Source organism: Hyaena hyaena, unplaced genomic scaffold (assembly GCF_003009895.1).
Source record: "Hyaena hyaena isolate Hyena2069 unplaced genomic scaffold, ASM300989v1 scaffold_268, whole genome shotgun sequence".
NCBI lineage: Eukaryota > Metazoa > Chordata > Mammalia > Carnivora > Hyaenidae > Hyaena > Hyaena hyaena.
The window spans coordinates 2,007,457-2,287,558 of NW_024080898.1; the positions used below are offsets into that span (position 1 = coordinate 2,007,457).

General features: G+C 46.9%; 2 protein-coding genes and 1 non-coding gene across 9 annotated transcripts; all 3 read right to left on the minus strand.

The window, feature by feature from the left end:
• Positions 1-13,729: 13,729 nt before the first annotated feature.
• CYRIB (CYFIP related Rac1 interactor B) lies at positions 13,730-159,923 on the minus strand. 7 transcript variants are annotated; one of them, XM_039245726.1, is made up of 14 exons: positions 159,751-159,922; positions 117,155-117,207; positions 64,689-64,727; positions 64,456-64,474; positions 44,452-44,534; positions 37,607-37,728; positions 33,193-33,298; positions 27,432-27,568; positions 26,379-26,456; positions 24,084-24,200; positions 22,624-22,703; positions 21,118-21,244; positions 19,643-19,713; positions 13,730-14,471 (listed from the first exon to the last, which is right to left on the minus strand). In XM_039245726.1, exons 5-14 carry the CDS (start codon positions 44,522-44,524, stop codon positions 14,408-14,410), a joined length of 975 nt encoding a protein of 324 aa, XP_039101657.1. In that variant the 5' UTR covers positions 44,525-44,534; positions 64,456-64,474; positions 64,689-64,727; positions 117,155-117,207; positions 159,751-159,922; the 3' UTR covers positions 13,730-14,407. The 7 variants fall into 7 exon arrangements, with proteins under 7 accessions (XP_039101657.1, XP_039101659.1, XP_039101654.1 ...); XM_039245728.1 differs by lacking the exons at positions 44,452-44,534; positions 64,456-64,474 and adding an exon at positions 45,449-45,531 and having other exon boundaries at positions 159,751-159,923; XM_039245723.1 differs by lacking the exon at positions 64,456-64,474.
• On the minus strand, positions 83,182-83,388 carry LOC120240883. The gene has a single exon (XR_005530765.1). It is a non-coding gene; the product is annotated as a small nucleolar RNA SNORA73 family (small nucleolar RNA).
• Positions 159,924-185,424: 25,501 nt separating the features above from the next.
• ASAP1 (ArfGAP with SH3 domain, ankyrin repeat and PH domain 1) lies at positions 185,425-276,301 on the minus strand. Its single transcript, XM_039245732.1, has 23 exons — positions 276,166-276,301; positions 274,828-274,913; positions 264,432-264,507; positions 263,107-263,193; positions 257,964-258,064; positions 251,920-251,989; positions 239,744-239,831; positions 237,179-237,227; positions 230,652-230,815; positions 229,026-229,159; positions 227,135-227,226; positions 224,928-225,114; positions 224,607-224,692; positions 222,965-223,080; positions 222,745-222,812; positions 221,669-221,776; positions 219,418-219,646; positions 207,807-207,977; positions 199,932-200,001; positions 197,655-197,713; positions 192,115-192,614; positions 190,142-190,264; positions 185,425-188,046 (listed from the first exon to the last, which is right to left on the minus strand). The coding sequence occupies exons 1-23, from the start codon at positions 276,247-276,249 to the stop codon at positions 187,972-187,974; spliced, it is 2,823 nt and encodes a 940-aa protein (XP_039101663.1). The 5' UTR covers positions 276,250-276,301; the 3' UTR covers positions 185,425-187,971.
• Between the last annotated feature and the right edge of the window lie 3,801 nt (positions 276,302-280,102).

The window sequence follows — 280,102 nt, forward strand, 5'->3', positions numbered from 1 at the left end:
GGAGGGAGGGAAGGAGGAAGGAAGGAGGAAGGAAAGAGGGAGGGAGGGAAGGAGGGGGAGGGAGGGCGGGACGGAGGGGGGAAGGAAGGAGAAGGTGGCAGATGAGAGTGCACTGCAAGACGTGGAAACTTCCTCAGGCCAGGCTGTGATACCAGGACCTCCTGGTCAGGCGGAAGGATCTAGTCCAGCGGGCCCTGGGCAGGGGGCCCTGGGCAGGGAGCCTGGGCACAGGAGCCAGTGGGGGCTATCGTCTCTCTCCACAGGCACACCTTCCGCTGGGCCCTGGGTGAGGGGTCCAATTTCCAGGGCCTGCGAAGGCAGGTGGGTGCCCGGCGGCAGGACCGGGCCACGCTGCCCGCAGAGCTGCGGCACCTGCCGCGAGGAGCCCTCCGAGAGCCGCTGACAGCCCCCCTCCCCCCTCCCCGGGCCCTGCAGGAGCCCGAGGACACGGTAAGGGGCCCCGCAGGCCAGACCCGGGCCTGGGGACTGCAATCCAGGAAAGAGGGGAGGCGCAGGGGAACGAGAGGCAGGAACGGGACGTGCTCCGGGTCTCGGCAGCGCCCAAGCGTGGACGGCATGGCGAGGCTGGCCCTGTGGTGACCAGGCACGGCCCTGTGCTCTCTGTTGTGTGCGACAGTCCCTGCACGTTTGCTCACTAAAGCCCAAAAGAGGGACCTGGCTCGGCACTGCTGGCACCAGAACCCAGGCTCATTCCAACCTCGCTGGCGTCGGAGGGGACGCAGGGCCAGCAGATGGGGAACAGGAGCCTGGGCGGTGGGGTGCGGGGTCGGGGCGCAGAGGGGGAGACCCGCAGCCAGTGTCTCCGGGCGCCCCCGTGCCCCTGCCCTGCAGCTGGGCCAGGCCCTGGACACTGCGGTGCTGGGACAGCTGGGGGCCCTGGGGCTGCATCCCGAGCACTCTCCGGAACCCCTCAGGCGGACCGTCGACCTCGACAGGCAGGGCCAGCCTCTGCGTTCCTGGAGCTCTCCTGGGAAAGGGGGGCGCACAGGGGCTGGGGTGGGACGAGAGCCCGGAGGGGGGGCCTCTCCCAGCAGCCCTGGTGTCCCTGCCCACACTCTCCAAGCGAGCCTTCTCCTGTCCGTCCCTGCCGCTGCCACTCGCATCTGCTTCTGTGTCCAGGCCCTGCCCAAAGGCAGCACGGAAAAGCACAGCCCCCATTTCCTCGTTTTGCCTGTGCCCCAAGTGAGGGCGAGTGGCACTCACGTCGCAGGACACTCCAGCCCTTCCTCAGCGATGATTTACGGAGCATCCACTGTGTGTCAACAAGCACTAGGAAAAACGCTCTCCTCTTTCAGTCTGCAACGCCGATACGGACAGGGAATTACCAACGGCGTGAGGGTGTCTAACAGAGGCCCTGCGCCAACCCAGAATGGAGGCAGGGCTCGCGGGATCCCCACGCTGGTGGCCGGTGGTGTGGACAGGAGCTCTGGGGCAGACAGGACAGAGGGCCTGAAGACAGGGCCGGGCCATTCAACTGTCACCTTGGGAAACTGGGATCTTCCCTCCCCAGAACCCCCTTCCCTGTATAGTTCTGGGTGAGAATCCTCCAAAAGAGGAGGCAGCATGAGATGTGGGGGCACAAGTGCAGCAGCCGATCATGTCTGAAGGCTCCATGATGGGCAGGTGCCAAAGTGCCCAGGAGATTCCCAGTGCTTCCTCCCAACTGCCAGTGCTGCTGACCAGCACGGCCTTGGCCCTGTCACCACACACAGAGAGGCCATAGTCCTTCACAGGCCTCCACCAGCTCCCCCTTGATAGTCCCCTTAGCACTGGCCTTCATGACTTTCCGCCTTGCTTCCTCCACTCCAGCCACAGAACTCTCTGTACTGTTGTTGCTTGAACACTTCAGACCTGCTTCTGCCTCAGGACCTTTGCACTGCATATTCCCTCTGCCTGGTATACTCTTCTCCCCAGATGGTCACAAGGCTAATTGTGTTTATTGTTTATCACCGGTCTCCCGCTGCCAGAAATATAAGTGCCACAAAAGCCAAGAGTTATTGCCTATATTACCCACAGGCTTGAGTCTACTGAACACATGTCTGCACATCATAGGTGCCCAACATCCATTAGTTCCCTCCCCTTGCACGGATGCCCCACGGGGCTAGAGGGATGCTGTTTCCCAGGACTGGAGCTGCATGTTTGGAGTAAGCCAGCCTGGGTTCTCCTCCCAGTTCCGCCCCGGACGGGATGAGGAACCACCATTATCCTGGCTAGTAACCACCTCACAAAGCCCTGTGTAAGGTGAAGCCCACCAGGCACCCTTCATGGATCATGTTTTAGGGAAACTGAGGGGGTGAAAGGGGTGGCAACTTACTCAAGACCACTCAGCACTTCCAGGGAAGGCTCAGTTCCCACCTTCTTGAACCTTCTAGGGAGGGATGGCCCCAGAGGTACCTAGTGGGACTTCTCTCCACTCTAGGGCTCCAGAAACCCGGCCCCTGGGCCTCCAGGGCCCACGAGGAGAGACACAGGGTGCCTCTGATGCTCAATGGCCCTCAACCCGTCTCTCAGCAGTGCTGAGTGACGCCCAACACTGCCTGCTGACCCAGTCCCCGGGCAGAGGGATCGGGCCCCAGCAACCAATGCTGGCAAGAGCCTCCAGGATGAGGTGTGGAGGGAGGACCTCTGGGAAAACATCCCAAGTGGCTCGTTGGGGGTCCAGTCCCCAGTCCCTTGAGAGCCCTTTATCAGCCCTCACTCACAGAGGGAGCACTCGCTGGCTCTGACTTCTGAGCACCCAGGCCCGTGCAGCCTTATGCACGGGTTGATTCGCCGATTATGCAGAGCCCACACCTGTGGCTCTGCCCGGGCTGAGACTACAAAGGTGAAACAGGTTCAGCCCCTCACAGTCAGGTTAAGGGACCGCACAAACCAGGGACAAGAGGCAGTGCCTACTTTAGCTCAAATAGGCAGCTGTGGCGACACCAGCAACAGGGCTCAGCAACAGGAATTCACGGACAAAAAGCCTGGGGGCAGCACAGCACGTGCAAAGGCTGGGAGCCACTAGGCAGTGTTGGAAACCAACGCCTCCAGCCGGGGCAGGAAAGGCAGTATCAGGGGTACACTACCTGGGGCTCCAATTTTGCCAAACCTCAGCTATGGTGGCAGATGCGGGAGCACCGGCCCCAGGCTCCCACCCTCAGGGTGGGTTCCATGGATGCAGGACCTGGGAGACCTGTCTCTCCGTTCCAAATGGTTCCCTGCAGGTGGCAGCATCTTAGCGCCCAGCTTTAATCAGATGGGAGGAAACAACCTTCTCTCTCCCACCGGAAGTCCTCTCAATCCCTGCAGGGTGAGGATGCAGCCCTCTCCCTGGGCCTGCTGGAGCGCTGCGGACTGGCGCTGCAGGGGCCCGGTCACCGACTAACTCATCTGGGAGCTTGAGCCGGTGCCACAGTGGTCTCTATAGGCCCCTCGCAGGGCTGCAGATGCTCGCCACCCCGGCCCTATAGCCCTCTAGGCCAAAGCCTGGGAAGGGTGCCACGGCCTCCCCCAGGTACCGGTCGTTCTGGCTCCAGGGAGCTGCTGGGAGCCCGGGGGGCTATGAGCCTCCACCAGGACTGGCTCACACGCTCCCTTCCATCCCCCTCTGGACTGGTCTCCAGACAGCGGTCACCCAGACCCGGGGGAGCGGGGGCACCTTTTAGTTTAGGGTCTCACCTTGGGCTGGGCCTGGGCCCTATCCACGGCCCCACCACGAGAGGCAGTAGAAGCTGGATGCAGGACCGCCCGTCTCCATCCAGGGCCCCACCACTGACCGCTGTGTAGCTCTGGGCAAGGTACTCCCCTCTCTGTGCCTCCTCCTCCAACATCACCCCCCTCCGAAATAGGGAGAAGAATCCCCAGCTCCGGACTGGAGCGAAGACTTAAAAGTTATACATAAAAGTACGTGGAACGGGGCTTGGCTGTCGGCTCTTACTGTGCGAGGCGCCTACTGCTAATCGTCTCGCCGGTCAGGAGGAAGCCGCAGGACCTTTCCCAGGTGAACGACGGACCCGGCAATCTTTCCCGAACGTGCGCTGCCCGCCGCCGTCCCCCCAGCCTGCTTGGCCCTCCTGCAAGAGGGAGACGGGGTGGGGGGCGGGGAGCGCGTCCCACTCCGGGCCTGGGCCTGCGCGCTCCGGCTGAGTGTCCGTGGAACCGGACGCTGGGCCCCTTCCCGTAACCTTGTGTCTGACTGTGAAGGCTGTGAGGCCACTGCCAGCATCGCCGCAGAGAAGCAGCCGAAGTATCTCTATTAAGCTCTCATTAGCCACCATGGCGGAGGCTTGTGGGCGCTGTCAAGGAGTGCGCATGCGTGTGCGTGCACGTGTGTGCGTCCGTGCGTGTGCGTGCAGTGCGCGCGCAGGGTGGGGGAAAGGCGCAGGGCGAGAAGCTGGAGACGTGACCCGCTCTGTTCTCTTTACCCGGCCGAGCTCCCCAAGCCAGAAGCAAACGCCGTGATGCGCCGGTTCTGCTCAGTCCGGGCAGTCACTGTATATGCACATTTCCACTGAGAAAACTTACCTAACAATCAAAACAATGGCCCTTATTTAAAAAAAAAAAAAAAATCTCAGAAACGTACGAACCTTTGGATCTCCAGAACTCCACTCCCCAGAGATAAGCAGTATTGACCTTTCGGTATTTATCCCTTTAGTATGTTTCCCATACATTCATACAAATCACCTTGCAGGTCAACTTGATAAATTATTTTTGTAAAGTAGCTGTTTAAAAAATGCATTACAGGGGCGCCTGGGTCGGTTAAACATTGGACTTTGGCTCAGGTCATGATCTTGCTTGGTGGGTTCAAGTCCCGAGTGGGGCTCTCTAGTGTCCGCGCAGAGCCCACGTCTGATCCTCGGTCTCCCTCTCCGCCTCTCCAACCCTCCCTCAAACATATATAAAGTTTTAAAAAAAATGCATTACATTGTGTGCATGTCATTACACATTCTCCGTACAATAGGAAGGGAGTTTTTTAAGCAAAGGGATCTTTGCAGGCCTTACACCAACCCCTGGAGTTCCAGAAATAACCTTTTGCCAGTTTGTGCATCTTCTGTTGTGCCCAAATCGCGAGTCCCCAGAGACCTCCAAGGAGCCGGCACCGATGCAAATACAATAGGGTCTTTATTACAGGCTCGAGCAGGGGCTCAGCCGCCTACCGGTGTCGTGGCAGCAAGGTAAGCCAAGAACAATAGCGAAGAGGGTTTTTAAGGAGTAAGGGATGGGGGTGTTACAGTACGTATAGCATCATCACATAAGCACCAGTTACAACTGTACAGCAGCACCCATGGTAACAGCTTTGACCATTCAGTACCTGTGAGGTGTTCGTTACTTTTGGTGGGACCCAATCATGACTTTTGAGAATCCTTTGAAAATGACCAATTATGAGATGAGTTCAAAGGGCCCACGTGGGGTTCAGGCAAGCGGTGAGAAACTGGCTAGTTTGTATAAGATAACTGTCTGCAGCTCCCAGCCTTGACTCAGACCATAGGAATGTTTTTTTGATTAGCTGACCTGAGGGCGGTCCGAGGATGGCTTTAGCCTTGAACAATCTGAGGCTTTTCCTGGAACTGGGACTGGGGCTACGTGCTGCCCGAGGGTGCTCTTAACGGAGGCCTTAATTTCAGGCTCTTCACTTCCATCTTCTGAGACCCGAGAGCTGGTGCAGCTCCTCCTGTGGGGACAGCAAGGAGGCCAGTACTGCCCCATTCTCTGCTGCCTGAGTCCACTGGTCCATCAAACCAGCCAAGCCTCTCTTTCTGCATGTTGCTCTTAGGGGCAGAGCCCCCCAGTTTTAATCAAGGAGTTGAACAGTGACAAGTACTTTTTTTTTTAAATTTTTTTAAAAATACTTTTATTTATTTCTAGGAGAGAGAGAGACAGCATGAGCAGGGGAGGGTCAGAGAGAGAGGGAGTCACAGACTGAAACAGGCTCCAGGCTCTGAGCTGGCAGTCAGCACAGAGCCCGACGCGGGGCTCAAACCCACGAACCTCGAGATCATGACCTAAGTGAAAGTCGGACGCTTAACCGACTAAGCCACCCAGGCGCCCCAGTGACAAGTACTTTCAAAGGGATTCACTGTCTACTCACATGTCTTAAGGGACATTAAATGAATCCATACGCATGGTCTGTGTGACAGTCTGCTTTCCTCTCCCGGGTCCTCACCTCCTGCAGCTGCCCAGCACCTCTTCGCACCCTGCACTGACTTCTCCTAACTCCTGCTATCTGCCTTCCATCTCCCTCTTCCTCCTCATGCATCCTCCCCACTCTGAGCCTCATGATACAGATTGGCCTGTCTTCTGTCTTTGCAAGAACCCCTCCTCTGCAAAAGCAGGACATCCAGAGGCAATTAACGGATTCTCTCTTGTGGGCTGGCCGACATAATACAAACGTTGTTCCGTAATGCATGTATTTTTAAACGCAATTTTCCTGAAAAGTAACTTTCGCCTGAATTTAGAAGTGATCATGATTTGAACCAACAATGTACTAATTAAATCAAACTAGTTCTAGAAAGTGAAGGTTCTATCATCATCATCTAAGATGGAAAAAATAATGGAACGTACACCAAGGGGTCCGAAACCAATAGATTTGTAATCAACATTGGTTCTATCAGGAGCGTGAACTTAGGCGACTTTCTTACCCTCTCGGAATTTGTTTCCCCTCCTGGAAAACAAGGGTAAAAACATCTCCATGTTGGAGAACATCATCAAGAAGATGTGACCACCAGTTGATCTGTGAGCTGCACCCAGGCACTCCGAGTCTCCTCAGCTCACCCCCTGTCCTTGGAATGTGGCTGCTGCTTGCCTTTCCTGCTTCCAGAGACCGCTCCAAGGGCACAGCCTTCAGATGGTGATGTGGTGTTGAAAACACCTGCCTGTTGTATATGTGACTGAGCACAGTTGGGGCCTCTTTATAAACTTTTAAGATTTGGAGGCAGGTACAGGAATCCATTTGTCTTGCTGCTGCCAAAGACACTCCTCGTATGTAAGTTCCCTTTGCTGTTATTAAAACTGCCACCTGCTTGGGGCGCCCGGGTGGCTCCGTTGGTTAAGGATCCTATCATGATTTCGGCTCAGGTCATGATCTCACGGTTCGTGGGATCCAGCCCTGCATCAGGCTCTGCACTGACAATATGGAGCCTCCTCGAGATTCCCTCTCTCCTCTCCCTCTGCCCCTCCCTCACTTGTGCGCGTGTGTGCTCGTGCTGTCTCTCCCTCTCAAATTAAGTAAACATTAAAAAATAAGTAAATAAATAAACCTGCCACCTAGCAGCCTGGAGTGGGCTGCCACTTTCTCAGCCCTCTCCCTGCTCTCCAATTACAGGGGCCAGTTTCAGATCACACCGAGGCAGCTCGGGCTCCTGGGAGGGTTGTGAACCATCGCTCCACGAGTCTGTACCCCTTTAGCAGAGTGCTCACATACAGTGGCTCCAGATCATTTTCCTCCCTTCGTAGGACTCTCGAGAGCCCATCCTAACAGCGCCCACAGGATGGCCTTGTCTGAAGTCCTCTTTCAGGCAGCTAAGTCAGAGTCTCTGGAGCTGTTAGCTTGTGGCCAGCAGAGGAGGCGGGAGGGGTGAGCTGCCTTGTAGCCATGGGGACTGAAAGAAGTGACTCTCTGGCAGGGTGCCTCATCTGCATTTGACCGTCCCTGTGCAGCTCACAAGGGAGCACACAGGGCACAGCCCAGAGGCCAGTGTTGCCTTAGTAGCTTCTCCAGGTATGAGGTGGGACCTTAGAAATAGGAAAAATGGGTCATAAAGCCACTGACAGGCAGAAGGGGGACCAGAACCCATACATGGGCATCTTTCCCCTACCCAAACCCTTCTGTCCACCCTCCCTGCCCCTCCCACCTCCCAACCTCTCACTACCAAATGCTTCTGGAGAAATACTCCCCCAACTGGGCCAACGGGGGCTGGAATCTCAGGGCAGAAGCCCTCAACCAATGAAAGATACTAGTGTGTACGGAGTTAATTTCTCCACTCCTGCAAAATATGCTCCATTCACTTCTTTCCCACTTCCTTTCCAGGTGTTCAGGCATGAAACTAGGATCATTCTTGACTCCATTCTGCTGGCGCCGCCTGGAGCTCTCCTCAAACCACCAAATCTGTTTCCTTCTCACCATATCCGCTCCAACGACCTGCCATTATTTCTTGCCTCAACTAATTAATTGTCTCTTGCGATTGCTTAACTCCTCTCCCTGCTTCCTCTGTCTTGCCTCATCTCAATCTGTCCTTGGCATGGCAGTAAGAGTTAAACCTTATCAAATATATCAGTTTACGTCACTCCTCACTCCAAGCCCTTTGATGACTCAGAGAAAAAGCCAAAGTCTTCTGGTGGCCTCTCTGGCTTTATGTGATGTGACCTCATGGCCCCTCTGACCACGTCTCCCTCCCTGGCTCCTTCTGCTCCTCACTCTTCTGCTTTGAGGCATCTGCGCTTGCTTTCAGCTCCGTCTGTCTGGAACACCTTTCCCCAGATACCCTCACTGCTGACTGCCTCCCCCCCTTCAGTTGTGGCTCACATGTTATCTCCTTAATGAGACCTCCCCTTGCCCACCTATGAAATTGCAAACTACTCTGTACCACAGCACTCCTAATCTACCTTAATTTTCCCATAGCTTAGAATCTTCAACTGTATTGTATAGTGATTGAAATCAATCTAGAAATTGATTACATCTAGACACTGGGAATACAGCAGTGCAAGGAACAGACTTGACCATCTGGTGTGTGACATGGGCCCTAAACAAAAATTTCACAGTCACTTTATTAACTCCCGCCGTGATGAGTGTTATGCAGGAGACTGCCCACACTGGTTGGGGGAACCCAGGGCCTCCTCGGAGCTGAACATGCCCTCGGACCCCACTTTGGTCAAGCACATTGCTCAATAGCATGACTTTCCCCGTGTCACCGACAACTCGTGTGCTACTCTGGGAGAGATGTCTGAGGGCAGGGGACGAAGGATAAAGATGTGGCTAGGCCTCCTGTTGTTGTGGCCCTTCAACAATGGAAGATGGGTGCTGGTGGATAAATACTCCCCTTGTCTGCCTCCAGAAGGACAGAGCTGAGGGGCTTTCTACAAAATCCCCAGAGGGTCAGGGGCACGGAATCCCAGCTTTGAGAACCCAGCCTTGTATTGGCTTTCCCCCCAGGCCTGTTTCACTTTGCCCAGCCCACTAGTTGGGCTCGCTGGGACCACCTGCCGAAATTAACTACCGGCAGCACACAGCCCCTGCTCACGCTCTGCTTCCCGTGGAAACCCCAGGCTAGAACATGTTCAGTGGTAAGAGCAATGGAGACAAAAATAGAGGAAGGGAAGTGAGGAGGGTCTGGGACTCGGTCGTTCTGAATAGCAAGGGTCAAGGCAGGCCTCACTGGAGGGTTACGTGTACACAGAGAACATGGCCCATCCATAATCTGACACAGGGACCTGCCATCTCAAAGGACTTGAGACAACGGGTGATGTGTGTACAAGGCTTATCCTCACACCGTTGTTTACAAGTTTGAAAACCGAGTCCATCAAACAAGGGCATGGTTAATTATGGCACATCCATACAATGGAATACTGCCCAGCATTCAAAAATAATGAAGACGCTTTTCACATAATAATATGCAAATAAAGCATGGAATAGTTCATGTAAGAAGTTCCATTTGGGGGGACCTGGGCGGCTCAGTCAGTTAAGCATCCAACTTCGGCTCAGGTCATGATCTCACCATTCATGAGTTCAAGCCCTGTGTCAGGCTCTGTGCTGACAGCTCAGAGCCTGGAGCCTGCTTCGAACTCTGTGTCTCCCTCCCTCTCTCTCAAAATAAACATTAAAAATTAAAAAAAAAAAAAAGTTGCGTTTGGGTGAAGAGATGGCAGACTAAAAGTGGATGACAAAATCTGAACCCAGTCTATCTCACTTACAAAAGCCATACTATTGCTCCTACAACCACATTATTTAGGAATTTCCTCCAAAAGAGTTCTTGAAAAATCCTGGGTTTTTGTGTCAACACACTATTCAGACCACAAAGTGGAGAATATACACCAATATGTGCTTTTGCTGTGACTTCTTCTGGCCCAACGCCCTCTCTAAACATCCAGAACACGGTGCCTTCCTCCATCAAGGCCCATAGGCATCCATCGTTACAGGGCTAGGACACAGTCCAAGTGGGCTCCGTGGGGGTACTTAGTATTTCCAGACATAAAGATGTGATTGTGAACATGCTGACTGGAACAATCTATCAGTATACTGGAGCTTGATGTTTAAAATAATTGTGTTGCTAGTTATCATCTCAAATAGGCAGTTCATCAGCTGTCCATTTAGAAAACCAGCACTACCACGTAGTTTATCTTTAAGGGGTTCATTAAAATTGTACAGGTTTGGGGCACGTGGGTGGCTCAGCTGGTTAAGCGTCCGGCTTCGGCTCAGGTCATGATCTCACAGTTCGTGGGTTCAAGCCCCGCATCGGGCTCTGTGCTGACAGCTCAGAACCTGGAGCCTGTTTCAGATTCTGTATCTCCCTCTCTCTCTGCCCCTCCCCTGCTCACTCTCTCTCAGAAATAAATAAAACATTAAAAAAATTTATTTTTAATTATACAGCTTTGCCCAGCACCCTCACTGACTGAGGCAGAGCTGGTACCACCGACTACTCTAGAATCAACAGGAAACCCTACACGTTAATGGACAGCACACCGGGAATAGGCTGCATTGCTCTTTTTAATACAGTTGAATATCATGATAGTCCTAATAAAATGGACGGTGAGCACTTCAGGTACATATAGGACACGGCAGGCATTATCTAGTATAATCCTCAGGGTCACTGGAGAGGGTAGGTATCTCGCCTATTACCCACTTTGTAAATGAGGACAGACTCACCCAAAGCCACACCGAGTTAAACTCAAGTCCAGCAACTCTGAAGTCTGTGCTGTGACTGTTCACATTCCCACAGCCTTTTGCAGATGGTATATACAGACATGTACATATGACGGGGAACCAAACGTTACAGAGATTTTGCCTCAAATCTCTCATTTTACTGAGGAGGCAGAGTTCCAAAATGATGTGGCTTGGGTTTCCTCTTAATGCCCAGATCTTTCTAGTCCATCTTCTGTGATCACATTGTACTCTACACAACTTAAAATATGCTCCGTAAGGGACTATTTACTAAGAATTTATGGAATTGAAGTTACCGGACCCTCAAATGGAACCAGAATGGCATTTTTACGCAAAAAACCTAGATTTGAGCACAAGTGCTAATTATCTTTATGACAAGTCTAAAATACTTGGAGCAATCATAAAATAGTCCAGAGTGCTGTTTAATCCATATCTGTAAGGGGGAAAACAGCCGACTCAGATGTTCTGCTCATCCAACTGAGGGCTGCAGAAATGCGGCAGTGGGTGCACTGGATACTTAATATCGTGAATGAAAGAGGCTCAGGCATTGACCCACGAGTAGAGATACTGAGCAGAGCTGTGTTTTAGAGGAACGGGGTAGGGGGTAGGAGGTGGGTCAAAGGACGCTGGCTTCAATTCACCTACCCAGAGCAGGGTCACTCCTCCCTCCAGTGTGCAGGGCAGACCCTGCTGATTCATCCTCGCCGTCTTTCTCGAGGTGCCCATGGCCAGTCCCACAATCCTCCATTGTAGGACAGGCCCTACGAGTAAGAGATCAGACTTGGTGGGTGGGAAGTTGCCTATCTGTTCCCTCTGACCATCTGAATGGCAACGAGCAGACTTGGAATTAAATCCACGGCAGCAGGGATGGCTCCTTTCCTCACACTGTAGCCCTGCACTTCCCGGACACCAGGTTCTCCAACAAACCTGCTCTTCTAACTGGTGGAGGGGGGTTGGCAAACTCCTGCAAAGGGCCAGGTAGTAAATATTTCCGCCTCCGAGGGCCATTTGGTTTCTGTCACAAGAATTCCATTCTGCTGTTGGGGAGCAAAAGGAGCCAAGAATAAGACGTAAACAAATGAGTGAGTAAACGAGTGACGCTGCATTCCAATACAATTTTATTTATGGACAGTGGAGTTTGAAGTTCACATACTTCACCCATGCCACGGTTTTTCCCAACCTTTTAAAAACGTAAAAACTACTTTCAGTTCACAGGCTGTACAAAAATTGGCGGTGGGCGGATGGGCCCACAGACCAGTTTGCTGGCTCTGTGTCTAGAGTCAGGGGTTGTTCTACTTATTCTCCAGGACGCAGAGCGTGCAGCGTGCTGGCTGCAAGGGCCAGAGCAGTGTCACTTTGTCTAGTCCGGGGGCGTCATGACTTATTTGTACGCATTCACTCCATTCGGGCATTCACTGGGCTTCCACTCAAATCTGGGGACTGCGCACGATCTTGGGGACACGGAGGGAGAAATCAGATGTGGCTCTGCTCTTGGGTTCTCAGAGTCAGAAAAGGTACCCACAGGGTGCAGTCGAGTACCAGAGGTGCTTGACGAGACGCCCGCGTTAGATTCCCAGGGCTGCCACGGCAAAGGAAGACAGAGCAGGTGCTTTGAAACACAGGATTATGTTCTCTCACAGTCCTGGGGACCAGGAGTCTGAAAAGTGGGCTGGGTCTTTCTGGCGAAGGGGGGCTTCTCGAGGGGGAATCTGTCCCAGGACTCCCGGCTCCTGGCAAACGGCAACAATGCTTGGCTCGGTTCCCTAGCTTGTGGATACGCGGCTCCAATTCACCTCCATCTTCACAGGGCCTTTCGTTGTGTCTGTTTCCCCTTCTTTTCTTTTCTAAGGATTTGTCATTCGATTTAGGGCCTACGTGAATTCAGGATAGTCTCCTCTCCAGGTCCTTAAATTAATTCTATCTGCAGATACCCTTTTACCAAATAAGGTTGTATTTTCAGGTTGTGGGTCGACATATCTTTTCAGTGGAGCCACTATTTAACCCATTTCAATACTCTTAGAAGACTGGGGTTAAGGTTACCCAGAAGGCTTCATGAAGAAGGTCCCACAAGCTGCTGCTCATCAAGTGGACGTGAGGGAGGAAGGGAGGGAGGGCACAGCAGACTCAGGGACCCGCCGGAGTTAGGGAGGTATGACGGGGCAAACAACTTATCTAAACTGCAGGCAGCTGAGGCCAGGAGAGCATGAGATGAAGGCCAGGAAGGTGGGCAGGGATGCCACCATGGTGCCATGGGCATCAGGATCTGACACTGTTAATAAGCCAGAAGGACCTGAAGGAAGCCTCTGGGACTCTCTTCCACACTTGACCCCTTCAGTCGCACCAGAGCTCACATACTCCGCAAACCACCAGCCCAGCTAGACAACGCCACCTTCAAGCTGCTTCTCCCAATCAGCACATTTCGATTCCATGATTAAGGTTTTATGATATTAAAACAACAAACACCCTCGTTTTCTACCGCCAGGGAGTCAAGGTCTTTGGCTTCAAGTTCCTCTTAACTCCCTCTGCTCCCAGCGTGGAGGCCTGTTCCTCCCTCTACCCTCTTTGCCTCCTGGGGCTTCCCTCTCACCCCTGGGAACCGTGAAATCGAGCAAACGTAGTTTTCCTTCTATTACTATCACCCATACAAGGGTAAATCAGGAATAAAAGGCAAGCTAACGACCAGATCCCTGATCTTAACTTTGTTTAGCAAAATTTTAAAAGCAGTTAACAACGTAGACAAAAATGAAGAAAAAGACTATTAAAAACACCCAGCCCAGCTCTCCCCTAAAAGAAAGGGACATTATGTGTGTACGCGTTTCAGAAGCCTAAAAACAAAATACCAGTAAACCAAGCCACATTAGAAAAATGAAAGCTGATTTTTATTTTATCATCAACAGCCATTCTTTAAACATGAACATGCATACGTAATATTCTACGCACACATCACAGTTTTTAACGTTAGTTAATAAAGGTTAAACACACAACATACATCCTTACAAAAAAAGTCAAAATGCAAACTTAAAACTTTAAACAAAAGTCTTACTAATTTAAAAAAAGTTTGTGTTGGGTACCATTTGTACAACACAGTTAATTTAAACATTTTCATTTTGGCTGCACAGGAAAAAAGCGGCAGTAGAAAATAAAGTCGTTGAGGGTTTTTAAATAGCAGAATAGGCAGTTTTGCCATGCAGGAGAAGCAATATTAAATATTAGTTTTCAAAAAAAATCCACATTTAAAAATATTTAGTTCAAGTCACAGAATTTTCTTCTCAGTAGAGACCCCAATGCGATGCGGAATTAGCTGCCTTAGATGGCCCGTTCGAAAGGACAGCGTCCCTTCGGAGTAGAACTTTACTGGTTTTGGCACAGAAAAGAAGTCTTGGGAACAAGAACGTGATTAAAAAAGAGGCGGAGGAACAGAGGAAAGAAAGGAAACGCAGGAGTACATGATCGTAACTGCAATCACTACAAACTGTGCACTCTCGGCCAGCGCAGAATACTGCCTTCCGTCCGCAGCAGGCGCCGCGGCTGCTACTGCAGCATGGACCGGATTTGCTTGGAGGTAGTCTCATCATTCAAATGTTTTGTCGTGTACCTGACAGGGGAGAACAGCATTTTAGGGAACTCGGAAACCACGACCTACCGCGGGTTCTAGAATTACCACAAGCTGGGCAAAGAGGCAAAAATCTCTCACAGAATCTTGTGCCTTCTCGTTCCAGCTTCTGCGTGTCCAGGCTCCGCCCTACTTCGCCTCCCTGACCTCCTTTTATACAGCTTGTCCGCTAGCTCTGTAACTAAGGTAGAACCGCCCTGTTGGAACGATCCAAATTCTAAAAGAAACAATTAGATGTACCTTCTCACTCGAGGAAAACAGCTGTGGCAAATGCAGCCTGCGGCCCAATCTAGCCCGCTACCTATTCTGCATGGCCTGTGAGCTAAGTGTATTTTTACACTTCTACTTATTTTATTTTAAATGTTTATTTTTGAGATAGAAAGAGACAGAGCACGAGGGACGAATGGGCAGAGAGAGAGAGGGAGACACAGAGTCTGAAGCAGGCTCCAGGCTCTGAGCTGTCAGCACAGAGCCCGACGTGGGGCTCAAATACACAAACTGTGAGATCATGACCTGAGCCAAAGCTGGAAATTTACCCGACTGAGACACCCAGGAGCCCCCATTTTTATACTTTTAAATGAATGGGGAAAGAAATCAAAAGAATAATATTTCAAGTTAATGTGGAAATTACATGAAATTTAAATTTCAGTGTTTTTATAAAAAGTTTTAATGGAACACAGCCATATGCGTACTTCTCACTGAAGTATTCTCTCTGGTCACCTTCTTGCCCCGATGGCAGACTTGAGTAGCTGTGACAAGAAACCATGTAACCCCAAATCCTAAAATGTCTGTTTGCTCTCCAGCCCTTCAGAGAGAAAGGCCGGCCCCCATTCTAGTCTGTAGCTAAGCTCAACTACCACAGCTCCAACGGTCACATCCCAAAATGTCTCCATTCCTGAAGTGCCTTATTTCCAGGCAGACATGTTTTGCTATATAAGCATCTAAACACAAGGAAAGAATCATGAAGAGTGATTATTATTTTATGAGAAGAGTTCCTATAGGAGCCCTTTAATAGCCAAAATTCAGTAAATGAGCTACTATGTTTCTGGCACTGTTCCAGGAGCTTACAACGTGGCTTAGACAATGGACAGTAACACACTCACACGAGGGGCAAAGGAAGAAAGTACTAGATGGGGCCTTAGATGCCGGGCAAGCCCAGCTCACAAGGACGCTGAAGGCCGCGGTGAGGAGTTGTGAGTCATTAGAAGTGCAGTGAAAGCCAGGGGAGGACATTAAAGAGGGCAGCGACGTGCGACTTTATGTTGTAGAAGGACAGCTCTGGCCGTTGAGGAAGAACCAGAGGGAGCAGAGGCACAGCACAGACCAACCACGCGGCTGTGCCAGGGGCCTCAGTGAGAGAGGCCGTGGCCTGGGCCAGATGGGCAGCAACGGAACAGGGGCCCAAGGCCTGAATGGGGGACATATTTTGGAGACAATTCACACAGAGCTTAATTCTTGATCAGCTAATCTGGCTTGTGAGAATTTCACATATTATCTTTAAGGATTATATAATTAAGCAAAGTATACACAGACGGCCTTTGTGTGTTCAAGAAATTTAAACCCAATTCTTGTTAGTTTGGTTTCAAATCAATTGAAAACCCGAAGAAAGTATCTGAACTCAAATCCTTGGAGAGGTAAAGACACACACACGAACTGATTAAGCACCTGATCCATCCTCTACAATGTTGCCTAGAAGGCACTTCCCAACTGCTCGCACACTCCTGAAGAGACACCCGAGCACCCGGCACGGGATAGGCGCTCCATGAAGATTTGCGGAAGGAAGACGAGAGAGCAAGCAACCACGGGAAAAAAATCCATGAAGGATTATTTACATTAAGTGGGAAGTGATGTGGCCAAGACTAAAGCTTTCTGTTTTATTTTCCAAGTACAGATAAAGTATCTACAGCTACACATAAGCCTCCTGACGTCAGGAAGTAAAAATGTTCAACATCCCTGTCTTCATTTCCATCTTCCCCTTTCCTTCCCAGGGGAGAGGACTCCCGACGGGCACACCAGCATCTGTGCTCCGAGCAGCTGTGCGCGTCGCTGCTCAGCAACGTTGTGACAGCGGACGCCTTCTGCGGGATGGGAGCGTGCACTCGCAGCGCTCCCCCCAGCCTCCCCCGAACGGGGCCAACTGCAGGGAGGTGTCCCGTCACCACACTGCTACCAAGAAAAGGCCTGTAACACCGATCATGCGTGAAAATGTATGGACACACATGGGATTATCTCACTTTGTGCATAACAACCGGTTCCTTTCCAGGTGCGTATAGCTTTTCTACTGAAGAAAAGCAACTATTATTGATCTTTACTCTGAACTTGAATAAAGACAGCAGTTATGTAACATTGAACCTTAGGAGCCCTAGCTCTCTCTCACGATCAAGGGACTTGGTTCCATGGCTCCACCTACTGAATGTAGACATGACTTGCTGCTTCCCTGTAATCACATGCTGTAAGCTGGAGGCACCAGGTAATTCCTACAGAAAAACACTCCAAATAAATAGCATATTATGTGTTGTGCAATTAAAACTTAAAATTTTTGGGTTAACCACAGTTGGCTGAGGAACATGGTGGGGTGAGCCTCTCTAGTAAAGCAGCTACTCAGAAAGTAATTCCACAGAAGTGTCTTCCATTTTGTAAAGGTTTAATTACCAATGAACATTTGCATTGCATTTCGGGGATTACAAAAACACTTTTGACACAGTAACTCCTTTGCTCTAAATGAAGCACATTAAGGGCGAGGGTGATGTAGTCTGAGCAATGTTTCTCAAAGTACCAGCATTACATCAGCCAGGGTGTTTACTTATAAAAAGAGGTGCCTGGGCCCCACACCAGACCTTAGAGAGAGTCCCTATGGGTGTGGTGACCTGGGAATCTGCATTTTCATTTCCTTGCCAGTTACTCCAAAAACACTCCAGGGTTCAATCACACAGGAACCCTATGGCTCAATGGTACAGCATCAAGCATATGGGATGTTAAGAATGAAATCCTGAACGTGAAGACAGATTCCAACATTGATTAATCACCTATATAATCAGTAAGTCTCTCAAGAGCTCAAGGTAACGGTACAATGGAGACATCGCCCTCACCTCACATCCATCACCTACCTCACAGGGCTGTGGTTAAGGTTAGATAGAGTCATACAGATGAAACCACGCTGTAAACTTACAGGGCTGTAAAACTGCCCCTCACTGTGACCACAACTACAAAACATCAAGTACACCAATGAACCTGAGGAAACCTCCAGGTGGGAAAATGAGAACCAGCCACAAAACACATCCACCAGGAATAAAAACGGTTCAAGAGTTATCTCTGCAACAAAACCTTCCTCTTCTACTTTCCATTAGGATCCGCAAAGAAAACTGAAAACCCTCAATGGTGCAAACCAGACTGGTGTGTGCAAGACATCAACCCCACCTCTCACTTAGCCCCACAGCCCAACGCTGCCCAAATTCTAGAGTGGAAGAGAATGAACTACCTTCAAATATTGAAAAACAAAAGCAAACTCTGAGTCTTAAAATTAATGTGTGGACCACTGTCCCTTCAAAGTAAAGAAACAACACCAAACCCTGCTAGCCTTCAAGTCCCTCTCCCTTTTCAAAACTGGTCTCCCGTCCCTGGTGGCTTTGGAGTCTGACCATAAGAGTCTTGGGAGAAAAACCAAGCTGAGACTGGGACCCAGAGGGTTTTCAGAAAGGGATCAAGTAGAAACGGTTCACAACACCACGATTTTGGGTGACACCAATGAGGTTCACATTGTAAAAACCTCCAGAGTAAAAAACGCCCAACAGTTGTGGCTTCTGATAGACTTACGGTTGAAAGAGCTTGACATTATGAGGGTTTTTATTGTTATATGATGTACATCCCTTAATCTTTCTGATGTTTGTTTAGAACAGACTCCCTGTGTTCAGGCACTAACTGCTTACAGAATATTTCTTATCATCTTAATGAAACCCTTTGACGGTTCGTTCCATGCAGCTGAAATGACACAGCGCAGATTCTGCTTTACGATGTACCAAGTGGGACTAAATACTCAACAGGAATGACCTGCTGTCTCATAAAACATGTGAGAAATTTAATACTGAATTGGACATCATTTTTGTGTATCGTGTGGACTGTACTGAAAAGCAAAGATGGCTTGTGACCTCAAAAAGTTTCTATACGGGCGCCTGGGTGGCTCAGCCGGTTAAGCGTCCGACTTCGGCTCAGGTCATGATCTCACGGTTTGTGGGTTTGAGCTTCGCGTCGGGCTCTGTGCTGACAGCTAGCTCAGAGCTTAGAGCCTGTTTTCAGATTCTGTGTCCCCGTCTCTCTCTGACCCTCCCCTGCTCACGCTGTCTCTCTCTCTCCGAAATAAATAAAAACATTTAAAAAAAAAAAAGTTTCCAACTCCTGATCTTGGGGTCCTGAGTTCAAGCCCTACATTGGGCCTAGAGCTTACTTAAGAAAAAAGAATCCTGCCTTAAAAAAAAAAAATTCCAGCATTCTTAGGAGCTACAATAGCTAAATCATGTAGTGTAAGCAAGACATCAAATAATAACAGCTTTGTTTTCATTATAAGAAATTCTATAAGAAATAGACAAAAGTAACAAAAATATTTGTGAAAACAGAAATATTATTACACTATATTAAGGGGAAAGAGGTAAGAGGTAGTTATAGAAGGGTTTGTAGAGCATTACATTTGTAAAAAGAGAAATATCACCGAACTTCGACTACCTACAAATGCAAAGAAAAAACTGTGGAAGACTATATACCAAAATATTAACAGCAGTTTATTTCAAAATGGTGAGATTATGTGATTTCCTTCTTTTGCTTTAAATTTTCCTATTTTGCTGAGTTTTATTTACAATTAGCATGGTTTACTTTCATTAAAAAATAAACATCCCAAGTGGAGCAAAAAATGAAAGCCAAAATCTTTAGCAAAGAAATGAAGCTGCTATTTTTATCTGTGCTTGCACACCACACACACACACACACACACACAAACACACACACACACTCTTTATTGTAAAATATTGCAACCAAAAACTTAAACACAAGGTTACCAATAAGTAAAATGATATCTGCACATTTCTAACACATACATATTTATATCCTTTGTACTATGCATATTTTGAAGCACTTACATATATTTGTTCTGTACATATACACACCTGAGAGCATTTAGAAGACCTTCTACACTATTGGGAGGTTGGTCCTTAAGAACTTTGATACAACCTTTCATCTAAGGAGAAGAGGAAATGGAAAAGGTAAAAAAATGAGTTTTCTCAAAGAACACTCATTATCAAAACAATAGTACTTAAATCAGCACCACAACTATGGAACTCAGGAGAAATTACATCCTAGAAATGTCAACATCATCACTGCTAGAACAGGGGGAAGAAATCTACCCAAAGGTTATTTTCAGTTTCTCAAACAAAACTTTTCAAGAACCGAATAGGAATCAGCGTGCACACTAACTAATGAGGAAACTACAGGCTGACTAAGGGAAGACTCCCGGAGAAGGTGTGCGGCAGCCTCGGAAAGGACGGGACCGACAGGCTGCCAAGCGACAGAGGCGCCTTTCCAGGCAAACACCCCGACAAAAATAATAAAGTTTATCACACGCCGAGGACAGAATCTTGAGGATTCACAGGGGAGTTTACAGAGAGCCCCGCAAGCCAGGAGGACTCATTTCGAACTGAATGGGTAGGGACCTTGTTATGGGCCATTAGAAAGGGAGCAGCTCAGTGTAGACGGTATGTAAAGATAGACGAGCTGAAGATTGTGAAAACGTAGAACACAGTATTCTACAGCTTTGGAAGCCATGGAGATGTGGATTCAAAATCCCACTATCATTCACTGGCAATTATACTACGTAACTTCCCTAAATTTTAGATTATCTATTTGTAGAGGGGGGATGACATCTACATCCTAGGAATATTTTCAGAGGTAAGTGGGAAACAAGCATAAATTTCTTAGGACACAGTTTTCACTCAATAAATGTTAACCCGTTTCTCTTTACAGAGGATGGACATGAATAAAGAAAGGGAGACTGGCTGGCAGTAAGTAATCTAGACACGAAATGCTGAGAGCCTCAACTATGAAAGGGAAACTGGAAGACCACTCTCACCAAACACTGGTTATAATTCTGATGAACCAGATGCGACTAGGGGAGAAATTACAACAGAGGAACCAAGGGAGCTACTTTATTCCTAATATAAACTTGTGTAGAGAGAAGCAAAGCTGACATCCAGATGAGAGCCACAAATTACTATGCCTGGGAGGGAGGAGAAAAATATGTATTCTATTACATAGTCTTTTTCCACTGGAGCACCTCTACTGACTTTCTCTATACATATGGAAATAAATCTTTTGTTTGAAAGGGCCTTTGGTCAAAGAATGAAATTTCTGATGTCTGATTATTTACACTGCCCACCAGGCAAAAGGACCGCGGCGAGTTCGAGGTCCAGCTGTCCTCCGTTCTGCCGCACTCGTGCATGGCTATAAACCAGGCCACACGATACGAGAGCAACAGAATCTGTAAAACTAAGGTCTGTGACAGAGTCATCCTGCAGCTCTTTACAGAAAAGCCTACCATTTCCCCTTATGGAAATGGTTGAAAATCAAGTAAAGCATTATAACTTACATCAATTTTTGAAGTTTTGGCAAATGCTCCCACTGGATGTACGTGGTCATAGAGTATGATGACACCCACCATTACCCTCAAGCAGAACGACACTGTCTCTTCATTTGTAAATCTGCTTCTGTATTCCCTGCAGGGTAGAAAAGATACGGATCAGGGGGGAGGCCCATCGTCACTTAAGGAGTCAATTCAACTTCCAGCTGATGCTGAAGGATGTACCCTGTTGATCTGTAAAAGGAATGCTAACTTACGCCCTCCTCTCTCCACTGTGAGAATCCCAGAAGTGAGGTTGGTAGAATGGTGGTCACTTACGTATTCTGATCTCTATATGCACCCTCCTTGGTCTATCACCCCTTTTGCTTGGCAGAGATGAGGCAAATTTAGAGAAATGAAAGCCCCAAAGTAACAGCTTTAGGACAGGTGCTTTACTGTTACTACCAAAGGCTGTTACTACCAATACGATAGGAAAAAAATCACTCGCTTAATAAAGCAATATGTTGGCTATTTAGAAGCTAACTTATTAACCAAAATATTGCATTATTGTATTACTGCATTCTAATTTTACTAAAAATTCAATCATATTCTCTCATTTGGGAAAAGGAAAATAGAACTCTGGCTCTGCAGAAGACAGCAAGACCTGGCAGAGAGTGTCCAAACCAGGCTAGGGCTACCCAGGAACATGGGTGGGGTTGACCGCTGAGCTAGAATCCCTTCACTTCCCAGGAGCTCACTCCCCTAGATGATGATGATGATGATGATGATGATGATGATGATGGTGGTGATGGATTGTGGCCTTTCCACTTCATAACGCTTCCCAGTAAGATGATGTGTGTAATAGCGCTTTGGAAAATGAAAAGCTCTACAAAAACAAGTTATCTAATAAAACCATATGTCATTCAGGAATCCAGGAGGGATCCTTTGTGCCTGTTGATAAGAAAATCCAGCCAGAAAACACAGTGGAACATATGATAAATGGCTTGAAAGTGAAGGTAAACCCAGAAGAGAATTCGGATTAGTGTTGGATAAAAAAAATACAGACTATGAATTAATACTGAGGGGCACGGATAAGGAGAAGAGTTTGCAGCTTTTCATTTTCCAAAGCACCATTACACACAGCAGCTGGTTGGAAAGCCTTTTCAAGTAAGAGGGCAACAATTCATCTAGCAAAGGGCAAGGTTCCTCACTGAAAAGGAGAGAATGCTTAATGAGGAGCATAAACAAAACACCAAAGCTCTTCCCCCACCTCCTGTAAGAGCACCAGAAAATTCCCCATCCTGAAGAGTCTAAGTTATAAGTTAGCCTGACTGGCCTTAGGCACCTGAAAACCCACTGTACTTTCTACTCAAACCAGAAGTTATGTTATGCTTCCAAATTATCTTAATACTGTTCATATATTAACACTGGATCCTTCAGATATACTTAATCCCCACCTTCCAAAGAAGACACGTTCACATCCAGACAACAATTTCGGTAGGACTGTTAGAGTGAAAAACATCAGCTAATACTCACGGTGTTTCGAGCATGACTCTGCATACACTAGCCATGGTGCTTAGACAATCTGTGGTATTTTCTATTGGTAAATTTTTATTCTGTAAAAGTACATAATGAAAAAAAGTGAAAGTGATATTATTACTAAAGTGTAATTTAAAACCTAGCACAATGGGAAAAACTGACCACTTTAAAATTTGGTTCCTACTCCTAATTTTTAAAAAAATGTGCAAGATTCCAGGTACTGTTCTGAGCTCTAGGGATACACCTAAGAGCTAGAGAACTGAGACCTTGTTCTTCTGAGAGTCGCTTCCATTCTGGCTGAGTGGAAACAACCACTACATGCAGCCAAGGCCCCACAGGCCATGAGGTACGGGGAATTTGTCCTAAGCCTACTGGGAAATCACTGGAAACACTTAAAAAGATTTTTTTTAACATTTATTCATTTTTGAGAGAGAGAGAGAGACAGAGAGAGAGAGAGACAGAGAGGGAGTGGGGAAGGGGCAGAGAGAGAGGGAGACATAGAATCCAAAGCAGGTTCCAGGCTCTGAGCTGTCAGCACAGAGCCCGACACGGGGCTCGAACTTACAGACGGTGACATCAAGACCTGAAGTCAGACACTTAACTGACTGAGCCACCCAGGCGACCTGGAAACACTTTAAACAGAGGAAGAAAGGTATCTGGTTTTTAAAAAGATCACTGGGGTGCCTGGGTGGTTTAATCAGTTGAGCATCCTTTGGCTCAGGTCATGATGTCATGGTTTGTGAATTTGAGCCCATCAGACTCTGTGCTGACAGCTCAGAGTCTGAAGCCTGCTTCAGATTCTGTGTCTCCCTCTCTCTCTAACCCCCTCCCCTGATCACACTCTGTCTGACTCTCTCTCTCCCTCTCAAAAATAAACAAACACTTAAAAAAAAAAAGATGATTACTTGGCTGCTCTTTGAAGAAAGGACCATAGGCGCAGCTCTTCCTGCCCCTGGGTCCAGTTGCTGTGCTTTAATGCAGAAAGGACCATAGCGGGGCCAGAGTGGAAAAAGTAAGACCGGTAGGAACATGAATGCAGGTGAGAGTGATGGGCCGGTCTGGAGAGGGAGAGGAGGAGAGGGGAAAATTTTCAGATTCAGAGTATATTTTGGAGGAAGAGTCAGTAAGACTCTCTTAAGGAAGAGACGTAAGAGGTGAGATAAAGAAAGGAATTCAGGATGATAACCCTTAGTCAGTTGCTTTTACAGTGGTACTATGAAGACAGAAAAGACTAAAGGGCAGGCTGGGAGGAAAAAACCCAAGACTTTGGTTTGGCCACAGTTTCACCGAGGTGTCCACTAGACACCCAGAGGGAAGGTGCCAACAGCAGGTGGAAGCGCACGTGTGGGGCGCGGGGAAGGGAAGGACTTGGTGCATCCGCGCACGGAGACGGCAGCGTCACGGGGCCAGCAGGGCGCGGTGACGACACCGAGAGTAACCGTCCAGGCACCACTTACCTCTGATACGAATTTTGTTGTGGCGTCACTTAAGGTTTTCAGCATTGGGGTTGCCTCAGCATAAAACAAAGACATTCGATTTGCCAGTTCATTATTTACTTCATTTTCTCCTTCTGCCTGTGTGGAAAATAAGAGCACTTGATATCAGTTCATAAATTATTAAATATGATAACATTTATAAAGGAGCCTAGGCAGAGTGACTGCTGCGCTAATATCTGTTACTTTCCTCTTATATGTTAGACCCTCACGTGCACATAACATTTAAAAATAGATTAAATATGGCATTAAGCAATTTTTCAAAAAGATTAACCTCTTTCAAAATATTTTACATGACACCAAGCAACTAAATGAAACCTTGCTGGGCTGCCTCCTGTAACAAGGGGCTGCTCTAAATGCTACGGAGGGGCAGGGAGGTGCCGGGGGCGCTGACCCGGCCTCTGTCTCGAAGCACACAAGTATCCACAACACAGACTGAGAAGCGATGACAGAAAAAGGAGGGGAGAGAAAGACTATGCTAGACTGGAAGAAACTAAAACAGACTCTGAAGAGGCAGCTCCTGCAGGTGAGGACAGGCAGGTACGCACACAGTACGACAACCTGACAGGGGACAAGAGAGTGTTTTCAAATGACGTAGAGTGTAACCTGGTGCGTTCAGGGTAAGAAGGGGCAACAACTGGTGAAGAGTAAGGGTGGAAAGGAGGGCTGGGGCCAGGCTGCGGAGTGCCCGAGCTGCTAGCCTAAGCGCCTATGTTTCTTCTGCATGTAACAGGGGCCACTCAGTGCCTTAGAAGAACAACAATTAAGTCAAGCAAGTTGACGAGTATGGTGGGCATTGTGTACCAAAAAGGAAAAAGGCCAGAGGCCAAAAAAGGAGTTCTCCTGCCAGAGAATGACTGCAGCAGACAGGGGAATGAGGCCCTCAACTGGGACAGAAGAGCTAAGAGATGAAATGGGGAGGGGGGTAAGGAAGAGACTGGAAAGATACTTCAGTCGGTAACAATAGGATTTACCTATAATTATCGAGGGTGCAAGGTAGCACCCTTGTCTTTGGCCTTAAGTGGTAGCAGGATGGCTACAGCAGAGGGCTGGCTGGGTGCTAGCCCTCAAATCAGAGGGCTCATTTGACTGGATCTGATCTGACTTTACACGGTGAATATGAAAAAGACAGATGAGAGAGGGTCAGCTTCACAGCAAGAAGTGGTCTATGCAAGATCAAACTGATGCAAAATAACAGAACAGATGCCTCATGTAAGAGAAATCCTTCTTCCAACCAAGGCATGTCTGACAGCGGCCACTTCACAAAATTTTGATTCAATGGAAAAAGGAAAACAAAAGAATGGTCTTCTTTGGCATTTTCTTTAACCTATTAAGCTACTTACTGCTCTTTACACACTCACATGGTCTTTCCTTATTAAGCTATCTAGTTAAGGCTGAGCCCAGAAATTTTTCACACCGATCAGCACAAGGCAGGTCCTCAAAATACCTAGAGAAAAAAGGTATTTTCTTTTCATTTAAGGTTTTACTTCTGGTACTTGACTCCCTGGAGGTAGAAAAGGGTAAAGACAAGGAGAAATCGAGGGAAATCAAGCCTAAGTAAACCAGAAGAGACACCATACTAGCCAAGCACCAGGCACAGAAGTGCTCACGGCCCACGGCTTTGCGGACAACAGTACCCCTCCTATTCCAAGCCACCTTCTCTCCTGGTTTATTCCATTCTAAGAGCATGGAGACAAAAAAAAAAAAAGAAAAAAAAGAAAAAAAAAAACAAAACCACAAGCCAACCTCACAACCACCATTTACAAAGCTTTTGTGCAATTCAAATGAAAATACACATAGGGTGCCTGGCTGGCTGGCTGGCTGGCTGGGTAGAGCGTGTGACTCTTAATCTTGGGGTTGAGTTCGAGCCCCACATTGGGTGCAGAGATTACTTAAGGATAAAATCTTTAAGTGAGTGAATGAACAAATAAATAAGTAACATAGAATGCACAGAGAAATTTTGTAAGTATTATTGCGATGTGGACAAGGTGCAATTCCACTGAAGCAGCCTCAGGAATGCGAGGCATGAGGTGGAAGAGCAGGGAAGCACCATGTGTGGCTGCGGCATCTTGGTCTTTCCTCACAGCTGTAGTCGCCCGTGGGTGGTTACTGACTTTATCACTGGCTTTCACTTGATCTGTATGAACTTTATCATTGGCTTTAACTTGATGCGAACGAACAAGCAAATAAAATAATACACTGAACAAATTAACGGCTCTCACTACTACCCCCCTGCCCCAATTCAAAGCATTAACTTACTGGAACGTTATTAATCCTCATACGACTCAATGTTCTTCTATAATAGCTGAAATCATTCTGTATGGCAGGATTTGTCATCTAAAGATATTTATGAAAGAAAAATGTAGTTATGTACACTAAATGATAGTGTAAAAATCACTAAATACAGCTTTAACTAGTTATGTAACATTCCCTAATTTGTAAACAATTTAAGAACTAAAACTGGTATCCTCCAAGATAGCTTTTTGCAACACTGTACTTAGTCCTTACAGAACATATAAACCCTGTAGATGGTTTTATAGTCATGATCCAAATACTTCCCTTCTTTTCAAAAATTTCAGGTAATATACTAAAAGCTTATTTTCCAAAAACCAGTATTACCCAATAAACAAAAATAAGAAATACACAGGCACTTGTTTTGAATTATTACAATAAAAGTATGAATACGTGGTCAGTAGGGTGATCCTCAGACTAAAATCTCATACATAAATCCTTTGTGCTCATAGTATTAATAAAACAAGATCGTTTCCTATTATGCAATCATTAAAGACTATAGTTAGGAATCCAGCTGCTGCATTTATCAGACGAGGTCCCTGAAGTCCTGGAAAGTCAAGGGGCCTGCCTCACACCTGGTCACTGTCTCCTGACACAAGAGGTAGTGCTTGTTTCTGCACACTCACTCCTAACAATGGGGGGACCGGATGCACCGGAAAACAGAAAGACAGACAGACAGACAGACAGATGAGGAAGAGAAATGAAGAAAGGTAGGAAGGTAGGAAGAAAGGCTCTTAACATTTTTATATCAAAGGTTGTTGAAGACAAACTAGGAATAAGCAGAAAAAATAGTATTAGAAAAGGTTAATATTATAGGTTTCAGAGATATTTTTTTAAATGAAGCTAAAGGGAGACTAAGTATTGGATAATTTGCTATACATACAATATATCAAAGATCTGCTACAACTTTTAAATCCAGTTTCTCATGTTTTGCTAAGGACCAGGTCCCCAGGAATCTCCTCCTACGCCCACTGCAAGGCTCATGGTTTCCACGCATGCAGGGCCAGCGAAGAGTCCCACCTTGAGTTCGTCGAACCGGAGTGTGAAGTGAAGAATCTCGGCAAACTGTTTGGCGAGAGCCTGCTCCCGCTCTAGATGCTGCGTGGGAGAGTACGGGGTACTGGTCAAGGCTCCCAGGAGACCTCTTAGTGCTGCTTCTAAAGAAAGACAGATTAGCATGTTAATAAGCTGTTTGTATCTCTCAGATTTTTGTTCAGTAAAAAGCAATTTATAAGGGTTATGCTTTTAATTCCCATAAAAATAAGGTCTCTTCAAAAGCCATATTATCTAATTACAATCACTCAAACTGAACAGCGTTTAATAGAATAAAAACCTTAAAGGGACCAATTCAGTTTCAGAATTCTGTAAACCCAAATTCAAAATACCGCAGAATGTGAATCTCAATTAAACATCAGGATCCAACAGCAAATTTTCTATTATCTTCACCATTCGCACAGTATTGATTTTTAGGGACTGGTAATGGTCACCTACAGCCGAGTCACTTCTTCAGTGGTACACTGTCCACCAGTCAAATCTCTACATGGCTGTGAATGAATGCAACTTCTTATACTCTGAACATGCTGCTTACTTATAAACACAAACTGCTTTCTTTCAGATACTGCAGGACAGAAAGCATTTGGGTTAATAGTTAGCTCTCTGTGTCTTAAGAGTTAGGCAACTTAGGAACACAATATAAATATTCTAAATTCTTCACATAAGTAAAACAGTCCCTTCAAAATCAATGTTCCTTCTGGAATGCCAGACTAATAAATAATGCGTTTAAACATGGAAATACTGGGGCACCTGTGTGGCTCAGTCAGTTGAGCACCTGACTTTTGGTTTCGTCTTAGGTCCTGATCTCACAGTTTGTGGGTTTGAGTCCTACAGTGGGCTCCGTGCTGGCAGTGTGGAGCCCGCTTGAGAGTCTCCCTCTCTCTCTCTCTCTCAAAATAAATACACAGACTTCAAAAAAAAAAAAAGAAAAGAAAATACTGACATTTCACTTTCAAAAAAAAGCAAAGAAATCAAACTAATTCATTTACAGAATTCACAATCAGAAAACAATGCCAGATTCTAGGGGCATCTGAGTGGCTCAGGGGGTTAAGCATCTGACTTTGGCTCAGGTCATGATCTCACTGCTCATGCGTTCAATCCCCGCATCCCATGTCGGGCTCTGTGCTGAAAGCTTGGAGCCTGGAGCCTGCTTTGGATTCAGTGTCTGCCTCTCTCTCTCCCCCTCCCCAACTCATGCTCTGTCTCTCCCTCTCTCTCTCAAAAATAAATTAAAAAAGAAAAACACTGAAGAAATTTTTTTTAAAGAAAACAATGCCAGATTCTATTCTGAGAAAACAGGAGCTTATTATAGTAGTAGATGGTGATCTGACATTAACAAATTTCAGATTAATAAACAAATATTTATTAATAATAGTAATAAATGTACATCAGATCATCAATCTTTTAACTTAAAAATATACCGGCTATACTATTTATGAAGACCCTACTAGGTGCTAGCATCCACACTGTGCATGTGACCCAGTCTCTCACTGACCTGTCACCATCAGCTAGGACACTAGCATAAGATAGGTACACTGAGTTTCAAAGCGGTTAGACCCCAAGGGTATAGCTGGATAATGCCAGATGTTTTTGACTCTGCAGCCCTATTCTTTTCACCATAATACATAATAAACTATCTGTCAAATAAAGCAACATTCTATCTAGCCTCTGTAAGCTTATAAAATATGAATGTACGGATTACTACACAGTAGGTACTTCTTACGTACCTATCCCGTGCTGGTACAGAGCGAGGCGTCACACAGACATTAGCTGTCATCTACACAACTCCAAATGACAGCTCTTATCCCTTTTTTATGGCAGGTCAGAAAAATGTATGGACTGTCTAAGGTGTGCCAAGCCCTGGGGATACAGAGACGAGGACAGACATGCTCCCTGTGTCCACATGGAACACGACTATACGGAGAGAAGACAAATTATCACAGCTGTGACATGTGTTAAGAAGTACATGATACAAAGGAAAAATACTGAAACAGGAGCTCGCCTAGTTGAAGGCTCAGGAAAAGACCTCTCTGAGTAAGTGACATCTGGGCTGAGACTGAAGTGTGTACTGAGGAGGAGTGAGACTTTGCCAACAGGGCAGTGAGCCAGATGCTGGGCTGAGAAGAGCAAGACACAGTCGAGGAAGTGTAAGAGGGCCGATACAGGTAGAAGAGAGAGAGGGAGGAGACTGACCCGACCAAAATGATATGCACAGAATTTGTGTGCCAGATCAAGCATTCTGGTCTCATCACCCCAATGTCCCTGGAGAGACTATTTAAGCAGGGCAGTGACATCATCGGATTAACATTCATAAAAACTCCACTTCACCTGGGCTGTGTGCAGAATTGAACTGGAGGAGTAGGGGTGGCTTACAAGTGCATGAGTGGATGTGAAGGTCAATTAAAAGGAAAACACAGTTTAGCTATTTTGAAAAATGGGTTACCCATCTCCCAAGATTCATTCCACCTGTCAGTATTAATATAAGTGGAAAGCAAAGTTTGAAGGATATGAAAACAGTAAAAACTATTAAAAAAAAAACCATACCAACACCAATACTGTTAGAGGCTGTTAAAGAACAAAAGAAAATTGCATTTCCTAGATTTTCTCAAGTCTCAGGGTTAATTTAGCATTCAAAATGCTCTACCACTATGGGGGATGGCAGACCCTTGCCCTAAGGAGTAGGGTCCAGTCACATGGCTGAGTTGGGAAGGCCAGGAGCCATGCTGGAGGACTTCTGTGCTTAAGCAGCTGACGCCCTCAGTGGTAAATCTACAAAATAAAATGTCATGTGAGGATGACACTGCTTATCTACCTCTGAGGCACCCAGACCAGCCAGCCTCTCATCTTGGGGGGCGTCTGTGGACACAAAACAGTCCTACTAGCCTACAATGCCTGGTGTCAACGGAAGAATCAGAGAGAGAAGATCTCAAAGGGTTGCTCAGGTTTCTGGCTGAGTTGTAAAGAAAGGGAAGTCAAGGAAGACAGAATGTAGGGACTGGTCTCCCTGATGGAGCTCCGAAAACAAAACCATGTGATTATGATCCTCAGAAATGGTTGGTGATGAGAGGTAATTAACAGGCTACTAAACCCTAAATTCTGGAAGATTTTAGCTGGTGTATCAGTGCACAAGTCCAAGCTATAGAAGGCGGCTGCAAGGAAGAGATCAATTGGGAGAAATGATGAAGACAGAGTCCACAAGGTAGAACGGTAAGGCGAAACAACTGGATTCCTACGAAGGGGAGCCCCCTGGGGAAAGTTGCCCTTCAGAAACAAGCATTTATTCCCACCACTGCCATCCACACCTACATCAAAGATTTATATCAGAACTTAAATCCTCAGAAGAGAACATAAAAGATGTAGACTATGGGTGACTTAACACAGCCAAGAAACATGGCCACACTCCCTGTGGCCGATCCAGCCCAGTGAAAACGAGCAACAGTTGGAAAGACCTCATCATTATGACCCCGGGAGGTGGTCCCTATAATAAGCCGATGGAACAGGAGGGGGACTGAGGAAAGACAAAGCAGTCTGTTTACTGTCTGATTGTGCAGCCTTCCCCGAGGTGGCTCCCTCAACCGGGAAGGCCTCAGACTGAAAACAAGCAAGTACAGGATATTTCCCAGGCCAGCAAGGGTAACCTTGTCGGCAAAAGTCCGTTACCTTCCAAATTAGGCACGTGATGCCTTCCCTGCCTCTCTATAAATATGCCAGCTGGCAAGGGATCAGAATCCCTCTTCTGGAGCCCACACAATGGTGTATCTGTGGTGTTCAGGCCAAGCAACCTTCTCCTTGGGATTGTACGATTCTGAAGGGTCATGTGTATCATAACAATTATGTGCTGCTTTGTGGGCTATTTGTAACATTTATCCTCAGCTGTGGCTCAAGAAGGAAGAGAAGAGACCAAAGGTTTGATGAACATAAAACAGAGAGCTCATGAGCCTTGAGGTCCAGATTTAAAACAGGCAGCTATGCCTCCAAAGCTTAAAATCCATTATTATTGCTTCTCCTAAATACCCACCAACACATATCTGATGTATCAAATGTGTGCATTCATTAATTCATCACTCACTCACTGAGTTCCTATCATACGAAAGTAAGGATCTGCTCCGGTCGGCAAGGAAACTAGAAACATTAACCACCCTGTATTATACATGTACCTTGCTTGTAACTTTACAGAAGCTGCTGGAGTAAGGAAAGTTCCAGGCTCCCACATGACAGTATGCAAAATGACAGCCTCTTACTACTCCATGTGTTACTACATCCCTTTGCTGAAATGGACACACACTACCGGCCAGATTTAATTCCGACAGCTAAAACTAAGAGAACACATAAGACTCACTGGCTTCTTTTACAATTATTCTTCTCTCAGTGGCAAATGCTGAGAGACCAAGATGCGCCTGAGCGGGCCTGAGCGCCACCTACAGCAGTGAGACCACAAATCCAGCAAGGAACTAGCAGCACAAGAAAAACTAAATAAGGAGTCAAGAGAAGCACAATTAAAAAGACAGTTTCTCAACAAATAAAAAAAAAAAGATTTAGGTTCTCTGGGGTTACAAAACTACAGTCTATATAGATGCCTGATCCAAAGGCTGAGCAGTATGAAAGAACTGTCATGCTTGAGAAAATAAGTTGTAATTCTTGTTTCCAATAAGAAAAGGATAATTTATACCAACACCTCTATCTCAACTATTATTTCTGTGTACATTAAAGTCTGTACTTCATCTAAGGAAAAACAGCAATTCTCTTATTACACTTTTTTAGACACCTAGGCATTTTTTTTTTTTTTTAAAAACTGAGCTTCAACTTTCAAGCAGTTTGTAGAAGTGCCCGAGCCGCTAATATGAAGGTAGAGAGAGCAAGATATAAAAAAACCAGGAAGTGACAGGGACCTATTGGAAACTGGAAAGCACAAGCCCTCAACTAGCCAACGCAGAGAAGGTTTGCCACAGAGATCGCTCCGGCCACCTGAGATGCAGGCTGACCGATCAACTGTTGCCTCAGCAACAGGTTTTCCCCTAGGCAACTGGAGACTTAAAACACAACACCATCACCACCACACAGAGCACAAATATTACCCTTTTTGAACCTGGCAACTTACGTCTTTCAGATCACTCCAGCAGCTAACTCCATCTTACCTGCTCTGCCTCCTCTTTCTCCAAGACAACGGAACTCCAATTTTACTCACTTACTGAATGGAAGCCACAATTCAGACCTCTGAATAATTTTTCCCAAGCAAGGGAGAAAGCAAATGGTTTCCATGCTTTCTGTTTTAACAACTCGCTAGATAAATTTTGGGCATCTCATCAGCTTCCTATTTCTCATCTTGTACGATTTCAGAAACATGAACTGATCATAACCAACAATGACTTTAAGAACACAAAAACCTAAATAATCCAGCTAAGGGCCTGAGGATTAGTTCCCTAGGGAAAAGGATTTGCTACAGAGAAAAATTCGACCAAGCAGTTTTTCTCACACTAGGACCCTTTAGGCTACAAAAAATTCAAGCATTTTCCTTAGGGAAGTTGTCATTTGTTGAGGGAAATGGTCTAAATACATTAAGGAGCTGGGCTGACAGGGATGAGGTTATGCTGTACTCCTACAGTCTTAACAGTACGTACAGTACTTACGTAGCAAATTCAGCGATGTGAACGTAAAATACTACGTTAATTCCTTATTAATAAATGTCTTTTTCACTAGGGAAATCATAATTACAAAACTTTCAACTTACCTAACCTCTGAGAAAATTCGTAAAATTTCTTTAATTTGCCTACTAGTGGTACAACCGCACCCCAAGCCTTCTCCTGCAACTTCTCATCTGCTGGATGCTGGATCGCCTTCAAAATCCAAAGAATAAAAATAGTTATTAGATCTTTAAAAATCACAACAGTCTTAGTTTTACATGAAAATACAGGTTTCGGCAAACAGAGGAAGCCCTGGTATACTTGATAAAATAGGACCAGTCTTTCAAACCATTAGGCAATCTTTCTTGAATATAGAGGGTTACTCCCAAAGAAATGTATTTTCGTGCTTTCAGCTTTCTGGCTTGCTATCCCCAACATCTTCAAACAAGCTAAACACACCATCTGCAAGCTGAAACTCAGAATCGAGATGGGGGTATGGCGGGGAGGCCCTTCTTATAAACACTATCAGGAGGTATGGACATGTTTAGATTTCCCCAAGGCACGAGTACTCTGACTCTACCCACACTAAACTGAAAAACAAGAAAGCAAAATAAAGTAGAAACCAGAGAGATTTAGAGAATGCTCTGAATAAGCTACAAACTTACTAAACATGCTATGTATTATTTACACGGAGTGCTTTATCTGCTTGCCACTGTATTCAAATTTTCCTAATTTTTAAAAATATAAAATGGCTTTAAATGACATTCAAACACAACAGGATTCTGAAGTGGATCCTATTTATGTGACTACCTAGAAATATTTTAAAGAAAACCTGACATTACATGTAACAGTCCTGACTCCACATTAATAGGAATGTCCGAAAGGGACTGTGATACTGTCCTGACGTACATGAGGAAGTTCTTTCCGTATCGAGTAGTAAAACTTTTGTTTATTGTCCAGGAAATAAGCGAACAGAGAAAAGTTGTTTTTCTTCTCTTGAGAAGCCTATCTAACTTTTCTTGCAAGGATCTAAAAATTATTTTCAAACTATTAAACTCATCCTCATAACATCAAAATGCGCGGGCAAACGTCAACCACCTTCACAGCTGAGGGAGTCAGAGACTTCTCCTCACCCTGCCCTGCCCGGATTTAGAAATGGACACTGGCTGCTCTTTTAGGACAACGTGCTATGGTTCCTGTAATTCTGACTCCTTCTCCTTTCACACAGGTTCCCTGCTGGTCAGGCAAGGTTTCTGGTACAGCACCCGGGGGAGCCCAACACAGAGAAGGGCACTTGGTAAATGTCAACCGTGGAGCAGACGTCAGTCTCATTTTCAGAATTGTTAAAACAGGTATGGATATATCAAAACATTAGTGGAGAGCTCTTACTTCCCTCTCTAAAGTGCTTAACCCAGAGAATAAGCTTTGTGTATTTAACAGATTCTATATTAAATCAGATTTTATTCTATTTCAGTCATGTTTAATAAAATACTATTTAAGAAAAGATATCTCTAACTCCCCATCCTCAGCAGAGGTTTTAACATTTTACTTTCCACTTGAATACTCTGGCACCAGATACTTACATTTTAGAAATGATCTGAAAGTCGAAGTATCTGGTGATAGAGTACAAGTAACTTTTATAGGTCTTATTTTACACACTGCCAAACTGACTTCCAAAATGGCACCATTTTAGAAGAGCACTTTCATGAAGACTACCTGTTCCTTCAAAAACCAACCAATATTGAGCTTTTAATAACTTATTATCCTATACAATAAAACTGCTGGACAGAGGGATGCACTTATTGGTAAAACTGAACATTTTTCCTACAGTCTGTGCTCTTTCATAGGTAGAATGGTTGTTCTGACACGTTTGTTTAAGTCTTCATATTGACAGTTACCTAGTTACATCTGTTCTTTGTATATTTGTACACAATCAGCTTTTATTTGTACCTTCTTTAACTGTTTTTGTTATTCAGAAGTATGATCTGCTTATAGAGTTAAACCCAAATATCAATATGCATTCCTCAGTGTAAATTTCTTCAAATGCCTGAATGGTTAAACACTTACCTAAATCTATTTAAACAGATTTAAATGCTGTTTTTTAAAAGAGTTTTCTAGCATACACATTTTATATCTATTTTATTTACTTATTTTCTATCCTTACTTCCTTTACCAAGGAGTGAAATGAAGGGACCTTTGTAGTAAGTCTGAAGGCCTGGTCAGGTGAATCTCTTACCATTACTGGTTATTCTCCTCTTTTCTTTTACTGTTCTTTGAGTGTTATTTTTCTATATAAACTTTTCTTTTTTATTTTTTAGCTTTGCAACATTTATCTCTACTTTCCCACCTGACCAATCATGGGATGCCACAAGTGCACTGAACGTGGCTTCAGCACTGAACTGAGTGACTATAATGTCCCATGGAGAACTCCAAACTTTGTTCACAGCATTTAGAGCTCCTGGTTTCATGGCCCCACAAGTTCTCTTTGAAATGGCTTATAGAGAAGCTCTTCTATCATTTTATTCTCTTCCAGAAAATTACAACTGCATTCAATTAAGTTGGCATATACATTACATTAAGTCAATATAAAGACTATGGGGGGAAAAAAACTTTCATTGTAGCGAGCGTTTCCACACAGAAGCAGAGTAACCCTTCCCTTGGGAAGCTTAAAAAAAAAACCCCTTAGGATTTTTAACCTTAAAAACAGTAATGGTCTATATGAAATAGGTAACGGTCTGTAGCTCTATAGCAAATGAGATGTTTTTTCTTTATTGTTTATAAGAGACAACTGTATCCAGCTGATCACAATTCAATTATAAAACAAAACTTTAAAGAAACTTAATGATAGAATACTGAACAATTAAAAATAATTTCTAGCACTAATAATCAATATGGAGACACTAAAACATTTTTAGAGCAACTTGTGAATTGTTGTGACCTATAGGGAAAGAAAGACCTTCTCAGTTAATTAAGATTCTGTTTAATCATTTAAAACTCCCATTTCCATAAATGTTTGGTTTTTCAAAATATGTTCAAATGTTCAGAACTTGAATTTCCCAGAAATGGTTACATGCCTTCACTTACTGTAATTTTAAGGTTTCACTGAAGCCAGTGATATTGGAGAGATTAGTCTAAGTTCTTGTATTTCCTTCTCCAACAGTTACTAGCTGCTTACTAAGCACTGTGTTAGGTGCCGACGACACAAACATTAATAAGAAACCAGGTTTCTCCTCCTCAAGCTGAAGGTGGTGGTGGAGTCATACACCTTACGTTTCAATAAGTCTTTTCAAAAAGAAAGGATTACCATGAAAGCAACGTGTGCACAGCACAAGGGCAAGAGAATGAGGGGAAGTAACTGCGGAGATGTGAAGGAAGGAAAGTGTACGCATGCAAGACGTTCAGGCAGCAACAGTCCAGTGCGTGAGAGGTGAAAAACGGAATTCACGTTACTAGAATTTCCCTCAGCTAATGATATTACCAACAGCTAACCTAAACCAGAAACCCTGGAATCATTTATAACTCCCCTTTCTCCCTCCTGTTAACCATCCAATCGCCAAAAACCTGTGGCCCCTTAGTCTGAAACACTTCTTGAATGGTCTTCTGGTGCCTGCACTTGATTCTGCCTTCACTAATAATGCAGGTATCATTTGAGGAATGGAGTTGGGTATGGACCGTAAACCCAGCGTCACACTGCCCAGTGACAACCTGTACACTGTGTTACACACAAGAGTAACAGAAGCAGAAGGATGGGGGAAAAGTGAAGAAACAGAGCTATGCCTTCAAGAAATAAAGGTAAGAGTCCAGAGACTAGGGAGTTTCTTTGGGCGGTACAGGACACCTGATTATGTGTGTATTCTGATGGGAAGAAGTCAACCAAGGAGAAAACACAGAAGATCTAACTAAGGGAAAAATAATTAACAGTAAACTTCCAGAGGAGGATGCAGAACAAAGGCAAAGAAATACGTCTTGGTAACAAGTAGAGACACAGCTTCCTCTGAGAAACAGAAGTGGAGGAAGAGATAGATGGACAGAAACCTAGATTAAGTTCAGAGGCTCAAGAGAAGCAAGTCATGAGCACATCAAGTATTTGCTTCATGGTGTAAAATCATCAGACAGAGCTGGGGGAGTCCAGGCTGCAAGGATGACAGCAGCTTTCTCCTAAGAAGCATGAGAGGAATGTAAAACATAGATTGGCAGGACAAAAGGCCACAGAAAGTTAGGATCTCTCCATCTCTCCAAAAAAAAGTATAAGTAGTCCCCATTGGATACTGTAAATTTCATGTGGGAGAGCAACCAAAAAATGAGTAAAATTTTAATATACAGAAATTACGTATTTATAGAACACTGTTTTCCTTTTTACCCTATCAGTACAACCACTTCTGAAATGATGCAAGTGATCTTCCTTTAAATATAACACTTAATAAGCAATACAGAATCTTAAAGTATATACAAAACAACAGAGATTAAGAAGAGGGGCACAGTGAATTTTAGTTTAATGGAAAACGTTTAAACATGCTTTACCTCTCGTATTTCATGGCCAGCTCCTCTATATGATTGCAAATCTTCCAAGATACCTTCTGCATCTTTTAATACTACATTCACCTGATTATAAATTTCCTTCTCAGACTCTGTTGGCTGGGCATCTAAATAGCAGGAAAGCACAAAAAAATTTACAGTCACATGATTTTTTTTTTTTTAGTACATGTGTAACGCTAAGCAATGAACAATCTCAATTTCTAAAGATGTCTAACATTTTATTCAATGTTAACCTTGCAGTTCTTAGAAAAGATTGGTAATTTTTTCATACTTCTACATTTGAATAATTAGCTTCAAGTTTGTAAACATCACAAAGGAGCAAGGGAACATCAAATATTACTAATTATTTTAACTTACAAATCATGGCTCGGTATTAAATGAACTTGAGAATTGTAATTCAAAATTTAAATTGTGATAGTGTGATAGTGATAGTGTTTCACTTTTACTACTCTCATAATCATTACTAATAATGGCTGTAAATGCATGAGTAATGATTTACTTTAATCCAATAGAAATGCAAGGCCTACTAATATATCTTGTTCATCTCTGGCTTAAGACTCCAACTATTTTCCCACAAATTCTAATGACTAAGTTTCAATATGAAAAATTAAAAACTATTTTAAAAGAACAGTGGTTAGATGCTCCCCTTTGCTACGAACCACTTTAAATTCTGTGCCAATGAACTTCTGTACTGATGAGCACAAGGTCAAGAGTCCTAGGCAGAGGAGTTCAAATTATGACATCGCTCCAGCATGAGTGGGCTGCTGTAAACCAGACACTTTCAGCTGCAAAGCTGTCACTGAAATTTTGAAATACTAAAGCAAAAGCCGACTCCCCCTACACTTGGGACTGAGTGAGAGAAAAATGAAGCGAGAATTACAGTCATCAAAGGCATAATCAGGAACACAAACATATGGGCATTTCCACCACCTGTGGTGTCAGCCACAGAACATATGCTAATAGATGACTAAATCTGGATTTCTTTCTGCTAAACTCGAGGTTAACAGAAATCCTGTTTTTAATAATTTGGTCATTTGTTTCTCTAAGGAGGAATAAATCTTTTTTTATTTAATACAACTTTTTGTTTTGTTTTGTTTTTTTGCTTGGAGAAAAATGGGCAATCTGTGAAACTGAGTTTTTCATAAGTCTTTCCAATTAGACCACGTTCAAAGCTACAGTTAAGGCATGAAGCACTGAAAATGATAAACACTGTGATTATCATAATGTCTTAGAGAGGAACTGTGCTGGCTGAATTCCTCCACACAAACATTTTTCTTCCGGGGAAAGGGGAGGCAGACCAAACTGACAGTATGAATGGAGAGCATTTCTGACAAACTCCCTTCATCTACCACTCACATGAAACTAGTACTTAGACTTTCCTGCACCCACTTCACCTCCCCACAAATATACAATGTATTTCTTTCTTTCCTTGGAAAAGTTAAAGAAACTTAGTTCATACATGAAACTAAGAGTCCACATGCCCAAAAACTGTTAACATATTTATTTAGCACATGGGCAAGTCAGAATTCAATTCCACCTCTTAAACCTGCCAACTAGTCAAAAATATACCAGGTTTTTTTTAAATCAGAGTATCAAATTTTAACTTCAACATACTTAAACAGTACAGCAGCAACAGTAACAGAGTATCATTCATGTGCGAAGCTAACTTAAGAATTTGTGTTCTCATATCTTCCCTTATTTTCCAAATCTCCTCTCAAAAATCATCTACTTTTTTAATAAAAATACTTTGACAAAGTAATTACACAAGAGGAGCCAAACTGAAAATACTCTGTCTAAAGCCATATAGGGATTACTAGGAGCAAATACTGATACTGCAGCTAAATAATTTTTTAAAAATCAGGGTTTGTCATTTAGCAGAAGTGATTTTTCATATTTAGCCAGACAATAATCTCCAAAGAGTTAGACACACACTAAAAAAAACACAGCTCATAACTTTCATACTTACACCAGATGCAATAGGGAAAAATACTTTTCTTACATGCAAAACAGCAGTGTTATATTTTTTCATATGGAATTGTGAAACCACAGACATAACATCAATAGTAGACACAGATCATAGTTTTAATTCATGAAGTGGGAATTCATGACAAAGGACAATATTTCGGCTGTTATATATCAAACGAGATTTGTCAGGTTTGAAATACTAAACTGTATTTTTGGTATGGTGACTAGCAGTTGACAGAAAAATGTAACACTGAGACTTACATACAAAAGAAACATTACCAAGTAGATTTAAGTAGACCTTGGAAGTGGTTAATAATTATTAAAAGTTTAGTAAGTACCAAGAAATTTAAAAATAAAGGAGAAGATTCCAGTTCCCCCTAAGGGTGGAAAAAATACCCAGCACCACATTGATTAAACATTGTTTAGACTATCACAGGAAAGTCACATTTATAATTTTGAAAGCTGCTGAAGACTGCTGTAGATATGAAGACAAACAGAAAATAGCAGACAGTAGTAAGCACTACGTTACTGACAGCAAGTCATGCAAAAAGGTAGGAGAAAGACTATAAAAATAAAGCATTTTTTCAAAAAATGGTATCATATAATGCAACCAAGACTTGTCACTTTGATTTTCATAGCAAAGAATGACACACTGTATTACTTAAAGAAAAATCTACCACTTAACCAGCTAACAAAAGGATTAAATAAAGTATCGACTACTGGGATTTAGGAGTAGTGATCACTCATCAAGCCAAAGTTTAGAAAGCTGTTCAAGGGAAACGAAAGCACGTTTTAGTTGCTCTCATTGTTTGACGGTAAAATTAAGGATTGCAACAATTTTGTACCACTTTCCTATTAGAGAGTCATTGAAAATAACTGCTAAAACTCCATCCATTCTGGGACACAGGGGGCAAAGAGCAGCTACAGAAGAAAAATAACAAAAAGCAAATTACATAAAAATTCTAACTGTGACACAGAGTCGTTCTGCTTTGGTCTTGCCCTCACTCATTCAGTAATATTTACGATCTGCCTCCAGAAGTCTCATTGAGGCAGGGACCTGGGTGTACAGTACATACCATTGTACAGCAGGTAGACTCAGTACCTGGCAGATTTTCTGTAACATATATATATTGGTGAATGAATAAGAAGGTACAGAGATATAAATACACCTCTAGCATAAGTTAAAGGAGGCTATGATGCATTTTTCTTTCTGTACAAATATAATCCTACATCATTTTAGAAAAATAAATATAAGAAAATGCCACCAGAATAAAGATATCCCAAAATATAGGGCAAAAGCAACTGAAAATATGCAAGAGGTAAAATGGGAAAATAAAGTTAGACTACAAGAGTGGATATCAATAGTTTTACAAGATTGCGGGGGACAAGTCACACAAAAGACACAAGAATTAGAGGAAATGTATGACTAAATAGAAAGGCACTTTAACAAAGAATCAGAGAAAGTAAGACTCTATGCCTCACTTACAAACAACCACCTCTATTTACTCTCCTATTTTGGTGTACCTGGAGAGGAGATAAGTAAATCAAGTTAACTAACAAATACTAAACTTCTATCATTTATAAAGCCATTATGTGAAGGCTAGAAAGGGACATAAAAATAAATAAAAGTCCCTCTTCTCCCAAGAACCACAATTTAGTGAACTAATATATACAGTGGTTACTCAGGCTAAAGATTTGTTTAGAATAAGCTATTAATGTCATGATAAAATAAGAAATTCCAAAAACTAGAAGAGGCTACATGGCCCCCAATTCAATGCTTTTTTTTTTTATATGCTTCTATTAGCATAACTGCTGCCAAAATTCATGGGGCAGTTCTGGGCTTGTATCTTAATTGAACCATTATTCTTAACCAACTGAGCCACCCAGGTGCCCCTTGAACCATTATTCTTAAAACCTTATCATAATTTCAGAAAAGCCTCTCTTTCTAGTATACCTCAAGAATAGATAACAATGTCTCATTGAACACAGAAATGTCACCTCATGCCTTAAGGCCTTTGAAGATGCTGTTCCTTCTCTGTACAGCGTCCTTCCACAACTTTACCCTGAAACATTCTAACTCACCCTCCACAGCCCAACTCTAAGGTCCCCATCAGAAAGTCTTCCATGATGTCCAATCTACACATGACTAGGTATGGTTAATTCCTTCTGATCTATACCTCGAATGTAATTATGTACAGGAAATTATCGGTTTGCATTTCTAACTTACTAGACTAAGAACTCCCCAAAGGCAGGGGTTGCACCTTAGTTGTCTCTGCATCCCCAACATCTACTGGCTGGCACATGGGAGGCAAGCCTTACATGTTTGTGGAGCTGATATGAAAACCCATACATGTATGTGCATGCATGTAAATTAAGGGAGTAATGATTTAAAGACGTCTTCATTTTGTAAACTACAGGATTCCATTAGATCATGTTTTATATGTATAAGAATATTAATGTGTACATAACTTGATACAAAATGTCAGTATATCTATCTGTATGGAATTATTTCTATAGTTGCCCAACCATGGAGATACAGTGAGCTAGATTTAAGCACTCAGAAGGTTGGAATAGTATAATAATAAAGCCAAATTACTCTGGTAACCTGAACATACTGTTCGACCTGAAACAAACAATACAGTACCAAATATTCTATTTAATAAAAGAATGTGGCTTTATTCTCAGTAACCACAAGGAACTGGCAAATCAACTGTGTTGACAATTCTGAGTCTGGCATACAATCGTTGAAGAGAGGACCCATGTGATGGACTAAAGCCCCTAAAATAGTCTAATGGTAAGATCAATTTTTTACAAGTGCATATTTTCAAAAAGAAGACAATATGCAAACAGATGAAAGATAAAACTAAGAGAACTCTAATGTTGGAGTCAAAGGAAAACATATTTAAAAATCTAGATAAGAAGTAACAACAGGCAAACTCTGGCCTAGTATACAGAATACCAGTAAGTGTCGAATGAAAAGTTTTGCACTGGCTGGTAAAGGCAACAAATATCACCTTTTATTTTATATCTGCCTTTAACAAGTTAACACTATGTACATACAGTTCTTCATTACTGCTTGTTGTCCATGGTGGTGGTAGCAATTTTAACCTTCTCCTGCCACTTAAAATTAGCTATTTAAATTTTAAGGATAATGGTCCAAACCCCCAAAGACTAGAAAACCAAGACCAAATAATATTTAAAATACTGCTAATCTTTGAAATATCTAAAATTCATGCTTCTCACTTGACCAAAACATGATGCTAGGTTTATAAAAAGATCAAGTGCCAAGTCTTGAACAAGATCTTGACCATATCAAAGCCAAGATTCTGCAAATGTAAGGAATTCGAGACAGAATAAAAAGGAGACAGAATAGCAGAAAAATACACAAGACCAGTTTGAAACAGATGCAAATAAACTAAAATACAGCTCCAGTGTGAGTCGCCTCATCTGAAAGAAGAATCTTCAAGTCAGCAATCTGCTTAACATCCCCAAGCTGATTAAAAGTCATGCTGAACATGCACTTAAATTGGCACTGTTAAATTGTTGAGAAGGGTCAAGAAAACTAATCTTCATTTAATAACATCTTCCTCTAAAAACCCAACAATTTAATATGGTCCTGATATTGACGATTATTCTTCGCTAGCCTGTACACAGGACCCAGACTATAACAAAACATCTGTATGAATGTAATAGGAAAAAAAAAAAAAACATATCAGAGGCTACAAATTACTCCATAAAATGGAGATAAGCTACACACTGTGTTCATACCAAATGTCCTGGTTTAAAGAAAAAAACCTGTAAATTATTCATAAAGTAGAATGAACTGTGTAATATCACATAAACTAAAGTTGATGGAAAATGCAATGACTCTCTGGAGATAGATTTGAAGGGTTTTACTTTGTTTTTAAAACCAGAAAAGGTCTTAAATTTTAAGTAGTTAAACTTTGGTTCAAATGTTTTGATCTATGAAAATGTACGGGATCACACGACTTAATAACCTTCTTCTATCTCTTCACCCTTTCCTAACAATTTTCTAATAACGATAAGTTAAAACAGCAACATTCACACTGAAATAACCGATTTAATATTGTTCTCAATTGGACAACAAGATAAGCTAAAGCGATACAGACAGCCCAAAAGCAAAAGCTTTCCAACATGCACAGAGGTCAATGACACTTACCTGCCACTCTTAGACCATATTACAATAGGTCATGCAACATAAAACAAACAGAAGGCAAATTACTTAAAGGTCTGTGAACCCATTATTTTTCTTTTTATTTAGTTAGAAAAAAAATGAATTCCTGAAATAAATACATATAATAAGTTTAACTTTTCAAATTATCCATAAAGATTAAATAATTAAGGTTCACACTTACCTTTTAATATTATGCCCAAATTACTGAGCTTTGAATGGCCTTCATGAACAGATTTGTATTTAAAATACTTCAATAGATACAGAGTGATTAAAACATAGTCAATTTTTCTTAGCTGCAACAAATTTTTCCCCAAATATGGCTTCTAATAACAAATCTCAAAGCAGCATTTGTCCTTCCCACATTTTTTTCATACAAATGTTTTCATCAGAGTATCTCAAATGTTTTCAATAGAGATCTATAATTATAAAATAATGTCCAACCAGGAGATTGGACTCTCTTATAAAAATTCAAGTGAAAACATTTTATTACAATGTAATCTATAAAATAGGATTTCCAGTTCTAGAAGGCACCAGAAATTTTACTCAAACAATTCATAGCTCAGTCATGCAAAGCAGTTAAAAAGATGGCAAAGTGGAAACATTCGTTTAGTGCAGGACAGACGCAGTCTACGGCAGGCAAAGAGAAATAGATAGAAAATCATCTTCTCACTTTCAAAATCAAGGAAAAAATTTGGCCCCTGCTCAAGGTCTGTGCATGTCAAAACTTTAAGAAGATTCCCCATGTTAAGGTACCTGTCAAGACAAGAATGAGAAAAGAGAAAATATCCCTTTATAAAAAAGAACATCTGAAATTTATTAAAAAAAAAAAAAAAAAAAGGTAACGGAAAATGTTCATTAGGCCATGAATTCGTCCTTCAGGGTGCCCAGACTGTGCTCTGGCAGACAGCGAACCGGGTTCTCAAGATGTTGGCATGTAGGACCTAGAGGTGGGAGGTGGTTCTCCTGCACACAATGGCACAAGTGTTGCTCTACTTCTTCTCAAAATTCTCCCAAGACAAGTTTCATTAATGGCCTTATAATGAAAAATTCTTTAAGTATTCCAATAGTGCTAGTATTCTGAAAAAGAAATTTCTTATCAAGAATTATTCACATGTAATCTTAATTAATATTGCACTGAAACAACAATTTATTTCAAAGCCGAATATTAAGAGTTTTGGCCACAGCTCACCTTTGCATTTCATCGTAACATAACAGAACTCAACTTACTGCCTGCATGCCTTTAAATAAAGCATGTATCTCTAACCAAATTTGGATTATTCATAAATTTGTGGAAGTTGTTTAAAGTATTGATTCTGGATATGCAGCACAATTCTGATTTTTTATAAAATTATCACAGGCTTCTGGGCAAACAGACTGCTGAGCGTAGTCACCGAGGCGAATGTTCATCACAAGGCTGCTTGCTTCATGGACTAATGAAAGGACAGCACTGGCTACAGACTCAACATGATTTTAGCAAATGAAAAACTAAAGAATTATACATATGATGGTGATGTTTGCCTACGATTAAGAAAAAAATCATGCAAACTTTGTTCTGATCCCCATATTTTATCAACAGATATTCGGGCCAGCCTTCACTGCGGTGTGAGTATAGTTCATCTTTCACCTTTACCATTATGCACCAGCTGTGAAGGGCTAAAGAGACTTACTTTCAAAGTCCAAGAAAAAATGTGCTGCATTGTGGTCTATGTCCCTGGTTAGCACCTTAATGAGATTACCCATGCCAGCAAACCTAAAAATAAAAATGGCAACATCATTTAGTTCCAGTAAAAAAGTGTTAAGCAGAGGCCTGGGGTTCGGCAAAGGCTGGCTTGCTCATAATTACCAACAGGTGCAGGTTTATACACCTCTGGCATGAAAACTTGGAACAACAAAAGCACATTTGGCTCTGAGTTTATAGCTCTTGTCCTTCTTTTCCCCATATCAAAAAAGTTACATAAAGCAAAATTGGAAAAAAGATTAGATGTTTTACATATTACTTGCAATATTTACATTTGATTAATATCTATGCTAGTGTTACTCCTTTAAAATGTTTGAGGCATATATTCTAAATTTAAATTAACATCAAAAATAGATCTCTCAAATAAGTAAAGACTTAGACCTTTATTTTTAAGTAATAGGGATACTTTCCTTCTTGCAGAGTCAAACCCTACTGGGAATACTAGGAAGATGCTATTCAAACCACATTTAATCATTAAAGACTAAAGGAAGTTATCAATTGATGACCCATTTAAAATTTTTTTACCACACATAAACCAGTATTTCTCACATCTTCTATACTCCTAAGGTTAATCAGACTTTTCATTAATTCATAGACTGCTAATTCAACAGTATAAGCTATATACAACCATACAAAGTATGTAACTTGGAAGTTAACACAGCAAACAAGCAAAAGAGGGCCAGTAATCATAATTTAGTAAGTCTGCAGAGGACGAACAATAAAAATGAAGCACTGGCATAAATTTTGTACCAAAATTTGCCATGACTCAGGATGAAGGTGGAGGGAGGTGTCAAGAACATCCAGGAAACCAAGGTCAAACCTTGAAGGTGCAGTAACTTTAGGGAAGGCAGACTATGAGATCATGGGCACCCCACATCCTCCCCTGTCCCAGTTTCAATATTTTTTCTCCAAAAATTGAACTGATGGCAAATCCAAATGAAAAATAAAAACAGAAATGTGACAAAATTTTAATCAATGAAAGAACACATCTTATTATTCACCCCCATTACAAAATTATCTGAAAAGAGTTAGGACTTTTGGCTGCCTGTGCTGTCCATTCCCTCTTCCTCCACCTACTCCCTGAGCAACGGCATAGGTACCTAACTTTCAACTTCCCAAAGAGGAAGTAACGCATGTGCATAACAGTTATTTGCTTTAAAAGTCAAAGTGTGGCAGATGGACACACACACTTCTTAGAAAATGTTAAAATCTACTCACAAATGTTAGATTTATTCATAAATATGATAAGTACTGAAAAGTCCTCTCTTTTAAAACAATATTCCTCCAATAGGAGAGGTCAGAATCTATCTTATTTTTGATATTAAAATCCATATTACACAGAATTTCACTGGAAAGATTTTATACAATGTCTTCTTACACAGATGGATAAACCTAGATTAAAGCTAAGAGGGAAATATTTCATCTTAATTATGTTATACACTGTAAAAAGTTTCATTCTAAGCTTTTATACATGGAAAATACAAGCATTTTTCCACAATCATCACATCTAAATAAGATCTCATACTGGTTACCAAATTTACTCAAGTTACTTTTTTCCTCTGAAACCGTTTGGAAATAGAAGATCTCACAGCTTTAATTTATGGAATATTTGTTTCCAAACATATATAAATTCCCTCACTAACAGGAACTGAGACCAAATATACAATTTTTTGAATTGCCTAATGGTATCAAAACTTCAACTAGAGATGGAAAATAAGCATAAGAAAAAACTGTAGGGGTCTTACAGAGGAAAAGGCGGCACATCATCTGGTGGTTAGAGTGTACTCTGTAATCAAACCAGAATTCCAACTCCAGCTGACAAGCCGTCTGACCTTGGGGATGCTAGTTAATCTTTCTGGGACTCATTTTCTTCATCAGTAAAATATACATCTCAGAGAAACTATTTTAAAGATTATTTGGAGAGCTCGATGGGATTAAGCACTGACTTAGCAGCACAGTGTCTGGCACACAAAATGCATTCAATACATGTTGGCTGCTGTTGTCACTGTAACTTGAAAATCACAAACTCATTCTTAAAAAATAACAGCTCTACTTCTTTAATACAAACCAGAGTCAAGTTATTAATGAATTTCAAGGTTATAAATCAGAGTAAATAACAAAGCCCATGTTTAGCCCATTTTTGTCAAGAAATGTCCTATGACATCACCATCAGGTACAGGGAGAAAGAAAGGGAGATTAGGGTTCCTTACCTTTTTACTTGTATGCATACAGTGGATCCTCAGTGAAAATAATCAAAATTGGCCAACTTTGTCTGTTCCATTTTCCTACATCCCCCTCTGTAAACTTCTTCCACTATTTGGTCCTTCTTTCAAGGCACCCTAGCATAATGTGACTCTAAACCCCTCAGAGTACATCGTACTTGGTCCGGACCTATACATTCTCCCCAAGTACTCAAATATCCACAATTTCTTGCCTTTTCATCCCAAACACAGACACTTAGTTTGAAAATGGCCCAGTTTATCTGGTACATCTTTCTCAACCTCAGCACTATTAACATTTGAAGCTGAATAATTCTTTTGTGGAATAGAGTCTGTCTCATACTATAGGACCTTTAGCAACATCTTGGGCCTATTTGTACTAGAAGCTACCAGTAACCCAACACACTACTTGTGATGACCAAAAAGGACTCAAAATGTTGCCAAATATCCCTGGGAAGAATCATCCCTGGTTGAGAACCACTGACATAGTACCACTGTGGTCCAATGAAGAAAGCCTCCTTACCATACAACACTCAAGACAGATCTAGTAGCCAAACCACATTACGTGTGTCTCTTTGAACAAAAACTCACAGAATTTGGGGTGCCAGGCTGGCTCAATTGGAAGAACATGCAACTCTTGATCTTGGGGTCATGAGTTCAAGCCCCATGTTGGCTGTACAGAGTACTTAATTTTTAAAAGAAATTTTTTAAATGTTTATTTATTTTAGACAGAGACAGAGCATGAGTGGATGAGGGGCAGAGAGAGAGAGAGAGAGAGGGAGACACAGAATCCAAAGCAGGCTCTAGGCTCTGAGCAGTCAGCACAGAGCCCGATGTGGGGCTCAAATTCACAAACCGTGAGAGCATGACCTGAACTAAAGTCAGACATTCAACCAGCTGAGCCATCCAGGTCCCCAAACATAATTAATTTTCTAAAAACTCGGAATTTTTCAATGATCTGAAAATAGTTCATTATAATACTATCAGTTGTCTTATCTTTTTAATAATGATAAACAAATTAAAACCATATCCCTGTCTTGCACAGTTTAACTCTTTAGGCAAAAACACAACAAACAAAAAGTCTCCACCATCCCCTGACTGCAGCAAATACGAGATGGTAGCTAACTGTCAACCTGTCAGCTCTGGAAGGCACTGGAAGGCCGGAGTTCAAACTCTAGCTCTGCCATTTCCTTCCAAGCTCTGCAACTGTAGTCTAGTTTCCTAATCTCTCCGTGCCTCATCTGTAAACTGTGCATAATATGAATATCCACTGCAGAAGATTCCTAAAATCATTAAATGTTAGCAGAAGAAAACATTTAGTGACCATGCTTGGCAATCTCTCTGCTGCAGAACCCATGGAATGTGTGTGGCTGCCCTATTTCCTGCCATAAAGGAAGCCAGTCTGTCACCAAAGGAGAAAGCCAGCATGCACTAGAGAAAGTGTCCTAAGGTCCTAAAGTCATTAATTTCTATTTCCATTTGTTCCTGAATTCTAGCTGCCATTTCCCTCAGTTTAGTTGCTAGATTTTCCTCTGGTTTTAAGATATCCTAGTCTCTTTGAATTTCCTTTTTTACCTGTTTAGTTGAGGTGGGCTTCTGTCATTTACATCTAAAAAGGTTATAACAAGATTTCTAAGTTTCAGATTAATAAATAAACGTGGCACAAAAGATACTAAAAGATATAAAAGAGTTTTCAGATTATATAGAACTTGGGTCAAAATATTTGATATACTTCAGAAGCACGACTTCAAAATAAATAATATTATAATTTAGAATAATAAACTGTGAGTCTTACAACATCAGAATTTAGAAGGAAAAATCTACGAAGATTCTCTTTCAAATTACTTGTATTGTAAACCCTGGATTAAACTAAATATTACAAGTGTTTACTAAAAAGCTGAAAAGAAATTTAACACACAGAAACCAGATCCAGGTTACATCAAATATTCATAGTATTTCTGGTAAAATTTTGTGACTAGGAGCTCCTATGTTATATGTTTGTTTCAAAGTTTGTGAGTGATCTGGAAAGAACTTGCTCTTCCTGGCCTATAGTCTGTGGAATGTATTTCTGAGTGCATGAAAGGCACTTAATAAATACATTAGACCATTCTCCACATTTGAAAAGAAGCTTCTTTAATTAGAGTAGAAGCTAGAGATACACAACTACATGTTAATATACTATTTCGTCCCTTTCTAGAAAACTCCTAATAGATGTCATTGTTTCATTTACCATTTTGAGCTCAGGGGCTTTATAATGCTGTCTCTTCCTCCTAGAAGGCTAAGATTTTCCCATGGCTGGCTTTTTGTTTTTCATTCTTCAGGCCCCAATGCAAATGTCCCCTCTTCAGACTGGTTTTGTCTGCCAACCTTTTCCATAGAAGTTACCCCTATACCTCATTGCCTTCTATCACATCACCTAACTTCTTCCTTCAACATACCTAACACACTCTGAATTACTCTATTCATTTAGTGTCCATCTCCTTCGTGTCCACTTTATAAACTTCATATTTCTGGGTGAGGGATGAGAAAAAAGAAAACTCATAAACATACTGATGAGCATCCCTACAAATGAGGGTTTCTTAAATTTGGCACTGGTAGCATTTGAACCGCAGAGTTCTTCGTTGTGGGGCTGTCCTGGGCACTGCAGGACGTTTAAGCAGCATTCTAGGCCTCTACCCACTGGATACCTGGTACCGACCGCCCCAGCACCCAGTTGTAATAACCAACACCACCTCCAGATGTGGTCAAATATCTCCTAGGGGGCAAAAATGCCCCAGTCAATAACCTCTACTTTAAAAGTATGGCCACTAACACAAAGCACATCCTCAGTTCCGCCCCATAATCCTACTGTGCATCTCTAATCAACCTACTCTCTCACTTCATCAGGTGACCACTGCACAGGGCTTTATTTACTTTTAAGCGCAAACCTCTAACAATCTATCCTCCACCCTCACATGTAAGAAATGACCTCACTACATCGTTTATAGAAATAAGACAATTATCTACTGTTCTTTCTACCAGCCTTTCTACCTCCTTCTCAAGGCTTCATGTCTCCTCTATACCACCTTGCCCTCTTTTTCTTTTTTTATTCATTTATTTTTAAGTTTACTTATTTATTTTTTTGAGAGAATGAGAGCAAGCAGGCAAGGGGCAGGAAGAGAGGGAGAGATTCCCATGCAGGCTCCGCACGGTCAGGTGCAGAGTCCAATGGTGCTTGAAATCAAGAACTATGAGATCATGACCTAAGCCGAAATCAAGAGTTGGATGCTTTACTGACTGAGCCACCCAACCACCCCCTTGCCTGTCCTCATTATAGCAAGAACTTGCCATATACGCTACCTGTAGTTATTTCTTTCTACTTTTTACCTCCCAGTCTTTCAACTCATTCCATACTGGCTTTTATTCCCATCAATACAAAGAAGCTGGTCCCTGTCAAGGTACCTAAATCCAAAGGGCAATTCTCATACTTCAATTTACTGGATTTCTTAATAGCCTTTGACCCAGTTTGTCACATATCTTCCTGAAATAGTTTCTTCATCTAACATTTAGGACAACCCATTTTCCTGAGTTTCTTTCCTACTTCATACTTTTCTGTTTCTATCCCTTTTGCTTTGGCATCTGTAGTTACTTCTATCTTAAACAAAACAAAAACTTACCTTGATTGTGCTTCGCTCACCAGTTCCTACCCTATTCCATGCTTCTTTTTGCCACAAAATTCCTTAAGAGAGTTACTTACACTCATCATCTTTTCTGTCTCTGTTAAACCCTCTCCAACCTGGCTCTTGCCCAACCATATGCACAAGCAAAACTGTTCTGCAAAGGTCACCAAAGGGGCTGCATGTTACTAATTCCAATGGTCAGTTCTCAAATCCTCACCTTACCTCCTCTGTCAGCTTCACTGACATAAGTGACATTCTCTCCTCGTCCTCAAAACACTTTTCTCATCAGCTTAAAGGACACCCCATCTTACTACCTCTCTCACTACTAGACTAGCCTTGTTCTTGCTACCATCACCTCTTGCCAGGATTACTTCAGAAGCCTCCTAACTGCTTCTACTTTTGCATCCTATTACAATCGCTTTTTATTACAAGAGGCAAAGCAATCTCTTAAAAATATAAATCGACCGGGGCACCTGGGTGGCTCAGATGGTTGAGTGTCCGACTTCGGCTCAGGTCATGATCTCACAGTTTCTGGGTTCGAGCCCCATGCTGGGCTCTGTGCTGACAGCCAGCTCAGAGCCTGGAGCCTGCTTCTGATTCTGTGTCTCCCTCTCTCTCTGCCTCTCCCCCACTTATGCTCTGTTTCTGTCTCAATAATAAATAAACGTAAAAAATTAAAAAAAAAAAAATCAACCACACCCTCTCTCTGCTCAAAAACATGCAATGGCTGACACACTCAGAATAAAATCCAAACTTCTTACCAGGTCCTACAAAATCCTACACGATATGTCCCTGACTCCCACTGGCCTCCCCTCCCCTCGTTCTTCACAACAGCCTGTTGCCGTTTCTCTAACACAGCAAGATTTCTCTCCTTTGGAGGCTCTGTACATGCCTTTTCCCTAGCCTGGAATGTTCTGTCCACAGACCCTCAAGCGACAAGCTACTGTACTTCACTGAGGTCACTGCTTAATTGGACCACCTCAGAGAGGCCTTCCTTGACTAACTCATCTGTAGTGTCGCTTCCTCTTCCCAAACCGGTGCTTATCACCATCCAGCACAGATTTCTCCCTTTATCTACTTGCTGCTGGCCCTGCAAGGAGCGCTTTTAGGAAAGCAGGGGCTCTGCTGTCTACACCACTCTATCCCCAGCACCTGGAACAATGCGTGGGGATGATGCAGCCACTGATAGTTGATGAATAAATGAATGACTGCAAAAAATACAAAAAACAAAAATCTGTAAAGTTTTAGAAGTGTTCCAAAAAAGGGAGAGGAAAAACCAAAATAAATACTGACAATTGAAAACTGAGTTAGGAAGGGAGGGAGGGAGGGAGGAAGGAAGGAAGGAAGGGCCTGATAATTTAGAAAGAGCACATATTTTCCCAGTCAGATCAAAGATGTCTAACTCTCCAAAGTAAAAATGGAGACCACCCTATATCATAATTCTCATCTTTGTAAAACTGAAGAGCATTCTGAACATTAAGAAAAAATTTAGGGGCGCCTGGATGGTTCAATCAAGCATCCGGCTTCAGCTCAGGTCATGATCTCATGGTTCGTGAGTTCGAGGCCCGCATCACACTCGGTGCTGACAGCTCAGAAGCTCAGAGCCTGGAGCCTGCTTCAGATTCTGTTATCTCCCTCTTTCTCTGCCCCTCCCCCACTCATGGTCTGTCTCTCTCTATCTCAAAAATAAACAAACATTAAATAAATTTTTTAAAAAACTTAAAAAGCTTGGAAAATGTGGGTTTGAGTTTTATTTAGTTTCCTTTAAACCCTAGGTCTTCCCCCAAAAAGTCCTATTTGGGAATTCTTCAAATCTGAGAAAGAATTAAAGAGTGTCAATCCTGCTCTGTCAAAATTTCACAAGGAGAACAAGCTCCAAAATCAAGCTAACATCCATTTTCATCTTCAACACAGCTAAGTGAATAAAAAAACAAAAAGAAATATGATAAAGTTGCTAAGAGAAAAAGGAGATACTGAAAAACATACTTTGTTCTCTCTAAAAACATTTAAAACACATTTTATAAGAATGCTTTAAAAGGGAGCACCTGGGTGACTCAGGTGGCCAAGCGTCTGACTTCAGCTCAGGTCATGATCTCGCAGTTCGTGGGTTTGAGCCCCGCGTCAGGCTCTGTGCTGACTGCCAGCTCAGAGCCTGGAGCCTGTTTCAGATTCTGTGTCTCCCTCTCTCTCTGACCCTCCCCTGCTCACGCTGTTTCTGTCTCTGTCTCTCTCTCTCAGAAATACATTAAAAAAAATTTTTTTTAATGCTTTAAAAGAATTCCGTTATCTTCCAATTTGTAGTGACTAAAAATGCGTGAATGTGAAAAAACTTATCAAAAAAGAAACTAAAAACTGCCAACCAGTTTTAGTGTTGAAGACAAAGAACTTCTTGTATTTACCCAAGGCAAGGGTAAATCTGAATCCTAGGCAAAAAGGTCTCCTAGAAAATATAATACTATAACATGTTGCAGACTTATATTCTGTTGTGCATAAAAACATTATTTAATATTAAATATGCTATTTCTCTGTATCATCAGACATGTAGGTCTGTAGAAACAACAGGAAGCCTTTGAAATTGACAAGATGTTGGTTTAATGTGGAATTAAACCACACTTCTGCTTCATTTGCCAAGAAATTTCTGGTTCTCATAAAACGTGCACCACGAATCTGAAGAAATATTAACAGAATGGAAAATAAGTAATGAAAAATATGGTCATATTTTCACTGACAACGGCACACACATGATGAACGAAGGCCAAGAGTAGCTGAGGAATCACAAACTTAAGCTCTGTTCACTGTCTTCAGTTGTGTGTTCAGACACTAATTATAACACCATGTAACAAAATATATTTTGCATAAGCAAAAATATAGTGAATCACTTTCATAATTCCCCTAAAACAAATCGCCAGATATACAGGGGACTGTAGGGTTATTTTTGTCATATACTCATTCAAGCACCTAACTACATGTTAAAAAATCTACTTCAATGTTAGAAAAAAATTAATATTGCGCTCTGAGTAACACTGCCAACAGAAACAAAATTACTAATAAGCAATGGTTCTTTCAGAGAAAGTAATTCACCTGCTGGAACCCGTTTTAAGAAATAAGTAAACTGTCAGGCTCTTAGAGAGTAATTACAAATCACAAAAATATAGGACATATGCTGCAATGATCCTTCTAATCAATCCACACTACACAGAAAATGTTACAATTAGGTGAATGCAAAGTTGAAAGGCAGGTAGAAATTCACGGTTTTGCTAATCTGCAAGTCAGTTATGAAACTCCAATGCCAGATTTCTAGATCTAAGTTTAATGATAAACATTTCTCAAGTGATTGCATAAAGCAGCAAGTATAAGCTAAAATAGCAGAGGCTTCAAAAAATTTCAAATGGCATCAACAATCTCACTTAGCACATCCTCTTCTAAAAATATGCAGGCACCGTCCCCTTCAAACACTGCACCAAGTCTACCAAGTTTGTAGAACTCCTTCCAGGAAACTACATCATCACCATTTGAAACCCAATGTTGATTAACATTGCGAATGAACATTAGAGTGACTCCAGGAGAAAGCTAGCAGTTGACAATAGAATTAAGAACAAAATATTTTCAGTATTTAAAATCTGACTGTTAAAAGTGTAATAATTAACATTTTGATAAATTTCCAGATTAATATATCCCAGATTAATGTTCTATGATGATTTTTGGCTTTGGCTTTAGCTGAATATTGACCTTATTGGGCAAACGTATTTGGTGCAGCTCCAATAAAAGCACACAAAGTAAATCTTCAACATGGCACAGAGTCAATATCCAATAAATACCTACTGAATTAATTTAAGAACTGTAAACAGGTGGGATCCAGTGGCATTTCTTTTACTTGAAGGATCAGTTAGGTACACAGTAATTTAAAGGAGAGATATAATCACAACTCCTTCTTAGCTTCTAACATGGCTGCAGCTCCCATCAGGAACACAGCAGTTGACTGTACTGGTGGGAAACCAACAGTTAGATGAGTGCCATTAAAATGGAGAGAAATAACGACTCAAACAAGCCTACCAATAAAGCACCTATAATAATTACCCTGATATTATACTACCTGCTCTACTGACTGCACTACAAATGCACATAACACCTAACCATCTCGAGTACCTTTGTCTCCAATTCTTTCCTCTCCCCTTTCTTCCCAACAAGGGGAGCTCTAAACACAATCGCTGTTCTAGTACAATGATGATGACTGAGCAAAAAAGATTTGTTCAATAAATGCATAACCAAGACTTCCCTTTATCTCTTGTCCTTGTTGCGGTCTGACCTTTAAATGGTAAACATGTTCAAGCAGAACCTAAGCTCCAAGGACTTGAGCCCTCTTCCCACTCCTGGATCCACCTCACTCGATAAAAGTTAAGTAGACTGAGCATCCCCTCTGGGACTCCGTATTCACAAGGGTTTTCCTGAGTGCCTGCACTCCAAAGACTATCTGAGCATGAGCTATCCAAGAACTCAAGTTCTGAAAGCATGAAAACGGTGGCATTGCACTTAAATCAACAAAGACATATGAATACGGTGTAGTAAAAAAGGTAGACTGTGACAATTTACTTACTCTCACCCCCCAAGCTCATCCTTCTATAATCTGCTTTTAATGTGAGGACTAAGAAGCTGAAGAGTTTATTTCTTAGACTACTTTGTCAGCTGGCTTCTCACTGGGCCCCATCAACTATAAGGAAATTGGAAGGTGGGAAGAAAGAAGATCCCTGTTTGGGGGCACCTGGCTAGCTCAATCAGAAAAGCACACAACTCTTGATCTGAGGATCCTGTGTTTGAGCCCCTCATTGGGTAGAAGAGATTACTTAAATAAATTAAGCCAAAAAAAAAAAAAAAAAGAATGAAGTCTTTCCTTGTTTTTCAAATTCTGTCAGCATTTCCTGTCATCAAAAGCTGGCTATGGCTGTAGGCTCTAGCTTCCTGGGGAATGCCTACCAGTGCCTGGCCCCTCCAGAGGTCTGAGCTTCCAGCCTTATAGAGTTCCTCCTTGGAGCTCCAAAATTCTGCCTAACCTACTTTTTTCTTGCTTTCCCCCCCAGCTCTAGAAGTGGCAGATGCTTCCTGTGGTTACCATTAATATCTTAGTTACCTCATGTGACATAATATGTATTTGGTCTTTACCGCCCCCTCCCTCATGCTTAACCCTGAGCTCCTAAATCCCCTGGAACTTGGGGGGTGACAAAAGCATCTTTTATTTTAATAAGTCTCCCAGACAGCTTCAAGATGAAGGCTGAATGCCAAAAAGGCCAAGATACACTTAGGTTTCAGCCCTATCTCCTGACCTGAGGGGAGAGGGGCTGGAGACTGGACTGATCACGAGTGGCCAATGATTATAATCAGTCATGCCTACATACTGGGACCTCCATTAAAACCCCTAAATGATGGGAGTCTGAGGAAATTCTAGGTTGATAAAAAGCATCCACATGGGGAGGGAACATACCACAACTCCATGGGGACAGAAGCCCCTGTGCTCAGGACACTTTGTGCACATTTGAACCCTTTATAAACTTCTTTATAATAAACTAGTACTAGTAGAAGTAAAGGGTTTTTCTGCATTCTGTGAGCTGAGGAAGGAGTGATGGGAACCCCCACCCCCTTTCACAGCTGGACGGTCAGAAGTACAGGAGGCTTAAGATTTGTGAATGGCATCTGGAGTGGGATGGAGTCTTGAAGGATGAAGCCCTTAACCTAAGAAGTCTGCACAACAACTCTACATAGAGTCAGAATCAAAATGAATCGGAGGACACCCAGTTGGTGTCTGGAGAGTTGGGAGAATTGGCTGGCGTGGGAGGAAAAAGCCCCACACATTTGGTATCAGTAGTGGTTTTGGAAAACAGTTCAGAGTTAATAGTGGTGTTGGAAGTAAAAACACCCACCTCAGCATCCTCTTCTTGCTCAGGCTTCCAACATTTGTGTAAATAAACCCTTATGTTAAGTCCCTTTTTAAAATACCTAGCACAGTTTCTGCTACCCTCATTTAATCTGACTGATACAGAGGAAGTTCTAGAGACTAGCTGAATCCTTATCTTTACCAACACTATCTAATCCATCATCATCAGGTACTAGTGTGTAGCTATTAATAATGTGATCCTTTGATTCTCCTTCCTTTGTAAAATGTAGAGGAGGAGAAGGATTTGGCTATTCTAGGTGCCCAGCCATAACACCAGCACAGAAGTACTAAAATCTCACCACAAATCCCCACCACATGTCAAGAGCAATATATTAGTCTAGTAATTACATGGAGAGAAGTTACTTGCCTTCAAGAAACGTGACATAAACGAACAATACAATAGAAATTGGGAGACTTGATTTCTAGTCCTGACTCTCACAAAATATATGACGACTTTATAGAAGTCAGTACTTGTTAGACTGAATCTCTCACATTGCTTCTGGCTAGGACTCTACAAATGTTACAAGGCATCTTTCCTAATGCTGACATCTAGTGGATACACTTAGATTTAGTAACATTTTAAAATGAAAACTCTTATTTACACTATTTTAAATAAAAGACTCTCTAGTATTCCTGGCCATGTGCAATAAATACAATTAGGAAACCAATGCTGCTCCCTAAATGGAAGTGAACCATATAAATTAATGTTACATGAGACCGTCATGGCATGTTTGTGCCTGATTCAGAGATTACTAGTAACAGTACTCTTCCATGCCTCCAGCCATTAATAATTACACCACCAATGCAAATTAATGCCTGAGGTGTAGATTTAAAAGAAATGCTTCTTGCTACAATGTCTTGCATCAGGTACAGACAGGGCAGAAGACTGATACAAAGTTCCAAGTAGTTTAAGAAATTTACAGAATGGTGATGGGTATATGAAAAAAACAAAAAACACTGAAACTCAAAATTACCTATTTTATAATTAATAATTCATAATTTATAATGTAAATAATTCCAAATTTGCTTCAGAAGCCTCCCTACATTTTTGTGCAGTTAACCTCCCAACTGTCCCCAACCAACTTTCCTCTTCCCCATCTCCTAAGGATAAGCTTAAAGGTATGCTTCCTTTTCAAACATATTGTGAAATTTTTACTGTGAAGGTATATATTCATAAACAGTACAACACTGTTCTGCTTTTCAATTTATGTAAGTGCTATATTGTACATATTCCTTTAAAACCCACCTCTCACATGCAATGGTGTTTTGAGAATGATCCATGTTCACTTACTGAGATGTTACACACTATTCCACAGTTCTACGAAAGTCTATTGAGGAACAAAGACTTTTTCATTTTTCTCCAATAACAAAGAATACTTTACACATATACCTGTATATACTTATGCCCATGTACAAGAGTTTCCACTGGACAGCAGTCTAGAAATTAAAAGGCAACCATAACTTGACTAGATTGTGCCAAACTGCTTTCCGAAGTACTTCTATCCATTCACTGTTCCACTAGTAAAGATTTCTTCTCTCCCATCCTCCAAAACCTCAAGCTTCAAATTTTAGACTGTGAAATATCTCACTGATGTTTTAATTTATATTTTTTGATCACCGGTAAAAATGTGCCTCTATCTCTATGTTTATAGGCCATCTGTAAAATGTATACTCACATCCTCTGTATCTTGTAGCATTTATTTTTCCGGTATCTCTTCCACACCTACCTTTCCATACACTGTCCTCTGTATTGCTGGGCTTAGTATCTAACATGTAAATAACATCCTTGCCAGCTGTTAGGTTACGGCAGTAAGAGGCACTAGAGGGTGAGAAAGCAGGACAGAGAGAGAAGCTTCCCTGTCTCTGGTCAGGACAGACCAGCAGCTGTGCTAAGAGCAGTCAGATGTGGTGAGGCCAGCAGGCACTGCCCCAGTCAGAGAGGCAGAAGCAAGCGCAGCCTGTGGGGCTCCAGTCCAGGGGAGGGGGCGGCTAATCTCTGGTAGCAGTACCATCACCCATCTTTTCTTTGCCACTGTTTCCTCTTGCCCTCTGCTCTTCCAGTCTAATATCTGTGTAACCAATCCTCTATGTTAAATTCCCTGTTTAGGGGCATCTGGGTGGCACAGTCAGTGAAACAAGACTCCTGATGTTGGCCGAGGTCATGATCTCACAGCTGTGAGATGGAGCCCCACTCAGCATGGAGCCTGCTTGGGATTCTCTCTCCCTCCCCACTTGTGTGTTGTCTCTCAAAATAAATAAACAAACTTTAAAATTAATTAATTCCCTGTTTAAAATTCCCAGAGTGGTATGTTTTCTGAACGCCCCTCCCTTCTCCCCCCCACCGCCGCAGGGTTTAGGAATTCTAGATAGGAAATCTGGATACCAATCTTTTGATGCTTAAACACACTGCCAAGTATCTTCTTCTAGTCTGCAATGTCACAGTATCCTAGGCTTAAATTTGTTTATATCATTTTGTCACACATAATCCACTTTTCTTTGTGGTCTATGTTTATCATTTAAGTAATGATTCCTGCAAAACTGCCTTAGCTATTCTTGGCCTTTTATTTAGCCATGTAACTGTCAAGTTCTACAAAAATCTTAATGGGATTTTGACTTGATTTTGCATTAAATACACAAATACCAAGGTAGAACTTCCACCTTTACAATATTAACTATTATTTTCATCTATGAATATGAGATTATAAAAATGTAAGATTACATGAATACATTTTTTTTTTCATGTTTATTTTTGAGAGAGAGAGAGAGAACGAGCAGGGGAGAGGCAGAGTTGAGTTAGGGGTACAGAGGATCCAAAGTGGGCTCCATGCTGATAGCAGTGAACCCAATGCAGGGCTCAAACTCATGAACTGCGAGATCATGACCTGAGCCAAAGTTGGACACTCAACCAACTGAGCCAGCCAGGTGCCCCTACATGAATACATTTTCTATGCTAAACCATCCTTGTTTTCCTGGGATCAACTTTATATAGTCATTAAAATATAAATGTATTACAGGTGGCTCAGTCAGCTAAGCATCCAGCTTCGGCTCAGGTCACGATCTCGTGGTTCATGAGTTTGAGCCCCACGTTGGTCTCTGTGCTAACAGCTTGGAACCTGGAACCTGCTTCAGATTCTGTGTCTCCCTCACTCTCTGCCCCTCCCCCCCAAAAATAAACATTAAAAAATTTTTAATTAAACATTTTTTAAAAATACATGTATTTCTAGATTTGGTTTAATATTTCACTTTGAATTATTTCATAAATAAGACTGACCTACAGTTTTTTTTCTCTTGTCTGATTTTGCTATCAAGCCTATTTTATATATCACCGCTTTCTATTCCACAGAAAAGTATAAAAGAACATGAATATTTGTGTCTCCTTAAAATTTGTGTTTAAATCCCAACACCCAATGTGATTAAACCATCTCAGAGGTGATTAGGTCATCAGTGTGAAACCCCCATGAATGGAATTAATGTCCTCATAAAAGAGAGCCCTGATAGCTCCCTTGCTCTTTCTACCATGTGAGGACACAGAAAGAAGACAGCTACGTATCAACTGGGAAGTGTGCTTCACCAGGACCCAACTATGCTGGAACTATGACCTTGGGACTGTGAGAGATACATTTGTTATTATACGCCACCGAGTTTACTGTATTTTGTCATAGCAGCCCAAACTAAATACAACACATGATAAAATGGAAGACTCAAACTTGACCACATAACCTTAGTATGAATCTATTCTACAACATCCGTGCCAGGCAGCCAACCAGACCCTACTTCAATATTTCACCCTGCATGACCACACCCAAAGAGTCACTCATTCTGTTCTCAAATGACTTAAGTTTTAGATTTCAATTTTTTGAATCTTTTTTAGAAACTTCAGCCGATGACTCAATGATGCACAATCAATCCAACATGAACCAGGCAAAGAATCACACAAAACTTGGATTAAGCTGATATTCGCCCATTTGTTAATCTCTCCTCGTTGGTCCCGGTTCTCACTGGCCTCTGAGAACTAAACTGAACAGTCCGTGTGCCACTTAACAACCCATTAAATATTGGAATATCTTAAAATATATTAAACTGAAATTAAAAGAAATTTACCCATTAGACAATATACATATACTCATACAGACAAAAATTAGAAACAAAAATCTCCTGTCTAGTATTTAGAAGGATTGAGTTTCTGAAAGAGAATAAAGTTTAAATGGAGATATTTAGGAATACTCATCATAAGGACCTTCTTAAACATTACAGCCTGAAGAAACAAAGGGCAACAGAACCATTTTGCCCCAGCACCTTGCCCTCAGAACCAAATGAAAGTAAAAACCAGTGACAGAGCGGTCTGTGTGCCACACACGATGCGAAGTAATACGTGCACAGTATTACCTTATAAAATGCTCAACTGCTTCTGAGGTTGTCTAGCACTACAATCCTCATTTTACTTCTGAGCAACCCGAAGGTCAGAAGGATTAAGTAACTTTCTCAAGGTCAACAAATCAGTAAACAATGAAGCTGGAATTCTTACTCAGGCAAATCTCCCTCCTAACAGTTCTCTTAACCTTTCTGCCATATTGCTTCTTAGTCATAAATGAAAATACACACAATTCATCCAAAAAGAGTGAAGGAAAATTTCAAGTGTTCCTGAAAGAAATTAACTCAATACTAGTACTAAAATTCTCACAGAAAAAGAAAATTTAAGAAAAAAGTATGATGACTAGAAAAAGATGACAAATGCTAAGAAATGTCCTTACATGTTTCCCTACCATTTGTCAGGTCTTTCTGTTTGAGCTTGGCATGCTAAAGGGATTTAGTACAGCACCATTACAGTAGGGCACAAGTGCGTCCCTTGTTACTGAACTTCAATTAAAATGATTCTCTTAAATATAACTCCTCCAGGCTCATCAGAAACAGAATACAAAAACAAAATACACATTTTCTCTTTTGGTAATCATATCATCTTAAAGATATGTACGTGACTAATCTTTCTAGGTTTATAAATCAGTATCTCCTATAATATGAAAAAGAATCCAGCAGACCAAAATGCAGAATGTATATATTATAAAAATGCTTTTGAATAAGTATGTTATCTAATTATTACAGATTTTAAAGTTTTGCACAGTTTTTAACTAAAACATTATTTATATAAGTCAGAATTCAAATCACTTAACAATTCTGAATATTTTTACCATGTTTTGAACATTGCTGGTAGGGAGAAAGAGAAAGGAAGGAAGTGAACGGTATGAGAAAAGGTAAAAAATCACCCCAGAATATAGGGTTCATGACAGGACTTGAAATCACCTAGCTCAGTTCTCTAATTTTGTAGAAAGAAACTGAGGACTAGAGCAACTTGGTGACTTGGTACTGTTTTTAAAAGTGGGACATAATCCAGTAACCTGGACAGTGCAGCCTTTGAGAACATATTTAACATATGGCATCAGCAGATCACACTGACAGAACAAATCTAGTGCCACAACCAAAAACTACCCCACAGTCAGATGCCCCACAATGTCCCCTTCAAGACAAGGAATAGTGCTGTTTTGGCTCTCAGCCAAGCTTCAACAGATCTGCCATTCCCTTTATCTGTAGTCAGCTGCAAGGTGCTGAACAACCATTTGTCAAATTCAGTGGCAGCATTCTAGGCTCTTCTAGCTCAGGCTGGCACATGAACACCGTACAGATCATACTACTGAGTTAACTGTAAAACACTTGGTCACTTTTCATAAGTCTTGACCTTTTTTTATGATTCCTTAACACAAGCATCAGACCTTACTATTTGTATCCTTCCTGTGGAATTTAATTATGACGCTTCTCTCGTTGAACTTTCAGCATCTCAAACTGAGATTTTATTTTCTACCTGTTAATTTCATGTTCCTTGAATCGGAATGTGAATTCTCTGAAGGTGAGCACGCTCCATGGCTTAGCACTTATCTTCAACTATCTTTTCCACAGAACATGCTGTTTCTGTGATTATTTACCAGCAAACAAGCTTCTTCAGAGCTATTTCAAGACCTTCTAGCCTACACTATGAGGATATTTCATAAAAGACTGTGTAACTCCACTTTTTAAAGATTAGTTACACAGAACATAAAAAACCACATGTATTCAAATATGATGGAGAAAGAAAGGTGTAGTTGACTTTTCGTTAACGGGAGATCTTAATCTGGGATCCGGATGAAGAATGCAGTGACCTGTGAATTTGGATGGGTACCTTTTCACTAACCTCTATATGAAGCTCTACAATTCCTTCAATCAAAATTATAGGCAACAAACCATAGCAGTATTAGAAATACCTATGAACTTGTCATCAACAGAAATCACAGGTACTTTCATATTATACTATAATTATTGCAAACTCAGCACTATTTAAAACTAAAGTATTTCACCGAATTATTGCTAAAGCTTATTCTCTAATGTGAGAAGCCTATATATTATTCTATCAAAAATTTGTATGTTTAATATTTGTTAGCTGTATTTCAATATTAACTAATTTCCTTTTTAATCATATGTATTTTACTTTCTAAAAATCATGAATCATTTGTAGAATCACTGGTCTGGGAAGGGATACACAGGCTTCCCCAGATTACCAGAGGTCCAGGGCACAAAAAATAGCTGCGAACTCCTGCACTGTAACACACAGAGTCGGTGAGGTAATTACAATTCCAAAAGATCATCACGATATCAGTCTTATCAGTTCTAATAAAATGCGAGGCAAGTTTTGAAATGTAAGTATCTTTGTTTATGACTAGGAAGAGCACAGATATTTTAAGCTGATCATTTTCACTTGATGAAAACAAAGCATGGCTACAGCAAATGACATTTTCAAATACCTATTAACTTGTAATAATTAAACAATTACAGGATTAAAAATGTTTAAGTACTCAGAACCCTGTATCAGTAACTTTTTTTGTTGCTGATCTGTTCTTTACTTCTAAGACCTTCAAAAGGACCAAGACCAGTAATGGGTAGAATTCCTAAGAATGTACTTAAAAACATCTCCCTTTCTAGTGTGTGTGTGTGTGTGTGTGTGTGTGTGTGTGTAAAACCACCAGAATTATGTGCTAGACCTTTCTTGATTAACAATACTGGTAATAGCTAAAATGGCTTAAAAAGGAATTCAAAGAAAAACACATACCTCTTCTACTGAAAGAAAGCTGTAAGGAAAAAGTTCTAATTAATTTACATTCTTCCTCCTACTTTCTGTTCTAAGAAACTAAACAACACAGGGCATTTCCTAAAGATATTTTTAGCAGTTCAATATTATACAGAACATCTTCCTTAAATTATGTTTCACCAGTGAAGTTTTTTATTTAAATCATAACTTTTCATTTGTATCTGAATTATCATTTCCCCCAAAGACATATTTACCTTCAGCCAGTGCTGGTGATTCTGTTCTTGTCCTTCTATCTGTTTAAAGAAAGAAAAAAGGGAGAAAGTCTAAAACATTATTGTACTTTAAAACATGTTTAATTTTATTAAAAATTTATTAAAAATAACTTTAAGGGGCGCCTGGGTGGCTTAGTCGGTTAAGCGTCCGACTTTCGCTTAGGTCATGATCTCGCGGTTCGTGGGTTCGGGCCCCGCGTCGGGCTCTGTGCTGACTGCCAGCTCAGAGCCTGGAGCCTGTTTCAGTCTGTGACTCCCTCTCTCTCTGACCCTCCCCTGCTCATGCTGTCTCTCTCTCTCTCTCCTAGAAATAAATAAAAAAATATCAAAAAAAAAAATAACTTTAATAAGGTTTATGAATGCCATCATACATTACATGTATATGCTATATATATATATTGTGTGTGTGTGTGTGTGTGTGTGTAGGCATCTCCTTGAATTAAACCAACAACGGTCTACAGGGAACCTACTAAGAGTAAGATATTATGTAAAGCCCTGGGAAATACCAACAGGTCTGGATGCGGCATCCTAATTGCCACTCTCAAGATGCTCTAGGACTAAAATCTGTATCAAGAGAACAACACAGTGCTCATCATAGCTTATGAAGCAGGAGACAGCAAGGGAAGAAAATTAGTAATTTGTCATTATTCTTATAACAAGGGCCTAAAATTATCAGAGATATATTTCTATACTATTATCATAGTTTAAGTTCAATGTATTAAAAAGATTAGTTTTACCAAAGGTACTAAGATCCTTATATTCCATGACAATAACCTATTACTTGCCAGAGGCACATCAGGCAAAACTCAAGGGAACCATGAAGTCCTCTGCAGGACTGACTTTATGATTTCAACTCCTAAAACACTTTTGGCTAAAATTAAATGAATGATCTTACTCTAACTTTACAACTAAGAACAACTATAACAACTACAGTAAACTAGCTTAGTTCATGTAGAGTAGTATAATTACTACATTATATCTGACTAAAGTAACTAGTCATCTTTATGTAAAAATTTATTTCCCAAGTTGTTTATTCTATGACCAGAGTTCTGGACTTAACAAACATACAATCTCTATGTGCACAGTAAAATTTAGAGGAGATTGGGCACTGCCTTCCAAGATGGTAAGTGATCTGACACATTGTCTTCTAAAGACTGAAATGTGGTGGTGTATCCCTGACAGATTAATAAAAAAAAGATCCTGGAACCAATAGATGGAAATACAACTGGCAACCTTCAGCTCCACTGGATTAGAAATTCTGATAGTAGGAGGACTGAAAAAGAAGTTTCTGCCAGAAGACTCAGGAAGAATCCTGAAGCAACTATCACCTGATTCTCTTGGACTCCTTACTGGACCAGCATGCTAAGGAAAGAGTTACCATATTGGGAAGTCCTGTAAAGTGACCCTAACAACATGAGAACTTATGGCTGCTGCCACACAATGGGGACAGGAGGGAATCTATCCAGAACCTAGGGGGTTTAACTAGGGCTGCCATGCTCAGTAATAACTGTATATGAGCAGCTGCAACAATTATAGCCCAACTGGGATAAAGCCACTACAGGCATTGATCCCTTGGAGAAGGTCTGAGTCACTGTACCAGGAAAATGCCTCCACCTGCTGAAGTGCTGGCTGAAGATAAGGCAAATCTAGAATGAGTGGTAGAGGACTGCAAAAATGAACATTATTCACTAACCCTCTTGTTGTAAGTCTAATGTAGAGATGGTGGACAGCCACCATCTTGAAAACTGCGGTAGACTGGACCAAACGGCAAGTGCTTAATGGAGGATATATGATTGTATCGGACCCCTCTTACGCGCTGCCTCACATATTCACTCTAACTGAGGCATGTCCCCTTAACTGCACTCCTGGGCTCACTTTCTGCTCACAGGCTTTGCTAGAAGACATGCTTACAGGAACTCTCAGGCCAAAGACATGCAAACCCCAAACTGGAAGTGGGAAGATGCTGACACCAACACACTATGGGCAACCTGACCACTGCAGAACGGGGTCTGGTAGCCCCCTTCTTCGCACCCAGAGGCATATGCTTCATGTCTTCTCAAAGGACTTCCTCAGAACCAAGCCCCAGTTGCTCACAGATGTGACCAGGTTAATAACATGCTCTTGCATTGATTTTCCTTCCTCCCTGTTTCACTTGTCCCCATTCTCCAACTTGTTTCCTGTTAACAGGTCCCCAAATAGATGATCTGCTTAAAGTGTCTTTGTCTCAGGTTCTGCTTTTAGGATGAAACCAGGACACTTGTCCTTTGGGACACGATACTTCCTTCCTTTTCATTCTACCTCACTGGATGCTCTTTCTTAATCTCTGTTGCTAAACTTCTCTCAAATGCCCCAATGCTGACATGCCCAGGACTCAGTTCTGGGTACTCCACTCCCTTTGTGATTTCATTCTCTCATGGCTTTATGTATCAACTACATGTATCAAATTTATTTATCCAGTATAGACATTTCTCTCCAACTCCATACTCTCATAGCCACTGCCTACTCAAATTTCCACTAGATGTTTTAATAGATACCTCAAACTCAACATGTCAGAACTATTCATCTTCCCTCCCCAAACCTGATCTACCTTGTCTTTCTCAACTCAGTGATGGCTTTTCTATCGTTCCAGTTGCTTAGGCAAAAACCCTGGCTTCCTCTGCAGCTTCTTTCTCATACATCCCACATTCCACTAAACCTCTCCTTAAAATCTTCACGCCTACTATTCTAGCTCCTATTAACTCAAAGTTGAGGGTTCCGCTTTATTAGCAGCCTTAAGTCTATCTGCTATTACTTCTTAATCCAAGAGCCTCCCAGAACAGGGGCTGCAAAGTTTTAAGAGTTTGGAGTTGGGTAGAGGAACATCAGAAGCAAACAAATGTCTCTGCTTAATCTAAGGAGTGGCATGGCTATTAACATGCCACGCTAAAAATGCAGGTGATCTGCTGATGGATATTCATGTAAAACAATTTTTAAATGTCATCAACTAAGTAAGCTTTAGAAATAAACGGGAGGTCCGAAGAAACAGTCTGAGAGTTCCATCTGGTTTGTAACTTGTGCTCTAGGACTTGTCTATAATTTATACATTATTAATCTTAATCTTTTACTCTTCCCTATCAGTTAGGAGATGAATGGGAGCTATTTATGTTCAAAGCCGAACCATTCTGGCTTTCCTCAAAAGCTCTCCTTGGATCAATGTTACTACAAATGGAATGAATAAACACATTTTTACTTTTTCTGCCAAAAACAAACTTACTTCCCTAAGGCAGACCAAAGCCACCCAGAAATAAACAAAGCAAGTGGCTCGGCTGGCCATTTCATAAACCAGAGCAGAAAAACCAGTGCCACTTGTATAAAACCACAAGGAAAAAGTCTATTCATCCTAATTCTTAACAAATCAAGAAATAAGAAAACACCTGTAATTGTTTTTACCCTTAGAAATCAAATGTCAGGTCATAAATAGTATTAGATATTATATAAATTAGATAATCCAGGCACCTAAAATCCACAAACCAGAAGTTCTTCAAGTAAGTGTTAAAATTCCTTTGCCTCCAGCAAAACATAAAAACTATGACTTCAGCGCATTCTGTCAACCATATTTACAGCTTTGCAGCATTTCAAATGAGGATACATAAATCTAACTAGTTATGCAACCTATACTCGTTCCTCCTTCATTTGGGTATATGATAAAATTGAAATCAATTTGTTTAAGCTCCCCTTGACATACACAAAGTGATCTTAAAGCCATCTTAGAAAACTGAAAAACAGAAACTGAATTAAAGGGCCCATCGACCATAATTCCAGATCAGACATTAGAGAACTTATCAAACTCAACACCCGCAAAAAAACAATCCAGTGAAGAAATGGGCAAAAGACATGAATAGACACTTCTCCAAAGAGACACCCAGATGGCCAACCAACACATGAAAAAAATGCTCGACATCACTCATCATCAGGGAAATACAAATCAAAACCACAATGAGATACCACCTCACACCTGTCAGAATGGTCACTACTTCTCTTATTTAACATTAAAATTACAAGAATATGCAGCCATTTTTTGACATTCTATCTCAAGTACAGTGCACTTAAGGAACGAATATCCATGTCTGAGACACACTGGAGCTCAAATACCTGAATACAAATCTCAGGCTTCTACATCTTCTTACACCACGATAACTACTGTATGTTTAAGCACTTAAAACATGCTGTTGTAATTATCATCATTATCATTATACAAACCATACCCATTTCTAAAATACCCACTCTTTACAAATGTAATGAAAAATGAAGATCCTATAAATATAGAATGCTTTACAATCTTACCATTTTCTCCCATCTTTTACGTCATTATTAGTGACCAACTACATAATTTCTTTCAAGTCTACCAGTGACTGTTCACTGAACATCCGTTACTCAGGTCATGCACAGACTGCAAAGCCTGCAGTGGTGTCACTTCCTTGTCTCCTGCTGACAAACCCATGTGGCATTTTACAAAATGGATAACCAAATGAGGGAATATGCCAACAAAGATAAAAAGGCAGCAAAAACACAGATGTGGTAACACCGGAAGTCAAACTCTAAGGAAACATAAATGAAGCTACCAAAGAAAGAGCTGGATGCAAGAATGTGGACACTGGCACCATCTGACATGCTCGTCAGAGGGACTCTGTGAAGGTGACCTTACCAACAGGAATGAAGAAAGTGGTTATGATGAATGAAGGGATGAAGGGATGAAGATGCCCCAGAAAAAAATAACATCAGAAAAAAATATATTAAAGGAATTTGGGGGAAGCACCTGGCTGGCTTAGTCAGTAGAGCATGTAACTCTTGATCTTGGGGCCGGGAGTTCAACCCCCATGTTGGGAATAGAGATTACTTTAAAAACAAAAAACAGAAACAGGAATTCTTGGATATATTTCAAGACATGGAGAATACCATGGAGAAAATGTTGGAAGCAAATCCAAACTTAGAAGTATGAAGTACGACAATGTGGTCAAGGCATAAAAATAATGTTCACTCCCTATTATCAGCTATACAACAAAAAAGAAGAAAGCAGGCAATTGCTCCCTTTTAATTACATGCAACCTACAGACACACACACACACACACACACACACACACACACACACACGGGAGCAAAGAATACAATGTCCATCCACTCCTGTGCTTTTCTACAATCATGGCACTTCACAGAATACCTCCGAATTTCACTTGATAGTAACAGAAAAACAGACAAGTTGAAGGTTGGGAAATCTAAAGTCCCAAAGCGAAGTTCACATCTTAAATGTAAACTTTTTCTATTTTTTCTATTGGGGAAATATATAACATAAGCTAGTGTTTAGTAGCAATAACCTAAAGTGCCCGCAGAGAGAGAACGCACTCACCGCCTGTTGTAAGCACAACACGTCCTGCTTCTGCATCTGAACTGCATACCAAATACAGATACTGTAGTTGTCTTCTGAATCACCTATGCGATATTGGTAAAAAGCCTATTCCAACCAATATATGCACAAGAAAACTAGGAACCACTAATAAAATCAAATACTCCCATCCCACTCTTAAAATTCCCTAATTCTCAATGTGCTGTTAACAATTACACAAGTAATTTGCAAAATCTGGCTGGCTTAAGGATGACTTTTGCAGTGCACAAGTAACAGAAGCCAGGGCACTGTTCAGCTCAGGCTACTGCGGTATGACACCAAGCAGGCCAGCAATACAGACCTGATCCACATTTGACCTGTAAGCTTCAGGGAGAAAAACTCTGCCTGGGTGGAGTACACTGCTCTCCTAATGCCTGAGAGCTCTACAACCAAAACAAGTATTTAATCATCTTCAAAGCTAAAATATGCATCCATATATAATGTACTTCCACAGAAAGAGTCCATCAGTGTTTAAACTCAGAGCAAGAATCTTAAGTCTCTCAAAGCTTGAATTTCTTCATCTGCAGAAAGGAAGAGAATACCCACCCCTAAACTGGCACCTGGCTGGCTCACCTGAAGGAGCACACAACTCTTGATCTTGGGGTCATGGGTTTGAGCCCCACGTTGGGTGTAGAGATTAAATAAAAACTTTTTTTAAAAAATCAAAGAAACTTATCCCTAAGACCAAGAAACTCAGAGAATGAGGAACACCTATTAACACTGTCTCCCTCTTTTCTCAGGTCTTACCTGGTCACATCGGGCCAACTATACTCCCTCTGCATAGATGCTGTTACTACCATCTTTGTAGTTCTTTTTATTATTTTTTTTTTAATATTCTAAAGTAGGCTCCTCATCCAGCAAGGAGCTTGAACTCACGACCCTGAGATCAAGACCTGAGCTGCAATCAAGAGTCAGACACAACCAACTGAGCCACCTAGGTGCCCCACCATCCCTGTAGTTCTAAAGGCCCAGTTTTAAGCGACACCAGAGTATTAGAGTTTCTGTGTTAACTCCACAAGTATTAAAATTTTTATTATATTTCCAGTAGTGCTTATGATACAAAGTAATAAGACAATCTTTATCCTGAAAAAGGTTAATGACTTCCTATGGAAATAATACTTGCATATATAAAAAGTACCAAGACCATAATAGTTCTGTCCACACTGTATTATCATTAAAGTCTACAATTATTATAGAAATTTAGGGAACAAGACAGTGTGAGAGCAGAGTATATCCCAAGTGTGGGTTATGTTCAAACGGGCCCCATAACACATCATTGTAACTAATCAAAATGTTTGGCTCTTTCCCAGGACTGAAAGCAGTTATCATAGCCTACTCATTGCTATTATGATAGCAGTAAGCACAAAGTTTGAAACACTGGAGTCTCCGGTGTGTACATGCTGAATGAATGGGTGAGTGATTTAGCAAACAACATGATAAAAGATGTAAGGAACCTGACATAAATACAACTAGTTTAGAGTTACAGTCCCATATGACTGGCCACCCTGCTAAAAGGATTTGTTTGGGAAAATGAGCGATAAAGGAATGATCTATATACAGGTAGTATACAGCTGACAAAAATTTAGAAAAATGTGCAACTTGTCCTATTAAAATTAAAGTACAAATGAGACTTTTTTTTTTTTTTTTTTATTTCTAGGAGAGAGAGAGAGAGAAAGCGTGAGCAGGGGAGGGTCAGAGAGAGATGGAGTCACAGACTGAAACAGGCTCCAGGCTCTGAGCTGGCAGTCAGCACAGAGCCCGACGCGGGGCTCGAACCCACGAACCGCGAGATCATGACCTGAGCGAAAGTCGGACGCTTAACCGACTAAGCCACCCAGGCGCCCCGAGACTTTAAATAAAATAGACTGATGGGTCCACCAAGGTTTTATAGATAATGGTTTTTCCAGGCTGACAAAGTAACTGCAGCAAACACAGAGAACTGGTCCCTGGAGACCTGGTGTCTTAGGGAGATACTGTACATCTGACAGGTGATACTACTGCACAGCTAACTGTCTTGGTAACAATCAAATAATAGATTTTTAAGAGACTATTAAGAATGCTTTGCCACAATCTTATGGGAATTGCTTCCTAATGGCAATTCAATAAAGATTAGTAGAAGACCACCAAAAGGCCAGATATGTTATGCAATGCAGAGTATAAAATGCCGAATAAAACAAGACCTACCCTCAGGAGCTCATGGTCTTTGAGAAGACTTACAAAAAAGTTACTACAACACAGTGTAACAAAGTAAAATGCTAGCTAGAGAACTGGAGCTCTATGGATAAACTGCAATGGGAAAACAGGGGAGTAATTGAATTATCCCTAGAGGATAGTCTCAAAAGAAAGCAATGATGTTTGCATCTGCCTGGTATGTTAAAAAAAAAAAAAAAAAAAAAAAAATACCGCCACCAACAACTTCAAAGATATTTCTTAAATTCAGTAAGCATTAAAGTAAGTAAAACTTTTTTTAAAGTATAAGCATATCCACTCATCTAGAAAAGGGAATATTCTCTCCTCCTAAAAGACATTTTAAGTGCTATCTACATGATTGTTAACAAGATGTTCATCATAATAGATGAACACTAATGCTCTTAAGTAAAAGGCTTTGCTACACCAAGACTGAGGCAACATCAAGACTTCCACAGAAGAGGTAAGAATTTCCAGTGCTACTAAACACCACACTACAATTTTTTCAACGATTCCATATGCTGTACATGTCTGAACCTTAACCTGTTTGCTCTTCTTTTCTTTACTGAAGTTTAGATAATTCCAGATCTTGACTACTCAAGTCTGAATTTACAAATCAGATGAGAGGAAAACATTTTCAAAAAAGAACATGTACTAACTCTTTAATGATCAAAAACTACATACGTTATGTATACATAAGCTGTATCTTAAAAAGACACAGTCCGGCATGCTACACCCTACACTTCCTAGGATGAATGGTGGGGGGAGCCATCTTCTCTCTTTTTAATGTTTATTTATTTACTTTTAAGAGAGAGTGAGCGAAAGCAGGGGAGGGGCAGAGAGGGACAGAGAGCATCCCAAGTAGGCTCTGCACCGTCAGCGCAAAGCCTGACACAAGGCTTTGAACTTAGGAACCGTGAGATCATAACCTAGGCTGAAATCAAAAATTGGACGCTTAGCTGAATGAGCCACCCAGGCATCCCTATTCTCTTTTTAAAAACATCCTGACAGGGGCGCCTGGGTGGCTTAGTTGGTTAAGCGTCCGACTTTCACTTAGGTCATGATCTCGCGGTTCGTGGGTTCGAGCCCCGTGTCGGGCTCTGTGCTGACTGCCAGCTCAGAGCCTGGAGCCTGTTTCAGTCTGGGACTCCATCTCTCTCTGACCCTCCCCTGCTCACGCTGTCTCTCTCTCTCTCCTAGAAATAAATAAAACGTTAAAAAAAAATAAAAAAAAAATAAATAAAAATAAAAAAAAACACATCCTGACATATCTTACAGGCTTTCCTCCTAAGAATGAAATGTCCACTAATGGCCACAGGTTATCTAATGGGTTCAACAGATAAAATATCAGCACACACAACTACAAAACCATCACACCACACAAGTTAACTTTTTATTTCTCAAAAGAGCTGGCAATCCTTTAATGGAACTGATTTTCCTAACTTTTAGAGGTTTTGCAGAGATAATCAAGTGGAAAACATTCAGTATTTCCGGATTTTGGCATACGTGTGCATGTATATTGCCTCACACTGCCTTCTATGTAGTAAGAAGGGACTGTCATTTCCTGAAATCACTCTTTACACACACACATACTGTTTGGTGCTAAGATGCTTAAAACAGTGTATTTGAGTGTATTAGTCTCAAAACACTATAAACACAAGAAGAGAAAGCAAATCAACAAATTAAAATGTTTCCAAACTAGGAATTCAGTTTGGGCCATGTTAAATTTGCCAGGCAAAGGGCCTCCAAATGAAAATATGATGAGAGGGTCAATGGAGCACAAGTGTGGAGGTCAGGGAAGGTCAGCCCACAAATATTGCCCAACCCCCACAACTTCCTATCTTGAGAGCAGATCCAAAGACCAGGGATACTTGAGAAATCACTCAGAGGGGCTGCAACAAGAGACCAGGGCCACCATGTCCTAACAGTCCTGCAGACTGGGACTGCAACCTAATCGGGGCCGTGTGTTCCTGCTGCTGGCCTCCCAGGGTTACTGCTCACTTTCTGAACCTCGAATCTCATTTCTAATCTCTCCACCACCCCCAGTTCTGTGAACTACCTGCCCTCATGGGATAAACTCCTCTTCCATGCAAATTACCTTGTAAGTTTCTGCAATTTATAACCAAAGATTCTTGAATGAATTCTAAGGAATATTCTGGACTCCTATAGAAAGCTAACCATAATTTCCTTCCTAATTTAAAGCCATTCCTACGAATATGCAAAACTTAACTACGTTACAAATGTAATTTGGGATTCTGAATATAAACAATAAAGACACTCTGAAACTAAAGATTACAGAAATCATTTTTGAGACTTTTAAGAGGTACCTTAAAATTCATTAAAAGTTTCACAGTATAAAATTTGAACATTAAAAAGGTAGAACATTCAGAAAGAAGACAAAATACTGAGATCACTTTAAAATTTATCAGTCTAATAAAGAATTAAAAAAAAACTTCCCAGAAAAAGAACAATAAACACATTATGAAGAAAATAAAGACACTAAAGTGATACTGATTTTTATGAAGTGTTCTTTCTGCAATAAAATATCTTCCTTTTCGTGTTATACACTCTAAAGTGCGCCTAGAACAGTACAGCATATTCTCAACCTGGGCCTACCTTTCCTTTAGACCCCTAATTCATATGTTTCCTTACTGAAAAACAACACGAGTAAAATTACTTTTCATTCTTTATGAAAATATTTCACATTTCAAATCAAAAGTGGAATTTTTAGTTATACTAAAGCCCAACATTTCTTACATCCCAGATAGTATCCTGTAGTCATACTAAATCCCCTAATCCATTTGTTATTTTGAAGGAATACATTTAGAAGAAGCAAAGCACATATTAAGGAGAGTAAGAACATATTTAGAACTTTAGAAAGCATTGTTATAAGGAGAGAAGAGGGTTATCAACATTTGTGAAACCTACTCTGGACCAGGCATTTTGCTAGAGACCGTAATTGTTCCATAAAACAATGAAAAGCAGATGTTACGCTTTCCACAAAAAAATAAATGAGGGGGGCACCTGGGTGGCTCAGTCAGTTAAGCAACCAACTCCTGATTTTGGCTCAGGTCATAATCTCAGAGTTGTGGAATCAAGCCCTGCGTCCAGCTCTGTGTTGATGAGTGGAGCCTGCTTGAGATTCTCTCTCCTTCCCTCCTCCCCTAAATAAATAAACTTTTAAAAAAAGGAAATGAGGAAAATGAACCTCAGAAATGGGTTTACTTACCTCATGTCAGTGCTAATAAGGGGTGATGTGACAAGCACAGATCTGCCTGGTCCCAAAGATAATGACATTTTATCTGCAATAAAATGTCTCAATGGGAACGTTCTTCCTGTAAAAACTTGTTTTCACTGATAGTTTTCTTATTACAAAAAAAAACTGTAACTATTACCCTGAACAAGCAGAACCTGTGGGATGTAACCGTCAAGCAACTTTTTATCTACCGCTGTCCTTTATTCTGTGGTGACAGTTTAATGTCCTTGAACTTTTATTTAGGCAAGCCATGACTCTGGTCATTTTCAAGTTATAAAAACTTTCAGAATTTAGAAATTGATAGACCCAGTTTAGTGTGATCATCAACATTTTTCTTCCAACACCACAGCTCCTGCCCAAGCCCCAGCTGGGGTTATGAGCTCGCCCTTCCGCCCTCCTAACCCCGGGCGTAGCAGGGGAGTGTCACCAGAAGGCATGGGCGCGCTCAGCTCAAAAAGTATTTAAAATTGATCTACCGAGAGAATGCTTTCAGGAGTTACGCGGGGTCCCTCACCCACTCCAGCATGGGGGGGTCCCTCACTGTACTACCCTGATGCGGGATAATGCCTCTCCTTCGGGAATCCAGCCACTTCCTCCTCCCTCTCTGCCTCATTCCCCCCTGATCCTATGAGCCTCCCTCCCTAGTGGCCCTCAGCCGGTCTACAGGAAATACATACCTTCCCCCAAAGAGCTCTAGGAGGACAGGCAGTCCACCCATACAGTAACCTCGCTCTGCCGTGCCGCCGGCGCAGACAGCTTATCTTCCACTAGGGCACAGGGAGACAGACATAGAACCGCTGTGTCCCCAAAACTGCCGAGCTGCATATTAAGCTCTCCAAATTATTACCAGAAAGCCTCTGTATTTGAAGGGGAGCACACCTCAAAGGGAGGGGAGAGGTCAGGAGGAACTGCTAGCACAGGGGCGCCTGGGTGGCTCAGCCAGCTAAGCGTCTGACTCTTGATTTCAGCTCAGGTCATAATCTCACGGTTCATGGGATGCAGCCCCACATCAAGCTCTGCACTGACAGCTCAGAGCCTGCTGGGGATTCTCTCTCTCTCTCCCTCTCCCCTGCACTCTCTCTCTCAAAATATTCAATAAAATATATATTTTTAAAAATCTTAGCACATTAACAACTTGGTTTAAAAACACTTTTCCAATTTCCAACAACTCCGTTCAAAAACTATTCTAATTTCCAACTTCCTGAATCTCTATACCAACAGATGGGGTAGGTACTAGGAGTCCCAAATCCGTTTTCTGGCTCTTTATTTGGCAAGACTTGCATGGTATCCATATAACTCTCTTTAAAAATGTGCACCTACTGACCGAGGGCCAAACTCAGAATAAAAGAGCTCCATTTCAACATCTGACTACCTGACATATTTAGCACTTCACTAAATTTTTCACCAAAAGTAGGAAGAAAAATCCACACAGTTAGCCACAGTTAACACTCAAGTGTGCTGCTTTCCTTGCTGTAAAGAGTCCATTTGTCAACTGAAAATTTCAAGTTATCTTTTTAAAATCCTGTCCTCAAGCCCCCCATTTATATAATTTCATAGAGCAATCCAGTTTCCCACACAATTTCAGCATGCCCTTTTCAAACACTAACTTTCCATTAAGCCAATGTAAAGGCAGCTTTCTGAAACCTGTCACACTGTCACTCCCCAAACTCAAAACCTTTAATGGCTCCCCACTGCCAGAGATTAAACTTCAATCTTTTAAAATTATGCATGAGCAGGGAGCGGCTCAGAAGGTTGAGTGTCTGACTTCAGCTCAGGTCGTGATGTCACATTCCTGGGTTCGAGCCCCGCGTTGGATTCTGTGCTGACAGCTCAGAGCCTGAACCCTGCTTTGGATTCTGTGTCTCCCTCTCTTGCCGCCTTTCCCCTACTTGTGCCCTGTCTCTCTATGTCTCTCAAAAAATAAAACATTAAAAAATATTTTTTATTATGTAAAATCTGTACAGTCTTGTATACATGTTACATCTCTATAAGTGACTTTAGATATATAAATCATACTGCAAGACACATGTGAACGCCAGGGGAGTTTCTGACCATGGGATCCAACCAACACTCGAGATGGGAAAGTGTCTCAGGATTTGGCAACAGTTTCACAACGGCCACTGAAACTATCTCAAGATCCAGACTGATCAAGGACTACAGACTGCATCCACAAAGTGCAAAAGAGTAAAGGGTGTTATTTCCTTATGAACACGGTAAAAACAAACTTGCAGCAGGGAGCAGTCCTCATGACTGAAAATAAAACTCTACAACCACACGTATAATATTTACTGGCTCCACACTCGTAACCGCAACTGCCAAAAAGTTAATCTAATGTTCAAGAGCAGATTTATGGAAACTTTAAATGTTTAAAACTGGATTTGGGGATTAATTTTATTAATGTTTCACACATAATCTGCCATCCATTCGCAGAGCACACATTAAAAACCTTGTTTTAAAGTCATCTTTCAACAAATGAAGTGAGAAATAAATTCCAATTAATATGCTACCAAGAAAAAAAAGCACTCACAGTTCTTAGCCCAAAGAATCTTTGCTCTCTCAGAAGTGTATGTCAGTAAAAACTCACAGAATTACAGAAGTGCCTGAAGAAAGAAAAATAATCAGTTCTCTCTTAAAGCAGACAATAACTTCATTCAGTCAAAAAGTACACAGGAACAATGAGTGTGGGCAAACACTGGTGTGTCTTATGCAGAGCTGCGGAGGAGGTGTGTGCTCCCATACAACATGCACACACGTGCAGGACATCTGGAGACATGTTCACCCCAACAGTGACTGCTTAGGGATTTTTACTTTTTTCTTTTACTTTTCCATTTTGTTTCCATTTTTTTTTAAACAAATGAACATATACTTTTACAAGAAGAGAATGTGGTTTTTGTTATTAAAATAGGGCACGAAAAGCTACAGTCATCAAGGCATGTGGTACTGGCAGAAGGACAGACATGTAGACAAATAAAACACAAAAGTGAGCCCAGAAATAAACCCATATATTTAGGGTCAGTTGATCATCAATGAAGATACCAAAGTAATTCTTTTCAACAAATGGCACAGAGACAAGTGGATATGTATATAAAGATGAATTTAAGAAACTTAACTCATGCTACATACAAAAGTTAATTAAAAATGGATCACAGACCCAAGCACAGGAACTAAAACTATAAGATACAAACATTCAGAAGAAACAATCTCGTAATCTCATGTCCTTGGGTTGGGCAAAGACTTCCGGGGACGGCACCAAAAGCATGATCCTTCAAAGAAAAAGATAAACTAGACTCATCAAAGTCCAAAACCCTTGCACTTCAAAAGATACCTTTAGGAAAACAACAAGACAAGGCACAGACTGGGAGAAACCTATCTGCAAACCACGTGACTTGTAACTGCTCGGGATACACAGCCTGCCAGCACCTTTCGGCCCGACTTTATGACTTGAAGACGGCTTCCTGTAACACTGTAAAGCAGGAATACTTTTTAAAAATGTTCAACTCCTCTCTTACTGTGAGACCCAAATAAGGCCCCAGTGGAAGGACTTCACTACAAATTCTGCTCGTATACCTCAACTAGGAAGAATTCTCAAGGGTTTAAACTCTTTTGTCAACTTATTTAAAAAGCATCCACCTATCCAAACTAGGCAAACCGAAAATGGTTACAAAAATAAATTTGATTTTAATAAAAGTATTAAAAGCTGCTGATAAAGAACATTGAAAATCAGCTATAACAAAGTTCTTAAATGAACTTTTAATACGGTAATAGACACTAAGAAGGGGTCAGTGACACATACCAAAGACAGAACGCTGGCCAGTTGTCACCATGGCACAGACTATACTGGAAATTTTGGCACACCCATTTCAAAGGGTTGCCAACCCCAGGCTACATATTTTGACTATTGCTTCAACATGCTGTTCTATAAATAAAAAGGAAAAGCTTTGGTTTAACTATCTTCACACTTTAATGTAGGAAGTCCCAATTATCGAAGAGTATTTCCAAAATGCTTCAGCCCTTGATTCCCAGACATCACTGTTTTCCTCACTAATAACTCAGATGTGGTGCCACCATAGCTAGAAGATTCCCTCACATATCCAGCTCTGGGCGTTCATGTGCACTCTAACTGGAACGAATAATCTCAGAACATATTAAATATTTAAGTCAAAACCAGTTAAAAGGTAACAATGTTCAACCAATAAAGTCAGCTTTGAAAATAATACTATTTAAGTGTTTGTTTATAGAAAATAACTGGAAAGGAGTTAGAAAATGCTAATCGATAAAATGAAGCCCAACCCCCTTTTAAAAAAAATAACATATTCAAAGTTAAAATTTCCCTCCAACTATGCTAACTTCTCTTAACTCCCCTAAATCTATGTTGTCCCAAGATCTAGAGGAAAAGAAACATTACTAAAAATGGGCTTAATTAACACTTTTGTTAGAATTTTCCAGAACTTTAAGGGAAGAACTGTAGTATGATATAAACAAAAACAAAGCAATCTCATACTTTGCAACCCAAGGTGGTTTTCTCACATTTCACTTTAATTTAATATCCCTGAAATTCTTTTTTTTTTTTTAAATGCCACCTATTTTGTTTTTTTTTTTTTTTAATGTTTTATTTATTTTTAGGAGAGAGAGAGAGACAGCGTGAGCAGGGGAGGGTCAGAGAGAAAGGGAGTCACAGACTGAAACAGGCTCCAGGCTCTGAGCTGGCAGTCAGCACAGAGCCTGACACGGGGCTCGAACCCACGAACTGCAAGATCATGACCTAAGCGAAAGTCAGACGCTTAACCGACTAAGCCACCCAGGCGCCCCAATATCCCTGAAATTCTTAAAGAAACACGTATGGGGCGCCAGCTGGCTCACTTGGTTAAGCATCCAACTCCTGAACACGGCTCTGGTCATGATCTCACGGTTCTTAAGACAGAGCCCCGCACAACATCAAGCTCTGTGCTGACAGTGCAGAGCCTGCTTGGAATGTTCTCTCTGACCCTCCCCTGCTTTGCTCTCTCTCTTTCTCTCTCAAAACAAATAAATAAAACGCTTAAAAAATCTAATTTTTTTCAAATCAAAAGCTATCTGGACACATTAGTCGTTCCTTTTTGAATAAATGTTATTAGTTTTCAACTTACCTTGGAGAACATGCATCTCAAAATTCCACCAAGGTCATCAATATAGGTCTGCCTCAAAATGAAGATCAAGAATACCAACAGTAACATGTATTGTGTTCTTATCACATGCCACATACTTTAAGTCAGATTTATTGAGGTATAATTTACATACGTTGAAAAACAATTCTCCATACAACTTGTTTAATGTTCTGTAAGCAAAGCAACACTGGCCCACTGCCCTTTGCTCTGGGCTCTATTTTCAAACAGCCTTGAAAGATAAAGACAGATGTTAACCTCTGGAGCAAATGTAACCTCTGGAGCACAAGACAGACATGCTTACTGTCCAGCGTAATGAATATAATGTATCCCTCTAGAGCAAAGGGCAGGCATGACTGCTCCTCACTGCAAAACACTTGGGTTCCCTAAACTCGGGGCTTCTCTCCAATTATGCAGCCCGCTACGTGGGCAAGTATTACCTGAGCATCAGGAAACCAACACAAATGCTGCTGATCCTCTGGCTCCACTACTGCTATTCATGAGAGCAACAAACTGCCCTTCATCTCTTGCACAGGAATCTGTTGCCTACCAGCACCCATGAAAATGTGGCAAGAACTTACTAGCTTGCAAGAAGGGTAAGATTTCAGGGGCGCCTGGGTGGCTTAGTCGGTTAAGCGTCCGACTTTCGCTTAGGTCATGATCTCGCAGTTCATGGGTTCGAGCCTTGCGTCGGGCTCTGTGCTGACAGCCAGCTCAGAGCCTGGAGCCTGTTTCAGAGTCTGTGACTCCCTCTCTCTCTGACCCTCTCCTGCTCACGCGGTCTCTCTCTCTCTCTCTCTCCTAGAAATAAATAAAACATTTAAAAAAATTTAAAAAAAAAAGAAGGGTAAGATTTCACGGTTCTGGGCAGTTTTGGGAATAAGGATGGGATGCCGACAGAACCATCCATGACTTTCTAGAAGAGGGAAGATAAAGGCCACCAAGGGCAGAGCTGTAGGAAATGGGAAGACACCCTGGGATCTGAGAGTGGTCCTAGTGGCAGGTGGGGAGGTGAGGATACAGATCCCTACTTCCCTACCTGTTAATGAAGAGGAGTTGAACTAATGTTTAGAAACTGAGCAGTGAAAAGTGGAATTGAAATCACCCACCCAAGTGGTGAAGTGGTTGTTTGTTCTCTTCTAGGCTGGCGGAGGCAGGGATGTGTCAAGAGAATGAGGCAACAAGCCCTGAATCTTGAGGTGAAAGGCAAAGTGGCTGTGACCGCAGAGCTAAGGAATCCCCAAAACTAAAATAGATTATGTAAGTAACGACGGCCTTGCTGCCAGTATGGAGTTTTAGCTGGACCAAAAATATGAGAAGTTCCTTTGGTTGAACTACTGAATGACCAGAAGCGAAGAGAAAGCTTTGACTGCTGGTGCAGCTTCTCCCTCCCTCCATGCTCCCATCTCCATCGCACTCTACTGCTACCCCCAAACTCTTCTGCTTTACAGAAAAAAATGACAAAGGAGGGGGTTGAGTTCTCTCTGATGCCCAAAAAGAACTAAAGGCCATAAATACCCCTCTTGGGCTGCCTAGGGAACTTCAGAGAGGGACTCAAAAGTTTTAAGGCTCTTTTAGATATAGGAACTCATGTCATCACCACCCTACCCTGGTCCCATGAAAGGAAGAAACATCCAGATTCAATTTATAGGGTTTGGGAAGGATTCACATACAGATGGGAAGAAAATTATCATCCTGTAAGGGTAGGCCTCTTGGGCCAGTTCAATGTCCTGCTGTTGCTGCCTCTACGATGCAACACGTAATAAGAATTGGTGTGTTATATGATTGTACTTCCCAGCCTGTAAGTGCCAGAGGGGAGTCTCGCAATCAGGAAGGGCTGCATGTAGAAGAATGCTAGTGCCTTTGGGACTCCACAACCCTAACGGCCACTTCTGGTTACAAGTCTCTATAACTTGCGATTTTACTAACTAGACCCTCTGACAAAGAGAGGCAGGCAATCTCTACAGGTCCCCGTGCGATTCTGAACTCTTGCCTCCCTGACACGACTTTCTGGCATACTCCTTCTCTAAAGCAATCGGTAACATGCTACTGGCCTCTGGTGGAGACTGAAGGCCTGGCTCATTCATGAAGCCATCCTGATCCCCCGCCTGATATCCCTACTTTGGTTTTCTAACCTACTATCCCCCCTTGATTTACTCTAAACAGTAGTTTTAAAAAAGGGTCAAATGTGCCCAAGCTTCCAAACCAACAGACATTATCTCACAAAAACAGCATTGATCATTCACTTTACCAACTCTCTCCACCACATAAAGGACCCCAGGGCATAAAGTATCAACTGCCATCGTTAGGCGAGGCTCCTCTTCTCCCCCCAAATCAAATTATTTGGAATCCTGAGCAATCACTGCAAAACAAGGTACGTAAGTGTTTAATCCAGCAGAACAGCAGCTGATAAAGGCAGATTTTTCTTTTATTTCCAATCGACCTAGATCCAGACAGGGGGTGCTCTTGAGAGCTGTTTCCCTGCATGGTTCATCGCCTCAGTCATCGCCCGCAGAACTCTTGAGAAGCTGTGGGAATGTGCAGGCACAAACTCAAAGCCTGGCTTCATTTCCAACATCGTAGAAAGGGACTATATATCATGGGTCAAAGCCCCGTGCTTGGCAATGCCACCTGGACAGAGCCCAGCGAGAGTGACCTCCTGGGAGTACCCACATGGGTCCGATGTTCCTAACTGGGGACGAGTCAACTCAATGACTAACAATGTGGAGAGAGTCAACAGAGAATGCATCTGGCTTTGTCTTAGCCCCAGCAGCATCTCAATTTTACATGTAAAAGTAGTAACAAGACCTTTGGGGAAAATTTATCCCCTATTCTACCACTAGAAGCAAAGTTACAGCCTCTACAGAGCCTACATCAGTACATCATCAAATCTTATGGATTTAACACCATTCCTCCATTGTGAACACTCAAATACGGATCACTATAAATTCTTTCCTGGACTTTGGCAATAGCCTCTTAATTTGCCTACCTGTATTCAATCTTACTTCACCTGCAATCCATTCTCCAGAAGCTGAGTATTTCATTCTCTCCCCCTTAAAATCCTATAATGGTTTCCCCATAACCTTCAGTCCAAACTGACCTACACTTGCGAACAAGACTCATTCACCCAGCCTTAAGAGTTTACTTATTATGTACCTCTTACCCATGCCTCCTTTACATCATACAAAACCAGTATCCATTTCTAAAACGTACCTGACCTCTCTTATCTCCAAGCTTTTGCTTCTCCCTCATCCTATGCCCATGCATTCTCCCTTTTGCCTGACTACCAGTGCACTCTGCAGGTTTTAATTCAGATCGCATTACAATATAGGCTTTTAAGACTCTTAAGATGAGGTACCTATGGAACAAACAGCAGTGAATTCACATTGTCCATTTTTCTCTATCTTCTACTCTAAGGAGGGACCACTAACATTTATTCACTGTTAATATAAGCCTGCTTATGTGCTCATTAAGTATTTGGGGGATTAGTGGCACCTGGGTGGCTCAGTCAGTTAAGCATCCAACTTCAGCTCACATCATGATCTCGCAGTCCATGGGTTCAAGCCCTGCATCAGGTTCTGTGCTGACAGCTCAGAGCCCAGAGCCTGCTTCAGATTCTGTGTCTCCCTCTCTCTGCCTCTCCCCTGCTTGCACACACATGCACGTGCTCTCTCTCTAAAATAAATAAACATTAATAATAAATAAAAATTAAAAACTATTCAGGTGATAACAATCCTATACCAAGTATTGTGCAAGCGGTCAAAAAATAAGTTATCAAAAACAAGATTTTAATTGATCATTCATTAAATACATTATTAATAATGTATTTAAAATTTGTACTTAAAAATACATTATTTTAGTAAAAGTATATTCTTCCCTCCCTATCACATTGCACTGAAATTAATATAAGAATTTCATAGGGGCGCCTGGGTGGCTCAGCCAGTTAAGTGTCCGACTTCGGCTCCAGTCATGATTTCATGGTTCATGGATTCGAGCCCCGCATCGGGCTCTTTGCAGACAGCTAGCTCAGAGCCTGGAGCCTGTTTCAGATTCTGTGTCTCCCTCTCTCTCTGACCCTCCCCTGTTCACGATGTCTCTCTCTCTCTCTCAGAAATAAATAAAAACATTAAAAGAAAAAAAAAGAATTTCATAAGAGGGACACCTGGGTGGCTCAGACAGTTAAGCATCTGACTCTTGATTTTGGCTCAAGTCAAAGCTCCTGAGTTCAAGCCCCGCGTCAGGCTCTGCATGGACAGTGCAAAACCTGCTTGAGATTCTCTTTCTCTCTCTCTCTGCCTCTCCCAGACTCACACATATCTGTCTCTCAAAATAAATAAGCTTAAAAAAAAAAAAAGACTTTCATAAGAATCAGGAGGCACATATCAGAGAGTGATTATTATTCCCACTCCACAGCTAATCTGAGAATCTTCACAGTATCATACAAGAGAACACCAGGGCTTATGTTTCTGTCCATACATACTAAAATTTTACAATGAGTAGAATCTCTCAGAATACAAATCAACAAACTATAAAAGTCCACTTCAAGGGCCGCCTAGGTGGCTCAGTCAGTTGAGTATCTAACCCTTGGTTTCGGCTCAGGCCATGATCCCAGGGATCCAGCTCCACATTGGGTTCTGAGCTAAGCATGGAGCCTGCTTAAGACCCTCCTCTCTCCTCCTGCCCCTCTACCCCATTCACACTCTCTCTTAAAAAAAAAAAAAAAAAAAAAAAAAAATCACCTCAAGACCTATTAAATCACAGATTTCATCTAAATTAGTGCCTTCAAATTCTCTATTACTCTCACAAATAGAGAAATGGCATAAATAATTCCCAAATAATAATATCTAGGAATATGTCATAACTTTTTTCATAGCAAGTGTTTGCCCTAAAATCGTCTGACCTAAATTAGTATTCAGTGTAATTTGAGCTATCTAAGAACATGCCAGTTTGTGACTGGAAGAAGTATTATTCTAAGCACAGTGAAAAGTATCTTTATCAGAGTCTAGATTTAATACAATACCAGAAAGAATGCACCAACTAGAATAAATCAAGTAGAGATTACTTGCATGGCAGAAAATAACTGTACTGGATTAAAAACTTCACAGTGTTGCATACAATAGTACCATTGAACATCTTTTTCAAAATAAATAGCTTCAAAAACGTATCTCTGCATTAGGTCTTCACTTAAACAAAATCACCCAACATCTTTGAAAAAAACCATTCTCACCCATGATACCACACACAATCAGGACGTGGGATGTGTCACAAGAAATGTGTATATTTAAAGAATCAACATTCTAAGAATCACTTCCTTGTTTAAAAAGTTTTACAAATGTCACTCATTTGCATTCCAATATATTTACATGAGTGGGAAATGGGTGAAGATACAGCTAGTTAGCAGGAAATCATAATCCTGTATATGCTCACAGAACAGCAGAGAAAAATGAACATTTTCCATCCTGTGTGTCAGCCGTAAAAGCCTTTAGATTGGCTGTTTTAAGTATGCCTTCTAAATATATAATATAAAATACAGGACCTCAAATTAGTACTTTGAAATAGAATTTTAGTAAAGACTATAAATCACAGAGGCCTGGGTTTATGCCAGCCTTACTCACCCTACTTGGGAGCATACTTGGACAAAATACCCAAGCTTGCTGAGCCTGACATTCCTAGTGTTAATTAAGAATTAACTAGGAATTAACATATACCATGCAGGGTTGTCATAAAACTACCTTAATGTATATTTAAAAAAACTTGGCACACAGTAAGTGTTCACTATTACAGCATAACAATTAAAGAGCCAAGACCAAGTTCTAGCACTTAAGTAGCTGGGTCACTTTAGTGTAACCTCAGTTTCCTAGTCTGTGACATGGGAATACGAGTATCTACCTAACAGGGTTGTTGTAAAGATTAAATGTCCTAGAACTCAACCTGGCAAGTAGTAAACGATGTGTTAGTTACTACTAACATTATCATTACCACTGAAACATTACACAACCACTGTCACATTCCTGAAGATACCTTCCATTTCTGCCACCTGAAAAAAATAGCTTTTGAAAAACTAATCTAATTTTAGTGAACTGATTATAATATAGGATAAGCTTATGTATCCAAGAACTTTTATGCTGATTTTAAGTGCACAAAACGTTACCTCAATTGATTGCTCATGAATACTGACAAGGTACGCGTGTCAAACATCCATTCTAAGTGAACAAATCCACTAAATGGACTAAAGCGTAACACCAAATATATGTCTATGGTACTTTTTTCCCAAAGATCCCAAAGCAGTTTAAGTAATCAAAGATAGCAATCCTCAAAATATATGAACTTGAGAACACTGCAACTGAAAGCAATCAACATTTCCCCAAACCTTTTGCCACATAATTACAAAATGATGTTATAATCAAAAGCCCTTTGACCTTGCCATTCTTTCAATTATTCAAAACATCTGAGTAACCACTGTGCAGCAGGCTATATTCTGATGCAGTGATAGAAAAGGAGAGGTGAAAAATAAATGTGGGAATGCCACTAACATAATTAAATTATTTCCAAATATTATAATTTTGTTTTCCTTAAACAGTGAAAGAGCAAATTACAGATTCTATAAATTGAGCGCATCAATACTTAATGATTTAAGTAACCTCATGTAAGTGACAGCCCAGTATTTTCACCAAGGAAACTAGGAGTGAGATGATAGAAGCATCCCTCTGTACTCCCCAATCAATTACTTATTATGGTAAATGACCATTCCAAACAGGAGTTAAATAATCCCGAGTGACACTATGTAACACATTTTTAACCCATTTTGGGGGGAAATTTAACCCATTTTGGGGGGAAAGGTCAGAAAAATGGGAAACCATAAATTTGATTTTGTTAAATATCACCTGTAATGTATCAGATCTAAGCTACATTTGCTTTATCTTAGAATCTGCAATTATATTTTTGCCAGGGCAACTAGAATGAAATTTACTTAACTATTAGTTAAGAATTTACTAATCATATCTCCCTTGGATGAACCAGTTTCTTAGGAAAGAAAAATCTAGCCTCTCCTCAATTACCAATGATCTAGAGTTCATACTATAGAGCCAACATCTTATGAAGCTAGAGTTTCCTCTGGAGCAGCTACATAACTGTTAAACGTTTTAAGGAATTGAAAAAAAAAAAGTTATCTAACAAAATTGTTCGTCAAAGAAATGCAATCCTAACTATTAGTTAAGAAATCGTACTGCTAGAGCGGTTATCCAAAACCTAAAAGAAAGCAAACAGCCAAGTGCCTTTCTAATACCTAGCTCCTCAGAAGGGCTGTTAGAAAATGTTGATGTTAACATTGACAGCAACAGTATCATACCCATATGCAGAGAGATATACTTCAGGCCTAAAAACCTTCCTTTGACTTCATTATTATGGACTATGATGGTCACATGAAAAAAAAAGGGGGGAGGGGGACCTCATTTCATTTTATGGATGCTGACCAGGCAGTTTTATTCAACTACAACACTCACAAAGGGGCAATCAAATAAACCCCAATTATCAAGGTGTTCTAGACAAAGTTTCGGTTTCTATTACTAAACACAATTAAAGAATTAAAAGGATCAGTGTGTTTTTCTTGAGTTACATTTGTCTAAAATGATTTGCATGAAGTCCCCCAAGACCCAAGTGACTGAAATTCCTTTAGCTATATAAACCACTCCTCTGGAATGTCTGTCGGCCAAACTGCAAGACTATAAGAACACAAATTTTGACTGATACACATTTTCCACATAAAGATTAAGTTGTTAAAGGATGGCAAACTCGATACATTTGCAGGAAGGGGGCTAAAAAGTGTAAACAAATTCCAAAAATCTTTTGTCCTGTGCAGAATGGCACTTTGTGGTACTGCAAGAATTCAGGCATTTCATCAGTATTCCGCACACCAGGGGACACTCTCGATAACTATGCCGACAAATTAGACCAGAAAAAAGTCTCACCAGCAAACGGTATTAACAGGTAAGGCTGCAAACCAGGCAAGGAGCCGATAGAGGAGGAACGTGGAGGTGAGAAAGAGTAACAACCTTCTGCCAGATTTTACATTCAGAGAAAATTAACCCATCCTAGATACCCCTCCAAGGGGGGAGAAAAAAGGAAGAAGATATTTGGTACGGCCCAGAATAGCCAGGAGTTACACACACGCACACAGCAACTGCCACTTCCACTACAGTTTGACAGCCACAGATTTGGGTAATTATAGCAGAAATTGTGTGTTTTGGAAACACGCTAAGGCCACACCCTAGGACCGAGAATCCGGACTTTAAATGTTGGGAATTTAAGAGGTCAACGCGGTTTACAAGGGGGCCGTCTGGCCGCACAGGTGGAAGGGCAGAACGGGGCGACACAGACACCAACTTCCAGGCGGGTGACCAGGACGGCTGGCTGGCGCGGCGAGGCGTGGCGGAGTCCGAGGAAAAAGGGGGTGTGGATCTGTGGGTGAGGGAGTCCGGGGAGAAAGGGAGGGAGGGAAGGCGGCCGCGAGGAGCACAGGGAGGTGGGCGCCGGGGGTGGGGGGGCGAGCGCCGCCGCGGATCACGCGCCGTGGCCGGCTCGGGGGGGGGGGGGGGGGGGGGGCGGAAGAAAGGAGGTCCGAATGAATGAGCGCCGGCGGGGCCGGGGCGGCGGGGGAAGGGGCCGGGGCGCCGCGGGCCGGCGGGCTGGGGGGCGCCCGCGGAGGTGCAGCCGCAGCGCCGGGGGTGGGCGCCGGGGCGGGCCCAAGGCAGCCCCGCGCCGGCGCGGCCCCCAACGTGCCCGCCTCTCCGCCAAAATGGGGTCTAGGGGCAGGCAAGCGAGGGGCGTGAGGGAAGAGGGAAAATGGTAAAAATACATCAACTCACCCTCCGCTCGAGCCTCCGGGCTCTCCCAGCCCCGCTCCTCCGCCCTCCTCGAGCCGCGGCGGCGGCCCCTCAGCGGCGCTAGAGGGAGCCCCGGGCCCGGAGCGGGGCAGCGGCGGCGGCCGGACCGGGAGCCCCTCCGCACCTGCCCCTGTGGCGGAGCCGCGACGAGCCAGGCGGCGGCGGCAGCAACAGCAGCGGCGGCTCCGAACGGGGAGGGCAAGTGACCCGGATGTACAGGGTAACGGCGAGGAGGGGGAGGAGGGAATGCCAGGAAGTGAGGGCGCCGCGGACCTGTCCGGCCGTGCGCATGCGTCGCGCGCCCGCCCCGCAAGGTAAATCCTCGGCCTCCCTTCCCCGCCCCTCTTCCCCCGCCCCTCCTGAAGGGGGCGTGGCGAGGCCGGAGACAGGTGGTCCTGCGCCGGAGGGAGGACAGGAAGGGGGCGCGGCCACCGCCTCCGCGCCCCCGCCCTCCTTAAAGGAGCAGCACCTTCGCGCCGAGATGGGTGGGTCCGAGTCTTGCAACCTTCTCATCTTACAGATGGAAAACTGGGGTTCAGAGGTGGGGGTAAGCTGCTTCAGGTCGGCGAGCTCGGAAATACCAGGAACTGGAAATCGGAACTCGCCGATCAGGACTCTGTGCTGAACCCAGAGAAGCTGCCGCATCCCACCACCCCCTAAGCCTGGAATGGCTGGGCTGGTGGGCACGCCTTTCCCCCCAGCTCCAGGTACTGAACCTCACTCCCGCTCCCCGGCAAGGCAGCGCGGGCCGACTCCCCAGAGCCTAGAGGTGCACCGTTATCGCCTACGATGGTATCGTGGAGATGCCCTGGGGAGGTGCTAAATGATCAGTCTGAGGACAGAAATCAGGCGCCACCTGAGACTTCTACCTTGCCACGCATGGCTCCTCGAGATAAATGAGATGTTCTAGAGTTCCGCTGTGGGCAAAAATGTCAGGGGTACGGACCAGAGAATTTGGATGTGGCCCAGGGCACAGCATCTTATTTCCCGAATCTCCCTTCAACTTTGAACATAAACGCTCCCTCCTTGCATATTAAAACAGAACATTCCATCCACCTGGCTCACCCTAATCCTGCTATGAAACAGATTTTTTTCTCATGAACACTAAAGTGTAAATGATTACAATGTTACCTTTGCCTGGAATATTTTTCAGTTTCATCAGATAATTACTATGGAGGTAAACGGTTCTGAATAATTTGGGGTCAAGACCCCTACTGAAAATCCCACAACAGGGGCTTTTCTCCCCCCAGAAAAATGCATATACGCACACAAATTTGCATACAGTTTCAGGGGATTTAGGGACCCAGGAAGCCTACTTATGAAAACCTGATTATGAACTCTTGTTCTGGTCAAATAGGTAAAATCCCAGGAACTATCCAGGCCTTACCAGATGTGGTGGCCAAGAAAGCACTCCTTGCCCCCAAAATACAGAAGGGCAACCCCTCCCTTATTTAGCCTTTTGTCTTCCTCTTGAATCACATGGAGACTCCATGATGTAAGCCATACTATATAGAGATGTGTTAAGAGTATGAAGAGATTAGATGGCTTTTTGAAGGCACACACTAAATGCAAGTGTCCAGGGCCTCAAACTTGGACCCTAATTATCATACTTTGGGATCATTTAGGGGTTCTATACTATATCTATTATAATCTCTATCAATTTCAGTTAAACCAAGGGAGCCAATGTTTTGCAAACATTGATGCTGACAGAACAGTCTTCACAATCCAAGAACTTTGGTCCACTTTTCTGACACACTGATACACACTCTTAAATAACTCTGGTCCACAAAAACCAACTGTCCTCAATTTGTGCCAGCGGAAGAGACTTCATACACCTGCCCAGTCCCTTAAATCTGAGCGCTGAGTAACCACACACCTCTACCTCAATATGCCAACAAAAGCAGAAATCTCTTGCATACTATTCTCAACTGTATCCAGTTGAGCTCAACTATCTCCCATTATGGAGAACGCCTTATTGCAATGGTTAGCCTCTTCTAATCGTGAGGAACCTCTCCTTTTACACGGAGCAGAAATCTGATACCCGGCCATTTTCATCCACTGGTCCTAATTTTATCTCTGGAGAGCAACACAGACATGAGGCCAGCCTGAGGGAGCTTCCAGTCCAGCAAAGAAGATTGTTGAATGATAACCATAAAACGGGATGAGTCCTGTGAGGAGGGCAGAGTACCCCCTTCAGAGAGACTTCTCCCCTTGTCTGCCCTAGACCAATCCCTGGTCTGTGACAGAACTTACAAGCAAGCTCCTCCACTATCCCCTGTGGGATATCCTGAAAGAGGGAATAGAAAACAAGACCTTCAGAGAAGGGCTGAATTTAGTCTTCCTCCATCCTTTCTTCATCACCCTGCATGAATGGAATCCCATTTCAGCTGAGGTCAAAGCTTTCACAGTTTTATGTTGAAAAAAACAAGCAGAAAGATGCAAAAAAAAAAAAAAAAAAAGAGGTATACATAAGAACCCCAGGCTCTCAATGATTTAATCACTGTGACTTGTTAGCATTTTTTTCCAGTCCTTCTAATGTGTCAGGCACTGTGCTAAGCACTTTGCTTGCTTTTCCTCTTTCGCTTTTTACAGCCACCCTATAGGATACTATTATGACATCCATCTTACAAATGACGAAACCAAAGTTCAGCAGGAGATCCAGGATTCAAACCCAGTCTGTCAACTCCACCCTTTATTTCTCCATTTCTGTAACTTGGCTCTGCTTTTTGTAAATTTCAGAATTTCCTGATCTCTTCTTTAAATGTTGTTTCCTTTGAAAACTTTACTACTAAATCAACTTTAAAACATTAAGGGGCGCCTGGGTGGCTCAGTCGGTTAATCATCTGACTTCAGCTCAGGTCATGATCTCACGGCTTGCGAGTTTGAGCCCCACGTCAGGCTCTGTGGGAACAGCTCGGAACCTGGAGCCTGCTTTAGGTTCTGTGTCTCCCTCTCTGTCTGCCCCTCCCCCACTCACACTGTGTCTCTCTCAAAAATAAACAAACATTAAAAAGAAATTTTTAAACATTATAAACAAACTGTTTCATTTAATCATTGATTCAGTCCATCAACACACAATTTTACCCCCTACTACGTCCTAAGCACCATGCTGAAGGTCTAGATTAGAGGTCAAGAGATGTGTGGTACCCTGCCCTGGAGGGGTTCAGAATTTCGCGAGAGAAAGAGCTGTAACCTCACAATTACAACACAGCATCATCCGTTGGAATCAAGGAGAATGGAAGAACCAACAATCCCTGGGACAGTCCTGAAGGCTTCAGAGAGGACAGGCTTGGTCTTGAAGAGATTGGGGGAGGGGAGGAGAAGAAAAGGCACATGGGCAAAGAGGAAGGGAGTTTATGACACGCTGGAGGGAAGATCAGGTGAGGTGTGCAGGACCTCCTCAAACACCATGCTAAGGAGTTTGAACTTGCCTCCTGAAGGCAATAACAAGTAAACAGAAGCTTCTCAGCAAGGGAGAGACATAATCAGATGTGTTTTATATCAAGATCACTCTGATGACAGTGTCCAATGTGGACTATGGTAAGAAGGAGAACGGAGGTCCTCAGACCACACTGAAGCTGTTGTGCAGTCCAGGCAACAGATAATTAAGAGCCTGGTTTAAGAAGCTGACAATGGAGAAGAAGACTGGGCACCAGAATTAGGATACTGATGGTGAATCTGTAGGAGTCTGTGGCTAATGAATCTGGGGGAAGTAGCAGCAGGAGCTGTGAACATGACCCTGAGGTTCCCAGCTTAGCAGACCAATCCGAAGTTCATACCATCCAATCCCAACACCTTTACACAGTTTTCATTCCTGTCCTCTCCCAACTTATATCCACGTAAATGCACTTTGCTTCAATTACTCTCTTCAGATACGTGTAACTATTCCCCAATGCCGTTTCATATTTCTACAGCCACATTTATCATTTTAATGGTGGCAGAATATTGCATCGCGTTGAAATAGCTCAATTTCCTTCAGTTGCTAAAGGTTCACACCCAGCATGCCTGGTTTACCCTGGACCCATCTGGTTCTGAGCATTTTGCAAGAGATGAGTTGAGTGAGGAAAGAGAGCCTTTAGGTGAAAAGCGTCGGGAAAGTGTGGCCTCAGGGGCCAGCCTAGCTGCAACTCTCCTGGGAGCGGATTGGGAGACTTGCAGGGAGAAGATGCAGAGCTAGGGCAAAGAACACTTCAGCCTACCATGTATTTAGTCATCTAACACGTCATTCTTGTGAAGCAGAGAACAATACAGCACAACTCAAACCACCTCAAAGCTCTGGATTCGGACAAACTCAGGGTCTGAATCCAGTTCTACAGCTTATACAAGTTCTTCAACCTCTCAGAGCTTCAGTCTCCCCCCCACCAACCCCAAGTCTGTTATAAAGATTAACCTAGATGAAATTTACAAAATGCTTGGGACACAACTAAGCATACATTAAGTTCAATAATTTTCAGTCTTGGTTCCTTCCCTGTGCTTTCTTGATTCCCATCATTTTCTGAGTTTCTGAACAAACCCACCAGGCAACAAGGCATGTATTACAGTTCAGAGCCTGAATCCGCCAGGGTGAGCCAGGACCCCTCACATGACCTCTCTAACCTTTCATTTCTCATCTGGGAAATGGGCATAAGACCCTCCTTCACAGGAATGTTGCACAGTTCTCATAAGTACTGTCTATATAGGAAAATATGTTCAAAGCCCCAAAGCACAATGTCATTAATGCCTATTACTGTTGTTATAGACTTTGCCGTATTCTTGCTTTCTTCCCATGTAAACAAAAAAGAAAAAAGAAAAATGACCTCTACATAAGTTCCTTGGACCACAGTTTCTGGGTTAAAGGATCTGAATACTGCTATGGTTCTTGAGTTGTGTTGCTTGGACTGCCCTTAGAGAGGACTCTGGATGTTGCCACCAGAGTGAACGCAAATATGCCGTATTAGTCCTCAACCTAACATTCAGGGACTTCTATCAACGGCTCCCCTCTTCCTCTTGCTGGAAAAGATGAACACTGAATCCTTGAGGAAAGAGGCACCCTCCCAGACATTTCCAGGACGGCCAGGGGTTTGAAGGCTAAGGACCAGGACACCAGCGTCTGGCCTTACGGCTGAGCAAGCAACGGGCGAGTCTCACGAATGCAGAAGAGGACACAGGAAGGAGGCCCGGGCCTCCCCAGACAGCACTGGAAGGCTGTCTGCCATGAAAGATGGCATCAGAGTTGCTACTCAAAAGAAACAAAGCATAAAGCCAACAGCTCAAACCTAACACACTCCTGTTATTTAGCAAAACATAAACCAATCTCTCAGGAGCCATAAAGTTGTCCTTAAGGCTGTATTTGCTCAGAGTTACAAGGCTCTATGAGCCTCCATCACATTCCCAAATGTAACACTTCTCACAAGTGGGCAGTTCCACTGGGTGACCTGCAGGAAGGCAGTGGGTTCCCACTGCAACGCTGGTCCTTCCCTGCGCATCAGATACGCCCTCTAGCCTCTTCAAGTGGGCCCTCTAGCCTCTTCAAGTGGCTGTTTCTTGGCCTTGAGGTTCAAGGGTCACCTCCTCAAAGGGGTCTTCCCTGTCATGACCTCTCAGTCATTCCTATATGTCCCTGGCTTTTTTTTTTCCTTCACAGTAATCTGTATAATCTGTAATTATTTTTATTTTTTAGCTTAAAAATGGTTTTAAAAAGCCTCCCATGGGGCACCTGGGTGGCTCAGTTGGTTAAGAGATCCGACTCTCCATCTCGGCTCAGGTCATGATCTCCTGACTTGTGGGTTCGAGCCCCCCATTGGGCTCTGCACAGACAGCATGGATCCTGCTTGGGATTCTGTCTCATCCTCTCTCTGCCCCACCCCCACTTGCTGTCTCTCTCAAAATAAATAAACTTACCAAAAAAAGCCCCCCACTAAAACATCAGCTCTGTGAAGGCAGAGGTCAGGGCTATTTTGCTGGCTCTAACACCTATCACTGTGCATACCCAGCTCCTAGGAGACCCTCAATAAATGGGCAGAATGACTGGGTCAAAAAGGGCGGTTCCCAGCTCCTGACACCTTTCTTTCACCCTAAACTCTATGAAAAACACATGTTGACTGCAGAAAAAAAAAATGTGAAAACACAGATGAGCAAAAGGAAGAAATTATAAACACTCGTGATCCAACTTCCCACCAAATAGATCTCCTTCCAAATTTTTATAACTATATAAAGATAATGCATATATTTTTATAAAAATGGCTTCTATTCTAAACTGTAATCTGCTGTGTTTCATTTCACAGTATGTCTTAATCACCTTTCCTGAACAAAAGTCCTTCAGCTGCCTTGCTGTTAAAGGCTCTAGCACACTCAGCTGGGTAGCTCTACCATACAGGATCTAACACCTCTCCCTAGTGTTAACCTAAAGGGGAGGTTTCTTCAATTTCAATAAAGGTAGAATGTTTTAATACAGCACTTCCCTCTTGACAAGCTTCCTGTTTTTTCCTCTGTGTTTGTATTGCTTTAGAGCTGGTATTTCTACAGAACCATACTCCCTACCGCCCATTCACCACCTGGAGTTATTAGAGTCCCTATCAGCTGGAGAAGCAAGATTGTTTGAAGCCGGCAAAGGTGACATATGATGAAGCCAGGACAATGTCTCGGAGTCAGTTTGAGAATCTGCTGCTGATACAGGCGACAGAAATAAAAGAGTGCGTTTGCTTGCCAAGATTTTAATGTAAAAAGAGGAAGAGACTTTCTGCAAGCCTTCACTTCTCCCTCCTGAGCCCTGCCCAGAGGCAAAGTTTTTCCCTAGAGAGACGGGCTGGTTTGCAGGGTTTACTGAGGTCCTAACAGCCCAAAGCCCCGTGGCCCCGTTTAGAGACAAAGAGCTGGCTGCAGAAAAACCCAAAAGGGCACGCTCAGGATGCACTGTCCTTTTCAGGAAGCAGCTCTTCCAGCCCATGGCTTGGCATTTTCAAAAAGAAATTTTTTTAATGTTTATTTATTTTTGAGAGAGACAGACAGACAGAGAGACCAGCAGAGAGCACAAGCAGAGGAGGGGCAGAGAGAGAGGAAGACACAGAACCCACAGCAGGCTCCAGGCTCTGAGCTGTCAGCACAGAGCCCGACATCGGGATCCAACTCACCAATGCAGAGATCTTGACCTCAGCCAAAGTCCAGCGCTTAACTGACTGAGCCACCCAGGTGCTCCTGCTACTTGAAATTTTCAGCTCTGACGACAGTCACTGCCTTCCAGGAGGAAGGGCCTTCCCACACCCACCTGGTGAAGCAAACACAACAGACCCCAATCCAGCAGGACTGCTCAGTGCTCAAGGGCACTGGCTGCCCTGCCCACCTGCCCTTCTCCCCCCACCCCCGTGGCTGGGCCACCTAATCAAGCTGCACAGGCACAGAAGGGGGTCACCCGAACAAGGGGGCAAGATGTCATCAAAACAGAAACGGCACTGAATGACAGGAGGGAGAGAAACAGCTCCTGGGGCGTCTGTTCCTGGACCTGAAGTCACTGTGACCCAGAACCCCAAACAGAGGTTCATCGCTGTTGCCCCACCCATCTTACAGGACTCTCCATCCGAGGTGGAGGAAAACTTTCCTTGCAAAGAATGAGAATCCCCTAATGGTGTCAAGGGTCATGAAGTTACCCATGCCATTTTAGGTCCCGGCCCGATTTTATCTTCCCCAGTTCGCATTCACGCTATAAGGTTTTCTCAGAGGACTCTGTCTCCTTTTCCTCCCAAACCTCTGGATTCTGTAAGGATTTCTATGGCTTCAGGCCTTTTCCGTTTGAGAGACGGGGGCGAGTGAAATGTACGGAGCTCCCTACTGCTCCGCCATCTTCACGGCTATACCCATGCCATTTCAAAAAGCTTCTTTGTGTGTTTTACAGAAACACCATGGTTGGAGAAAAGAGACGGGTTTTTCTTGAAATATCATGGCAAGGCCAAACTACCACCACCTGACACCTCGGATCGACTGCTTAGTTTCTGCCGGTTTTGAACAAAATGATTCCCACCCATTTTATAATTCAAATGTCTTTGTAATGACAGTTTTCAGATGAGAGAATTAGGTACAAGGAACGTATTGCACTAGAGGTCACAAAGCTACTGAGACAGGGGGTCAGGATTTGACGCAGGTTTGAGCAGCTGGTTACGTGGACTAAGTCACACTGCCTTTCTTGGCTCCCGTCTGCTTTTCTCTCTACAAACATTAATTAACTCATTCAGTGTCCAAGCTCCATTAGTGTCCTCTAAAATACCAGGTTACTCATTTACAATACCATCTAATTCACCATTATTGGGTTTTTAAGGTGTTTTTTTTAAAGTATTCCCTATACTCAACACAGGGCTCGAACTCATGACCCCGAGACCAAGTCACAGGCTCCACTGACTGAGCCAGCCAGACGCCCCTAATTCACCATGATGATGAAGATTAACTGAAACAGCAGATGGAATGTATGAAATTGCTAACATTCAACCACTTTTTACCCTGAAAACATTGATGACATACAGTTAAACCTAATATGTCAACGTTCTTGGACAACTCTGAAGTGTTTAAATATGTGTGCTTTACTGATTACCTTGCTTTGTGAAATTTGCAGCTTTAGTATTCAAATCCAGAAGGCAGTACATCATGGTGACTAAGAACTCAGATTCCAGATAGACAGACCTGAGTCTGAATCCCTTCATTTTCTCATCTTTTAAAAAATAGCAAAGTAATAATACTCACTGTCAGAATTAAGTTATTTCGTGTAAAGCACTTACCATAGTGCTTTACAAATGTAAGTGCTCGATAAATAATAGCCTTTTCTATTATTTATTATTATTGTTGTTATTATTAACTTGCTTTCATTAAGATGGTTCTGGTAGAAAGCTGCCCATTGTGGCATTATGTATAGTAAAAACCAGAAACAAATTCAATTTCCCACAACAGGGAAACAGCATAGCAAGGTTCCAAAAGAACTGTCTTCAGAATTAACGAAAATCAATTCAATTAAGATTTAAAAGCCCTGCTTTGCCACCCAGGCAAGTCATTTCTTCTGAGCCAGTCATTCCTTCACCTCAAAAATGAATGGTTTACTCTCAATGATTCATAAGTCCTCTCCAGATTTAAAGTTTATAGTCCTAAGGCTCTAAATGCTCTAAATAAAATATAATCCATCAATATCAAGGATAATATACAACCCCCAAGTAAACAGGAAGATGGTAGCAACATGAGAAAATATTTTATACATACTGCTAAGCTTCTTCAACCCTCCTGTTTGTTTGTTTTTTTCCTGTAACATTGGTCACCTCCTAAGAGAATCTGTGCTGTTTATTGTCTCTCTCCATGAACCACGTAGAAACTTCCAGGAGAGCATGGAATTATGTCTGGTTTGTTACAACAATGCCTGACACTTAAAAGCTCAATTAACATTTACTGATTGAAAAGTTGTGAACATTCTGGGGCGCCTGGGTGGCTCAGTCAGTTGGGTGTCCAACTTCAGCTCAGGTCATGATCTCGCAATCTGTGGGTTTGAGCCCCACGTCAGGCTCTGTGCTGACAGCTGAGAGCCTGGAGCCTGCTTTGGATTCTGTGTCTCCCTCTCTGCCCCTCTCCCGCTCATGCTCGGTCTCTCTCCATCTCTCAAAAATGAATAAAACATTTTTAAAATTTTAAAAAAGAATAAAATTTGTGAACATTCTAAAAGAGCAAAGTACAAAACTGAGTATATAACAGAATTGCCATTAATATACAATAGCACACCCCCATGGGAAATTGACAGATAGGATCAGAGAGGTTCAAACAGAATGAGGGAGTAGGGATGAAATATTTTTCTAAAGTTTCCTTCAATGTTTTGAACAATTTTGTTTAAAAAGAAGGCATTCAACAAAGCATATAGACAGAAGAAAGATGCAGAGAAGTAGATGTACTGACCAAGGGGAGGGGGTGGGACTCTGACACAGAGCATAAGGAAGGGAAGGAGTAATGGAAATAGAATCACAGGGGCAGAAAGAAAACTAGGGAATAAGATGCAGAAAAGAAAAGCCAATTTATCTTGGACTCTTAATTATAAGCTAATATCTCTCTCTCTCTTTTTTTTTTTTTTTTACAAATAGTTTATTGTCATAACCTAGTATCTCTTAAACTGTCCCCAAGTTGATAGAATTTCCCCATCAATTGCCTCAATCAATGGAAGTTTTGGCAAATTTGAGCACAAAGGGGTACTTGGGGCTGTTACCTGTTAAGGTTTTGTTTGTTTATTTTGAGAGACAACAAGAACAGAGCATGAGTTGGGGAGAGGCAGAGAGAGGGAGACACAGAATCCAAAGCAGGCTTTAGGCTCTGAGCTGTCAGCACAGAGCCTGATGTGGGGCTGGAACCCACAAACCCCAAGATCATGATCTGAGCCAAAGTCAGACACTTAACTGACTGAGCCACCCAGGTGCTCCGAGCTGTTACCTGTTACTCTTCCCGTGAATCTTGAGCCTTCTTTTGATTTGCTGCTGTGGATGTAAGAAGGGTGAGTCCCACATACTAAGGTTAACTAGTGAGGTTTTTCATTAACCAACTGATCAACAATCCCATCCAGGGTCACGTACTGGAGGGAACACATGGAGTATAGGAAAACAGCCTTCCCTTCCCGGGTGATGAACGACTCACTGCCTTATTGTAATATAAAACAACACACACTGCCAAAGATATGATACAGACATATGGCCTGGAGAATTTAAGGGAAAGAATAATTCCTTTTGGCTTTGGAAAGTTAGAGGAGAAGAGGCAAGAAGCTGTTCTAGGAAGGCCTGGTGTCCTGAACTTTACCAACTCACAGGGACCCTAGTGCTGTTTGTGGCCTTAATCTTGAACCCTTCACCCGTTCCCATCTTGCATCTGATCGCATATTACTCTTTTGTTGAAAGAAAGAGAGGGAGAGAAAGACAAAGAGAGAGGGAGGGAGACTGAGGATCCAAAGCAGGCTCTGAACTGGACAGCAAAGAGCAGGATGTGGGGCTTGAACTCATGAACTGTGAGATCATGACCTGAGCCAAAGTCAGATGTTTAACCGACTGAGCCACCCAGGCAACCCTGGCACAGATGTCCATACATTTGAACTTGGAGCAAACTGGGTCAGATGCCCCATCATGAATGATCAGGACCCTGTGCTTCTCCTGTACAGCACATACATAATTGTAATCACATGGTACTTTGTGTACTTCCTTAAACACTGGGAGCCCAAGGGCAGAGGCCACGCTGTGTTGTCACCACTGTAACCCCAGTGCCAGCACAGAGCTCATGCCAACAGGTGCAGCTGGTCACAGCGACGGCACTGGACCAGCCTGCGTTAACCTAGTCCCAGGGTCTTGCTCCCACTCCAAAATCCCAACATGGCCACAGCCCTAAAATTGGCAAATCAGTTGAGCAACCCAAGGAGGTGAGATGTAAACCCTCCCAAAGTAGCCAAAATGATTAGGTCACTAGCTCTGTAACCAACCAGTGGCAATACAGACCTTTAGACAGAATAGTGGGGATGTCAAACATGAGCTAACAGTATGAAAAAGGTTTTGAGCTTTGAGGCAAGGAAAGAAAAGACATTGCACAAGATTTAAAAACAAAAACATTCTCAACAATAGCTAAAACATGGAAAGAGCCTAAGTGTCCATCAACAGAAGAATGGATCAAGAAGATGTGGTTTATCTATACCATGGAATACTACATGGCAATGAGAAAGAATGAAATCTGGCCAAGCGTAGCAACATGAGGACCTTGAGAGTGTTATGCTGAGCGAAATAAGTCAGGCAGAGAAGGACAAATATCAGACGTTTGCACGTATAGGAGGATTAGGAGGAACTTAACTGAGGACCATGGGGGAGAAGAATGGGGGAAATGGTGGGGGAAAGGGAGAGAGGCAAACTATGAGAGACTCTTGAATGCTGAGAAACAAACTGAGGACTGATGGGTGTGGGGGGGAGAGGGGAGATGGACATGGAGGAGGGCACTTGTGGGGATGAGCACTGGGTGTTATATGGAAACCAACTTGACAATAAACTATTTGTAAAAAAAAAAAAAAAAAAAAGAAAAGAAAAAACAGGATTAAAAAACAAACAAACAAAAAAGAAATAAACATTTCCTATGTAGTTAACTGGAAAAAAAAATTAAAAAAATAAAAACAAAAAACACCTTTCCAAAAGAGAACCAATATGGTCCACGTTAAGAAGCAGCTGAACTGGCTTAGCTAGCTTCTTCTCTAAAATCATGGGGCCGGAGGGGCGCCTGGGTGGCTTAGTTGGTTAAGTGTCCGACTTTCGCTTAGGTCATGATCTCGCGGTTCGTGGGTTCGAGCCCCGCGTCGGGCTCTGTGCTGACTGCCAGCTCAGAGCCTGGAGCCTGTTTCAGTCTGTGACTCCCTCTCTCTCTGACCCTCCCCTGCTCACACTGTCTCTCTCTCTCCTAGAAATAAATAAAAACATTAAAAAAAAAAATAGCATTTTAAAAAAAAAATAAAAAAATAAAAATAAAATCATGGGGCCGGGGAGCCTGGGTGGTGCAGTCAGTTAAGTGTCCAACTTCGACTCAGGTCATGATCCTGCACTTTGTGGGTTCCAGCTCCACATCTGGCTCTGTGCGGACAGCTCAGAGCCTAGAGCCTGCTTAGGATTCTGTGTGTGTGTCTCTCTCTCTGCCCCTCCCTGCTCACTCTCTCTCTCTCTCTAAAACATAAACATTTAAAAAATAACAAAATAATAAAACAAAATCCTGGTGCTGATTTCATTTCGGAACACAGGTTTAATGAGAAAGCATCTCCCTTTCCATTTTAATGCACAGATAAAGACAGAGAGGAGAATGTCTCTCCTCATCCAGGCTCTGGTCTTATCTAAACCCACAGACTCAGAGAAAAACGTCTGCTGTATCCATTTCAGCATTTACTTAGCATTTTTATTTAGTAGGCCACTAGCATTAATGAGTGCCTGATGAATCACCTAATTTTAGACATGTAGGGAACCTTGAAATTCACCTTCAATCCAATCCAACATTTACACTTAAGAAAAACCGACAGCCCAAGGAGGGCTCAGAGGAGTCTCATGGGTACTCAATCCCAAGGCCTGGACTCTGAGGGAGAATCAGAGAACTGCTGAGTTCATGTTCAAAGGTTGGACCACTGAGGCATCAACAGAGTCCTGTAGAAAAATTACTTAATAATCAGTGTACATTTGGTGTGGTGTCGGGTGTGATTTTTGGGGGTAAAGGAGGTCAATTAAAGCAATATGCTTACTTGGCCCTTCATTACACACACTTCTCTTCCAAAGTCGAAAAAAAAAGTGTTAGGAGACGCATACCAAATGATAAAGAAACAAGTGGAAATGCAGGTTGTATGGGACTTCTCAATCACCCCTAAGAGTGAGGAATGGCTTCTTTCTTGGTAGTAATACTAAACTGGTTATAGACTTCTGTAATTACTACTTCTTGCTGTTGTGCCTTCGTGCTGTTCTCCATGCCATGAACACCATTCCCGACACTACCACACTTCTAGACAAACTCCTACCTACCCACCAAGGCTCCATTCAGGCATCTCTGGATTCTGGATAAGCATCTCACCATCACTAAGTTCCTGTTATTACCTTTCGGTAAGACACAGCCCTACTGATGCCTGACAATCCTTCTAGGAAGTGTCAAGAAGACTTGCAATGGTACGAGGTTTGTATAGCACCGCATATCCCATTGAGGAAAGCCCTGCAAACACACAAGGTAATGTTTTATTAATTTACTTAACCTGATTCCTTGAAACACAGGGTGATTTTGATGGATGAATCAACCAACCCAAGATTAATAGCTTGGTTTACTACACTCATTTCTCTTTCCAAGCCACAAGCCAAAATAAACTCACTCTCAATTTATAACTTTGCGGAATGTGCTCTTGCGTATCGACTCCTGAATCCACTGTGGTTATTAAAAGGATGGTTACGTCCATACGGATGGGCCAGGTTACGCTGTGGTGACAAACAGCCCCGGAGTCTCAGCCCCAATGATGACCACAGTGGTCATTCTGGGGTCGACAGGATCGGCCCAGCAACTCCACCTTTCTGGACTATACCTGACAATCTGGATTAAGCAGCTCTGTGGCTGACATCAGTTTAAAAGATATGACCTCCTGGGGCGCCTGGGTGGCTCAGTTGGTTAAGCAGCCAACTTTGGCTCAGGTCATGATCTCACAGTTCATGGGTTCAAGCCCCACACTGGGCTCTGTGCTGACAGCTCAGAGCCTGAAGCCTGGTTTGGATTCTGTCTCCTTCTCTCTCTGCCCCTCCCCCACACCTGCTCACTCTTGTGCTCTCTCTCTCTCTCAAAAGTAAATAAGCATTAAAAAATTTTTAAAAAAATAAAATATATGACCTCGTCTTTTCCTTTTCCAACCACCCACAGAGCTGTCTTACAGGACTGCAGTGTGGATTGGATGTGACAATGTTTGTTATACGCGTAGGACACTGCCCGGCAGATAAGTAGCAGTTAATGAGAATGATAGCTAGTACCCCTGTCACCGCCATTATCCCTACTCCTCTCCAAACAATAACCATGATGTTATTATTATAATTCTCATATGGTTCTTGAACTCGTCTACACACTGGAATCACCCAGAAAGTTTAAAATCTATTAGTGCTGTGTCCTACCCCCAGAGCTGGTGAATTAATTCTTCTAGACTATGTCCTGGCCTTTGGAATTTTATTTGATTGACAGAGAGAAAGAGAGAGAGAGCCTGCAACTGGGGGAGGGGCAGAGAGAGAGGGAAAGAGAGAGAATCCCAAGCAGGCTCCATGCTGTCAGCGCAGAGCCTGATGCAGCACTCCAATAGTGAACCGCGAGATCATGACCTGAGCCAAAGTCAGGCTCTTAACCGACTGAGCCCCTGCTGGGCTTTGGAATTTTAAAAGATTCCCAGGTGATTCTAATGTACAGACAAGTTTGAGAACCACTGTCTTACAGACATCCGTGTTCGTATCTATACTTACCTATATTTGCATGTGTGTGCATTCACACAGATGCACATACGTGCTGGCCAGGCTCCACGAACCCTATCACCTCTACGACAGTGGTGGTCCCATCAGTCAGGATGAGTTAGGTTAGGCTGTGGTAACAAATACTAGTCCCAGTGATAGTAGTCACCCTCTGTAGCCAACAAGATGAGCCCAGCAATCCCTCCTGACACCTAAGCCTATGCACCTACCCTCATGTCTTTCCTGTTTCCTCTTTTTACTTCACGCTTTTTCTGAGGTCCAATTTAACAACTTTTCCAGGCCCAGAGTAAATCAGAACCAAAAAATTATACTGGTCTGGACAGACTGTTCAGAGGAGGACCGCTGAAGACCATTAGTAATGGAGACCATGCTTTGTTCAGCTCTCTACCCCCAGGCCCCAAAGCATGGTAGAACAATTAATATAAATTTATTATTGTCAGTAATAACCTGAAAAAAATGAAAAGCAGACACAAGAACGCAAAAAGCACAGCTGCTAATGTGCAAGTCTTATATGTCAACTTGCCACTGACTGCCATTTTGATTTCCCCATTTTTGTTCATTTCTCCCAGATGAAACTATATCCAGTGGGGTGGAAGTGAGGTCAGGAGATCTGTGAACAGACCAGTGCTCTTTCAAAGGGCAGCAAAGTGCAAGACACGCACAGTAGGTGCAGGGAGCAGTAAGAACAGGGCCTTTTGGGGTGCCTGGGGTGGCTCAGTCAGTTCAGCAGCCAACTTTGGCTCAAGTCATAATCTAACAGTTGGTGAATTCGACCCCCACATCGAGCTCCCTGCTGTCAGCGCGAGCCCGCCTGAGATTCTCTATCCCCCTTTCTCTCTGTGCCCCTGCTCACTCACGCGCTCTCTCAAAAAACCAAAAACAAACAAAAACACAGATATTTTGCCACCAGCACACACATGAGTTCTGGTAAACCATCTACTGCTCTACTGAATGTTCTCTCTCTGCAGAGTCTGGAGAAAACCAAAAAAAATCCAGTTAGTATGCCCTTGCTTTGGGGACAGTTTAATTTAAGAATCACACTGGCTTTACATAAACTCTTCACCAAAAAAAAAAAAAAATGTATTCTGTATTTTGAATACATGAGTTAACTGGAGCCCAGGGGAAGGAAGCATTGTATACGATTACATAATAGTTAAACTACTACTTAAAACCAAATGGAAGCCTCAGGCAGCAAAGTCAGAAGGAGAGAGAAATCATTTTTGTCAAATTATCTGAATGCAACCAACTCTTCTGATGCATTGTGAGTTGAAACGGTTCTGCTCTTCTCAGAAGCTCATTCAATTATAGGTTGCTTATCTGGACCTCGGAGAGGAGTTTTCCTCCCATCTAGAGTTAGTTAAGGGGGAGTGGGGGAAGAAGGCAGAATTCTGTGAATAAAAGCCTGAAATGAAAGCGATAACTACTCCCAAGGTCCACTTTATTATAGAGGAGTCATTAGACAAACCTTTGTAGGGTCCCTGTTAACGATCTATTTGCTCTGCCACCATCACAAAAGGGAAAAGAAGGAAGGTGGGGAACTGAGCCTCAAAGCACCTTGCTCTCTTTGGTGTGTGGCTGTTGGCAAGCAGCTTAACCTCTCTGAACTTGTTTCTTCATCTGTGAAATGGCAATGCCTACTTGACAGGGACAGTATAAGAACTAACTAAGGAGGGGCGCCTGGGTGGCTTAGTCGGTTAAGCATCCGACTTTCGCTTAGGTCATGATCTCGCGGTTCGTGGGTTCGAGCCCCGCGTCGGGCTCTGTGCTGACTGCCAGCTCAGAGCCTGGAGCCTATTTCAGAGTCTGTGTCTCCCTCTCTCTCTGACCCTCCCCTGCTCACGCTGTCTCTCTCTCTCTCTCTCCTAGAAATAAATAAAAATATTAAAAAACAAAAAAAAGAACTAACTAAGGAAAACATGTAAAGTGCCCAGCGTTCAATAAATACAGTAAATGCCTTTCCTCTGCTCACTGCCAAAGTCTCAGGGCACTCACTCAAACGTGAGCTTTTTAAGAGAAAGAACTTTTTTTTTTTTTTTTTAAGAGAAGGGACCGTGCTCTTCTTCCCACATGCCCACACACTGCACACTGCCCCCTCTTAGAGACTGTAGTTGCCTCGTCAACATCTTTTCTTCCTACCAAGCAGCATCCTTCGGTCACTGGGTCCTCCTTTCCAGTTCCACAGATGTTATTCTATTTCTAAGCCAATCATTGTTATTCTATTTCCTCCTCCGCCATGATGATTTGAGATGGATCATCCTGAGATGATGACCCAACCAGAGGGAAGCTCAGAAGTTTTGTTCAATGGCCCTGGGGAGAGATGGCTCTTCCTCCCTTGGATGTGATCAAACATACATGTGATCTGAGAGGTACCAGCAGCCGGGCCACCACACTGGCCAGCTCTCCTCTGCGCTTTCTGGAGCACACCTACTATTCCTGAGGTCTGTTGCGCTGGAACAATACAGAAGCCCTGCAAGCAGCCCTCTCACTACTATGAAGAGAGTCAACCTGAGAACAAAGGCAGCACACAGAAGGGCAGAGCCCAGAGGATCACAAAGAAATGAAGCTGGAGCCCTGATCAAAGTGTGCCTGAAACCTTATCCCAGCTCTTCACCTTTTGGTTATGTGAACCACTCAACTGTTCCTATTGATTCCCCAGTTTGAACTAGGCTTTCTGTCCCTTACAGCTCAAAGCATCCTAACTAATACATCCTCATGCGTGGCTGAATGAATCACCGAGCAAGAGCTTATGGTTAAACATCATCACTCTTCCAAAGATTTAACTCAGATTTCAAGTTCCCTGGGAGCAAGAGCCCTCACTGGTCTGGGTCAGCTAGTATCCCAGGCTTAACCGAGTTTCTGGACACAGGCCCTCAATAAATACTTTTTTAAATAGGTGAATGGAATTAAACTAACAAAATCGCCTGGAATTTCAGAACTTCTTAAAGCCCTACACTCCAGATGTATCTGGATCAGAGGAACATGATGAGGGAGCTCATAGGACTGAGAGCTATCAGTAAGGCCTGAGCTTAAATCACAGATTCAGCTGAATGTCAGTGTCCTCTTCTGGCAAATGAGGATATTAATACCTGCCCTCCCAGGCAAGGGGAGCCATGCAAGCACACCCAAGGTTGCATCCAACAAATATATATGTGCCTCTTTCTTTTGGCTAACCCCGCTTCATATTGTGGGTTCTAGTCTGGGGTTTTCTGAAAATAGGGTCATCACATGGACACAATGTGGGCCAAACCCCAGATCACCCAGCAGAGCCAGGCCTGGGAAGATGAGGGCAGGTAATGTGTACCCTGAGCCTCCCACCCCTCAACACCTCCCATGCCCTTCAGGAGACAGATCTTGGGCAGAGGGCATACATCAACAAGGCCTTCTGGCTGCGATGCTTCCTCTTTGCTTTGCTGGTAGCTTCCTGACAGAGGCTGGGGACTGGGACCAGAGCAATTGGCAGTCCTGACACATCCCTAGCAGCTGCTGATCTAACCATCTACCAGTGACATGGAGTTTGGCTAGACAGTCAGCTGCAGGAGGGCAGGACAGCACCCAGAAAGCACTCCGTGAGCGATCACCTGAGTACAAGGGTGAAGGAGAGAGTGGATGCGCAAGTGATGAAATCGGGATTCTCAGAAGAGAACAGTAGTATAAAGCTCTATTAGAGCACAGACTGCTGATTATGAAGCAGGCAAACCCAAGACCCAGAAATGAGAGGCTGACACATGGGGACTCCATTCTGGCCCTAGGATTCCGGTACCTGGGTCTGAGCCACAGATTCTTTGTCTAACAAACACCATGATAAAGATTAAATAAGAATTTTCGTTAATGTTTATTATTTTTGAAAGAGAAAGAGGCAGAGTGTGAGCAGAGGAGGGTCAGAGAGAGAGGGAGACACAGAATCTGAAGCAGGCTCCAGGCTCTCAGCTGTCGGCACAGAGCCCGACGTGGGGCTCAAACTCACAAGAACCTGGAGATCATGACCTGAGCTGAAGTCAGATGCTTAACGGATTGAGCCACCCAGATGCCCTGATAAGAATTTTTTTTTTTAATGCAGCTATACGTAGAGAGAAAAGGTTGGCAGAATATATAGCAAGATATTAGTAACAATTTGCTTCTGATAGTAAGATTATGGGAGGACATTTATTTTCCTCTTTTGTGTGCATCTTTAGATTTTCTATAACGAACATAAATAGACTGTCCAGTAACAATAAAATGAACATAAAAGAGGGGAGATGCTGATCCAAGAGCTAGCCCAGCACCTTAGACATAAAGCAAGGACCCTGCAAAGGTTGCATTTCTATGAACGCCCTTCAGACATTTGGAAACAGCTTTCATACCAGTCTCCTATTTCTTGGTAAGTATTTCAGCTAATTGACTGTCATCCTTACAGGACTTGATTTCAAGGCTCTCTTTAATCCTTCCTTCTCTGCAAAGACTCCATCTGTTAAAACCCCACTCTGGGTATTGTATAAACCCGCCCGCAGAATCAGCAGCACGCTCCCGTTTGCTCATTCATCTGTTAATTCATCCACTGAGTAAACACTGGTTAAAAACCTACTCTATTGGACATCCTTCCTCTCACTTACCCACCCCTCCCCCCATTCACAAACAGTTCCCAGATTTTCCTGGGGAACCCCCCACCTCCCCTCACCTCAGTGCCTGTGCTCTGGAGGTGCAGACCCTACCCCAGCTCCTTCAGGGGGCGGGCACTTGATCCAGGATGGTCAATCAGAGCACTGCCTCGGCCTAAGCCACAGGGATTGGTTCCTGGGGGGCAGGTTACCCAGATAAGACCAATCAGAAACACCGAGACTCGATTCTGAGACTTTTCTTGAACTGTTGAAAACGCGGCCTTTTTATTCCCTTCTGCTAGAACTGCTGAGAGCCGTCTTGCCACCACAACCCAGAAGGAAACGGTAGGGGATGCCGACGGATGGCGAAAAACTGTGTAAGCCTTGGCAACACCTCCATGTGTTAATTTCCATCCCTGGACTTTTCAGTGACCTAAATCCCCTTTCTGGGGATGCCAGTTCAAGTTGGGATCCTGCTTTGAGGTCAAGAGTCCTGCCTGATGAAATCTGAAGGGCCGGGACATTCGCTGCACGCTGGCTCTGCGCAGAGGAGGCCAGATGATCTATGCCACCTTTCCGGGCACTCGGTGTGGAGACAGCTACAAACAGCTACAGTTATTTAAAGCCAGGAAGATAATTGCTTTAATTAAACACGACACGGAACAAGAGGAGCACAGGGAGGGGGGAGCCAGGAAAGGCCTCGGACAAGAAAGAGCATTTAAATGTACTCTGCATCTGCACTGAGGCAGCAGAGATAGAATTACTATTTGGGGACTCGATACACACCCAGGTCCCACTACAACCTACGTCACACAAGGAGTGGTGATACTTAAAAGTACTTAAGGGCGCTCTCTGAACAAACCCACAACACAGCCATCTCCGGAGACGGCAAAGTGGCAACGTCCAATAGCCCTCACAGGCAAGAATTCCATATGAATGTTACAGACGATGTCACACTCTTAGCTCTCAGGTCAATGTTTGTGATTTCGATGCTACAAACGTTACGTTTTCACTCCAGCGCTCTTGCCCATTTGGATTCCTGTTGATGAAATCGCACGAAATCACACAACACGGTAACAACAGCCTTCTTTCAGATGAATAACCTGTTTACTGCATTTGTTACCAAATGATAAGGGGGAGGGAAGAAAGCACGCATCTGGTTCGGGAAAACACTTCACGATGGGTTAGAAACGTGGCTGGCTGCAGGGAACAACAATGACAACAATAAAAGCCACCTCTGGGAACACGTATTTTGCTAAGAAAGGCCCTGAAGGTGGGTCTTTTTAAGGGAGCAAAGCCAGTGTCCCTCAGACCTCTGATGATGTGTACACAACACGAGTTGGGAAGATGCCTAATGAATCAGAAAAGGACACCACAGGACAAATTCTCTAGGTCTTTACTGTTTCTGAACACAAATTCATTTGGTCCACAAATACAGCTCCAAGTTTCCAGAGCAAAGAGTCTTACAGATGGAAAAATTAATACTGACGGAAACTTCCGTGTGATCTCAGGAGAGACACCAGGGACTAGTGGCATGCAGGCGAAAGGCCTGAGAACCCTTCCAGATAACCTGGATTTCGCAGACGTAGCTGGGTCACCTCTGCTCTAAAAACACTTGAACCAGTGCTGTTGAATCTCATCTCCTCTGCTGCAGGCCACGTGACTTTGCACAAAGACTTCGCCTCCCCTCTCCTGAAAACAGGATTACTGTTGATCACACGTTCACTGGGCAACTGCTACGGTCCAGGCAGAGCCTCCAATGGGGAGACCCAAGTGTACCGGCTCGAGAGAACTGAGCCAGAAACCGGAAGTACCTGGCATTCGGCATGGGCTCAGTAAACGCTGGGGATTAGCGACCACACCGCCCGCCAATCTCTTCTAAAAATGAGAGGGGTTTTTATGTTGAAAGCTCCCAAAGTGAAGTTTTTGTTAACTAGTTTGTTTTTTTAACACAAAAGATAATATATGCTCATGCTTAAAAATTCAAAAAAATTGGGCATATGGGTGGCTCTACTTGAGTGTCTGACTCTTGATTTCAGCTCAGGTCACGATCCCAGGGTTGTGGGATCAAGTCCCAAGTCAGGCTCTACACTGAGCATGGAGCCTCCTTAGGATTAGGATTAGGATTCATTCTCTCTGGGTCTCTCTCTCTCTCTCTTTCTCTCTCTTCCCACTCCCCTTTAAAAACTAAAAAAGTTTTAAAAATTAAAAAAAGAATTCAAAAGTATAAAAGATACACAACAAGACATCTGCTATCCGCCCTAGAGCACAATCCCTTAGCCTTTTTCCCTAATAGGTAAAGCACATGAGGCGTGTGGCTGGAGTGTGGACTTACTGTATCTCCCAAGGGAACATACTACATACACTTTTCTGCATTTGTCTTTTTTCTTTTTTTAACTTAAGATTGTGTCCTGGAAGGGTGCCTGAGTGGCTCAGTTGGTTAAGCCTCCGACTCTTGACTACAGCTCACATTATGATTTCAGTTTGTGGGATGGAGTCCTGTGTTGGGCTCTGCACTGACTGTGCCACACCCGCTTAGTATTCTATCCCTCCCTCTCTCTGCCCCTCCCATTCATTCTCTCTCTCTCTCTCAAAATAAATAAATAAACTTTGAAAAAAGAATGATCCTGGGGATCACGGCTTCTTAGTACACATGATCTTCTATTTTCAACAGTGGCCAAGTATTCCACTGTAGAACATACCATAATTGATTGAATCAATCCCCTGCCAACACATATTTCGGCTGCTTCCACAATCTTGCTTTTATTATAAACACTGCAATGAATATACATTACATATCTCTTCACATATACCATGTATGACTATGGGAAAGATACGACTAATAGGATAAAATCTTTGAAGTAGAATTGCAGGGCCAGGCACTCAGAAATAGCAGATAGTGCCAAATTGCCCTTCAAAGCACTCATTGTCACTGTCCCCAATTATGTGATATGTACGCCCATTTCTCCACCCACATTTACAAATGCTGTTTCTTTTTTTTTTTTTTTTTTTAAATACAAGGGACGAAAGGGTGCCAGAGCTCCACGTTTGACCCATTGGCTCTCCCTGCTCCTGTGATATAACACATGACATTACTACTTCCTGTAAGTTCCACCCAGGATGCACAACCTAGAAATCCCAGTGTAAAAACAGAACGCACATCAGAGCCACTGGTGTGCTGAAACCAGCTCACACTGGCTCAGGAGAGCAGACTGGGTATCTTTCTTCCTGATTCTGGGTTCAGAGACCTCAGGCTGGTAGCTTGAAACTGGTCATGGGAAGTATTTGTACCATAGAAATCAGCAAACGCTATAAAGCAAGGCTTCTTTTTTTCCCCCAGAGAGACGTTTGTCAAACATATCAGCACATCGATGCCTACATACTACAGTGGAAACCGGGCCTCAGCCCTCTGTCTTTGAATATTTCCACTAGCAAGAGGGCCACAGATACTTGTGACTTGGTCACAGATTCTTGGAACCTAAGGACTGGAGAAGATCTGAAGGGACATCTAATCATTGTGTCTCTTTTGTCATTATGTCTTTGAATACTGCCTTTCCCCAGCCCACGGTGAGGCATACGCAATATCCTCGTATTTTCTCTTCTATGCCTTCTTACCATTCTTGCACATTCGCATCTCTATTGTTCAATGCTTATTTTTGAGGACAGTCTACAGTGTTATAATTACACACACAGACTCCAGTCCACGCAAGACAGCTCAGGGTCAAATCCCAGCTCCATCCTTACCAGCTGCGTGACCTTGAGCAGGCAGCATAAACCATCATGCACTGGCTTCCTCATCCATAAAATACAGACTTTGTTCTCAGGATGAAATGACTTCGTGTACGTATTCGCAACAACATCTAGCACATACTAAGGACTCAACAAGTGTAAACTGTTACCACTGTCTTCTAGCTCACCAACTATTTCTTTGGCTATGTCTCATCTGTCTGTTAATCCTTTTCTTGGATTTTAATTTCAGTGACTGTGTTTCCAGTGAATTTGGCTGCCTTTCAAATCAACCTATTCTTTTCCATCTTTCTTTACTTCCTTTAGATCATTTGTAGTCATTAATTATTCTAAATATGCTGTTTTATAGTCTCTTTTAGATGGTTCTATTACTTCCAACTTGAAGCAGTTCATTTCCTGCATAGCTCATATTATTTAATTGTGAAGTTGTCCTCAGAAGTAGTTCTTTCTGTGGGAGTTCTGTTAGGTCTGGGTTGTTGAATATCCTGGGTGATTTGTGTTTGTGCTAGGGATTTCCATGGCACTAGGCCAGTTATTATGTTCATTTCTCAGCTGGAGGGGTCTCATAATCTAAGACACAATAAAAATATAGATTCTACAACTACATATGGTTTTTAATATCTTGCTGGTGACTGGTTCCACTCAAGGCAAGCTGCCTCTCTATTTCTCCAAATGGAGTTTTTCTAGCCCCTCTACATGAAGAAATGTGATATTTAAGGCTCCCTCCCAAGTGTTCAGGGTGCCTGGGTAGCTCAGTCGGTTGAGCATCTGACTATTGGTTTCAGCTCAGGTCATGATCTCATGGTTCGTGAGATCGAGCCCTACATCAGGCCCTGTGCTGACAGTGTGGAGCCTGCTTGGGATTCTCTCTCTGCCATTCTCTCTAAATAAATAAACATTTTTTAAAAAGGCTCTCAAGTGCTCAGTTTCACAATGGACCCAAATCTCGTTTCTAGACCCACTGAGACATTTAAATCTTAACGCCCAGATTCCATGGCCCATTCCTGGGTACAATGCCCCACAAGCTGTCATGACTTCAGCTCACATAACCATTTGGCTTAATCTTCTCTCTTCATTTCTGATACTTGAGGACTTCCCTTTCTGATGAGCTCCCCTAGATACAATTCTTACATCTCAGCCCACTCTGTGCCCATATCAGGAAAGATACACAAATGAGCATGGTCCACCATGTTGGCAGAGCATTCTAGGTCTCCAAGTCTAACATAACCACCTGCCCCTGAGTTCTGTGCACAGTACCATGGCAGCTTACTCAAGGGTTAGCTTCCAAAGTCAGCATAGAGATGAAAACGAAAGGAGTCAAAATTCTCCTTAAACATCCCATAATAAGGCTTCACAAGGGAGACTGACAAACCAACCACTTCCCAACATAGATCCAACAACACAGGCCATGGCCCTTCAACACTGGATTTGGTCTCTTGGGTTGAGCACCAGAAAGAAAGAGCTGGCTTGGATTTCAGGGCTGTGTTGTAGGATGATTGAAACCTATAAATATAAGAAGCACACTTGATGGCATAAGATGCTCATACTCCAAAAAGCCATAGGAACAAAGAGTGACAGAAGGAACAGCAGCTCTGTGTCTCATTCACGCTCACTCCAAGAGAGAGACGCCTGTTGGGTGGAATGACAGGATCGCCCACGCTATTTAAAGTGTCATTTTTATCTGTACTTTGTTTTTGTTGAGCAAGTATATTTGGATCTGGATAAGTCTGAAGCAGGAATCTGTGATATGATGGATACAGGACTTCTATAAGTCAGAACTGTGGTTAGCCCTGGGCAGGACTCACTGTGAAGGGGCATGACAGAATGGCCTGGAGAGATGTTAATCCTGAATGCCCTGTCTGGGTGGGGACAAGAGGGGGTGGCATATTAAGAATTCATAAAGGGGCATCTGGCTGGCCCAGTTGGTAGAGCATGTGATGCTTTATCTTGGGTTTTTAAGTTCAAACCCCACATTGGGCGTAGAGATTACCTAAAATTAAAATCTTGGGGGATTTTAAGTCAAGCATCTGACTCTTGATTTTGGCTCAGGTCATGATCTCACAGTTCATGGGTTCGAGTCCCACGTCAGGCTCTGTGGGGCTCTCTCTACCTCTCTCTTGGTCCCTCCCCCACTCACTCACTTGCTCTCTCTCTCTGTCTCAAAAATAAATAAACTATAAAGTTTATTTATCTTATTTTTGAGAGAGAGAGAGAGACAGAGCATGAGCGGGGGAGGGGCTGAGAGAGGGAGACACAGAATCTAAAACAGGCTCCGGGCTCTGAGCTGTCAGCACAGAACCTGATGCGGAGCTTGAACCCACAAACCACAAGACCATGACCTGAGCCAAAGTCAGACGTTTAATCGACTGAGCCACCCAGGCGCCCCTATAAAAATATAAAAATCTTGGGGCACCTGGCTGGCTCAGTCAGCAGAGCATGCTACTCTTGATTTTGGGGTTGTAAGCTTGAGCCCCATGTTGGATGTAGAGATTACTTAAAAATAAAATATTTTTAAAAATCTTAAAGGGGCTTCTGGGTGGTTCAGTCAATTAAGCATCCAACTCTTGATTTCAGTTCAGGTCATGATCTCACAATTCCTGAAATCAAGCCCTGCATCAGGCTCTGTGCTGACAGCATGAAGCCTCCTTGGGATTCTATCTCTCTCCACCCCTCCCCTGCTGGCACACATGCACACACTCTCTCTGTCTCTCTCATAATAAATAAACATTTTTAAAAATCTTAAAAAAATAGATTTTCCCATTTTACAGTATGTAAGTTATACCTCAATTAAAATAAAAGTTATAAGCGTGCATGAGAGACTGCTACATGGCATCCTACCATCTGATCTCCAGTCTACGCCTAAAGATCTCTAGGGACTGTCAGCCAAACACAGGGCAGTAAGGATGCCAGGAAGACAAGGGAAAGAAGAGGCATAAAAGGCAATGCCTGGCGAGAAAGGCAGGTACCCAGGCTCACCAAGTTCACTTTTCCTTTTCTTTTCTTTTCTTCTCTTTTTTTCTTATGTTTAATTTATTTATTTTGAGAGAGACAGAGAGAGTGTGAGCTGGGTAGGGGCAGAGAAAGAGGGGAGAGTCTGAAGCACGCTCCATGCTATCAGCATAGAGCCCAGGCAGGGCTTGAACTCACAAAACTGCAAGATCATGACCTGAGCTAAAATCAAGAGTCGAACACTTAACCGACTGAGCCAGCCAGGTGTCCCAAGCTGCTTTTCCATGAGTGGCCTCCCAGCAGATAAGAGCACTGGCTCTCCAGCCAGACCACTTGGATGTGAATGCTGGCTCTACCCCTGCCATGGACTGTTTGTGTCCCCACCAAATTCCTATGTGGAAACCTAACCTCCATCATGACAGTGTTAGGAGGTGGGGCCTTCGGGAGTGATTAGGTCCTGAGGAGGGAGCCCTCAGGAACGGGATTAGCACCCTGATAAAAGAGACCCCAGAGAGTTCCCTCACCATTTCTGCCATGTGAGGTTCTAGCAAAAGAATGGCCACCTGTGAATGAGGAGGTGGGGCCCTCACCAGACATCACATCTGCCGACACCTTGATCTTGGACTTGTCTGCCTCCAGAACTGTGAGAATTAAGTTTCTGTTATTTAATGCCCCCCAGACTGTGGTATTCTGTTACAGGAGCCCAAATGGACTAAGTCAACTTTTGCTATAGGAGTGAACTTGAGCAGGTTACGTCTTGAACCTCAAGTTTTGAAATTTAAACAAGACAATTCAAAGCTCTTGGCACAGTGTCTGCTATTCAACAGTATTCAGTGGCTGTCAACTATTACTATTGTTACTGATGACAAGTGGCTGAGAGTGTCTTCTTTAAGTTTTATTTATTTATTCTGAAAGACAGCAGGGGAGGGACAGAGAGAGAGAGTCCCAAGCAGGCTCTACCCTGTCACCACAGAGCCCGACATGGGGCTCAATCCCACAAACCGCAAGATCACAGCCTGAGCCAAAACCAAGAACAGGATGCTCAACCAACTGAGCTACCCAGGCGCCCCTTCTCTCCAAAGTTCTTATTTAAATTAATAATTTCACCTGATAACCTTGTAGGGTCTTAATAAATATTTGCGGAGTGACTGAAAGAAAGCACATGGATTCTAATTTCAATAGAGGTGGCAGGTTCTTATTTCTACTGAACTGAAATCCATGTCCCGGCCTAATATTTCCATCCACTTTAATTTTTCTTCATAGCAAAGTGGTTAAGAGCATAAACTCAGAAGCAGATGGCCATGGTCACATCCGGCTGTTACTTACCCACTTGGTAACCTTGAACGAATTACTCAAACTCCAGGCCTCGATTTCTTCTCCTGTAAAACAGAATTATAGCAAGATTAAGCACGGGACAATGGACCTGAGCACAAGATAAGCCCCCATTAAGTCCTAGACACAATTATTTTTTCCCATACTACAGCCACAGTCTGTGACTAACCACTCCCAATTCCATTTCTACAGACCAAACAGAGCACATTTCACAAACATTTTTCTCATTTAGTGTTTAAAATAGTTGTGTGTATTACAAATAAAGAAATGGAGGTTCAGCGACGTTAAGTAACTTGCTGACGGTTACAGAGCAAAGACCCAAACCAAAATCCTCTGGCTGAGGGAGAGTGTGGCTAGCCTGTGAGGTCCTGGGGACAGAGTGTGGGGCCAGGCTGTCCTTTCAAATCAGAATTCTAAGTTAAAGGAGGCTAGAAGTCTGACTTACAACAGGAGCATTTGGGCCCCAGCAAAAATGCTCAGCTCAACTTGAGTTTGAACTGGTCTGAATCATTCTATCCCTGAATCACTTCCTGTTTTAGGTTTTTTGAAGGCTGAAAAAGGAAAACAAACTTGCCCAGAACACCAGCCTTGTCACCCTCAGCATCTCTCACAGCGGCAAAAACTTACGAATCAAAGGGAGTTTTCGCAAAACCAAAGTCAAACGGTATCTCACGGAACACAGTCGCCAGCATCTAGAGCGTAGGTCGGAGCAGGGTCTGCGGCATCTAAACATTCTCATTGTTGTACAGAAGGGACACAAATGCCCTTTACTGGCCTTTATTTTGATTAAATCTTTAGCTGCCTTAGTGTTTTCTCTTTGCTTTTAGGCGGGTGATGAACTACAGGAAGCCACTCCACCGGCATCACTTTACTCACAAAAGGTTTGGGGCTGAGTCCAATTGTGTTGGGCATGTCAAGCACCTGCACTCCCCTGCTCTCTCTCCTCTTGTGCCCCCACATGGGTCTGCTTGTCCCTGTGGCATGAGTATGGTTTAAAATTCCTTTTGATTTCTTTAATTTTTAATTTTATTTTTGTAAGTAACCTCTACGCCCAACACAGGGCTTGAACTCATGACCCCGAGATCAAGAGTCACCTGCTCCACTGACTGAGCCAGCAAGGCTCTTAAAATCCCTTTTTAAATTTATTTTTCAGAGACAGAGCATGAGCATTGGAGGGGCAGAGAGAAGGAGACACAGAATCCAAAGGAGGCTCCAGGCTCTGAGCGGTCAGCACAGAGCCCGACATGGGGCTCGAACCCACGGACTGTGAGATCATGCCCTGAGTGGAAGTCAGATACCCAACTAACTGAGCCACCCTTAAAAAAAATTTTTTTAATGTTTTATTATTTCTGAGAGAGAGAAAAAGAGAGAGAGAGAGAGAGAGAGAGAGAGAGAGCGAGCGAGCATGAGCAGGGGAGGGTCAGAGAGAGGGAGACACAGAATCTGCAACAGGCTCCAGGCTCTGTTAGCACAGAGCCCAACGCGGGGCTCGAACCCATGAACCGTGAGATTGTGACCTGAGCCGAAGTCAGACGCCCAACCGACTGAGCCACCCAGGTGCCCCAAATCCCCTTTTAAATCATAATCACAGAACTGTTGGTGGCCAAAGAAAGAGGAGATTTAATTTAAGAACCACATAAGCATACTCACAAGCTCTGTCCCAAGCTCTGTCTACACCCCACAGGGGCTCTTGTTTGTGCACGCACACACATGCACACACCCCACGTCTACAGTTCTTCTGACTCTTCTCGCTATGCCTTCCAGTTACATAAAGGTTGTTTTTTCCTTTCTTTCAAGTTTTTTGACCAGATTTACAAAATAGAAAATGGAAATACGTTGTTCACTTGGGAAAATGTTTAGGGCCTTAGGAAAAATCCTGGAAATCAGAAAAAAAGGGCACTAACTCACTCTCACAAACCCTTTTTTTGTTTGTTTGTTTTAAGAACACAAAGAGTACATTGACCATTACATCACCTAGAGACAAACACGGGAGACAGCATAAAGTTCCCCTAGAAGGAAGGTGGGCATCTCCAAACAAGGGTGACTTTTTTACACGTCTATGATTCTGGGCAGAGAGAACGTGGACTATGGCTCAGACTATGGGCTCCAGTCTCTTCTCAGTCTCTCAAAGCTGTGTGGCTTTGGGCAAGGCAATGAACCTCTCTGAGCTCCTGTAGTCTCTGCTGTAAAGTGAGAATACTCATTCTTTCAAGAACTAGCTGCTGAGCACCTATGATGTGCCAAGCATGTGGCCACGGAGATAATTCCAGGAATTAAGCCTTCCCAGCCAGCCAGGAGCTCTCATGGATTAGTGGGGCAATTACGGGCAGACAAGCAATTACAATGGAGTATGAAAAAGTGTAACAACAGGGGTGAGCTCGGTGTTGGGCAATTACAGAAACGGGTATTTTATTAACTCAGCAGGGGATGGGAAGTGGCGGGTAAAAGAAAGGCTTCCCCAAGGAGGTGATATCTAAGCTGAAAACAAAAAGACAAGTTAGACTTTGCCCAGCCCGGGCAGGAAGGGATCCATGCAGAATCGACAGCACATGCGGGGTGTCTGGGAGTCTCAGCCCGTTAAGCATCCGACTTTGATTCAGGTCATGATCTCGCGGTCTGTGGGTTCAAGCTCCACGTCGGGCTCTGTGCTGACAGCTCAGAGCCTGGAGCCTGCTTCAGATTCTGCGTCTCCCTCTCTCTCTCTCTGCCCCTCCTCCGCTCGCACTCTGCCTTTCTCCTTCTCAAAAATAAACAACCAAAAAAAAGTTTTTTAAAGAATCAATAGCCCATGCAAAGGCCCGCAGGCGAACTTGCTGGTTCACATGGCCAAGGACAGGAGACAGGAAGAGAGATATAGGTAAGTAGATCTGGATATGCAGGCAAGGTGGACTCGCCCAGGCAACCTCCCTGGGCTAGGTGACCGCCCGAGGTCCCGAGGTCCCCTAAGGGCTGGTTCTGTGGTTTTCAGAGAGCTCCTGCCCCGACAGCCCTTTCGTCAGCATGCAGGAGCCCCCAGGTCCACTCCAGGGCACGAGGGAGGTCCCAACCCCCCCCCCCTCCTCCTCTCTCTTTTCCCCTCCTGAGTGGCTGGGCAGTGATTCAAAAAGGAAACCATCTTTTACTTGTCATTCGTTTCTAAAAATAAAAACAAACAAACCACCAAGCACTCACACATACAGTCTGCCTTCCCACGGACGCCCCTTTCCCACCCAGCCCCTGACCTCGCTGAAGAAGTGCTGGAATCGCCCCTGTCTCCGCCTCCTTCGGGTCATTTTAAGTTACCTGAGGGCGAACGCGGAGTTCGTTATTCCCAGCACCTGGGATTCTGCCTGATGCATAGTAGGTCCTCAGAAATGCATCCAGAACTGAACTGACTTCCTCTCTCTGCAAATGAACACACATCCAGATGCCCCCTCCTCACGCCAGCAGCTCTGAGGCCAGGGTGGGAGACCCGAAGACCCCAAGGGGCCTCCTCGCCACCTCCCCCACCCACCCCCCCACCCGCCTTGCTCTGCTGATGACTCTGGGGGCTCAGTGAAACCCCACCAGGACACTGACAGTCCCCTCATTATACCAGAGAAGAACCCCAGGTCCAAAAGAATGACTGACTTGCCCAAGTCCTAGCAAATACATCTGCATAATGTTCTTAAAAGGCCTCCACATTCTTAAGGGGAAAGCTCTACCAGAAATTTATTTTCAGGGAACATGCTTAACATTAACAAAACTAATGGAAGCCTTTTTCTTTTTTTTTTACCCCCTCCACCAATTACACCGTAAGACTCCTGGGTATTCCAGGCAGGACTGAAATTTCCCACTGAAGCAAATCTATTTGTGAAGATGACCATGAATTTTTTTAGGCGCTGCGTATGTTTTTGATTATGGATCATTTTTTAGGTTAACTCTCTCTTATGTGATCTCAGGCTGCAACAAATTTTAAAGAAACCACTTGATCCTTTTTTTTTTTTAGCATTTTGATGTGAAACAATTTTACGATGATATCAAAGATGATTTTGAAAGAAGCCATTTCAATCTATAATCCCCCCACCAAAAGATTTCCTTATAATTCTCCCTGTCCTCTTAAACTCTTTTTATTCACAGATCTGTACATATGTATGTATTTCATTAAAAGGAATTAACCTCTAGTATAGAAGTTCCCTAAATAGTCCTTTAAAAAAAAAACACACACCTTAGGGCAAGTCACTGGCATGATAAATGCCATCAAGCACAACCTGGGGGACACATTAAGTGCACCAGGACATTTGGGGTCAGAGACATTTAGGGCAACATTTTCAAGGCTGCTTCATTCAGCAGTTATTTGGACACCTCCCTCATCCCAGTTCGTAGGAAACAGAAAAAGGAAAGCAGGTGTTTTACCAATTCCACCTGGCTTAGCAAACGAGTCTCAAGGTTTGCAATCACTGCTCACTGCTCAAGAATTTAAGTCAATATTTTTCTGCAGTTGAAATAACATCTCAAATAGTGTAACACAGTGGTTCTCGCCCCAGCTGGCGTGACCAGAGCTCATGGGAGACAGAGGGAAGTTTGTTTTTTGTTTTTTTTTTAAATCCTGCTGCTGGGTCCCAACCCTGTACCACCAAACACTCTCTAAGGATGAAACCCCAGCTCCATGGTTTTCTGACTCCCCAGGTGGCTTAATGTGCAAGCAGGACGGGCTGAGAATAACTCATTAGTCAAAGGAAGCCCATGGGAAATCTTATCTGGAAGTGAAGAACTCCTCGTAATTAAATAAAATAGCAGATGTAAAAGTACCTAACAGTGCCTGTGACCCAGAGGACACTTAATAAATGTTAATTAAGCACAAAAAAATAACTGAAATAATTACTCTTTCTCCGCAGTGAATTCGTCTTGTAATTTTATTGGCTTGTTTATCACTTGCTGTTTTTTTCTTAGCCATGATTCATTCTATCCCTGGTAATAAAATTATTAACGCATACCCATAATCCTGTTCAACTACAAGAGCTCTGTAATATTTCCAACAACCCTTAATCACTTATTTAATAAAACTTTCCCCCAGAACAGTGGCTAAGATATACCAAATACTCAATGAACAGGAGCTATTTATAATTATTATTATTATTATTATTAATGTTATTCAGAATTCATGATAATTCTTCAAAAGTAGGCTGAAACCTATTTTACAGTATTCGGAGGACTTAACAAGAACATAAAGAAAATATTAGGGCAATATTTTACACACTTAGGAAAACAGACTTTTAAGCAAACCAATTCTTTTTATAATTTTGTAGAAAAAATTACATATGATCATTGCACAGGTAGCTGGCTTATCTACCCATTCAAGGGCCCAGAGAAAGCTACCTCTTACTGCTTAGCAGTTTCCATAGTTACTTGGAAGTACTAATACAGCAATTAGTTACAAATGGTCTCTGATCCAACTTGCCTACCACTGCCTCCCTGAACCTGAGCTAGGAAGGTGATTTGTTTTTTAATGTTTATTTATTCTTGAGAGAGAGAGAGAGTGCACATTAGCGGGAGAGAGAGAGAGAGGGAGACAGAGGCTCTGAAGCGGGCTCCGTGCTAACAGCAGAGAGTCCGATGTGGGGCTCAAACTCATGAACAGTAAGATCATGATCTGAGCCCAAGTCAGACACTTCACCAACTGAGCCACCCTGGGGCCCCCGGGGGATTTTTTTCCTTTTATTCTCAAGTTAGTTAACATACAATGTAGTATTGGTTTCAGGAACCAATCACTGTAGAACCCAGTGATTCATCCCAACAAGTGCCCTCCTTACTGCCCGTCACCCATTTGGAAAACACTGTAGAAGTTCCTCAAAAAACTGAAACTAGAACTATGCTAGGTGACTTTTTAAAGTTTATTTATTTTGAGAGAGAGAGTGCACACGCTCACGCACAAGTAGGGTAGGGACAGAGGGAGAGGGAGAGAGAGAGAGAATCCCAAGCAGGCTCCGCACTGTCAGCGCAGAGCTCAGCGTCAGGCTCAAACTCCTGAACCATGAGATCATGACCTGAGCTGAAACCAAGAGCCGGATGCTTAACCAGCTGAGCCACCCAGGCGCCCAAGGGAGGTGATTCTTCCACATTACCCCTCAGTTCTGAGAAACCACAAATCTGGCTTAAAAACGAAATGTAACTTCTTAATCCAAACAAGGAGCTTTTCTTACAAAAATTTCCAAACCTCTGGCTCGCCCTGCTCATAGGAAACTGGTCCGTCTGCATCTTCTCACGCTGTCCACACACAGGAGACCTCAGCATCTGTGCTGGAGGATTTGCGGCACCCAGTTCAGGATTCCCACGGGCCAGGATAACCCTTCTATTGCTTGGACCTGAGCTCGCTGCACCTCGCATCCCTACGCCTTCCATCTCTAAACATCTACTCTGTTAGGCTTCAAATCAGCTGGACTTAAAACCACACGTACAAAAATAATCCTGATGTGCACTTCTTTCTGTGTATATTCCATGTCAGTAACAAGTCCGAATGGTTCTGCTCCCCTAAAATTCACACGTTGGAATTCCGACACCCACAGTGACAGTATTAAAAGGTGGGTCCCTTGGGAAGGGCTCAGGTCAAGAGAAGGGGAGCCCTCATGGATGGGGCTAGCGGCCTTACGAAAGAGGCCCCTGTGAGCTCCTTCACGCCTTCCACCTTAGGAGGACACAGTGAGAAGTCTTGTGACCCAGAGGAGGGCACTTATCTGACCATGGCAGTCCCCTAATCACTGGCTTCCAGCCTCCAGCCAAGGAGAAAAACCCATGGTCTATAAGCCACCCAGTCTGTGGTATTTTGTTACCACAGCCATAAGACAAGGTCAAACGTGATCATACAAAGGCCTTCGGCCAGTTAATGGCTTGGTTGCTCAGTAAGAACATAGTGATGATTGGCGGCGCCTGAATGGCTCAGTCAGTTAACCGTCCGACTTAAGCTCAGGTCATGATCTCCGGGTTCGTGAGTTCAAGCCCCACACGGGGCTCTACGGTGATGGTGCACAGCCTGCTTGTGATTCTCTCTCTCCCTCTCTCTCTGCCCCTTCAGCCTCCCCCCCCAATAAATGAACTTAAAAAAAAGAATATAATGATGACTGTCACAGGCCAGGCAAAGTCAAAGGCAAGTGCTCAGGGAGCAGCGGACGGGCTCCTGCAGCACAGGCCTCTGACAGCGTCACCACAGGCGCACCACAAAGAAACACACAGGACAGGGTCACAGAGGCAGCCCAGACACCTAGCCTGAATGAGAAGCAGAAACGAGGAGGTGACAGTTGGGGACGACAATGTGAAGGGAAGAACTGCAGTTCACGTCAATCATCCCCTCAGCTCTGCCTCCTGAACTTGACATTTCCTCCTCCGCCATTTGCATGAACTCCCAACGTTTGGCTCTTTCAATGAGATCATAAGCACCTGGAAGGTGGGCCCCTTGTGTTAGTAGCAGAAGAACTAATTTTAGTTTCTGTACGATTAGTGTATACAGTACTTTAGAGAGCTGAACACAGATCGTACCTGAATATTAAAACTGGTGTAACTCAACATTTTCATTTAACAGTGCTGGTTGGCCAAGCACTGAATTACTAGCGCAAGATGGTGGTGGGAAGGCCTCAAGCAAGTGATTCCAATGTGTCCTGGCTGATTCGTTTTTGTTGTCGGGAAAACTGCCGTGTCTGCAACCCCTACTGTTAACAGAGCCACAAGGAATCCCAGAGGATACACTCCCAAGACGGTGGGCACCACCTCCCCAGGACCATTCCGGGGCCATAAAGAGCCAAAGGTGCAGCCTGGAAATAAATGCATCCGGAGGAGCCCTCCCACATGCTGGAGTTTCTAAAGGGTTCCTGGACCCTTTCAGGATATGTCTTTTTCTATTAACCAGGTTCGCCATGACTCTGTCAATAAGTATTACTAGTATCACTTACCAAGGACGCAGTCCAGAGAAGCAGCTAATACACTGGGCAGAAACGGCCCTTGAAACGCAGTCTCAGGTGTTTTTAATTTCCCAATCACAAGGATCGCTGATTGGCTGTGGCAATATTACAGGTCAACAGACCCACTCCCTTCAGCAGCATTGCATTTACTTGCAAAACCAGAGATACGCTCCCTCCCCAAGAATGTGCTTCAAACAGTAAGGATTATATATGAAGGTTCTGCCTGCAGGCACGCACACATGAGCGTATTTAAATACATGTCAACTTTCTTCAATCCTAATATGGAGAACGTACAAAATACCCCTGCCTTCCGATGCATGCCCCGAGATATGCATCCCACACATATTTTGGGATTCTTTTGAGATACCGTAGCTGATTCTAGGGTCCACCACAAGTTTATAAAAACTGGCTTGGGTTTGGGTTTTCTCCCCACCCCCTGGAAAAAGGAACCAAGGTTAATTTCAAATATTTTGCAGTACTAACATCTGGAGGGAGAAAGCATATGGTCTTGGCGGAGGCTGTAACCCTCTTTGCTGAAGGACTGTGAGAGGCCACAAGGGCACACCTTGCTCTCAGCTCCAGGCCGAGACAGTCAGCAACAGTGTATCCTAACTACCATCTCCCTTTACAGCTCTTCTCTCCTAGAGCTATGGACCATTTTCAGGATCAAATTCTGCAAACAGGATAGAACCCAAACATGGTTTCCACAGTTGGCCTCACCATTCTCCCAGCTTAAGATGCATCCAAGTCTTGGGGCACCTGGGTGGCTCAGTCGGTTGAGCGTCCGACTGAAAATATTGATTCAGTACACCTTGGTTCAAACCCAGTGAAGCCCTGTCTGGATTTCTGACCTCCAGAATTATAAGATCATAAATTTGTGTTGTTTTAAGCTGCTACATTTGTGGTCATTGCAACAGCAGCAGTAGGAAACCAATGCAAGATGTATTTTACTTATCATAAGATCTACCCAGTTCAGGGCGCCTGGGTGGCTCAGTCAGCTAAGCGTCCGACTTCAGCTCAGGTCATGATCTCACGATTCATGGGTTCGAGCCCCGCATCGGGCTCTGTGCTGACAGCTGGCTCAGAGCCTGGAGCCTGCTTCAGATTCTGTGTCTCCCTCTCTCTCTCTCTCCCCTGCTCATGCTGCCTCTCTCTCTGTGTCTCAGAAACAAATAAAAAACATTAAAAAAAAAAAAAGATGCATCCAAGTCTTGCATTTTTCCAGAGTGCCTGCATCTATCACATATGTATTTAACAGTGTTCTTTAACGAAGCTATAGAACTTGCTACTACTCCGTGTCCAAGTGATGAATTTGGACAAATCTTCAACCTTAAGAAATCTCCAATATTTTATTTTTATTTTTTTTAACATTTATCTTTTGAGAGGCAGAAAGAGACGGAGCGTGAGCAGGGAAAAGGCAGAGAGAGGAAGACACAGAATCCGAAGTAGGCTCCAGGCTCTGAGCTGTCAGCACAGAGACTAACGAGGGGCTCAAACTCACAAACCTCGAGATCATGACGTGAGCCAAAGTCTATGCTTAACTGACTGATTCACCCAGGTGCCCCTCCAATACTTTAGATGAAGGGGAGAGACTACATAGGATGCTCAACATGTTGGTAAATATTCAAAATAAATATTTTGGAGCCTTAACCAATCATGTCTTTAATAACCTTAATTTTCATTGTATGTCGTATAATAAGCGGTTGTTATTCTTTCTCAAGAAGTGCCATTCAGCATAGCATTAGTTTAAGAAACAGAACATGAAGGTGGAGAGGAGGAACAAGAGTAAGAAAAAGAACTGCGATGTATTGAATGGCTGAAGTGTGCCAGAGTTAATAGCGTCTCAGTTAAACTTGAACCCTGTAAGCTAGCTCCGGCCCTACCATTTTCTTTTTTCTTTTTTTTTTTAATGTTTATTTATTTTTGAGACAGAGATACACAGAGTGTGAACAGGTGAAGAGCAGAGAGAGAGGGAGACACAGAATCTGAAGCAGGCTCCAGGCTCTGAGCTGTCAGCACAGAGCCCAGTGCAGGGCTCAAACTCGTGAACCGCGAGAGATCATGACCTGAGCCAAAGTTGGATGCTTAACCAACTGAGCCTCCCAGGCACCCAAAGCCCTACCATTGTCAATGTGGAGAAGAGGAGAGCAGCTTGCTAATAGAAGAGCAAGATATAAGAGATTATCAAACACATTCTCTGTGTAAAGATGTGTCACCTTTGAAGATATATCACTATTTACTTGAAAAAGTAACATTGGTAGAGGTGCAGAATATCATTTTATTTTTAAAAAATTTTTAACATTCATTTATTTTTGAGAGAGAGAGAAAGAGCAGAGGAGGGGCAGGGAGAGAGAGAAAGAGAGAGAGAGAGAGAGAGAGAGAGAGAGAGAAGCGATATCTGCACTGTCAGCACAGAGCCTGATGTGGGGCTCCAACTCACAAACCATGAAATCATGACCTGAGCTGAAATCAAAAGTCAGATGCTTACCCAACTGAGCCACCCAGGAGCCCCTAACATTTATTTATTTTTGAGAGAGAGAAAGAGACAGAGGGCAAGCAGGAGAGGGGCAGAGAGAGGGGGAGAAACAGAATCCAAAGCAGCCTCCAGGCTCTTAACTGTCAGCACAGAGCCTGACCTCAGGGCTGGAACCCATGAACAGTGAGATCATGACCTGAGCTGAAGTTGGATGCCTGCTTAAATGACTGAGCCACCCAGGAGCCCTGAGGCACAGAATAGTATTTCTGGCCTAAATCCCTGATCTTATGGAGTCATAACTGGTTACCAAGTAGTCCCACTTCTCACTCCCCAGGGACGATCACTTCTTCCCATTTCCAAACTCCTTCACCTGCTGAACTGCTTCCCAGGTGTCCACCCTCAGTACCCATTCAGAGAGCCTTCAGTGTAGACAGGGGACCCTGCTGGCTGCACCTTACCCCAGTGCTCCCTTTTTCCGAGCATTACTCTCTCTCTCTCTCCCTGACTGATGCCATCACTTATTCGGCTATCTCACTTCTGAGCTTTGAGTGACTCTTTATTAAATTCTTTATGTCCTGGACCTGGGCATAGCTGTGACATCTGCATGGAAACTGGGTCGTGAACAGAGTGACCAATGCATCCCAGTTTATCAGGGAAATTCCCAGCTTTAGCAAGGAAAGTCCCAAGTCCCAAGGAAACCCCTCAGTTCCAAGCAAAGCAGGATGACTGGTCACGACAGTAGTGGATACGAGCGAGGTCAAAGAGCCTGCTCGCAATTTCCTTCCCCTAACCGTGCTCAGATGTCCAGGCTGCACCCGGAGCCCGATCTGTGCCATGCGGTCACTGGAGCTCATCACTGTCCCACAAAACCTTTGGCAACAGAACTATCTGCAATGTCTAGTGAGGCAGCGCCAGCCACACGTGGCTACTTGGCCATACGTGGCCTTCTGGCTCGAGGAACTGAGAGACTGAGTTTTTATATTTTAATTAATTAAACTTAAATGTAAATAACCCATGTGGCTAGTGGCTACAGTACTGGGCAGCTCAGCTCCAGATTTACATACACAGGACCAGGGTCCACCACTGGGCAGACGAATGAGCTCTGAAGTCAGACAGATCTTACTCCAAATACTTGACTCCCTCATTTACAAATGTGCCACACCTTCTGGGGGAAACACATTTCTTCATCTGTAATCCTTCCAAATTTACTAGGGGGCAATGTCCAGGAAGGGGCTGGCCCGCTGAACTTCATGACATAGGATTTCTTTAGAAGCAGATAAACCAAATCTATGTAAAAATGCTAAAATTAAAAAATGGACTCTGAACCCCAAAAGTGAATGAATGAGAATCATTTCAACCAGATCTTCAAAATACCCGGCAGGTTTAAATTCGGATTCTAAACTGCCACGGCTGTCCCACTGGGCTTGCCATGACTTGACTTCTGTCCCAGGCCTGTCGAGGGCTGTCATGAGTCCCATCGGAAGGCGCCCTGGGGCAGCAGGCCTTGGGTAACTAGGAGACACAGGGCCAGCTCACCTGAGCACTCCCTGCCCCACACAGAGCCAGCAGCAGGGATCCAGGCTGGTCCCACAGCGGGGGAGGAGGCAGTGCAGAGGAACCAGGGACATGGGGGGAGGGGCAGAGCGCGCTGGGGGACCACCTCTGAGCAAATCCTTCACAGCGCACCTGCTCCCTCCCGCAGGGATCCGCTGGCTAACAGCAAGGAGCCCCCCCAGGCAGCAGATCCTCCCTGGAGCCTCCCCCACCCCCAAGGAATCCACCCCCCCTTGTGGCAGGAACAGGTGGTATGTCCACCCCCCCGCCCCCCAGGGGCAAGCTGCAAATCAGCATCACCCTGGAAGCTTTTCAAAACACAAATGTTCTCCAGGACTGGGAACTGGTGTTTGCAAAAAGCTCTCAGGTGATTGCCATGCAGCTGGGGACTCAGTCTTTTTCATCTGAATGCTTGGGAAGGGGATTCTTTTAAGTCTTTTTCTTTGAAGCAGGGGCGGGGCAGAGAGGGAGAGTGAGAATCCCAAGCAGGCCTTGCACTGTTGAGAACGGAGAGACCTGAGCCAAAGTCAAGAGTCGGAAGCCCTTGACTGGGCCACCCGGGTGCCCCTGAGAAGGGGATTCTTATGAGCAGCCAAGACAGAAGGATCTGCCACAGAGAGAAGCACTAGTTAGGTCTGCGGGAAAATGTCCCCCTTTTATTTTAACACCTGACGCTCAAACTCACCAAGGTCTAGAGTCACATGGTCCTCCCACTGAGCCAGCCAGGCGCTCCAAGGATTCCCCTTCTTAAGGGTTCCTTCCCTTTGCAGCGGGGGCAGCGGGACCCTGAGGCCGGATTTGGGACACCAGCCCCAACTTGGAGAGCGCCTTCTGGTTCCCCAGGACCAGCCTGTCCAAGGACGAACCTAACATCTCAGGTCTAGCACTGGTGGGGCGGGGGCTGTCTTCCTTCCCCACTAACCCCTGAGCGCCCCGGGGCAGATGCTGAGGCACACGCACCTCCCTCTCCGGTCCTGTGTCTCAGGGCTGGTCCCGGGCTTAGGAAGCCCACAACAAATGCTATTATTGTGGTTCTTACCCTCATTTCACTGAAAAGGAAACCAGCTCCTAGAGATGGTATGACTCACCCAAGGCCCCATGACACTGGGGGCAGGGCTGGGACAGGAACTCTGGGCTCCTGGGTTCTTTCTCTTCCTGATACCCCAGGCTGTTGCCCATTACTTCCCCCACCCTCACTACACACACACACACACACACACACACACACACACACACACAATTTTTTTCTTTGTCAATATGCAGGCTGCCGGTCCAGATATAAAATTCTCAATATTCCAGGGCTTTCAGTTACAGGCCCCCACCTATGCTCAAAACAGTCTGGGGGCTCTTCGAAGAACGCCCTTTGGGCACTATACGGCAGCAGGGGGCAGTTTGAGCACAGCTTGGAGTTGCCACTTAGTGTCTGGGTGATCTTGGATAGATCTGTTAACCTCTCTGGGCTCAGCTTCCTCAGCTCTAAAACGGGAATGACAATATTTACCACTAAAGATTGTGGTGAGGATCATTAGCGGAGATCAATCAAAGAGACCAGATGGGCACCTTGGCCAGCCAGCAGGAAGCACTAGCACGTGCCAGGCACTGTTCATCACCTGCTCTCTGCTCCAGATTCTGGCCCACAAGAGCTTCCGAAGTGAGCACCCTCCTGCCTTATGTACCCCCTTGCCTTTATGTACCACCCTGGGCACGCTGGCCCTCTCCTGACCCCTCCTCTCGGGTGCCTGGATTCCCATGGAGGACCAGATGGCCGTTGAGGTGGCTGAAGGCACCAGACTCAGCCCCACCCCGCCCGGCCACAGCCCCCAGAAATAAGGGAGAAGTAGCTTTTTTCTATTCCTCATTCCAGACTTCCTTAATTAAAATCAAATATTTGCACTCTCCAAGGTCTATAAACCCCAACTGCTTACAGGAAGGGGGGGAAAAAGGTGCAAAGAGAGTACTGTGGGCAGAGGTGGCCTAGAGAACCTCAGAGAAAGGACAGTCGATCTGGAAAAACCGCAGAGCGCCAGCCAAGAGTGCGGGGTGAGCAGGGGGGAGCGGCCATTTCCAGTGCCATCACCCCTGCTTTTCTCAATCGACCACCACAAAAATCAATGGCACATTCACTCCGTGAAAGGCTCACTGAAAATCATCTGAGGGCACGAAAGGGAGCAGGGACTCGGGGAGGGATGGAGGTGAGGAACCTTCTACTCCAGCCTCACCCCAGAAGCTGGCACACTAGCAGGAAGTGTGCCCCTGCTTCACACCAGCATGGCTGTAGCAGCTGATGAAATATCTGAACGGGGTGGCAAGTGGTTGCTGCCCAGAGCCCTGCCCTCAGTGCCCCGCTGCCCCCCACCCCCCGTGCTCCCAGACCTCCCCCGGATCCAGCAAGGAAAGGATTAAAATCAGGCTTCCAGAAATTACCCTTGTGAGTTAAACATTCTGACCATCAGCCCTGGGCACAGGTGAGGCGCATGAAGAATGCACACGAAATCTGGAGGTGATCACAGGAGGGACAAGGCCTTAAACGTTTGCTGAGCTCCCTGCAATGCACAGCTGACATCTTGCCTGTCCGGCTTCTGCACCCCTTCTGGTAACAACACTCAGTTTTCCAATGGGGCATCCCTAATCCTCCCCGCCACACGCTCCTGGGGCCAGTGTGTTAGCTAGAGGAGAGAGGTCAAAGCACAGAATCTTTTAGAACCCATGGCTGGCTCCAGAACTGGCATGTGACCCTAACTAGCCATGGGAGTCCTCCTGAGGTCCAAGAATGGGCATGTGACCCTCCGGGGCTGGTAAGAGGCTTCTCTAGCACTGGGCTGCAGACACAGCAAGGAGGCCTGTCTCCCCCGGGGGTGGTTAACAGGGGAAGACATAAGCCTAGGTCCACACAGCTGCCAGCTGGCTCCTGCCTCTGGAAAGGAGGGACTGCCTAAGAAACGAGGAATAAGGGAAGGAGGGCCAAGAGACAGAGACAAAACCCGGCCCCTGGATCAGCCCTGCCTTGTTTAGCTACTTGACACAAGAAATTATCTCTTTTAAACCTAAGCTGGCTTGAGTGTGGTTTCTGTCGCCCGCAGCCCGAAGCACTGATGCACACCATCCTCGATGGGTTTATGGCACCTGCTGGTTGGTCACCGCCAGGCCCTGCTTCCTGCCCTGGCTGACATCTCAGGCCTGACACCGTGGCTTCCTGAGGGCCCCCGGGAGGCTGGCTTCAGGCCCTCGGCCCTCTGCATGGGGCACACAGAGCATCCCTCTCTCACTGTGGACCCCAGACCCCAGGCTCTTGTCCCGCCCCTCCCCCGCTGCCTGTTCTAAAGTGCAGATCCTTCACGGGCTGGGCAGTGCCTACGGATTGTGATATAGATTCTTTTAGAAACACTTACAAGCCCACCTGGCCCTGAGGATGCCTCCCCGTTCCCACACGGGCATCTGCACATGGACGTGTTCCACAAGCAGGTGTTTTTACAATCCCAGTCGACACCATAAGCTCTTTGAGGACAAGAGCTTATGCCCCTCATGTTCTTTTTTAAACAATTAAGTTTATTTATTTATTTTGAGAGAAGGAGAGAGAGCACGAGCAGGGGAGAGACAGAGAAAGAATCCCAAGCAGGCCCGCACTGTCAGCACGGAGCCCGATGCGGGGCTTGAACCCACGAACTCCAAGATCATGACCTGAGCTGAAACCAAGGGTTGGATGCTTAACAGACTGAAACATCCAGGTGCCCCTCATGTTCTTTAACCTGCAGCCCCTCCACTGAGGTAAAAGCCCCCTCCTCATACGGAGGGAGGAAGGGTTAATAGAATCTCATAAACACAGCCTCTTCCCTTCAAGGGTTATCAAAACCCTCCCCAAAGCTTTCTAACACAGGCAAAGACTAAGATACTCTGGGATAAATAAGCCTTCGTTACGTAAATTAAAGGGGTTTGTTTCCCACTGAAACTGGCCAGCTGTGTAAATTTCATCCAAAACCATAGGGGGGAAAAATCCATGCATAAAACTTCTCTGGATTAAACATAAACTGACAGTATTTATAACCACCCTGTGCAGAGTTAATGCCAAACCAGATTTCAGAGGTCTTCTGGGGCAACCTTCCCATTTTACAGAAGTGGAAACTGAAATTCCAAGAAGTGAACTGACACCTGGGGTCAGCCAGTCAGAAGGCGGAGGAGCCCGGGCTAACACCGCGTTCGGCTTCTCTGCCTCCTCTCCACAAAGTTATAAATAACTTGACCTCCATTTTATTTATTTATTACAATGCTACTTAATACATCCTCACTTAAAATTATGTAAGCTACAGGGAAACTGTATGTATTTTCGGCTCTTTGCACTACATCTCATCTGAAAAATGGGGCTTCTGTGTTTGCAGGCAGCCTTAGACTGCATGTGGGCTTCTCACCCTCTCTACCACCCGTAACAGTGGTGACACGGACAGTCACACAGCCGGTTGTGTGATGACAGGCAGTCTCCACTTCCCAATGTGGGGACCTAGGCGCTGTGGGCTCTTTGCGAAAATGTCGGCCCTCTCCTGGGCCCATCAACATCATGAGGACGTTCATTGACGGCAAAGTGCTGTGTTGTGTATATCTGGTTAATCTCTAACGAGAAAGCATCTTGCAAGGTAACAGTGATTTCAGGAATAGCCTGGAAGTTGAATTGCTGGCTGTTCCTCTCACTCACTGTGTGGCCTTGGATAAGTCACGTAGCCTCTCTGAGCCTGTTTCGTCATTTTCAAAAATGGCAGTAATACCTCCACTGAACAGGGGTGGAGTCCCTCTCGAGCTCGGCTTTAGGACTCGGCCAATCTGCTGACCCAGGTGATCACCCGAGATTCTCTGAGTCTTTCCCCTCCTGCCACCCATCAACCCCTCAACTGCTCAGGCCAGTCGACACCATCCCATCAACACCGCATCCCGTGGGTGCAGCATCACCTGCCTGGGGGCCGACCACCCCTTGGCCTGGTCAGCAGCAGGGTCTGGCTCAACAACCCGGTCAGCTATGTATGGGTCTAGAAGCCCATGGCAGGGTTTCTCCTCAAACTGAAAACCTCTAACATCACTGTAACATTACTCTCTTTTTTTCTCATGGGATCCAATGGGATTTAACGTCAGTCATCAAAGTCTGTATGACCCTTTTCCACACCCAGCAATAAACAGACTATGTAATACTTAGAAAATTCCTTTAACGCTCTGCCCAAAATTAAGCTGGTGTTCTGCTTACTGTTGTGACTGAGGAATGGAGAGGGGTCTCCCTAGCCACGTCTTATGTCTGGATCTTGCCCTGCGTCACGCACCCCACAGGAGGGCCAGGGGCCCTCGCCACCACACCCTTTCCAAACAGTCTATCTATCTATAGGCTGAGCCTCTGGGTCGGCTCCCCAGCCCCCAACCGCACCCAGTGAGGAGTCTAGACTTGCTCAGACAAGGGGGAAAAGCAGAACTTACAAGCAGAAGCTCAAACTGGGGGGCGGGGGTGCTAATGCTGTGGCAGCCCTGCTTGGGGTGAAGAAGAAAAACATGGGGACCTAAGCTTTCCATTCATGGCGTGAACTTCTGTCTCACTGCTCATAATAAAAGTATCGATATCAGGTCTTACCCAATGCCCAAGCCGCAAATTCTGGCAACGGCTCAGAACAAATCTGATGATAAGAGAATGTAGGAAGGATCAAAGATCACAGATCGAGAATCCCAACAGACTATTGATTGAGTTGTGGGGCTCATACAAGGGGCAAGGAAGAAAAGGGAAGCTGCTAGAACTTATTTCTTCAAAGCCCAGAAAAGAGAGCAGCTTTGCTTCTTTACCTCCTGCTACAGCCAATTACAAGTAGTGGAAACAGTCCCTCTAAAATCTGCCATAGGTGTGTACATACAAACACATGTGCCCATGCATGTGTGTGCATGTGTGCATGTGCTCAGCCCCTTTGCTACCCACCAGCCTTGGGGAATTAAAAGCCAGGTAGAGGGGGCCCTCATAAAGTGCTGGTGGGAATTAAAAATGGTGTGACCCCTTTGGAAAACAATTTGGCAGGTCCCCAAAAAGCTAACATAAAACTCCACACAACCCAGAAAATTCCACTCCTATGTATCTGCCCAGCAGAAATGAAAACCCATGTCTACGCAGAGACTCGCACACGAATGTTTGTAGCAGTGTTATCCGTCAGAGTTCTAAACCGAAAACAACCCATAGTCTCCCCACCATGGAGTAGAGACAACGTGGTATACCTGTACAACGGATCATTATTCCACAATAAAAAGGAACAAAGTACTCATGCACTTGACATTGTGCGTGAACCTTAAGAACATTATACTCAGGACAAAAGCCAGACACAGAAACCACATACTATCTACGATTCCACTTATATGAAATGCCCCAGAGGAAAGTTTAGAGACAAATTTAGAGGGACAAAAAACAGATTAGTGGTTTACCTGGAGGCTGAGGACAGGAAATAACTGTAATGGACACAAAGGATATTTTGGGGTGATGAAAATATCCTAGAACTATATTATGTTCATGGCTGCCCCGGTGGGTTAAGGGACTAAAAACCACTGAATTGTAACACATGAACTGGGTAGATTTCTTTTTAAAAATTTTTAATGTTTTTATTTATTTCTGAGAGAGAGAGAGAGAGAAAGACAGCGTGAGCAGGGGAGGGTCACAGAGAGAAAGGGAGACACAGAATTCAAAGCAGGCTCCAGGCTCTGAGCTGTCAGCACAGAGCCCAATGTGGGGCTTGAACTCACGAATGGTGAGATCATGCCCTGAGCTGAAGTCAGACGCTTAGCCGACTGAGCCACCCAGGCGCCCTGAACTGGGTAGATTTTATGATAAGTAAAATACACCTTGCATTAGTTTCCTACCGCTGCTGTTGCAATGACCACAAGTGTAGCAGCTTAAAACAACACAAATTTATGATCTTATGATTGCAGAAATGCAGACAGGGCTTCACTGGGTTTGAACCAAGGTGTACTGAATCAATACTCTCCCTCTGGAGACTCTGGGGGAGAATGTGTTCCCTGGTTGCTGGTGGCTGCTGTGTCCCTTGGCCAATGCCCCTCTGCCATCTTCAAAGCCAGCAGGGTGGCTTCCTTATATCTCTGATTCTGACCCCGTTTCCATCATTCACCTACTTCCCAGACACTGACCCTCCCTCTTATGGGGCCCACCAGATAACCCAGGGTGATTTCCCATCTCAAGATCTTGAATTTAGTCACATCTGCAGGTGACTGCAGGAAGGTAAGGTATTCACAGGCTCTGGGGATTAGGACGGGGGTATCGTTGGAGGGGGGGCCATTATTCTGTCCACCATATGCCTCAGTAATAGCCAGTGCAGGACATGGCCAGCAGGTGGGGCTCATGCAGGTGACCTGTCTAGAACTCCCACCACTAAAGACGCCCTCGGGAGCCCTGTCCGAGGGGACCACGTGGGGCATAAAGGAACTGAAAGGGCCCTCATTTTGTCTTCAAAATATAGGGGGGAAGAGGGGAAAAGAATGGTAAGTCCTGACAAGAAGATCTGGACAAACGGTCAAGTTCTACACGACGGAGGGTATGTGAGGAGAGGGGAGAAATCCGCACCCCATGGTCAAGTCTAAGGGAAAAGAGATGTCTGCACGAGATCTAAGGGTGTTCTGAGGCTTCCATCTCACTGATTGCCTTAAAAGAACCCAAATTAAGTTAGTCCCCAGGCGATCTCTGACTCTGGCGAGCACCAAAGTCAGGAGGTAAGGACTCCCCCAGCAGCCACCAGGCCAGAGCATCCTCGTCCTCATCAAGGGGACGGGGGGGGGAGGGGGGGGGAGCAGGACCTGGCTCTCCTCTGGTTACCACTGGCGTCCAGAACCCAGGACCCACGGCCCCGGGGCCCTCCCCCGCCCCCCGCCTTACGGTCACCGTGCCCAGGGTCACCTCCCTGCCTTGTCCCCATCAGGTCTGGGGTCTTCCCGGCAGATGGAAATGGTGCCTTCTTCCCCGTCTCTTCTGCGGGATTGGGCTCCCCGAGTGCCTAGCACGGTGCGGGCACAGAGCGGGTACCAGTAAACACCAGCAACCGTGTAAACGTACAGGCTGTATATGCACGCTTTATATGCACAAATAGGTTTTCATTTCTAGTGTACAGTGGGTGTTTGAAAAATGCTGTTTTCATGTACATTTATGTGCACATTTTACAGATGCAGACATATTTATATGTATAAAAGCCCATTTTATACAGAGAACGCAGGTGTTCAGTAAACAATTGTTTCATAAATACACTTACATCTATGCGTGTACGTACGTGTATACATACACGTATATACTTATAAAGGAATGTACATAAAGAGTAAGACGTGGTTTAAAAGCAGAACAGGCTGGGGAGCTAAAATGAAGATTCTAAAAAGACAGACATTGTGTCTCTCTTGTTCTCCACTGTATCCCTAAGTCTCACGTAGCACACGGCCTTCCCGGCACCTAGGATGTGCTCAATAAATATTGGGTGAACAGAGGAATGGCCAGCCTAGTTTCACTGAAAGAGCATTTACTGAGCAAGTACTTACCAAGTGCCAGGTATGGGCAAGACTCTGGGGGGACACGGGGGACAAAGAGACAGAAGGAGTCTCTACCTTTTGGTGAGGGGGTGGGGAGACTTAACACGCAGGCCCACAAGCCACACACACCACATACAAATGGAGAGGAGAGGAACAGGGTGCTGAGATGAAAGGGAAGAGCTACAGGAAAGTGTGGAACTGAGGAAGACGCAGGGACACAGTTATCAGGCAGAGGGAACAGCATGCACCAAGGGCTGGAAGAGCCCAGGTCTCCAGCGAACATCCAGAAGTGAGAGCTGGCAAAGAGGGGCAGAGACGCAACAGGGGACTCAGGCAGGCAGGGGCTGGATCCTCAGGACCTTGGGTTTCGTTTTGCTTTTTAAATGGCAACAGAGAGGCGCCTGGGTGGCTCAGTCGGCTGAGCATCCAATTTTGGCTCCCGTCATGATCTCACGGTTCGTGGGTTCGAGCCCCGCGTCGGGCTCTGTGCTCACAGCTCAGAGCCTGGAGCCTGCTTCAGATTCTGGGTCTCTCCCTCTCTCTCTACCCCTCCCCTGCTCATGCTCTGTCTCTCTGTCTCTCAGAAATAAATAAATGTAAAAAAAAAAAATTAAATGACAATAGAAAGCCACTGAGGGTTTTTAGCAGAGGGACAGCATGGTTTGACATACATTTTTCAAAAGATCTGGAGCAGCATGAAAAATGAATTGGAGGAGGGTAAAATGTCCTTCCCAGCATCATGCTGACGTGTCCAAGAGTGAGAAACAATCCTACCGGCCACCCCTGAGTGGCACTCAGGTAGCTAGCACGTGATGGGCCATCAATTCACTTCATTTTTCCAGACAGTTAGGGGGCACCTAGTATGTACCAGGCTCTGTGATAAATACTGGAGATACCGAGGCCCCTTCCTCCAGGGCCCTAAAATCTCTACCGTCCAAGAGCAGCCAGCCTGGCAAGGTAAGAAGACTTTAACTCAGACCAAACACTTAAGAAAGGGGGTAGGAATTCAGACTCTGGATAACTCAGCGTCCTTATTTCCTCCTTTCCTTATCATTTATTTGTTTATACCCTGCCTCCTTCCAAAAGAGATTTGGCACAATCTGCAAAAAAAGAGGAAAGATGAAGATAATAAACAGACAAAGAAAATGACAGTGGAAATGAACCAAAAGACTAAACCTAAGGGCCTTTTATGGCTGCTGGTGATTAAGCATAAATTTGGCTCTGAGCACCCTGGCAGCCAGGGCAAAAAGGGATAGAGATTAAGGGGGAAGAACGACCTTTCCTCTGTGGTAACACAGCTTTTCCTGGCTGTCCTTAAATTCTAAAAATCAAAGATGGGGTCTATGGTGGGTGGGCAAGTTCCACCTGCTAGTTGACCTTGTTCATCACAGAATGCCACATCTTCCCTTACACGCAGCCTCCCCATCTAGTCCTCCTAGTCACCAAGCTACAGATGGTATTTCTGGGTAACACTGTTTTTCTCCCTCCATCCCCATCACGTGTTAAGTTAGATATAAGCTCTAATGATTTCATCCCCAGTTTTCAAATCCATTCTCTCCCTCCACTGTCCAGCACCACTGCCCTGCTTCTGGCTCCCAGGCTCAGAAACAACCTCCTAATGGTGTCCCTGCCTCTAGCCTGGCTCTCTTCCACAATGTCACCAGAGAGATTTTTCTAGAAATCATGTGTCTGGCTGCATCACTTTTCTACTTACAATACTCTCATGCGTGGACACAACCCACCGTTGTCCACCACTAGGCAGCAGCCATGTGGCTTGGGCAGGGCTGGCCACGGCTCCCTTGGGGGCGGCCCTTGGCTGGACCCTTAGCATTCGGCACACAGCATTCTCCTGACCATGGGATTGGCTCCAAGGTGTGCACGTGACCGAAAGTGGTCCAGTAAAAATTGGAAAAGAGAACAGATGGGAAGGCTGGAACTCCTGCAGCTACATTAGCACCATGAGGAAGGCAGCCTGAGGATGAAGTTCATATGGGAGGGCAGAGCTGAGAGAACGCAGAAACAAGCAAGGGCCCAGAAGAAATGCCACCTGAAGCTTACCTACCTGGATGTTTCAGTGACACGTGTTTATTAATGTCGTTTCCTCGCTGAGCCACCTTGAGTTTCTCATTATCAGCAAACAGAAGCACATCTGTTCTCCATAATCTCAACCTAAAGTATAAACTCCTTAGCATGGTGTATAATAGAGGCCAGCAAACTACAGCTCCTGGGCCAAATGAGATCAACCATCTGGTTTTTTCAATAAAGTTTTATTGAAATACACCATGCCCAGACATTTATAGATTGTCTATGACTGCCCAGGCATTACCATGGCAGAGTAGCTCGGTTGTGACCATATGGCCCACACTGCCGAAAATTTTTTACCATCCGGATCTTCACAGAAACTGTCTGTTGGCCCCTGGCACACCTGTACTTAGACTTCTGCCTTCCCTTCCAGACTGACCATCGACCATCCTCTGCCTCCCCACCCATTGTAATACCTGTCACCTCTTTGGGTCTGGTTACGCCGAGCCTTTTTGCAAAATTCCTCCTATCTGTCCATGCAGTCTAGCTAACTCCCTGCACCCTCCTCACCCCAGCTTAGGCACCACCTCTTCTTTGTGGGTCCCTCATCGGGGTTAGGAGGCCCCTGCACAAACACAGCACCTTTGCCTGGCTCTATTCTACCACCTGGCTGAGCCGAATTCCCCAACGGTGTGCCCATCTCCCCACCTCTGGACTGTAAGCCCCTTACTGCCCAGGATTACGGATCATCTGCGTATGTCAGTGCTTTAGGGACAACGTGACACAGCAGTAGGTGCCCCGATGTTTACTGACCTGAACTGCAAAGGGCTGTCTTCGGGAATGTGAATGGGCTGGGTGGTATCTCTATCACAAAAGGGAGGAGGCACAAGACAGGGGAGCATCCAAAGCAAGCTCGCCCCTCTCACCAGGTTACCAAGGTCCGCATCAGGGACAAGTGCCTCACTGTGGCCTCGGCCGTGCGGGTTAGTGCAGGTTAGTGCGGGTTAGTGCGGGTTAGTGCGGGTTAGTGCGGGTTAGTGCGGGTTACTGATTACAGACAACAGAAGTCAGCTCTGACTATTTTATGGAGAAAAGGAATTCGATGAGAAAATGACGGAAAGCCCCAGAAGCAAACAGGCGGGCTGGGGAACGAGGCTGGGCAGAGTGGAAACAGGACCCAGGCCACACCACGGGACATCTGCTTCGGACACCTGCCATTCTCAACTGGACTCCCAATTCGGAAGAACCGCTCACTGCCCCTGCTTGATTGCGGTACTCAGCCAACACCAATGCTAAGGGGCCGAGTGGGGGCGGGAAGAAAGAATGTCTGGTCTACCTCCGCCTCCCTGCTGAGAGGCAGAGCTCTAACCCCTTCCAAGACCTACAGACCAAATGTTCCCCCAAACAGGAAGGTGGGCAGGACGCTGAGCACCCCAAAATCTAGAAAGTGTCCCTGAGACACACCAATTCGCCAAACTGTAGAAATTCACTGTAGATCCATGAGCCCTTTCTCTCCATCACTGGTCCCCCAGAGTGGACTCAGAAGCTCCCAGGGTGGCAGATGCGAGGGACAGGCCCCTGCCTGTGTCTACACAGCACCAGAGCCAAGTGTGAACAAAGGAAGTGTTTCTTCATCTCTCACCACAGAGAGCAAGTGTCAAGCAGAATTTCAAGTATCTGCTGTTGCAAAACCCCTAAAGTAGTAGCAGAAGGTCACTTCCAGAAACATCCCCCTCCCTCTCCCCCATAAAGACACTAGGCTGCAGATACATTCTGGATAACTCCACTGCCATTACCTGAGGTTCGTTCACTCATTTGTTCATGCATGCATGCGTTCATTCTGCAAACTGTCCTACGACCCAGATGGGTCAAGTCCTACGTTGGGGACCTGGGTTACAAAGGAGAATCTGCCGCCATCCCTGACTTCTAGAAGTCCCGTCAACTGGAGGAAAAGTCACTTTCACTTTGGGAATGGCAGCTTGTATTGGAGGGTTAGAGGCGATGTGAATATATGCTGCAGACCCTTTGTAAACATACGCTGGCCATCCCTCCACATCTACACACACGCGTGCGCACATGCACACGCGGAGCTACCCCCTTAGTCAGCCCCCAGCCCTAGGACCACGACCCAGAAGACAAGGACTGCATGCTCTGGATCCTACTAGGGGGCTGCTGGCTCCTGAGTTGGTTAAAAACTTTAAGGAGCACCTGGGTGGCTCAGTCGGCTAAGCGTCTGACTTCAGCTCCGGTCACGATCTCACGGTTTGTGGGTTCGAGGCCCGTGTCAGGCTCTGTGGTGATGGCTCTGAACCTGGAGCCTGCTTCGGATTTGGTGTCTCCCTCTCTCCCTGCCCCTCCCCCACTCACACTCTGGGTCTCTCTCAACAATAAATAAATAAAAAGATTTAAAAAAATAAATAAATAATTCAAGGCCTGGGCAGTCTGCTCCCTTGAATGGGGGCGACAGAAGGCAGAAGTAGACACCCTAGGTGTCCCAGGGCATACCTTGGGCTCTCGGCAACAGTCAGACCTCCGAAAATGGACAGGTAAAGCTAATCTCAGGTGCCCCTGCTCAACCCTCCACAAATCAGGATGCCAACGCCTGCCATTTGTACCACATTTTCCAGTTTATTAAACCCTCTCATACATTCATTCATTCTTCATTCACTGAACACCTGTTATGTGCCAGGCACTCTGCTTACAGCTAGGAATCTGAAGAGTAATAAAACACAGTCCCTGCCCTTTTGGATGCCTCTTCCTCTAGGAAGCCCTCCTCGGTCTCTCCGGCTGAGTTCAACGTCCCCTACCCCGTCATGGGCTCACAGCTCCCTGTATCATCACTGGCCTTTAATCGAAACTCCCTGGCTTAGAGGAAAAAGGGACTCTTAGACTTCATGCCGTCACTGTAAGCACAGGACCGACTCCGCTGTGGCACACAATGGGGGCAGAATGAACGCCTGGGCGTGTAAGGTAAGGACCTGGCATCACCTCCCACACACCTGGTGTCTAGGTCGGGAAGTGTGTCTCTAAGAGTGTGGACGCTGGGCCATGAGTCCCGCTCTCCACACCCACTGGACACCCCAGCCAGCTTCTGCCTCTCCCTCCCTCCAGAACCATGGAATCCCATCTGCCCTCCTGCGATCAATTTATTGTTGGGATTCTATACCCTCCCTCTGGGCATTTTTTAAGATACAAGGAGACAGAGCCTGTGATTAAAAGAAAAAAAAAATGGATTCCTAATGATGGAATGTCAGGCACTCCTGTATTCATTAAACAAATATTTACTGCGCACGCAAGCTATGCTCCACTGTAGGGGCAGACACGCAGAGTGAACACAAGCCAAAATCACGGGCTGCCCTCCCTCTAGGGTCTGACTAGGACTGTGTTACGTAAAGCGATGTCCCTCTGGTGAATCAAGAGTGAGTGAGTGAGTGAATGAATGAATGAAGGATGGGTAGTGTCAAGTGATCACTACAGATAACGTCAAGATGTAACCTGAGCTGAATCAGGGCACATGGTCTATTGAGGGAGTGGGAGATCATGCAATTCTTCAGCCCCAGGTCACTCTATCAGCCATCAGGGTACCTGCCTCCATTGGTTCTCCCATCCACATCCAGAGGGCAAGAGAAATGGAGCGAAGGAGCCTCTTCTTCTGGCCATTGCTGGCTTCCTAATTAAAGCCAAGGATTTGTGTTTACTCAGGGTCTGTAAACACCCTCCCTCCCCAAAAAGAAATGGTTAAGAGAAAGCAGATGAAATGTGGGTAAAGACTGGCTAATAAAATCAGGGGGGAATGCTGCGAGTTTTCAAGCATGACAGTGATTAAGCAGACCTTGCAGGGAGGAGTTTTGAGGGCCAAGGGCCGTAGATGGTGCGCAGTGCCTGTGTTCCGGGGAAAATGCAAACCATCACTTCCTGCAGAATTAATTGGTCCCCGGTGGGAGATGTGTGCTAAGTTCCTCTAGATCACGCAGCCAAGGTGGCTTCCCCACCCCCACTCCTGTCACACAGCTCGTCAAGACTGCATTTAAAAATCCACGGACGTGCAGGTTAGCTAAGGACAACCTTCGGTGGAGGAGACTGTGCTCCTAATAAAGTGTCAGAAGCTGAGGTTGCCCCCTTCCAGAACATTCACTGTCATCTCACCTCCCGAGGCGTCTGGCTCCTCATGTGGTCACTGCACCAAACAGAGGCTAAGCGTCACCTGCTCTCAAACCATGTCCGTCCTCGGTCCAGGTAGGAGCCTGGGGCGTGGAGAAGTACCTCTCTGGTCAAGTACAGATGACAGTCTGGGCTGAATTTGAGCACAAGTGGCAAAGATGGAGAAGAGCCTGGGGACCCCAAGGATCTCCCGAGGAAGTGGATGACTTCCCAGAGATCAAAGTGGGCAAACGAGGGGTGACACCCGGGACCAGCCTTAACGAGCCCCCAATGAACAAGTTTCCACAATTAAAGACAGCAGTGGGGAGGGGGAGTGAGGCCCAGAAAAGAGTCGATGTCTTTGATTAAGCGCTGGTGAAATTCCCCATCACCGCTTTAATCTGACTCCCGTGAGGGTTCCACTGGCTTTGCAAATGTTTTCAAAGAAAACCGTCTTGAATATACATTATTCCCAGACCCCTCTTTGGAGCGTTTTCCCAGATGGGACTTTAATGTCACACAATGGCAGCCTTGGCTCTTTTCTGTAGAAGACGATCTTTCTCACCAGCTTTGTACACTCTGCAGGCCCAGCTCCCTTATCGGAGTCTCAGTTTACCAGCGGCTTCCTGCGCTTGAAGCTGAAGCCAGTCTCCCGGGACTGAAACCGGCTCTCACAAAGGCGAGGCCCTGGTAACACTGAAGCGCTCTCTAAAAACTGACTTGCTTTTAATACCAGAGTGGAATCTATCCTGAGTCAGCTCCAAACAAACCTGGATTCTGGGCCATTCTAAGTAGAAGTGATGATGAGAAAAGCACACTTCAGGGGACTGCACCAAAGCTGAGCAGATGCAGCCACACACACCTTGCAGTTCCTCGAAGGCTAGCCTGCCTGCTTTTGCATATGCTGTTCCCTTTGTCTGAAATGCTATTCCGGCACTAAACTTCAAAATTCAGTACAAACTGTCACCTTCTCTATAAAACTTTTCCCAGCCCCCCCAGGCAGAGTTCACATCAACACATCCTGAGAGTGTTGGCCAGATGTACAGACAGAAGAAACTTCTATATCTGCTACAGACCCCCCGAGGCCAGCATCTCCAAATAACCTCTTGCTTGCAATTCTATTTTAAAAGTCTTACTGTGTATGGGGTGCCTGGGGGTCTCAGTCGGTTAAGCGTCCGACTCTTGATTTCAGCTCAGGTCATGATCTCATGGTTCTTGAGTTCAAGCCCCACCTCAGGCTCGAACTGATGCCAGTACAGAGCCTGCTTCAGATACTCTCTCTCCCTCTCTCTCTGCCCCTCTCCCATTTACATTCTCTCAAAATAAATAAACTTTTAAAAAGTTTTACAATGCAGTATTACAGATACACACACACACACAAATAAAGAATAATCAAACCATCTCTTGTACCCACCATCCAGCTTGAGGAATAAAATATAACAAATACAATGTCCCTGGTACCCCATTCTCCCAATCATTCCCCAGAGGTAAGCACTCTCCCGAACTGGGCGTTTATCACTGCCTTGCACTGCTTTTTACTCTTAACACATATGCTTATACCCCCTAAACAAAGTGCATCGTCATTTTCCAAGTTTTCAAGTGTTTAGACCTTTAACACTTCACATATTAATGCAATGACTTGTTTGTATGTCCATCTCCCCCCCACCCCCACCCCACAGTCCAGGACTCCGTAAGCAGTGCGTGCATCCTGCTAATGTCTGTCTCGGGGCACCTGCCCTGAGTTCATGCCTCATGCATGCTTGCTGCAAGTGGACAGAAAGAGGAAGAAGAGGAAGAGGAAGAAGAAGAGGAAGAAGAAGGAAGGAAGGAAGGGAAGTGAGAAAGTGAGAAAGAAAGAAAGAAAGAAAGAAAGAAAGAAAGAAAGAAAGAAAGAAAGAAAGAAAGGGAAAGGAAAGGAAAGGAAAGGAAAGGAAAGGAAAGGAAAGGAAAGGAAAGGAAAGGAAAGGAGGGAGGGAGGGAGGGAGGGAGGGAGAGAGAGAGAGAGAAAGAAAGAAAGAAAGAAAGAAAGAAAGAAAGAAAGAAAGAAAGAAAGAAAGAAAGAAAGAAAAAGAAAACAGTGAGGACAGGGATTTCGCTCACTGGACCCGAAAATGGAGTGGGGGGAGGGCAGAGAGCCTCCCTGTAGAGTCTACTGGTGGCACAGCCTTCTGAAAGCCTCCTGAAGCTGTGGACTAAGAAGGCACAGGGACCCGCGTAAGACAGGGCGCGGAGCGGGCTGAGGGGACAGGGCAGCGCCTGCTGGGAGGAACTGTACCCAGCACACAGGGGGGCTCTGGATGCGTTGGGTGAATGAAAGGCCATTTCTCCAGATGAGAATGGAAAGCACGGAACAAGACAGCGTGGCTGGTCCAGGGAAGACCCAACTCGGGGACCATCTACTAGAGAGGACAGTCCTCACTCAGGGAGGACCAATGTCTTCCTTCGCTCAGCTCCACGCTGCGCTCGGACCTGTCACTCACTCCACAACGCAGCTTCCAGGAACTTCGGAGGAAACCCAGAGAGGGTCGCACAAATCAGAAGATGCTTAAACACACAGGGAGGGGAGGGAATGGAGAGGGGAGGACAGAGTACTGGCTACCATGAGAGTAAGGCTAATTTGGGGGGTAAGGAAATGCCAGCCTTCGGAATAAAGGAGCGCTGAGGCCTCAGTGATACTCCTTCCCTTGGCTAAGCTGTGTCTCTGACTTTCTGGATTCCCTGTTGGCCTGAAGAGCATCTGTGAGGAGACTGCCAAGTGGAGTTTCAAGCAGCCAGGGCTGAGAAATTAAGTTCCAACTCTGGTCCTGACCAGCTGTGCAGCCTTGGACAGATCACTCAACCTCTCTGGGCTTCAAGTTTCAGGAAAAAAAAGTATGCACTCGTTCCGCAAACACTCTTGGAGGAAGGCCTACTCTGGGCCTGACCTGTGGTCCTAAAACAGAAAAAGACCTAGTCTTAGGGCTCAGCGATGTTTAGGGCGACAAGCCCACACCATACACAAAGCACCGTACACACGGCAATTGTGATTAGACTTTGTTTGCTGTCATATAAGTCCCTTTCTGACTTTTTTCTCTTCCTTCCTTCCTTTTTTTTTTTTTCCTTAAGATTCAAGACATAGTGTTTGGTCAATGCTAAGTAGAACAGAGAGCCAGGAAGTTCATCTTTAATTCAGTGCTGACAATACTCAGCTCAGCTCAAGCTTGGCAAAAATGCTTTCTTCCAGTGCATCTATTCAGGGACGTCTGTTCCTAGAGTTAGCTCTCAAGTATTCAGTCTAACGGAGGAACTGTCCCATGCTCTGCGGAAGGGGTGCAGGAAGGCAGCGGGATGGGGAGCGGAGAGGAGAGAGCAGGGCAGACCTAGAAAAGAGCCCTCCCCGCCCCCAAAAGGCAGACAGAGCGCTCTGGAAGTGTACAAGGTGACCTACGGTATATGGTCATTAGGACAGGGATGTGAGGAGGGGACAGACATATCACCCAACTCGCTCTTTCTACCAGCCCACGGGTGAAGAGTGGGAGGCTGGGAGAAGCCGCGGGCCACTCGAGGCGGTGGCCCAGCCTGTGTGCCCAGCAGCGGCCCCCTGGGGAGCACCTGAGACCCACATCCCCAGGGAAGTGCGCCCTCGGAGCTGCCACAGGCTTCAGCCCTTCGCCAGGGGCTCCAGCTCCCCCCAAACCTGCGGAACACCCGCAGGGCCAGCAGCTCCCATTGCTGAGCTGAACTCAGTCCCCCCGCCCGGTGCTGATGGGGTCAGATGGGTGACAAGCAGGGGAGGGGCAGAGAGGGAGGGAGACACAGAATCCGAAGCAGGCCCCAGGCTCTCAGCTCTCAGCACAGAGCCAGACGCAGGGCTTGAAGTCACAGAGTGTGACCCGAAGTCGGACGCTTAACAGACTGAGCCACCCAGGCACCCCTGCCTTTGCCAGCTTTTCACTTTGATCTCTGGTCCTTCACTTTTTTCCTCTGACCCTCGAAACTGCAGTGAGAGGAAGAGACGCGACTCAGCTGGGGAAGCCCGGACCCAGCCCAGCTAGTAGCTGGACCTTCCGTTCTTCCTTCACTCACCCGAAGCGGCACACCTGCCTGATCGACATGCTCGTTCTTCTGGAAGGTGCTGAGGAGCACAGTACATGTGCCCAACCGGAGGACAGAAGGCAAAGGGAATGGAGAGAACGAGGGACATTCTGAACACTCAAGGAATGTCAGTGCGAGAGGCTGAACTGTGTCTCCCTTTACACGTAGAAACACATACGCACACACATAAAGATCATGAATCTTGGGATTTCAAATGAATGGTTAAAAACACTCCACTTCCCATTTGCCGCCCAAGGCAGAGAATGAGTTCATACCCTCATCCATCAAGCGTACATGGGGCGCGTGTGCACCAGCACCTTTGGATGCTCTGTGCCTGCCTTAAAAAATATATATGAGGAGCCTTTAACCAGAACCTCTCCAAAACCCAGGCAGGGATGGCAAGCAGGCTGCATGAAGGACACAGACTTGGAGAGAAAACGACATTTCAAATACCACAGAGACTGCCCGGAAATCTGCAGTCCCATAACCGGTTTGCACTCAGCCCCCCAACAGAGGTGCCTTGGGCTGCCCTTCGCAGGTTCCCAGAAGGGCTGGTGCACCCTTTCCCTGCCCCCTGGAACCCGCCACAGGGCACAGGCAGCAGGTTCTGAACAGCAGCCCCTCTCCCAGATCAAGTTCACCCCTCCCCCCCACCCCCCATGCACAGGTGGAGGCGGGACCCACGTGCCCGTGCACAGAAGCTTGCCTTACCTTCCACGGAGACCACGGCTCACTCCACCGGAGCCGGAAGCTCACTTTCACCTCGGGGTCACCCACACAGAGAGCACTTTGTTATTCCTAATGGGCAGCGGTCATGCATCCTACCTTTCCCTGAGAGTAACTTCCACATGACCTGAGAGGAGATCCTGGCACTAGGGTGTCCCCAGATGCCCTTCGCCCATCACCCGCTAACCAAGAGGGCAGGTGGTGAGTCTTGAAAAGTCACGTGACCTCCGACCCCAGGTTATCTCCCTCATCAAACGGCAACAGGGAGTCCTCCTCCACGGCTCTAGGCAGGTCTGCTCCCTGATGGCTATTACATTCCAGAACCGCTGGATGCCTCTGCCCAGTTGTCTTCCAGTCCTGCTATCAGGGCTGTTAAGTATTTTAACCTCAGGGATGCCTGGGTCCAAGTTTTAGTAATTGCTCTGTTCTGCTGTACACTATTTATAAAGTGATCTAAACACTGGTTTTCTTTCTTTTCCTGCAAATAGTAGAGCTCTTGGTTTCTTAGAAGAGACCAGAGAGGAACAGAGAAGAGGGGAGAGGAGGAGGTTTTCTTCCAGGAAAAGTAATATCATAACCACATTGCAGAAAATGCATAAAAGAGAAAGGAACAGAAATTTATATATATTCATAGCCCCTGCCACGACCTCGGACGCCATTTTGGTGTGTATTTCCTTCCAAACGTTTTTCCTACAAACGACTCCTTTTCTCCGTTTCCTCCCAGCCTCCTGCACCCTCTTTTGAGGGGTACACCAGGGCTGATCCACGTATTTGCTCAATTTCAGATGCTTAGGTTACTTCCATTTGTTATCGTCAAAGGGGCTGAACTGACCATCTCTGTGCAACATTCTATCCATACTTTGACTTGTTTCTTTAGGAAATCTTACAGGAAGTAGGTTCACAGGGTCAAAGGCTGCAAGTATCCTCATGACTCTTGATATAAATTGCCACGGTTTCCCGGAAGGGCCTTTGTAGGACCCAGTTGGCCACCAGCAAAAAGACACAGGTTCCTTCCTGGGGCTGGGGAAGCCTTTCCTAGGCATCATGGGGTGGGGACAGGGACACCCACTGGGTTTTCTCTGCAGTGAGCTCTTATGGAACCTTCCAGTCTCTGCACATCAGCACATGCAATCTTGGGGGCTTTACAACAGCCCCTTGTCGGGTGGGAGCTCCATAACACATATGAAAACAACCTCCAAAGTGGAATCAAATACCCTCTCCCTCCTGCCCCAACAGCTACTTAATATGATGGAGAACGAAAGATCAGCTTCCTTCTATTTCGGTTTTAAGTGTCCAAGGCCTTGAGACGGAGATTAATTTACCTGGGAGAGGCATTTTCCAACCACATTCCTGGTCATGAGGGGAGGTGCTTGCGGAAGGCGGGGTGGGGACACTCCAAAGGTCATACCTTCTTTATTCCTCATTTACTTCTGCAAGGGGGGGTCTGGGGGAAAGTCACAAGTATGCAAATGCTCTTTTTCTACACTTCCCCTGCATTTCATCACTGAAACTTTGAGAAACACTGCTTGGGAAAGAGAAGGCCCCACTCGGAGGCAGGGCCTCAGGGAGTGGGGTCATCTCTCAAGGCTGGGGTCGCTCATGGACGCAGAAGCCCTTTCAGATCGACTCCACATCGGGGCATCCAACCACACCCTGGGGATGTGCAGGATCAATGACTGTCGGAAAGGTCCTAAATCTGGGGGCTCTTGTGACCAGGGACTTTGCCTCTATTTAAAAAAAAAAAAAAAAAAAAAAAGTCAGGCCTCACTACGCTAAGAGAATGCCTCTGTCCTGTCCACTGGGTCCAAACCACAGGACAGCTGGACCCAAAAAAATTCTCTCTAAAGTTAGTCACACTCAAGCAGGAGAGACCCCCGGAATAATCACACATACATGTACATAATACACGTAGGCCACCACTGGGTCAGGACACTGGCGCGTTGAGGCTGTCCCCCATCGAGCACAGCATAAATGGAACTGTGTATCATGTGCTAACTCAACTCAGCCATATCCAACTCGACTCAAAGGGCCAAATGCTTTATTTTTCTCTTAAAGAGTTTTATGTTTTAAATAACATAAAAGTGTGTTTTACCTGTTGTATTTTGTTTGTATTTATTTTTGAATATCATACTTGATAGTACACCGTACACTATTGTGCCTGCCGTACATCTCCTCCAACGTGTTAGTGCACAGCACCCCATACACAAAAAAGCACCTGTGTGCAAAGGGTGACTCAGGCCCATTCAGGAGACCGTCCGAGATCGTTTTCACCGTGCTTCATGCCTCATTTTCATCAGGGCCTCGGAAAGTCATGATTAAGACAACTCTGCTGTATTAAGGTTTCCCCTACTTTGTGCTTTTAGGCTTTGAGGGATGTGTTGTTTATTAGGTAGTAGCAGAAAAGCAGTCTCAGATCACAACAGGAAACCAGTCCTGGGCTGGCGAATGCCTGGGAGGGGACGGGGGGCGGGAGGGAGAGGGCCCCTGGCTTTGTAACGGGCCTGCCAAGGACAGGTTGTCTGGGCATGAAAGCCTGAGCCCTGAGCTGCCTGTGCAGCCCTTAGCAGGCTTTCCCCTCCCTGGCCTGCTCCCCCATTCTTTCAGAGTGGCATAGATGATTCTCAATCTTCTGTGTGACTCTGGACAACTCACCTCACCTCTCTGGGCTTCCGCTGTCTGAACAGGCTCCCACCTTGGAGGAGAATCAGCATGGCCCGAGTGGGATTCCTGGACCAAGCCTCCCTGTGTAGAGATGCTGACCTCTGTAGCACTTGGGGCAGGTGGGCCCTGAGGTCGGTCACCTCCAGCCAGGAGATGTTTCCTCTTTCCTGACCCACGCCTTACAAATTCTGTTTGCTAGGTGAGCCATGGCCTGAAGAAGTCTGGGAAGGATGGGACTAGATGATCTTCAACGTCCTTTCCATCCGAACACCAGCCACCCCACCCCAGCACCCGCAGAGTTAGAAACAGAGGCAGGAGACTACAGTACCTAGGGGTTCTCTAACAGAGTGTGTAACAGGGACATCTGCACCAGAATCACGGGAGAAGGCTTGTTCACAACGTGGATTCTTGGCCCTCCCACCCGGGAAGCTTAAGTACACCAAGTTATGTCAGACAGAGGGAACACTGGGGTACAGGGAACACATGCATAGAATGTTCTGGCAAGTTCACATACTGAAAGTGGATGGGAGGAACAAGCAGAGGCATTAATACTGTGTCCACTCATTTTCTCAAGGCTACAATGACTGGTGTCCAAACACTGAGAATTCCCTTTCAAATTCAACCCCCCGACACACAAACCCACAGAACCCATCTCCCCCCACATCCTTGTCTGGTGGGGGTCCCCACATACCATGCGATGTACTGCAAATCCCAACACCAAATGCAACACATGACCCCACAGAACCCATCTCCCCCCAAATCCTTGTCTGGTGGGGGTCCCCGCAGACCGTCCGATGTGCTGCAAATCCCAATGCCAAATGCATCAAGAGGGGTATTAATAGTGTGAGTCAGTTTCACACTGAATTTACCAAAAAGCCTCATCACTCAAATTAGCCCAAGGCCTCCATCTACCTGCAAAAGTACTTTATAAATCTGACCTTCCTTCGATGGCTGCTCACAGTCGACGGCTCTGGTGACAGTGGTGGCCGAGATGCCTACCATGAACCCCCTCCCCCTAGAAACCCAGCCCCTTGCAGCAGCATGGAGCAGCAGCAGGGGCTACTCTTTGGTACACAGCTCACTTTGCAGATTTGGGGAGTCATGTTTGAGGTTCACCTGAAAGAGGCAGTCAAAATAGCGGGTGGGCACTGAAGCTGATGGCTTTTAATTCTAGCTCTGCCTCCATCAGCCTCCGAGTTTTCGGTCTCCTCCTCTGTCAGATGGGGATGACATGACCTGCCTCACGGAGTTCCTGTGAACGTAAGAAATAAAACACGCAAACACGCATCGTCCACGCTCAACAGGGAAAGCGGTTATTCTTTCAAAACAAACAAAACAAAGTCACAAAAGCCACAACATGATGCTCACAGGAGCTGTGTGATTTGGGAGGCCATAAATGCCGGCACGAAGGCTCGGAAACGCTGCCTCGGTCCCCTCTCCGCCCTGCTCAATCAGCCCGCCACGCTGCCCTCTCTGGTGTCAAGTGACTGGCCCTGCTATCCTGTCCCCAAATCTAGCCAGAGAGCTTCTCCAGTTGCTGGGCGACAAGAAGGGGCCTTGCGGGCGTTGGGTGTGGGTTAGCCCAAGGAAACAAAGCCTTCCTTCTCAAGCTACCCAGGCCCTTAGAGATGTGTGTGGGTGGCAGTGGGGACACACAAATACACAGTGTGTATTCCCCACACAGATCCATCACAGAGCCTAGCACGTAGTAGGTGTTCACTTAATTATAGTCCCCGAAGGGCAGGAAGGATGTGGTCCCTCCATTATGAACTGAACATCTGACAGCCATGAAGGTGTGCTCAGAAAGGACTGGAAGACCTCACTCTGCTTTCATTCACAAGCCCGTGTGTTCTCGTGCACGCTGGCTGGCCTCGGACGCCTCCGGGGCTCAGAGCAGCATACAAAGCCAGAGTTCAGGGGAGCAGGGCAGACATTTTAGGATGTTATTGGCGGGGTTTCACTTCCACATTGTCTTCTGCATTTTACTTCAACTCTGGTTTTGAGCAAAGCTGGGGCTGGTGCAGAAGACTCGCAGGGAAGGCCTCCCTGAGTCTGCAGACTCCTCTCCCTGAGCCCGGGCCCCGGAGGCTGCGGGGACAGCAGACTTGCATCACGGAGCATATCGGGCTCTGACACTGGGCCCCGAGCCAGGCACAGTCAGACATTTCCTGATGTAAGAGCCACAAGAAGCTGTGAAACAGGCACTGTGATGCCAGACGAGGCTGTGCGATCTGTAAGACTCCACGGTTAGGGAGCCGGCTGCGAACGGAGGTGGACCCGGCCCCAGGTGCACAGCCCTTCATGCTGCCAGCGGCCCCCTGCCAAAGAAGACCCCCGGCGGGGCCAAACATGGCGTCTGGTTTTGCATGAAGCCACCCCAGTCGTCTGAAGGTATCTTCAAGAAACACTTGCCCCCCATCAAATTCATACCCCACATCTCCTCCAAGAGGGTGGCCCTGGCCAGAAAGCTGCACCGGACACAAATCAGTGCTCACTCACCAGGCGCCACGTCCTGCAGGAAGCGGACCCTTGGGGAGTGTTTCTGCGGTGGGGGGATAGCTAGGAATTTCATGCACCTGATCTCATGAGTCCTCCAGACCACCCGGGGTGCCGAGCAGTGTTAGCCCAGCCTCATCGGGACCGTTCTGGCTCAGCAAGGTGAGGACTGGCCCAAGGTCACATGGCCTCCAGATAGCAGGGCCTCCTCCAGCCCCATCTGCTGAGTGGGCATCGGGTTTATGTTCCAAAGAGCTCCAAGCGGCCAGACAGAGCCAGTCACAGGAGGCTGGGGCCGACCAGCAAAGCTGCCTGCTGTCCAGGTGCCTGCCTGTCCTTGACCCCTGTGTGCAAATGCTCCCCACTCTATTCCCCAAATCTGAGGATGCTGGTGGGGGAGGGGCAGGTGGCCCAGCAGCCTCTGATGGAGCTTAGTCCCCTGCGGAAGGACGGTCACCAGTACCGGTGGCGGTGAGCTAGGGCAGGATGTCCAGCCGGCATAGGAAGCCATGTGCAGCCGTGTGAAGGGGCCTGGCTGAGACCCGGGTTCCAGGCCTGATTTGGCCTCTTGGGCAAGATGGTTCCCCTTCTGGGTTCCAGTTCCCTCATGCGTTAAATTAAGACCACTGGACGCCTAAAACCTGACACTCTGACCATGAACTTCCTGTTGGATCCTTGCAGCCCACAACCGCGTGTGAAGGCCCGCGGAGCTCACAAGGCCTCCCTCCCCACCTCAGCTGTTCAGAGTCCAGGCCTTGGGGGCTTATTCAGCGCCTCCTGGGCCTGCCCAGGCCTCTGTGTTGTCACCGTCATCTGTGTCAGGCCTCCGCCAGTTAACTGTTACGTTCGGTGGCACCGCTGCCTCTTCCACTGACCGAGCAGCCTCACGACTCCGTGTCATGTTCAGATTCACATCCACTTGGTCCAGGTCCTGAATGAACGGCGGGAGTGGGGGCCTCCACGCGCTCCCAACCCCAAGTGTGGTCCCCGGATTGGGGTCTTTGCCCAACCCTGCCTGTGACGCAGGACCCGCAGAGAAACCTCCAAGTGACCTGGGGGAACACTCTCACGTGCCTCACCCCACATCCCTCGCGTTGACCACCTAGAAGCTTCCCAACCTATGGGCCTTAGCAGGACTCACTAAAATGTAGCCTGTCATTGACCAAAGAAGATTTGTCTTAGGAACCTTCTAGAAACTTGCCACTCACACACAGGATCTGAAACGTGCAGGGTGATTCCTGACAGGCTTAATTCCTGATATGTGTTACCCACTGGCCACCTGAGTCTCAAGGAAGTTCAAGTAGCTCTCAAAAATGTTGAGGTCCCTTCCCCTCGGTCCTGTGGATTTGGCTCCCCTCACTGTCCCCACCCATCAGCCCCTACAAATGGGTGACTGCCGGCTGCCAACATACTGCAGCAGAGAAAAACAGCCCAGGGGCCCCTCTTGCCCCTGGTGGCCCTGTGTCCGTGGTCAGAAAACACTCTTCCCTCATTCTCTACTCTTGACACTTTTTCTTGGAAAGAAAAGAGACTTTTCCAAAACACATTTCGAGGTTTTTCATAAACCCTGCAATTCCTCCAATGGTTTCAGATTATCTTAAATATTTATTAAAATCACTCTCAGCCACACTTCTTGAAACAAATCTCCCTCATTGACTTCGATTATTTAGATATTTACGAACATGATGTCTCCTTCCCTCAGAGCAGATGGCAGCTAGTAAGTCTTTGGAAAGGAAAAAAAAATCAATGGGACAGAACGTAAACTCAATGACTCCCCAGTTTACTCTTCCTGACAAGCTCTGGGATGATTATTTCTTCATTTGGTGGAAGCGCCGTACGAAAGCCAGTCAACGACTGGTTTGGGAAAGCATGGCGCCTTGAGCTGGAATCTAGGAAGGAGCCGCCAGCCAAAGGCTCCATTACCAGTGGGATTCAGAGCCATGTTAGGAGAGAAACAGGACAATGGGACGCAGGCTGGGGATGGAGAGAGCCGGCGGTGGGGGGGGGGGGGGGGGGGGGGGGGGGGNGGGGTGAGGAATGGGCACTGGCAGAGAACCTCCTACGAACCAGGCAGTGCGCTGGGAGGTTCCCCACACCACCCAGAGTGGATCTTCACAACAACCCTTCCAGGCGGTGGTGACCACCCCTCATTTGAAAGTTGAAGAAGGCCCAGGGAGAAAGGACAAATCTCGCTCAAGGTCACAGAGCTAGGGCGCAGCAGAACCAGGGTGCAAACCCAGTCAGGGCCCTAAAGCCGTACCCACACCTGCCTCTACAAGCAGAAACACATGACGGGAAAAATATCATGGCCCTTAACCTCATGCATGCTTGGCTACAAAGTTCCTACCTTTCTTTCAACCCAGAGAGGCCGCTCAAACCATCAAAGACTTAACTCCCAAGCAACAGGGGCTTTGTTCGTCTGAGAATCTGGGGGACGCAAATGTTGGTGGAAAGCTAGAAGGATCGATGCGAAGGTTATGAGGTAGGAAGTGGTGTCATCAATGCATAAAGAGTTAACTCTATGAGAGGGGGAAAAAAGACCTTTGCCCTCAGAAATGGATGAAAACCATGATCTTTTTTTTTTAAGTTTATTTATTTATTTTTGAGAGAGAGCTAGTGCGAGTGGGAAAGTGGCAGGGAGAGAGACAGACAGAAAGAGAGACAGAGAACCTCCCAAGCAGGCTCTGCACTCAGGGCTCAAACTCACCAAACGTGAGATCATGACCTGAGCTGAAATCAAGAGTCAGATGCTTTACCAACTGAGCTGCCCAGGCGCCCTGAAAAACATGATCTTTTTAATTTTTTTTTTACATTTATTTATTTTTGAGAGACCAAGAGAAACTGAGTATAAGCCGGGGAGGGGCAGAGAGGGAGACACAGAATCCAAAGCAGGCTCCAGGCTCTCAGCTGTCAACACAGAGCCTGATGCGGGGCTCAAACCCACAAACCGCAAGATCATGACTTGAGCTTGAAGTTGGATGCCCAACCACTGAGCCACCCAGGTGCCCCAAAACATGATGTTGATGATGCTTTTTCATAGAGCTTTTATCAAGTGTCCCAGATAGGGAAGGACTCCCCAGTTCTCTGGCGAAGCTCCAAGTCCAGTTAAAACAGAGAGGTGGGTCTGGCCTTTGAGAAGCTCACACAGCAGTTGAGGAAACAGTGATTATCACCGCTGATGAGGACCGCCATTTATCAGGGGTCTCAGCTAAGGGCGCCACACTCCTGCAAGAGCAAAGCAACCCCACGCTCTATGGTCCCATTTTACAGATGAGAACACTGAGGCTCTGAAATGTGGTGACACGCCCATGGGCAGTAAGTGGCAAAAGTGGGAGTGTGGATTCGGGCCTTGCTCTCTTACTCAGGCACCTGCAGGGGGAAGCAGGTGGAGAGGAGGTGATTTTGCCTGTTCACAGATGAGGAAAAGATGGTTCCTGCCTGGCCAGTGCGTAGCTCAAGTGGACCCATTGAAAACCTGAAGTGTCACAGACTCCACAGTGCTCACTGGAAGATGGTTTCACTGAAGATGGCCAAGTCCCAGCCTGCTGAAGCCACGGGAGGACAGGAGTCTCTTCAGACAAGGAAGGAGGGGACAGCAATGCTGAGCGTGAGGCCACAATCTCTTGGCACTGGCGTCCCTCAAGACTCCCTCCCATCACGGTCTCTGGATCCCGAGGTAAGAGCTGAGATTGGGATGCCGCAATGGGGAATCAAGATGCACTTGGGAGGAACTGCCAGAGAACAATTTCAAGGTCACCTACAGGCCAGTACACTGACCTTGAGGTGGTGACAGAATGTACCTCCATAAAGACCAAAAGAGAAGCCATCTCTCTTTTGTTCATCTGTCACAAAACGTGTAGCGTGTCTCCAGGCACATGCCAGGCAGCCCGCCAGGTGCCAGGGGAAACACAAAGGCCATTCACATGGGAGTGGAGCCCACAGGAGAGAGTGAGCGTGTTCCAGGGGGAAGGCAGGTGAGGGTCCTGAGTCTGCTGCTTACTAAGGGTCTGAGGCCCAGTCCTGCACTCTCTCTAAGTCTCGTAAAATAAGAATAAAGCCTCTACTTCCCAGGTAGCCGTGACCACTCCATGACTTAGAAATGATCTGCACGTGTTCACACCGCAGCTCACTGCTGCAGAAAGGTCCCTGCTATTGCCCGTCACAATAACAGTGGCACCCAGGCTCACCTCCTGCCCTCCAGGTGGGGGAGGGGAACCCCACACAGCTAAGGATGCTAAGAGAGGTACTCAGAAGCCTTTGGGAGCTGAGAAAGGGACAGGGACAGCTGTCAGAAAAAGCAAAACTACTTTGAAAATCTCCCAAAGTGCAAAAACCCATAGTGGCCCTTTATCTGAAGGCCATTTCCAAGTACCCCTGTGTATCGACCTCACCTCAGCCTCCTTCCTCATACACACCCCCTCCCCAAAGTCTCAGCAGGGATCTGGAAAATGCACGTTCCAACGTGCCTCCCCAGGAAGAAAACTCGGGCCCGCGACCACGCCTGCATGCCCCACCGAGTGAGAACACCACCTCTCCCAGCTTCCTCCACGTTTACAGGAACCCCCAAGCCTGGGGAAACAGCCCGGCTCCAGCCCTGGGGACCCTCTTCGAGACAGGCGTCTGCCGGTGGCGATCAACACGATGCTTCCTTTTCATTTCCACCAAATGCAATCTTGCAAGAATAGGAGAGGCTCAAAGTCAGAGTTTAAGCTCCTTTTCACAAGGAATCAATATTTTCACAAGATAATCCTCCTCGGGGAACGGATGGATTACAGAAATCCCAGGTGGCAAAATGTGGCTCTCTGGGGATTGTGGGACGGATGTTACGGGGCAAGGAAGCCACAATGTAGACCCACACCCACTCACTTCTCAAAACTCACCGACCCAGCTCTTCATTTCACAAATATCTACTCAGAGCCTCCCGGGGGCCCAGGGACCCCCTCCAGGCCAAGGGGGATGCAGAAATTAGTGGCCAGGTGACTGACAATGAGACTTGCCATAACTGCGCCCTCTCCAGGCCAGGAAGTCCAAGCTCACTTTCTCTAGGCCCTACTCAAAGCACCCATTTTACAGACAGACATCTAAGACCGGTGAGGGTGAGCGATTTGCCCAAGGTCACACAGCCAGTGAGGCAGCAGGGCCAGGAATTTAGCATAGGTGGAAAGTCCATGTGACACTCCCCAGCAACCTCCTTCCCCCCACCAGCTCCATTTCTTGCAGCTGGGTGGGGATCAAAAACGACCCCCCCCCCCACACACACACGGGGTTCCAGCCGGGGAATGGGGGGCGAAGTCCCCGGTTCCGTCTTCCTCCCACCCCCGACACGGCACGCACTGGTTCGAGACCCACTGTGTGAACACAGACCCAGGAAAGCCCTGCAGGCTGCAGGGGCACCCACCCGTTAACACCGAACTTCCATTTAAAAAAAAAAAAAAAAAGATGAAAAGATAAAGGGCAAAGAGGAAGTGCTCTTTAAACATAGGCGGGTGGTTACCCCAGGAGGAAGTCTTGAAGCCAATGGAGATTTTGTTCACCCCCTCCAGTTCCTCTGTTCGGAGCAACTGGCCTTCTAGCCCCCAAGCAAGTTGGCCGGGGGGCTGCACTGCGCCGGGGCCAGACCCCGCGCCCTCACCTGGCGCGCAGCAGGGGTCCTGGGGGGGCAGCCGCCCCGAGCGCCCCCTCCCTCCCGGCGCGGGGCCCCGCCGCGCGCTCCCCGCAGCTGGGTGGACACAGGCGACGGGGCCCCGCGGCGTGCGCTCCCCCTCTCCGCGCCCTCCCGCCCCCGCCGCGTCCTCCGGGAGGGGGGGGGCCCGCGCCGCCCCCACCCCTGCGGCGCCCCCTCTCCCACCGCCGCGGCGCCCGGCCCGCACCCCCGGCCCCGCACCCACCGCGCGCGCCCCGCGCCCGCACCCGCACCCGCACCCGCGCCGGGCGCAGGCGGCTCCGGGGGCGCGCGGGCGGGCAGGGCGGCCCGGGCGGCGGCGCGGCGGGGCCCCGGCACGTACCTGGCGGCCGGGCGAGCGGCGAAGGGAGCGCGGCCGCGGGCGCTGGAGCGCAGGAGCCTCGGTGCCGCCGCCGCCGCCGTTTCCGGGTTGGCGGGTCTCACGTCACCGCCACAGGTTCGCGAGCGGCCCCCGCCGCGGCGGCAGCAGCAGCAGCAGCGGCGGCGGCCCCAGCGAGTGCCAGGCGAGAAATAACTATAAAAGGAAGAGACGCCTCGAGGAGGAAGAGGAAACGCTGTTTACCTTCGAGAAGCCGAGCCGCCGGCGCTCGCACAAAAGGAGGACGCTCGCCGACGCCGCCTCCCCCCGCGCCCCGTCCCCGCCGCATCGCGGGGCCCGGCGTCAGCGCGCGCGGCGCCCCGGGACCGCCCCGCGCCGGCCCCCACCCCAAAACCCGCGGTTGGGGCGGGGGCCGGGGGGGGGGGCCGCGGCGGGGTGACCTTGGGCAAGTCACAGCGGGCGGGTGAGCCGCTGCTCGGGGCGCGCTGGGGTGGGGGGAGCTCAGCGCCCCGCTGACCCAGACGTGGAAACCCCAGCCCCAGGAGGCGCGCAGGGCCGGCCCAAGGTCACGGCCCGTCCGGCAGGGCTCAGGCTCCGGCGCCAGCCTCCCTCCCGACCTTGAGGCCAGCCCGGTTCCTGCGCCGTGGGTCCGCTTCCCTCTCCCCTGTGCTTGGCAATGATGCCAGTGCCTCCCGGCCCACCTCGCAGTGGGGTCGTGGCCGCGTGTGCATTCAAGACATTTGGCCTTCAACAGATACGTCCTGAGGGCCTACTAAGTGCCAGGACTGTTCTAGGCCCCGGGGACACAGTTGGGAACCCAAACAAAATTCCGGCCTGGGAGGCGGGGGGGGGGGGGCGGGCAGTAAGCAAATATCTGATGTGTTTGGAGGTGCTAACTGCTCTGAGGAAAAATAAAGCAGGATCAGGGGAGGGAGCGGGGTGCCTGAGCCACCATGAGTGGCTGGCTCCCCGGGGACTTTCAGTATGCGAGTTCCCAGGCAGAAAGCTCCTCTTTATAAGTCCAGCGTCAGATATTACGGAGACCCCATCTTCCCCCCCTGTACTGGCAATGAATGCACTCTTCTCCGGGTAACAACCCCACCTGCCTGGGGAGCGGATGCTCTTCCCTCTGCCTCGGTGCCCCAGCCCTCAGCAGGTCCTATCTTTGTCTTGAAATTCTGCCACATTTCTCAGGAATATAGACAGTGTTCTTTAAAGTGTCTTTGCACTGACCTCTGGCAGGACGTCCAGAGTTACATCAAAAGCCTTCACTGTCTGTCCGCCCTCCCCACCTCCAGCCATCCTGGATGTGTTGGGGGCTGGGATGTGCCTTTCCCTTACCCAGGCCCAGTGCTGGGAGCTGGAGGGTGCGGAGCTGGGGTGAGAAGATTTGATCCCAAAAGGACTCACAAGGGGCTCCTGGCCCCCGTGTCTGCAGGAAAGCAGCCCAGATGACAGAGTGTGGAGGAGACAGAGGGCGAAGGGTGTTTCTTCAACCTGGAAGGGGAGGGAGCCATAGGGGGGCAGGAGGAGATTGTAAAATTCCTCCTAGAAGTTCTGAGAGGTATTTAGGCCAAGTGAAAAAGAAGCACCTGGAAGCTTGCCTGAGCGGCAGTGCCCTCAGCTCTAAAGAAGGGACCCGAGGCCCCCCCTTGCTGTGGTGAAGAGGTGACACAGCTGGGTCCTGAACTAGCAACCTGAGAAACAAGGTGGGGGGAACCAGAGCTGAGCTGAGTCCGTTTCTTTCCTGGCTACTTACAAAGTGGGCATTAATAATCTGAACATTTTTGAAGTTCTAACCAGTTGCCAAACACCGTGCCCATCTAATTTAATTCTCAGAACAGCCCCAAGAGGCAGGTTCTTCATGCTCAGTGTTATGCAAGATACTGGAGCTGGGAGAGAGATGGAATTTGCCCAAGGTCAGACTAATGAGATCGCGCTGGAGCTGGGCAGAGACCCAGAGTGTCTGGCTCCAAAGCCCAGTTCTTCACCCTGAGCCTCAGTTTGCTCCTTTATGAAATGGGATTGACAATGACAGCTTCACAAGGTTGTGCTGGGGGTTAAGTGAAACAGCACACGTGTAGAACCTAGCACATTAGTAAGACCCAGGAGAGCACTGTCAGCATTGTAATTATGGTCGCAATCATGGTGAAAGGTATAGGGGGTAAAGAATTTTCTGGCATGCTTGGGAACCTCAAACACTTCAGAATGAATGTGACATAGAGTGTAGTGTAGGGGATCGCAAAGCAGGGAGGAATAAGTGAAGGTGTGTGCGGGGGCCTGGATCACGATTCACCTGCACTCCACTGAATTCAGAGATGTCTAAGATGAGGAGTCCAACTCGTGTGTGTCTCCACTCACTGGGTACAGCGAGGCTGAGAGGATGGTTCTGGCGTTTGATCATGCTCATCAGTCAGTTCCTCATAGATGTGACAAATTCAAGCAAATGGAAACCTGGGGATAAAAACCTAAACAAACAAAATTCCCCGCTGCCGTGACGGGCTCTGTTTCCCCGGGGTATCAACCCAGACAATGACAGATAGAAGCCTGACATCTCAGTCTGTTCAGGCTGCTGCAACAAAATACCAGAGACTGGATGGCTTGAGCAACATTTATTTCTCATGTTTCTGGAGGCTGGCAAGTCCAGGATCAAGGCCACCAGCGGGTTTGGTGGCTGTTGAGGGAGGGCCCACCCTCTGGGTCATAGCCTTCTTCAGTAGGTCCTCGCATGGCAGAAGGGAAGGAGCTCTCTGGGGTCTGTTTCACAAGGGCACTAATCCCACCGATGAAGGGCCCGCCCTCATGACCTAATCACTCCCAGAAGCCCCACCTCCCAACACTGTCACATTGGGGATCAGGTTTCACCCTTTGTATTGGGGGCAAACACAAGCAGTCGGCCCATAACATTTGGTGTCCTGAGAAGAGCATTGATTTTGGAGTCAGGAAGGCCTGCCTACAATTTCCGGCTGTGCAGCCTTGGGCAAGTCAATTAGCTTCTGACGCCTTGAATTTCCTCATCTGTAAAATGGGAATAATAACATTGTCTTCTGTTTGAGAAACGGGCAGGAGATCATGAATTTGTAGTGCTTTCCCGGCTGTGAAACAGCAGGCACATTTTGCTTGCAGTCTCAGAATCCTGTGTGCCGTATGCACAGCTTTCGAGCAAAGTAGCTGGTTCCTTCCATTATTTATGCAAAAGCCCGTCAAAAGTGTGCATTTCCTGTGGCACCTGAGGGGCTCAGTCGGTTGAGCATCTGACTCTTGATTTCATCTCAGGTCCTGATCTCACGGTTTGTGAGTCGCATCAGGTCCTGATCTCACAGTTTGTGAGTCGCATCAGGCTCTGCGCTGACAGTGAGGAGTCTGCTTGGGATTCTCCGTCTCTCTTTCTCTCTCTGCCCCTCCCCCATGTGTGCTCTCTCTCAAAATAAATACATAAAAATTTAAAAAGCCTCACTGGGCGCCGCCTGGGTGGCTCAGTCGGTAAAGCGCCCGACTTCGGCTCAGATCCTGATCTCACCTTGCCTTTCATGAGTTCGAGTCCCCCGTCGGGCTCTATGCTGACAGCTCACAGGCTGGAGCCTGCTTCGGATTCTGGGTCTCCGGCTCTCTCTGCCCCTCCCCCACTCACCCTCTGTCTCTCTCAAAAATATATAAAAAAAATTTTTTTAAAGCATCATTACTTTTAAATATACATTTTCCCACTCAGCATCTGCTTTTTCTCAAGAGTGAATGCTATTCCGTGGAAGGTAACAGAAGGTAGAAGTCAGGAGATACAGGGGAACTCTGGTTCTTGTCCTGCGGGCTAGCGTTTCGTAACTGAGTAGGTCCCACATCCCACGGGGGTACAGAGGCCCTGCACCTCGGGCCATTCAGACCTAACAGGCTTCGGGGAGGAGTCTCCCAGCCCGAAGCCACTGCGGGCTGCTGTCTTGGCATTGCAGGGCCCTGTGGAAAGGGCTTGCAGGTGACTCCGGCAGCCCCTTCAGACTCAGGGATTCCACTCCGGAAGGTAGACCGAGAGCTGGCTCCCAGGCTGGAACAGAGATCCTAACCCAGGCACACAGAGCCCAGGCTTCAAAAGCTGGTGAGTGATGCTTTCCAGGGACTGGGACAACGGGCAGTAATTGCTTAATGGACACCAAGTTTCCTTTTGGGGGGAGGAAAATTCTGGAACTAAGTCAAGGTGGTGGTCACACAACATAGTGTAGTAGATGCCACTAAACTGTTCACTTTAAAATGGTTAGCTATAGGTTATGAGATTTTCACCTGAATTAAAAAAAAAAATAAGGAAGGAAGAAGGAGGGTTGAGAGGAAGGAAGGAGGGAGGGAGGGGGCGGGGAACTTGGTGTGGTTGAGGGGAGCTGGTGAGCAAGACCTTTAGCATATTCTCAACATTTCACAACATCCAGGATCGGGCTGCACCAATGAAGCGCATGTCAAAATCATAGCCACTGGGTACCAGAACGCCTCTGAACAGCCAGTTTGTAGAAGTGATTCTTCAACAATTGGAAGTAAAGGGAATTAGTATTGAATAATGCAGCTGGGGTATGATTAGTTTTATTACTATTGTAACTTAGTTTCTGGCTCGGGCAAAAGAGCACGGCTCGTAGAAAAGCTCAGGGTGGAGGCCTGGACTCAAACCCTCGCTCTGAGCAGCTGCAGGGCCCTGGACAAAGTCTTCAGCTTCTCTGTGCCTTGTGTTTCCTGGTTACGTAACGTGGGGTGACAACGACATGCCCACCGTAGCACTGCTGTGGGGACTGAATGGGAAAGTGTAGGTAGAATTTCACCTACACTGAATTTCACCAGTGCAGAAATAGGTTGTCATCGTCACTATAAGGTGCACAAAACCTTCCAAAACGTGGGAAAAGAGCCAAAGAAGTTCTTAGGGGAGCTCTAAAGCCACCACCTAGACTCTGGCGACTTGCAGCTACACAAATGAATTTCACACCTGCCTGTGCCCGTACACAGCACGTGTCTGGCAGCAGGTAAGGGACTGAAGCAAGGCGTCCCGCTCCCTCTCCGTTCCTCCAGGTCTCCTGCCCAACACAGGAGGTGAGAGAAGAGACTGCATGGCAGGTCACCTGTCACCGTATATTAAAAAGTGACAGTTACCACGGAGAGCAACAGAGCAGAGTCAAAATATAGCGAATTCCCTGGGATTGTTTAGTGGAGGGGGCAGAGAGCCTGTCCCACTCTCCAAGAACCGAAGTCCTCACAAAACGCTGGGAAATGAGGTTTGTCATGGAGACATCACCGAGAAGCAGTTACTTTCAAATGCATTGCCATGCAAATGGGTCAACATTCATTGTCCAGAAAAATTCTGTGACGTGGAGGGGTGAGCTTGTATCCGCAAAACGGGCAGCGAGGAATCAAATGTCCCGCCTCTGATCATACGGAAATAAAACCATTCGCTCCATTTAATACGGGGGATTTCTCTAACCATAAAACGTCTCCCCACCCTGGGCCACAAGCACAGATGTGCGGACGCACGCGCGCACACACGTGCACGCCCACGTGCAGACACACGCAGGGAGGGGAGGGTGTTTATGAGGTATTCTTTCTCATTGTGAAAGTAGTGATGCTAATAGAAACGCCACAAGAGAAAAAGTATAAGAAAGGAAGCAAAGTTCATCCAGGATGCCCCTTCCGGGATAAAGCCCGGAACTGCCCTTCCTTCGCATCTTCATATATTACGTCTCTTTTTAAAATGCGTTTTATTTTAATATGGTTGCAATCACACTTTACCCACACAGTTGAATCATGCTTCTTCATTCACTTGCATGCAAGGATGTCAGTCTCACAGAGGTTTAAACAATAGACTGGCCAAACACTGACAGCCCGAAACCCACACAGGAGAGAAGGGAAAGAGACAGAAGCTACTGTTTCTCCTTCAATGTCATTTCCTCCAGGCCAGATCCTATGTCTTACTCAGCATTGTGGGCCCAGCCCTCAGCACCCTGCCTGAAACATAGTAAGAGCTGAATAAAGGTGTGCCGAATAAGAAATGGGTGGACGCGTGGGGAAAAGACAGAGACTGAGGTCACACTGACCTTGCCTGACAGGTTTCACTGCTGACTGGAGCTTCTCTGCAGACCCTCCATCTCTTGCAGAGAAAGCCACCCCACCGAGCAATAGGGAGCAGTGGAGATTACGGTGATGGGGAGAGCGTGAGCCCCGCCCTCAGGCATCACCTTCCCATTTTTACAAAACCCTGGGCTCATCAAACAGCAGGTAGCAGGTGCACACACTCAGAGCCCGGTTCTTCTCGATGGTCTTTGGAGAGGCGCCACCTGGGAACTGATTAGGACAGAGCCTCAGCCCTGCCCCAGACGGACTCAGCCCAGAGGCGGTGCCCGGCACCCTGGGGTTAACAAGCCCTCCAGGTGATTCTGCAGAAGCTAGTTTGAGAACCACTGACTTAGAGCAGAGGTTGGTAGACGCACCCCGGGAACCTGTTTGTACTCGAACACCAGAGCCTCAGCCCCAGGTTCTGAGTTAATTGATTGTGGGTGGGGCTCGGACCTCAGAATGTCCAAAGGTCTCCAGGTGCTTTAAGGGCGCAGCCCGAGAAGCCTGCTCCGGACCGCAGTGAGGCTGCACGTGGCCATTTCTCCGGGCTTCTTAAGCCTCCCCACCCAGTGCGCCTCATCATTACTAAGTACAGTATTGTAATCAATCACACTGACTTTTTTATTATGAAATATTTTATGCATACAAAGCAATGTAGAGCACTGTACCCATGTACGGGCCACCAGCTCCATCATATCTTCTTATTTGGCCATTATTTATGGACTGAATTTTGTTCCCACCCCCGCCCCCAAATTCATATATTGAAGCCTTAACCCCTAGTCTGAAAATGCTATTGTTCTTGGAGACAGGGTCTTTAAAGAGATGCTTGAGGGGCGCCTGGGTGGCTTAGTTAAGTATCTGACTTCGGCTCAGGTCATGATCTTATGGTTTGTGAGTTCAAGCCCCGCGTCAGGCTCTGTGCCTCTCGGAGCCTGGAGCCTGCTTTGGGGTCTGTGTCTCTCTCTCTGCCCCTCTCCCCCTCATGCTCTGTCTGTCTCTCTCTCAAAAGTAAATAAATATTAAAAATTTTAAAAAATAAAGAGATGCTTGAGTTAAAACGAGGTCACAGAGATGGGCTTTAATCACTACGAAAGGTGTCCTTACAAGAGGAAATTAGTACACAGACACGTACGGAGTGAGGACTGTCGAAGACATCTTCATCTACGAGGCAGGGAGAGAGGCTGCAGGAAAGCCTCTGGAATAGTGGGAAAAGAAATTTCTGTTGTTTAAGCCACCCCATCTTCGGTACTTTGTTATGACAGCCCGCACAAATGGTTACAGTCATATTTGTTCAGATTTAAAAAGCCCCAAACATTACAGAGTTGGAGCTCTCTGTAGATCCTTCTGTTAATCTTCTGTCCCTCCTTCTCCAGAGGTACCACTGTCCTAACTTTACTCTCTTTGCCACAGAGAGCCAGCAAGGTGTGTGACTTTGACCAATTAATTACCCTTTCTGGGCCTGCAGAAACTGGGAACATCAAGTACTGCATCAATGTGGTGTTTTTTTAGGATTAACTGGTTTTCTTTTTTATGGTTTTTCATTTTTTTAATGTTATTTATTTTCTTTTTGAGAGGGAGAGAGCATGTGAGCAGGGAGGGGCAGAAAGACAGAGACATCCTAAGCAGACTCAGCACTATCAACACAGAGCCCAGTGCAGGGCTCCGTCCCATGAACGGGTCGACGTCATGACCCGAGCCAAAATCAAGAGTTGGACGCTCAACCAAGAGAGCCATCCAGGTGGCTCAATATTTTTATTTTTTAAATATTTATTTTATTTTGAGAGAGAGAGAAAGAGAGCATGCATACACATGAACAGGGGAGGGGCAGAGAGAGAGAGAGAGAGAGAGAGAGAATCCCAAGCAAGCCCCGTGCTGACAGTGTAGAGCCTGACATGGGGCTCAATCTCACAACTGTGAGATCATGACCTAGACCAAAATCGAGTCAGTCACTTAACTGATGAAGCTACCCAGGCACGCCGATGATGTTTTTTTATTTGTTTATTTTGAGAGAGAGAGAGAGAGAGAGAGAGAGAGAGAGAGAATCCCAAGCAGGCTCTGTGCTGTCACCCCAGAGCACCACTCAGGGCTCGATCTCATGGCACCATGAGCTCATGACCTGAGCTGAGATCAAGAGTCAGATGCTGAACCGACTGAGGCCCCCAGGCGCCCCGTGTGACCCGTTTGTAAAACACCTAGAATAGTGTCTGGCACATGAAGGAGGCGTACGGTGCTTGCTAAATATATCTCTTCTTTTACCACAGTTACATATATATGCACCTATAAAGTAGATGTGAAATATCTACTTTAAACTTTAAGCAGACGGTAACCTTGTACATACCCTTCTGTAATGTGGGATTTTTGTCTTAGTCCCAGTGGCATTTTCCCAGATGTCTCCCTGTGGCTCCTATGACAACCTGTCCCCCCACTTCACCACTGTGGTCTCTCCACCTTCCCTGTGGTTGTGGAAGCCTCCTCCCTCACCCCCTCCCTCCCTCCCTCCCTCCCTCTAAGTTCTGTTCCCTCCCTTGCCCTGGCCTCTTCTGACCTAAGCAGAGAACATTCTCTGCCTCCCCCAGGATGCCCGCCCCACCCCCCCCACCCCCACCGGCGAGCACCACGTCAAGACATCCTGGCCCCGGCTCTCCCAAAAGCCCTCTGTGGCTGCCTCTGGGATGGCTTTCAGGTCTGCCTCTTGCTCGCAGGCTCTATTTCCATTTTCCCTGGGACTGTATTTCAGAAGCTCAGCGCTTCCTACATTTCAAAGGGTTTCCATAGCCACGGTCTCCTGTGATGTTGCGGGACAGTCCTGACATGAAGATAAGGCAGCGCTATTCTCTTCCCTCTGCACGTGAGGAAACTGAATCACGGAGACCTTGAGTGACTTGCAGATGGTCGCAGAGCAAGTGAGACACAGTCAGGACTGAAGTCCAGCTCTCCAACTCTCAACCCTATATTCTTTTTTTTTTCTAATGTTTATTTTTGGGAGAGAGAGAGAGAGAGACAGAGCATGAGTGGGGGAGAGGCAGAGAGGGAGAGGGAGACACAGAATCCGAAGCAGGCTCCGGGCTCTGAGCTGTCAGCATAGAGCCCGACCTGGGGCCCGAACTCAGAAACCATGAGATCATGACCTGAGCCGAAGTCAGACACTTAACCGGCTGAGCCCCCAAGGTGCTCAATCCTATGTTCTTAAAATTTTTTACTATAAAATTAATTTCATGGGATGCTCATAACAACACAGGAGTTTTATTATGATCCCATTCTAGAGATGACAAATTAAGTTTTTCTTAAAGCATGGTCCCAGAGAGGCACCTGGGCGGCTCAGTCGGTTAAGCAACTGCCTCTTGATTTCAGCTCAGGTCATGGTCTCATGGTTCAAGTCCCGCAATGGGCTCTGTGCTGACAATGCGGAATCTGCTTCAGATCTTGTGTCTTCTTTTTCTGCCCCTCCCCCCCCCACCAAAAAATAAATGTTAAAAAAAATTAAGAGGGCTCCTGGGTGGCTCAGTTGGTTAAGCGTCTGACTTTGGCTTAGGGCATGATCTTGTGGTCCTTGATTTTGAGCCCATGTCAGGCTCTGTGCTGACAGCTTGGAGCCTGGAGCCTACCTTGGATTCTGTGGCTCCCTATCTCTGCCCCTCTCCCATTCATGCTCTCTCTCTCAAAAGAAACATTAAAAAAAAAAAAAAAAAAGCATGGTCCCAGAGCCACTTGCACCAGAATCCTCTGGAGGACTTGCAGAAAACACAGATTTCTGGGCCTCACCCCCACGTCTTCTAGTTTGATAGGGTGGGGTGGTCCCCAGAACCCGCACATTGATGACCTGCGCCGAGTGGGTATAAGGCACTCTCAGTTTGAGAAACACTGGGCTCTACAACAAGCCTCGCCCTCCTCTCACCCGACCTTCACTGCTGCCGCAGCTCCGAGCAAGGTCACCCACACCTGCCGGCTCTGCGGTGGGCGCCTCCCCACGACAGCCAAGGTTGGGGAGGCCTGTACGAATGGCTGATACAGAGGCCTTACCTCTCCGCGGGGCTTTAGAGCTCACAGAGGGCTTTTACACACACACTTTCTTCACCTTCAAACCCCGTTCCCCAAGGTGAGGCACGTGGTGATGGCCATCTGACAGAAAACAAAATGGAAGCCAGAGTCAAAGCAGCATGCCTAAAGTCATTTATTTAGTAGCAGAAGCTGGACTTGAACTTGGCCTCCAGGCGTTAAACCTGTGGCTAACCACTCTGCTGTTACCAGAAGTCACTCTAGAAAATTGGCCCATGGATACCTAGTAACCAAGTCGCTGGGTAACCACATTGATGTGATAGTAGGGATCACCGAGAGGAAGAGACTTTACAGATAAAAAAAAAAAAAAAAAACAGATGTGCAGGGACTTCTAAGTCAGATGGGGTAACAAGCGCTGGATTTATTCACCAGCCTTAAAATGTCTGGGAAAAACAACAAGAGAAACTTCTGTTTCAGACATTGGACAATGTGTCGCAAGCACAGCGATTCTGGAGGGGATAGAGGGGGTCACGCACCCCCCCAGCCTCTGCGCCTCCTTTGGGGATCCTTCCTGTCCTTCTGGCCCCATGGCGTGGGCCGTGAGTGCCCCAGGAAGTAATCCCTGTTCCGCCCTGCACTCGGTCACATAGCACCTGTCAGGCACTTATTCTTTGTCGCGCCCTGTGACCGTCTGGGGGGCCAATGGTCAGGAAACTCTGAGTGCAGGAAGTTCCTCCATAGTCTCCCTACCCAGCACAAAACACCATGGTCTGCACAGAACGGAGTTCAAAATACTTCCGGAAAGAAGCACGAATGATTATTTCCATGCCTTTTATCCTTAAAGGGAAAAAGATGCCTTTAAAAAGAAAGAGATAAACTTCTGTAATCATCACAGTTCCCCTTGATGTTTTTGTTTTCACAGTTTAAATGTATTTATTGAAGTGATCTCTACACCCAACATGGGGCTTGAACTCACACCCCCGAGATCAAGACTCACATGTTCTTCCGACTGAGCCAGCCAGGCACCCTGTTTTACAGATGAAAAAAGTAAATCTTTGGGGGCCCCGCCTGATTGGTGAGAGACAGCTGGCTCCTTCCTGTAAGAGTCGTTACTAACCAATTGTGGCAAGAACAGGCACCATCACCCAAGAAAGCTCATAAAAGTCACATTCCTGGCACACCAGCAGTATTTCAGAGGGACAGAGAGAGCAAAGCCATTCTCTCCAACAACTACTAGGTGGAGAAATGACACTGTTTTAACCAGAATCCCCTCTTTTATTCGGTGAAAGAGAATCATACGCCTAAACCAGGCTTTTATTTTTGGGGATAGAAAAAAGTTCACTTTAAACCTCGTCGAAGAAAACAGCAAGCCTCTAAAGTCCCGGGTTGGGGGGGGTGGGGGTGGCTACCGAGTGATGCCAGTCAGTATCAGACTCTCTCGCTGGGTGGTCTAGATGGCACTTATCAGATACTGCTTTACCTATGAATTTTCTGTTTCCTCCCACTGAATGTAAGTTTCAGGAAAATAGGGATCTTGTGTATCTTATTCCTGGGCGTGCAGAACGGGACCTGGCACCGAGCAGGTGCCCTGTAAATATTTCTTGGAAGAACTCAGAAAGCAGAAGACATTCCTCAGCCCGGCGCCGTGGGCTTCGCGCACAGAGGCTGGGCAGCCGGGCTTTGCAGGAGAACCCCGTATGCTTTCTGCTCAGCCTCTGGATGAAATGTCACAAAGAGGAGGGGAAGCAAAGGAGTAACAACTTGCAGGTGAGCCCGGCATGGAGGACAGAGGGGGGCCATCCAGACCGCAGCTCACTTCCAGGAAAGGAAAACAGCTTGGGTTTTCACTCCTTCGCAGCGGTGAATGCGTTTCGGCATCATGGTAGAAAGATGGCCTGTCTGTTCAGGCAGCTGCTCCCTCCAGAATTGTCCTTCCCTCTTCTGGCCACCAAACCCGGGCAGGTCACTCCCTTCCTTCCAGGGCCAGCCCCAGGGCAACTTTCCCACGTGCTCTGCAATGCGTCCACATGCCAGGGTTGCATCAGCTCTCTCTCTTCCTTCTACCTTCTCTCCTTCCTTTTCTTTGGGGGGAGGGAGGCCAGATGAGCCCCTCCCCCAACCTGTCCTGTGAGATAACCATTCCTCTGTGTTCGTCTTTCATCACTGTCCATCCATAGACAATATGTAGAATTTTGTAGACTTTTAAAACTTTGTACAAATGGTTGCATTTTATATGAAATCTCTGCACTACTCTTTTTTGCTCAGTGCTATTCATGTGGCTACATGTAGCCCTGGTCTGGCCATGGCGTGATTCATAGTGGTTCATTACCACCACATGACTCTCTCCATCTCTCCAACCCTCTGTTACCATGCAGGCTCCCTGAGAACAGGTCATATTCTTTTTGTTTTTTTAGATAATCCTTTATTTATTTTGAGAAAGAGAGAGAGAGACAGAGAGAGACAGAGACAGAGACAGAGACAGACAGCATTCATGGTGAAGGCACAGAGAGAGAGGGAGAGAGAGAGAGAATCCCAAGCAGGCTCCACACTGTCAGCGCAGAGCCCAATGTGGGCCTCAATCCCATGAGCCATTAGATCATGACCTGAGCTGAAATCAAGAGTCAGATGATCAACCAACTGAGCTGCCCAGGTGCCCCAGGATGGATCATTTTCTAGGTATTATAACGGCATCTAGAAAAACTGTTTAATTCGTTCCAAGAATTTATCAACGTTTTGATAAATATATATGTCATTTATATAAATAAATATATATACAGTGGAATACTATATTATGTGACCACAATTGTCTGGTCCATTCTTCTGCAGTGACATTTGCATTATCCCAATATTTTGCTCCTTTCAACAGGGCTTCTGCAGGGATATTCTTTTCCGTGTCTCCCTGTGCTCATGTAGGAAAGAATCTTTTGTACCCAAGAGTGAAGCAGCTGCCTCATAGGTAAATAAACACAGCTTCAAATTTATGAAAACTACTACACTCTTTCCAAAGTGGTTATTCCAAAGTGGTTACGACTTGTCCCCACCAGTCACTTACACACACACACACACACACACACACACACACACAAATATATGCATGTATGTATGTGTGTATATATGTATGTATGTGTGTGTATATATGTATATATATTATTATATATATTCTATATGTATAAAGCTACAGACTTATAGTTGTGACCTCAGAACAGGGGCACTCAAACCTCTCCAGAATTTTCCATGTGTAAACCGCATATGCAACGGAGATCTCTCTCCTGTGACACATGGGCACAATTTCCATCTTCTTTTTCACGGCTGTTAGCGGTCCTTTGTCAGGATGCACCTTAACTTTGTAACTTATGCCCTGTTGGTGGGTGTTAGGTTATGCTCCAAAACCATCGTCTTTTAAGCGTGTTTGCGCGTTCTGTAGTTCTTCTCTGTGGCTACATATTTTATTGGGTAGACGTACCATAATTAACTAGTCACATGTGTTTTTTAAAATAACAGAGTGGTATAAATCTTGTATTTTTCTCAGGGAAAATTCCCAAGAGTTGGAATTTTGGTTGGCGTATTAATACTTTTTGTGCCTCTCATGTGCTGCCAAAAGGACTAGTATAGTTTAGGCTGCCACCCTTCTAGAAACTTCTTTATGTAAGTACTGTGGTCATTTGTTTTGTTGATTTGACCCTAAGTGTTCACACAGGCATGACTGGTGGTGAGTTTCCTCTGCACATAGTAGGTACGCAGTACATGCTTGTCGAGAGAAAGGATGGTTATTGGAAAGAGGCCTGGGTATCTGTCATTCTAGGAGGAAGGGTCAGGCATTAGGAGGGGCTGTGTCTCAAACTGGAAGGAGATTAAGGACCTGGAGGCCTGCTGAGCAAGGCTGAGATTCCTGAGGGTCACCCTCCCTATCTGGACACCTGGCTGGGCCGACCCTTGCCCCTGGTGGGGGAGTGTGTGTGTGTGTGTGTGTGTGTGTGTGTGTGTGTGTGTGAACCTGTCAAGGGCAGAGCCAGGCGTGAGCCCTGCTGTGCATGGAAGAGCTGCCAGGAATGAGAACAGATGACAAGCATGTGATCACAGTGGTTTGAGGAAGCAAGCCGCTGGACACCACCTGACCCAGGCTGTCTATTCTCCAGCTGTGTGACTTTGGGAAAGTCCTTTAAGCTCTCGGGGATAGAATAAAGCACCGCCCCCGCCCCCCCACCCCGCCACCCAAAACACGCCCATGTCTTTATCCCCGGGACCTGTGAGCAGAGTACCTCACCTGGCAAAAGGGACTTGGGGGCTGCAATGAAGGATTCTGAGATCGGGAGATTATTCTGGATGATCCTCGTAGGCCCACTGTCATCACAATAATTATACAGGGCTGTGAGAGGGTCAATGCAGGAAAAAGATGTGATAGTGTGACCAGAGGTTGGAGCCACACGCTTTGGAGATGGAAGGGGGGCCACCAGGGAAACGCAAGCAGCCTCTTCAAACTGAAAAAAACCCAAGGAGGTGGATGCTCCCCCGAAGCTTCCAGAAGGAACACAGCCAGGCCACCACGTTGGTTTTAGACTTCTTTTTACTTTTAAAAAATGTTAATGTTTATTTATTTTTGAGAGGAGAGAGAAACAGAGCTCAAGCAGGGGAGGAGCAGAGAGACAGAGAGGGAGACACAGAATCCCAAGCAGCTCCAGGTTCGGAGCTGTCCGTACAGAGCCTGATGCGAGGCTCGAGCTCAGAAACCATGAGATCATGACCTGAGCCGAAGTCGGATGCTTAACTGACTGAGCCCCCCAGGCGCCCCTTGAGTGTAGACTTCTGGCATCCAGAGGGCGGGAGAATAAGTTTGTATGTTGTCGGCTGCTGCGTTTGTGGTCATTTGTGACGGCAGCAGCAGGAAACCACCCCCTCGAAAGCCCCAGTGGCTGCATCTGTAAAGTGGAAATAATAACAGAACTTATTTTATACGCTTTGAGGCTAAAACACATCAGGGTATTTGAAGTGTTTAGAAGGATGCCTGACAAATGCTGAGTGTAATCAACACTTGGGCCAGAGGTCCCCAGGATTGGGGAGGGCTCCTCCTGAGGGCACACGTTCTCGGGAGTCCAGCCCACTCTCATTGCCCTGGACCGGCGGGATCCCACTGCGCCCTCTCCTTGGCGGTGCCTGAAGCCCTTGAGGGCAGACGGCCACGGAAGGGACCGGGAGACCAGGACGGATACCTTTCTGCAGCCTGGGGGAGCTCAGCGTCCTGCAGCTCTGACGGCATCCGCAGGGCACAAGAGAGGACACTAAATGGGGCTCACGGGGGTTGAGACAGAGCCTCCTAGTCCCTGCGGTGATTCATTATGGCAGATCAGGCCGGAAGGCAAGAGACTGTACACCTTCCAGAAGGTCACAGCAAGGGGAAAAATCATCTCATCGAACAGAACCGTGATTCAGCATGTTCGGAGCCTAATACAAGCATATGCATGCACGTGCTCAGACGCATACGCATATACACACATGCACACACATGAATCGTCTTAATCTGGGCTGCTGTAACAAATGACCATAGACTGAGTGGTTTAAAACAGCAGAGATTTCTTTCTTTAAACAAAATTTTAAAGTTTATTTATTTATTTTGAGAGAGACAGTGAGAGCGAGCAGGGGAGGGGCAGAGCGAGGGGGAGAGAATCCCAAGCAGGCTCTGTGCTGTCCGTGTAGACCCTGACGCAGGGCTCAAACCCACAAACTGTGAGATCCTGACCTGAGCTGAAGTCAAGAGCCGGATGCTTGACTCACTGAGCCACACAGGTGCCCTTCTTTTTTTTAAGTTTCTTTATTTTGAGAGAGAGAGAGAGACAAAGAGCACGCTAGAGCAAGCGAGAGAGTGTGAGGGTACATGTTTGAGCAAGGGAGGGGGAGACAGAGAGGGAGACAGAGAATCCCAAGCAGGCTCTGACCTGTCAGCACAGACCCTGACATGGGGCTCGATCCCATGAACTGAGAAATCATGACCTGAACCAAAATCAACAGTCAGATGCTTAGCTGGCTGAGCCACTCAGACGCCCCAAGATCAAGGTACCAGCAGATCTGGTGTCTGGCGGGGGTCCCTCCTGAAGAAAGCTTTCTGCTTGCTGTGTCCTCATGTGGTAGAAGAACAAGGGGGTGCTCTGGGGCCTCTTTTATAATCGTGCTGATCCCATTCATGAGGGCTCCATTCTCCTGACAAGTCACCTCCCAAACACCCCATCTCCAAACACCCTCACATTGTGGGTAAGGGTCTCGACACAGGAATTTTGAAGGGACGCTACCAGTCTATAGCAAGAGCACACACGTGCACGTGTGCACACACGCAGACAAGCACATGCTCCCGGCGGCGCCAGGACAGGCAGAGCTCTGTGGTCCCTGCTGCAGAGATGAAGCAGCTAAAATGTAGAAGGGAAAACGCTCGCTCAAGTTCATCCTGTTGGTTGGAGTTATGCAAGGACAGAACCCAGGCTCCGCCCTCCTGGGCTCCCCAGTGCTGGGGGTGCTGATCAGGGGGTGCTCCCTATTCTTCCTGCGCCTGCTGCCCCGGCCCCTTCTGACTGGACAGAGGCGTGAGCAGAACTGTGTTCACAATAGGGCCAACTGGATCTGATTTCAAGAGCTGGGGCTAAGTTGGTTTTGAAGACCCGCTGCCCGGCAGGAAGCAGACCACCGCTTCTTGTCTTTCTTCTCCTGGCAGAATTTTGGTGGGCTGGGGTCAGGCTTCTTTTTCTCCCTCCTTAAAGTCATTACCTGAGAGGGCCCCTGGGTGGCTCAGTCGGTTAGGCACCTGATGTCGGCTCAGGTCATGATCTCTCAGGCTGTGAGTTCGAGCCCCGCGTCGGGCTCTGTGCTGACAGCTCAGAGCCTGGAGCCTGCTTCAGATTCTGTGTCTCCCTCTCTCTCTGTGCCTCCCCCACTCATGCTGTGTCTCTCCCCCTCTCTCTCAATAATGAATAAACATTAAAAATTTTTAAAAATAATAAAAAAGAAAGAAAAGCTGTTACCTGAGGCCCTACAATGCACCTAATGCTCCCGGCAGCAAGAAGAGAGCAGATACAGCTGGTGCCTAGCAGGACCTTCACGTCTGGGCAGCGGCCTGGGCAGCGGCCGGGGGGAGGGGGGGGGTCCCCGTGAGTAGATGGGGGCTCTGCAGCCCTTGAGCTGGAAGAGGCCTCTCCGTGGCAGCAGCCAGGCCCCAGACGATTTCCATCCATGCTTTTCTAGTCACATGATGCTCTGATTAAAAAAAAAAAAAAAAAGGAAAATGATTTCAGTGTTATTTTTCACAGGACAGTCCAGAGCAGTGGCTCCGAACCACCTGGAATCCTGGGCCCCACCTGCTCCGCCCCACCTGCTGACTCAGAGCCCCTCCCCCACCCCGGTGCAGGGTCTGCATTTCTCAGGCTCAAGTGTGAGGCCCGCAGGTGAAGGAGAGGGGAGAACAAAGCCCGCAGAGGGCAAAGGGGGGCAGCGGGGTACCTGCTCTCTGCTGGGCTCCTCAATGACCTCCTGGCCGCTGGCGAGGCGTCAGGGTCACGGTCACAGGGTCACGGTCATGGTGCGGGGTGGGGGTGGGGGGCAGGGGGGCAGGTCTGAGCCACTGGAAGCCTGCCCTGCAGGGAGGATTCTCTGACCAAGGTGATATCAGCATTTCTCAGCCTGACTCACCGAAGGGAGTGACTTTACCGTTAAGGGCCCGAGGGGGCAGAGATGAGGAACTTGTACCCGGAGTTTCATTTTTATTTTTAAACTCACAGCTCAGCCTTCAGCAATGTGTCCGTGCCCCCCAAGGAGGGCTGTGTGTGAAAGGAAGTTGGGCTTCGGGAACCACCGGTCCTGCCCCCTTGGGACCGGAGACTGTGCCCCCCCACCCCCGTGCTCCCCAGGCAGTGGTGCAGGCGGACTTCTGGGGCCGTCAGGGTCAGGGTCAGGGTCAGGGCCAGGCCCGAGGCCGCACGAGGGGCTCCCCCTCTGTGCGGTGGGGGTGGTGCTGTGGGGGAGACCGAGAAACCCTCATAGGGGCCAGAGGGTTTCCTCTCGAGAGGAGAGGTAAAGAGCACTTTCTTTTGGTTTCAAATGTTGGTCAAGTTCTTTTTGGCCCAAGAAGCTGTGAAACGTTGGTCCCCTGAAGGAATAAGAAGAAAAAGCAGGGGCGCCTGGGTGGCTCCATCAGCTGAGCCACTGACGTGGGCTCAGGTCACAATCTCGAGGTTCCTGGATCTCATGGTTCCTGAGTTTGAGCCCCGCAGGGGGCTCTGTGCTGACAGCTGAGAGCTTGCTTCGGATCCTCTGTATCCCCCTCTCGGCCCCTCCCCCACTTGCATTTTCTCTCTCTGTCTCTGTCTCTCTCTCTCCCTCTCAAAAATAAACCTTACAAAACAAAGAATGGTCTGGAGGTGGAGGGTTGAGGGAGCTGTGACAGGCTCTTTGGTGAAAATATCAGGGAGACAGGGATTATCACTTATGGACCCTCTGATTTATACCAAACCAGATGCAGGTCTTAGGTTAAAAAATGTATTGATCAAAGTGACGTGTACACACACTAACCTTATGCAGGAGGGTTTACTGTGAAATACTCCAAGTTGCCCGTCCTCTGTCCATTTTCTGTGGGCGGTGGCATGTCCACGCTTCAGGGACAAGCAAACGAAGGGCCGCGGGGCAGGCTGACGGGCCCACGTTCGCTCAGCTGGGAGGGAGGCACCCAGCCTCAAACCCAGGCCCGGAGACTCCACAGCCGGATCTTTGCGTCCAGAGGCTGTGGAAACGCTTGGTTTAGTCTGGACAACAGTATTACCTGAGAAACCCCAAAGGCCACCTCACATATTTTGGTTATTTTCCTGGCTTTGAAGGCTTCAGGGTTTGTGACTCCTGAGAGTCCCATCTTCCTGAAGGCACATTGACGTCCGAGTGTGGGAGGAAAAGGGCACCCATGGAATGAAAGAAAAGTTTTGCCATCACGTCTTTGATAAGGGGTTTGTGTGCAGGTTACATGAACCTGCAGGGGTGCCTGGGGGGCTCAGCTGGTCGAGCATCTGACTCTGGGTTTCGGCTCAGGTCATGATCTTGCAGTTCATGAGATCGAGCCCTGGGTGCGGCTCTGCACTGAGAACGTGGAGCCTGCTTGGGATTCTTGCTCCCACTCTCTGCCCCTCCCCCGCTCACTCTCTTTCTCTCTCAAAACAATTGAGTCTCCTACAGATCCTTCAGTAACAGAAAGACCAAGAATCCCATTTTTTAAAAAAATTTAATGTTTTTTTATTTATTTCTGAGAGACAGAGAGAGAGCAAGCGTGACCAGGGCAGGAAGAGAGAGAGGGAGACACAGAATCCGAGGCAGGCTCTAGGCTCCGAGCTGTCAGCACAGAGCCCGACGCGGGGCTCGGACCCACGAACCGTGAGATCATGATCTGAGCCGAAGTTGGACGCTCAACCGACTGAGCCACCCAGGTGCCCCCCAAGAATCCCATTTTAAACTGTGCGTAGGCATCTCTGGGAGGCACGTCCCTGTGCAGGAAGCACATGAAAGGGCTTCCCTGGCGTCAGTCACCAGGAAAATGTGATCAAAACCACAAAGAGACACCACTCCAACCCCACGTGGCAGGCGCTCGTAAAAAAGACAGATGATAAACAGTGCTGTCGAGGACGTGGAGAACCTGGAAGCCCTCACGACCTGCTAGTGGGGTGCTGCCACTGTGGACATCAGTCCACGGCACCTCGCCTGGTCACATACAGTGACACCGGTGACATAGCATCGCGGCTCTTAGGTATGAGAAATGAAAACATACGCCCACACGAGGCCTTACACACAGATGTTCACAGCGGCATCATTCATCACAGCCGAAACAAGGGACGTGACCCAATGCTCCTCAATGGATAGACAACATAAAGTGTATCCAAAAAGTGGGATGTTACCTGGCCATAAAAAGAAATGAAATACTGATACATTCGACATCATGGATGACCCTTGAAAACATGCTAAGTAGACGAAGCCAGAGAGGACCATATATTTTATGATTCTATTTACATGAAATGTGTAAAAGAGACAAACCTATATAGACAGGAAGTGAATTAGTGATTGTCAAGAGCTGAAGGGAAATGAGGAGTGACCAACGGGTTTCTTTTTGGGCTGATGAAATATTCTAAAATTAAGTGTGGTGACGGTTGTACAATTCTGGGAGTACACCAAACACCATCGAAATGTACATTTTATTTAACTAATTAAAAAATTTTTTAATGTTTATTTCTGAGAGAGACTGACAGAGTGCAAGTGGGGGAGGGGCAGAGAGAGAGGGAAACACAGAATCTGAAGCAGGCTCCAGGCTCCAAGCTGTCAGCACAGAGCCCGACACGGGGCTTGAACTCAAACTGTGAGATCATGACCTGAGCCAAAGTCAGACGCTTACCAGGTGAGCCAGACAGAGCCACCCAGGTGCCCCGAAATGTACACTTTAAATGGGCAAATTGTATGGTACGTGAATTATATTGCAATGGAGCTGTTACATGTTTAAGTTTTATTAATTTAAGTAATCTCTACACCCAGTGTGGGACTCGAACTCATGATCCCAAGATCAAGAGTCACATGCTCTACCAACTGAGCCAGTCAGACACCCCAAGCTGTTATATATTTTAAAAAGAAGAGAAGTGGGGAGGTAGATGAGAGGTGTTAAGCAGGTAGCTAGGCCATCAGGGGCCCACATCTGCATTCTAGTAGACTTAATTTTTAATTTTATTTTTTTTTTAATTAAAAATTTTTAATGTTTATTTTTGAGAGAGAGAGCGAGAGAGAGAGAGAGCATGACTGGGGGAAGGGCAGAGAGAGAGGGAGACACAGAATCAGAAGCAGCTCCAGGTTCTATGCTGACAGCTCGGAGCCCAAACCCATGAAACGTGAGCTCATGACCTGAGCTAAAGTTGGACGCATAATTGACTGAGTCACCCAAGCACCCCTTATTATTTTTAAAGATATATTTTTTTTAATGTTTATTTTTGAGAAAGAGAGACTGCACTCACAAGTGGGTGGAGAGTCAGAGAGTGAGAGAGAGAGAGAGAAAGAGAGAGAGGGAATCCCAAGCACGCTCTGTGCTGTCAGAGCAGAGCCCTGGGCAGGGCTCGAATCCACGAACTGTGAGATCATGACCTGAGCCAAAATCAAGAGTCAGACACTTAACCGCCTAAGCCACCCAGGTGCCCCTTTATTATTATTTTTAACCTTTATTTTAAGTGGGCTCCATGCCCATTCTGCGGCTTGAACTCACAACCCTGAGATCAAGAGTCCTGGGCTTTACTGACCACCCAGGCTTTATTTGAAACAAAACAAAACACAACAAAAACCTTTTGTTGAGGTACAACGGAGCTGGCTCAACCCAACTTGCAAGGATGGATTGGACAGTCCCTGCCTTTTTTCCCAGCCTGACATTCAGGGGCATCATGTTAGCAGTTTGTAATCAGCCGTGCTAGAAGTACTTACACGGCCAGAATTGGGAAATGCTACAGATAAGGGCTTCTAAATATTTTCTTTTTTTCAGAGCTGGCTACACATTTACCAGCATGCCCCTGAGAATAACACACGCAGGAACATACACATATCAGAAGGGAACAGCTCAATGAATTTTCACCAACTGAAGAAGCGTGTGAACAGCGCCCGGAGAAAGAAATAGAATAGTATCTGCACCCCAAAGTCTGTCCCCCAGCGTCCCCTTCAGGATTCCTTTTGGGCAACTGCAATCCTTTTTTTTTTTTTTTTTTTTAACGTTTTTATTTATTTCTGAGAGAGAGAGAGACAGTGTGAGCAGGGGAGGGTCAGAGAGAGACGGAGACACAGACTCTGAAACAGGCTCCAGGCTCTGAGCTAGCTGTCAGCACAGAGCCCGACAAGGGGCTTGAACTCACGAACCATGAGATCATGACCTAAGCCGACGCTGGATGCTCAACGGACTGAGCCACCCAGGTGCCCCAAGGGCAACCGCAATTCTGACTTGTAACCACATAGATACGTTGTTTCTTTTTGTTATAGGGAATTGGAGGTGAACTCTTTAGAGCCTGGTGCCTTGCACTCAACATTGGGACATTCATCTCTATTGTCTGGACAGTGATCATCCTCATCACATTGGGCGATGAATCCCCAGGTTCACGGCCACTGCACTGTTGATGGACATTTGGACAGTTTCCAGGTCTCTGCTATTCCAATAGTCTCGCTAAGGACATGCTATCTTTCCGCCAGCCTGTGCACACCTTTCTCCCGGGGTGTCTATGGGTTCCGAGGAATGTTCAGCTTCAGTAGACAGATTCTCAGCCAACCTCCCCTTCACTCTATTTTCTGCTTTCTGCCTTACCTTCCCCTCTCCTTGTGAGCCGGCTCACCACCCCAGCACCTTCCACTTTGGCACAGACCAGACCAGGCCTTGGCTTTGAGTGGGAAAGTGAACCCCAGGCCGCCGACACTGGCCTGGAAGGGAAAGCAGTAAGCCAGAGTGCACTTGCTGCTCTGTCACCTCTAGAGTTTTCTTTCTAGAGCCGTGAAACGGGTCCCGATAGGGAAGTAACTGCTGGTACGGGCGGTGGGGCAGGCCAGGGGAGTCCTGGCGTCGGAGTTTTCTAAGCGGTTCCAGCCGAGCAGGAACTAGGCTTGCACATTTGGACAATGCATGCTTGTGAACCTTTGTGCTCTGCAGCTTAGAGCACCATAAAAAGAGGTCCATTGTCAAGCCGCCTGTTTACTGGGTGGGAGTCAGCAATATGCGGTGCAAGTGGGCAGAGCAAATGTAGATCAGAGGCTCCCCGGCCTTGGCCCTCGCTGGGGCGGGTGCTCCCCCGTGCCTTTGAAAGCACGACGCTTCCCCTGCTAATATGACATCTCCCCCCCCCCACCCACCCACCCACCGCCGCTTTCAACAGCGGTGCCTTTGCCAGGATTCCTGCGTTCACTCATTCAAGGAACACTTAGCAGGGATACTTAGCAGGGATACTTAGCAATGCGTGTGCAGCATTGCATACGTTTGTGGTTCTGGTCTCTCGCCTGTCCCTGGGATGACAGGGACTGTGCCCTCCCTTGGTGCGTGGGGATCACCTTGGGATGCCGGCCAGATGCAGGCTCCGAATGCCCCTGAATCTCTGGGCACAGGGCCCCGGAGTCTGACGTTATTACTGAGGCCCCCTGGTAGCCGCCACGCCCGAGAACCAGGCCCTAACAGACTTCAGCGTGCAGGCGGCACATTTGCTACCTCTTGTTCTCAGATCCGCTTGGGCCTACGAAGCAAAATGTAAAACTCTGCCCACGGCAGTGCGAAGCCAAGCAAGGCTTCTCCCCAGGCCATCTTGCAGGTCGAAGTTTTGGCCTCCTGAGCCCCGGCCAAGGGTTTGCCGTGTAGTAAGATTTTTGCAAAACAGCTGTGTTTATCTGAGCTTTAATTCCTGTTTTCAGGAGCTTAAGTGTTTCAGTGTTTGCACACGGGCCCGACTGCTGCCTTCCCGGTCACTTGTACATGCACCAGGAGCCCCCGCGTGCCAGCCTGACTCCGGCTTTCGCTCCAGAGTGGCTCTAAGACACACTCCCTGCAGGGCCCCCTGAGCGGCCGGCTTCACTGCACTTCGCGGTTCACACCTGCTGGACGGGCTAACCTGTTTGTAGAAGGCTGGGGGTGGGTTGGCATTGACCCAAGCTCCCTTCAGAAAGGGCAGCCAGGGAACACAGTAGCAGCACACAGGCAGCATGGGGTCACGGCTACCAGCCACGTGGGCCCCGACCTCAGGGTTCTAGTCTGGTCCCCACCCTTCGGCAGCAACTTGACTTTTGGCAAGTAACGACTTGACCTCCCTCAGCTGCAGCGGCCTGCTCGTCTTTAAAGCGGGGAAGAGACTAGTCAGGTTCCCGGTGCTAGAGAGGAGCCTGGCCGTGCACCAGGGCCTCAGTGAAGGTGAGCCGTTGCTGGTGGCTGGCGGGGTCCCCGCTACTCCGGGGGAGCCCCGCTCCAGCTGTAGTAGGGGGGTAACCCTCTCCAGCCAGACTCCCCGTGAGCGCTCTGCCTTCACCCACTCAGCCTGTAGCAGGGGCGCAGACCCAGGTCCCCAGGGATGCTCCCCACCGGGTGGGCCCCCCACTCCCTGAGAGCTTCTCAGGGACAGAGCTTTGGGGTTCGTCTTTGCAACCACAGGCCTGGCAGCGTCTCAACACATAGACAGAGAATATCTGGGGAACGTGCGAGCTCAGATATTTATGGATAAGGTAACCTCCCTACAGCCTGGGCTGCTGCTGTGGGGCCGCGCCAGTGAGCACGTGGTCACGGGCAGACACGGGGTGGGGGTGGAGGGGTGCATCAGGTTTGAGTCACCTACATACAGACACCTGGAAAGGTCAGACAACAGCCGGGATGGGTGAGGACACGTGTGGGGGAGGGGGCCAAGTAGGAGAGGTTGAATTAAAATCACTGTCCCACCCAGGCTACACGTGGATGCACATTCCAGAAGACCGAGGGCTGGGGAAGAGGAGGAAGGAGTAGGGCAGGGAGTGGGGGTGGGAGGAGGCTCTTGCTGAGGCCACAAGGACTTGGGCTCATGCTGCTGCCTTGCGTGACCTTGAGCAAGTCCCTTCAGGCGGGGGAGCGCATTTCCTCATCTGAAGATATGCTTCGTGAGGACTGTGGCCGCACAGGGGGCTGAGTGCACAAGACAGGAAACAGGCTCCTCGACCATCAAGTTCAAAGGACCCAAGGCAGGGAGATCTGAGGTTCCTCTGGCTTCTGGCCGAATGTCCGCAGCTCGCAGCATCCTGGAGGGGCCGTTAATTCCAGACAGACAAGGAACCAGGTTTAAAACCATATAGAACCGACGTAACCACTGTCACACCGACTAGATAGAAAGCCGGCTGCCCCTCTGCCTGAATTATCCGGATCATTACATCAGCCTGTCCCAGAAATAGCCCGGTGGTCCCTGGTGTCCACGCCAAAGCCCACCTGCCCCGCAGCACGGTTTGTAGGGTTTCCCCGGTGTAGGTGTGAGTGGGCACCAACACCTACCACCAAGGAAACCGGAAACCGAGGAGGCCGCAGGAGTACCAGGCCGCCCCTGGTCTTCGGGGCTGGAGCCTCCGCGGTTCTCCACCTCCGCCTCCCGCCTGAATGCTGCCATGGATCCTGGGGCAGTGCCGGGGCCAGAACCACTCGTTTGGACTTGGACTCCGTCGTCTCCCAGCCGTGGCACATCGTGCGTGGCAGAGAACCTTCCGGAGCCTCATTTTTGGGCTCTGTAAAGCTGAGAGGTACGTGCCTCTGGCTGGCCTGAGGGTCAGGTGAGAGCATGTGGGCCGAGCGCCTGGCCCTGGGTCTGCTCCCTGCCTGGTGGTGATGCCTGGGCACGGCCCTCCCCTCTTCACATAAAACGAAGAAGTTTGGAGGTGCATGGAGGTGGGAGCGGGGATGGGGGGGGAGTGGGCAAAATGCTGAGGACTTTCGTTTTGTAAACCCAGCAAAGCGATGGACATTTTTATGTCTCCAAAGTGAGCTTTTACCCAGGAGCTGGAATGGCCTGTGTCATCTGCCCCCGCCCCCACCCCCAGCCAAGCAGAGTCCTGATTCTCTCTGAATGCAACAGAGTGGACGACTCACAAAACGGCTTGATTTCAGATGTTTGGGATCAACTGAGAATATGTTTATTTAAAAGCAATTTTAAATATTAAAAAAAGTAGAAATGAACACATACAGTACTGAAAACGGTCACATTAAATCCATGTGAAATGACAAGCGTACTGATGTCTCATGGTAACACCCAGATGACAGTCTGGAGTTTATCTAGCGGCACTACAGGGTTCCTATACAACGTGGAGAAGTTCTAGGCAATAAAAAAATAAATAGCAATTGCTGTTCAACAGTAAAATAAGACACAGGCTATTTGCAGAACGTAACTTTCCCCTCTGGGGGAAAAAAGAACTAATTAACTATTTTTTTCCCATAAGGTTCCATACCTTCAAAATACTATATCATGTACAAAATTGCAGATAGTGGCTCACTGAGTTTAAGAACAGTATCAGATTCAAACTCGACCAAGGTCACCGAAGATATTTATCTCTAGCTTTCCTATGTCCCACGGTAAGCTGGATTAGAGAGATTTCCTCACGGAAAACAAAAACCGAACTGGAAAGAAAAAAAACACGGAAGGTATTGAAAAACCAAACAAAACAACGCATCTGTGTAAGTTGCTGCAAAGGAGGGAAAAAGCACAGACAAGGACTCCATGTGATTTTAGACATCTAGGTTTCGAGTTTTTTAGAAAACCAGTTTATTCTGAGATCGGCTGAAAATACTGTAGGCCACAAAGACGAACGGTTCTTTAATGCAACTCAGACCGCGTACGCGAATGAAGCAGGACGCCAGGGGGCTTGGGACACGTCAGCCTGTGGCCCCGGGCGCTGGTGGGCCGTGCACAGCTCCCGGGCCGCCGCGGCTCCAAACCACTGCCCAGGAACAGCCGAGAGGCGGTGGGCGCAGCTCCGTTCATGCGAGGCTTCTCTTGGAGGTGGCCGGGTGACCGTCACTGAGCACTGGGACTGTGGTCCAGGCGCTTTTCCCACGGGCTCGGGCGGGAGCTGTGCTTCTGGGGAAGGAGCTTCTCGACGACGCACGGCCGAGGTTCCCTGCTTAAAAACACCAGCTTCCGGTGCTGCTGCCCACAAAGCAGTCTAAGCGAATGTGAAGCCACAAGGACTCGGGGGCGTTGGGGTCCGGAGGGCGGCCCCGCCCACTGGGGATGCTGGACAGAACGCGTTTTCAGAACCCAGACTGACGAAGACTGAGCACTCGGGGTTGCCCTGGGGGCCGCAGCGGGACGGGGAGGGAACACGCAGGGACGCAGGCTGCGGGAAGAGCGCCCGTTCAGAGCAGTTCCCAGCGGCGCTCGGGCACTCGGCCGTGAACCGCCTTGCAGGGAACGGGTCCCTGAACACAGCTTCAGGCTGGGGGCCTCGCCTACGCCCGGGGTGTCGTCAAGAGCACGGAGAAACAGGAGGCTGGCTCCAGCACCCCGAGTCTCTGGGGGCGGGGGGAGCCGTGTGAAGGGCTGACTGTGCAACTCATCTTGAATCCTCTTTCACACGTTTAAATCGATCAAGGACAAAACTGACAAAATAAGGACAAAATAACCTGGTGCATCAGATGCTTTAACACATTGGGAGGAGGCTAACTGTTAATGTGAGAGGCAGCTTCACACTCCGGGAAGGCCAAACGACGGACTAGAAACAGGTATTGTTGCAACCTTATAATTTCTGCTTTAATGGTGATCAAGTTTAAAAAATGTACAGTCCAACTTGTCCATACTATTCCTTTATAAAAGGCAGATTTCAGGTAAGCTTCTAAATGCATGCATAATGTAGAGGCTAAGGTTTCCTGGCGGTCCTCGGTTCCTGGAAGTTGAACTTCACCAAATGGGTTTTAAGCTTTTGTCAAAAAGGTCGTGAAGGATATGTTATTTCTGCAGAATGAGGTAATATCTCAGGGGCGGGCACTCGTCACGGTAAGAAAGGCTGCACAGGCCGTGCCCGGCCTGCACGAGGCGGAGAGGCCTGCCGAATGCCACCAAAGGGTTTGGGCCGGTGAATATTTTGCAGAAGGAATAACACTTATGTTTAACCAAGCACTTCGCTGTAATAAATACCAAAGTGGGTTTGTTTTGTAGCTGTAAACTGTGAACGCAGATCACTACAGGCTGGTCTGTCACGGAGCTAAATGTTTCACCCGGAGAACAGAACCTACCTCTCTCCTAACGTTGCATGTGTAGTAACACAACGGAGAATACTGTTTTGTTAGGAACACAGAGTCAATCTATGCCTTTCAACGGTTTGCTGGAGACCACGTCTGTTTGCAAGGCCAGCGCTTCCTATATTCCTGTGTTTGTCCGTTTGCTAGGAAAACACCAAGAGATGTAAGTGCTAGGGGCCGAGGATGGCTTTGGCGGACCAGTAAGGCGCGCCGGGTCCCGGGGCTACCCTAACGCTGGCGAAGGCAGAGGACCACAGGCTATTTACAGCACGCACTACGCTCCCCTCCCGAGGTGGCCCTGGCGCCAGTCTCTGGTTCTGTAACAGCAGCTATATACACGGGTGCGCAGGGGTACGCGGGGGCGGCAGTCTTGAGCGGAGACGTGGACAATCTCAAGGTTCTGCACTTTGCTAGTCGGACAGGATGTGAACAAAGGACACTGGAAAGACCCCCTTCCTTTCAGGCTGTCCTTCGATATGCCCGATCTGCAGGGAGGAAGGAGAGTCGTCATCAGGATGGAGGCGGCCGGTGGCTGTCGTGACACGGGCCCGTGGATCAGAGCCCGCAGAGTCGGCCCACTGGCTTGGGTGCACCGCAGGCCTCCCCCCACCCCCCCCCCACCCGTCCCCGGTGAGATACAGGGCACTAATGACAGTGAAGTACGCACAGTAATGACAGCAGAAGGTGCGACCCACTCAGTACTTCTCCAGGCTCTGGCGGCACCCACACGGCAGCCCCCAGGGGCCATGCTTGGGATCCCAGCATCCCAGGGAGCCTAAGGACCCGCCCGCAGTCCCTCCCGGGCTGCAGATTCCATGCCCTCAACCAGCGTGCTCAACTGCCTTCCCGCTGAGCCACCTCACACAGACCGTGCTGAGCCTCTTGTCTGAAAACTGGGGCTAAAATACCCTTTCTTCTCAAGACTGTTGTGAGGTTATCTGAAAACTCACACAGACGGGAAGGGCTGCTTATGGACCAGGCCTGTGTTCTGGCTGCCGTGGGGGGAAGGGAGCTGTTAAGGTCTGAGACGGATGGTGGCCTTGGGCCACTTTACTGCCTGCTGCCTGCCGGTGAGCCACGGTGCCCAGTAAGAACCTCCGAGTTGGCTCAGTGAGTCCCTGTTAACAGCGTGAGGAGAAACCTGTCCTGAGCCTTCCAAACAAAGGGTAGGACATGCACACTGGCTTTAAATGACAGAAGCAGAGCAGGTGGATGGTGGCGTTAAGGGCCAGGCCACCTCTCATTTCCATCTATGACAAACCGCAGGGTGGACGGTGGCTGGAGCAGAAGCTATGGGGCGAGCCCAGGGGCTGGTCCCTTTTATTTACCGACTTTTTGACCTTGGGCAGCTGCCCGGGCTGCGGGGCACAGATTTCTCATCCCGGAGGTGGAGCTAATATAAGACCTGACCTGCTCCCCTCAGGCGGTCTTCCTCAGCTGGTGCCAGGCCCGAGACGGTGCAGCCCATCTGAGACCGGGGCGGGGGGGGGGGGTGCAGGGGTGCAGCATGGGCGCATCATTGTTACGCCTGCTCTGGCGGGTGTGCTGACGCTAAAAACTTTCCATTCACTCCCTCTGGGTCCTCTGCTGTCGTCACCAGTTTCTTAGCAAGGGATCTGATGACCTCTCGCTTATAACAGAAAAGTATCATCAAAGGACATCCCTGTGAGGCGGGGTTACTCATGTCCCATTTCTGGGCAGGAAACGGGCTTCCAGAAGGGACATGCCTCATCCAAGGCCACAGGGCACGTGAATGACTCCCACAGGGTCTTCAGAGCCCACCTGTGTGTGTGTGTGTGTGTGTGTGTGTGTGTGTGTGCGTGTGTGTACGTGCACGTGTGTTTCTGGGCCCTAGCAGGCGCTGCTGGCTCAACAGGTCCCTGCCCAGCAGTCAGAACAGGGTCCCTCTGGGCAGGTAGGGTGCAGGCTGCTGAGGCAGCAGAGCCCCGTGCTGATGCTGGGAACAAGCAGAGGCCGCCATCCCCGCTGCCTCCGGCCAGTGGTCACGGGAGGCCCACAGCCAGAACAGCACAGACCCGCCAGCCGCCCTCACAGCCACCAAGAATCTCCAAACAGCCGCTGCGTGAGGGTGACGGTGCCTTTCCGTCCTGACACCTGGGCAGCAGGTTTTGATGAAAAAGGGATTTGTACAGATATTTTCGTTTAATTCTCTAAAATCACGGGAGGAAGGTCCGATGGCCCACTTTACAGAGACAGGGCTGCAGGTGGATTAAGGACGGAGCCTGAGGTCGGGGCAGCGGTAAACAGGGATCTGGGCTCCGAGCCTAAGCCCAGGACGGCGGGGACTGGGGAGCAGAGCACTCAGGCTTCGAGGTCAGAGACGCTCCCGCCTCTGCAAACACCCACAGTTCCTGGGGGGGGGGGGGGGACATGATAACGAGGGTAAAGCACACGCACATGTTAGTTCTCCTGACCCAGTTCCGAAGCCCGACGGCTCTGTTTCTAGCACAACAGTTCTGACAGAAGGCACCCAGCGACCACGCTGGAGGGTAGGATCCCGGCGCCGGGCGCTGCTCCTCCCCGCGGGGCGGGCCCCTCCCCCTGGCACCTGGTACGTACCCACCACTCCTGGTCTTCCTCCCCGGTGACCACAATCACTTCCCCCTCCATGAAGGTGAGCTCATCGTCGTTGTCCGCCTGGCAGTCGTAGATGGTCTTCACTCGCCTCACCTTGTTTTTGCCCTTCGATAAAGAAACTGGGTTTTAGCTGAAAACAGGGATACACTGACCCCCGGCACAAGATTTAACCTCCCTGAGCCTCGACTTCTCCCGTCGGAGGGGAGGCGTTTTTGCGGGGCGCCCAGGTGCTGTGTGAGCCCAGCCTTTTCACCAGGAAGCAAACTATGGGCGGGGATCAAAATGTAGCTTCACAGAAAGCCAAGAGGCGCCCTGCCCTCCCCCACAGCAGCTCGCAGAGCTGACAGCAGAGTGTGAAACGGTGCCAGGAAACATGATGTAAAGGAGAATGTGCATCTTCTGCAGACTGAGCGCACGGCATAAACACATTTCTGTCCCTCACGCAAAGTACCCAGTCAGCACACGCTGGGTGACCAGGACGCAGCAGGCTGGGGGGGCGGGGGGCGGTTGGGGGAAGGGAGGCTTCCAGGCAGTTCCCAACAATGTCTTAATGTTTGATCACTTCCCTTAGGCTTTTATCTGTTCTGGTTTTTTGCAAACAGAAAGATGGAAAGAGAGAAATCACCTTCGAAAGGAGGTTTTTGGTGCTAGCTCGTTAAATAATGAGTGTTATAAAAAGTACGCTGTGGGACGCCTGGGTGGCTCAGTCGGTTAAGCGTCCGACTTCAGCTCAGGTCATGATCTCACTGCTCATGAGTTCAAGCCCCACGTTGGGCTCTGTGCTGACAGCTCGGAGCCTGGAACCTGCTTCGGATAATGTGTCTCCCTCTCCCTCTGACCCTGCCCCTCCCCTGCTCAAGCTCTGTCTCTCTCTCTCTCAGAAACAAATAAACCAAAAAAGGCGAGCTGTGCCTCTTGAGTTTGGGTCAGCTGACTCCTCTCTGTGCTCTGGGTTGTCCCTTGGCCACCCCCTCCTTTCTGCAGCACCTCTGGGGCCAGCGCGGCTCGGACTGGTGCCCGAGGCGGCTCAGCCATGGCCAGTAGGTGAGAATTTACAACGGGGACGACGAAACAAGGGCGCAGAACGACCGTGCAGCGTGCAGCGTGGCTGGAATTCTGCGCACGGCAAGGCCAGCAGCGGCGCCCGGCTCTCGGGGTGGTGGGGGGGCGGACTTTGTGAAGGGCGAGCACGCCTGCCACACTGCACGTGGCGGCCTCCACGCCGGGGGAGAACGGCTTGTTTGCCCTCCCTGTACTCTGGGGCGGCAGGGACACATTGTGCTGCGATGCTGTTTTCAGCACCAGAGAGGGCAGAACCGTCGTGCGCGGTGGGAGGTCGCTCTGCTCGCTCATTAGCCGCGCTCCTCAGCCTGGGGCGCCAGGGCCCCCACCGATGGCATGCGGAGTCTTCCTGGAGCACCTTCCCCAAAACGGGTTTTTTGGGCAAAAAGCATTTTTATATTAAAATAAAACGAGTATATTATCGAGCAAGAAGCATTTCATGAAAACGAGAGACCGTGAGATTTCAACCGAATTCTGCCCGTGCAAGTCCCTTGGGCTTTGCCTCCACGTCCTCCAGGAAGACGCGGCGAGAAGCACGGAGCAGATTTTCTGCGTCCTGAGAGGGAGCCCGCCCCCCTGTGACCCCAGGAAAGGGAGACTCTCGTCCTCCGGTGAGTGTCTGCAAGGTGACAGCTTGGTGCCACTGTCCCTGCACCTAACTGCCCATGAGCTAGCCCGGTGACCGCATTAGCTCCTTTCTGTGTACGGGGAAACTGAGGCTCAGGGAGGGCAGGTAACGGGCCCAGGTCCTGGTGCCACGCCCGTGTCCCTGACCGCTCGGCCCCCTCTGGCTCGATGCCTGGGCCACGGCCGGGACAAGCAGGCCCGTGCGTCTGTGCCCGAGATCACGCGCCCTCCCGCGAGGCTCCGCGCCGCCCCCGGCGCCTACCCACCGTATTGATCTTCCTGGGCAGCGGGACGGGCGTCTCGGGCAGGGTGGGCGTGAGGTCGCTGGAGTCTTCGGATGCCTGCTTTTGGACGGCGTCCCGGGACTGCACGTTCAGGGCCAGATCCACCGGGTGTGGCTTCTGGGTGACGTCTGGGGGCTGCTGGGCCTTGGGCGACACGTCCCCCGTCTGGGACTTGGCCAGCAGGTCTCCCAGCTGCGGCTTGGGAGGGAGGTCCTTCATCTGCGGCTTAGGGGGCAGGTCTGCCAGCTGCGGCTTGGGCGGCAGGTCGCCCAGCTGCGGCTTGGGGGGCAGTTCTCCCGGCTTCGGAGGCAAATCTCCAACTGGGGGCTTGGGACCCAGTTCAGCGGGCTTCGGGGGCAGGTCTCCGGGCGGTGGCTTCTGTGGTAGCTCTGCTAACTGTGGGGACTTCTGAAAGAGCTCGGGCGGGATGTTGGCTTTGTCCAGGGAGAGGTGATGGCTGGTTTCGGTTTTCCTTAGTGCCACTGTGGGAAGGAACCACAGAGAGGGAGGTCACTGGAGGGGACCACGAGGTGGGGAAGTGCTGTCCCCGCGGCCAGCCCCCAGGAGGACTGAGGGACACCGAGTGCCCGCTCCGGGGCCAGACCCAGGTGCACACATTACAGTGTGTATTTCGTGCCTCAGTTACGTAGGAATGGGATATCCAAATGAATCCAGAATTTACATAGTAACTATTTAAATTAAAAAAACAAACAAACACCCAACTATAATACAAACAGGTTATAGAGTTAAGTTTTCCACAAGCCTACTACCTAAATGCAGCCATTTAAAGTAATGGGACAGGGGCACCTGGGTGGCTCAGTCGGTTAAGCATCCGACTTTGGCTCCGGTCAGGAGCTCGAGGTTTGGGAATTTGAGCCCCACATCAAACTCTCTGCTGTCGGCGCAGAGCCCACTTCGGATCCCCTGTCCCCCTCTCTGTGGCCCTCCCCCTCCAAACACATAAACATTAAAAAGATACAGTAATGGGTCATATTTCCTTCCGGACTTCTCTGTACGTTTTCCATAGATAAAACTTTTATCTGCTTTTATCTATATACAACTTTAAGAAGAGTATTTTCCAGGTCAATAAAATTCCTTTAACAGCAGTACAAGCTTTTTAATGTTGGGTGCTGTTCTGTTCAGTATCATAATTTATTATGAATTCCTCACGTCCATACGTTTCATTTGCTACATAAGGTAAGAGATGAAAGACTTCTCCCCTCACCCACCCCAATCCTCTGAGGTAACCTCTGCTACATTTTGGTGAGACAGGTCCTTGTACTTAATGAATGTCTCTTTAAAAAACCCCCACATTATGGGATTTTCACATACTGTGCAACTTTGTTTTCTGCCTACTTAATATGTATGGGAGGAGATCCTAGGCAGGCCCCCCTCGTTCCCTATGTGGCTGGGGCCGGACTACTGCGCAGCAGGGGGATTCCGGTCTGTGGAACGATACCCACAGCTATACTAGTAGGACCTAAGACCCTACGGTCACGTCCCCAAGGCCACTCCACCACGTACCTACCTGCCGTGAGATCTTGGGCAAGTTACACAACCTCCCTGTGCCTCACCTTCCTGATTTCTAAAACATGAGTCAGTACAGGGAGAGGATTTGTCAGCAGGCCCCGGCCGGCTCTACGTGTTATGTAAGAGTAGATCACACTGTCAGACAGGGCTGCTGGAGGGGAGATTCACATTTTCACTTATTCTTGTATCTTGGGCTCCTGGTACGGGGGCCAAGCACACAGTATGCATTCATTCAGCAAGGAAGCTGCTGACTAAGGCACACAGAGTGAGTCAAACTAAGAATGCTATTCTAAAAGTACGACGTTTTCCAAAAGGTGTTCCTAACATTTATTAAAAAAAAAAAAAAAAAAAAAGGAATAAAAGCTGAACGTCGGTGTTGTAAATGGTCATGGGATGTTTCTGCTCATGGCCTGCTCGGTCACGTCCCTTCCTAAGGAAATCAGATTCAAGGGCACGCTGCTCGCGGGCTGGCCCTCGAGCTCCAGCTGGTGTGGCTCAGCTCAGAGTTAAAGCAAGCCAGATTCCTCTCTCACAAGTCACAAACAGGTGAGCGCAAGGCGGAGGCTGGCAATGACGGGACAAAGACAGAGGATCCCCCGAGGTGGGGGGTGCGGCAAGCCCTGCAGTGAGCCACCCGTGGGGGACAGACACTGTATGTGCTGGGCAGAGAGGACCCTAAAACCCACAGCAGGGAATCTATCCCAGAGAAAGGATCAAAGCCGGGCCAGGAGATGCTTGCGCTGGAATGTTCAGCATGGCCCCAGGCACAGCGCCAAAGCTTCAGGCCATGTGGACGCGGAATGACAGGGCCTAGGTAACATCTCAAGGCACCAGACAATGGACTACGATGCAGGCGGTAAAAGCTAGATGGTGTGTAATTTGTTATGGAAAATGTTGATTTATCATGTGAAAAAGGCAAAACAAAACAACTCCAGCTTAAATCGAAACCTAAAACAAAGTACAGAATAAAGGGTATATACCAAATTGTGTTTATGTTGTTGGGCAATAGAAAACTTTGGATGGTTTTGTGTTTTTCTTCTTTTTTTGAATGTCGTTTTTGAAAATCTTCTAGAATGAACACACATACTTCTGTAATAGGTTGAAACAAAATAAGGAGTTTCCCCTCTAGGGAAGCTTGCCCAACCTCTGACTATTCTAAGCTGGTTTTGTGTTTCTCCCCCTCCAATTAAAAGTCTTTTCTGGACTGCCTTTTTAACTCTGAAGGGTTGACGAACAGATCCCCCTGCCTCCCGCCCCCAGACTGGACGACAGGGAGTACGCTGCCAGAGTGAGGCCCAGTAAGAACAAATCTCCAGCCCACTCCTTGCAGAAACCTGGGAGGTTACGGTGTAGCTGGTTTGCATGGGCTGGATGGGTGGAGAGTAAATGCATACAGGCCCCTTTGAAAAGCAACATGGCACAGAGTCTGGCCTAATAAACACTCTACCCTTGGCCGTGATCGTTCTACTCCTGAGAATGGCTTCTAAGAGCATAACTGAGGAAAGAAGGCAGAGGAAGAAAAACCCTGCAAACTTCTGGCCCAGACTCCCAATGGAAGGGGCTGCTACACACCGGCTGTGTGAGATCGGGCCTGTAGCTGAGCACCGGCCAATGGCCTTGCGGAGTGGTTTTAACAGGGTGGAGGACTAGATCTTGGCTTTGACCTTCACAGCTGCACACACCACACAAAGAGACCATCAGATGGTACCTCTGGACGTAAGAGCACACCACCACCGCCCAGGTAGCGCTTCTGCAAAAGCCTGAACTTCTACCTGACTGGGTCTCTAGATCCAACTCCAACCAACAGGAGAACAGAGGACAGAGGGACACGTTACAACAACCGCATGGGATGCGGCAGCAAAATCCAAACTGGAGAAACCTATGGGGACAAATAACCCAGTTCCTTCACAATAAATTACCAGGGAAGGAGAGACATGAAAGGGAAACGGTTAGACTAAGACACTCAAGAGACAAATCGGTCAACTGTAACGTGTGGACCTTATTTTATTCAATCTTGTTTTAAACAATTTGTTAAAGAAAAAAACATGGGGAGGAGCCAGGGAGATTTGGTTGGTTGGGCATCTGACTCTTGATTGTGGCTCAGGTCATGATCCCAGGGTTGTGGGATCGAGCCCTGTATTGGGCTCTGCATTGAGCGTGGAGCCTGCTTGGGATTCTCTCTCTCTCTTGCCCCGCTACCTCCCCCACTTCCCCAATTGAGAGCTCTCTAAAATTAAAAAAAAAAAAAAAAGTATCTGAGATAATTAGATATGTAAATTGGGCATCTGAAAGGATTAAGAAGTTTTTAATTTTTGAGAGAGAGCGCATGAACCAGAACTCCATTCCAGAGTTGGGGAGGGGGTGGGGCTAGTGCGTAAGCACGGGGCGGGGGGGTGCCCTAGGACACGGCCTGCCGCCTCCTGGGTCCCAAGTGCAGGGGCGTGGAGTGGAATGGGCTCACGTCCTGTTCACGGAGAAAGCAGAAGCGAAGCTGTTTTGAGGAGAACGGGGGGGGGGCGTGTAAAGGAGAGGAGGGCCAGGGTGGTGGCGAGTCGGGGGACCCCGCGGATGGAGGGCGCCAGGTCGCACCGGAGGCCCATGGGAGCTCAGCGGTCAGGACGCAGGGCAGAGCCGCCGTCTGGTTGTGCTCCTCTGGCACGTCCAAGTGCGTGGAGCCAGCCCAGAGCTGGGCAAGCGGGCAGCCAGCGTGGAAGGGGCGCGGAAGGTGAGGGAGAGCATTTGCGCAGAGGCTGGCTCAGGAGGGGGTGTGGGACAGTGAGAAGGCGGCGGTGGGCGCGGCGCGGGTGTCTGGGTGGGAAAGTGGAGGGGATCGGTGGTGGGGCGTGATCGCTGGGCAAGAGCGCGGGGCTGGGTGTGCGGCCGGTTATGGAGAAGTGCAACAGGGCCAGGAAACAGCTCAAACTTCTCTGGGATCAGGACGGCCCTTTGGGCAGAAGTTAAAAACAAAACAAAACCCCAATAAAACAATGACTTGAGATAAAGACTCTGTATCCAGGGGAAGCTTCCTTTGTGTTCCACAGAGAATGACCTGGCAGCCGCCTGGGACTCCCTCGTACCACCCAGGAGCCTGGCCAGCTCCAAAGTTGTCACTTTAAAGGCCTCTGGAGCAGGTGGATCCCAGCTTCCGCCACGAGTCCCAAACTTTGACTACTGGGGTCAAAGGTCTTGCCATGGCCACCAAAACCCATGCAGCGGCCACGAGTCCTGAGCCTCCACCTGCACCTGACGTGGGCCCTCTGGCCTCATGGGCCTCAGTGACAACGGACAGAATGAACTGAGCACGCCTGGGGGTGTTCGCGCAACTCCCAAGCCCGGGCTGGGAACACAGAAGAGGGAGCAGATAAGGCGAAGGACGTGTGGGTCTTACGGATGGAAAGCTCATCAGGGTTAAAGAAGATTCCGTCAAAGGACCGAGTGTCTTTGCTTGGCGAGGAGGCAGCACTTAGAGACACTGCTTTCTTGTACTGCTCAGAGCGCGAGTCCCTCTACTTTGCATGAGGGATGCCACCCCAGCAGCGAGGGGCTTTCCGAAGCATGACCTCATCTCGTCCCCACGAAGCCTCACGAAGCAGGTGTTCTTACCCACCCTTACACGTGAGGAATCGGAGGCTTCAGGAAGCTTCCAGGTCTGCTGTCCAGGCCGCAGGGCGAGTGAGTGGGAGAGCTAGTACCGGTTCCCAGGTCTCTCTGACCGCGCGCAAGAGATGGAGGGGCACCCCCAATCCTAGGGCTGATCTCAGCCTTCCAGAGGACTGTGGCTTTTAGGAAAAGCACGGTGTTCTGCTAACCACAAAGTCTGAGTTTATAAATATCCTTCTTCACTGAACAAACGCTTATTGGGCACCTACCACATACCGGGTGCTGCTTCAGGCCTCTGGGACCAAGCCACGAACTAAAGAGACAGAGACGCCTGTCCCCCAGAGGGCACAGTGACATTATATTTATGTGAACACGAGAGACAGGGGTCTTACCTTTCTGAGGTAGTTTAGGAAGGACTCTTGGACCAAGGGCAGTCTTTGCAGAGCCGGTGCTAATTAATAAATAAGAATCATTTAGAACCTGACAATGCTAGAATATCATTAGCGGTAGAACATTCAAGGAAATCACAGGAGTTTGCTGAATTCTCTAAAAACCCTTCCAAAATTTCTTTAACAAAAGATTACGGTCTATTTTCCACAATTCAAGTCTGTGTGGCTGGCGAGGGCCCCGGACAGGTCCTGCCCTTCCCCCTTGACACCCGTCCACAGAGGTGCCGACTGAGAGCACCTGGCATGACCTTGTCCCCAGAGAACCTGTCAGCCTTCTCGTGGGATACGGAGCTCTCAACCTAAGTCTCGCTGCCCCACCGCCAGGTGAGGAAGAAGTGACGTCTGTGGAGTTTCAGTGACCAGCAGAGGGCCCCAAGGCTGGCGGGGCCGGGGTGGGGAGGGGACACGTAAATGCAGACCCCTCTCCGTCCAGCGCAGAGCCCTGACGTCCTCCACGGCCCCAGAGCAGACAGACCCCCAGGCTCTGGAGCTCTCCTTCCTCCTGGGGCACTTACACAATGAGCGGGGAAGCCACCCAAGTCCCGGGAACAGAGTCCACTCCAGGGGGCCCCAATAATCAAATGTTCTCCGCCCCCCACGCCCCTGCCACCGGCGGCAGCTGTCGGCTGGAGCCCGGGCTTCCCCCTCAGCGAGGGCCGGGAGCTACTCTCAGGACACCCGAGCACACAGGCCCGACAGCAACAGCGGCCCAGCACCCGGGTCCTCGGTGCCAAGGGCCCCTTTCAAGCTCTCATTTGTCTTTTTCTGTCCTACGATGTCCTAAGAATGGCTTGTTCCTCTTCCTCTCCTAACTGCATTTCAAAGAACAGGGAAAGCGAAGCCAACCGAACAACACAGAGTCCAAGAAGCTGACGGAGTGCACGTGTTCTCGGCCCCCGCCCAGGCCTCACCCCCTCGGGCCCTAACTGCTGTCTCCTCAGCTGCTAGATCCCGGGCCCCCGGGCCACGGAGGGCCGCGGAGTCCCTCCGACTCTGGAAAGCGTGAACACACAGGGCTCTGCCTCAAACACCTCTAGGGCGTGTGTTTCTCACGTCCGGCCTCGGCATCTTTGCCGGGAAGCACGCCTGCCGGTCACTGACGTGAGCACATCGCTGGTCCTGAGCAGGCGCGGGGCCAGCGCTGAACGCCCGTGGGCCCGGCCTTCTCCCTGCGGAAATGGACACAGGGCCGCGGGGTGCACGCGCGTGTGTGTGCGCCGCCAACTCTGTCCAAAAAGCACTCTGCGGGCGTCAGACGCCCTGCCCCCCTGGAAGAAGAGCCTGGGGCTGCCGTCTGCGTCCCCCAGAGCGGGGCGGAAGGGGGCGGGAATGGCAGGCGGGACGCACGGGAAGGGCACGATGGGACCCAGAGGCTGGGGGACGGCTGTCCGCGTCCAGCTCTGACGTCTGCCACCACTTAACCTCTCAACGTCTCGGGCCGTGTCCGCATCTGTAACGCCGAGGAAATAGCAGCCGCCTATCTTGCGGAGCTGTGAAGACCAAACAGGGCAGGGGCGCTAAAAGAAATGAGGACTTTGTTTCTGTCTCATTTGATAAACTCTGGAAAGCAACCCCGGCCCTCAGCTGATGTCCTGGAGGTTTCGGGACTGGAAGTGGCTCTGTGTCTCTGTCCCAGGCGGGGCCTCTAAGGAAAACCCTCTCACTGGGACGGGGTACACGCTCCCCACAGAACAGCCCCCGAAGTATCCTGTTCAGGGAAAGGACGGAGCGAAGGCGCATGGCTTTCAGCCTAAGAAAACCTCACAGACGGGGCCCCCGGGAAGAGTCACACTGCTATGTGTGAAAACCTCGGTCGGGTTTCCCCGAGGATGGCCTTCATTCCCAAGTCTGCAAAAAGGATTCAAGAGCGAAAGTAACGAAACAAAGCTACTTGTTAAAAAACTAAAATTAAAACCTCATCTTGATAGACTCTGTGACACTTAAGAAGAGGGGTCTGTTCCCCCACCCCTCCTGGGGACCGTGGATGGAGGAGCGCCGTGCTGAGCGACAGGCTGGTCTGCAGATGTGCGGGGTGAGAGCGGCTTGCTCGCACGGCTGGGCACGGGACATGTGAGCGGGCCCACAGTAAGCACTGAGCTCGTCACGACCAGCACCAGCTGGTGGGCCACACTTTGGGTAGACTGCCACTAAACCCCGTTCCTAGAATTCACAACAGCCCCCTGCGATCCCCACCGAGGGAGAAAGCAGGGAGCGCCTTACCTCGATTGCTGAGATAGTCCCTCAAACTTGTTTGCGGTCTTACTTGACGACGACGGACCTACATCGTTCCCTGCGGGGAAAACCAGAGGCAGGGTCACATCATCTGCAGACGGGAAGACGGAATAAAGGGATGCACGACTTCGCAGACAGGCACCCCACTGGTTCCAGAAAGGAATTAAAAAAAAACTCGAGCTAGAACGGTATGCGTTTCTAACTTTAAAACAAAACAAAAAAACCCGAAGCACTGGTTTGGGTTCTGACACTGTTTTCCTTGCTATTAAAGGAGTATGTTGCCAAGATGGGTAGCCTGCTCCCCGGCAAGGCCTCTGAGACCACAGGGCTTTGGGGACGTCCCGCTGCCTCAGGATCTTGTCTTCAGCTTGGGGGCAGGGAGTGAAGAATAAAACCTCCAACTCACCCAGAGAGGCCCATGCCTGGAGGCTAGCCCTGGGAGCCAGACTCAGAAAAAATACACAACCCACTGTGTGTGTGTGTGTGTGTGTGTGTGTGTGTGTGTGTGTGTGTGAGAGAGAGTGTGTGTGTGTGCGTGCACGCGCGCGCTGCGTGAGTGCATGTGGACACAGTCAGCTGGGTGGTGATAAGTGGCCAGGACTCTCAGTCACTTCCGTCATCATTCACTCAAATATAACACTTATTAAGCGTCTACTGTGTGCAAGGCATGAATGTGGAGCAGGAAGCACAGGAGAAACGAAGCGTCGCTGCTCTTGCAGGGTCCGTGCCTGGCCCGGGAGATGCACACGCACCAAGTACACTAGCGATGTGGGATGAGGGGAGCGCCGCACGGGGCTGGGTGCTATGAGAAAGCGTGTCTCACTCGTACAGGGAACCCAGAGAGTCCTCTAGGGGGGCGTGCACCTGAACAGCGAGCCACCTTCTCATGGCGGAGCCGCAGAACCAGACTCGTGTCTGTGTCCAGAAGGCAGGGAGCCTGGCTAGCACAAAGGGGGCTCTTCTGTGACCCATCCCGCGGAGGGAGGAGCACAGTGCCCCAGGCCACCAGGCTCTCCTGGAGGACTCCCTGGGAACCTGGGGGGGGGGGGGAGTCTCTGGGGCTCTAGCTCACTTCCTTGCCTGCCTTTCCAAAGGTCCCTTTCCTCCCCCTAGAAACCCTCGATATCTCCCAGGTGCTGCTGGGAAGGGGCTGGCTGAGGAGGCTCAGAAACAGGGGTGGGTGGGTGCCGAGGACAAGATGGGGGAGAGCGCAGAGCTGTGCCCTAGGCGGTGTGTCTGCGCCACAGCACCTACAGCTGCCCAGATGCTTTTCCTCCTCCAAATGACATGGAGGGCTGGCGTCATTTCACTCATTTTAAATATGAGGAAACATAGTGACGTGAACAATGGCTGCACGTCACATGGCTGCATGACATACCTGGAAGTCTTGACCACTGAGTCTACAGGCTTCTCACTACCCGTCATGATGACCCGACGGTAATATCAATAGCGACTACCGTTTACCGGGCACGTGAGGTAAGGTACACGTACAGCACAGGAATTACGTCTATGGCATATGTAGTATGATTCCCCGCCATTTTGTTTATGAAGAAACACGAGGCCAAGGTCAAACAGCTGGTAGGGTAGGGCTGCGATACAGAATGGAGCAGCCTGCTGCCAGGATCTGTACTCAACTGCCACCCTCCCTCCGTGCCCGTCCCACCGAACCTCCTGGATAGGGGGAGGCCGGCACAGGGCAAAGACGGGGCCTCCTGGACAGAACTTTCTAGAACTCTAGGACGCTGATGCAGGAAGAAAGAGAAACTGGGGTTACCAGGACCCGAGGCTCTGAAACACAGCTTTATTTTAGTAAGATGCTCCTTCCAACCGTCCGCGTATTCCCACGAGCCATCACTAACACCGAAGGACTCCTCTGGCGGGCCTCTCGCACAGTCCTCCGAGCTGTGAATGCTGTTCAGGTGGGCAGTTCTTTCTTCAGGACTGGCTAGCCAATCTCACACTTTCAGACTTAAATGAGCCATAATATTCAAAATGTCAGAGAAAAGCTCTGAGTTAGGGTAAATGACGGTATCTGTTAATTCCCTTTCCGGGTAGAAAACATTCCAAACCAGTGATTCTTCAGCCTGCTATGAGCAAGACTGACCACGAGACCATTAGGATTGCAGGAAGCCCCTTGCTCTGCTTGTGGCCACCTACTCTGCTGTCACACAGATAAGCCGTCACGTCAGGGGCCGTGGCCCGACCCCCACAGCCTGTGTCCAGTGTCCTCATTTGACCCTGCTCTCTGGCCACTTGAGGGCGCTCTCCATCTCCAAAGGCGCTGTGTTTTCATGCCTCGGTAACTCTGTCCCTCTCTTTTCTCTGTGACACCTCACCCCTCCCACCCATGCTGAACTCCCACACAAACTGCAAAGAGTACCTCTAAAGTCAACTTCTGAGAATTCCTCCTAGTTGGACTTGACCATTCCCTCCTTCCATTTAGCTACAACCAGTACTCACAGAGCAGTAGTTACGGTACAAATTTCGGAGCCAGAAAAGCCTGGCTTTGAACTCCAGCTCTACCGTCACCCAGGGGGTAGGGGTTTGTACTACTCTGCTTTTTCTACTAAGTCTCAGTCCCCGCATCTAAATAATGCAAACCAAATCGTATCTACTGCACTAGATGGCCTGAGCGTCCCAAGAAATAAACTATGGAGTGCAGGGCACAGTGCGGCGCCACAGGGAACCTGACACACATGGTAACGATTACTCACAGCTCTCTGACAGAACACAACAGAAATAGTGAGGACAGGGCCTGTCCTTGGTCATCTCTGTGACCCCCTGGCCAGTCCAGTCTCTGGCCCGGAGGAGTCACTACGTTCTTGCTGAAGGAAGCCGGCAGGACCCACGTGCTTCTCTGCCCACAGCAGCATCCCCCCCGCACTTGGTGGGAAGGCCTCTGCGGTCTGGCAGACAGGAATCCCATCAACCTCGTGGCCAGACAGAGGCCACGAGCCGTGTCTGGGAAGAAAAGTGTGGCTTAGACACATTTCTGAAAAAAGGATAGTATTCAAGGAAGGAGCAAACACACAGAAGCAGTTGCATCCCTTTTTCTCTCTTCATGCAGCTTGGAAAAGGACTCTCGTGTACACAAGGTGGGTGTAAGAGCGAGCAGGACACAGGTGCTGGGCCAGCAGGTAGGGAAGCTGTGGCCGAGACTCGGGGTCAAGGACTTTAGCTCTGACACCGGGGGCCAAGAGTTTATGGAGAGAGAGGAGGGCACTGGCTCCAGCAGTGAATGACACACAGGCTCCAGGCGTCTTCTGCAATGGCGGATAAACACATGAGCCTTGATACCAGCTCTGAAGTTCGTGGCTCTGTGATCCTCTACAAGCATTTGACCACTCTGTGCTTCAACTTTCTCATCGACAGAATGGAGACAACGGCAGTCTGTCTTACGTGGTGGCTGTGATGGCTAAGGACATTGATGGTGGAGCAGCAGAGCACCAGGACAGGGGAAACAATCTACAAATGGTAGCCGCCATTATTAACTTCTAGAACTGCATGCACAATGGGGTTAGGGAGCTGACGTGAAAATATGTTGAGAAACCCAAGAAAAGGGAAGAACAAAACATTTCTGTCCAGAGGCTCTTTTTGAAACTGATCCTGCTCCAATAAGTAGACGTTTCAAATACGGAGGCTTTCACCCAAAGTTCTGGCCTTGATACAGGAGAAGTGAATCGATTTGTGGTATGGTTTTTCTTCTAGTATCTACTCTACAATTAAAAAAGCTTATATAACTTTAAATCCTGGTGAACCAAGATAAGGAACCTAAATGATTTCCCGAGATCACTTAGCTTGGAATTGGTAGAACAGAGATCAGAACTCAGGCTTCCAGAATGTTCTTTTAGTGCACGTTATGGTTTCCTATGGCATGTGCTATAGAGACTTCTCTGAATACCTGCCGAAGGACGGAGGTCTTAGGGTAAGTTGCTCTTAGATATTAATTACAAGACTCAAGAATGAGAAGTGGGTTAATCTTACAGCCACCACAAACTGGACAGGCTTTTTTTGATTTTTGTTTTTTTTGCTCTTGCTGGTAAGAAGCTCAGTGTCAAATCTGTGGTCTATTTCCAGCCACTGTATGTGATTTTCTATTACACACTTTGTGAAGAGATCATACTCCTGGCCTTTATCTTCCTTTGTTCTCATTTCTTCATTAATTTAAATATGTGTTGGCCTATTATAAAGTAGGTTATAAACAAATTATCTCCGAAGAGGTTTAATGATATGCCACTTCAAAAGCCAACCTCCCCATAAAACCCAAACCCGCCCACAAGCCACCATGTTTTGTAATCAAAAGCTGCCTCGGCAGTGCCCTGAGACAGGTGGCTGAACTCAGCACAGGAGCGGGACTTCAGCAGCGTGACGCCTGCGCTACTCTGGGGGCCGTGGCCACTGTGATTCTGACAGGAAGGAGGCCTGAAGCGACCCTCCCCGAGGGCTCCGTGCTACAGACAGACGAGGGGACACACAGCCAGGTGGGGATGCGGAATGGCCTGGAATCACTGAGCTACCGCGTGCAGAACGCCATGGAGCACGGGAGGGGAGGAGTGTAGCTCTCCCAGCCACACGGGCTCCCCGAGGACTGGCCGTGGGAACTCGGCCAGGTGACTGCATCTTGCTGTGTCCCAGTGTTCTGAAAGTCAGGGTCCCAGCATTTCCCACTGTGTGGAACTGCGGTTAAGATCAGGGAAGTGCTGGGGTGCCTGGCTGGCTCAGGGGAGTGTGAGACTCTTAGTCTTGGGGTTGTGAGTTCTGGCCCCACGCTGGATGTAGAGATTACTTACATAAAACTTAAAAACCAATTAGATAAGTACTATTAACTAGCCCCATTTCACAGCCAGAGAAACTGAGGAATGGAGGAATTAAAAAACACCTGCTGAAAGCCACTGGGCTACCAATGGTAGAAGTGGATTAGAATCTGGGTACGGCACGGGGTCCACGCCGGAGCACTCTGCTCTGTGGCAGACAGCACATCCCGTGTAAGGAGTTCACAATGGGCCGGGGAAGGGAGGCGCACTCAGAAGCTCTGTGGCCGTCCCTATGCTGAGGGGTCAGAGTGGGGGTGGGGTGGTGGCTGGACCGGGAAGGCTGTGCAAGTGCATCCATGGAGAACAGATCTCGAAGCATGACTAGGCATTAGGACACGTGAGTAGAATATTCCAGGTTGAGGTACATTATGAGCAAAGGCTCAGATCTTAGAGAAAAGAACGTAGTCCGGGAACCTGGCGGGCACATTGCGTTTCACGGGGTAGGTACCTGAGGTTTGGGGGAGACAGGAGGCTGGAACTGCACCTGGTCCTCATGCTGGTAAACCCCCCGGCCAACTAGGCCCAGATCCTGGTCTCAGACAGTCCACAAAGGCCCCCAGCTCGGGATGGGGAGACATGGAAGGTTTAGGGGAACAAAAGAGCACTGGAAAGATGGTCCATGGATGGAAGCCGTAGGCACCGTAACTGGCGCTTAGGGGTCCAACCCCCCACATGTGTTACCAATGGTCAGTCTGGGGGTGCCTGGGGGGCTAAGCTGGTGAAGCGTCCAACTTCAGCTCAGATCATGATCTCATGGTCATGAGATCGAGCCCCAAGTAGGGCTCTGGACTACCAGTGGGGTGCCTGCTTGGGATTCGCTCTCTCCTTCTAACTAAATAATCATTAAAAAAAAAAAAAAAAAAAACTTGCTAAAAAAAAGTAATAACCAGTCTGGATCCTGCCTCTGGCTTCTGGAACACAATGTCAGTGGGAGAGAGCCAGGGAGAGTCCAAGCCCTTACCAAATCTATGTCTGTAGGTGCCTTTATATAGACCTCACGCATGTGCACACACCAGCATAGAAAGAACGACCCCGAGAGCCCAGGAATTACTATTTGGGGTTGTCTGTGAGTGACCAGCAAAGCCTGTGATGTGCAGAACTGTCACCATGCCACAGATCCTGACGTTTGTCCCTCCTGGCTGCCTGGAGGTGGGAGGCTCTAGCCGGGGAGAGTGGCCAGCAGACGGCTTGGCGCCCACGTCTTCGAAAGGCTCCCTGTTGGTGGCACGAACTCTCCTCTAAAGTGTTAACTTTGCTTAACAAAAAACGCCCCTTGTCCACAAAAATAAAAGACAAAACACACAGAAAACCAGCAGCTACTAGCCCTGCTGAGTGATGTGAAAGGAAATCTAAGAAAGTGAGGATTCCTAAGCCAGAAAACAGATTTCGTACAATTAACTGCAGTCCGCCTGAGCCTGTGTGGTGAACACAGGCACTATGAACTTTACACAGAAATAAAACCCGATTCAACAACGGGATCAAAGTTTATGATCTGTGAGCTGAGCATCTGCACAGGTGTGCCCGAGGGCACATCACTTGGGTCTAGAAAGTCCTCTTGGGTGAAATCTGGGGATGCCTCAAGTCCCCGGAGGGTGACTGTGGACAGGTCAAGGGCACACTCAGGGTACCGGTGTGTGGCCGTGCGAATCGTCCACTGTTCCTCCCTGACTCGTCTCACCAGGGGCCTGACTCCTCAGCTCCTCCAGGGCTGCTCCGCGAAGCTGTCCCTGCAGTTTGACATGATTTTGACACAGGGCTGCATGGACACGTGAGCCCTAACAGTAAAGAACACTCCCTCACGAGACCGGGGGCTCCCTGTACAGATGGGCTGAGAGGCCCCCACAACAGGCACGTGCGCGTGCGGACTGAATGGCCGAACGCACAGACCTCCTCGCACACACGCCGTGGCGCTGTGGCCAGATGACAGACGGTGCCAACCTGCAAATGGGGAAGTGTGGCTTTTTCCAGAGGCTCCACAGGCTCACGACCCCTAGTACCGGCTTCTGAAGAGGCCTTGTAAGGCATGCGGCCGCATCACCCATCAGTTTCGCTCTCGAGCCAAAGGAAAGAGAAGCCGCAGTGAAAGTCATTGGCAGAAGGTGATGCGGGCAAGTGAGCACGCTCCTTGGGCACAGGGTGGAAATTACGTGCCTCGTGAATGTGAATCTGTTGCCTGCAGCCAACGTCGCTAAGGGACTCTGCGAACACCTATCCGTTACGTTCTCAAGCGATTCCTGAGGACCTACCATACGCGGGCTCGATTCTAGGCCATGCAAATGCAAAAGAGCAGAAAAATCCCTGCTATTGTGGGACTCACATTCTAGAGAGACCGAGAAGCCAAGCGCAGAGTACTTGTCCACGGTGATGAGGTGCTCCGAACGGAACGGTGGGGGGAAGTTCCTTTAGAGACGGGAGCTAGGAACACAACCGTTCACGCCCAGAAGCACAAAGGGGAGCCAGCCTCTCGAAGCACACGACACGGTCGCAGGCAGCGGACCAGCCTCGGGAGGGAGAGCCTGTGTGCCCGACGCCCTGTGAAGAGGCAGCGTGGCCCGTGCGGAGGGGGAGGTGCTGAGGGGTGTGGCGCCCCAGGTCCCGGGGCAAGGAGCTGGCATTCAGCCTGAAGCACAACAGGAAAGCTTTAAAGGTGAGAAGTGACTATGTCTGATTCATTTTGGAGAAAAATTTCTGACTTATATTCTGGCTGTCCTGAGAGTGGATTACTCAGCTTTCCTGAGCCTCTGTTTGCTCATCTGTAAACCAGGCTGGCGATACCCACTGCGCAGGGCTGCTACAGTGGCTGGAAGAGATTCTGTATCAGGGGCACTGGAAATGCCTGGCACTGCACGTATCATTCTGGTTTTTAGATGAGCCTATTGTCCAAGCTGTTTGTTGGCCTTAAGTACAATCACACCCGTATGTATCCAAGCCCTTATTCGGCCCGTGCAGTCTGGTCCGTCTGCTCGAGGCGCTAGGTGTCCACTGCCCAGTGCGCCCCACGCGCTGCCTGGCCCCGGGCAGCGAGGGCCCTGACTGCAGGATGACTTACCCCAAGGAACTGCGCCTTTGTTTGGGGGCCCGTGAGGTAGTGGGCTGGGAGGGTCGGACAGGGTTCTCTTGTGTCCGGGTGGTGGGGGAGGAGGCCTCTTCTTGGACAGGGTGGAGCTGCCACTAGAGGTCTGGGTGCTTAGAGGGAGTGTTGAAGGTGGGCCAGTTGGACCTAGAAAGGAATCGAATGGGGCAGGAAGGTTAATCCCAGTCTCACAGACAGAGTAGCTAGTATGCAGTTACTTTCACACACCAAATGTGGTACGGTACTCAGAGCTCAGAGCTGGATACGGCAATCCCATCGGCTCAGTCGCTCACAAACAGGGGGTTCCAAATTGCTGGTTAAAAAAAAAAATCACAAGGAAAGAAAGGGGAGTGTGTGCTTTTAAGGAAACGCCAATCACATGGAAGGCTAACGGGGTTAGATCTTCATTTGGGTACCACGGGGAAAATCAAACATACGTTTTTAAATGAACAACTTACTGGGACCATCATAAAATCCATGGGGGAAGAAGGAACAAAGCCCCACGGAGGAAGAACAGAATATTAACCCTTTGGTGGGCCACACGGCGAAACATGAAAATAGTCACGACACAGGATTTTTTGTCTCTACACCGTTTTTAGTCGGCAAACTTCGTGTGAAAAAAATTTTTAATGACTTTTACCAAGAATGAAGGATCCAATGTAGAGAATTACTTGGAAAAAAAGAGAAATCCAAAAACTCTTTTCCCCTCCGATTCTGAACTGTTCTAGAAATCATAAACCACGTATGATACTGGAAGTCTGAAAAAGTTATATAAATTAGACACTTATTTCTATAGATTTAAAAAAAGACTCAAGTTTCTGCAGAGATGGAGACAGGATGGCAGTAATAATATTAATATTCCACAAAGACAGACAGACAGACACACACACACACACACACACCCACCCACCCACTACGGTAAAACTTGACTTTTTGGAACTAATGTTTTAAGGAATAAATGTGGAGTCTGTTTTTGAGAGAAGTTATGGGATTAGCATTATGGTATTAGTTTTGTTTCTTCCAAGTGACAGTGACGTGCCTGGTGTGTGTGCCAGACGCTGTATGCCAGGCACTCTGACAAACCTCTTTATGGAGTATTACCAGATACACGGTTTAACTGTGTTCATGCACAACTATTTCTGCAAGCATGAAAAAAAAAAAAAAAAAGGAAAGACATCAAAGAAGGCTAAGAACTAAGGCTATGCCAAAGTTTGAGCAAGGATAGTAGGTACCTGGTGATCTGAAAGGCTACAAACTCTTTTTTTTTTTTTAAATTTATTCCTAAGAGAGAGAGAGAGACAGCATGAGCAGGGGAGGGTCAGAGAGAGAGCCTGATGCTGTCAGCACAGAGCCTGATGCGGGCTAGAACCCACGGACCATGAGATCATGACCTGAGCTGAAGTTGGATGCTTAACCGACTGAGCCACCCAGGCATCCTTGTTTTTTTTTTTTCCCCAAAGTCTTTTTTAAAAATTAAAAAAAAAAGTTTATTCATTTTTGAGAGATAGAATGTGAGCAGGGGAGGAGCAGAGAGAGAGGGAGACACAGAATCTGAAGCAGGCTCCAGGCTCTGAGCTGTCAGCACAGAGCCCAACACGGGGGTCAAACCAACAAACGGTGATATCATGACCTGAGCCGAAGCTGGACACTTAACTGACTGAGCCACCCGGCGCCCCTCTGAAAGCTTTTTACATTCTGTGTATTAAAAGAAAAGCTTACTTACTGCTGGCTTCCTTCTTTGGTAAAAGAAATCTTGATATTTCCCGTGATTGATTCCTGGTCAGTACCAGCACTGACTTGCACCAGTGACTCTCAGAGACAGTCTCGCCTTGGAGGTCAACACGGATACCCCAGTAAGATCACCATCTGCTTGGGGCTCGGTCGGTTAAGCTCGAACCTTGGTTCATTCTCGAGGTTCGTGTGTTCGAGCCTCACATCAGGCTCCGTGCTGACAATGTAGAGTCTGCTTGGGATTCTGTGTCTTCCTCTCTCTCTGCCCTTCCCCTGCTCATTCTCTCTCTCTCAAAAATAAACTTTAAAACAAAACAAAACAAAAAACCTTCTGCTTTAGGATAAAATGGCCCGAGCTATACAATTTAGCCTGTCTGTTCAGCTGACGTGATATGTGATGGAAGCCTTACTGCTCCTCCAAATTAGCACCCGAATTACCAGTCACTGCAGTTTCAGAAACAATTTTGTTAACAAAAAAGCGACTGTTACTATCGCCCTCCATGTGCACAAAGAGTTGTAACTTTTCAAAATGTGCTCGTATTAGCCCTTGCCGTCAATTTTTCATCATTGCCCCCATTCTGCAGGGTAGCGTCATGCGGTGTGAGGCCGCGGAGGGCCGGTCTCAGGCCCGGCGAGGTGCTCGCCCGCGTCACACCGCTGTTCCCGAGAGCCAGGCCTGCGCTTCGTGCGCTGTGTACGGAGGAAAACAACACTGGCAACAGCAATCACTCAGTAGTAGGAAGTGTAACTTTCCTCTTGGAAATACATGGAGCAGAGAGAATAGACAATGAGGAAATTCTAGTACTTTCCTCTTTATCGCCACCTAGGGATCGTCTGATGCAATGCAGCTAAAAGTCATTCCATCAGTTCCAAACCCCGTCTGGGGAACAAAAATTGCCAAAGACGAGGCACCAATGGGGCTCTGTCTCTGAGCAAAGCTGTGGGTGTTCCTGATTTCAGGAGCGGTCAGACCACAGTCGTCCTGGGACCGCAAACCAAGGAAAATCCTGCCTCCGGAGCCAGCGTTTCAGAGATGGAGGGATCAGTGTTCCGCACAGGATTACATACTCCTGTCTTACTTTCATCTGTAATCGTTTACCTTTGTTTGTTTAGTGCAGTGTCCCCCACCGGACTGTAATTCTACCTGGACCAGGCTTTTCCTCTGCTCTGGTGTACAGTAAGTTGGATTTAGTTAATACAGTACTGGATACATGGATGAATGAACTGCCACTTCTGGGTGATTCTTTTTATATTAAAAAAAAATTTTTTTTAACGTTGATTTTTTGAAAGAGAGACAGAGCATGAGCAGGGGAGGGGCAGAGAGAGATGGAGACACAGAATCCGAAGCAGGCTCCAGGCTCTGAGCTGTCAGCACAGAGCCTGATGGTGGGGCCCGAACTCACGGACTGTGAGATGACCGAGCTGAAGTTGGATGCTTAATTACTGAGCCGCCTAGGTGTCCCAAGGCTGGCGATTCTTAAGAAAGACAGAAGGGTGTCACTTAGAGTGACCGATCAAACGCTAGAAATAGGGGCAAACAGCAGGGACATGTTAAGTTTGAAAAGAAATACTCACTATAGGAAAATTTCACAGCCAGAAAACACACACGCAGACCCACCTGTTGTTTTACAAGAGAAGCTACAGAAAGGGGTGGTGGGGGCATAAATCTGCCTGGCTGGTAGGGCATGTGTTCAAAAAAGTCTGAAGGGGCACCTGGGTGGCTCAGTTGTTTGAGCGGCTGACAACTGATTTAGGCTTAGGTCATGATCTCACAGTTCTTGGGTTTGAGCCCCGTGTCAGGCTCTGTACTGACAGCATGGGGCCTGCTTGGGATTCTCTCTCTCCCCTTCCTGATTGCACTTTCTCCCTCTCAAAAAAAAAAAAAAAACAAAACAAAAAAAACCCCCTGAAAACCACTGTATGAGGCCCCAGAAAAACAGGCTTAAAATTTCTTTTGCCCCCACATAATTTTAAGATTTGAAGAGCCCAGAAGACTTTTAAAATTACCTACTAGTCGGGGCACCTGGGTGCCTCAGTTGGTTAAGCTTCCAACTTTGGCTCAGGTCATGATCTCATGGATCATGGGTTCAAGCCCCGCGTCGGGCTCTGTGCTAACCGCTAGCTCAGAGCCTGGAGCCTGCTTCAGATTCTGTGTCTCCCTCTCTCCCTGACCCTCCCCTGCTCATGCTTCTCTCTCTCAGAAATAAATAAAACATTACAAAAAAAAGAGTGTGGATCCCTGAATTAAAAAAAAAAATTAGCTACTAGTCTCTAAATGCTAACGGGGATGTTTTATGCAAAACAGTCTGAGTACTGGCTTAGAGAGGGAGGAAGCAACTCTGGCAGGATAGAGAGCTACAGGAAAACAGAATAGAAGGAACAAACACAGCATCGAACGAACACGAAACAGGGTGAGAGGCAAGACTGACAAGTGTGGGGGACGCTTCGGGTGACACGGACAGCCTGCTAGGGCCCGTGGAAGGAAGGAAAAACGCCCCGGTCCTCATCTGCCACTCACATTGGCTATTGTGTCAAATTTTCTTTTTTCTTAAAAATATGGCTCTGAAAAGCTTCCAACGCTGCTATAAATAACCACGAGGTTAGTGAAATTATGGGAAGGTCTTCTGAGAGGAAGCTCTTCCCGAGAGTCTGCCTGTCCGGGGCCTTGCTCCCCGAGGCCACAGCCTCCGGGTGGCTGTGTCTGGACGCTGTGCTGCGTCTTCAGCTCCAGCCGTGCCCACTGGACTCCTGGGGGCTGCGCTGCCATGAATACCTCACTGTCATCAGTTTGGGGAGGCCTGTCCCTCGGACGTGAGCCCGGCACATGGCCAGCGCTCAGGAAGCTCGCTATCCTTCTCGAAGCCGCCAGGCTCACTCTGGGCACTTTGCGAAGCCCTTGTCCTAAATCCCTGGGCCCAGCCGCTCAGACTCGCAAAAGCCTGCAGGTATTTCCTGAGACCCGCCTACAAACTGTATTTCCTGTGTTCAGCAAAGCCCCCTGACGGGAAAACAGTACATTCCCAGACTATAGAGGCGGTGTGAATGAAACCTCACCAGATAGGACTCTATCTTCGACAACAAGGAAATGAATCCACTCAGCCTAGAAAAACTGCCCTTCTCAAAGGCCATTCACCTGCCCCTACAATATGTTTCTTAAAAGAATCCATTCCTAAATCCACCACTGGCATGCTTTTCAAACCTCCTTCTACATTTCCTGAATTCTCTAGAGCTACTGCTTACGGAGTTTTGTGCGCCTGACCTAACGCTCAGGAGGGGTTTATACTCAGTACCTAGAACTCGCCTTCTTAAATGGCAGAGGCCAAGGGTGCCTGGGTGGCTCAGTCAGTTAAGCGTCGGACTTCAGCTCAGGTCGTGATTTTGTGGTTCAGGCTCTCTGCTGTCAGCGCGGAGACAAGCTGGGTCTCCTTCTCTCTGTCTCTCCCCTGTGCTCTCTCTCAAAACTCAAAAATAAATAAATGTTAAAAAAAACAACAAGTGGCAGAGACCCGAGGCTCAGAGAGTTTACGAAACTGGCCAGGCACAGCACACAAATCCGGCTGTGTGTGATTCAAGGCCGGGTGTTCATCCTTGACGGTACCCGGCTCTCCTCTCTGGCCGAACACTCAGGCCGGCTGCGTTCCCTCCTCACCTCTGCACCCCATCTGTGAAGGGTCGGCTGGAATGGAACCCCATCCAGAGCCTTCGCTAACCCGTCCCCTTTGCCCTGGGGCAACTCCTTCTACCTGTGACCAGCTAATGGCACTAAATACGCTCCATGTTGCATTACGGCTAGATTTTCTCTTCTTTCTCAGGCTGGAAGGTCCCTCAGGGCAAGATTCAAGCTGTCTTATGTCTCTCAGTGCCTGGCACATTCTGAACAGTCAATACAAGTCCTTGAAAAGAACTCACGACGTAAGTTAGGAGGATGCTTTTTCATGGTGCTGCACGTGCATTTGGTTTTTAGTAAAACAAGACACGTAGAGGTCTGTGGTGTCGGGAGGCCAAATACAAGTTCAGCCTTGAAATTTCAAGGAAGAAAACAAGACCCAGAAGATGGCTTTAAAAATTGTCTTGACAATTTTTGAGAACCTTGCCTATAGAAGTATATGTACATATTCCAAACGTGCCATGCCAGAGATAGTAAGTGATAGTAGCCAAAATTCTATCCACGCAACTATGGACAAGACCAGTGCTTTTCACATTATAGGGCTGAAAAGCTTGTTACTTTCAAAAGTAGACGAGGGGCACCTGGATGGCTCAGTCGGTGGAGCATGTGACCCTTGATCTTGGGGTTGTGAGTTTGAGTTCCACGTTGGGTATAAATGTTTAAAAATAAATAAAGTCTTTAAAAAAAAGATAGGGACACATGTATAAAGAAGGACCCTGTGTGTAGAAGGAAGGTGCTATTATCACCGCACTCAGATGGGGAAACAGAGGCAGGGCAAGGTGCAGGGGAGTAGGCAGGGAGGCCGTGCAGTCAGCAGCAGGGCCCGGCCCAGCAGCGCGATTCATCAACGATACCGCGCTACATACGACACGGCATCAGCTATTCTCCGTCCATCAGGCTCCCTCCAGGACACCAACAGAAACACAGTCGTCCTGGATTCAAGGGCGCTAAGGTGGTGGCTCTTGAACAATGACGTGGACATCTCCATACGCAAGAAGCACGACAACGACTTCTCTGCTTCTCTTTCCACACTGTGCAGTCAGGTGACTTGGCCAGCGAGCCTGTGCCAGTGGCTACTGCTGAGGGCAAAAAGCCCTGGACATGCTTTGCAATGTGGCCGGTGGAAGGGGATGGACAGAAGCGCCATGCTTTAAAAGCACGGATCTGGGGACACTAATGAAACAGGGCAAAAAAATTAAAAAACCCGACACAAAGGAAGGATGACAGCCCCGTGGGCAGCTGCAGTATGAGGCCACTCGATGGTTATCTTCCCATGAGATTAGGGAAAAAACCACTCAGGACACTGTGAGTCATCAGTATGTGAATATGCCGCTACCAGGAAAATAATTCCTAGGCAAGCTGTAGTCACCCTGCAGTGCACTTGGATGACGGCGGGCCACCTTCATGTCCTGAGGACACCTCCCTCTCTGCTCTGACTACTGCTGCAGACCTCAAAAGAAACGACACAGAAACGTGGTCTCGGACGCTCACATGCCGCAGGGGGGCAGCACGCCGCACGCGCTCTGCAGACTTTCAGCAGGTCAACCCCACACCCCCGGGATACCTGGTGTAGTGTCCCCTCCGGACTCTGGCCACACATTTCTGGGGCAGCTTTTCACAGATCCTGCTGCTGTGTATTCATTCAACACGCACGGACTCAGCACACCTGCTCCGTGCCGGGGGCAAGGACAGCTCCCTTGCAGCCCGTGCTGCAGGATGGTGAACCGGAGACTTCCCTGGCCCTCCTCCTCCACACCCGCCCAGCGCCACAGCGCACATCTCTCTGCCTTCTCTCCCTTCTTCGCCGTGTTCCCAGAGCCCAGAACATCTGTTGAACCGATAAGATGTGGAAGGATCAAAAAAAGTCCTCTCCGTTGAACGCCTGCTCGGGGCCAGTCACCACGAACGTTATTTCGTGGTCTCTGAGCAGGGAGTCAGCAAGGCAGGTGCCTGGTCCTGTTTCCCACGTGAAGACCCTGAAGCCCGGCAAGACCAGCTAAATATGAAAAAGAGCCCAGGACTGGGACAGGGTTACACGTTCGCAGAAGGGGCCCTCTCTTGGGCGGGCCAAGGGGAGGAGGCTTCCTTGAGGAGGAGGAAGTGAGGTTTGCCCCCCCAGGTCCCTGCAGTGCATCTGTGCCTTAGACAGGGTGTGGCTCTCGCGCTTTGCTCTGGGACTCACGAGGGTACTGGGTGTCCTCGTCCAAGCTGATGGCGGAGGAGGCGCCCGGCCCGCCACTCTCTGACCCGAGCACCCACGCGCGAGCACCGACTGGGACCCTCGGTCTGGCAGCGCGGAGCAGCTGTGCTCACCGCCTGCTGGACCCCCCACCGGGGCTGCGGCCTGTCTGAAGAGGGAGTCCACATGACGGAAAACGCGGACACAGTGCGTCAGCGCAGCACCAAGTCGCACAGGTGCTCACCCGACACTCACGGGGGGCACAAAATGACAGTTTTAGGGCCCGGCTCTGCAAGCAGACCGGAGGAACTCATTAACCATCAGTGGTGCGCGTTGCTCAAAGTTTGGAAAGTTAGTTCTAAGAAAGTCAAATATGCTTCCTGAGGTCAGATTTACCAGCCGCTGACGGTTCATTTACTTAACGAAGCCTCTCCTTGAGCACAAGGTGCCGGCACCATCCAGCTTCATGTCAGAGCACCTGTTCGTTTATGGGACTTGGGTGACATCGCCCTGCCTCCCTTTTCCCCAAAGGAGCCTTTTTAGAGCCGAGGAGCTGGAGTGGCGACAGTGTGAGCAGCTGGGGCCTTGGGGGCACTGACCCTGGGCCAGGTGCCCGGCTGCATGCTTCCCGCACCTCGTTAACCTGCACGACACCTCGCGTCCGCTCCGCCTTGTGTCCTGTTATGTAAGCGGTGTGGGGCTGTACGATGCGAGAGAGCCACAGTCCTGCAGCTTAAAACCACTCAGAAACTGAGTTAAATCCAACCAACCCCCAAGCACAAGGGCGCAGTATCCGCCGTGAGCCCCTGCCCCGCGGGACGGGTCACACGGCACCATGCAGATCCCTGCGTCCCTCTGTGCCCTAGAGATGTCTGCGGTCATGGTCGGACAGTCCTAGGGGGCCCCCTCACGGGAAGTCAAGGCTTTGCTTTTTTATAAAACACTTTCCCCACATACCGTCTCACTGGGTTCTCAGGGTGAGTCCTCGAGGAAGGCAAGGCAGCGATCGACCGCCTTCCTCTGTGGGTAAGAGGAAACTAAAAGCTCTGGTTTGATGAGTCTTAAGGCCCATTTTTTACTTCCTATCCCCTAACAGCCGCTGTGTGGCCTCGGATCACTCCTCACCCTCTCCAGGGCTCAGTTTCCTCAGCTGGACAATGGGCTGCGGACTGCCATCACCCTTCAGCTCCCCCCAGCGACCAAGAATTCAGCTTCTGGGAAATTAACTCTGGCTGAGAGATGAAAAACCTCACTGGCAAGCTGGAGGAATTTCTAGTCTTAATAAACATAACTGTAAAGTGGGGGACAGGCGCAGATTGCAAAGGAGTCACTTCTGCATAAATTAATTTTGCAGCTTGGACTTAAACTTGCTGTGCTTCACAGATCTGAAGAGGCTAGGCAGCAAAATGTGCCCAAGGCTCAAGTGTGGCGAATCTGGGGTTCTGAGCCGCTGGGCCTTCCCACTCCGACTGCAGCCCTGCTCAAGGTCAAGGAGGCCCTGCTGGACGGCAACTGAGGTCACACTGCCTTGTGTTCTGATGGGGCAGCTGCAAGTACTGCAAAATATTCCTGCGTGGACTCAGAATAACTCTTCCTCCTCTTCCCCTCTGCACTCCTCTTACTAGTGGGGACTTGATCACGAGTGTCCGCTGTGCCTCGCCGGAAGCCGCCGCCCGCCAGAGCCCTAAACTCACAGTGTGGAAACGGACTGCAGAGACGCCGACATCACTTCCGTGGAAAATGAGCAACCAAACGACAGATTCAAGACATCCTTGTTCTCATGCAAATGGTTCTACCAGCTCAACAGAATGAACCGAGAAAAAAAACGTAAGGGCCATAAAACAGAGGAGAATTCTCTCTGCACAGAGTGTCAGCCGACTTTCAACAACGTCTTCTAAGATCTGCATTCTAAACATGATCACTTTCCCAAACGTGGGGGCCCATGAGCCAGGCTGGCTGTGGGGCCCAGCTCCCCTTCGTAGAGTCCCGGGGAGCCCCTGCTGCCTGCATCTCTCTGCCTCTGATGTCTCCCGCAAGCAGCCTGCAGGAGCACTTGGGTTCCAGCACAGAGGGGTTTCTACCCCCAGGGCCGGGAGGTTGGGGCTGGGCCGTGGGGGAAGTAGAGCCAGTCCCCGGGGCTGGGCCATGGTGCCTACGGCCAAGTCTCCGAGCCCCTATTTCACCAGCTGGATCACTTAACACATTTGGTCTTTGTTTTCTGGGCCTTTGGTAAAGCGCTAGAGTTTATTCAAGGCAGGAGACAGATGCTTGGCATCAAGTCAGATAGTGTATTTTGTGGGTAACTGTGCCCCCTTGAGATGAAATTACAGAAAGGGGTGAGGGAGGTGAGGTGGTCTCTGGGCCCCCGGAATCTGTGTCCTCTCCTGCAGACCCTTTTCAAGGTTCTCCATGACTCGGAGGCTCCCTCAACAGGGAGGGGCCTGTGCTATCTGCCTATACAGTTCTTCACTACCACGTTGGTAACCACAATCAGGGATGCGAATGTGTTCAGAGTAATTTCTTCGATTATTTTATAAGGGTCTGGAGGTTTCTCATGGTCCTCTTTGGGTACAGAAATCTTATGAGATTGCTACTCTCATGGGGAGATCTCGTTACCCAGAGGTGGGCAACAACCTCGTACTCTTACAGCACAGATCAGATCTGCAGCTTGGATTCTGATGCTTGATTTACGTACATTCTAGTATAATGTATGGTGAGTTAAACCACCGGCTAGTAAACTCTAGCGGGTTAAACCACCGGCTCCTGCGTGCTGTTACTCTTACGTTACGGTCACTAGTTATCTTTGATGAGCGCTCCTCGTGCCAAAACCTTATTTTAACTTTTCCCCGTTATTTTATGATCTATGAGGCCATTTGGGGTCCAAGAACACAGCTCCCATTTATAACGCCATTTCAATGGAGAATGAGCTCTGAAAAAATGCTGTTCTGAATAAAGCTCACATTTCTCAGAAAATAGCCCCAGTGTGATTCAAATAGGCACGACATTGTGCACGAAGCGGCCCCTGGAACCTGAGTTAGCACGAGCTGAGCACACAGGGAGAATCCTGCACTTGGGGTTACTGGCTGAGGCCAAACCCGAAGCTATAGCTCTCCATTCCCCCCCGGCTGGGGTGACCCTTCATGTTGCCATTTCTGCATCTCCACGTGTCCCTGCACGGGTGGGAACACACGGACACCCGGAGCAGGGCACTCTCAGGATACAGGACAAGCACTTGGTTGCTATGGAACAGGGCGGTGGCCCATTAGCCCTCGGTGCCAGCCTGGTGGAGGCGTCAGACAGCGCTCTCTACGCCACGAGCCTCTTCTGGGTAAGACCCTTCCCAGGTAGTGTCGCGTGAGGAAAACTGCCCTCATCGGAAAGCACAGGAGTATGGGCTCGGGTCATAGAGGACCCGGGTGAGAATCACAGGTACCCGAGAAGGTGAGGCCGGTTATGCAACGTGTCTGGGCCACAGTCCCCTTGTCTGCCTGATGCCAGCAATTGTGGCACCCACCTCATTGTGTGAGCACAGAACAAGACGTGCTTCGTAACTACTGCCCACCACCGTTACCACCTACATCTTCAGAAGAGAGACATCTTAGTGGAGAGAAAAGTACCTGTTCAGAGAAGAACTACGATCCCACCCCCAGCATACAGCACAGGGCACAGGATTCGGCGCCAGGTGGACCTTAGACTGAATCTCAACTCTACCACTTACCGGCTGGGTGACCTTGAGCAAGTCACTCTATCTCTGCAAGCTGCATCTATAAAATGGGCGCAAGAGCACACGCCTCACAGGACCATTGCGAGGCAAGTACAGCACAACACGGGGCGTGCCCACACGTTCTTTTACCGTTGGTGCAAAGAATGGCAAGGTCCCTACTTCGAGCTGTCCTTGACATCACGTTCCGCCCTCTGCCACTCAGAGGCACCCTGCCATTTGTACCTCGAGGCTGCGGAGACCACTAGCTTTGAGGATGGAGTTGCAAAGCCCTTCTCAAAGTCCATACCTTTCCCGGCGTTTCTCGGAGGCAGCGGGGGTGCCTCGGTGGTTGGTGACGTGGGCGAGTCTGTGCTTGTGGAGGCGAAGATCTGGTTGGTGAAGGCGCCGTAGGAGAGCCGCTGCTTGTCCCTCGGGGTGCTGAACCCCGGCAGGGACAGCTTGTCCTGGGGGGAGATGCTAGAGGAGTGGCAGAAGCTCTGAGGCCTCGGCGAGCGCTCTTTCTTGACGGGGCTGGGCTGCGGAGGACAGAACAGAACAGCGCAGCGGGTGAGCATTCACCGAGGACTATGCTCCAGGCTCCGCTGGGGAGGGGGCTCCCGTGCCCCTCTGCATGCCCTGAGGTCAGTCGCCACCCAGCACCAAGGATGTGGCTCTTACACCCCTGACTCCCCGCTCCCCATTATCAGGGTCACATTAGGGAGACAATGGTTAGCGACTGCAAGTATTCAGAAGCCTAAGGTCACAAATGTAACTTTAATTAACAGATACCTGCCCTGTGTGGGTCAGTTTTACCGGCGCTGAACACGTTCCCATGCGTATAATCTCTACACTGCGTTCCTTCCCTGCTCAACCCTCTCACGTCCAAGTGCTCTGACCTCGCCTCCCTTCTCATCTTACACCCCCTTAGGAAGCAGCCTCCACACCGAGGCCAGAGTGACACCTGAGGTTGCTGATTCAGACCTGCGGGTCCAAGCCCGGCCTCTCGAATTCAAAACTGTCTTCAGTTGCCTCTAAGGGCGTCCCTCGTGTTTGCACTCCCGGTGACAGCAGGGGCATCCATGTTACTTCCCACGGCAGAAGCCCCCAGGTCACCCAGGGCCACCAGGACCTGAATGGATAGCTCAGAAACGCACCCGGGCCCTACGCCTAGTGCAGGCGCCCGCCAGCCCCCAGGGACACACAGGCTCCCTGAACAGCCCTCAGTTCCTTGCTGCAGCTGCTTTCGGCTCCAGCGTGTTTTCCACGCTGCGGCCAGAGCCGGTGGGGAAACTGCCTCCTCTGACAGCGATCTCTGTGGATAAAGCCCCAAGGCCAAATTTGGTCCATAATGTGCTTCCTGATCTGGGACGCCTGACCCCTCTCCCCCCAACCTACCTGAAGGCACCTTACACACCGGGCTTCTGACCCTTCCCCAGACTTCCAGCTCCGTCACGACCCCTTGGCCTTTGCACATGCTGCTCTTGCTCCCTGGAAAGACGCGTTCCTCCCCACTTCCTTGCCTGGCAAGCTCCTCCCTGCTCTCCCTACATCTCCAGAGCTTCTTCCTTGTTAGGTCTTTACCACCAACCAAGGCTGAGGCCGTTGCTAAGTCCTCTGAACACGTCTCAGGATTTCTCCCAAGCTCTCCCTGTAACGGTCGTTACTATTCCCCTCTTCTCACAGTGAAGAACGTCTCTCAGAACCTGTGCAGACCACTCCTTACAGGCAGCCCAGCAGCGAGGAAACGCTCGAGATAGAGCTGATGAAAACCGCACGTGGCAGTTAGGGTCCGCGCGGGGGAAGACAGACCCAGGGGCAGTCCCCAGGGGTCTGCACATGCTCCGGGACCTGTGGGGGCAGTCTCCGTGGGTCAGTTCTCCCATCTGTAAAATGGGGGGCCTAACAAGGCCATAGTGGGCTTCTGGGAACGCCGATGTGAGGCGGCACAGGCAACGTGCTTCCCGCGGCCTAGTCCGTACCTGAGTACTGAATACACAACAACTCTTCCTTTGTTAATGAGCTGCTCTGATGGCTAATTCTGTGCGTCCACTTGGCTGGGCTGTGGTGCCCCAGTGCTTGGTTGAACACTAGTCTGGATGCTGCAGTGAAGGGGCTTTCTTTAGATGTGATTAAAGTTTAAATTAACATTTTGAGGAAAAGGGACTACCTCCATAGTATGGTGGGCCTCATCTAATTAATTGAAGGGCTTTTGAGAAGAGACTGGGGACTCAAGACCACACCGTCGACTCCCGCTGGGGTCTTCCCCCGGCCGGCCTGCCCTGTGCACTGTGGACTCGCCGGCTCCCGCCATCATGTGAGTCAGTTCCTACAAATAGTTCCATCCTCTCTCCCTTCCCCCTCAACCACACCCCTGCGTCTCGTTTTCCGGAGAACCCTGATGGACATGGCTGTGGTACTGAGCAAGCATCAGAGACTGAGCAAACGTGGCCTCAGGTCGCAAGGCCAGACGCAGGCTTGGGAGAGAAGGGGTCTCGTCCACGCAGTGCCGAAAACCGGGTAGCGGCAGTGCGGACGCGGGGGGCGCTGCGGGCACTCACTTTGTCGTCCAGGTCGTCGTCGCTCTCGTCCATCTCCTCCTGACGCAGGTTCCACTCATACTCCACGTGCACGTGTGGGTTGAACTTCCCAGACTTAGCCTGCGAGAGCTGAAAGTGACGGCAGGTGTAACCGCGTCAACGTCAGGGTTAACATCCCGCCCCTGCGTAACCACGGAGCAGATCCCACCGAAGTCCTGCTTCCAAATTAACCCCCGGTGGCTGCCTGAAGGGGCAAAGCTCCAATCTGACTGGCCGGGCTTAAGAGGAGGGGCCAAGAATCACCCGCAGAGCCTTTCTGATTTTGAGAACAGGACTCTTCTCTGAAATTAGAAGCTTTCTTAAATATTAAGCGGGGCCTCAACAGTGCTAACTCCTGGCTGGAAGGCGACATCAGAGTTAGTGACGTGTGAGAGGCAGGCCTTTCTGGTCAGACAGCCTGGTTCGACGGGTGGCCCACTTTCCTTGTTCATAAACGGGGGCAGGGCGAGCTAGAGACCTCCTGCAAGGATTCTCGTGGGCCTGCAGACCCAGAGCTGCCGGCCTGGAGCCCATGCTTGGCAGAGAGCAAAGGGAGGGAACTCACCTTTCCCGTCTCTCCCTCCCCGTGGGCAAGAGCATCACGCTACGCGAAGGCCCAGGCTGAGAGGGGAGGAACACTGGGACCAGACAGGATGGGGCCGCTGGGGAAGCCAGGCCTTTCGCCTCTGGAAAACCATCATACTCAGATCTCTACTTGCCCAATTTCTGGAACTGGCTTCCGAGTAATTCTGTACACTGGGCTACAGGGGACACCTCAGGGTCTGGCATATAAAAAAGTGTGGCCTCAAGGCACAGGCCCGTCTGGTGACAGTACCTCTCAAATGCCTGTTAGTTCCTGTGTCCTAACTGCACCGAAAAGATAAATGGGGATGACAAATTTATCCTTTCGCCACTGTTTCAAATGTAGCCATTGTGCTCGCTGAATGTCTTCAGCCAGTGGTCAGAAAGATGAATCTGTTTCTTTTATCCCCACCCCAGGTTCTAGAATGACATTTCAAGGCGGCTGGTGTCTGACGGATCCCCCCTGTTCTGCTTACCAGATCTTCACACTGGGTAGCCTTCAATCTCTTTGCTATGTCCAGGGCAGTCTCTCCAGCCTGGTTCACTGAAACAGGGGAAAAGACATCTGCATAATTATCTAAGGTAGATCTTGAAGAGGCTACGAACAATAATCAAATTACAACATAACACGCGAGTCTCGGTTTAGCCAACCGAACGCGCTGGCTGGTTTGTTGACCGGCTTGGTCACACGCTTACCGACACTCACGGTGGGCTTGCCCCTCAGAAGCAGCTTCAAGCACTCGGGTTTGCCGTACATACTGCAGTAGTGTAGGGCCGTGTTGCCCAGGGCTGTCTGCTTATCCAGGTTCCCACTGAAAAATTAAATATTAACAGGAAGAAGTCTAATTGCAAATATAACTTAAATGTGACAGAGAGTATCATTTAAAGCTACAGATTAGGGGTGCCTGGGTGGCTCAGTTGGTTAAGCGTCTGGCTTCGGCTCAGGTCACGATCTCACGGTTCGTGGGTTTGAGCCGCGCGTCGGACTCTGTGCACACAGCTAGCTCAGAGCCTGAAGCCTGTCTTCAGATTCTGTATCTCCCCCTCTCTCTGGCCCTCCCTTGCTCACGCTCTCTCTCAAAAATAAAAAACCATTAAAAAAAAAAAAATAAAGCTACAGAGTAACCACTTCTCTCGGTGCTAATGACCGAGTCAAGTTTGAGACCTACTTGCAAGCCCAGGGAAAACTACAATGTCGCTAATGTCACGCCCACATGTCTAAGCCACGTGAGGACAGTAACAGCCAGCATGTCTTCAGTGCCTCCTGGGGACAGGTGCTGACTCTCTTCATCCTAAAGCTTTATAACCCCCCAGCTGGGTGGGTCAGCACCACCACTGTTTTACAGATGAAAACGCTGAGGCGCAGAGAGGATGAAGGGCTTGCTTTCAACACTACCAAGGCGCGGGGGTGACAGCAGGGATTTGAAAATTGACAGTCTGTCCCAGAGCCAAGGCTCTTAAAGACCACACTGTCCCACCTCTGGGCAAGAGATGCGGACAAGTACACACATAATGTGGCTTGTGTCCAGGCACCATTTTTCATATGTGAGTTCAAATCCCCTCACTCTTTTCACCACTCGCCTCTGGACAAACTCAGTTCCTCCTCGTGATCTGCAGCTTACAGAACTACCCCCTAAAGAATACAGCAAGTCCAAACTGCCCGTGTTCAATATTATACTCCTATTAGCATGTCCCAAATTCGAATTAGCTATCAAGTCAGCCACACACACTGTAGTGGTTCTTTTTTTTAAATGTTTATTTATTTTGAGAGAGAGTGAGTGAGAACGAGTGGGGGAAGGGCAGAGATAGAGAGAGAATTCTAAGCAGGCTCCATGCTATCAATGCAGAGCCTAACACACGGGACTTGATCCCACGAACTGTGATATCATGACCTGAGCTGAGATCAAGAATTGGACACTTAACCAACTCAACCACCCAGGTGCCCCACACACTGTAGTTTTTTAAGGAACTTATGAACAATGAAAACTCCCAGATCCTGCTGACTCATGTTGTTAAGTTTTCCCTCTTTCAGCCTTTCCTAATACAGTAGGTTTCGGACAGAGGATTTTACATTTTTCCAGGTTGAGGTTTGGCAAACTATAGCATACTGTAGGCCATATCCGGCCCTCCATTTGTTTTTATAAATAAACCTTTATTGGGACATGGCCATGGTCCCTCATTTACATATAGTCTATGGCTGCTCTCACACTACAACGGTAGAGTTGAACAGCTGCGACAGAGGCCTTGTGGCCTGCAAAGCCTTTACCAAAAGCTTGTCGATCCTTGACTGGGGCCACTGAGAACGATAAGGCCTATTTGGAGAAAATGAGAAGCATACCAGTTTTGTACAAGGAAGTCAACCAAGTGGAGAGATGTTTGGTCTGCGGTTCGGACTGCAAGGTGCAGGGCCGTCTCCCCAAGCTCCTGAAAAGCACAGGATGAGAGTAAGTACGTCCTATTTTGCCTGGAGCAGCTTTGTTCCCATCGGTCGCCCCGAAGTAATTATTAACAGCGCCCCTTTCACTCTCAAATTGTCCTGACTTACACAGGGTCACTCGATGTATCAGAGTCTCACTCTGCCGGGTTATAATAAAAGGAGTTCGCTTTTAAAGTCATTTTCCACGTTCCCTTTTACCTTGCGATTTCAGTGGGGCCTTACCTGTCCGTGTTCCAGCAGGGGTTCCATGAGCTCCACCCCCTCTGCATAGACTTGAATTAGTGCAAGTAAATCCCGAGATTTGACCGCCTCGAGCAATTCATTCAGTTTAGCTGATGAAGACGAACAGGCCTTCCTTGAAAACTTATGATCTACATACTTTGCAGTGATGTATTCTTTCCGTACAGTCCTAAAGTAGAGCAAAGCAACATATAAACACTTATTTTCTAAGAGCTAAGAAAAATCTACAGTTTTTCTAAATAGTTCTCTTTAAGTGAAATAACTCTCCGAGACTCCTTTTCAGCCTTTAAACCAATCAGGTTTTAGAGCAAGTTATCCCATCACAGGATGAAGAAACTAATATATATATTTATAGTATATGTGCAGGCAACCTAGAGTTACAAAATTAATGTGCACAAAGATCACAAGAGAGTTTTACTCCACCTTGACATTAGCTAGAGAAATCTGTTTACTACTACTTCAAAATCAGACACCTACATATACAAAGAAAACAGAAATTTTAAAAGAGCAGTTGTACAAGTCCAGTGAAGTCTCCAGAACTTCAATGAAAAACTCGTACTCATCTGACACAACGCCGTATTCGAACAGGTAAGAACACGGAGGCTCAGTAAGGCTGTCCTTACAGCCACTCTCCCAGGCCAAGCATTGAGCACCAGAATAAAGATGAATAAAAACGACTGGTCTTTCCTGCAGGTTCAGTTGGGAACAGGAGACTGTCATGGGTAACGTCAAAGTCTCAGTGGGCATGTGAATTTGCTTCACGAGGACTCATCCTTTCTCCATTTTTAGGTCTGTCCCAGGCTCTGGGTCTGAGCCTACTTCCCAGCTGCAGGGCTATCTGATCTGGGCTAAGTGGCCCAATTTGCAGAAAGGCCGAAAGCAAGTCTGCTCAGAGTAAAGGAGGGAGAAATCAGGTGAACCAGTGAGGGTCCAGAGGATACTGTTTGACATCTTGGAGCCAACATACCTGGAATCACCCTGTGACTTTCCTAGTTACGTGAGCCACTTAATAAAAAAAGCAGTAAATGGATTTTGGGTTCAAATTCTAGTTCTACAGCGCATCAGCTGCATGACCTGGGGCTGACTACTTAATCTTCATGGGCTTTGGGTTTTTCCCCTGAAAATGGGGAGAATAACTCACTGGTGTCTTTTGAATGAGAGAATGCACAGCACCTACAAGATGCTTTCTTCTTCCTGAGAGGGGTGTTAACTCTTGGGACTTGAGAGTTCTTGCTCACAAAAAGCCATTGCATGTGTGGAGGCTGCTAGCGCCCCCTCCACCAGCCAGGCATCGCTGTTTAAAACCGAGGTGATGCCTCTGTCTTTCATTCTGGGTCAGCAGTGAAGGGGCGAGCTGGCTGATGGCAGACTTCAGCCACTTGCAGATTCTGCTCGGTAACCAAGATCTGACTGTCATGGGTGTTCTTTACCCTCAGGTCAAAGTCCTTTGAAGACGAGATGGCCGTGGTCTGACAAACTGGAGGACTCGTAGACCTGAGAGGCTGGCTGAAGCCTGGCTTCTGCTCTCTTGCTGTGCAGGACTTCATAAACTTTGAAAGGCAACTACTGTGTGATGGATGGAGCCTCCAATTCATGGATGAAATGGCTTGATTCAAGTCTGATACCAGGTGCTATCTATGCGGCCCTGGGTAAAGCTATGCCTCATTTTCCTCACCCATAAAATACGAGTAGTCATACCAGTCTTCCTGCCTTCCAGGGAAGCAAGAAGGTAGGTATGGAACAAAGAATGACACATGGCTGTGGGTTCATATCCAAGCTTCCTTCTACAGTGTTATCTAAGATGGTGGAGCGAGCATCAACAGCAGGAAGCCCCGGGAGGCAGATCTGAGACAACCATCTCCATGTATTACGTTAAGTTGCGGCCAGGTCTGCAGGTTGGCTTTCTGTCTGTCTCTTGTTTTCACAACAGGCCATGATTTAGAGAGAACTGTCTTTGTGAAGACACTTCCTCCATAGAGCGGCTGCAACTATCTAGGGAAGGGGGCAGTGAACATAATCCGTGCCCTCCAGAAATGCACTCACTCCAAAATACTTTCGTGTGCTCTGTGCTTTCCTCATAATGGGATTTCCTCAGGGGAGAAAAATACTACAACCATTAAGACGTTTCTTGGGAGAACAGAAAAACAATTACAGAATGGTAGAGAATTCAGTCTATTAGAAGTACTTACATATCACTGGAAGGGGTTGGTTTTGGCGAGGGGCTGGGTAAATTTGCTTCCATAATATCATTAAAACTATTGTTTCCTACATTCTTGGCCAGCTGTAACATATATAAAACACAATACAGTCACTCTTTATACTAGCTTAAAAGTTTCTTATTTGCTTTTGAGATTTCTAAATATGTATCGTTCCTTCATTGACTCAGAAGATAAATAATCCATCGGGTCAGTAAGTACTGAGCACCTACCATATGCAAGACATGGAACTTTAGGGCACTGAAAATAAAGAGATGGATAAACCATGTTCCTTTCTGCAAGAGCCAACAGACTAGCAGGGCCACTGGTAAGAGCAATAATTTTTACAGATACAATGTGATCAATGCTAGATAGAATAGGATGTGGCCCTACACACACACACACACACACACACACACACACACACAATTAGATAGCAGGTTCTACATATGAATCTAGGTTAAATGCTAAATGACAGCAATAGCTTTTCAATCTCCATCATGCCTCATTTTTAGACTGAGCAGATTTGTTCTTACTGGATAGAGAAGGATGTGGGATTCCTTTATCTTTGGGGTGCACGTAATGATGCTGCAGGAAGCATTTTGCTTCTGGGTTCAAGACCCTTCCAGGAGAATTTGTCCTGAAGGGCTTCTGGTCATTTGGATAATTTGGGGAGCAATGCAGAGGTAAGAAACATTCATGCTACCAGGTGTCTGGAAGAAAAATCTTGGGTTTACCACTAGACATATATTTTAGATTTGGACTCTCCCTATTTCTAGTTGTCAACTGGGTTTCATTACCTTAAGTCAAGGCGATGGAGTGACGCCACCTATACACTAAAGAAGAGTGTGTCACGTATCGGATCGGAGCCTTTTTTTCCTCTAATGCTGAAGTAAGTCAGGGAGCTGAGCCTTAGCAGACTTCCTAAATCAGGGGCTCACACAACACAGACACACCACCATTGCTTAGAGGATGCTTAGATAGCCAAGGCTGCTGGCTACGTAGCTAACTGCCTCCACTTTTGGGTACTTTTCTCCAGACAAGGCTAGTGATCAGCTAGGCTTTTAGACTTTTGAGCCCTAGGCTCACTCACTTTCTGCCCAAGAGAATTCTGTATGAAAGACCCTCTTTTACTTCAAGCACCTTCACCCTTAGTATAAAGACTCCCTCACAGTGCACCTGTGTTCAAATCATGTAAGACAGGGCTTCTGACCAGAAGGCGTTAATGGGAGACGCCAAGCGGGTCTCCCCTTCCTTTATTTGGTACACTCACTGAAGGGACCAGCTCAGCCTGGACCCAAAGAGGGCTCCTGACCTGGAGGAAGCATGATGGGAAGGACAGGCTGTTCGTGTAATGAATCTCAGCACCGCCACACCACACCCTATTTCTCCTCACTACCTCAACAAGTTCGCAGTTAAGGGCGATGGCGGAGGCTGACAAGACACTCTCACTGCACGGGGACTTACACAAACTTACAAGCAGTAAAAACAGAAAGACTCTTTAGTCATTATTTCTATTCACACCGGCCACTGGGTAAAGTGATCATGTGAGTTTAACACCTAACTCCCTTTACTGCTCTTCTAGTGAGTGAATCATATAACAACTAATTCTAAAAGAAGAAGGCAGCTTTGAAAAAGCCCATCCCCGAAAAAAAGAGTCGCTTTAGCTGAAGTAATTATAGAAATGTATGATTCACCAGTTCTTCAAAAAGGAAACAGAATAGTCAACATTACATACCACAAAATTTACATTTTAAATATCCATGCAAATTCACTAAATTCAGGAATTGGGATTCTCTGTACTCAGCAGAAACAAAAAAATCCAAAGCCATGTATTCAATATATTTATGACAATCTCTATTTCCAGGCGCAGGTCACTACTTACCAAGAGTTCAGAGGTTCCTAATTTGTCTAGTTCCAAAGACTGGATGCGAGAAATATGAACCCCCATTTCCCTATGGATGCCGGAACATTCTATACAGGTCAAAATGCCCAAGTTGGTTGAAAGCCAAGTGGGTTCTGTGTGGAAAGAACATTTTGAAGACAATGAAACAAACATGATACTTACTTTTAGCGTGCCAACTACAAAGGAACCTAGAGCAAGAGGAGTGAACCTTGTGAAGAGTCAAAGGGGTAAAATTTAGAGGGAAGAAATGGATGCTTGTGGTTCTGCCTAGGGGCTAACATGACGCTTACCAGCCTGTCAGAGAGCAAACTGGGTGAGAAGAGAAATCCTAAAAAAATTTTCTTTCAGCACTGAATTGAAAACAAAATTAAGTTCTTTATTCTTGTGAAAACGCGAGGAAGACGTTTCCCGTGAGGCGTCATGGAACGGCCTCGTGAGAGGTGCTCCCGCACTGCCCGCGTCACCCCTGCCAGTGATGGACGCGGTCCTACAGGTACGGCTGACCCCCCAGGTACAATGCACATTACCCCCCCCCCCCGTGACAAGACAGCTGTAGATTCTGAACGTCAGAGGCCGCTCTCCCAGACCTCGGCTATTCCTGTAACCCCACGGGCCCCACAGCAGGGGAACACGGGCTCCCGCGTTACTAAACTTTCAGGGTTCATGCGGTCGGTCTCCGAGTACTTATGACTCCTCTACCACACCCTCGCACGCCCAGCGTGAGTCACTATCACACACGCACACGAACACAGCAGAAACCGGCGTCTGTACATGCCGTCTTGTACAGAGAAGGCCGTTTTCATATGGAAAACATTTAGAAAGTGTTTCATACACTTAAATGTGTCACACGTGTTTGCAGCCACGTTCTGATCCCTACGAGCTGGGCAAGCCTGGGAGGTCACCTAACTTCTCGGAGTCCCCTAGTGTCCCCATCTGTAAAATGGTGATGATGCTAGAATCCTGCTCACAGACTGTCTGTGAGGATTTGGTAAGGGAAGACAAGCTAAACACAACCAGCAGAGTCCTTAGTCCAATGTAAGCACCGGATTCCTGCTAACTACCGCCAATACCTACAGAATGCAGATGGTGCTTGAAAACAGAAGTTTGGAGGAAAGTGGCACCTGTGGGAAACAGAGACAGGGGAGGTTTCCCGGAGCAGAAAGGAAGAAAAGCAATGTATGTGCCAGAAGATTCTGTTAAGTCCTCACAATGACTGAGGTTGACCGTCCCATCTTAGGATAACACTGAGGTCAGAACAGTAAAGGCGCTCAGCATGAGGACGTCCACACTGTGAGCGGCAGGCTGGTGACTCAAACACAGGATGATGGACTCCACACCCAGTGCTCTCTCCATAGTTCCACGGTGCTCATTTAACTGGTAGCATTTGGGCAGGTGACTGTTTGGGGAGAGCAGGTAGGAGTTTTCCAGGCTGGGCAAATGGCACGTGTAAAAGTGGCTCAGAGGCGGGACCATTCAAGTTGGAAATACATGGTGGGTGTGTGTCTGTGTGCATAAGGAGACAAGGATTTAACTAACTAGCTCATTTTTATTCTACGGGAGGAGACAGGCTGTTTAACAAGCCAGCTCAAGTCTGGGGGCAAATACCTGATGAGCCACAATCACAGCAGACGTCATTTCCAGGGAGTCTCTGGACGTCCTCAATGATGGCTTTTGTCAGGTCTTCCAGGCTGTTCTCCCCTGTGCTCTGCTCTCCACGGAAGGCCATGGTCAGGGCCTCTTCTTTGCTGTTCGTCAACACGGAGATCCATCTGTTGTCAAAAGAAAGAGGAAGGAGACATGAGAGCACAGCCATGGTCTTCTTCCACTGTAAGATGTGTACTTTTGCCAAGAGCTTCCAAAACGGAACCCCTCCCGCCCTGACCAATAACGTGAAGAAAAATAAAAGAAATTAAAGGGGAAAGAAAGTTAAAAGAGCATGAAGCGCGTGCTGGAGAAGACAAGAGAAGCGAGAGGGGCGGGCGAGAGGTAAGATGGACACAATGGAGGACCTGCAGTGGCAACACGGTGCATGTTTCCGTCTACACAGAATAAAGGAAACACCGGAATGAAGAGGACTCTGTGGGGCCAAGCCACGCGAGGATGACAGAGAACTGGTGATGAGTGGACAGAAGGCAAGAAAGAGTTTAGCAAAAGGCATCTGTTCTCTGGAAGTCCACTGCTGGGGAGGAACCTTGGAGGCGGAAACGAAGGGCTATTTCATTAGAAGCCATGAGAATTCATGGCCGTGGAAGACGTATATTAACACGGAAACATGCTGATGTTAATGATATGAAATAAAAAGTGCAGGCTATTAAATCACATATACAGCATGATCACAGCATTACCAAATAAAACAACCCTGTGCTACCACTCTATCCATAAAACAACCTAAATTACACAACAGCGAGGTTCATCATTTTTATTTAAAATTTTTAAAAACGTTTTATTTCTGAGCGAGAAAGAGAGACAGACAGACAGACAGCATGAGCAGGGGAGGGTCAGGGAGAGAGGGAGATACAGAATCTGAAACAGGCTCCAGGCTCTGAGCTAGCTGTCAGCACAGAGCCCGATGCGGGGCCCAAACCCACAAACCACGACATCATGACCTGAGCCGAAGTTGGACACTTAACGGACTGAGCCACCCAGGCGCCCCAAGGTTCATCATTTTTTAAAAAAATGTTTATTTATTCTGAGAGGAAAGAGAGAACATGTGTGCACGAGAGGGGGAGGGGCAGAGAGAGTGGGGGAAAGTGAGAGAGAATCCCAAGCAGGTTCCACACTGTCAGCACAGAGCCCGATGCAGGGCTCAAACTCATGAACTGTGAGATTGTGACCTGAGCCAAAATCGAGTCAGACACTTGACTGACTGAGCCACCCAGGCAATCCAAGTATTCATTATTAAAGTGTGAAATAACCAGAGAGTGGAACAGTTAATCAGGTATTAAAATTTAAATTTTCAACTAACTTTTAAAAATTGATTGAACAAGGGCGGGGGGGCGGCGGGCAGAGATAGAGAGACAAAGAGAGTTAGAATCCCAAACAGGCTCCACACTTGATGCAGAGCTCGAGCCCACGACTCCGGGATCATGACCTGAGCCAAAATCAAGAGTTGGACACTCAACCAACCGAACCATGTGCCCCTAATAACTTTTAAATTAAAGAATATGTTTCCTATCATTTAGTTTCAAGTTAAAAGTAGAAACTGTTTCCTTAAAAATAATTCAAACCACTGGGCTCAACACTGTGCTAATCGGTGGCACTATGCTACTGGAGTTTGCGTTGTGTCTGCTGTCTGCAAAACCGGTTTCACTCTCCGTAAGCAGCGTGATGCTCCGGATCTCTGACAGGACATCATCTACTGTGTAGCAAGGACTTAGGAGTTTGGAGATGTAATCGGTCCAGCAGACCTCTGAGTTGAGGGTGGCAGTATCTTACAGATGAGAAGCCAGAGAGGTCTAATGGCTCACAGGGTCCTCTAGTGGAAAACACACCTGCTGACCCCCCTCCTCGCCGCGGTTCCTTCATTACGCCACATGTACCTCCTCACTCGAGAGACTGGGACAAGTGAAGAAATCGAGGAGTTGGTACTGACAATTAGAAAGTATGTATTTTAAGAGCAATTTACTTTCTGGAAGGATAACTCAAAATTGGATTGAAAAGATTGTCTACGTTTCAAACGGTCAAGAACCACAGCAACTATTTCTGACAATTAAAAAATAAATTTTTAAATTATTTTAATGTAACAGGCATACCAAAAAGTATAAGAAAGAAAATAATGCATAGTTATATTCTAGGACTCTAAAGTCACTTTGACTTTACAGGATTAATGATGTTGGCACTGTTCTAGAAGCTTCACACATCTTATCTGGAGTCTCAAAGCCTGTGAGCAAAATCTGTGATCCCCTTCTTTGCTGACAAGAAGACTGAGGTGGGTCACACCCATCAGAATGGCTAAAATGAAAAGCTCAGGCCACAACAGATGTTGGCGAGGCTGCGGAGAAAGAGGAACCCTCTTGCACTGCTGGTGGGAATGCAAACTAGTGCAGCCATTCTGGAAAACAAGTGTGGAGGTTCCTCAAAAACTTACAAGTAGAACTACCCTATGACCCAGCAACGGCACTGCTAGGTATTTATCCAATTAATACAAAAATGATGATTTGAGGGGGCACATGCACCCCACTGTTTATAGCAGCACTATCAACAGCACTATCAACAAGGGCCAAAGTATTGGAAAGAACCCAAGTACTCATTGACTGGTGAATGGATAAAGATGGTGTGTGTGTGTGTATACACACACACACACACACACACACACACACACATACACATACACACACACAATGGGATATTACTTGGCAACTTAAAAGAATGAAATCTTGCCATTTGCAACAACATGGAGGGAACCAGAGTGTATTGTTCTAAGTGAAGTAAGTCAATTGGAGAAAGACAGATATCATAGGATTTCACTCATACGTGGAATTTGAGAAACCCAACAGATGAACATAGGAGAAGGGAAGGGAAGGAAAAAGATAAAAACAGAAAAGGAGGCAAAGCATAAGAGACTCTTAACTACAGAGAACAAACTGAGGGCTCCTAGGGGGTGCTGGGCGGAGGGATGGGCTACATGGGTGACGGCAGTAAGGAGGACACTTGCTGGGATGAGCACTGGGTGTCATATGGAAGTGGTGAATCCCTGGGTTCTACTCCTGAAGCCCAGGCTACACTGTCTGTTAACTAACTTAAATTGAAACAAACAAATAATAAATAATCTTTGGAAAAAAAATAAAGAAGACTGAGGTGGGATGATCAGGCTCAAGGTCAAAAGGCCACTAGGGGGCGAAGGCTGGACCAGAAGTCCTGAGCCTGACTTGAACAGACGAGGGAGCTGCACAGGCGTCCTCCCTCGGGGAGAAGGCTGCTCTACGTTCAATTTCCCTGGACACTTTCCATGAGAAAGAAACTCTAGCTTGCAGGTAAATGAGGACCTGAGCTCCGAGCTCCAGGCAGGGGTGGGGGTGGGGGGGTCTGGGCGGGTGTGTGTGCTCCCTTACCGCCCACGTGACTCAAAGCGAAGCTCCCTACTGCCACCCCCAGCCCCAGGGAAGGCCAAGTGCAGATGTGTAGCACCTGCCGGATGGGCTAAGCAAGCCTTTCACTGAGGGGAGCTAAGGCTCACAGGTGAGCAGCCTGTGCCTCTGACCTAACTGGGCCGGGATTCTCTGAAGTCGCAGAATAAATACCATAGTTGTAACAGCTCGACAGCAAGGCAGCAGCAGAAGCGTTCCCTGCCTCACACAACCTCTTCCCTGTTCTCCCACTTGAGGGTCTGGAGAAGGGAAAAAAGGAGCAAAGAGTGAAACATGAGAAGGGGAAGTCATATTCCAAGGTGATTCTGGAATTCTGGCTAGGAAATTCTTTTTTTTTTTTTTAAATGTTTTTTTATTTATTTCTAGAGAGACAGAGAGACAGCGTGAGCAGGGGAGGGTCAGAGAGAGAGGGAGTCACAGACTCTGAAACAGGCTCCAGGCTCTGAGCTGGCAGTCAGCACAGAGCCCGACGCGGGGCTCGAACCCACGAACCGCGAGATCGTGACCTAAGCAAAAGTCGGACACTTAGCCGACTAAGCCACCCAGGCGCCCCTGGCTAGGAAATTCTTAACGGGACACGTGTCAGGAGCGCCCGTACGTGTGACCGCCCGCAGACCCCGCCACGACCAGCGAGGCTCATCTGCTCGCATGCCCTTTCGCTGCCGCCTTCCAACAGGGGCCTTCGCCAAGCACCTACTGCTGTTCCCGTGTCTTATAAAGGAGGCGGACCAAGTTCCAAGTGATGCCACCAAGTCAAGGCAAATGTGCTGGTCTGGACTCCTGGACGGTCTCACCTCGGAGGGGCCGGGAGCCCATGACCTCTGATCACACAGTGCGACAAACTGGAACAGCACGGGCGGCAGGGCCAGCGTTCCAATCACACGTCTACCATTTTGTTTTGAGCCCTTAAACAAGTCACTTAACCTCACTTGGTTTGTTTAATCATCTGCAAAACGGGCATAATTATGCCAACCTTGTGACCGAGAGGAAGACGGGCACCGTGAGCAAGCCCCTGCAGGCCCACGGCGAGCACTACTGCGGGCAAGGACGCCCCGCAACTTGACCCTAGGACCCCCACACTGTCACCCTGGGCACGCTGCCGTTCAGTGCCCTCATTTTCAAACAAGGGAGAGCAGTGTCTGCTTTCCGGGGCTGTGAGGAGTCACGGTCTGTACACATGACGTGCAGGGCGATCTCAGTAAACACGACCTCCCTGTGAGGAGGGCAGAGGGCCAGCCCTCCTGACCTTTCCTGTTCTTTCTCGTCTGGCCGCCCTCCCGCTGGCCAACCCACTATCAGTCACATCAACTGCTTCCTTTCTATTCCTTCTGGTTGCTCTAGGCCAGGAGAGCCCGCATCTGGAGCGCAGAGGACCTATGATCCTCCTGCACCTTCACGAGCCGGCTTGCGCTGCTTTCCTCCCGGGCGTCATCTCTGAGCTGCCCCCTGAGAACCCAAGAGGGCACATGCCCCCACCGCCTCCGCTGTCCCTCGCTCTGTCCCTGCCCTTCTCTTCCAGAAGACATCGAGTTTCTTCAGGGTGGGGGCTCCGTCTAACTCGGAGCTGTATCCTCTGCTTTACACGGTTCTCGGCCCGGAGCTGGCGCTCACTAGATCTTCAGATGAACGAACAGGACAAAGACCTTTCTTGTCTTCCTTCATCTCTCCTACCTTCTCTCTCAGCCTCCGCCCCCCACCCTGCCCCTTTCTGCTCTGTGTCTTCCAACTATGCATCTTTTCCACCCTTTCTTTATTCCTTCTGATCCTTTATCATTTCTCCTGAAGTGGGGAAAGAGTGGAATTCTCCAGAGGAGGAGGAGAGAAGGGAAGGGAGAGGGAGAGAGCAAAGGGGTAAGTGTAAGTAAAAATGGGGGTGAGCAGAATTCTGTGGCTCTCCAGAAATCATTCAGGAAGGAAAATATCATTTACTGTGTGTCCCAAAGAGACAGAGATTTGAAAATGTGAATGCTACCAAAAGGCTTAACTGCCAGCATTTAAAAAAAAGTTTAGGGGTGCCTGGGTGGCTCAGCCGGCTAAGTGTCCGACTTCGGCTCAGGTCATGATCTCACCGCTCGTGGGTTCGAGCCCCGAGCCGAGCTCTGTGCTGATGGCTAGCTCAGAGCCTGGAGCCTATCTTCAGATTCTGTGTCTCCCCCGCTCTCTGACCCTCCCTTGCTCACGCTCTCTCAAAAATAAATTAAAAAAATAAATAAAAATAAAAAATGTTTATTTATTTTGAGAGACAGCAAGAAAGCAGGGGAGGGGCAGAGAGAGAGAGAAAGAGAGAGAGAGAGAGAGAGAGAGAGAATATCCTAAGCAGGCTCATGAATTGAGCTCATGAATCATGAGATCATGACCTGAGCCGGAACCAAGTCGGACGCCTAACTGACTGAGCCACGCAGGCGCCCCCTAACTGCCAGCTTTAGCACAAACGTCCTCTCTCCCAGGCACTGAGCGTAGAACGGCCCCACACTGCTGTTTTCAGCCCTGGCGGGCTACAGAAGGAAGAGGGAATGAAGACAGCCCGGGACCCGGGGGGACATGAAGAAAGGGGGTGGAGACCTGCCCGAAGTTGCACACCTGGATCCCCAGGGGCGTGTGACACCGAAGCCTGTTCCCCCCCACCCCCGACTACACTGGGCTCCTCAGCCACACCAGTCCCATTTAGGGCCAGGCTCCCCTGCTCTCCTCACAGTTAACGGCAGCCTGGCTGGGCACAGCCCTTGCCCTCGAGTGCTCTCGGTCTGCCAAGGGTTCGGACCAAACCGGAGGCTCATCAAGGAGTGTGAGCAGTTGCAGGGGTGAGGGGGAGGAACAGAGCCCCTGAGTGGTGAGGCCTGAGCCGAGTCTTGAAGGGGGCACTGGAGGGGACCGAGCTCCCGGACAGAGAGAGGAGGGACAGCTGGAGGTGCACAGGGGAGGCACGGGCGTGTGGAACCACGAGGAGAGTTCTGGGTAACACAAAGGAGACTTCCAGGTGTGCTGAGTGGGACAGAGGTGCCTTTTTGGCTCAAGACACCGGGCCATCGTATCAGAACTACTTACGCTACATAGTCCTGCTCATCCTCTGCCTGGAAGTGATACGTCCTGTTATCTAAAATGCAAAAAAAAAAAGAGCCGAACTTTAGAAAGCAGAACACCTTCAGGTATAATGTCAATTATGAAAACTCTCTGGGAAAAACAAAACACCTTGAAACTCAAATTTTAATATTATTTTATTTTCACATCATTTTGATTTAGCAGTTACGCAATTCACTTTGTCAGTATTACTTTTCTGAAGTGCAAGAGTAATATAATAAAATAATCGCAAGTGCCTAATATCAGGTACTTTTTGTGAAAAGAAAAATCTCATGTGATCCAAGTGGATTTCAGTGACCAACTGGAGACTGCCAGCTGCCAGTTCAGTATTTTACTTGTCATTTTAAATTTGCCTTTTACTGTGTTTCCTTTAAAAAAAAATTCACTTTCTTAAATGATCCGTAACTCTCAGGGCAGCCCCCACCAGCAGGCACACGCCGCCCCAGATGACCCTCTGGCTGAATCAGGCTTCGGGGAAGAAGGGCTTCCATCCTGCTCGAGGGGCACCTGCGAGCTCCTACCCAGGCGAGGAGGGAACGGCCTAACTTGGATAATTTGGGCAGCTGTATACAAGAGAGGCTCTTTCTTAAAATTCAGGATTTGCTAGACTGCTTCAACATACTCAGCTAGCCTTTCCGTACTACCCAGCCACTTGCTCCAAGTCAAGTACTCACACCCTGTATCTCCGAGAGAGAGAGAATGTTTGTCCAAGAGCACACCATGAGTAGTTGAGCCCAAGGGTCTTGGCTGAGAATTCCCGCTTTACTGCTGTGTGACCGTGGGTAAATCACTGAACGTCTCTGAGTCTCAGTTTTCTCTTCCATAAAACAGGAAGCTAATAGAGCTTTTGTGCGGATTAGCTGTAATGTTCATAAAGCACCTGGCACATGTTAGATATTCAACAGCTGATGACTATTATTAATAAGCTACAGGCTCTCAAATCTAAGATATCTTAGCTGCTTAGCTTTTTGGGGTCATCACTCCCACTTTGCATATTTCTTTCTCACCAATAGCCTGGGAAATTTCTCGATCCTAAAAATCATGGGGACTCTGGACTTTAATAGATGCTGTGTAGCCTAGCTTGTATCTAAAGGACCTCAAGATGGACTGAGTCTTTTGGGTTGAAAGTGCTTTAGGGCTTCTATTCACACAACTACATCAGAAGGATTTCAAGGGGGCAGGAAAGTATTTCTGTGCTGTGCACACCGATCGTGCACGTAAGCTGCTGGACAGCCCACAGGGCTCTACAGAGAAGGGAGAGTAACTGAAGGTTAACATGCAGGGTCTCAGAATACTGGTGAGTCACTACAGGTATGACCATCCCCTTCCATATACAGAGATGTCCCTTCAGTGATCACGTGATCATGGGGGTCCGTACGTGCAGCCATGGGACCAGGGTAAGCACAGGGAGCTGGTCGAGAAAACTATCTTTACCCACTCTCTGCAGGCCATGAAGATATAGGCCACAGCCTGGGGAACGGGAGGGTCATTACAAGCCCTCATCACCAGGAAAAGCACACTTCGACCCATGGAGTGAGACAGGGATGGGATGCCAGGGTCTTCCACTTGTGAAGTTAGGAGGCAGTTTTCCTTGGAAACCAAGTGATTTTTAAGAGCCCTATTTTGGGGTGCCTGGGTGGCTCGGTCGGTTAAGAATGTCTGAATTCGGCTCAGGTCATGATCTCACGGTTCGTGGGTTCGAGCCCTGCGTCGGGCTCTGTGCTGACAGTCAGCTCGGAGCCTGGAGCCTGTCTTCAGATTCTGTCTGTCTGTCTCTCTCTCTCTCTGACCCTCCCCGGCTCATGCTGTCTCTCTCTCTCAAAAATAAATAAAACATAAAAAAAAAAGAGCCCTATTTTACAGGGGCAAGCCTCTTAGCAAGTCACCTGTACTGTTTTACTGGCACACCTGCATTCTCAAGTCTATGCCAGAGATCCTTTTTTTAATGTTTATTTTGAGACAGAGAGTGCAAGCAGGGGGAGACGCAGAGAGAGAGGAGAGAAAATCCCAAGGAGGCTCTGTGCTGTCAGCGCGTCAGCCCACGTGGGGCTCGATCTCACCTACTATGAGATCATGACCTGAGCTGAGATCAAGAGTCTCGGATGCTTAACCAACCAAGTCACTCAGGCGCCCCTATGCCAGAGAGTCTTAATCACAGGTACACATCAGAATCACCTGGGACTTGGTACAAAAATATTTATGTCTGAACTTCACAGCAAAGATTGTGACTCAGCACATCTAGGAGAGAAACAGCAGTGTACTTAGAAAAATCTCTCCATGCACATAGAGCTGTAGGCTCACGGTCAAGAACTGGTCTAGTTTCATGTACAGATCTCAGTGTGAATCCACTGGGGGTCATATCTGACCCTGTTATGCCTTCTCCCTGCCCCCGCGGGTGTGCTAAGTATAAATGAAGCAACGTGCCTGTGCAGGGGTGCCAGGGGCCCTGCCCGGGACAGGCTGATTGCACGCCCGGAGAGGGAGTGTGGGTCGGAAGCCACAGACACCGACCTGGAGCGAAAAAGGACTCACGTGATATCAGGTCAAAAGACTTCTTGTCCTCGGCATTTGGTTTCACCTGGCAGGTGAGAAGGTTCAGCTTAGCGGGTTGCCTGTTAGACTAGAAGAAAAAGTGAGGAAGTTACATGCTGCATTATCTTCTCACCTGCAGGGTCAGCGCCCTGCGGGGCAGACGGGCAGTCTCATGGGTGCATGTGGTGAAGTCTTATTTACCCCATTAGGATTCTGAATCTCGTTAAGGAAGGACAAAGACCTTAGGTGGCCTAACAAACGTCTTTGCAAGGTACATAAATATCCTGGGGATTAATCAGAATGGAACCAGGACAATGCACCTCGCTTTCGATGAAGAGTGGGCACCCTCGATGGAAACGCACCGTTCTGACCGTACACGTTCCCGCGCACGAACAGTCGGCACTCACAATACTGTATCTTACTGTGAAATGCAGCTGACTCAAAACGACCCCTGGAATCGATCATCCCAAACCTGATGTCTCAGGCACCCACACATTTTGGTTGTAAGGCAAAATTCAGTACTTCTCTCAAAAGTGCAAAGACAATTGACCTGTGAGACACTGCTTAACGAGACATTGTTTTAATGAGCCCCAAAATCTGGAGAGAGGGAACATATAACAAGGATTTCATGTCACTTATCAGCCAATCTCTTGGTCACACACATGATTCAATCAGACCCTGTAGTATTCAGATAGTGATGCTAATTTAGGCTTTGCCTACACAGAGTTTTGCCGCAGAATCACCCTGGTCAAAACTGATTCTTGCCCTCTTGTGCCCACTTGTTGGCCAGCATGCCTGTTTCCTGCAGGAGCTGACCCAGTAGGGAAATGTCTGCGGCCCAGGCTGGGCTCCATGCCGACACAAGCCTGATGAGTGAGGTAAACGATGGACTCTAGTCCTGTTTACCTGCTTCCATTCTTGTGGTTCTGCAAATCCCCACGCCAGGACCGTTTATACCCAAGGAACTTGAGTTTTGGGGAAAACAGAGCAGGAGAGGGTAGGAAAAGATCACACATCAGTGACCCAATCAAAGCCCCGACCAACGGAGATGGCACACGATTATGACAATTTCAATGACACGCTACATCTCTCATTTTTTTTTTTAAATGTTTTATTTATTTTTCAGATAGAGATAGAGACAGTGTGAGCAGGGGAGGGTCAGAGAAAGAGGGAGGCAGAGAATCCAAAACAGGCTCCAGGCTCTGAGCTATTCCTCGGCACAGAGCCCGACACGGGACTTGAACCCACGAATCGTGAGATCACGACCTGAGTTGAAGTCGGACACTTAACCGACAGAGTCACCCAGGTGCCCCTACATCTCTCATTCTTGACAGTGGACATTGAACAATTAAATTGTTTACCTTCCTGAGCTCACAGAGCAATTTTTGAGATCCTCCCTCCTCTGTGATTTCGATGAGTTTAGACACAGAAATTAATGCCACTTGTCCTAACAGATCTGTTCAGAAGGAAGCTCTCTGGGGGTGGAAGTGACAGGCCCCAAGGGACTTCATGTTCCCTGCATGTACATTTGACATAGGCATGGAAACCAGCAGTGAAGGCCTTCGCAGGACTAAGAGGAAATGGCACTGGGGAAAGGCCGCAGACTCCAAAATCCAAAGCCACAGCCACAACCAGGCCCAGCCTAGCCGTGGAGGGAAGCGTTCGTCCTGCATCTCCTCCTTATGGGTGTTGGTAAGATGCCTGGATTCCCACATGAATGGTGACCACATGTGACAGCCAACAGGTAGCGATCCCGATTCACTGTGAGGCTCTCCAGAGAATACGGGGCTCCAATTAGGCACCCACATTTAAAGAAGGATGGAGAAAAGCTTAGGAAAGACAAGGAGATGATTAAAGGAGTGGAAAATGGGCACTTTGAAGATCACTTCAAGGCATTATTTAGTCCCAAGGAAAGAAGGCTGGGGAGGGATTTAATAACAATCCTCAAGAACATGAAAGGTTGTTACCGGGGAGGCTGGACAGCTGTTTTCCATTTGTACAGACGAAGAAGAAATGTACTCAAACTGTAGAAGATCTGAACCAGACATAAGAAAGAACTTCCCAAGCTTAAGATGATTATATATAATAAGAGGTTTCAGGTTTCTTATCCTAAAGTTGAGAAATCTCTTGGAAAAATTAAAAGTTTATTTACTTATTTTTGAGAAAGAGAGACAGCAGCAAGCCCATTCACAGGGGAGGGGCAGAGAGGAGAGACAGAATACCAAGCAGGCTCCACGCTATTAGCACACAGCCCAATGTGGGGCTCGAACTCACAAACTGTGAGATCATGGCCTGAGCCGAGATCAACAAGAGTCAGACGCTTAACAATCAAGTAACAAATACAATGTTTTCAGAAAGAAAGAAAATTAATATTAGCGGGATTCAGAAAAGTTAAACACAGCATTCGCCTCTCATTTCTAAGCATGGACTACCTCCAGGCGTACCTCCAGAGAGCTCCTGATGAAAAGGGTTTTATATCCACACCTCCAAAGATGATGGCATATGATATTTATTCCCTTGGCATTCTGTCAAGTCTGTTGGACTGACATTTGTCACATCAACACGTGATTCATTGGACACAGGTCCATCTTGCCTCCATAAAGAGTTCTTCCCCTAAACGCTAGTGAGACATCTGACAAATGACCTATTACTCCAAATGTGAGTCTGAGGAGCAAGGAATACAATTTTGTATTTGAAGCAATCATTTTGAAGCAAATTTGAAGCAGTCAATACAGCCAGTATGAGCCCACAAGTACCAGAAAGTAAAGTGGTATGCTCAGCCAAAGTCCACAGACCAAGGCCTTAGAAGGCTCAGGAATCTCTAGGGCAACAACAGAAATCCACATTTGTATAGCTTCCCAAAATTTCAAAGCACTTTCCTGACATCAGTACTAATTTATAGGTATATTGATTAAAGAAGGTATAATCTTCCTGGCATTTTGGCAGACTAAAATCAAAGTAAGACTAAATGACTTGCCCTGGGCTACTGATGTACAGTTCAGGAAATGATTTCATATCGTTTAAGGAAGGGAAAGAAAGAAATCAGAGCGAGGAAAGCATGTACTTATCGAGTCCTTACTGGCGAGGACTCCTACCACGATCAGAATGAAAACCACGGTCTGGGCCACGACTCCAATACTGCCTTCAGGCTCCTCTGGACCAGCTCCCGCCACCGTGCCCGCGGCTCCCTCTGCTGGGCGGTGAGGGGCACTGGCCTCTCTCCCGTGGTGCACAGACCTGTGGCCCTCCTAGTTCTCTCCTTCTCTCCAAGTGTCTCAAAATCAACACTTCCTCAGAGGCGGTGACTTTCCATCCCCGTTACACCGGCTCTATTGTCTTCCTGGCTCTTACTACTTATTTCCTTCTTTCTTCCCACTGAGGACACACACTTTTCTATTTTGTTCACTAAAATGTGCCTGGCATACAGCAGGCACTCAATAAGTGCTTATGAAACCAATGAAAACATTCCAGTTGCCTTACATACACTATCTCCTGTACTACCACCTGTGAGGGAAGTCACTAGTTTCTTATACTAAGTGACACGGACAAATGGAGGCACAGACACGTTAACTAAGGCTCCTAACCCCTCCCTCCCCCCCCCTCCCCGCGCCCCCTGCCAGTGAGGAGCCGGCAGAGCCTGGAGCTGACCCCGGTCTGAGTGGACTAAGCCTGGCTCCTCCTTCCAGTTCCACCGTGCAGCCCAGGCCTGGAAAGCCGATGATGCAGAATCCCTCCGGAAACGGGCGGAAGCCCCAGCACATGACAGCTGAGAAAAGGGCTAGTAACAAATAGAGCGAGGGTGCCCGAGGTTAACTTCTACTTCAGTATCTTCTCAGGTCATGTGACTCTGCCCCAGCTGCTCTCGTGACTGATGAGAAATTTCAGAAGCCTATCTCATGTACCTGTCCACGTGCTGACTTGGCCAAACGGGGATTACGCACCTGCAACTTCCCAAGCACACCCGAGCCCCCTCGGTCCGTGCCATCAAGCAGCTGCGGGAAATGGACCGAGACATGGATCTAGAATGGGTGGGGCACCTGGGGGGGTGCTGAGTGGGGAGTGCTCCACAGAGGCAGCCTCAGCCCCAGCGAGGACCGGTGGGGGGAGGGGTCTGAATGGGGGGGGCAGTGAAGAGGAGCAGGTGCAGGCACTGGGGGTTAAGAGGAGACAGGGGCAGGGGCGCCTGGGTGGCTTAGTCAGTTAAGTGTCCGACTTTCGCTTCAGTCATGATCTCACAGTTCGTGGGTTCGAGCCCCACGTCGGGCTCTGTGCTGACTGCCAGCTCAGAGGCTGGAGCCTATTTCAGAGTCTGTGTCTCCCTCTCTCTCTGACCCTCCCCTGCTCACGCTGTCTCTCTCCTAGAAATAACTTAAAAAAAGAGAGGAGATGGGCAGAGGCGATGCCCACGGGGAGGCAGGGGGAGAACTGCATGTGGTGCTAAGGAACTCACATTCCTGCCTCAGTGGCTCATGCAGTCTCCCGAATGAAGTCACTCCAGCAGCGAGCACTTCCGTCTGTACTTGGGGGCGTGGCTGGAGGAGGACGCCGAGAAGGTGAATTGGATGAGCAACGATGGGGGCCCAGGTACTAAGGGCCGGGGACTCCAGATACAGCTAAAAAGATGCACTATCCTGACAGCTACCTCCATAGGGTACACGTTCTCAGTCCAGGTGTCTGGATGGCGAGAGGACGAAGGACGCACCGTCCCCGCGGGGTCTGCTGCTGAGCAGTGTCTTTCACAAGCTGCACGCGCTTCTGTCCCCAGCAACAGTGCTGACGTGTGTCAGAACTGAAGGCTTTACGGCTCTGTTCCCCGAGACTCTGAGGCTTGTCCTTCTGCAGATTTTACTTTCATTACAAGGATGATATAAACTGAAGAAACAGCAGGGGACACAGTGCAAAGGGGAAACTGAATGTTACCTGTTAATCTCACGTTCATACCCAGAGATCATTGTTGTTGACACACTGACTTTAACAAAGTGTGTGTGTGTGTGTGTGTGTGTGTGTGTGTGAGAGAGAGAAAGAGAGAGAGAGATGTCTGCTTTTAAAAAAAATCACAGGTTGGTTCAAGTTGTAAGTACTGTTTTGCAAACTGCTTTTTTCCTAATTAACAGTTTACACAGGTGTGTACATTTTATACGAGTTTTTCACTTGTGGAAATGTTCCTGCTGGGACACGATCCAGGAGCAGAAGTGATGGAGACATTCTCCCTCTGACAGGACGCGCTGCCACTCACAGCGCAAAACAGCTGCTCAGCTAGGAAAAGTGTCAGAAACGTAAGCAGAGAGGGAGCAGTCGACTCTGATTAACGCTGCTGCACCTCCTGGAAGAAAACACATGCCGCACGCTGTCCTTGGTGTGGTGTGCACCGCGGTGAAACGTTTGCGCTATGAGGGCGAGGCTGCTGGTGCAGGCGTGTTTCTCTGCTAGCGGCAAACAGCTGCCCGTATCCAGAAATGAACTTACTTCCCTCCATCATCCCGCTGAACTGCTCTGCCTCACAGACAAGAAGTGAGTATCAGCAACTACTTGGGGGAAATGCGTCTGACCCGGCCGGGCTGAGGCTGTCGTGTGACAGGAGGTGAGATAACGCAGCGCTCCTCACTTTCTGTGCTGACGCTGGGTGACGGAGCTGTTCCGATCACTACGGTCCCTGCAAACGCGCTGCTTGATAAATATTTATGTAGACACCTACTCTGCCCTGGAGGGCACATATACTTGGCACGCAACAAATAAGCACAATAACCCCTGGCAGGACATTAGGTATATACACTGAACACCTCCGCCACAGAGAGATCTGATCTCTAAAATTTTAGTACGTCAAAACTACTGCTTTCTGGACAGTATTTTGGTCTATTTGGGGCAAGGTAACGATATTCATTTATGGGGCACCTATACTGCTAGGGACTTTCATAAACTGTATTACTTAATTTTTGCAATAACTCTAATAGCTAGGGCCTGCTACTGTACCCGTTTTTCAGATGAGGCAACTGAGGGTCAGGAAGGGAAAAATAAAAACTGACCAATGTTTTATAGGGAGGAAAAAGCAAAGCTGAGATCTGAACAATTTCTTTCCCAGAGCGTTTCCCACCGACCACATGGTTTCCTTGTCAAGGCAAGCCCTTAGGGCATTTGGAGAACTTGTTTCCTGCTTTTTCTTTTCTGGTTCTTCCTACCCTGGAATGGCCAGTTCCCTCATTTCCCTCAAAATCACTCAGTATATCTGTTGAGAAATCCCACCCATTCCTGACATGTTCCATGTTCTGAAATTACCATCTTGTGGCTACAATCCTTCTGACAGCTTAGGGGAGAAGGTGATCATCTCACTGAGGTAATTACTGACGTAATTCCTCCTAGAGTCTGTAGGACTCTGGATTCCTCTAACCCTCCCAACCACTTACCCCTTGGTACTCCTTACCAGTTGGCAGACTGTCTGTGTGACGTATGTTTGAAAATCAGATATTCTTGAAAATCTCTTATTGTGGTAAAGATCCTGATGGTCTACTGTGCGTTAGGGCTGAGAACCACTGGATTCACTGGGCCCAGTGCAGCCTCTTCCCATCACCTCTAACAGTTCATTCAGATGGAAGCCAGAGGAATTTGCCTCTGAAATAGACTGTGCTGCCGCTGCTAATATATAATCTTGGGATTCAAATACAGCAAAAATTCCTATTCAGTGTATTAGTTAGAAGCATAAACAACCTGTAAGATATAACCGGATAGGTTTCCAAACATGTTTCATGGAACTTGAACTTGGGAAGTCCTTTGATAAACATCAATGTCTTTGGTTCTGCATTTGCAATGTGGCAGAAGCCCATAAAGATATTCCACAGTGACCCCGAGTTTCGGAAACGGTGCTGCTTATTCTTTATGTCCACATAATATTATCTGCACCGGAACAACTGTGTTTCTTCTGCAGGTGACCATGACTACTGAGATTCAGCACCAGGGGTGCCTGGGTGGCTCAGTTGGTTAAACTTCCTGGTTTCGGTTCAGGTTGTGACTTCGCATTTGGTGGGACGGAGCCCTGTGTCAGGCTCTGTGCTGGCAGTGGGAAGCAGGCTTGGGATTCTCTCTTCTCCCTCTCTCTGGGCCCCCTCCTCTCACACGCTTGCTCTCTCCCTCAAAATAAATAACTAAACTTAAAAAAGACTCAACAGCAGTGCTGGTGGGACTGGAGGCTGCATTTTGAACTTAATTTATGAAAGTCAGCTCTGGTCTGTAAAGAAAAGGGAAGGGGGTGAGGGTGCCGTGTCCTAAGGGCAGCGGGGTGAGTTGCTGACTGCTCAGGTGAAGAAAAATGGCACCACCTGAAGCTGATGGAGGAGACACAGAATTATCAAATGGAGGAGAGAACAATTCCAAAAGAGAATTAAAATAATAAGTGGTTCAAGATGTTGTTACACATTTTTTAATGGTTCTCGCTTAACTGGAACTTCTGCTACATCAACTGTAGTTTTTAAGTTTCTTCTCGAATGCTCTTTTTTTTTGTACCCGAACATAGACAGACACTCACGCTGGCTCATCTAGGGGGCCCTGCACATGCTCCGGGCTCAGGGCTGTGGGCTGCCCTCTTCCCTCTGCCCGGACTGCTCCCCTACTGCTTTACCCCTAACTGCTCAGAAAAGCCTTCCCTGGCCACACAAAGGCAGCTGCCCCCTCATTTTCTACCCTGGCATCCTGCTCCCTCCTCAGAGCTCTGAGCCCTGGGTCACTCGGAGCTCCAGGGGGGAGGAGGGCGGCCGCTAATTCATCAGGCCCCTCTAGCACCCACCCCAGTGGCTGCTGGGAATCAATGAAACAGTTTAATGAGCAAATTATTCCCGTGTTAACACTGGAGAAAATGAAGGCTCCAAAGGCTTAGGTCATGTATCCAAGGTCCTACGGCTTGTTTAGGGGTTGGAGGCCAGATCTCACAGGCTCCCAAGTCTGTCCTTTCACAAGTCAGTGTTGCCTCTAATCTCCCGGAGAAAGGAAAATACTCTCTTCTTGCAGTGGGGACAATATATGGCACCTGGTGGAATCGAGCATAGCCTCAGACGGCCGTAAGGGCCGATCACGGAGACCTGCTGTTCAGTCCTCCGCAAGGACGGGGGCGAGCCACTGGGCAGGCTGCCTCGCGCCTCCCAAAGGCCTCCCAGTGCACCTGCTATGCCCCTGTCGCCGAATGAATGCAGAGTGCACTGATTCACAACCGTCCTTGGGAACTGTGTATCCCCAAAGCCCAAAGCAGGGAGAGAGACATCAAATTCATAGCTCTGGTGACGCCGTCCCGGAAATGTCAGAGGTGCTGTTCACCTGTGACAGCTGAAGGGGACAGTACCTGAACCGACTTTGTAAAGCATCTCGAGATGTAAGGAGGTAGCAAATACAGAAAAAAATTCCAGTAAGTCAGTTTTCAGTGGAGGTGGTAACACGTTAGGGAAAAACAGTAATAGTAATAATAATAACTGACAGTTTTTTGAGCCTTAATTCTGCCCCACATCCTGTTCTAGATTAATCTTTACGCCCAACTATGACTTAGGGACTGTTAATAGCCCCATTTTATTTAGATGGGGAAAGCCCCCTAGCAATTCAGTGCCCCTTGGAATTCAAACCCAGGCAGAGTAGCTCCTGGACCCACTGCCGTCACCCCCCTCAGCTCCCCGAGACGGCGACAGTAACCACTAAATTTATGAAAGGTCTAGCGTGGTCCACACTCCACAAAGCTTTAAATGCATCTGCTCCTTGAATTCTGTCAACACTGGAAGACACGTACTGTTATTACCGTATTTCACAGCTGAGGAGTAAACAAAAGCCACAGGCTGTGAGTCTCTGAAAGGGCATTTAAGTGCAGGGGGCCCTAGAAGGTTGTGCTCCCTATCCGCCCCCCTTAAAAAGTTCGGCCCACCGAGCCCCTTCTAAAGAGGCTCTGCCTGGTCCAGTTGCACTGGTTTCTCAGGCTCTTTGAGTAAAATACCAAACCTTCTTAGTGAACGTCTATCTGTGTGATATTTTATGAAAATACTTTCAGTGTTGGGTGACTCAGAAAAAGTGACTATAAACTTAATGACATGTTAGGGTGTTAATCATTAGAGCATCTGCAGGCATTTGAAAACCTGAGATTTAAAAAAATCAGTCTTCAGAGCTAGCAAGTTCACGGACGCTTTGTAATACCTGTATGATCAGGACCCCCCATCTCCCCCTTTCAGGGAACCTGGACATGTCTGCTCTAAGACCCTCTGATGGTTCAATGACGGGTTTCTTTCTCCAAAGAACTGTTTCTCAAGACACTTACGAAGGCATGACCAACAGGCTGGCATCTGAGGAAAGACCGATCATGTGGTAGAAGAGCAGAGGCTTCAGGGTTTGAAAAGTGGTCCAGCTGTTTACAAATGGCATAATCCTAGGCCCGGGACCAAATTCTCCTGAGCCTCTGTTTCTCCTTCTATAAAATGCAGTGTCACCCGAAAATATTCACTGAACACTAACTGTACGTCAGGCAGTGTGCCGGGTACTGGGAGATCAAAGGTAGGACATAGTTTCCACCTCCTAAGAACTTTGCAGACCAGTGAAAAGTGACGACGGTGGCATCTAAGTTGTAGGGAGAGCCTGGCATGTTCTAAGTGATCCATAAACGGCAGTCACCTTTCTTGTTTTAACCCATGATCTGAACTGTATGTGACACTGAGGTTAATAAATCCACCCAGGAAGGATTTCTGAGAGGCCAAACCTCTTACACTTCTGCAATTAAGTTTTTAGGATTATTAAAATAAAGCAATACTCCAACTATAATTCTTATATATTCTTTGATAATTTTTTAAATTACATACTAAGATGCTTAAAGTAAAAAGGACAAGGAAATAATTCAAATATATAGAAGTTTATGTATAATAGTTTAGTGGCTAGATATAAGCTTCTTTATCCTTAAGGTTTGAGGCTGACTGAAATGTTTGCAATAGATTTCTTAGGATTGGTATTTTGAAATAAAAGCATTTTATACCTTGCTCAAAATATACTAGATGGCCCATAAATGGAAGCCACTATCAATACTACTATAATAATGAATTCAGAGATTCTCAGTGAATCTGACTCCCTTCATGTCATAAACAAATAAAAAGTATGCCTTTGAACAGATACATGAAAAGCAACTGTAGTATATTTCACCTGAAGAATATTCTCTGGGGGTAGAGGAGCTTCCCGGGGCCCCTTCTGGCTTCTGTTTTTGCTCACATACTTGGTCCAATTCAGTCCCTTCCCTGGGACCCCCCTCAGCTCATAAAATCAGACAATAACAGTGTAGCTGATATGGTATTTGTTGTTGACTGGCAACAATCACATATGGTAACACACGGAAAGCACCTTCTACAACCTGGCTCATAGTGCTTACTTAGTGGTACCGGACATTCTTGTGACCATCAGAACTGCATCATAAAGTAACTGCATGGACTTAAATATGAGGTCAAAGCTCTCTCATTTGATGCCTATTCTAGCACCTGGAGTAGAGCAGAAGCTTCACGAAAGCTTGCCAAAGAAAGGAGTAATTGTTAGCTTCAGTGATGATAACTAACTGATCTAAGGCCACCTGGAGGAGCTCTGGTATCAGGTGGACAGCCTGTCCCAACTGGCATGATAGTTCAAAAATCTCGGCGGGATTGTGGGAGGCTGAGGACTCTGAGGGGTCACCCCGAGGGTTCTGCAAGGGACAAAGGACAGAGATAACGTAACTGCTCAAGTTCCATAAAGGCCAATGACCGTTAAGATGCATGGGATCTTCCAGCAGGAAGGGTGTGGCCACACATATATAGTGATTACCTTCTGGGTACCAAGGTCTGTCGGGAGGGTGGGGGGGTGTCCTGCAGAAAGAGGAGTAGGACCTGGTAAGTGGCCCCGGGGAGCGAAGGGTCTAGCGGGATGATGGGGCCCTGCAGGAAGAGAGGCAGAACGCGAGGGGGCGCTAGCCGCAGTACTTGTCCACTACTAGCCAAGTCACTGTGCTTCTCTGGACCCTAGTTTCTTCATCTGCAGGGATGAAGGAATGGTCCCTGTATGGGTTGTAGAAGGGATTAAGGGAAATAAATTTTAGGACGTGTCTGGCAGGAAGACGTGCTTATTAAGTGGTACTTCTTGTTCAACAGAGGAAAATCAGATCTCAAGTGTGAATAATGAAAACTTGCCAATGTAAGAAATTGCTCATCCCTCATTTTTACCATCCTGCTAGCAATTAACTGTTCATCATACATCGAAGACGTCACTTGGCACGGACACTGAAGTTTCCCCGAGCCGCTCTCCAAGCTGGGACTGCTAGCTTTAGCTGCACTCACGTCTGTAAAGATTCTTGCTCTACTGTGAGGCTCCCAGTCCCACCCGATACATTTTCCATTCTAATCTTTGCATCTTTAAGAAGAAGAAGCCATTTCTTGCTAGTTTTAAAAGAGGACAACAGTAATTACTTATTTTATGGTACATGTCCCGACTACCACTAAGATTGAACCTTTTTGACAGTATATTAATTCTGCCAAGACAAGACTTGCAGTTGAAAATGGGGGATACCAAACAAAAATTCTAGCCAGATTGTAAGTATCAACTCTAAGTATGCCATATATATATACATACAACTGACAATGATCTCAAGAGAAAACAGAATCTAAGTGTTAATAGCTTACTTTCTACTTTCCACTGAATTATCTTTATTCCTAAAGAAAGGGGGGGGTCACAGGTGAGGCAATCTTATGATTTCAGTTTTATTTATACACATTTTAGCCCTTCACCATAATGATGGACTTTCTGAGTAATTTTAATAGTAACAAACAAAAAGATGAACATATCGTACACATTATTTCATTTCCTAATTATTATTTCATGCAAAGAACCCCTCTGTCATCTTTATAATTCAGGAAACTTCAGGTTTTTCAGAACCACCAATGAGATTTCCCCGAAGCTAAGATTACGAAATAACAGAATATTGAGGGAACCAGCACAGGAACCTAGAGGGGCAGGAGAACGAAGCAGGGGCCACAGGACAAGATGAGACCGATTCCTGCCGTGAAGGCACACCCCACACTGTGTGGCCCTGATGCATACATCACGCACACCTGGGGGGGATTTCAGGGCTGGGTCCATCGCGTCTTTGCTTCCTGGTCCCCATGGCCAAAGGCCTCACAGGCGCAACATGGTAAATTAACAGGTGCACTTACCGTGGCGTGTGAGATGGTCAGGATCCCATTCTTGACCGCACACTTCCTCCTCTGCCACACTTTCCGGAGCCTGGAGAGCGAGTCAAACACAATCTGATATAGTGGCTGGTTTACTCTGTGACGTGCAATTATGCCGTGTTATGTATGAATGCGACGATTGTTACAAAATCCTAACAACAAAGCAACCCCGAACCCAAACCCACATAACTCAGGAAACATTATTATCCCTGGTGGCAGGTAATTCAGACTAGGAGGCATAGACAAGGATGCTCATTATAGCACTGTTTTTTTTTTTTCAATGTTTATTTTTGAGAGAGAACGAGAGAGAGCGAGCGAGCGAGTGAGCGCACGAGCAGGGGAGGGGCAGAGAGAGAGGGAGACATAGAATCCAAAGGAGGCTCCAGGCTCTGAGCCATCAGCACAGAGCCCGACGTGGGGCGTGAACTCACAAACCATGAGATCATGACTTGAGTTGAAGTCGGACGCTCAATTGACAGAGTCACCCAGACGTCCCTACAGCACTGTTTTTGATAGTCAAGTGGGAACAACAGAAATCTAATAGCAGAATGAATAAATGCATTTTAGTTACTTTCATATTATAGAGGATCATGTAGGAATTTAAAAGGATCAAGTAACTATGTCTGTATTGACATACATTTCTAAAGCATACTATTGACTGAAAAGAGCAAGCTGTTTTAAAATAATTCAGGTATGATCTAGTAATGTTAAAATTTTTTTAAAATATCACATATAAAATGGGACCCTAAGTTTTCTCAGGGTACATAAATATATGTACAAACATACAAAAGAAGGTCTGGAAAGAGGCACATTATACTGACCAAAGTACTCCTCTCTGGGAAGGAGGTCCAGACCTGTACTAGGGGTCACGCTAAAGAGTTGTTTTTTTCTTTTCTTTTTAAAAATATTTATTTATTTTTGAGGGACAGTGTGTGAGCAGGGGAGAGGCAGACACAGAATCTGAAGCAGGCTCCAGGCTCCAAGCTGTTGGCACAGAGCCCGATGCGAGATCATGACCTGAGCTGAAGTTAGACGCTTAGCCAACTGAGCCACCCAGGCGTCCCAAAAGAGTTTTTAACCGTATCCATGAATCTTCTGCAAGAAGGCTGTTTGAATCTATTGCTTCTGTAATTAAAATGAAATCTAAAGAAATTGAAAGAGTAACTCAAGACGTCTGCCAGGTAAGGAGGAGTGAGGGGCAGGGGCTGCCTCAGGACCCAGAGAAAGGAGCTCAGGCTCATGGATGAACATTTTTGGTCACTTGTACACCTCTCCTTCGGGCTGACACGTCTGCTCAGAAAAAGCCAAACAGAACTCATTCCAATTTGGCAGTTTTGCTTTTGGTGAAGCTCCAGATACAGGTGAGTCTCTGAGTGGCAACGTGCACCCGTGTGGGCAGGTACAGGTGTCCTAGTGAAGAGCAGTCCCACGAGGAAACAGAAACCTACAGGGAGCAGGGCTTCTCTGGGCTAGGACAAGGCTTCTATGGCCTTGGGTTGTCATGGAAACAGACAACATTAGAGGAGAGAACTGTAGATGCTCTTGGACATTTAAAGTAGTATCATCATGTGTTTCCTTTTCCTTCTTAAATGAGGCCTCTACGAAACCTGCCACAATATGAGTTTAAAACCAACTCCAAACACAGATACTGTTGTCTTGTTGTGTGTGTAACCACTGGTGCCATGGTTTAATCCAAGGCAGCTTTGGAGAGGGAAATTATCTGACACCATCTGACCAAAAGTAAACTGAACACACTGCGCTCAGAGAGCCAGTATCTTCAGGGGGTAAATGCAGAACTACTGATGGATAAATTGCCCTCGGATTACAGTGACATCACCGACCAGGGGAATGGCCAATGAGAGGTGACATCTGTCACACGGTCATACCTGTGTTCGGTGACTATAGCCAATGCTGTCATTAGTCTGGCATCCTACCTCAGCCTCGTAAAAGCCTCCTGAATCAGGGGCGTATTCCTTGGACTCACTAAGCCCAAACAGCTGTCATCCTTTTTTAGCAACATATTTTAAAGTATCAACCAACCAACCTAAAGAACAGTCAACCATGAAGAAATTGTCCTGCCTCAGTTTACTCATTTTATTTAATAAAACCTTAATTCATTAGTTTTCTTAATGTATAGTAAGGAAACACAAAACCAAACACAAAATTGAGTTCTTTTGCATTAGTAATAAAGCCAGGGAAAGTAACACCAAGGCATTAACCTTCGGCTAACAGGAATTGATCACATGGTGCTCCAGCCAGAGGGGAGCAAAATCAAGTCAATCTGTGGACAGCCCCAACTCTGTGAACATTTTGAGAGCTTTAACTGGAGATTTCCATGAAATGGCCTCCATGCCCACGCTTTCCCCTTTCTGTACAGAAAGCTTTAAGAATGCTTGCCTGTGAAGCTCCTGAATGGGCGTACCACAGACTTCTACCATCTAACCAGAGAGCATCATACAGGATCCAAGTTACATCGTACTCAAACCTCAGAGTTCCAGAAAGGGAATTTTCTATGAGAAGGTGGTCTAGTATCGCCAAACAAGTTCCAACTCTGAGACTCAATTATGTGGGCTTCAATGCCAGCACCATCCCCCACCAGCCACTGGGCTTTGCTCACGTTACTATCCTTGTGGACGCTTGCTGGCCTTCCTCTGAGTCATGAATATAATAATGCCCATCCTCTACAACTATTGTGACAAAATATATGTAGAACAGCTACTCCTTTGCCTCTCAATAAATGCCTTTGGATCCAAAGTTTTAAAATTACTTAAAAAATTTTTTTAAAGTGTTTTTTAAGTTGTGTAACAATCCTTTAAGTGACAAGGAGTATTCCAGAACTGGAGTCAGAATTTACTAAAGCAAAAGATCCTTTGGAGACAATCACATGACCCCTCAGTAGTCACTGTCAGCAAGTGAGTCTGTCTTCATGCAAGCATTGCAATTCTTTCCTCTTCCACAGCCAGAGCTGACAGGCCCCTCTGGCTTATCATTATTTACCCCCCGCAGCCTGTGCAATGACAGGAGGCTGGCCCACCTCTCGTGTGCCGATTACCTTCCGGCATCTGGCCGACTGCCCGAGACACCAGAGTCCTTGATAAATGTGTGTGAAACGAGTGTACGAAGGAAGGAGGCCAGAAGAATGGGGGAGTCAGGCATGTGAGTGGATGACAGCTGATGCCCTCTAGGAACTAGGAAGGGGGATATACCCCAGCATTAACTCAGAAGAGCCTCGTTAGAAGTTGGGCTCTTGGGGCGCCTGGGTGGCTTAGTCGGTTAAGCGTCCGACTTTCGCTTAGATCATGATCTCGCAGTTCGTGGGTTCGAGCCCCGCGTCGGGCTCTGTGCTGACTGCCAGCTCAGAGCCTGGAGCCTGTTTCAGAGTCTGTGACTCCCTCTCTCTCTGACCCTCCCCTGCTCACGCTGTCTCTCTCTCTCTCCTAGAAATAAAGAAAACATTAAAAAAAAAAAAAGAAGTTGGGCTCTTGTAGGATCTCCATTACTTCCTCCTTCTGAAGGAGCAGCCTTCCTAACAGAAGGTGTTGAATGGGCTGAATGACAGGCACCTGGCGGTGTCTGGCAGGCACACAGCACACACTCACAGGGGGACGCTTTCCCCGAACATTTCAGGTTTGAACCAAACAACAACTACGCAAAGACTCTGTTGAGCTTTCTCAACAGGTAGAAATTAGCCATGTCACTTAGAAACAGGTCAAAAAACAGGCACAGGTCAAGGAAACCCTCGCGCCTTTAGGCAAGTAATGTTAAACTACAGAAGTAATAAATTTTTGTCCACTACATACCATGCCGTTGGGGCTACAATTTGATCACTGTGTCTGTTAAGAAGAAGCCAGCTTAAAACTGTGATCTGAGTAACTAGAGTGTCTTTTCTTCTTTTAAAATGTGCACGATTTAATAGTCAACATTCACTGGCTTTCTACAAAGAGCAAGGTGCTGCACTACGTGCTGGGATATTTTTCTTTCTTTCTTTCTTTCTTTTTTAATGTTTTATTTATTTCTAGGAGAGAGAGAGACAGCGTGAGCAGGGGAGGGTCAGAGAGAGAGGGAGTCACAGACTGAAACAGGCTCCAGGCTCTGAGCTGGCAGTCAGCACAGAGCCCGACGTGGGGCTCGAACCCACGAACCACGAGATCATGACCCAAGCGAAAGTCGGATGCTTAACCGACTAAGCCAGCCAGGAGCCCCAGGGATGTTTTTCTTTCTTTACCGCTGCCGTATCAGCAATTCCTGGGGGGGCCTACCCTCATCATCCAGACTTTGACCTTCTTCCCCCTCTGGGGCTGTTCCCTGAATTCCCGTTACCTCTGACCTGGCCTCCTGTTTCCGCTCTTACATCCTACAGAGCTGTGCTCAGCCCAGCAGCCAGAGGGCCTTTCAAACGAGCCAGATTTTGGCATTCCTCTGCTTAAAACCCTCCAAAATACTCCCATCTTCACTCAGTGGCTTCCAAAGCCCTCCTGGCTTGGTGTCCTGTCCCCTCACTGTGTCTCCTGTGACCCCAGCTCCTCACTCTGTCCTCGCTACGCCAAACTCTGTGTGCATCACAAGAGGAAGTGTGCTCCTGGCCACCCCCTCCCCCAGATCTCTGTGGAGGATCCCCTCATTTCCTTCAAGTCTTTGCTTAAACACCTCCTCAAGAAGTCTTCCCTGACTACCCGTACACTGCAAGGGCCACCCCTACACACATCCAGGCCTTGCCTTGCTTTATCTTTCTCCATAGTACTTGTGACCATCTGACCTCCCATATACTTCCTTCTTCCTGGTCTGTTTCCTGACTTAGAATGTAAGCTCTAAAAGGCTAAAGACTTTCTCACTTTAGTGTTTATTTCTGAGAGAGAGGGAGGGAGAGAGAGAGCAGAGGCAGAGAGAAAGCAGGGGCAGAGGATCCGAAGTGGGCTCTGTGCTGACAGCAGAGAGCCCGATGCGGGGCTCAAACTCATGAACTGTGAGATCATGAGTTGAGCACAAGTCAGATGCCTTACTGACCGAGCCACCCAGGTGCCCCCTTTCTTACTTTTCTTGTTCAATGCCATATTTCCAAATGTCTCTTACAGTGCTTGACATATACTCAAATGCCAAAAGACATTAGTTGGATGTCTCAGTAGAACGATAAGCCAAAGTGACAGTGATCAAAAATTTAGGGCTGTAATTTACAGAAGTAACGGTTGAAATTTTAACAAAAAAATGTATATGTCTTAGATAAAAATCAAGGAGTGCATATCTACAAGCAATCAGAAAACAAGAGCCTTTCTTCAAAAAGAAAGGCAGTTAGTGTAAGTGAATAATTAAGGTTCTGCTCATGTACTGATTGTGAAGCAGAATTGCCGCTCAAGCAACGCAAAGGCGGCCAGCGCAGCAGGGCCCGGGAGAAACAGCACAAGACTAGGCTGGAGACAAAGGCAGAGGGGAGGCCCTCCCTGCGTTCCGAGCGTGGGAATGACCTGATGTGCTTTCTGTCTCGTAAAGGCTACTCTAAATGCTGTGCAGGAACCCACTGGAGAAGAGGGAGGGGCCGCAGGCCAGTCAGCGGGCGACCAAAACAGTTCAGGAGACAGCAGCGGCTCCTCAGGACAGGGCAGAGAGACGGCAAGGAAGGTAGGAGGTCTCGTAGTTACACTGGCCGTGACGTGGCAGAAGGAGAGGAGTCAAGGTGACTCTCGGGGCTGGGGTTTGGGCGGCCAGGCAGGCGCTCCAGGAGAGAAAAGGGCAACGGATAAAAGCGGAGAGGTGGGCGAGTATGAGGTCCGCAGCCGCTCAGCACCTGCTTCTCCCTAAAATGGCACATCTGTCACAAGTCATAGGTGACATTTAGGGACTGCGGGACAACGCCTGCTTCTTCTAAAGCCAGTAGGTTAAATCGCCTGAGCAAGACTGGTGAGAGAAAGGTCTGAAGCTCGTGCACTGGGAAGGTCTGAAGGGTGTTCTCCTAGCTGGGGGGTGGGAAGGGGTCCCTAGGTCACTAGCACCCAGGAAGGGCGCGAGGGGCCTCCAGGAGGGCTTCTACGTACCCATCACTTTTCTTCAGCAGGTAGCCCTTCTTCTCGCTGCCGTAGTCCTTATTGCCCTGGAGCTGATGCATGCTGTACCCTCCTTGCCGGCTCTGGGAGTCCTGGGGAGGAGAAGCCACAGATCAAACCGGTGCTGGGAACACTTCGCGAATGCTTCACTCTATTCTGCCGCTGGGCCTCTGTCCATGGGTCTGGGGGCGAAGAGAACTCCCAGAACTTTAAGGGCTGTCAGGTCCTTGCCTCTACTTCAGAGGAAACTGGGCAGGGAAACAAGCAGCAGCGTCCCGGGCAAGCCTGCGGCGGAGCAGGCGGCTGGGTGCAGAGCCTCCGTTTCTAGTTCAGACCCCGCCGTTTCCAGCTCGCGCTAGACCCGTTCACGCAGGCAGCGTGGGAAGGCAGGGAAACTGAGGCAGCTCCCGCACGGCATGCAACCTGAGTGAGTTCTTCCTCACGTGCGCCTCTTCTCTTTCACATGTTCTGCCAAAATGCCCACCATAAGGCAGTTCTAGTTCTGTAACTAACAAGGGGTCTGTAAAATAGGCTGTCAAGCACGCTTTTAATTAAAAAAAGGGGATTTTCTGGCCATGAAAAGTGGATGATGTGGGAAAAGGGTGACTGAGACCAGCAGAACAAGACAGAGGCAAACCAGCCTGATCTAATACCAGTACTCTGCTGATACCTCCCCCTCGTTTCTAAAGACTGCGTGACCAGACAGTCATTCCGTTCTGAAAATGGAAGAGATAAACCCACAAGGCTGAGCTGCAGAATGCGCACATGGGGTTTAGACACAGAAGCAGGACAATACAATCTCACAGAAAGTGTTGACTTACTCTCCTAGACTTCGATCAGGAAGGGCAAAGGCAACAGAGAAAAAGGGCAGAACATTTGAAAACATAGTTAATTTCATTGATAGTCATTGCTCTTTTAAATAAGCATACAGACAGTCATAAGCACTTTTTAATCACGTACAGAGAAAACACCATCGGAAAGATAATTAACACCAGAGCACAGCACCTTCAGAATCATGATAAACCTCAGGTGAAGGGACAGTTAAACATCCTATGCTTGTCCTATATTTGTTTTACTTTGGGTTATTGGAGTCAGACAGAAAAAACCTGCATGAAAGAACATGAGGTACACATCTCACCAAGATAAATCCACACCTCAGTGAATCCCACAATACGTGAGAAAACCTAAAAAGAACTAAAAATTGTAGAAGGGTTCTTTTTTAGTTTTCCAAGCAAAGAGAACATAATAAAAATAGCCAGTTCAGAAGTAACACTTGAAGAACCAGAAAGCGGACATAGCCGCTGGTTATTTACTGATGGCCTGGATACGAGATACCCTGAAGTCAGGATGGCCTCTCTCTGGCATTCGGGGTCCTTTTGGACCAATAGTATGTGCTCCGTGGATTCAAATTAAGGTTAGTAAGAGCTGAGAGAACCTCTCTAGGACTATGAGGCTATTCCACATGGGAGGAGTTCCATGTTCAAAAGCATGTCCTGAATACCTAAACAGAAAGGCACCTGGGTGGGGCACACCCCGTGCCCCTGGGGTGGGTGCTCATACAGTGACCACATGCTGTGCTGCTCCCTCCTGAAGGTAACTAGGTGCTGAATGCACACTTTATTGGGTAAACAGACTCACCCTGAAGAGGTTACAAATTCTAGTCATTTTTTAAATCTGAGTCATTTCTTGGTCTGAAAAGATTCCTTCCGGCTGAAACATCTAACGGGACATATTCAATCACCTGAGGGAGGGGTGGGGGGGTGGACTGGGGTCTAGGACTGTCTTCTGAAATTCTTCTATATGTTTATTTTTAATCAGGGCCCACAGCCTTGCACTCATAGTAACTTTTTAATGTTACTGAAATCTGAAATCTCCCTGCATAAAAATTCTTATGAAAAGAATAACTCCCTTCCTTTGAATGCTGTCCACTGAGCTAAGGGGCCCTTTGCCCATGGAACTGCTAGTCTGTCCGAATGCTTTCCAACTATGTAGCCCTGTCAGCAAGTTCATTAATCCTTAAAATAAAACAAGTTTTAAAAATAAGACTACTTTTCTTAAGCAAGGATTTGGATGCTAATAACTTAAGAAAAATAATTCTAAATTTGCCTCTAAGACATTCCCTACATACATTTATTACTAGCCTAAATAAACTTTACATTATGAATAATGAGCTGAGTGAGCTTTGCTCTCCATTGGGCAAATATGCTTTTATAGGTGAATAAAGTGGCTGATCTCCAGGCTCTGACCTCGGAAGCCCCTCCCATTACGCCGAGCAGGAAGGAAGCCATTCGTTTCAGAAGTCCAACCTGGGCAAGCCTACATTAACTACTAATGAGTTCTAAGACTTAAGGAAGTCCCACAAACGATAATTTCTGCACTCTGACAAACGAGGGCCATTTAGCTTGCTTTGCAGGGTGTCTAGATAAATGAAAAGAGGATTTTCTTTTTTTAAGAAAACAAATCGTGGAGCATTCACACTAATAATAGTTAACAAAGCAAGACACAATGGAAGGAATGAAACAGGTCCTGAATCCTTTGACAGCATAAAAAAAATCAACATGTATTCAGGAAAGAGAAATACGAGTGAGAAATCTATTCAGACAAAAAACACAAAACCAAACTTAAACACAATGAACTTCAAACCTTGGGGAAATTCCACAATGGGAGCCAAGAAATGGAAACTGTAGAATGAAACTATGGTGTTATTTTTTTTAGTTCAATTTTCTATTCTCTATTAGCAGGTACAGACAAATCACCTGACTTTCTTATTAGAAAACTGTATTAACATATAAAATGCATTATTATGGAGTCAAGTCTCAAATCTTTTTAGACTGCAAGCGATTACTGATTAATTTAATGGGGTTTCAGATGCTTCTGGCATCCAACCTAAAACTAACCTCTACTACCGAAGCTTCAAATCTCTTGTGGAAGGGATACATGGAGTGGGCCACGGTTCCTTTCTGTTTCACCTTATTTACTTAGTAAATACTTACTGAGTAACTTTTGGGTGCCAGATACTGTGGAGAGAGAGGTGAGCCAAACACAGAATGTGTCAAACACCTCGCAAACCACACTATCATGGGCTAGTGAGAGAGACTCAAAATGCTGGAATTTTGGGAAAGGTTTATGGATGTCATTATTAAAAATAAGATATTTTCAACTCTAAATATAGTTATGGAGCAAGCAGTTCTCTTGGGAAGTTAGACTATTATAAAAACTCAAGATAATTAACTTCATAGAACATGTGCCAGAAGTCAGTGAAGAATTTCACTTCTGACAAGAAAAAACAAGTCCACCAAAAATCTGGGTATCCTATTTACAGCTCAGATTCTTGGAGCTTCCTTTCAAAGAGTCAAGCAAGAACCTGGTGGGGGCGAAGAGGTTAAATAATTTGCTGGGTGCTTTTAATTTCTTAGGTCATTTATCAGATCAGATCTACACTCTTCTCGAATAGTAGCGCTACGGAGAGAACTCGATGGTGGACGGTCCTCCTTTCTTATTTGAGTCGTTAAAAATCATTACATTCTTATTACTTAGTTGGCAATGCGAGATGATAGCAGCATGAGAACTGGGCAGGTGGTGTGACAGATCAATCTTACTTGTAAAATACTCTGGACGTGGTGCTAATGGACACTCATCATTTATTAATTTGGAGCGGCGTTAAATCAAACCAGGTGCATTTCATCATGTACACACTCCTTTGGCTTCTTTGAACTTTGGTCTTTAGCTACCGTGAGCAGAATACATCAATCTCTTTGCTAAGACTAAGAGGGACTGCGATAGTCCATCCCCGGCCCCCACACCCCCCAAGAAAGCTCCCACGTACAGGAAGGAGGTAATACTATACAACAAAGCAAAGGTAGGAAGTGGCTAAGGGCATTTCGGTAACTACAAAACCTCACAGTTTTCTCAACAGCAATCTACCTCTTACGCCTCCTCCATTTAGGTCTTTCTATTGCTTTGACACAGAGAAATCCTTCAAGGAGACTACATCTCCTGGGATTTGTATGCCAGTAATAAGCACCTTCAGAAGAGGCCTGGAAACACAAGGCAGGTGCTGGCTGAAGACAACATGGGTACACGGCTCACATGCAGCTTCCTGCACTGATGCCCATTTCTCCAGGCTGGCAGGTGCCCAGGGTTACAGGCTGCGGACTTCTCTCACCTGATGAAACCCCAGAGGGCGACATTCACTCAGTAAAGAGAACCTTCGGGGCTGCTTTCACAGATTAGTGTTGCTTCCATGTTCAGGGACGCTGCCTTTTGTTTTGGACTCATGAACCCCTTCAGAAACTTTAGGAATGTACAGTCGGTTTGCCCTTGTGAGGTGATGTCACGAGCAGATGACAATATAAAAAATGCTATATATTATGTGATTATTAAATATTGCATTGAGAAATTGCACTTAAATTCAGTGCATAATAATTTCATAATATAAGCAGGCACATTTTAACTCTCCCCTAGCTAAGGAATGGTGCTCACTACCTAGTTTACCCTCAGCATGAAGTCCACACCCTGTTACGTGCGTCCAAGGTTGTCCATAATCAGGCCTGGGTTTCTACCTCGGAAACCCCATCTCTCAATTTTCCACCCTCCTTGCCCCCAACTGTCTGCAGCCTGCTGGCGTGCCAGGCAGTATGCAACTCGGAGTCCCCTCCTGCTGACCCGCCACCCCCCAGCGGATCTCTTACGGCATTAATACTGCTTTGCGTAGGACTCCTGGTTCGTACAGCTGGCCTGCTCTCTATTATAGGGATCTGTGTCAGCCTCCCCTGGCTGTCCAGAAAGGACAGAGATGATCGAGACGGGATGGCGGTGTGCACTTCACCCCGAGAGGATGCAGCGCTTCTGAGCTACACGTCTTCAAAGCCGGAATGGCAAGCCTAGCGGCTATGGAATTGCAGCCTGGGCGTTAAGCACATCTTTTGTATAAAGAAGGCAAGGAAATAAGGCACAACTGTTACACGGGCCATGCAGTGGGGATACACTTATGTCTTTGAGCTCACGTGTCCCCACAACCACGGTGGCAGGAGGCGCTGACATGCCCGCTTTGCAGATCAGGAAACACGCAAAGGCCGTCGCAGGCCACCTCACTTATACTGGTAACCCTGCTGGAAACATCTAGATCACCTACTTCTTTCTGATCAAGTTGAAGAGAGGATTTTATTAAGTCTCGGAGTGCAGTTAGCTGTTTCTTTTCTTCATCCTGGGTCTGTTTTATCTGTGACAGAAAAACATGACTTTTATCACGTGTCCTTAATACATTTATGAGCAGAACTTAATTCATCCAAATATACACCAGTCATTAAACAGTTTAATCAGAGTTGATTTCCTCATTAAAGTCTTTGACACGAAGTCACTTTTTCTATGAAAGGCAGAGTCTTCTCGTTTTATGGAAGTACCAGTGAGTTTTAAAATAAGTGCATCTGCACCATGCTTTCTTAAGTATTCTCTGGGCAAGACGATTAAATCTGAAGTACTGTTTCAAACAAAGTTAAGAAATAACATTGAGTCACTTGCTTCTGGTTTTTCAAAGGGTGGGAACAGGAATACCAGGATGTGATTAAATGGGCCAGAAGAAAATGGCAAAAAGGACCAGAACCCAATGGGCTAATGTATACATGAAAGTTACCCTTTGCCGGAGGGTAAGGAACTGGTGATGCTTTTTTTAATCAGCTGGAACTTAACTGCAACCATGTTAACGATTAAAAGACAATCGCAGGGGCATCTGGGTGGCTCAGTTGGTTAGGCATCTGACTTCGGCTCACATCATGATCTCACGATTCGTGGGTTCGAGCCCCGTGTTGGGCTCTGTGCTGTCAGCTCAGAGCCTGGACCCTCCTTCGGATTCTATGCCTCCCTCTCTCTCTGCCCCTCCCTAGCTCGTGCTCTGTCTGTCTCTCTCTCTCAAAAATAAACATTAAGAAAAAAGAATCAAAAAATATGGTCATACTCAAAATATATGTTTAAAATTATTCAGTGCCTAGTGGTTTATGGGGAATAAACTGGTCATTTCTACTCCTGCATTTAGTTTTTTTCTCAAAGAAGTTTTTGTGATTTTACCATAAAAGTAAAAGCTAGATATCAGATGAAAGAGAAAATACAGAATAAGCAAGTAAAAAAAAAAAATCCTAAGCATGCCTACTGCGAGAGTCTTAAGTTCTATGCTTCCAGGGGCAAAACATTCTGCCACACAGACTGCAGGACACTTGCATATGGCGCTGCTGGACCCCTAATGGAGATCTATCCAGAACCACTGCTTACACATCCCTGCTCTTCCCGGGCCCCACAAACTTTAGGCTATTTGACCACTGAGGACTTTGGGGTTAAACTGTTAGGTTTATACAGACACATCACTTACTCTTGCTTCTTTAAAGTTCTTCTCATAGAGAATTCAAATTTCCTGATATTTAGCTACAAAAACAACTTAAAGTGCACATGTTTTATAAAAATACTTACATTATATAAATCAGCAGCCAGTTTTTCAATGTACTGTTTCAATTTGTCAGCCGTTTTCAAGCCATCTTGAAAGAAACTATGATAGAGAACACCAGAGATTTACCGCAAGTATAAAAAAGAAATAAACCCTAGTTACCTGAAAAATCGAAATATATTTACTCTTTTCCCACATAGTTAAACACTTTTTTAAAAAGCTAATTTATTTATTCTTTGAGAGAGGAGGGAGAGAGAGCACAAGATGGGGAGGGTCGGGGCGGGGGGAGAGAGAGAGAGAGAGAGAGAGAAGGGACCTAAGCAGGCTCACACTGTCAGTGCAGAGACTGACATGGGCTCGATCTCATAAACTGTGAGATCATGACCTGTGCCAAAATCAAGAGTCACACGCTTAGCCAACTGAGCCACCCACACTCCCCTACAGAAAACACTTATAAGTGAATTTCAGTGTTTTATAAAGATGCACCAACAGACAGATCACGGGTACCATCTGACACATGCTAGCAGCTATCACGTAGACACTACGAATTACAGCCATGGTCTCAACACAGTGATTCATGTGCCTTCCTGTCTGTCCACAGAACCATTCCTTCTGGTTGTGCCATATTTGTATGTGAAAGAGAGAGACACACACATTAACCAGTGGAATAACATGAGGTTGAATTAGATGCTCTAAGGAGAAAAGGGACTTTTCAGGAAACAAAGGCCCCAGGAAAGCTGGCCATCTTTCAGTTCCCCAAAGACCACTGGGCGCATGCTTGAAACCCAGAAGCTGGGTTGACAGTATCTGACCATGTGCACAAGGAGACTGTACCCCACACCCTGAGTCATAACCAGCAAGGACACGTGCCGCGCATTTGCGAGCTCAGTAGGCTGTGCGTTCTGGCTGTTGTTTCAACGACTCCCCACAAAAACCTTAACGAGTTCACGAGCACTTCAATCTCCTCTCCCTTTCAGAGAGTAAACTGAGGCACAGGCTGAGCACCTGACTTGCTCACACAACTAGTCAAGTGGCAAGACTGGGATTCGGGGCCAGGTTCCGATTCCGACGCCCTTGCCGGTGACTACCAAGTGAAGAGATTTCTTCTTGTCTGATGCCTCCACTGAGGAGTGCCACTCGTTCCGGTGTTTAGAATTTTCTTTTCCTTCGTGGAGGCTTCTCTACCCCTACCCCACAGCAGGTTATTTCTCCCTACGCTTTATCTGTTGCTGTCTCCCCACCAAAGAATGAGGTCCTTGAGAATGAAAACTCTCATCTCTGGATTGCACTGGGCCCAACATCAAGCAGATGCTCAGTGAGTGACTGCGTAAGAATGCAAGAAGTTTTCGGGCCCATCTTGGGATGGAGATATAGATAGATATAGATATACACATTTAAATATGTACATTTGATGGTAACAATACATCTGTATCAGAACTGGACTCCCAACAGTGATACCAAAAACTACATGTTCCAAAAATTTTTAAGGTTGACCTCTTCAGCTGAGAACCCTTACTAAAAATAAGGAAAGGAAATACTATCTTCAGAAGGCCTTCGGCAACAGGAATGGGAGAGAGGAGAGCTTTCCAGATAACTGTTAACTGGAGTCCTCCATGTAAATTCTCTTCTCCCATTTGGCTGCACCACCACTGCCTGTCAGGATGAAAGTGAAACTTCTTGGTACAGAATCGAATAAAATTTATGTCCTGGCCCCTGAATATCTTCCTGGTTTTATCTCCTACCTCTTTCCTTTAAAAGATATGAACTCTAGCCATGCTACATTTTTTTCCAACTGCTGCCCTGGCCTTTCCGTATGCTGTTCCCTTGCTGAAATGCCCTTCCCCACTGTACGTTTACTGTGCTCAGCTCAGTTGCTGCCTCCCACAGCGGCTTTCCCGTGTGTCGCCTGTCCAGGGGAAGGCATCTTCCAGCACGGGCTGTGCCCAGGCCTCATGCTAGCCCTAGAGGAGCCAGTGGCCGTGCTCTGTCCAGGGCAGACCATTCACGAACATCAACCAGAACCAGCCTCATCTACAGGCAGGGAAAGTGTCTGTCAAGGAGGCATTAACCTTGTATGGCCACAAAGTTAATCACAGCAAAACCAGTTCTGATCTCGGATACTTGGGTAGTTTCTGGAGAAAGTGTGTGAAGGCAGAACACATCAGGGTATGGTGGATGCTGTCAGAACTCCTTACGACAGAGAAAGCAAGAGCCTTAGGGTCCGAGGATTATCGCCTAGAATCTGCCGGAGGATTTCCAAGGGGTGGGACCCTGGCGAGTCACTTCACCTCTGCTCATGTGACCTGTATTCGGTGGGGCTGGAAACACACACAACACGTGTGAAATCCCTCCGCAGAGCGCTGCGAAGTGAGGCCGTGCTCAGCATGTTAGCTTTCCTTCCTGGAGCTGTGTGGGTTTATCACGAGTCATGTCCTTCCCAGGCGGACGCAGATTTGTCGTGGACACGTTTGTAAAATTGTCTCATTTTCACTTTCAACACTCTCTTTTTATTTTTTAAGGTGAGTTTACATGACAATGCTGTAGATTGGGTTTTGAAATGGGGTAGCCACTAGCAGCTAATTTAAATAAAGTTCAAGAAATTTAAAATTCAGTTCCTGAAGTCTCAGTAGCCACACGGGGCCAGTGGGTACCATGTTGGACCGTAAAGAGTATCATCATTTCCATGATGGCAGAAAGTTCCACCGGACAAACTGGAAAAACAAACTCAGCTTTGAAAAGCACATGGGGATATTACAGAAGACTCACATTTTAAGGAGGGGGAGGACACTGTTTCAGTCTGAGATGGCACAGTTGACAATGAGATGATAGTTACCGGCAGTGGAGGCAAGTGGGAGGGGGACAAATCCCTGCTACTTCTAAGGCTGAAGAAAGACCCCAATGAGTCTGTTTTTCTGCACTTGGCTTCTTCAGAACATTATGGACAGAGACCCAGAAAAATCAATATAATGAGCAACCATCTTAATCTACACTAGGACCCAATTTTTATAAGTAAATCAGACACATAAACTCAGTAATCTGAGTGAGATTATAGGTTTTCTCTTTTGTTAAATTCATTTTCTAATTATTTTCTAAAAAAGATCAGATCTTAGGCAAAACAAAATTACAGAAACAAACCGACATTTAGTCTGGAAGAAGGATGAGCTGAGCCCCTCGCAGAAACTTAGTTGAGGGCTGACTTCTGCTTTTTGGTGAGAAAGCGGAGCCGGCTGCAGGGGATGGGCTGTGGGGGGTACAGAATGGTCCCGACACTGGTAACACAGCCATCAGTAGGCAACGGCCCACGTGCTATCTACTGTCCCCTCTCTAGTGACCCCTCTGCTCTGTGTCTCAGCTACGAGCTGGGCGGGACTCAGAATCACAGTCACACATCACCTGTGACGACACTGCACTGGGGGCAGCTGGCTTCTCGTCCCCTGTTCCATTCCTCCACTTCAGATCACTCTGGTTTCCTGGAAACGCGTGAACTTTGGAGGGAAAAGTGCATCAGATTCTGGCTCTAAATCCCACAGTATGTAGAACCTTGGGTGGGTTACTGACCCTTCTGAAAATGAGTGTGATCGTCTCCAAAGGTGGGACATTTTCTGGCTTCCAGGAGCACCGGATGAGCTACTACAGATAAAAGTGTTTTGTTAATTGGAAAATGAAGTCCAAATGTCAGTTCTGATTACCTGCCACTCAACTTAAACCTGTGAGCGAGCCTTCCCCGTAGAGGGTGAAATTACCTCTCTGACATCCCACTTGTCCCTTGGCCACTTTCTCCGAAAATTACTGAAATATAATGAGATCTCTGGAAAATAGATGATGATTAACAGTAATAATAATAATGGCAGCTGGCACATAATTATTTACTCTGTGCCAGTCACTCACTATTATGCATAATTAAGTATCCCCTTTAAGTCTCATTAGAGGCCAACAAAATAATTATTATTATTAACCTATAACAGACAAGGTAACTGAGGCCCAGAGAGGTCAAGCTGCTTAACTAGGGTCATCTAGTCATTAAGTGCAGAGTTGGGATTGGAGTGTAAGTTTTCCTATCTCTGGAGCACAGGGTAGTTAAAGAAATGAGGCCGATCTGGGTCTAAACCCTGGCTCTCCGCTGAGTAACAGCAGAATCTGAATCCTTGCGCCTCCCTGTCCTTCTACAGGAAAAGGAGATAATCTCATGTACCTTGGCGAGTTCTTGTAAGCACTGCGATACTGTTGTTAGAATGCCAGGCACAGAGAAACAGTTCTATACGTGATGGTCACAAGCCAGCAAAACGAGCCTCATTATTTCTCTGACCTTAGGGACATAGCTGCATGGGCTCCACTTCTTAAATAAGCAGCTTGAAAGAAACAGGACCACAGTTAAACGACACAGAGTGCAAGAAAGTATAAGATGCCAAGTGATAAGTCAGAAGAACCCCCACATTTACACTGACAGGCTGTGACACACCCATCACCGTGGGGTGCGAACTCATCAACACTGAACGTAGTCCCCCGTCCCCCAGGCAGAACACCCCCCGCTCAGGGCCAGGCGGGGTCTTCTCTATCCGGAGAAAGTTGCTACAAACTTCACTTCTTATTCTGCATCTTCTGTCCCAAGGGAGACACTATGTTCTCTCTGCTTTTAATTTAATTTAATTTAAAAGAGAGACCGGAGCATTTCCCTGCTCAGCTTAGAAAGAGGTGTGGCATGTGGCCAAAGGCTGAAATGCTCAGACTGTAATATTATTTTCAAAAGAAGTTAGGATGTCCTGTAGTTTCAAAGAGAGTATGGTTCTCTAAAACAAATCAAATTATAAAACAAGTTAAAAAAGTAAAGTGAGGGGCGCCTGGGTGGCTCAGTTGGTTGAGCGTCCGACTTCAGCTCAGGTCATGATCTCACACTCTTGCGTTCGAGCGCCACGTCAGGCTCTGTGCTGACAGCTCAGAGCCTGGAGCCTGCTTTGGATTCTGTGTATCCCCCTCTCTCTGCCCCTCCCTCACTTGCACTCTGTTTCTCTCACTCTCTCTCAAAATAAATAAACATAATTAAAAAAAATTTTTTTTAAATAATAAAAAAGTAAAGTGACTTCTTGAACACATCAACTGTCAGCCTCTCCTGAAATCTTATTTCCAAGCTTCAGGCACTGACTTCCCGCTGTCCGGGGTGACATTTTCTCCTAGAGACATTCCTTGTGTGTCCTGAGGTACTGAAGAAACTTAATTAGTGTCAGTACTGATTAACTGCAAATACATCTTGACAGTTCAGATGAAAGAGCGAGCTGAGAGTGATATCCTGGGCTTCCATAGAAAGATGCTTTGGAACAGAGCTGTCTAGACCCAAATCCAGGCTTACCAAATTCGGATTTGTGACAACTGAAAGCATGGGCTCTGGAGTTACAGAGACTTGGGTTCATGACCTAATTATAAGTTCCCTGAGGTCATGGGTCTTTGTTTTTGCACTGTTGCTGTTTTCTGCATTAAAAAAAAAAAATGAGATAAAATTCATGCACAATGAAATTTACCATTTCAACATGTACAAGTTAGTTTTTAGTATATTTGTGACGTGGTGCAAATATCACCACCACCCAAGTCCAGAACCTGTCCATCACCCCAAAAAGAAAACCTGCTCCTATGAGCAGTGATTCTCAATTCTTCCTTTCCCCGGCAAACAATAATCCGCGTTCTGTCTCAGTGGACATGTCTTCCTGGACATTTCCTTGAAATGGAATCACACGATGTGTGGCCTTCCACGTCTGGCTTCTTCCACTTGAATAATGTGGGGGCTGGTCCTCCGTGTCGTACGGTGTACGAGGATCTGTAACCCTTGAGGGAGCTTCCTGGGTGGGATCTGAAACTGGCCCCTGTAATCGGAGGGCAGGGAGAGGGCCGAGGCAGCAGCCACTCCAGGCTGGCAGGTAGCAGGGGTAGCAGCAGCGAAGGGAGCTTACGGTCCAATGTTGTCTCCGGAGGCAGCAAGGTGCCCGGATCCCGGGACCTGCCTCCAAGTCTTGGGAGTTTATAAAGAGGCCCTGTGTCTTCCACAGCACAGCACCATCTCAAGGCAGCCTCTGGGAGCGGGGAAGGCCTGTGGGAAAGCCACATTCCGAGGACAGGGGAGGGGGAGGAGCCTCTGAATGTCTGGGTCCAGCTCGCCGGCCAGTCACTAGTCATATCCCTTTGGTGACGTGTCCCAACGTGGTTTACAATACGCCATTCTCCCATGCGGCTGAGTAAGGCCCCATTGCGTGCTCTACTGTATCTCGTCCGTCCATTAGCTGATGGATATTTGGGTGTTTCCACGCTTTGGCTATTGTGAATAATGATGCCATAAACGTATAGGAACCGATTTTTGCTTAAATACTTGCTGTTAATTCTCTTGGATATACGCCCAGGCGTGGGATGGCGATGCCTGTAATTCTAGGATTCACTTTTGGAGGCACCATCAAGCTGTCTCCCGAAGCAGTTGCGCCAACTTACATTTCACTCAGCGATGCACTGAGGGCTCCAGTTTCTCTCCATTCTCGCCAAGACCTATTTTCCACTTTGTTGCTTCTCTTGTATTTTAAACAGTGCCATCCTAGTGGGTACGGAGTGGTATCTCCGTGTGGTTTTAATGTGTATTTTCCCCAGTGACTGAGATGTTGAGGCTTTTTTCTTGTGCTTTTGGCTACTGTGTATCTCTTTTGGAGAAATGGCTCTTCAAATTCTGTGCCCATGTTTAAACTGGGTTATCTTTCTGTCGTGGAGCTGTAAGAGTTCTTTATATACTATGGATACTAGACCCTTATCAGAGAAGTGACTCGGAACTACTTTCCTCCTGTTCTGTGAGTTGCCTTTTCACTTTCTTAACACTGCCCGTTCGCTCACAAAACCTTTTAAAGTCCAATTTATCTATTTTTTTCCTTTGGTTTCTTTTTCTTTGTCCATTTTGACACCTGTTTACTGAGCATCTAGTGAAAGAGCGAATGTGCCTCTGGGCAAGTTACTCATCCTTCCTGAGCTACGCTTTCCCCACTGCTCTGGATAAAGGTTAGCTATTATTACTTTTAAACTAAGGATACTAGAACAGTGTAAGTGCTTGTGATCCTACAGAGAGATCGTAATGATACTTGCCAGGTGGGAAAAGGAGTGAGTAGCAGAATAATAGGTTTGTCCTGAAAGCAGCACGTTCCGCACAATGCTCGTGTCTGAAAATGAGGAGTGATCGGTGTGGGTGAGCAGAAATGGCTAGCAAAAAGTCTAAAGCTCTTCCTTCCTGCTCCCTTTGTTTTTTCATTATAGCAGCTGCATCCCCACCAGGGTGCTGGGACTAAACAAGGTGTCGCCAGAGCAAATTCACTCTTGGGCACCACCTGACTTTACACGGAACATCATACTGGGAGGGATACTTAGAATATGAAATCACTCTCTCAGTTAAGTAGAGACATTTTACAACTCTATTATATATGTATTAAGAGGTCTTGAGGGACTGCCTGAAGTAGGAAAGACTCAGAGTCTCCCCTAAAGAACACTACCTTGGAGGCACCTGGGGGGCTCCGTCGGTTAAGTGTTCGCCTTTGGCTCAGATCATGATCTCCTGGTCTGTGGGCTCGAGCCCCACGCTGGGCTCTGTGCTGACAGCTCAGAGCCCAGAGCCTGCTTCGGATTCTGTGTCTCCCTCTTTCTCTGCCCCTCTCCCACTTGTGTTCTGTCTCTTTCACTCAAAAATAAACAAATATTAAAAAATTAAAAAAAAAAACCCAAAAACACTACCCTGGTTTCTTGCTGTGTGGGAATTCTTGAGGTTCAACCATGGGGCAGCTAGGCCTGAATGAATCCCATTCTAACTCATTACTCCTTGATGTTTTTGGATACCTCTCCCCACAAGGAGGTTTTACTGTTTAGGGTTTCCTTCTGCTGATCTCTCTCCCCCTGGGAGAGACAGACTCTTCTACCAGATTTCAACGGCCAGAGGCTAGCCATCCCCCAAGCCAAATCCCAACCGCTACCACCCCTTCAAGGAGCTCTCCTCAGTGCCCCTGGATGAAAGTCTCCCCTTTTCCTGATGCCCATAGCATCAGTTACTTCCTGGGCCCACTGTGTTGATGATGATCCAGTTTACTTCCTGTACCAGACAATTAACTTCTAAGGGTAGAGTCTTGTTTCACTTTCGTACCCCAGAACCTACAGGGTGCCTGGCCTCTGTCAGGAGATTGATAAGCAGCTTTGGAAAGGGAAAAAGCCAGGGAAGAAAGAACACAGGGAGGAAATGTCAGCTATACAAGTCAGAAGGGCTCTTCTTTTCGCCTTTACCAATGAAGGCTAAGACATATACAGTTTACAAAATATCTTACATTTTGGAAAACTCATGTTTGTGAAGGTTAAACCCTTCTCTACAGACTAAGAGAATGTGAGATCAAAAGAAAAGAGACTTCTAGGGTACCTGGGAGGCTTAGTCGGTGGAACATGTGACTCTCGATCTTGGGGTTGTGAGTCTGAACCCCTCACTGGGCATAGAGCTTACTTAAAAAAAAAAGAGAGAGAGAGAGAGAGAGAGATTTCTAAAATCAGATAATCAGATTTGCTGCCCAAGTGCTGTAACTGAGGAAGACTGAGAAGCTCACTTATTTCTGTACAGGTGTCAAAGCAATGAGATGTTTCTAGGAAAACAAGTTGATGGAAAGTGAAAGATTCCACCCTCAACTCCAATGAGGGGATAGCACGACACATTTCGCAGTTTCCTATGTGCCCCGCTGAGCTACGAAGCCAAAGGTTAGACCAGGCCTTGAGTGTGAGGCTTCCACAGGCAAACTTTATCTTATAAACGTGAAACTGTTTTCGCTTCAATGGATTATTTTTATACGCGAAACCCATTTATTATACAAGGTAGAATTTGCTTTGAAAAGCAGAAAGAGTTAAGCAAATTCACGTAAATAGCCATCTGATCATTACAATTTTCCCTGAAGAGAAACAACTGTGTACAATATGTGCACCCAGGCGTGGTTTCAATGCTCCGTGGGCTCCTCAGCAAGCGCATACAATGGGGCCGACATCAGGCACGGCACTGCGCATGCACCATCTCATTTCATTCTCACATCTACGAACCTTAGCCCCACCCGACAGATGAGAATACTGAGGTGTAGAGAAGAACCTGATGAAGGTCACAGGGTCACTTGGCTGCCAGGGTCTAAACTTCTCTTTCTGTCTGACTCATGCCTTGTGTGACTCCCACAGCATTAATGCCCACCTCCCTAAATGTCTCAGTTGAATGCAAAAGTATTTTTAGTACATTAAAATTCAGGGGTGCCTGGGTGGCTCAGTCGGTTAAGCATCCAACTTTGGCTCAGGTCATGATCTCCCGGTTTGTGGGTTTGAGCCCAGCATCAGGCTCTGTGCTGACAGCTCGGAGACTGAAGCCTGCTTTGGATTCTTTGTCTCCCTCTCTCTCTGACGCTCCCCTGCTCTCTCTCTCTCTCTCAAGAATAAGTAAACATTAAAAAAATCTTTTTTAAATGGGCATTTTTCATATAAAAACTCTATCAGAAAGCCATGAAAGCTAATCCAGTAAGTAAACAAGAAGTAAATAAGCAAATGTAATGCCGCAGAATCTCAAACATAATAAAAATACAATGTTCATAAAAATGGTGCTGGTTTTTATGAACAACGAATGGTTCTCAAAGCACACTCCCAATTACACAGGCATTCAAGTATGGAGATTAAGTATTCCTTTTTTAAACTTTTTTTAAATGTTTATTTATATTTGAGAGAGACAGAGAGAAAGAGGGAGAGGCAGAGAGAGAGAAAACACAAGTGGGGGAGGGGCAGAGAGAGAGAGAGAGAGAGAGAGAGAGGGAGAGATGGAGATAGAACCTGAAGCAGGCTCCAGGCTCTAAGCTGTCAGTACAGAGCCCGAGGTGGGGCTCAAACTCACAAGCTGTGAGATCATGACTGATCCCAAGTCGGATGCTTAACTGACCGAGCCACCCAGGCGTCCCATAGAGGCAAAGTATTCTTAATGCCCAAGGTATTTAATTTCGCCTAATTCAGATGATGAAAAATAAATTCCAAGTAGCTATATGTGGTACAAACGAACCAATAATAGGTAAAATGCTAAGTAAGGGAGAGGGGGAGGGGGTCACCGAGAAGGCCTCTGTCGTGACAGGGATGTTATGTATCTGTAACAAGAGCTTAACAGACTTCAGGGCCAATGTTAGGATTTGTAAATAAGACAACATTTTTGAGTAACCAAATAGTTGCATTAATATGAGTTACTGATTTACAGAAAACAACGAAGATGGAAGATCATACTATTTCTTACCATGTGGCTATGGAAGATTCTATCAGTATATATAGCAACCAAATGAAACCAGAAAGAAAGAAACAATCAAGAAAGGCAAAGAAGTAAAGGGGCTCTTTACGTGGGCTAATAATCATGGTCAACAGTCCACTTACTTGCATTGTGCGTGGTAATACTTTATAAGATTCTGCAGCAGATCCACACCCTTTTTGGTCTTGATTTCGTTAACTTTAATGAGATACTGTGGAAATAAAACAGAATTGTATGTTGACTGCTACAGACAGGGTTTTCCAGTCATTAGTTTGGGTGGCAGAATATCAGTCGTGAATCTGCACGAGTTACTGAACCTTGGCTTCCTTCAGACAGTGGGAGTTTAATTTGGGAAATGACCACTGGGCACAATCAAAAGTGTACAAACGAAATGATTAGAATGTTAGTGGTTCACAAATTCTCAAGATTAGTTTACTAGACAGGCAGAAATCAAACACAGCAAAAAACATTCTGGAATGTTCGATTATTTCCCTCTGATGCAGTGGATCTCAAACTTAGAGTTCACATGGTCGGCACCTGAAAGACAGACTGTTCTTTGCAGAAAACAAGTAAAATTGCATTCTCTGTGAGGAATATGCTGTGAGGTGCTGAAACTTCTAGAAAGAGTGTTCGGTACTCAAGAATGAAAGAATAAGAAAAAATTAAAATTAAAATAACTTGTTATTAGTTACGTAGTTAACAAACACTACTAGCTCTGATGTTTACCAGTATCCAAGACTTTCTGTTGAGATTGTTTGCTGTTTTTTTTCACTTGTTTTATTATAAAGAAGTGTTTATGCGCAGACAGGTTCAAGAAGAAACTAAAAGGTGGAAGGGGGGGAGAAAAGAATATTCAGAAAAAAGAAAAACGTAAAACTGGGAAAATTCTATCCATTTCAGAATTTCTGGAAAACCGACAGACAAAGTGTTACACACTGGCGTCAGAATGGCAGGTGGCCACGGGTCAAGGAGTACCAGTGCCCGCTGGGAACCCAGTTTGAGAACCACTGCTCTAAGTCAAAGGGAACATGCTTCCATTACATTTCTTTCATGAACTCAGACTTTCTTCACGATCACTTTACTTAAGCTTTCATTCCAACTGGACACATGGTTAAAAAACAACAACACATGCTCTAAACCTGGGCTAGCAGGACTTCACGGTCACCCGTGTTACTCCTCACCAAACGTTTTCTCCTACACTCACTCACAAGCGGCATTCAAGTTCTCACCGAAGAATCCTGCTGTGGCATATAGGGCCCCACAGGACCAAGGCTCAAAATATGAGACAACAGTGAAATGGCAGGTCCCACAAGGCTTGGAGAAAAATGGAGATGAGAACCCTTAAGAAACAGTCCCTCCTCTCATACTCAAACAGCCTGCACTCAAGCAGAAAAACTGCTGAGCTGCCAGAAAGTTCACGGTTAACCGAGCGCCAGGCAGATGCCTGCAGCAGCGGCTCTTACTTCGCACATCTGGAGCTGGAAGAGGCGCCTCTCCTTCTCCATCTCTTCTGCGATCTCGGCTCCCGTGATCTCCGTGCGGATCATGCCGTGCTGCTTCGCGTGCTCTCTCTTCTCCTTCTCGATTTTTGTACTGTGATCAAAGCAGATGCCGTCATTTAAAAACAAAACCAGAAACAAACATTCATGCCCTTCCTTTAGGTCTTTCCTTTAACGGGGGTCACTGACTCTTTCTTAATTACTAGAGGTAAGATGCACGAACTCTTAAGTTGGTAACATTGATTGAAAGTAAGAATCAAAGAGGACATACACACACATTGTATAGATTGTCACCTAGGAAACCTCGTCCACTGTACCTCTGATCCTACACATGGATGAATTCTTATAATTAAAATTTCTTCACGAGGACGTTTCGGTCCTCGTGAAGAAATTTTCACAGCTGACTTTTGCTTGGGCGAAGTTATTTTCCGATGAAAAAGAAAGTTGGAGATCTGAGGCATATCTTGATTGCCAACAGATTTGGAGTCTGAGAATTATTTCAGGACAATCCAAGCACATAGTGAGCACAAAAAGTCGTCCAAGGTAATTTCCAACATTCCTCTACAGCGGGGCCACTTTCATATCCCCGTAACACATTTTAATTGTTCAGTCACCTGGCAGTGGGCTGCACAGAATAAGGAGGGGAGAGATCCCAATCGACAACTTGGAATCCTATGAAAACGTCCTTCAGTGGGGGGGGGAGGAAACCCGCCGAGTAGGAAGGGCCTGTATTAGCCCCGCACGACCTGAGACTCAGTCAGCTGTGATGGGTGATGTTCTAACAGTAACATCAATGGTGACAACTCTCTTTCTGAAAATCCATCTAACTTGAAAACACTCTTCCAATTTCAGAAAGAGCCTGGAATTTCTAGTTGTGAATGCAAAGACAAGCTGCATTTAGGTCTTCTTTTAAATCTGGGTGGTGGGAAATTCAACCCCGAAGAAAGCCAATATCCTTGTCTATATACAAACATGGTGTGGAAAATCAACCCAAAGGAAAATCTCCTGCAAATCTGGTTGGGGCTCCTCTAACCATAATGCCAAATCTAAGTATCTTTTATCGTGCCACGCTGGCCATCAAAAAGGTGTGGGAGCAGACAGAGAATAAGCCTCAGCCTCTCTCCACTGGCGTAGGTGGGAAAAGCAGTAGGAAACTGAAGATACTTGAGAAGAACCGTGAGGAACGGGCATAACTGAAGAGTAGAAGACTGTGAGTTAATGTGGTAACTTGACCACATGACTTCGTTTCTTCTTCCTGCTGTTAAGAAGTATAAATTCCCAAAGACAAGAACTGAAGACAAAAAAAGATGAAAGAATTCAACAAATATTTGGAAGAGCAGATGTACAGAGAGAGAAAGATAAAGGGCATTCCCCACACACAAGGGCTCCCTGCCTCCCTGGACGTCGTGGCTTCCAGACTCCCGTCACGTACCATCCCTAGACCCGGGGCTGAGGGAGCTGAATGGTGCCAGACACACCCCGGACACTGACGCCTAGAATGCTCCTGAAGACAAAGCTGTCTTGACATCCTATAACCTAAAACCTTCGAAGGCAGCTCACTGCCTTCCTGACAAGCTCTCCTGATGTATAGGAGCCTTCTATCAACTTCTGGGTGCTTTGCTCTGAAACATGAATGGTGCCGAAGGATGAGAAGGTAATTGAGGAAAGGCTCTCAAACGAAAGCAGGCGATCAAAATAACAAGTCAGGGGGTGGGTGGGCGGTGGGAAGGGAACCAGAGGCAGTAAGAGAGAAAGTATTTTATAAAATAAATTCAAATCCTCAGAAAGATAAAATACAGCATCTATGTAACAAGAAGAAGAAGAAACAATAAAGACGCCACCAAAAACTCCCAATGAAATGTAAAAAAAGGGGCTTTGGAAATTTAAAACACGATAGCCAAAATAAATAAATAAAAAAAGTTGACTGAGGGGCGTCTGGGTGGCTCAGTTGGTTAAGTGTATGACTTCGGGTCAGGTCATGATCTCACGGTTTGTGAGTTTGAGCCCCGCATCTGTTGTTACCGCAAAGCGCGCTTGGGATCCTCTGTCCCCCTCTCTTTCTGCTCATCACCTGCGCTCTCTCTCTCAGAAATAAAACATTAAAAAAAAAAAAAAAAGTTGACTCAGGGGCGCCGGGGTGGCGTTTGACTCCTGCTCAGGTCATGATCTCACAGTCGGTGAGTTCGAGCCCCATGTCGGGCTCTGTGCTGACAGCTCAGAGCCTGGAGCTTTGGATTCTGTGTCTCTCTCGCTCTCTGCCCTTCCCCCTCTCACGCTCTGTGTCTCTCAACTCTCTGTCTCTCAAAAATGAACAAATGTTAATTTTTTTTTTAAAAAATTGACTGAAACGGTGAGAATAAAAGTTTGAAAATAATCTAAAACATAACAGAGACAAATAGAACAGAAAAGAGAGAAAAATTACAAGAACAACCTAGGGAATCCAACATTATATGGTGAGGCCTTTTAGAAGAATAAACAGAAAAAAAAAAAAAAACCAGATGGGAGGAATGACAAGGAACATTTTGGGAACTGAAGAGCTAAAAATTGCAAAGAGAAGGTCAACACACACACCGTGGCACACGAAGAAACTTCGTAGAGTGTTTAAAGGGAAAAAAAGACTTTCACATTTTCTAACTGAAAATAAAAGAACCCCTTCCCCAAACCCCACATGTGAGATGCAAAGAAATGAGAGCAAATACGGTTATAAGATGAGAGGACTTTATATTCAGCCAAAGTCTCGTTCTGTGTGATGCAGCATGAAGGTATTTCTGGACATGGCAAAATCTGACATTTTCCCTCCTTGAGAGCTGTTCCCTGGAAACCAGTGGAACTGGTGTGCCGGCCAAATGTGAGACCGTGCCAGGAAGCAGGACGGAGGAGAGCTACCACGAAGGGGCAGCCCGGGACGACAGCTGTGTGCTGAGCTACAGGGCTCCGGGGGGCATCTCCGGGACAGAACAGACAGGGCTCACAGAGAACCTAGCGATGACAGATCTGTAATTGTTATTACGACATATACAGTGTATTTTCTAAACAGAAACATTATGATTTTGTTTTAACCAGAAACATTATTCATAGGTGTTGGATGTCGGTTCGAACAGATAACAAAAGATCACAAAAGTTTCAAACAGAAGGAGGCAAATGAAGAAACGAGGCAATTATTTCACTAAGGAAAAGCAGAAAATGGTACCACGAGAATGGAAAGTGCGTTACGAGGCCACGGGATGGGCACTGAATATTTATAGTCCCTGAAGTTATACACACTGACAACTGGTGTATCCATAAACTGCTGTATTAACCACAGGGGATGAACAGGGAGGGAACAGCAAGAAAACACAGAGGAACAGACAAAAGCCAGGCGGGGACCAGGAGAGGGATGTGGAGGACATGTGGGGAGGGCCGAGGACCGCCGTGTCTTTCCATGAGAAGCACGTCTGTTGCCTACATGTGATTCCCTTCTCCCTTTGCTCATGAGGAAGAGAACCCTCCATCGTCAGGTGCGGCACGGACTTCGTACAGTGTGTGAAAAGTGCCGTGAACGGCGCCTGGTCCACCCCAGATGCTCTACGCTGACAGACTCTCGTCGAAACCATGGTTATTAGGGTTTCCATTTTTTTTTTTTTTTATGTTTTATTTATTTCTGAGAGAGACAGAGACAGCGTGAGCAGGGCAGGGTCAGAGAGGGAGACACAGAATCTGAAATAGGCTCCAGGCTCTGAGCTGTCAGCACAGAGTCCGATGTGGGGCTCGAACCCACGAGTGAGATCGTGACCCAAGCCGAAGTGGATACTTAACTGACTGAGCCACCCAGGAGCCCCACTGGGGTTTCTATTCTATGCAGAGTAAGTCTTAACCGATGCAAGCACTATTTAAGGCTTTCTTTATGTACGGTTATTGTTTT

Coding starts and splice junctions, on each gene's coding strand:
- ASAP1 (XM_039245732.1), bottom strand. CDS start 276,249: ATGATCCGCACGGAGATCACGGGAGCCGAGATCGCAGAAGAGATGGAG. Junction 237,228..239,743: donor GTCTTTTGACCTGATATCAC/GTGAGTCCTTTT, acceptor TTTGCATTTTAG/ATAACAGGACGTATCACTTC. Junction 223,081..224,606: donor GACTTCCTTGTACAAAACTG/GTATGCTTCTCA, acceptor TTAATTTTTCAG/TGGGAACCTGGATAAGCAGA.
- CYRIB (XM_039245728.1), bottom strand. CDS start 45,521: ATGGGTAATCTCATTAAGGTGCTAACCAGGGACATAGACCACAATGCA. Junction 37,729..45,448: donor TTTTTTCTTGGACTTTGAAA/GTAAGTCTCTTT, acceptor CCTGCTATTTAG/ATGCCCAGCCAACAGAGTCT. Junction 19,714..21,117: donor CCAAAACTTCAAAAATTGAT/GTAAGTTATAAT, acceptor TCTTCTCCTTAG/ATGAAAGGTTGTATCAAAGT.